The following is a 288,358-nucleotide window of genomic DNA, read 5'->3' as shown; positions in this document are numbered from 1 at the left end:
GGGATGGCCGGGAAGGGTTCATGACGCGCGCATCTTTAGGAGCTCTGGTCTGTGTGAACAGCTGCAGCAAGGGACTTAGTTTCCAGACCAGAAAAATAACCACTGGAGATGTTGAAATGTCTATAGTTATCTTTGGGGACCCAGCCTACCCCTTAATGCCATGGATCATGGAGCCATACACAGGCACCCTGGACAGTAGTAAGGAACTGTTCAACTATAGCCTGAGCAAGTGCAGAATGGTGGTAGAATGTGCCTTTGGACATTTAGAAGCACGCTGGCACAGTTTACTGACTCAGTTAAACCTCAGGGAAAACAATATTCCCATTGTTATTGCCGCTTGCTGTGTGCTCCACAATATCTGTGAGAGTAAGGGGGAGACGTTTATGGCAGGGTGGAAGGTAGAGGCAAATTGCCTGGCCACTGATTACACACAGCCAGACACCAGGGTGGTAAGAAGAGCACAGTAGGATGTGCTGCACATCAGAGAAGCTTTGAAAACCAGTTTCATGACTGGCCAGGCTACAGTGTGAAAGTTCTGTTTGTTTCTCCTTGATGAAAACCCTCCCCCTTGGTTCACTCTACTTCCTTGTAAGCCAACTGTCCTCCTCTCCTCCGTTTGATCACCACTTGCAGAGACAATAAAGTCACTGTTGCTTCACATTCATGCATTCTTTATTACTTCATCATACAAATGGGGGGGTAACTGCCAATGTAGCCCAGGAGGGGTGGTGGAGGAGGGAAGGACAAGGCCACACTGCACTTCAAAACTTATTGAATGCCAGCCTTTTGTTGCTTGGGCAGTCCTTTGGGGTGGATTGGTTGGGAGTCTGGAGGCCCGCAACCGCATTCTTGAGCGTCTGGGTGAGGAGGCTATCGAACTTGGGGAGGAGGGCGGTTCGTTACACAGGGGCTGCAGCGGCGGTCTCTGCTCCTGCTGTCTTTCCTGCACCTCAACAATATGCCGGAGAATATCCGTTTGATCTTCTGGTAACCTCAGGATTGCATCCTGCCTCCTCTCATCACACTGACGCCACCTATGATCTTGATCCCACCACATGTCCTTGCATTCATTTAGTGCTTTCCTGCACTCTGACAGTGTCTGCCTCCACGCATTCTTCCGGGATCTTTCAGTGCAGGTGTGCATTTTTTTCGCCTTCTAACCTTTGCTAGTCTTTGGGACGCAGATGATAGGGGGAGCATTGAAACATTTGCAGCTGCAGGAAGAAAAAAAGGGAGAGTAGTATTTAAAAAGACACATTTTAGAGAACAATGGGTAGACTCTTTCACGGTGAACCAAGTTCTTAACATTACATAGCACGTGCTTTCTGGATGTATCAACTCTTGATCACTTGAACCAAGGCTGTTTCCCACAATCAGCTCTTTTATGATGTCCTCCCTACTCACTGAAGCTTAAGTATAGCAACCTGATGAACATCAATGAGGGGGAACTCACCCATGCCCAAACATTTTCTTTGTGCATAAATAAGAGAAAAATACATTTAAACTTTGTACCGAGTAAAGTCAGTAAAAATTATACTAGTCTAATTTTTACTAAGAGTGATTCCTTTGTAGCCCTAAAAGGTGGTAGAGTAGGGAAAGGATAATGACATCTAAAATTCCTCTGCTTATCTTTCTTTACACTATCATGTATTTCTGAGAGACTCAAAGCTCAGGATGTTTCTTGAAACCTCTGATTATAAAAGGTATGCTTATCCGATCAGAGACTTAACTATCATGTGACTTATATAATCAATCATAGCTACCATCAGAGACTGAATTTGGAATATTGAGACTAGGATACTTTTAGCATGTTTTCTGAAACCAATCTATAGGTTAAAACTCAATAATAATAAAAAGTTAATTGCAATGATAAAGAAAGGAAGAGCTAGGATGGCTCAGTGGTTATGGCATTGCCCAGTACTTGGGTTATGTGGGATCAGGTCCCTGTTCTCTCGCAGATTTCCTGTGTGACTGAGATTTGAGTGATGCTAGGGGGCTGAGAAAAGCAATTGGAAGATATGGCAAAGAGTTTAGCTGCCCCATTGAGAATGTGAGTTTGCAAGCTTGAAATTCAAGGGGACCAGATTCCATTCTCAGCTGTTAATGTATGACCAGATAGCAGCACGAGGAAGAGTGTCCCTCTTTCAACCGCATTCAGTCAGGCAATTGCAAACTTTTCTTGAAGATGTGGACCTTGCTGCTGTGATCTATGACTTTGTCACTTCTAGTTTTGCCCACTGCAATGTACTCTAAATAGGGCTTTATCTTACATCCATCCCAGAACAGGAGGCTCTGAATGTAGAGCCCTTGTGAGTTAAATTGGTTGGGAGTGGTTTGGGAATGGAGTGTAAAGGTTTCATTCTGACCAGTGGCAAATGTGTAAATTGAAATAGGAAAGAGCCACAAACCAAGGAGGAAGGAGAATTGTGAAGAAGTGTTGCTTACCAAAGCCAGAAAGAAGGAGGAAAACTCTTCTCCCTCTATCCATTACTTTAACTTTTAATTTTGATCTATAAAACCTAAATTACCTATAACCGCTCTATCCAAGAGGCTTCTTCTTCCTCCATGTGCTACTGCCACAGTTGCAATCAGCAGAGATACTCTGGCATATAAGAAAGAGCTGTTGGAAAGACATTCTCATCTCCTGGTTTGAAATAGCCCAATTGTGTTGAATTTCCCAGCATGTTTCAAGGAGCTGTTTCTGTGATTCTTAGAGAGATGGCAGGTTACAAAGAGTTGGCATGCTTGGGATGACAAGACTACTTTGAAGAGGATTTGTTTAGTTGCACATTTTGTTATGTGATGATGGCAACATGTTGCTAAAATCACAGATGTACTGTGTACGGAGCAGGTTGGAATTCTTTTGAATTTGAAAAGTTCAAAATTTGAAATCCTGGGTTTTGAAATTTGAGGGGGGGGAAAGTGGAAAACACATCTTCAATTTCTGCCTTTTTAACTGGCTATAATGATGATGGTTCTGGTTTTGTAAAAAGTGCTTATCATATAGGATCTGCATTTTTTAAAAAAATGTCTACGTCAACATGAAATATACACTTCTCCAATGATGGTAAATATTGTTTAATAGCTCTATGTAAAGCACCTCATAAGTGTACCAGATCCAAACCATTCCAGTTTTTCTCTCAAGCTTAAGGGAATGCATCATTATCAATGATAGTTTAAAACTGTTATTCCAACTGAGCCATTTATAATTCATTTTAGAGTTGTTGAAGTTTTCTTTTAAGGAGCCTCTGAAGATTTTAGTGGATTTAATGGATTAATTTTTTCCTGATGGATTATTTTGTACATTACAAATCCAGAATGAAGAGCTTTTGCATTTTTTTTCTATAAATGAATCCCTCATGATTTCTTAAGGACTCATAGCAGTCAACTCAAAACACACAGACAAGGAGAGAATAGTTATTACAGATTTTTGTTGCCGAGAGATCTATTAAGATTAAATATCTCACTAATATTATAATAAGTGTTTTGTTTTGTGTTGTAGATGAACCTCAAAAGGTTGGTTGATTTAGTGTGAAGGAAAACACCCAAAAGTCTGTATCTGAATTACCTGGAATTCTTGAACATGCAAACCTGAATTCCAAATCTTGATTCCTGGTAGTCCATGTATTCTGCTAAGAAACATAATATCTATACAAATCTAAATGAAAAGTGAGCTGTGTGCATGCATGCATGCGCACATATATAATATGCGTCCCCAAGAAGCACATTTTACCACTGCATTCAGACTCTCGAGCCATGTTTCAGTTACAGACTAGGTTAAATTATAGTTTGGTGTGTGGTATAAATCTATGGAGTGATAATGAGTGGTGAAGAATTATATGGCTGTGGGAAAGTGGCTGAAACCCTGAATTGTTCCACTGAGTCCCTGAGTTCACTTTCAGGCTTCTTAACTTTTAGTTTTGAATGTGTCCATTTTTAGGTATAAATTGGATTTCACTACAGCACAAATTTCCATCTCTTATTTTCAAACTACATTTTTGTCTTGCAGTATGGTAATGTGTTGTACTCCTCTGACTCTTGAAAGATGCTCAGTAAATCATATTCTCAGCTGAGGCAAATTAGTGAAGTCAATGAAATTACATGAATTTATACCAACTAAGGTTCTGGATTTGTCTCTGTAACTGGGCCCCATGATGTGGATTCAAATATGGCTTGGGGGCAAACAGTTCTTAGCAGGATGCACTGTGCTATTTTCCAGATAATATCTGTATATGACAAAGCTGATTTGGCAGGTGATATAGAAGGACAGAAGGATCCTCTGAGCAAATACGGAGTGCCTGAGTATTCTGTAAGTATGGTAAATCTACTGTATAGAGTACTACAACAGTGATCCAAATTGTTTTGAATGACAAGTCCCTTTGAAGTGAAAAGTTCTCTGCTATTTATCATATTGATGGGCTATGTCCGCAGGAGGACCCCAATGGGAAAAAGGGTGACAAGGTGCTAGATGAAGAAGATATAGCAATAAAAGTGTCCTCAAAAGAAGATCTAAGAAAAATAGTAAACCAGAAGCATGGCCAGCTAAGCAGGCGTGGGATGGAAATGAACATAACTAAGCCTGAGATCATGTGGATCAGTAGAGATGCCACAGGGAAACTGGATATAGAGATTGATGGAGTATGACTAAAGCAGACTGACCAGTTTATGTACTTTAGCAGCTGGGTTATGGAAGACAGTGAACGTGAACATGAACATGAGATACAGACCGGGGAGTGCTGGAAGAGTGTGGAATAACGTCTCAGGAGTTCCGTATGACTAACATGTGACACTGAGATTGAAAGTCCAACTGTATAGAACAATGGTGCCTAGAAATGCTGTAGGATGCAGAAGCATGGGTAGTTAAGCAAGGGCAGGTTCAGTGCCTCCAGGTCGTCATGAGATGAGATGTGTTTGTGCTATAAAAAGAGTTACATGAAGAGATAGAGTTCAAAATTAAAGCATTAGCATGGAAGTCAGTCTGTGATACGGCTCAAAAATCTCAGGAAGTATGACTTTAGTTGTTTGGACAATACAGAGAGGGAAATGTAGTAGGAGAAGAAAGGCGAGTGGGCAAGTTTCAACAAAAGAAAGACATCTCTAATGGATGATGAACTGCCCATGAAGAAAAGGAAAGAACTGTTTAACTCCAATGTTCTGCCAGCAACAATATATGGAGTGGAAAGCTAGTCAACAACAAAAGTGGAGGAAGAAAAATTCGCTCACTCACAGAGCAATGGAAAGGTGAATGTGTAAGACCTGCTCCGTGATCACATAGTGAATGAGGAGATCAGAAGGCGTACAGAGGTGACTGATGTAATACAGGCAATGTATGACACAAAGCGGAGATGGGTGGGTCATGCATATGTTCCCAGAAAGCCTAGGTGGCTTTGTACTCAGGCTTCTAGCCTGAGCTGCTCTCTGTAGTACCACCAGCTACGCAGCTATTTTGTAGCCCATTCATTTGAGCAGCTCTAGCACATATCTTTCTGCATGAAACAGGAAGCATTCATCCAGCAGCACTTTAGATGAGTCCTTTCTCTCTCTATCCCATATATTCCCTTGAAATCTCAGCCTCTTTTCATTTCTTCTGTTATTGTATTCTCTTATCTTCCAATGATGTCCCAGCTAGCCCTTGAGCCATGGAGTGGTAGGCATTTTTTCCTATAGGGAGCCTGGCTTCAGTCTCACTGACAGTAATGGGCCATTTTGAATAAGTATAAAATTGCAAGATGTAAGGCAAGAGTACCGAGAGCATGAAAAGTGTTCTTGTTTGTTTGTCTTGTTTTTATGGCAATATAATCATGAGACATGGTAACATCATGGCTGGGAGTTTCAAGAGCACCTAAGACTGACTTCTGGTGGCAAATTCACCTCAGAGCTGAATAGGCAATCATAGTAGGAATTGTTTGGAGTATAACAAGTAACTGTGTGATCAGAACGCCACTGAGGCTCTGTGAGACTAGGTGTTGACATATGCCCAGTAAGAAGTAGAATAATCCTTTCATCTGTCTGAAAGGTCAAGTTATCTGCTCTGAGTATCCCAGACACCTCCCTTTTTGTATTTGGTGATGTTAGATTGTGATTGTTGTTGTGCCACACTGCAGGGTTCAATACATAAATGCATTCACAAAATGAACTGCAGAGTTAATACAGTTCCAGTTCTCATCTCTCACATCTTCTGTTTTTGAGCAACAATGGGTTAGTTCTGGATTACCAATATAATTTGGTTAGGGGTGTAGTTTTACTGGTACAACCTCTAGTATGGGCATAGTTATACTAGTATAAAGCACCTTTGTAATTTCATCTACTCTAGGGGGATTGTACTTCTTTAACTTTACTGGAATAGTATTTAACTATACTGGTATTGTTTAAGTGGTATGACTTTTGTGCGTAGATAAGACCTTCAAATTTTTTTACCTATAAAGCTCATTTCATAATAAAGTTAGAATTCAGGAAACTTACATGATTTTGAGGATGAAAGGGCATTTTCCCCAGGGCTTTCATGATGAGTGACTTTACTCACCCATGCAAAGGTATGAGATAACTTAGGAAGCTTCTTATTTCGCCAAAAGGCTTTACAAGTCTTGACGAACATCATCTGTCATCATCCTTCCTTCCCATTTCCTATATTAATTACCTTTCTCTCTAATTAACAGTTTTTATTTTTTTAAATAAACCCCAAAGTGCATGTCCATGAGTGATAGCTTCCTGACAGTATTTTATAACTGAGTAGCATTTACTTGCTCAAAAAACTCTCTCTCTGATAATATAGTACCACTGAGTAGTGACAACAGGAAGTCATCAATCAGAACAAGGTTCTCCACATTTCATTTAAAAATATAAATATCCTATTTTTAATAAAGAAAAAGAAGTAAGGCTGAGCAGAGGAATGACACATAGACTGGATGGCTCCACCACCCTGCCAAAGTCTCTTAAAAATCAGATTATTTTTTTTAAATATGAAGATCACAAACCACATTTTATTATCCAGACAGAATATCCAGATCAGAAATCAGGACAGGAATTGTCACATTGGCTCAGACCATCCATATAGTCCAGTATGCTGTCTTTTGATAGTGGCCATCACCAAGTGTTGCAGCGAGGTATACAAATCTCTTCCTCTTCATAGGAAGTTGTAGATTTAATCTGCCCCCCACAAAGGTGTTATCCTGGTCTAATAGTCCAAGATCATCTTAAACCCTAAAGTCTAATGTTTAATATCCCCTCCAAATATTTTGTTGTCATTAAGTATAACTGGATAGTCTTGATCTACATATCTATATCCATATTCAAATCATGTTCAAGCAATTCTGAATTCATTTAATATCTAGTTTTCCATCAACAGGGAAGACAGTGCACAGGTATGACACATAAATAAATGATATGCCCCTATAAAGAACAATGTTGTATTGGCAGCAGCATAACAAGTGACTGTACAATACAATAATGTAGCTTTCATTTTTAGCACTGTGCATTTCCTATAAAACAGCATCCCATAATGCTCTGTACTCTGAGCTAAATAAAACAACTCCGTCCTGTAATCACAGAGAGAGCTAGAGAAACAAACTTTCTTCTTTGCTTATAAGTTTTCAGGGGATCTTTGAAAAGATATTGAGTGTGCGAAGCAGAGGGACAGAGGAATGATGTGGCAGATAGCAAGGCCTGAAGAGGGAGAACAATGGCAGGTTTATAGGGAGAAACAGTTAATTGACTGGTACTAGATAAGTGAAGGGTGAAGGAGGAAAGTTATAGACTAGGGTCAGAATCTGCGTAACTTATTATGGCTATTAAGTAGTGCCATTTGGTTTCAGTGTCACTTCTAGAATGTCCAAGGAGGTCTGTGTGGAAAGTTGGAGTAAGACCACGGAGAGTTTCAGAAGCTTTTTTCTATGTGTGAGCCGGTAAGGGCAACCTGATAGGTCTCTTCCATCTCTCATGTCTTAGATTCTACACAACATGCTTTGATATTATTAGAATACAGAATTTGTGTTCACTAGAGCAACGTAAAGCACCCCAGTCATTTAATCTGGAGTTCTGAATTATTCCCTCAATCACAATTAGTTTTTTGCATGTCTGTTATTTGATATCTTCCACTATATGGAGATGTAAAAAATAGTCACAGGACTGTCTTCTGAAAATAGGTTATTGTTGGCCAAATCGAACTTTAATTGTATTCCAGTAGTTCAGGACTAGTGCATTGATTTAACAGAACATGCATTCAGAAAACACAAAATTAACCACCAGAGTATAGTGCATCCTAGGAGAAATTCACAAAGGAAAAGGCATTGGAAAACATATTTAATCGAATGTATACTACAGCAAATAAGATCCCCCCTCCTAAGTTTTAGGAGTCCTTCACAACCTTGGAAGAAATACATCTAATAAAATAAACAGACTCCAGCAATTGCCCACAAAATATATTACCGGCAGTTACATAAATATTAGAAATGTAATAAACCACACCAACAACATCATAATTGGATTCCCTGTTGGACCACTTTTCAGCCTCACCCATCTCCCAGACATCTATGAGCCACAGCGTTGCACTTATATTAAGGTTCTTTAAAAAAAAAAGTTGTAAAGAGTTAATAAGTAATTAGATGTTTTCATAAGTAGCTACTCAATCTTTATAGATTGTTATAGTCTAAAAATTCAATAGATTGCTTATAACCCAGCATGCTCCCATTAAACCCAATAATCAAAACTCAACCAAACTATTACAGACACAGGAGATGAGACTCCTCTGTGTCACAAGCAGAGAACAGGAGGGACCAAAGTGCTTTTAATATCTTATAACGGGTTTATTGGATTAATAACAGAACATTTCATACGCAGAGAAAACAAATCGTCCTGAAGTTTGTTGATCTCAGGCTGTTATGAACCAAAATGGGGAAGTAAAATGCAAAGGTCCAGAGCCCTAATGGATAAATCCCTGCCAGAAGTCCCTTATATTTGGTTCAGAAGTTACTGCTGACTACAATTGTGGCAGTATGTCATGGGGTGGGGGTGGAGAGAAGAGCAGGAGGTTGTTTGAGGTCATTTAGGGCTTACAGGCCAAAAATATCTTAAAACCAAGCCAGAAACTAATAGGCAATCAGTGCAGATGGCATAGCACAGGTTTAATTTCCTCATGAAAGGAAACTTTGCTTAACAAGCAAGCTGCTGAATGTTACACCATTTGCAGTCTCTGGATGGTTTAAAAACAATTTATGGTTTACATCAATCTTTCCAACACATGAAACTTTTATCAAAATGCAGAGGACAGTGTATCTTAACATCTGACGCTATTCTGCAAAAAAGATGCTTCAGACTGAGATTCTCAATTACTCTTGTTTTGTTGGTGTTTGCTTTTATTATTGATATCTATAAGGTCCCAATCTTGCCATGGTTTACTCCACACACATATAAGAGTCTACACATTCAGATCCCTTTGCAGGATTAATGTCTTCAGTGGTATATAGTTCTGATCAACTGTATTACACCTCTTTTGGTGATAGGTTGAAATCTGTATTTTGTGTTTTGGTCTATATGTCTTATTTTTTGAATGTATTTTTGTTATCAGTATCAACAGATATGCTCTACTCTGCGCTGGTTAGGCCTCAACTGGAGTATTGTGTCCAATTCTGGGCACCGCATTTCAAGAAAGATATGGAGAAATTGGAGAGGGTCCAGAGAAGAGCAACAAGAATGATTAAAGGTCTTGAGAACATGACCTATGAAGGAAGGCTGAAAGAATTGGGTTTGTTTACTTTGGAAAAGAGAAGACTGAGAGGGGACGTGATAGCAGTTTTCAGGTCTCTAAAAGGATGTCATAAGGAGGAGGGGAAAAACTTGTTCACCTTAACCTCTAAGGATAGAACAAGAAGCAATGGACTTAAACGGCAGCAAAGGAGGTTTAGGTTGGACATTAGGAAAAAGTTCCTAACTGTCAGGCTGGTTAAACATTGGAATAAATTGCCTAGGGAGGCTGTGGAATCTCCATCTCTGGAGATATTTAAGAGTTGGTTAGATAAATATCTATCAGGGATGGTCTAGACAGTATTTGGTCCTGCCAAGAGGGCACGGGACTGGACTCGATGACCTCTTGAGGTCCCTTCCAGTCCTAGAATCTAAGAATTAATATAAATTTTTATTTGCTTATTTAAAGTACACAGTGTTGACCACCAGTTCTTGAAATCGTATTGCTTATTGAGCAATTTTTTTTATTTCATCAAAATTTTCCTGAAAAAAAAATTCTGCTTGATTTTTGACCAGGTACTAGAGCTGGTAAAAATGTCTAAAATTACGAATTTTGTTGATCCACAGCTTATTAATGTGACAATTGCAAAACCAGACTCTAGTACGCAGTGCAGGAATCTTTCTCAGAGAGGATCGTTCTGATTATAAAATGAGAACCTTTTCTGCTTGCATCAATTCAATACTGTTATAGTTGAAACAGACCTGAAAAATAGAACAATGTCACTAGAGTACAATTGCCAATTGTTACTTTTAATTATGTTTCTATGCATAATTCATAAATACACTGCATGGACAAGAGAGTGGAAAAAAGATAAGACTGAACAAAAAAATTAAATTCCCTATAAAACAATTACAATATAAATAGGCAAGATATTAAATATGCTTATTACCAAAATAATTGCTGTGTTTGTTTTTTTCTTGTTCCAAGGCTAAATAGTGCCTTCCTTTCTAAAAACAAAGAAATTAATGGATGAGATAACAGAGCTTTTTAAAGCTGTTTCTAATATTCTATTGCTTTAAAAGCAATTTTTTTACAACATGTAATTAAGCAAGACTCATTGTACTGAGAGCTACTATCCTGCTTATCTTAGTCACAGGAATTGTCAGCATGTTTCAGTAACCTCTCGCAGCACAGTGGGCCTTGTAGCTGTGCTGCTGTTGGTTGCAAGTCCTGTGCTCTTTAGAGGGGAGTTATGGTGTGCAGTAGGACCAGGGCAGGTGCAAGGATGTTTTGCATTCTAGGTGAAACTTCTACCTTGCACCCCCTATTCACCTCCCTGAGCCCTGCGGCAGCTCTCCACCCCCCACCCCGTGTGGCAGCTGTTTGGCGCTGCAAGCCTGGGAGGGAGAGAAGCAGAGTGAGACAGCGTGCTCAGGGGAGGAGGCGAAGCAGAGGTGAGCTGGGGTAGGGAGTTCCCCTGCGTTCCGCGCCCCCTCTTACATGCTGCAGGCAGCCCTTCCCGCGCCCTCCTGCCCCACCTCCCTCCACCTAAATGACAACGACGACCGCGGCGGCCAAAGATCCGGTCGCCGCGGTTACCGCCAAAGGACCCGAAATGCCATCCCCCAAATGCTAGCATCCTAGGAAACTGCCTAGGTCGCCTAATGGATTGCACTGGCTCTGAGTAGGACCTAACCATGCCTCAGGTAGCTCTCTGCAAGGTTTCATGGAGCTAGCCTGAATCTTGTGGAAGCAACATTCTGATTAGTGCCCCACCTCCAGAGTTGGGTCTATTCAAACTAATCTATGTGTCGAGTGTCCCTGTCATATCTAAAGGTCTGACCCAAAGCCCATTGAAGTCAGTGAAAAGATGCCCACTGGCTTCAAAGGGCTTCAGGTCAGTCCTAAGTGTCTTATATCAGAGGGGTAGCCGTGTTAGTCTGGATCTGTAAAAGCAGCCAAGAGTTTTGTGGCACCTTATAGACTAACAGACGTATTGGAGCATGAGCTTTTGTGGGTGAATACCCACTTCGTTGGATGCACCCACGAAAGCGCATGCTCCAATATCTCTGTTAGTCTATAAGGTGCCACAGAACTCTTTGCTGCTTCTAAGTGTCTTACAAATCCTAAAGGTTCTAAATCACCAATTTCTGGTTCCCTCTTCTTTCCCCTTTTTGTAGGAGTGGAAGTATCTGTAACATGGTCCTCTGCCCACCCCTCTTCCTGGGGCCCACTGGCTGCCCCAATAAAGCACAGAAAGGCTTCTCCTTCTGCAACACGCATGGCTTTATTTACACATGTTCTCCCACCACCAGTCATACACTATATACAAAGCAGGCCTTACAGTCTCCTCTTCCACCCAGAGTCTGCCCTCAGCCTGGAGACTGACCTTCCCCTGGCCATTCTCCCTTCTTCTGGCTGCCAGCCAGCCTTCATAGCCTTTGAACCCTCAGGCCCACAAATGCAGCCAGTTCTAAAGGCCAGGCACTAGACTTCTCCCCAGCCTCAATCTATTTCCCCTGATTGGGGCTGACTGAGCAGGGGTTAATTAAGTGCCTTTGCACCAGCACCCTGCTACAGTATCTCTTCTTCTCTCTGAGAAGAATGAGTTCTACATGTCATTCAGAAGATGAAAATATTAATGCTGTTTCCTTTGCCTGGCTTGCTTCTTCCATATTGTTCCTGGGCCAGCTTTCTCTGTGGATCTTCTCTGCATAGAATCATAGAATATCAGGGTTGGAAGAGACCTCAGGAAGTCTTCTTGTCCAACCCTCCTCACAACCCTGGGTTTAGCAGGCCAATGCTCAAACCACTGAGCTATCCCTCCCCATCACCATGGCAAAGTGAGAACCATAATATCTGTTAAGATCAATTAGAATACTTACATGAGTAAGCCAAGCAGGATTTGGCTGTCTAGTTTTCAAATGCCACCCCACAAATTCTACTGGCCCAATGCACTGAAACTGCTGACTTTTAAAGGGTGAGCTTGGGCGCCATGTAATGGGGATATTCAATGAAATTAAAAAGAGGGGAAATCCAAAACAAGTGCAAGGAAATACATTTTCACACTTTGTGTATTAATCTATGGAACTCATTGCCATGGGAAGTTGTTGAGACCAAGAATTTACCAATCACTTTTTTGAATCTTATTTATATCAATATGATGGATATCCAGTTATAATTAACTACAATAAAATTTTAAGATATTAAACATTATGCTTCAGGGTGTAAACTAATCTCTATGTGAGGGGAAGACTTTTCCATAACGACCTACTGCAGCGTTCTTATGCTATCCTCTGAAGCAGCTGGCCACTGTCAGAGAGACAAGATACTGGACTATAGGGATGTATCATCTGATCCACTCTGATCACGTCTCTATAATCTCTACGGATGGACATTCACATATGAAGTTCTCAACAGTACTTAATTCAAGAATTAATTTAATCAACTTGACCATTTTTATTGGAGAGAAAAGAATTTGCTTCCAATGCTAGATGCAGAAATAATTATTTTAATTTTCTTTTCTTCAAAGGCTATATGGCTGCAAGATGAAAGTACAGAAGGGCCCTTCAGAGACAGTGCAAAGGGTTAAGGAGCACAGACTGTAAAGTTTATATTATCAGGAAAACTCTGATTCTAAACCCTTGAGACTTATCCTGTGTCCTGGACAGAATATTCTATAGTGATATTCATTCATGCATTGTTTAAAAAGAATATCCTGCACTTCAGACACTATATAATTTCATCACCTTATCATTTGTTATACCATATCCTAGTGTACGCACCTCTGACAACCATTAGTGATAATCTCCAGGGCTTTTAAATAATTTGTCAGTAAAATCTTGAGCAAATTAGAGATGGACCTGCAAATATTTTTTGGATTTAGAGGTATAGAGAAAAGTCCCCTACCTCAATTGAATATAAATCAGAACTTTGAAAAATTCCTTGAGGTATTTTAAGTTAACAAATTAGTAAAATTACCTAAACATATCAACAGGTAACTTATTTCAAAGCCAGCTTTAGAGCATTCCCTCTCAGCTCTGATTTTGGATGAGACATAACTGATCAAATTTCCCAATCTGTGCTAACTCTAGGTTTTATTTATTTTATCTTTAACAAATGATTCTATCAGGTTATGCTTTCATTGGTCCACACTAGATTTAGATTTTAGACTCAAATGAAGGTTTAATGGCTAAGTTTCAGAAGAAACTTTCCAAACTTCTAGCTTTCAAAGCATGCAGAATCCATAAACACACCAAATATAATTAAATAGCCCTCTCTCGTGTCATTCGGTGGCTGCTATTATTTAATTGCTAGTAAATCATTTTATAAAGGGATAAGTAGGAAACTTTCCAGAGAACTTCATTTTGAGCCAGAATCATATATTGCAGATTAGTGTCTAAATTTGTTCCATGACACCTGAGGTTGTGATGATTATATCTATTACATACTCTAGTGTGCCCTGATCCCCAACTAGCACCTCTGAGCATCGCCATACACCAAATAATAAAAAAAAGTCAGTGGGCTGCATACATATTAAAAGTGTTGTTCAGTGACTGTAGTACAACAAGAATTGCCTCTTGGTGGAGTACAAATTACTTTCTAATAAGAAAAATTCTAGACTTCAAGAGTTTAATCCTGAAAGTGCTGAGCAATTGCAGTAAAGTGCTCAGTGTCTTTAATTCCCATTGTTGTAAATGGAGCAAATTTGTGAGAAGACCCCCTACCTGAAAACTTGAAGACCCCCAACTTGTGACCTTGAAAATAAAAAAAAGTTAGACTCATAGACTTGTAGACTCTAGGACTGGAAGGGACCTCGAGAGGTCATCGAGTCCAGTCCCCTGCCCTCATGGCAGGACCAAATACTGTCTAGACCATCCCTAATAGACATTTATCTAACCTACTCTTAAATATTTCCAGAGATGGAGATTCCACAACTTCCCTAGGCAATCTATTCCAGTGTTTAACTACCCTGACAGTTAGGAACTTTTTCCTAATGTCCAACCTAAATCTCCCTTGCTGCAGTTTAAGCCCATTGCTTCTTGTTCTATCATTGGAGGCTAAGGTGAACAAGTTTTCTCCCTCCTCCTGATGACACCCTTTTAGATACCTGAAAACTGCTATCATGTCCCCTCTCAGTCTTCTCTTTTCCAAACTAAACAAACCCAATTCCTTCAGCCTTCCTTCATAGGTCATGTTCTCAAGACCTTTAATCATTCTTGTTGCTCTTCTCTGGACCCTCTCCAATTTCTCCACATCTTTCTTGAAATGCAGTGCCCAGAACTGGACACAATACTCCAGATGAGGCCTAACCAGCGCAGAGTAAAGCAGAAGAATGACTTCTCGTGTCTTGTTTACAACACACCTGTTAATGCATCCCAGAATCACGTTTGCTTTTTTTGCAACAGTATCACACTGTTGACTCATAGGATTGAGGAGGAAGAGATGTAAGGTGCAAGTCCATTGAAGAGTGACAGTAGTCTGTAGTCCGGTGCACCAAAAAACTTTTTTTCTGGAGACAGGACATGCAGAAGAGGAGGTTTACAAGAAGCACTGTAGATTTTTACTATACCCCAGGCTTTCAACCCAAAATCCTGCATAAGTCTCAGAACAAAGGTATAATGTGAGCTATGCCACAAGTCTCCCCTTCCCCTTCGCAGGCAGAATAGAAATTCCTCAGTAATGGGCTCTCCTGTAAAGTATTGAGTAAAGTTGGTTGGGAATTTTTCAATTAATTGTTTTTCAATGAAAAAATGCTGACTTGTTGTATTTGCAGAACAGGGTTATTTTTTGACAAATTTCCCAACTAAAACATGTTTGAGAAAAAATTTCAAAGTTGTCAGTGTTTCATTTCAGTGCCTCAGAAATGAAAATTTCTAGGTTTTTCCAGATTGAAATAACTTTTTATTTTAAAATGTAAACCCCTTAGACTAAAATGGTTAAAAAAAGGAAAAAAGCTGAAACTTGAAAAGAAATATTTTGAAATGATTGAAACAAAACCTTTCAATTGAGATGATCAAAAATCAATCAAACAAAAACCCAACAACCAACAACTTTGTGGTTTTTCAGTTTGCAAGTATTTTAAGCAGTTCAACTCTTTGTGCCAATTTGAGAGAGGAAACAATTTCAAACTCTTGAAAATATTTGCAAGATGTAAAAATTTTTATCCTGCCCAGTTCTAGCACTGAGCATCCTTCCTTCCATCTCCTTTGTTTGCTGAGTTTCTCTTACCTCCATAAAGGGAGATCTTTGGTGTGTTAATTTCCATTCTGTTCTTACTGCTGCTACTACTAAAATCTAAAGATGGGCTGCTTCTGTGTTTTATGTTAGTACATTCAGAAAATCATATAAATCCATCCATTTTGTAATTCACAGATTACTTATACAATTAATAATTTCTTAAACAGACTTTTTTTTTATCTACAAACTGTGCACACAATTAGTCTATGGGGGAAAAACCAAAGGCTTCTATTATTGTTACCCTCTTCCGCTCCCTCCTCTTTCTTTTCATAAAACTCACTTGCTCTATGTTTTCTTCATTGAAAACTGTACTTTGTACAGTACCTAGAACCATGGTGTTCTGGCCAGGTGGAGCTTTTAGGATGTACTGTAATGCAGATATGATGGGACAGATCATCCCTTCTGCCTAGAGACTTCCTATGAGGAAATCTCTGAAAGGATCCTGTCACAGGGATTCCTCACACCATTTAGGTAGAAGTGTGGTTGTCGCCACATAGTAAAGACCACAGGACTCTCACTCAAAGTTGGCAGAACCCCTAGTATGTGGAAGAGGACCTGTATTCTTTCTGTAGTCACTGACATCCCATGACTCTGCACTGGCAGGCATGCCTTTCCTGACTATGGTTGCTCACAGTACTCTTGAGTAAGGAGATTGGGGGAAAAGGTACTAAAACCACAGATCTCTTCTCTGTGTGCAGATCCAGCATACAATATAGCTCAATAATAATAATGGAATGTTTCTATTATCAACAAGGTAGTTACACATTGGCATGGTCACATTTTTTTTTAATGAAAGAGCCACAAAGATAATAGTAAGTCATCTTAGCAAAGTATCTATTTTAAATTTCACCAGGCCAGACAATAAGTGTGTGCAAATTATTTGTTTAAGCTGGTTTAAGAAGAAACTATCCACAGCTGAAAACCTAGATCCAAATACACCAAAACCATGGGGGAGGAGAGAGATTCCTAACCTGTATGCAGATCTGAATTATGCACCCTGTATCCCTATATGATTTGAGACTATTTTATTCAAGAAATCACTAGGATTTTTTTCCAGTTTTTAATTTAAAAAAAGAATCAACTGATTATATATACTCTCCCTTCAAATTAACTAAAATAATTTCACTTCTGAGCTAACACCTTGCATGCCAAATTGCAGCTAAACATACATATTTAAATATTTAGTATCAGCATTAAGTGTGAACGTTCACAGAACCTTAACTACAGGGAAGTGAACAGCAATGCTATAATATTTCAGGACAATCTGGGATTCTTTTCTTTCTCCTTTATTTGTTCCCAGAAGAACACTTAATTTTATGTAATGCATGAATACCGAGATTTGTGGTGGGAATACTTCACATCTAAAAACGGTTGTCCCTCAGGGATTTGTAGCACTGTTTTAGATTTCTGTTTCCTGCTTTAGATTTCTGTTTCAGTTTCCTGAAGTTTCACCATCGCACCAAATGATTTTACAGAAGAGTTCTGTTTAAGCACTTTTCTGCATTATGTAAGGTACTTTTTTATATACCTGGATTAGGTTACATTGAATTACATTGGCAAATTAATTACGAAGCATGGGCTTGTCATGACAAAAACATATGCATATAAAAATGTAACAAGTCTTCAGCACATAGTAAATATGATTTGTTGTTCAAAAACTATTTTTATATTGAATCCACTTAGCTCTTTTTCTTTTGGGGGGAGTTTCTGAAAATGTTTTCAGTCATAAACCACTCAGTCTAAAAATATGGACAAATGAATGCAAGGACAAAAAGTCCATGTCCCTCTTTCCAAACACACACAAAAGAAAACCAAACCAAACCAAGCCAAACCAAAACCAAAACCACATGCTTGAGTGATGTACATTCTGTGAGGTGCTGCTATAATTTTTATGTATTGTACTTCTGCTGGTGATAATCCTAACTTAGTCAGACACTCATGTGAAAGCACTGAATGAAGTAAAAGTCTTTCCATAGATGGACCAGATCCTCAGTTGGTGTACACTGCTGTAGCTTGATTGACTTAAGGGATCTGCACTGCTATTGACTTCAGTGAAGTTACACTGGCTTACACTGAAGATCTGGCCCATTTAATTTATTGTTATGCAAAAGGACAATTTATTATACTGCTTCCACTTTGAAGAGAGATCATTATTACCTACCTGCAGTTTAAATAACAAACAGGTGGATAAAATACAAACAAAAAGTACCAACATCTAAGTCTACAGTTAATGGTTTATATTTACTGGTATGCTCTGCCTGCCTTGCAAAGCAGCCATAAACCCATTGTTTTCCACCACTTTCTGCGGATAGTACACTGCAGTGCAGCCAGAGCCTAGAGGTGAATGTAGCTCAATGAATGTTGGTAACCACTGGAGTTTGTATTAGGGAGAAGTAGCAAAAAGGATTGGGGGGATATTAGAAAATGTGAAGCTGCTTCTTTTTATTATGTAGGCATTAATTGGATGACATAGACATCCTTGTTAGGAAACTTAGGCCACCCTGAGATGTATTGACTGGCTACAGCATTTCGCTAACAAGAAAATTGCATGCAAAGTAACTGTATGGTTATGTGGAGCCCTCATTGTGAAAAGTGCCTACTTTAATATCCTTTGTGTCACAGTTCTGGAAAGGGGCTTGGAGAATTCTCTGACTGCTATGCTAAGTAGTGTTAAATATATAAAACATATCAAGTGCACCATCCTTACTAATCTGTAAGTCAAGTAGTGCTAGCTGCAGATTCTTATCCAGTTTGACTTTGTGCTAGAGTTCTGATGAGTGGTTTTGTGTTCAAGTGCCTCAGCCCATCTGAAACTATATCACTTCCAGTGTGCATACTTGGATGTGAAGACTTAAAATTCATTTTTCATAGACGTTCATGCAAATCAAACTTGACCATTCAACTGTTTGTTGAAAGTGAACACAAAAAGGAATTTGAATAGAGATGATATATGAATTTCAAAATGTCAGTGAATATTCACAGAATATTTGCCCCAGTCTCATCAGTGATCTCGGGATTCTGCCGGTTTTCAGTGGGATTCTGCCGGTTCCTAGAGCAGGGCAACGGAGTGACAAGATTATGGCGATCAACAGATGGCTGAGGCATTGGTGTTATAAGGAGGGCTTTGGGATGTACGGTCATTGGGAAGCGTTTACGGATAGACAACTGTTCGCTTAGGATGGACTTCATCTAAGTAAGGAGGGAAATAGAATTCTAGGATGGAGGCTCGCCGACCTCATCAAGAGAGCTTTAAACTAGGAAGTTGGGGGAGATGGTTGGGAGATGTTCAGGAGATCTCCACGCCGGAATATAACCTGGAGAGGGAAGTAAACAAAGTGAGAGGGGATACCCTTGCGGACCAAAGAATTGATCCAAGGAGGAATAGTGGAGTAGAAACCAGATTAACAGGTGATGCTGGTGGTAGAAGGTCTGTGCACGACAGGAGAAAGAATGTCACTGACGCCAAACGCCAAAAATTAAAATGTCTGTACACTAATGCGAGGAGCCTAGGTAACAAGATGGAGGAACTAGAGCTACTGGTGCAGGAAGTGAAACCGGATATTATAGGGATAACAGAAACCTGGTGGAATAGTACTCATGACTGGAATACAGGTATTGAAGGCTAAGTGCTGTTTAGAAAAGACAGGAAGAAAGGCAAAGGTGGTGGAGTAGCCTTGTACATCAATGATGAGATTAACTGTAATGAAATAAGAAGCGATGGAATGGATAAGACAGAGTCTGTCTGGGCAAAAATCACACTGGGTAAAAAAGCAACTAGAGCTTCCCCTGAGATAGTGCTTGGGGTGTGCTATAGACCACCAGGATCTGATTTGGATATGGATAGAGACCTCTTTAATGTCTTTAATGAAGTAAACACAAAGGGGAAATGTGTGATTATGGGAGACTTCAACTTCCCGGATATAGACTGGAGGACGAGTTCTTGCAAGAATAATAGGGGTCAGATTTTTCTGGATGTGATAGCGGATGGATTTCTTCATCAAGTAGTTAAAGTACCTACGAGAGGGGATGCCATTTTAGATTTAGTTTTGGTGAGCAGTGAGGACCTCGTAGAAGAAATGGTGGTAGGGGACAACCTTGGTTCGAGTGATCATGAGCTGATTCAGTTCAAACTAGATGGAAGGATAAACAAATGTAGATCTGGGATTAGGGTTTTCGACTTCTCGAGGGCTAATTTTAAAGAGTTAAGGAAATTAGTTAGGGAAGTGGATTGGACGGGGGAACTTGTGGATTTAAATGCGGAGGAGGCCTGGAATTACTTTAAGTCGCAGCTGCGGAAATTGTCGGAAGCCTGCATCCCAAGAAAGGGGAAAAAAACCATTGGTAGGAGTTGTAGGCCAAGCTGGATGAGCAAGCAACTCAGAGGAGGGATTAGGAAAAAGCAGAAAGCTTACAGGGAGTGGAAGAAAGGCGGGATTAGCAAGGGAAGCTACCTTGGTGAGGTCAGAACATGTAGGGATAAAGTGAGGAAGGCTAAAAGCCGCATTGAACTGGACCTTGCAAAGGGAATCAAAACCAATAGTAAAAGGTTCTACAGCCACATAAATAAGAAGAAAACAAAGAAAGAAGAAGTGGGGCCGCTATACACTGAGGATGGAATGGAGGTTAAGGATAACCTAGGCATGGCCCAATATCTAAATGAGTACTTTGCCTCAGTTTTTAATAAGACTAGTGAGGAGTTTAGCGATGATGGAGGGATGATAAACGAGAATGTGGACATGGAGGTGGATATTACCGCAACTGAGGTAGAGGCCAAACTTGAACAGCTTAATGGGACAAAATCGGAGGGCCCGGACAATCTCCATTCAAGGATATTAAAGGAACTGGCGTGTGAAATTGCGAGCCCGTTAGCAAGAATTTTTAAGCAATCGATAAACTCGGGGGTTGTGCCGTACGACTGGAGAATTGCTAACATAGTTCCTATTTTTAAGAAAGGGAAAAAAAGTGATCCGGGTAATTATAGGCCTGTTAGCTTGACGTCTGTAGTATGTAAGGTCTTGGAAAAAATTTTAAGGGAGAAAGTAGTCAAGGACATAGAGGTCAATGGTAATTGGGACGAATTGCAACATGGATTTACTAAAGATAGATCGTGCCAAACCAATCTGATCTCCTTCTTTGAAAAGGTGACGGATTACTTAGATAAAGGAAATGGGGTAGATCTAATTTACCTCGATTTCAGTAAGGTGTTTGACACAGTTCCACATGGGGAACTGTTAGTTAAATTGGAAAAGATGTGGATGAATATGAAAGTTGTAAGGTGGATAAGGAACTGGTTAAAAGGGAGACTCCAGCGGGTCATATTGAAGGGTGAACTGTCAGGCTGGAAGGAGGTTACTAGTGGAGTCCCTCAAGGATCGGTTTTGGGACCGATCTTATTTAACCTTTTTATTACTGACCTTGGCACAAAGAGTGGGAATGTGCTAATAAAGTTTGCGGATGACACAAAGCTGGGGGGTATTGCTAACATGGAGAAGGACAGGGATACTATTCAGGAAGATCTGGACCACCTTGTAAACTGGAGTAATAGTAATAGGATGAAATACAATAGTGAAAAGTGCAAGGTCATGCACTTAGGGATTAATAATAAGAATTTTAGATATACGTTGGGGACGCATCAGTTGGAAGCGACAGAGGAGGAGAAGGACCTTGGGGTATTGGTTGATAGCAGGATGACTATGAGCCGCCAATGTGATACGGCTGTTAAAAAAGCAAATGCGATTTTAGGATGCATCAGGCGAGGTATTTCCAGCAAGGATAAGGAGGTGTTAGTACCGTTATATAAGGCGCTAGTGAGACCCCATCTGGAATATTGTGTGCAGTTCTGGTGTCCCATGTTCAAGAAGGATGAATTCAAACTGGAACAGGTCCAGAGACGGGCTACAAGGATGATCTGAGGAATGGAAAACCTGCCTTATGAAAGGAGACTCAAAGAGCTTGGCTTGTTTAGCCTGGCCAAAAGAAGGCTGCGGGGGGATATGCTTGCTCTATATAAATATATCAGGGGGGTTAACGTTAGGGAGGGAGAGGAATTATTTAAGTTTAATACTAATGTAGGCACGAGGACAAATGGGTACAAACTGGATATTAGGAAGTTTAGACTTGAAATTAGACAAAGGTTTCTAACCATTAGGGGAGTGAAGTTCTGGAACAGCCTTCCGAGGGAAGTAGTGGGGGCAAAAGACTTATCTGGCTTTAAGACTAAGCTTGATAAGTATATGGAGGGGATGTTATGATAGGATAATTTAATTTGGGCAATCGATCTTGGATTATCACCAGATAAGTCTGCTCAGTGGTCTGCGGGGAGATGTTGGATGTGATGGGAACTGAGTTACTGCGGAGAATTCCTTCTTGGGTGCTGGCTGGTGAGTCTTGCCCACATGCTCAGGGTTTAGCTGATCGCCATATTTGGGGTCGGGAAGGAATTTTCATCCAGGGCGGATTGTCAGGGGCCCTGGAAGTTTTTCGCCTTCCCCTGCAGCGTGGGGCATGGGTCGCTTGCTGGTGGATTCTCTGCAGCTTGAGGTCTTCAAACCAATTTTGAGGATTTCAATAACTCAGTCCTGGGTTAGGGGTTGTTATAAAAGTGGATGGGTAGGGTTCTGTGGCCTGCCTTGTGCAGGAGGTCGGACTGGATGATCATGTTGGTCCCTTCTGACCTACGAGTCTATGAGTCTATGAGACTCAAGCACTGGTTCTAATCCTGACACTGCCACTGTCTTGCTGGGTAAATCACTTCATCTCTCTGTGCCTCAGTCTGCCTATTAGGAAAATACAATTTACCTACAATGACTGAGAGGGGGTATCATGAAACTTAAAAAAATACTTCTTAGCATCCTCATGTAAATAGCACCTTATCAGTGCAAATTATTAATTTCCTTTAAACCTATTTTTATTCTTTCCTATGTATTGTCAGTACTCAAAGTACTGATTGGGTTTTTTTTTAAGAAAATAAAAGAAAATTCCATACGACAGTAAAACCCAAAAAGGAAAATCTATAAGTAAGTGACAGTCAATGTACAGAAATCTCAAGCCAATTACTACATAGTTTCAGATGCAGCTTGATGCTGTGAAGAAAAGTCACAGACTTTGCACTGTTATGGTCTTCAGACTTGAATCATTTGGTTGTTAGAAATGAGTATTCAACTGGAACAAAGGCATTTAACTACAGAGCTTTTTCAGTTTGGGAAAATAATCAAATGCATCCATTTTTCTTAAATATATTTGGCAACAATAAAACATTAAGCTGCAATGATAGTGTATTTGTCAAACATGAATGAAAAATACTTTTTTCTTTAACCAAATATGCCCATTATATGGCCTTTTATCATGGACAAAAGGTCTGGCTGAGCATCAGAGTGAACAGATACCATGAACAGAATGAATATTTTAGTATATGCACAGCACCAACCCCTTACCAAAGGTCTTGACTGATTCTGAATATTTGCCCCAGGTTCATGTTTGTCGAATAGTATAGTAAAAGTTCGGTTGGTGGCATCCATTAGAGGGCGACATAACACTACACTCATATCAAATGATAATATTCCACTCAGCAGATGGTAGTGGAATAATAACATTTTGAGGGATTATATAAGGACACATACAAATAGCATATTATAATACAGATTAATGTCAGAGAATATCATATCTTTTTCCTTTCTCTGTCAAACATCTGCTAGAAATGACTCAATAAAATGGACTTGTGGCTGATAGTCAAACATAAGCTGATACAAGTTTGCCAATTTCAGTATTTCCACTCCAAGCATTCAAGCATCAGGACTCCCAAATCAAGAGATTGACTTTGAAATCATGAGATTTTAATAATACATTTGGGTTCTTTTTATTTGCTTTCTGGTTTTGGAACCTTTAAAGTTCATGTTTTTAAGTTTATCTACACAACCATCAGGTCTAGAAACTTATGTCTGTTTTGATGAAAGCTCAGAATCTAGTGCATTTACATGAATAAAGAAAAACATCAAATATCAAAGGGCTGTGATAAAATTGTGAGAGTTGCCATCCGTGCAAGCTGCAGAACATGGCAGATGTTTATCTTACACATGACAGGGAAGTTAGAAGAGGAAAATCAGGGAAGTAGATATGAAAATAGGGAGAAAATTCATGATGCTGTGCAAACGTTTTTGCTACATTCATGGTAAAATCTGTGTTCATGGATTAAAATTTCTCCTTGAGTGAAATTCACAAATCTGATGGCATTTCAGGCATATGCACAAATATTTACAAAATGAATATTGGTAGTTTATCATAAAAAATCTGAACAAGGCAGAAACTGGCTGTATCAGTTTGTTTCTTTAGAGCTGGGTTAATACAACTCAGTGACTTCACTCAAAGTCCATGTTCAGAAGGCCTTAAATACATCTTGTTTGGTCAAAAACCAGGTCTTCTTGTACCCTGGGTGTCCCTGGCCAACACCGTGGGTGAGGGGTTGGTTTCTCTGGCTATTTATATTTTTAGAGGTCCAATCCAGCTCTAAATTCCAAGCAATTCAAGGGCATAAACTAATTAGGCCACAATCAAACATGTATGAGGTATCCTATCCAAGGCCAAGGGCACCCAGTTTATAATATTTTCCAGTATAATTTTCTTGAAAAATTGTACCTATTTTTGTCTTGACTACTTAGAGATCAAAAATAGCAGCTTTATAATTAATTAATAATTAATGTAATTAAAATGCATCCATTTACTTTTCATTATAGAATGGACTTTGACCAAACTGTTAAGGAGTTATAGGGACAAGTCCTGCTCATCCTATTGGTGCATGGCAAAGCCACTGAATTCAAGTGAATAAGAGGAGAAAGATTTGGCACATAATACAGGACTAATTAATTAAATTAATGAACTGTTTACTGGTAGAAAATATATAATTAACAAATAGTTTCATAATATTTCAACCTAGAAAATCCAAGTATATAAATAATTATCTAAAAATCTGTAGTGATTAAAAAAGTGGAACTCCATTATGCTATCATTTAAAGAACTGTTAAGAACATAGGAATTTCCATACCAGACCACTATCTGAGATACAATACTGTTAATGGTCTGCCCCACCCCCCATATCGGTTTCTTCCTAATCTCTAAAAATTGAGATTGGTTTATTCCTTGAAGCACAAGGTTTAATACCCCTTCTAAAATTGTTGTCAATAATGATAACTCTTGATATCCTATAACTATGCTATCTGTTTTGAACAGCAAGAACACAAAACAGATGAATTCAGGATGCACAAACCCTGTTACACTGTCCCAGTATTTGCTTTTTAAAGAATGAGGGAAGAGAACCACAGAAAATATCCTGTATAAGCAAAAGCATTCCCAAACTGGAAGATTTGTCAATGAATCAGACACTGCATGAGTTATCTGTGTTCAGGGGTCAGGTGATTGTTTTAAGCTCTCTAATTCTGTACATTCATCTATAGAAAGATCTGTGTGGTTTTAGCAGAACTGAAGAGCATAATAGCTTTAGCATTTTATAGGGGTGGAGTGTGTACATGTGCACATGTGGTGGAGTCATTTGATGCTGTGCTTTGTGAATTATATACTTTCCTCTGTGCTCATCTCTTTACAAGTCATTGTCCTCTTTGGTTTCTACTCTCCAATTACCAAGCAATCTGATATTCCTCAGCTCGTTAATGCCTTTGTATGTCAGTTGGATTTTTAAACACCATATTCGATTTACTGAACAAAACTCTCCAAGTAAAATCCAAGGAGAGAAGATTTTGCCACATGCTGACATAATCCAGAAAGATAGTATGATAATCATCCAGAAACCTGGGAACATAAAATATTCACTTAAACAACTTTAACCATTCCAGTCATGAGGCATTCAAAGAGTATCATCCAAAGACAACTGAAAGTCATCCCCTGATTCAGTATGCTTGGATCAAATTTGAAGAATCGTACCTATTCTGACACTAATTTTTAAGCAGAACACCTCACTGAAGCTAACAGGGACTTTTGCTTAAAAAACTGATGGCATGATGTGTCCCAAATTAGTACAAATCCCAAATAATTGAATGAACTGGGATTATAATTGGGGAGATACCACTGGTATATCTCAAATTGTCAAGGCAGAGCTGATTTTCAAAACAGAACACTCACTCTTGGCCAAAAATGGTCCTATAGTTACAATATTCCACTTGATGCATATGTGAACCAGAGGTGATAAGGTATAAAAATCAAGAGTACACGAGAGAAAATAGATAGATATACAAGGTGATGCGTGTCTCAGCTGCTTACACATAACATGTAGTAGTACTCAGGAGGATAGACCTGTATGAAACTTGGTGGTTCCAGGCTGCAGGAGTTAATGAAAATATTGCTGTTTGTTTCAGTCCATATGGGTCACCCCCACCTCACCATCTGAGTATCATTAAAGGCGAGATCCATCTCCCTATTCCCCAAGGCTGCTTTGTACTGCTCTGGAGCCACAATTTAGCCAGGTCGCTGATATAACTAGCTGACAGGAGATTCTTTAAGATTAAGAAGAATTTCCAGAGGGCAGAAAGCCACCTTTGTGACCATTCCCTCGCACCACTTGTGTGCACCAGATATAGTCTCAGCATAGCTTAGGGTTCAGCCTCTTGTCTTTTTAGTTCAGTCTCAAAGGAATCCTCAGAAAAAGCACAGAATTTTATTTGTTTCCGTGCCATAACCACAAATTTTGCATGGTTTTCCTGCAATCTAATAAATCAGCTCAGATTTACTTGAGAAGGCCGAGTCTGGAGTTTATGAAGAAAGCAAGAAAATGACTAGCTTTGATTCATTTCAGGCTTCATTTCAAACATTTCACACACACACAGGAGTAACCAAACCCGTAATCTCCTAGTATGCATGCAATAATCTTGTGCATTTGCAACTGCATACATGGTCCTTGCAAACTTTCCAAATTGTGGCTATTGATGATTATCCAAGAAACAGAAGGGAGAAAGTAAGTACCAGACAATGGAAATGTAGCTTGCAGGTAGCTTTTACAGTACTGCCAAATCTCATTATTTCATTGCAAGTGACAAGATTTTGGGAGGAACTAGGAAAAGGAAAGAAGGGAATTAGTCACAGCTGCGTCCTTTTTTAGCCATGAGCATCAGGCTAGGTTTTGTAAACCTTATGGCAGAGGTGAACCTTAAGGAGGGATTTGAAGGAAGACAAATAGCTCCTGAGATTTTATCTGATATTTTTGCCAGGCATAAAGGGCAATATAGGAGAGGTGGGAAGTGAAGGTTGGGAATGCTGGTGGAGTGAAGGGAGACTTTGATGTCAGTATGGGTTACTCAATCAGTTGGGTAGTACGGGGCTAAGTTATGAAGGGCTTTAAAATAAAGGCAGAATGCTTGTATTTGAAGTGGGAGTGAAGGTGGAGCCAGAAATAAGGAGCCAACATGATCAGGGACATAAGCCAAGGTGAAAGCTTTAGTAGCAGCATTCTGAATAGAGTTGAGGGAAGGAAAACCGCAATAATCAGGGCCAGAAAAGAGGAGGTTGCTAAAATCATAAAGTAATGAGGGTCTAGATGAGCATTTTAGCTGAGTGAACAGGTCAGTTTTCAGATATGTTGCATACAAAAAGGCAGCAAGTCTTAGAGGTGGCCTGAATACATGGGTCCAGTGAGAAGCCCAAGGCAAAGATGAGGCCCATATGAAAATGCAGGCAGACACGAGAAGATAAAGTTGGTATGCCAAACTACAGAGTGATGCATTTTCTATAAACTGTAAAAAACCTGTACCCTATTTTTGAAAGAAAAATCCTAAAACTACTTTATCAGTAATTTCACTTTACTTTCAAGTATCAGAGGGATAGCCGTGTTAGTCTGAATCTGCAAAAGCAGCAAAGAATCCTGTGGCATCTTATAGGCTAACAGATGTTTTGGAGCATGAGCTTTTGTGGGTGAATACCCACTTCATCAGATGCATGTGTGTTAGTCTATAAGGTGCCACAGGATTCTTTGCAGCTTTTACTTTACTTTCAGAAATTTGAATTTCACAAATTAGCTCTGTTTTAGAAATGTTTACACAGTCCTACCAAATTCATGGTCATGAAAAATGCATCATGGACAGACATGCCAAACCCGCGAAAAAAAGAACAGAAATTGGGCTTGTTTTTGGCTTAATTGACATGTGAGTGGCTTGTTGCTTGTCTGGCTTGAAGTTAGTTACTTGTTGTAGGTATAGGGAGAAGGGGGGAGATAAGCCAGGGCAAGCAGGGATAAGTGGGGGAGAGAGTCAGGAGTGCACAGAGGGCCCATCACAGTCCCATACTGCATGCCAGGGAGATCTAGTCACATAGAGTGTTGGAGTTCTTAGGTATTGGCTTGTTTTGGCCTTGTTTTGAAATGGGATTAGCTTGATTTTTGGCTTATTGTGAAAGGGTGCTTATTTACCGAGTGAAAGTTGGCAACTGTGGTCATGGACCATGAAATCTGGTCTTTTATGTACTTTTACACTATACTATAAGGTAAAAGTATACAAAAGTACACAGCATTTCTCATACTGGAGGTTCCAACCCAATAACGGATTGCAAGGCTATTGTAGGAGGGTCATGGTATAGCCACCCTGCTGTGCTGCTGCTGGTGGCAGCACTGCCTTCAGAGCTGGGTACCCAGCCACCAGCCGCTGGTCTCTGGCCACCCAGCTCTGAAGGCAGCGCAGAAGTAAGAGTGGCAATACCATGACCCTTCCCACATACACAATAGCCTCCTGGGTCGGAACTCCTAGTTTGAGAAATGCAGAGTCTTAAGGCCTTCACATGTTTATATTTTGCCCTTTTTAAATACATATTCATGTTTTTTCACAACACTGTGAAATTTAAGATTTAAATATCTGAAACCATGAAATTCAAGATTTTTAAAATGCTATAACCATGACATTTATGAAAATGGACCATGAATTTAGTAGAGCCGTACACATTAGGGGTGAGTTTTCCATGCCGTTGCAGTGCCTGTCCACCTTCTTTTACAACGCTTATTTTCCACATATTCTTTTTTCTCCCTTTAGATTTCATTTTTGCAAACTTTAGCATCTTGCCAGTTGTGGTTGGTTACATTATTTGATACATTTTGGCTGCTCTGGGTTATGGTTTTTGATTTTTTTATATTTTTCTCCATACAGGTAGTTGAAGTACTGAAAAGATTTGGCATTAGTTCAAACCTTCAGCTAAACCTAACTGTAAATATTTGTTTAATTTGATGCAGATAAGAACATTGCTTCATCCATCTAATCTCACTACCCTAATTCTCTTCCCTGTTTCCATTTAATCCCAATCCAATCCCGTCCCTCCTTCCTATGTCTTTCCAACCACTCCCACCTGATTTAATGCCCAATGCAACTGATCCTTGCTCAATCCCTAATCCTCTTCCTTTTTCCCACTGCTGCCTTCTTCCTCACACCATTTATTGTCTGTGAGGCCAGCAAGCATGGCAGTCTTTGTTAGGAACCAGGCTGCTGCTTATTTCCAAATTATGGGCCTCCTTTAATTAAATCTCAGATGGTTTGACATATTTCTGAAACAACAGAAGCCCACAGCCAAGAAAAGAGAGAACCCTCAGGCCTTAAAAACTTTAGAAGGTAGAGACCTTTACAGAAGAAGCCACTGGGAGACAATAGACTCAGTGGTCACCTAGAAGGATCTAGAGTATCTTAAGAGGAAGGAAAGTGGTTTGTCTCTAGGTCTTGCTGGGGAAGATGTAAAGGGGATAGAGATTTGACCTTCAACGCTAGACATTTTTTCTCGATAGAGTTGGCGGATGGTTATCTCAACAGAAATAAACTGCAGTTAAGGTTATCTAGGCTGTATACTGAAAAGCTTATTGGGACAAATTTTTTGCCATATTCCTCTCTCTTAGAACCATGAGAGTAGTTTCCACTCCCATTTGACCACTTGAAAGCCCTCTACCTGGAACTGCTCTGGTGTACGATTGTCCTTAGTAGGCATCAGATAAGCAGAGCCTGTTCCTTTTCCTACCTACCTACCCTCAACTCTTAGTACATGAGGCCTTTGGGAGCCAAGAAGAGGAAGTGGCCAGATTATGCTGTGCACTGGTAATTACCAGCAGACATACAGCCTGCCCAAGGACCATAGCTAGTTGGCCTAACTTAGAACAGCCTCCAGGCTGCTCTAGCCTAAACTGGTCTGCAGCAGAGAATTCAGCAGTTGTAATCAGCTGCCTAACAGCCCTGCTTCCCATTGGCACTATATCTATGAACATGGTTTAGGAACTGGAATAATTTCTAACTTCTTTGCCTGTACAACAATATTACTTATATTGAGGAGAAAAAGAGAGACTCGCTTTTCTCTAGAATGCTCCTGATCCATGTTTATCCACCTTTCAATTATGCCCAGTTGGGGATAAGTAGCCCCTTGTTAACAGTTCTCTTTTCCTAGATGCTTAGGTATACATGTTTACCTACGTCAGTATTTCTAAAACTGCTAGTAGAACAACAACCCAGCCTCCAATAAAACATAACAGATTCACAACTGCACTTCTGATGAATGCACTAAGTGTTCAGAACCCTCCTCACAATCCCCTTTTCATCTGCTCAAATGGCATGTACCTATGACTTGCTGGCAGTGTAATTTTTTACAGGGTTCCCTAACCACTTAAAGTGTATCCGGAAGCTGATTGAAGAGCTCTCACAGGGAACAAAAAGATTACACAAATGGGCCATTAGCCTGGTGATTAGGTCATTTACAGACAATAGGAATTATAGTGTTATACTATAGAAGCTATAGAATTAGATCAGGGAATTTTTTAATGTAAGCAAGGTCTTTAGTCTTTGTCTTTCTCTCTCCCTCTCTCTCTCTGTCTTGCTTCCTAATAAATAGCCTGATCCTGAGACCACTGAAGCCAATGGCAAATCTCCTAGCAACTTTAATGATACAAAGTCAGGCACATTTATGCAGTATCACCAAACCCAAGTGTTAAAATGTCATGAGTCAGTCCCCCCAAAAGTCATGAAATTGGCTTAAAATTATGAATGATATAAAAAAAAACCATAAAACTTGTGATGTTCTTTTTCTTTGCCTTATGGTTTTTGAGCCTTCAGGGTGTACTCTTGCCATGTTTTTAAGATTTTCTCTGCAACCAGGAGTACTAGAAAGTTACTTTTTTTTTTTTTAATGAAAGCTGAGATTTTCACAGTCACCTGACTCTAATTGCTGGGGCTCTCAGAAGATTGCTAAATATCACAAAGATTGGGATAAAATGTAAGGACCTGATCACAGTAACTTGAGCTATGCTTTTTTTTTAATCAAGGTGAGTGGTTCTAGATGGGTCTGGGTTATTTGCATGTTCTTTTGATGCTGCATCCAAGAATACATACTTTAAAACTTACCCATAGCTCTACTGCTTACAGAAGCAGTGTTACGGAGCACTTGAGTGGGACTTAACTGGAGCATGGGCCATATATTAGTCCACTCTGAAGCTGGCCTCTCTGAGGAGGCTCTGTGCCTCCTCAGAGTAGTAGAAGAGCCCAGAGCCTCCTCAGCGAGGAGGAAACAACAAAAAACTGGATATCTATTTGTACTGACTGCAAACAGTTTTGGTTTTTGTTGAATCCCATGTATTAATGAGTCTGCAAGCAAGCGAAGTATGCAAGTGGGCATGCAATCCACTCATTGAATTAAGATAGACAAATGAAATGTGCAGATTTCTTCCACTCCGCCTGCAAGATGCCATCTTTAAAACTGTTAAGGTTTCCCATGAGGATACTTTTCTGTATTGTAGGGAAGAATCAGAGAGACAAAGGTTGAGAAAACCGTACGTAACTTAACAGCCCCTGTCCCCACCCCATTCCTGAATTGATATTGTTTGACATATCGTATTGGCTGCTTGCTGCTTTTATCTTTTTTGTACTTATTATGTATGTTAATAGACCCATACAAGTTTAAGTCCTGATTCAGCAAATCATTTAAGCACATGCTTGAATCAAATTGATGTCATTGGGTCTTACACACTTTTTTAGCGTGATTAGCCAAATTGGGGGCTTAATGCCTGCAGGTGTGTTGGACAGGGGACTTTTAAGGTCTTATGAAATCAGGCAGACTGCTTAAGTGCTATTCGTAATGCTGCTCAGAAACAACCCTTTCCTTTCTTCTCTTTACTTCCTGTGGATTTGCTGCTATTAATTTTGTATTGGTAAAATACGAGAAAATCCTTGGGGGTAAATCCTTGGTGATACTGCAGCAGCTTTGAACTATTCCAGTATCCCCAAACTGCTATAAAGACATTGTGTGGTCTCAAGTTCAGCAGAGCTTCCCTGATGGTTCCTAGTCCAGACCTTCATACTCAGTGAAGGACTTTTAGCCACAGAGAAAGGAGCATGGCCATGGTTGTCCCTACATCCCAGGCACCTCCACCTACCAGCCCAGCCTGTGGGATCTGTCGAGGCTGCTCTTATTTGAGCCAGGAGGCTGAACTAGACTTCTGCTGAGTTACTGAGAGTATCTGAGGCACCATTGCAGCCCCAAGCTATAATGAGTGTTGCTTGGCTGCAAAACAGGAACTGTTCCTTAGTATATAACATCACATACTTTGCCCGACAAATAGTCTTTTTTTTTATACTCCTCTCATTCCCACCTTCATAAATCCTTCATTTTTCTACATGCCCCAGCTAAGTGTCTAGGTATCTAAACTTCATGTATACCATGTTTGCCACCATAGCTTTAATTGACAACCCAGCTGGAGAAAACTGCTCATCAGAGCCTTTTAAAACTGGTCAGCTATTGTCCATGGCACTCTTGATTGTGTCCTTTAAGCTCACTAGGAATACTGATTCTTATGAAGACATAAAAACTGGCACCTATGGGGCAACAGAAATGTAAAGCCTTGCACATGGTGGATTCAGTAGCACTGATGAAAAATAACAACATGTTCAGAACTTGATCACTGCACCCTGATCTCATTCTGAATGCTGAAAACATAATAAAATGCTGTTCTTTCCTTTCCCTTGTCTCATCAGAGAATAAAGTAACCCAAAACCTTGGCTTAATACATTGAGCTATGATATAAATAGGAATCACCTGCAGTCCAGTTTACAGAAGCCTTTGGTAGAAAATAATTATAATAATAAAAAATAAACTGCCCCTTTCCATCTGAGCATGATGCCATCACAACAGTTTAGTTCAATATGGGATCAGAATGCTGTGTAGTGTATATCAGGAGCAGTTGCTCCTGGTTGTTGGATGAGAACTTAATGGGTGAACAGCAGTGAGTTTATTCACCAGAAATATGAAATGCTAATGAACAGCTTGCTATAGTTCCAGGCCTGGCTTCCATCATTAACCTGATTAGACCAGAATTATCTGCAATGTTCTTGGATGTTCTTTCACCAGTATTAGAAGGTCATTAAACAATGGGCATATATTTCACAAGCTCCTGTGGGGTTTCTTTTAATTTCAAACAGGTAGAATGGGATTTCATGTTTCATTTTGAAATGCTAATTTTTGTATATGAGTTGGCAGATTCTCAACTTCCAGCAGAGAGAGCCTGGGTTGAATAGATTTTATTACTAATGTTTTCACTGTTCTAATTTGTTTTTATTGTAACCAATGTATTTAACACAAAACAAAACTTTTACAATGTACATATTTTAAAGGTCTCTTGCATATAGTCTGTTTTTCATTCCTAAGACTGGATATTTCCCATTTATTATATGGGAAAGCAACAATCACTGCAACAAATTTATTTCTGGTTATTCAGTGTTGATTATAAAGGTTTGATTCTTAACACAATAATAGAATGGCAAGAGGCTGAACCTCACAATCAGATTCACAATATTGGTAGGGTAATTAGGAAAGAAAAGATCTGGATTTCATATGTAGGGCCAGCTTGTAGCACCCCTTATTTTCATTGGTGAAAAGTTACTTCCATAAGTAGACCCAGTGAAGTCACAAATGTTTGTTAGGAGCTCACAATCTGAGCCTTAATAAAGATACAGTGGCAAAAAACTATTTTTGTTAAGTTTATTAATAAAGATCTTTGGGTTTTGTTCTATGTAGTGTGATAGACCCAGGCCAGCTGGGAATAGCAGAGTAGTCAAAGGGAGATATATTGGTGACTGGATAAGCAGTTTTCTGTTCCCTGAGTGACCAGAGCAGGGGCTGCTCCAGGCTAATGAGAACACCTGACTCTAATTAACCTGCTAAGAGTCAGGTGAGGCTGTTAAGCACCTGACTCTAATTAAGGCCCCTCTGATGCTATAAAAGGGCTCACTCCAGTCATGCTAAAGGGAGACAGAGGAGAGGATGTACATGTGAGGAACTGGGAGCAAAAGGCGTGCAAGAAGCTGAGAGTGAGTAGGCATACTGCTGGAGGACTGAGAGGTACAAGCGTTATCAGGCACCAGGAGAAAGGTCCTGTGGTGAGGATAAAGAAGGTGTTGGGAGGAGGCCATAGAGAAGGAGCCCAGAGAGTTGTAGCTGTCGCACAACTGTACCAGGAGACACTCTAGACAGCTGCAGTCCACAGAGCCCTGGGCTGGAACCCGGAGTAGAGGGTGGGCCCGGGGTCCCCCTAAACCTCTGAACCCCTGATCAAACACAGGAGGAATTGACCTGGACTGTGGCTTCTACCAGAGGGGAAGGTCTCTGGGCTGCTTCCCGGCACACAGGGTGAATCTGTGAGGCGAGCAAATCCACCAATAAGTGCAGACCCACCAAGGTAGAGGAGGAACTTTTTCACAGTAGCTTTATTTTTGCTTGCTTGTAACCTATAACATATTCTGTCCTGATGCTTCATGTCTCTAGGCCTCCAGTGCACACATTGCATGGGAATGTTTCTAAATGTACTGAACAAAGCTACCTTATAAATTCTAAAGTGGGAAATTGCATCACTAAGGTTCTCCCCACCATACAATCAAATCTCAGCTTTTATTTTTGTTTGGCCATGGTCACCCTAATTTTTCCAGTGATATGAGAATATTTTTATCCTATTTTTATGCTCTTTAACTTTTTTTGCAAACAAATGTTACTCTAGATACATGGAAATCAAAAATTCCTCCAGCGGACTCCCTCGTGGGTAGGCTGGTGCAGCTGTGGTGAGGTGCACTGCTGAATTTATCCAGTGAAATATGTTAAATATTAGTGAAGGGGGAAATCAGATGTATTAATTAATCTAATGAGGTATGGTGTCAGAATTGCTAGAAATCTGTCCAATGCATCGAACCAGTTTGCTCCAACATATAAATTACTCTCCTTGAGTCCTGATACATATATTCACAATATGTTGTGGTACTGCAAGAATTGGTTATCATACTGTAGTTAAGATTACTAGTCCAGATAATACTCACCCATGGTAACCCAAAGTGAAGTTTGGGATGTGGGGGTGGGGTTTGCCTTCCCATTAAATTAGTGTTTGGGCCTCTGAAACCCGTGGATCTTTGTGAGGTCCCCTGATCCACTATAGCAGTGGTGGGCAACCTGCAGCCCATGGGCCTCTTGCAGCCTGTCAGGGTAATCTGCTGGCAGGCCGCAAGACAGTGTTTACATTGACTGTCCGCAGGCATAGCTGTCCGCAGCTCTCAGTGGCCGTGGTTCGCGGTTCACAGCCAAAGGGAGCAGCAGGAAGCGGCGACCAGCCCACGTTGCTTCCTGCAGCTCCCACTGGCTGGGAACGGTGAACCGCAGCCACCAGGAGCTGTGGGAGGCTGTGTCAATGAAAACACTGTCTCGCGGCCCACCAGCAGATTACCCTGATGGGCCGCAGGTTGCCCACCACTGCCTTGTAGCTTTCCTTTTTCTTGTGTATGTTTCTAGACCTCCTGGTTGTGGAAGTAATAGTGTAAATGTGAAACAATTGATGCAATTTTTCTTCCTGAATCTGCAGACAGCCTGAGACAATAGCTCTGAGGGACATGACAAGCCCCATTCACTCAACAAGTTCAGGAATTTAATGTTGACACTTTAAATATCAACATTATTAACAATTGTACTGCAATTCATTTTAGGAGAAACATTCACTCCCCAATCCCAAACAGCCTCCTACACATCCCAGGTGACAAAAGTCCCCTGACCAGTTGCCAAAACCTTCATTTTCCAACCTGACAATGTCTACAATGTTTTCAGTAAAAAACAAAATCTGCAGCATGTTTTATATTAAAAATGTAGGGGGGCATAAGTAAAATAAATAGATGTTAAAATCAAATTAAATAACATGACAAATTCTATATTAACTGTTGTTAAATAACAAGGAATTCTATGTGCCCTGTATCATTTTTATATTTAATTCATTACAAATCATAATTATTGTTTGAAGCTGTCACAGAATTTGCACTATCTAGTGCACTGGAATGTCACAAAATCCAGAGGCTTTGCTGCAAAATTTAAGGTGAGATTTTTGCCCACTAGGTGTTCGTTGAAGCAAAAATCTTCTCAGACAGATTCTGCCAGCAGTGTCTTACTCCAAAGGCAGCTCTATTGATTTCAGTTTGACTATTTGTGAGCTCAGGAATTACTTAATGTATGTAAGGTTACTAGAATCTGGCCCCCTGTTTGAGTAAATGTCCATAATATTTCCAGTCTAGTTTATTTTCCAAATAGTGTGAGCTCTGTGATTCTCTAAAGATGGGGAGTTTCCAGAGGGAATTAAGTGAAGGCTTCTGAAATACAGGCTGCCTGAATAAATGCCTTAAAAAGGGAACCAATCCAGACCACAAAAGGCTTCTGAGTATGGCAATCATAGTGAACCTCACACCCATTTCTGAGCTTCTGTTAAGATGGCTGGAAATAAGTGTCCTGCTGTGGACTTTGAATAATATACAGTGGATCTGTCATGTGACAGTTTGCAAATGATGTGATATCATGCACAGCAACCTTGTGTAATCAAAAGACAGTAGTCCAGGTTCAGAGTCATGCCAGACACACAACCCTAAAACCATTGTGTTTCATGCTGCGTGCACACAGCCATTGCTGCCATATGGAATACTGCTCTGCTGCACACTGACAATTTGGAATACAGCAATGTAGGCATGGCTATCCCAAGTATGGCTGCAGAGCTCAGACTGTAATTTTCCAAGAGTTCCGAGTGTTAGGATTTTGATTTTTACCCCTCTCTACTTTGAGATAGATTTCGTTATCTAAAATACAGATCTGAGAATTTACAATACACAGCTCTATTTCTTTACATTGGCTAAGGTATGAGGGATTATAATTGAGTGAGTAGTATTACCATCAGAACTGGATTCCATTGCCAGCACTGCCAAAGACTTGAGGAATGTAACCTTGCTATCTGATCTCTGTTTCATAGTTTCTGCATCAGTAAAAAAAGGAATATTATAATATAATGGATGGGGGTGTTGGGAAGCATACTTATTAATATTTGTAAGGTACTTTGAGATCCTTGGTTGAAAGCCATTTAGAGATGGAAAGTACTACTTTGGGCTCTTTGGGGCAGACGAGTTTGCACAGAGTCTAAAACTAATGCTATTTTGTATGGCATATTAGCACCTCCAGCCACGGACCAGGAGCTCCATTGTTCTTTTAGCTCACTAAAATCAAAGATGTTCCTCAAAATGTTCACAAGCTTCCACTGAGTCCACAATTTCAACTGTAAATGGTTTAAACTTATTCTCCAAATCAAATTGCTGCTCTCCAACGGTACCAAGGTCCACCTTCAGATCTGGGCAGATAGCATACTCTTCAATAGTCTTGCTACTTTGGAAAATTTTATCAGTAATATCTTCAGGAGCAGGACCTCCATTGGAAATATTGAATTTAATGCTGAAGTCTCCATTTGGGCCACCAGGGTTGTGACTGGCTGTCAAAATGATGCCACCAATGACTTTGATTTTTCTAATAATACAGGAGACAGCTGGGGTGGAGAGAATTCCATTCCGTCCAATCACTAAACGGACAATCCAATTGGCGGCGGCGATCTGGATGATCAGCTGGATGGCCTCAGTCATGTAGAACTGGCCGTCGCTGCCCACCACCAGCGCGGCCTCCTGCCACTCGGCTGTGGGCACCTGGCCAGGATGCTCTGGATGAAGTTCTCGGCATAGTGCACATTGTCCTGGAACTCCCGGACCCGCTTGCGCAGCCCACTGGTGCTGGGCTTCTGGTCGGCATAGGCCTGGGTCAGGACAGTCACAGTCTTCACCATGGTACACACCGGGCTGGGGCAACTGAGCGCGTCCGGGCTGCAGGGCTGGTGGCAGCGGCTCTTCCCGCCTCCTCCCAGAGCAGCCGCTGGGCGGGGCTTGCTGCTGTCATCAGCCTCCCGCCCCCAGCCCTCTCTTCCGCCCGCTTAAAGACATAGGCAGGAGATGGGGCCTCCAAGCAGCCCACGCAGGAGGGGAGGGGGCAGTGCAGCAGGGACCCAGCACTCCATAGCTTTGGCCACAGGTCTGCTCTGAGTGGGGAAGGGTGACCCTGGCACTGGCGGAGCCACAGGGAGATTCATCTTAGTTTGATGATCTATTTGTACATTTAATTAACTAACTTAGTTCAGGTTCAGCAGTTTGAGTTTGCTAATGCTTATATATCATATGGGTCTAAAGGTTTCACTCTCTCTAACCCTATTGCTTCATAAAAAGGATATGTTGTCAAACCTGTATTTCCCACAATGCATGGCTCATTAGTGGGGAGAATTGATTTGGCCATTTAGGCAGTCGTTGCTGATAGTCCATTTGTGGCTCCCACATTTAGTTCAGCGGTTTTAATAAAACTACAAAGAGTGTTAAGCTAGGACAGACCTTGACCTCAAATGTCTTGAAAAGAATAAGCACCTTCCTACTAACACGCACACATAATAATGCACTTAAGAATATTACATATTCTTCTGAGGTTTTTTTCCACATATAGGATAATTAGGTCCAATAATATATACTTGTGGTCTCATCCTGACTTCAGTGGGCATTTTAATTGAATAAGACCATAGCATCAGACTCTTCAAGTGTTATAACAGAATTACAAGATGGGTAGAGTAAATGTATCTATTTTCTTATCTCTAATGAGTTTCTGTTGTTAATAATAAGCCATATTTCCTCTGTTTCTTCCTCTCCAATAGCAATTAAGGAATCCATTCTGTCATAAATATAAGTGCATAACTCCCATTAGCATTAGTGGGAGTAAAATGTATAGTATAAAGCAGGGTAATCCCCCTAAAAGAAGAAAGTATTTGCATATTGTTAAGGAGAAGGTGGTAGATCCATAAAGCGCGATCCACACTGGAAAGTATAATATCTAAATCAAAGAAGTGCAAAGAAGAATAATTTCTAGCCAAATAAGTTTGTTGTTGTTTGTATTATTGTAGTGCCTACAAGCTGTAATCATGGACTCCATTGTGCTAGGTGCTGTACAAACAACAGAAAGGAAACTTCTGCCCCAAAGCGCTTATAACCTAAACATATGACAAGAAACAACAGATGAATACAACAGATGGGGCAAGGAAACAATGAGACAATACTAGTCAGCATACCAGCGACCTAACCCTTGTCACAAAGTTTTGCTGCAAATAGACAATGTTATGAAACAACATTGTGAAATAAATGGTGTATAACATGACCAAACCACAATGAAAGCTACCTGAGGGTGGAATTCACCACTGTGCAGAAAACGAACACAAATACAACCTCCTCCAGACTTAAGTATTACATAGACTTTGTGCTGATGCTCCGCCCCAGGGGAAATTTCACACTAAGAATATTTCTTATTTTGTATATTATAGTAGCACCAAGAGACCCCAATAGAAATTTGGGCCCATTTATGCTAGGCTTTGCATATACACATAGGAAGAGAAAGTCCCTGCAACAGAGATCTTACAGTGGAAGCATATGAACATTGGGGCGGGGGGGGGGGAGAGGCAGAGACAGATGGGAAGGCTTGGAGATTAGTAATTTGCGCAGAATCACACATGGAGTCTATGAAAGATCTGAGAATGGAACATATCTCCTGAGTCCCCTCTCCTTATGGCTTTAGCCACAAGACCATCCTACCTCCCGGATACAAACTCTGTAACACCACAGCTATTGTAATAACTTTCTTAAGTGTGTGAGCACAGTATAGTACACTGGTAGGTTTCATGACTCCCAATGCCTAGGGGGTGATGCTTAAATAGTCAAGATCCCGTAACTATTTAAAAAGGGATAAAAGACAAAAAAGATAAAGAAGAGAGGTGTATTGCAGACTTGTTGATTTATCTGCATGATGCAAAGTTTGAATTCACTTAGACAAATACCCAACTACAGGGGACCTTTCAACTAGTTGTACCTTCATATCAAGCCTCTGTTGTTGCTTAAAATAAAATGACTATTCAATAAAACTCAGCAAAATGCCTCAAGGCAACTCACTTTTGAAAAACAAACTAAACCCATCAGATAAAACTGTCAGGGCTTGGGCTTTATCTAATGCTGCACACTTTTATAAATTGATTCACTTTTCTGCCAATCCGTCATGTCCATGAAATAGCCTGGCTGCTGCTACAAGTGCAATTATTATTCCGCCTGAGGTGATTTGTGTGGTCTTAAAGCCCAGCAAACATCCATTTATACTGAGATAGATTGGAGATAAAGTAGACACTTCAGGCAGACAGTGATTGGCAGACTCCTCATAACAGGACAGCTGCAGACCTGCCCCATGGCCTGATGGGAGTCTGCATCATTGTGCTGGGGTTGGGCAGATCCATAATGATGGGGCTGTTGAGTGTCATCCTGATGCCAATGCCTGCTCCATCATGAAAAATTATAACTCTGATTCATGCAAATCCAAAATCAGAGAAATCTTAAACACAGCAGAATAGGTGTCAGTCCAATTTAGTTATTAAGCTTGTAGGGAATTTTGCACACACAGAAATCACAGATCTATTTTCTAATATATATATGATACTGTGACTTTATAATTACAAGGCATTGTTTGATATTATAGCAGCCCATGCTAGCTCTGCTAGGGTTGAAGGCCTGTCAGCATTTTCCAGCTAAATCTGGACTTTTTTTTTTTAGTTCACTTTTGTAAACCAAGGATCTCATGATGCCAACTGACAGAGGGCATAAGAGGTGCATAAAGGTTACAGGGATTCTCTAGGTCTGGTATTTCTATTCTACTTCACACAAAGGGGTCCTGTGAGGTCTGTAATAAAAGCCTGTGTCACAAAGATCATCAATAACTTTGTGAAACACATGTACAGACGTTGTGTAAGGCGTTATGTACAGGGCCAGCTTTATCAACGGCGGGGCCCGATTCAAATATCCGGTGGCGGTCTGAGGCTTTGGCAGCACTTCGGCAGTGGGGAGTCCACGGCACTGAAGGACCCCCCCGGCCACCAAAATGCTGCCGAAGACCCGGAGCGGACCCTCCCTCCCACCGCTGCTGAGTGAATAAAAAAAATTAAAAAGACGCCTAAGGCATGGGACCCCCTTAGGCACAGGGCCTGATTCCGGGGAATTGGGGGAATCGGCCTAAAGCCGGACCTGGTTATGTATATACACTGAAAATAATGTTCTTAGGGTCTGTGTCTAGGGAGTGGTCACCAGCAAAAGCGAGAAATGCCAGGCGATAAATGTTTATCTATTTGTCTGCTTACATGCAAATTAAATATTGTAAGGTTCACAGTGGGCCTCTCCTCACAAGTCCAGGCCAAATGCTAATGAGGTACTGTGAAATCTTCAAAGAGAGAAAGTTAACAGGAAGAGGCAAGCAGCAAGAGTTATCCCATTTATGAGTAATACAATGAGCTTTTTTGAAACTATAACTGTGGTACAGATGAATCCTTCAGTCTGTGAAGACAAGCAGTCAGTGGGCTTGATCTTATGAGAAGGGGTCTCAATCAAACTGGAAGAAAGTGCTGCGGAAAGAACTTTCTTATAGGAGGTAGGGGAAGACCCTGTTAGTTACATTTAGTTTCTAGACAGCATGTTATGATTTTATTTTATGTGTAACCATTTATTTCCAGTATTCTTATTGACTTTCATTTTAAACTATAAATATATCTAAGTGCTGTGTGTTGAACAGAGCAGAATTATAAAATATAACTGATAAGCTGTGTTTATTGTTCCTTTGGGAGCAGGAAGCCAGCTAATTTTGTGAGTGTTCAGTTGATAAGAGTCTGGAGACAGTGGGAAACTGTGAGGACTCGGTGTGTGCCTATCGCTAACCTGCACAGCTAGAAATGGATCTAGAAGGCAGTGCTTGCCAGAGGCTGGTGGTTTCCAGGAACCGACCCAGAGCAGGCACAGACAAGACTTCCACAATCTAAGGCAGCATTTCTCAAATGTGGCCACCATGGTTGCATGTGGCCACCAGGGGCTTTTCTTGAAGCCACAGCCTCCTGGGCAGTGGTTTGAGGGAGGGGGCAAAGCAGTGGATGGGCCTTGCCTCTCTCTGGAGAGAGACAAGCTGGAGGAGCAGTCAGTCAGTGAGTTCTCCACCTTCCCAGGGTGGTGGGGTTGGGCTTCAGTCCTGGGGTGGCAGGAGGCAGGCTCCAGCCACAGAGCTTTGGGCTTTGTTCCCAGGCCCTGTCCCCTGTGTGTGTGGCTTTGGGCTCCATTCCCTGGCAGTGCGGTGTGGGGCTCTGGCTCTGAGCTTACCCCCCCATCATATTTGGACCCCACTGTCTCCCCCAGTGCCCCATCATCCCTGCCACTCTCTCCCTCTGTACCCACCTCCCCATCCAGGGCTTAATTTGTCCCCAGCCTTGCCAGGGCTGAGTAAGTCTGCTGTGAAAAGTAATATTAACAAACATACAAATATCACTTTTCACAGCAGACTTCCTTATAGCTAGCAAGTATAAAACAAAACAAAAAAAAAAACAAAAAAGCAAAAGAAACAACAAGAAAAAAGACAAGAATGTTCAAAGCACCTTTTTTGTGTTTCTATCATCTTTTGATCCAGTAAAGAATAAAGACAACGATACATTATTTTTATTGAGTCTTCAAAAAACAAACGAACAAACAAAACACCCTACATAAATAAATTACAGTAATTTGGACATGTATATATGCATATTTATTTGTTTTTGCTAAAGTAAATTAAGTATTTTAAGAAAAATTGTCAGAGCAGTTATCAAACTCTGAGGCCACCAAAAATTTGTAGTGAGAACCTGTGATCTAAGGGCAGGTGATGGTGGCGTACATCACAGCCCTGAGTACCTGTGGAAAGCATAACAATTTCAGACAGTAAAAGCTTGGTTATCAGCCTGATTCCAGGTGGGAAAGCTCAAAGTCAGAGACCTGGATTCTACTCCTGGGTTGGCCACTGACTCACTGTAGGGAAATAATAATGCTAATAATACTTATCTTATTTACCTATCTCAGCCAGGTGTTGTAAGGAATAGATACACAATATTTTCAAAGCAGTAAGAATATTAAAAGAAAGGAGAAAATAATGGTAAACCCCAAAAAATTGGCAGGGGAAGTAGGAGGCAGGTGTAGTACCTAAAACCACTTAATTCTGTTTGTTTTAAACTGACTAGATTTCAAGTCGATAGCATCCATTTAACTAATTTCTCAAAGAAAGAGTGAAAACCTAATGCAATAACCCAACGAGATAGAGATAGATATAAATACACCATCTTTGTAATATGATTACAAGGTTTTAATTGAATTACCCTCCCTTCTAATGTACAGCATTAATCAACTTGCCAAACTGGGCTGTGGGGTGGGAAAAGCAAATTGCCTACCTCTGAATGTCCAGTGTAAGGTACTGGAGGTGTCAATCAAGTTTGTTGCTCTCCCTAAAAGCAAGGGAAATTAATTTCTTTGGGGCCATCCCATGTCATTGTGCGCTGGATAAGACCTCCACCTTTAACTGGATATATTATTACCTTCAAACTGCATGACTTCAGAATGCTGAATAGACCTGGCTGAAAATTTTCTATTAATGTTTTTTTAATGGAAAATGAATACTTCTTCAAAATGGAAATTTGAGAAATGTCAATTTTCTGTTTTTGTTTTGTTTTGTTTTTTGAGTTTTCCCAGGAAAAAGATGTCTGTTTTCAGCAACCACAACTGAAAATAATGCATGTTGTCCAGGTAAACCTTTCTGGTTTTACCAAACAGTTTTACTCAACCAGACAAACTTTTTCAGTTTGCCACTGCTGAAAATTGAAAAATAAACAATTTTGACAAAACATTGTTGTTTGCCTGTGGTCAAAACAAAATCATTTCTTGATCAGCTATAATACTGTGTGATATTTAAGTCTGTTGCAATCATAAAATCATAGAACTGGAAGGGACCTCAAGAGGTCATCTAGTCCAGTCCCCTCCACTCAAGGCAGGCACAAGTATTATCTAGATCATCCCTGACAGGTCTTTGTCCAGCCTGTTCTTAAAAATCCCCAATGATGGAGATTCCACAACCTCCTTAGGCAATTTATACCAATGCTTAACCATTCTGACAATTAAGAAGTTTTTCCTAATATCCAACCTAAACAGCCCTTGTTACAATTTAAGCCCATTGCTTCTTGTCTATCCCCAGAGGTTAAGAAAAATAATTTTTCTCCCTCCTCCTTATAACAACGTTTTATGTACTTGAAAACTGTTATCACGTGTCCCCTTTCAGTCTTCTCTTCTCCAGACTAAACAAACCCAATTTTTTCAATCTTCCCTCATAGATCATGTTTTCTAGACCTTTAATCATTTTTGTAGCTCTTCTCTGGACTTCCTCCAATTTGTCCACATCTTTCCTGAAATATGGCACCCAGAATTGGACGCAATACTCCAGTTGAGGCCTAATCATTGCGGAGTACAGCGGAAGAATTACTTCTCATGTCTTGCGTACAATACTCCTGCTAATACATCCCAGAATGATGTTTGCTTTTTTTGCAACAGCGTTACACTGTTGACTCATATTTAACTTGTGATCCACTATGACCCCCAGATTCCTTTCCGCAGTACTCCTTCCTAGGCAGTCATTTCCCATCTTGTGAGTGTGCATCTGATTGTTCCTTCCTAAGTGAAGTACTTTGCATTTGTCCTTATTGAATTTCATTCTATTTACTTCAGACCATTTCTTCAGTTTGTCCAGATCATTTTGAATTTTAATCCTATCTTCCAAAGCATTTGCAACCCCTCGCAGCTTGATATTGTCCACAAACTTTATAAGTGTACTCTCTATGCCATTATCTAAATCATTGACGAAAATATTGAACAGAACTGTTGTGTATGTGTTTGTATATATCTATCTATTGATCTAGATCTGATATAAATTAGGGCTGTCAAATGATTAAAAAAATTATTTGCAATTAATTGCACTGTTAATAATAGAATACCATTTATTTAAATATTTCTGGATATTTTCTACATTTTCAAATATATTGATTTAAATTTCAACACAGAATACAATGTGTACAATTCTCACTTAATTTTTTTATTATAAATATTTGCACTGTAATAAAAACAAAAGAAATAGTATTTTTCAATTCAACTCATACAAGTACTGTAGTGCAATCTCTTTATCATGAAAGTTGAACTTAAAAATGTAGAATTATGTTTAAAAAACCCTGCATTCAAAAATTAAACAATGTAGAATTTTAGAGCCTGCATGTCAATTCAGTCTTACATCTTGTTCAGCCAATCGTTCAGACAAACAAGTTTGTTTACATGCAGGAGATAATGCTGCCTGCTTCTGGTTTACAATATTACCTGAAAGTGAGAACAGGCATTCTCATGGCAGTGTTGTAGGGAGTGTTGCAAAATATTTATGTGCCAAATGCACTAAAGATTGATATGCCCCTTCAGGCTCCAACCACCATTCTAGGGGACATGCGTCCATGATGATGATGGGTTCTGCTCGATAACAATCAAAAGCAGTGCGGACCGACATGTTCATTGTCATTATCTGAGCCAGATGCCACCAGGAGAAGGTTGATTTTCTTTTTTGGTGGTTCAGGTTATGTAGTTTCCACACTAGAGTGTTGCTCTTTTAAGACTTCTGAAAGCATGTTCCACACCTTATCTCTGTCACATTTTGTAAGGCACTTCAGATTCTTAAACCTTGAGTCAGGTGCTGTAGCTATCTTTAGAAATCTCACAAAGATACCTTCTTTGCGTTTTGTGAAATCTGCAGTGAAAGTGTTCTTAAAATGAACAACATGTTCTGGGTCATCATCCGAGACTGTTATAACATGAAATATATGGCAGAAGGCAGGTAAAATAGAGCAGGGGACATACAAGGAGTTCACAAATTTAATTAATGCATTTTTTTTTAACGAGCATCATCAGCATGGAAGCATGTCCTCTGGAATGGTGGCTGAAGCATGAAGGGGCACATAATGTTTGACATATCTGGCATGTAAATACCTTCCAATGCCAGCTACAAAAGTGACATGTAAATGCCTTTTCTCGCTTTCTGGTGACATTGTAAATAAGAAGAAGGCAGCATTATAACCTGTAAATGTAAACAGACTTGTTTGTCTGAGTGATTGGCTGAACAAGAAGTAGGACTGAATGGACTTGTAGGCTCTGAAGTTTTATATTGTTTTGAGTGCAGTTATGTAACAACAAAAAATCTGTTTGTAAGTTGCTTTTTCATGATAAAGAGATTGCACTACAGTACTCATATGAAGTGAGCTGAAAAATACTATTTCTTTAGTTTCATTTTTACAATGCAAATATTTGTAATAAAAATAATATACACTTTGATTTCAATTGCAACACAGAATACAATATATATTTGAAAATGTAGAAAAATATCCAAAAAAATTAATAAATTGTAATTGGTATTCTATTGTTTAACAGTGCAATTATAACTGCAATGAATCGGAATTACATTTTTTAATAATGATTAATTTTTTTGAGTTAATCGCATGAGTTAACTGTAATTAATCGACAGCCCTAATATAAATATAATCCAGAGTGTGAGCTTCTGCTGCCTGATGAAGAGTTAGGCCCTAGTTCAGCAAGGTTCTTATGCAAGTGCCTAAATTCAAGCACATGAATAGTGCCCTTGAAGTCAGTGGGAGCATTTGCATGCTTGAAGTTAGGATTGTGCGTAAGTATCTTAATTAAACGGGACCAAAGAGCTGTTTTGTTTCCATGTGTCCACTGCCCTACCAAACAAATCTGGACAGGATGAGTGAGTTTGCAAACTAATATGTTTCCTATGTTATTGATCATCACACAAATATGAGGGTCTTTGTAACTAATGTATTAACTTAGTGTGCTATAAACCTGTAGGAAGAGATATGACTAATTCATAGATGAATTAATGCCTGATCTGGCCTTTAGGCTTCTGGTTGCTGGTTTTGAATGTAACTAAATGCATAAGATAAAACAAACAAGATTTTTTTTTCTTCACAACTGGCACAGTGCAATGCCATTTAAAGTGAGAAAAGAATTCTGCTCTTAGAAACTGTAAAGTGGCAGAACAACAGGTTCCCCGGAGAGAGAACATACACACTGGTGTGTGCAGAGTAGGGAAAGATACAAGAAAAAGTCATTTTCAAGAAGCACAAATCAATATTTACTATAGCAAATGCTTGGAGGGGGGAGGGTAAAATGACATCAAGAAGAAAGATGCTGTAACATTAAAAGAAACATGATCTACCTCATTGCTTATACCATAGATGAGATTTTTTTGAATGATCAATGGGAAAAGTTAGCACTTTGAAAAGAGATGAATATACTAGCGTCTTCATAGAATATAGGGATGGATGTTACAGTCTCACAATTTGTTTTACTTCATTCTAGTGTACAAAATAACTATACTGGTAATTAGACTGAACTTCTTGTTTTTTACAGTGTGGGAGCTAAAAACTATTTTTATGAATTAGCAATGATAACCATTGATTGGTACTCCTTGAAATTTCTCTCCTCTTATGTTTGTCTGGCCCAGGCCCCCATCTACACTCACTTCCAGTGGTGATCATAATGTTAAAATGCTGGACGAGAGAGGGCTCATACATGTCATCATTCTGAAGTACAAGTGAGGAGGTGGTAATCCTTCACATTTTGCCTGCTGTTACCCCAATTTCACACTAACAATTCTGGCACATTGAGCTGAATGTATAAAAATTGGCTCAAAAGAGAAACACTGAAATTGAAGTTCTTCTGATTATATACTGCATGGCATCTGATTTATGCCCTACGCATAATTAGTAGTTGTAGTTCTTCAGTTTAGACAAAAATGTTAAATTAACTAATTAGGGAATAAACCCTATCCAGATGGGTTTGTTGCTGCATCAGTAAATATGGGCTGGTGATAAATGATCTACAGACTCAGTTTTAAAATGGCTGTGGATAATTCTAATTAAATTACCATGCTAAAAGTGCACCAAAATATCATATTAGATTCAAAGTATCTGATTGAAAAGAACTGATGAACTGTGTTGCAATGTATTAGTCTCATTATGCAAACTAGAGTCCCAAGAGAAGCATCCAGAGGACTATTACCCTTTTTCACCTGCAGTAACCTAAGATCCTAGGGAGTGTTGCTTACATATCACAATACCTGCTACCCACCATGGGTAGTTTCCCTTTCTAACTAGCAACATCTTGATTTTGTCATCTTGGAGATGAAAGTAAATGAGGAGATGGGTGTGTAAATTTCATATCCTCTTTTGGAAATTTAGTGGACAGTGTTTGTTTGGTGATATACCTAGTGGTCAGCAATAAAGTATCTGCATTTACTAACTGATGTGAAACAATTACCTCACAGCTATTTCTAGAACTGGTTGATAAATGATTTTGTGAAATAAACTGATGTTGTTTCTGTTTTGAGAGTTCAAAATAGACCACTTCAAATATTTATTTTTAATGTTATGGAACTGATCACTGAAATTTTTCATTTACTCGTCAGTCAACATGTATTTTTCCCCACGTAAAAATATTTTTTGTAAAAGCCATTTCTCAGATGTTTGGAAATACAGTTGCATAAACATGGTCCAGCTCCCAAGTAAGTCTCCCACAGTAACAAGCATCATCCTAACATACAGTTCACACTGTTCCCAATGAGCACACTTGTTTCAGCAGATCTTAATTTGACAGCAAAAGCCAATTTTAAAGGTATCCCAGGCTGATCCCATTGAGGACTTTGAAGATCAGGACCAGGATTTTAAATTTGATCCTCTGTTCAGTGCAGAGCCAGCAGAGAACTCGACATTGAGGTGATTGTGCAGTAGCTGCTGGCAAATGCTGACTTTTGAATGGCCACTTGCAGTTAAGGATGAACAATTCCATCCCCTCATATTGGGGGCTGATTCTGAGAGGTGCTGAGTGGAGTGCCCACATCTCCCATCGACATCAATAAGAGTTGCAAGTATTAGGCCTGCCTCAGGATCAGGCTAAAAATTGTATGCATTGTATATATTCTGCCAGCTTCTTCTTATTACGGAAGGCTTTCAGATTTAGCCCCATGAATGCTTATTTCAATCTATCAGAGGGGTAGCCGTGTTAGTCTGGATCTGTAAAAGCAGCAAAGAATCCTGTGGCACCTTATAGACTAACAGAAGTTTTGGAGCATGAGCTTTCGTGGGTGAATACCCACTTCGTCAGATGCATGCATGCATCTGACGAAGTGGGTATTCACCCACAAAAGCTCATGCTCCAAAACTTCTGTTAGTCTATAAGGTGCCACAGGATTCTTTGCTATTTCAATCTAGAGCTTTGCTAATTAGTCTCACATATCTGCACATTTTGGATACTCACTGATTTTGTAAGTACGTTTTGGATCGTGCTGCTTGCACCATTTTACATTTTCTCTCTCTCTCTCTCTCTCTCTCTGTTTTCTCCCCAATATTCGTGTACCTTTAAGGCACAGATACAATTAAATGTATTTTGGGCAAAGTTAGACATTTCCAGCAAAGCAATATAACCTTACATCATTAGATTCTTACCAAACCATACACATGTCGTACATGAACTTCTGCTTACTGCATCTGTGACATTGAGAGAAAGTGATAGTTCACTGGAGTGAAGTATTTACTATGGATGTTTGCAGCACTTAATCAATAGTTGCTTCAACCTTGGCAAACAGCAGAAAAAACCCATTGGCATAGTTGCCTTTTAATCCTGCTAACACATCCTTTATCAGCCTCACTGATGTGGTAATTTAATTAGCAGAGTGCTAATTACTAAAGCTGTGGGATCTTCATAAACCCATCTTTCAAGCAAGCTCCCTTTTTCCTAAGTAAAAAAGCAGGCTCTCTGAATTCATCTTGTTCTTTACTCACCTCTTCATGCCCCCTCCACGGAAAATTTCTCTCCCACAGGCAATCCCCTTGGCCTTCTTGTGGAGTTGTAGAAACGTCTTCACTGTCCCACTTCTGTGTTCTATCTCCTTTGCACTTGATTTGAGAGCAACTTTATTTCGTTTCTTCCCTTTTCCTCAGTGGTACCACCACTTATTACTAGCAGCTACAACAGATGTTGGAAACCACCTGGGGGACTTTTGTTCATCCTTGCTCCTCCTTTTCTTGGTTCTACCTTTCAGTGCAAAGTAAAGATTTGGTTCACCTGTGTTTTGTCTTCAGCAGAATCTCCTTCACACCCCACTTCATTCACTCTCTCACCATGGAACTTTACCATGCTTAGCTCCTGTCACAGGGTGGGCTGCCTCATCCAAGATTTCTTTCTGCAAGCAACCCTCCTGCACTCTTATGTAAGGTCACCAATGGAGTGTACTTTATTTACCATGTCATATGTAGCTTCATGTCCCATCAATGTAAGGCTTTTCCCAAGCTTCAATATGATCCCCAGGCATAGAATGAGAGGATAGGAGAGAAGTCTCACTTCTGAGATCCTGGGCTTCTTTGCCCTCCCTTCTAATAACCCCTTTTTCCTCCTTTCCTATCTCCCACCCAATGATCCCAGCTGAGGAGCTGAATCCTCCTGTTAACTGGTTAATCACTGAGTACTCATTAATTGTCTCCCAACTTTGTCCATTTAGAGATGCTTAAAACATGCACAGAGTGGTGAGACAGCCCTAGGCTACTCTCACGTTGTCACAGGCCTCAATTTAAGAAAGCACTTAAGCACATGCTTAAGTCTATCCTTATTCAGGAAAGCAGTTAAGGATATGCAGATCCCATTGACTTCAGTTAGACTATGCACATGCATCCTGAATTAGGACCTAAAATCCTTTTCCCAGGCAGTCTAATCCAAAGATTTGCAATCACAGACACATTTTTTCTGTAGAATCTGATAAATTCAGCAGAAGTCTAACTATTGGGCATAGGTAAGGACTGAGATTTCCTGTAGGATCTGGGTGAGCTTCCCCAAAGTTTGCATTTGTGGTAAAATAAATAAATAAACAAAACCCTAACTGCAGAATGATTGATTAATTAATGATGACGTTGGGGAGTGAGGAGAAGAGGTGGTTTCTTAAGCACTATAATTCTTTTCTTTTGATCACTTGGGTGTCTAAAGATAGAATTTAACTTCTTTAAGTACTTGCACCCTTACTGTGTTTAGTTGACATCTGTTTCTTTGCATCTTTCTAAGTACAAAGGGAAACCTAGAAAGTGCTCAGTTGCCCATTTCAATATTCAAAGCAATTTTTATTGTTTTCCCAAAACTGTAATGAAAGAGGTGTTATCTCTTTCGTTCCCTTGATGGGTTTTAAATTTAGACCCAAGGCCATCATATGTATCTGACAGCCCAAGGTGTAAAGCAAAATTTATTTGATATCAAAATTGAAATGAATCACTGGGGCAGGAAACATTTATGAATATTTTCTTGTGGGAAAAAGAAGCATTGTCAGATTTAACACCCGTCATGTCACTTCATTGTGTGAGATGCCCATCGTAGCTTGTGATTTCAAGAGAGCAAGGGCAGGTTAATTGTAAAAAGTGGATATTTTTAAAAGTGATTTCTTGGATATAGAAAAGAAAAAGGAAAAAATAAAGAAATCAGAAAAGTTCATCAAAGTCTTTGGGATTTTATTTTCCCTTTCTCTTCATTTTCTACAGAGAGGTTTTTGGTTTGCAAAAATAATCTCCACAACATATGCAGAACAGGGATGACTATTTGGAAGGATATTAGGACAGACCAGGAATTTATTCCACTTAAAGTTCATATTGTAGACCCCAATCTTGCAAACACTTGTACATATGCAACTTGATTTCCATGGATAGTCTGAAACTAATTGAAACTCATGGACATACAAATTAAGCACATGCAGAGATTACTGCAGGATCAGGATCTTGTTTTCAGACCCTATGGAGGGATCACTAAGAAAAATATTTCACAAGTCATTATATGATTTTGTTCACGATGGCATTTGTGCAGATTAAATATGAATGTTAGTGGAATTCTCCTTTTTTGACAAAAGTAACAAAGGACTTTCCATTGGAAGTAAGAAATCACTTCCATAGTCTTAGCTAATACAATACCCACAAAAATATTATTTCTTCAAGGTGAAGGCTAGCACCATCTTTAGAATTTACTTTGCTCACCTTTATGGTCTCCCTGTTTTCTCTTCCGACCTTCTTTTCTCGTTAACCTTAACATGTTACCATAAGTGCTGTCTAGACTCAGGGGTTTCTGTGTTTCAGTGTGATTGTGAATATTACCCTCCAGATTCTTATCTGATTTGCACTGGATTTCCTACTGAAGCTTTAGATTCCCCAACTTTTCTCTCACCCATTGTAGACTGTGTCTATCTGCTAAGACCTACATAATGAGCATCCTGTTATCAGACCTAAACTACAGCAGTCTCCTTTGACAGAGAAAGAAAAGAAAAGCCTGCTTTTCTAAGGCTGGGTAAAAATTTTTTTTAAAAAAAGAAGGTTATTGTCACCAATTTTACGTGATGTTGTACACTTGCAGGCCCCCGCCCCCAAATGAATTAGTGAAAACTCGGGATAATGGAAATTATATGCAAGGAGAAATTGGACATTCAATCCCATTTTCACCCATAAATCACTCCTGTGAATTTGGAGCTTGTGAGGAGCTGTGTTAGTGGTGGCAAAAACTGCCAAAAGCCACACCTGGTCTAAAACTAGATCTTGGAGATGACTAAGCACAGGGCTTGGAACTAGGAGGTTCTGTGTCTAATCTCAGCTTTGCCACTGAGTGGTCTTAATACTTTATTATTTATTTGTATTACCGTAGCACCTATGAGTCCTAGTGATAGAGCAGGAGCCCATTGTGCTACATGCAATACAAACACAGAACAATAAAATGGCCATTGCCCCAGCGGGCTGACAATCAAAGTAAAACCAAGAGACACGAGATGGATACAAAAAGAAGGATGAGTACAAGTAAACAAATGCATTAGTATTGGTCAGTATGACAGGCAGTGGCCTCTGCATACTAGGAGAGTCTTGAAGGAGAATAATGAGGTAGTTTTGCAGATGTGTATGGAGAGCACCTCCCAAGTGGATGGCATGAGAGACAGCACAAAGATGTTTGTTTAATAATTGAACAAGTGGCCAGTGGAGGCTAGAATCATGGCTGATCACAGGTGAGCATCAACCACTCAATAGCAAAGGGGAGATGATAGGTGGGGTAGGGATTGACTGTGATGGACCTTGAAAGTGAATATAAGTAGCTTGGCACTTACAAACCATGTACACCTCTTAATAAAGAAGAAAAGAAAAGCTCTATACATTGTAAAGAAGCACAGGTATCCCTTGCATGCTGTGGAAGAAAAAAGATGCAGGGACTTCTGCCAAATATTTTAAGGCCTGAGTTTTCTATTAAACTAATCTTAATATGCAGCCAGCAATCACCTTCAAAAATAATGTAACCTGAAGTTTAAGGTTCCTGGAACATGTAAACTTCATAGAATTAATTAGCACAGATTTTTCTTTAACAGTGATACCAATGCAGCGGTGCTCTATTGGTTAAATCCAGAGCTCAGTTATTCTGACTACTCTGTGGTCTGGAATTTTCAGAACCACCCAGCATTGGCCTAACTATGGTCCTGTTGAAGCCAATGGGAGTTTTACCATCCAGTGGCTTCAATGGGAGCAAAGCTGACCGATGCTGAAGGTTTTAAAACAAAATCATACTAGTTTTAGTCTTGATATGGTCTGCTACAGAGGTAGTGGCTAGTTCAAGCCTTGCTGTATGTTTCTTGGATTATTTGTGCCTCTTTATTTAATTGTATTTTAAATACTTCCTTATGAAAGGGATTTGAATGGCTGGTTTTAATCTGGGACTGCAGACAAGGAATAAGCTTTACTGGTATAAGGACATTCATACTGATATAGCTGATATCCACACTGGGAAGTGGGAGTATACCACTTTAACTATACCATTATATTGAAAATATTACAACTTTTGTGTGTTGAGAAGGCCTAAAATAGAAAGCTAGTCTTAACAGACCAGTCTGCTGATAGCCCTTAGTTCATTTTTTGTGTGTGTTTTGTTTGTTGCTTTTGTCTAAAAATGCATCAAAGTCAATGGAAACAGCATGTCAGAAACGTGATATGTCTACAATACTATGTGAGGGCTTGTCTACACTTAAAATGCTACGGCGGTGCAACTGCTCCACTGCATCTGTGCCGCTATAGTACTTCAGCGTAGACAACACCTACACCAATGGGAGGGGTTCTCCTGTCGGTGTAGGGAAACCATCTCCCCAAGAGGCAGTGGCTAGGTTGATGCAAGAATTTTTCCATCAACCTAACACTGTCTACATCAGGGGTTAAGTTGGTATAGCTATGTCTCTCGGGGTGTGGATTTTTCACAATTCTGAAAGATGTGGGTGTACTGACTTAAATTCCTAGTGTAGACCAGGCATGAGAAAAGGCAAGTGAGGTAATATCTTTTTTTGGGTCAACTTCTGTTGGAGAGAGAGACAAACTTTCAGGCTTACTCAGAGCTCTTCTTCAGTTCTGGGAAATGTACTTACAGTGTCACAGCTAAATACTAAGTGGAACAAATTGTTTAGCATACATAGTTAACACGTATTTCAAGGGACCATTCAAAGTGAATCAAGGCATCTCTCTCTAATAGCCAGCGACCAGCACAGCTATAATAATATTGCATATTGCAATACTAAATGTGCATGTTTATATAGCATGATGTCTATTCTACTCATTTCCATTTACTTATCTTCCTGGCTGACCGTGAATCAAGAACTTATTCTAAATAAATAATGCATCTGAATCACAGGTGTATGGATCCTTTGGATTCCAAAGTGGAGAGCTGATTGAGAAATATAAGGAATGGATTGGACAGAGACTCTAAAGATGTAATGTCATTTTGAGGCTACACTTAATGATTTATTAATTTCTTGAAGATTTGTGAACCAAATGCTGGGAGATCAGGGAGGAAGTTATCCTCCTATCTTCTGGATCCCCACACCAAGTGTGTTCTGCAGGCTCACCAGGACAACACCTGCCAAGGAGGATTTTGTCGCTCATGCGGGAACACCCATGAAATGGTAACAGAGTTCATATGCACAACCCATTCTGCTGGCAACAGGAATAATCTGCAGTGGATGTGGGAGGCTCTTTCTATTTATTCTATTTTTACACTGTCCCCTTTAAGAACAACTACCTATCTTTAGAAATATATTGAGGACAACAGAGAAGTTCTTATTTCATATATATGCTGGCCCCATCACTTATCATGAGGCATTTTCTTTTTCTTTATTAGTGCTTAATATTTAGTTCTAAAATAGAGGTGACAGAATTATTACCCTATATGATTTCTAGTAGCAAAATTCTGTACTAACATTTTTTTTCTCCATGCATTTTTTACACAAGAGATGCTGCAATATGTCTTTAATACCAAAGGTCAACTAACACTGGGCACTCATTAGCACAGTTCATATCTAAAGTGGAGAGAGTGAATTCTGACTTCTTGAAACACTTTTCACTGCTTTTAAGCCAGAGACTGTGGGAACACTGAATAAAAATATTGAAGTTAACACCATATGTGTAAACCTTATGAATTTTGTGATGCAAACATGCTTCAAAAGATGCAGATTTGAGCCTTTTAATATTTATTTCTATTATAGCAGTGCTTAGAGACCCCCAGCCAAGAATGAATCTCTATTCTTAATAAGTGACAATGCCTGGCCTGAACATCTCAAAGATCACCCACTCGATCTGTGGCAGAGCTAAGAATAGAACTCAAGGCTCCTCACTGCCCGTCCAGTGCTTTATTCACTAGACTATAAGACTACACCTGTAAGCAACTGCTCACCCAAATCAGTAAGGGGCTCATATAGGGTTGCCAGTGTTGATTGGATATATTGCTGGAGGTTTCATCACATGACATAATCTTTAATTCCTGGAGATTAATAGTCTTCAGTGTCTTTTGCCATTAACATATAGATCAGGGGTTCTCAAACTGGGGGTTGGGACTCCTCAGGGGGTCGCGAGGTTATTACATGGGTGGTCACGAGCTGTCAGCCTCCACCCCAAACCCTGCTTTGCCTCCAGCATTTATAATGATGTTATAAATTAAAAACACTTTTTTTATATATATTTAAGGTGGATCACCCTCAGAGGCTTGCTATGTGAAAGGGGTCACCTGTACAAAAGTTTGAGAACCGCTGATATAGATAGTGATAGAACTAATTGTGAGGTAAGGTACTAATCAACACGTATAAGGGTAGCAAGTCGGGCAGAAGATAGGATTATAAAATCAGAAGTTTTATCCAAATCTATGGCTAGAAGTCAAAGTTTCACTGATTTGCACTAGCTGAAGATCTGGACCAATATGTTTTTCTATTACAGTAAGAACAGAAAACAAGGAGAAAATGAACAACATTTACAAGCCTGCATGCCTACAATTAGGCTCCTACATAAGTTTAAAGTGGTCTAATTTTTTTTTTTAAAGAATAATGGGCACCCACTGAGGCCAATGAGAGCTGCAGGTGCTCAGCACTTGCTGAAAATCAATCATTTTTGTTTAGGTACTTAAACATAAATATACGAGCCCAAGAATAGGCACACAGGTTTGCAAATGTTGGCTGATATTGAAGCATTGCAACTTGCTTTGATTTTTTTAGAAACAAATAAACAAAACTTCCCTTGCTCCACTGTGATGTATGTGTATGTAATATTTGCTTATCTGTATAGATAGATAGATAGATCTCATACCAATACCAGTCCAGAAGTAAAAGCAAAATCATAAAAAAGAAGAAAGTCCAGACATTTTAATGATTCCCATGATTTAGTGTCAGCCAGAATCCATACAGTATGTGATGGTTTACTGTAGTAAGGAAATTAATATGGCAGTGAGCTTTCCGTATCTTTCCAATTAGAGCACATATCAATTTATCTTTATGTAAATGTTGCATAGTTTATAATTAAAATATAGTATGACATGTAAAGGGAGTCTACTAATTGGAACACAAGGCTCCTGAGGCTCAAACACATTACTTAACCAGTTGTGCTAGTAAATCTTTATAGACTATATTTTGCCTGTTCAGCTGATAGCCGAGCTGCAGAAGCGCAACCTGCTTAAATTTATGGGAAAACAACAGCAGCTTGAGGAAAAAGAATCACTGGGGAGTGGGAGGAATGCTCCCATTCTCCCCACTGAGAAGACAAATGATGAGGATCTCTTTCCAAAACAAGAGGATTCCTCTTCCTTTCTTAGGAAGAAAAATTAGTCATGAGAAAAAGAAATTCAAAGATCATAAAGCATGAAGAAAAAGAGGAATTGATCTTGGATACAAGATGGGATTGAGTTATATTATAACAAGTTGCAGGTCTTTTCCTACTGAAAAGCAGAGCCAATTGATTTATTATCGTGACTCCCAGCTCGCATTTTTTTTAGGAAGGAATTGCAGATACTAGGTAACACATCACTTTTGATTTGCCACACTATGTCTTAATTACGATGCTAGAAGATCATGTGCTAGTATTTTCTGACTTCAAAGAATTCAGCAGCTTAAATAGCATGAGTGGATCAGATTTGTAAGAATGTAGATTGACAACAATGTGTTGTCTTCGTATTTTACAATTGTCAGTTCATTTTGTATTTATTGTACATCAAAGTGAAAATAGGCACACAGAAAAGATAATGGGTTTATTCAGCACACTTTCCTTCTGCTTTTGGAAGAACTGAAAATATCCTCTGTTTCAATAACTGAGATTCAAACTTTCAGTGCCAATAGTCTTTATTCCTATGGAAATGGCAAATAATCTTAAATCCCTATTATAAATATGGATCATGATTCGCTTCCCACTTATGCTGATGTAAATCAAGAGTAACTCCAATAAAATAAGTTGAAATATACTAGGGTAAAATTGATGTAAATGAGAAGAAAATCAATCCCATGAGCAACAGAATCCAAAACATTTCATAGTGGAATGTTATCTATATAGACCCAAGTTCAACAAAGCACTTAAAAACATGCTTAAATTTAAGCATATGACTTCAATGGGATGGCTCACCAGGTTAAAATTAAGTGTTTTGCTGATTTGGGGCCATAATGCCATTCTTTCAAGATGATTCCATCATGAAATTAAAATGGTATACAAATGTTATTGATGAAGTTAAGAGCTATATAAGAATTTGTTTGTCGTCTGTGGGGTAAAATACAGCAACTATTTAAGGCCACACAACAATACTTTACAACAGTTTAAGACAAGCAGTTAATATTTTAATCATCTTAAACTCTTTAAGGGAGTTTTAGATAGGCAGAATGTAATTATCCAAATTCAAATATGGGTATGGTTTTTAAATTATCAATACTTATAATGCTATAATCTACAATTTACGTATCAGTCACTATACTGGTACAATACGTAGGCCAGATTTGCAATGGAGCTATGCCTGTTCAGACTGAGGCATTTGTGATTTCAAATGTAAGTGACATTACATTTTCTTTTTTTACATTAATTATCTAACCTGTTTGAACATAACTTCCACCTCTTCCATTTGGTTAATCTATGCAAAATGTTTCCGTATTTTACCTTTTATTTTTTGTTAAACCATTTTAAAATGGCAATACCATTTATAAATGCTCTGTTGGAGACTAAAGAAAATGTTGATCTCTTTCAATGAATGATAGCTGAGAGGTCATTATATTGCTTGCTGTTTTATGAAACCAAGTCTATAATCATGGCTTTGGTTGAGAAAATCTATTTTCCTCATCCAGCAGTTTTTTGTTTTTGCATATTTAGCTTCCTTGCTGTAATAGGGAACAAAAATAGTTGACTCCTCCAACTGCTCTGGCTGTGATCATAAATCAAGATAATCAGTATCAGCAGAGCAAACAAGAAGAAAATATTATGATAAAACATAAATGAGAATGAAAGAATAGTTTCAAGAGGTACAGTATCGATATACTAATAACAGTGTAGTATATGTATAAAACAATGGGTATTTTTCTCAAACAGATCCTTTTAAAGTGGGTTTTGCTTGAAAAGTGTTCTGGGTTGTTAGCAGTATGTTTAACACTTCAGCATTGATTTGTTAATTCTATCTGCAAATACTGCAGTTATTGGAACATTATTTTGAATATTGTAAATTGAACATATATGTACATCTCGTTCAGCTAGGCATTTTAATGCCCCCTGTCCCAAAAGGAAGTGGCATCCTACTAATACCTTTTCACTGTTACTCTTGAGGAAGTTTCTTTCTGAATTGTTTAATTGTGCAATTCAAAACATTCACTGCTACATAATAATAAAATACTTATATAATATATTCCACTTAATCGGGATATGCCTAATCAGAAATCTGCTCAATCTCAGAGAATTGATTTCCAAGTAATAGCAATAACTATTGCTTAATTGAAATAGTAATTATGTAAATAGATGTAAGTTTGCATTTAAACTTTGCATCTTTATGAGCATAGAATGTAGGTTTTGAAACAAAAAAGATCTGTTTCAAGAGAAGAGGAAGAACAAGCATAAAGCATCTCTTACTATCAAATTCTAAGCCCTCAATCTATCACTTTGGCCCTGCCCTTTCCTGAATCCTGACTTTACTTATTTACTCTCTTGCTCCTCCTTGTCCTGGTTTCTGTCTATTATTTTCTATAGTTGGTAACCCCTGGGTTGCTCAGGTACTACAGTCATGGGGCCATATAAGAATTTAGATAAATAGACCATATACAGACAAAGCAAAAAGAAAACCTTTAACTCCATATGCCTCTCCAATTACTTACACCTTCTTGTCAACTGTTTGCAATGGGCCACCTTGTTTACATTGGCTCATAAACACTACAAAAATGATTTCCACTCCTTCTTGTGGACTGTTGAGAATTGCCTACTTCCAACTTAAATTAAATTGGCTCATTAGCATTGATCCCCCACACACTTTGTAAGGCAACTCCCATTTTTTCATATCTATCTATTTATACCTCCCTACTGTATGTTCCAATCCATGCATCTGATGAAGTGGGTTTTAGCCCATTAAAGCTTAGGCTCAAATACATTTGTTAGTCTCTAAAGTGCCACAAGGACTCCTCAATGTTTTTGTTGATATAGACTAACACAGTTACCACTCTGAAACCATTCATTTCTTGCAATCTATTCCCACTGTCCAATATATTCTCATGTACTCTGCTAGGTTTCTGCAGTCTACTTTTTTTCCACTCTCTAATACACTGAAACTGCTGTTGCTAAAGATACTACTGACCTCTTCCTGGACATTTCCCTGACATCCCAGGGTATAATTCCTTCCTTACTCCCAACTAGCGGGTGAGGGATATCTGGTGTACTGGAGACCAGACACAAGATTTAAACCTTCCCCTGACCTTTTCTACCCATTCCCTTCTCACCTGGGCAGGGTGGGTGCCCCACATAACCTGTCCTCTCAGTGTACAGATTGATGATGCAGGTAAACCATGCAGGAGAATAAGAGACAGTAAATTATTGTGTGACTCAGTATCAGCTTACTTCCCATGCTAGAGCAATGAGGGAACCATGGAACGAATTGTGAAACTTCTTCTACAGACTGGTGAGGGGTAGTGTAGCTAATAATGCAGGCCTTGACCAAACATCTCAATCTTGAGCTCTGTGTTCATTGTTTTTTAATATTCTGATGGGCACGAAGTCCACCTTCTCAGACATGGTGCTTCTTGGCAGAGGTAACACCGCTGATTTACATTTGTCTTTCCCTTTGGGTAGGTGTGATAAGTTCAGGTTTATGTTTCAGAGCCAACTTTTTGCTGAATGCAACTTTAAATCAATATTAAAGTGAGAACAACTTACAGATTTATGACATAGCATACAGAGGGCAAATCTACACTCTTCTTCATCAAAACAGAGTACAAAATGGCACCGAAATTGCTCTGATTGTGGCACTGGTGACAAAGTCTGACTTAAGCAATAGGCAATGAGAGGCAGATATGGTCATCATCCCTAATGTTAATGGTGGTATGAATTCTGCTTTCTTCAGCCTCCTTAGGATCTTTTAATAGGACCCTGACCTCTGTTTTCACAACGTCATGCACCATGGGAATGACAGACCAGAAAAAAGGTGAAGTGTGGTTGCCTGATATTTTGCAGTTAAATTCTTCCAGCACCTTTGGTTCTTCTGTGATGTAAATTGTGAGTGTAATCATTTCCCCAATCATTAGTGGTGTTTGAACTTGCGATAGAAGAACAATCAACATTTCTGCTATAATTTTTGTTAAATGAAGGGGAAGAGTGACATGCTTATCTACTTCCTGGGATATTATAACATTTTTATACCTGAGAAGAATTGAATAATAAAAAGAATTAATAAGCAGTAGGAGCTCAGCCTGATGCCTCTTTCTAGTCATTAGCACTCAACTTCTGCATAACAAATACTGTCATATTATCAAAGGGGAGAAAATAAAAGTGAAGCAAACAAGGAATACACAAAAGTCAAATTCCCACAAGTGCAGTATTCCTCCTATTATTAACTAATTTTCTTTATCATAGAATCATAGGGTTTTAAGGGTCATCTAATCTAACCCCATGCAACAATGCATGATCTGTTGTGTCTAAATTATCTAAGGCAGATGGCTACCCAGCCTTCTTTTGAAAACCTCCAGTGAAGAAGTTTCTACAACCTCCCTAGATAGTCTGTTATACTGTCCTCTTGTTCTTGCAGTTTCCTGAGATTTAATCAAAATTTTGCTATGCTCTAATTTGAACCCATTGCCTCTTGTCCTGCTCTCTGTGGTAAGAAAGAAAAACGTTTCTCCATTTTTCTATGGCAGCCTTTCAAGTGGAATCATAGAACTAGAAGGACCTTGAGAAGTCATCTAATCCAGTCCCCTGCACTCAAGGCAGGACTAAGTATTATCTAGACCATTCCTCACAGGTGTTTATCCAACCTGCTCTTAAAAATCCCCAATGATGGAGATTCATCACCTCTTAGGCAATTTATTCCCGTGCTTAACCACTCTGACAATTAGGAAGTTTTTCCTAATGTCTAACCTAAACCACCCTTGCTGAAATTTAAACACATTGCTTCTTGTCTATCCTCAGAAGTTAAAGAGAACAATTTTTCTCCCTCCTCCTTGTAACAACCTTTTATGAACTTAAAAACTGTTATCATGTCCCCCTCAGTCTTCTCTTCTCCAGACTAAACAAACCAAATTTTGTCAATCTTCCCTCATAGGTCATGTTTTCTAGACCTTTAATCATTTTTGTAGCTCTTCTCTGGACTTTCTCCAATTTGTCTACATCCTTCCTGAAATGTGGCACCCAGAACTGGATACAATACTCCAGTTGAGGCCTAATCATCGCAGTGTAGCGCAGAAGAATTACTTCTAATGTCTTTTGTACAATACTCCTGCTAATACATCCCAGAAGGATGTTTGTATTTTTTGCAACAGCGTTACACTGTTGACTCATATTTAGCTTGTGATCCACTATGACCCCCAGATCGCTTTCCACAGTACTCCTTCCTAGGCAGTCATTTTCCATTTTGTATGTGTGCAACTGATTGTTCCTTCCTGTTCTTTGCATTTGCCCTTATTGAATTTCATCCTATTTACTTCAGACCATTTCTTCAGTTTGTCCAGATCATTTTAAATTTTAATCCTATCTTCCAAAGCACTTGCAACTCCTCTCAGCTTGATATTGTCCACAAACTTTATAAGTGTACTCTAGATGCCATTATCTAACAGCAATTGTGGAATAAGGTAGGGGTAAACAGCCTCCCACTGCTGTCCTGGCATTAGCTCTACCACCCATACAGAAATAAATCTGACCGCCCAGTAAAACAGTGGCACAGTGGATAGTATTTGAAATGGTCAATTTGGAGAGAGGAGGGATAGAGAGACAAAAAACCCTCCACCTATTCTTACTATAATGAGAAATAGTGAAATGCAGTCTCTCTTATTCCAGAGAGAATGGGGAGAAAATGACTGAGAATGCAGAAATGTGCCACCTCATGTCCTTATTCTAGTGTGAAAGAGCTCTTATTCTGCCATTAGCACGCCGCTGCTCCTGGTCCTGGTTTGGCAAAAGCCTCATCATGTTTGGCAAAGTCTCACTATTGAATCTGCACAGAAATCCTGTCTCTTCTCTGTAGGCCAGAAGCTGTATTTCAGACTTGTTGCCATTGATCAGCTGATTTAAAGCAGTGCTTTGACTTTCAAGTCAGACTTCAATATGGAAGCCTAACTAATGTCCCTGCTGTAAACCATCTCTCTATAGAACTGAAAGGTATGAATGTATCATCCATATTAGATGCAGTATAGGGCTATGAACTGTATACATTTTAAAGACCATAGTCATATCTTAATTGTCATGTTTTATATATTGTAGAAAAATACTAGAGATAGTGAACATTGAAACAGTGAGCTACCTAGCTACATCCTGGTGGCTACTCTCCATTGATGTACATAGCATAATAGTGATGATACCATGATACAGTGATGGTAGAAACACTATCTCTGCTACAGAGGCAGCCCATACTAGTATAATAGTTATTCTTTATTTATTAGTTATATGGGGGAGGGATAGCTCAGTGGTTTGAGCATTGGCCTGGTAAACCCAGGGTTGTGAGTTCAATCCTTGAGGGGGCCATTTGGGGAACTGGGGTAAAAATCTGTGGATTAGTCCTGCTTTGAGCAGCGGGTTGGACTAGATGACCTCCTGAGGTCCCTTCTAACCCCAGTATTCTATGATTCTATGGACAAAAGCCATATCTAAATACTTGATAAAAATATGGCCCTTGTCCCAAAGAGCATACATTCTATGCATAAGACAAGAGGCAGCAGGTGGACATCACAGGGACCTCTCAATAGACAATACTCATCTATATGCGTCACAGCATACCAGCTGCTTAAAAAATGTTGTTGGTTTTTCGTAGGCATCACCACAAAATAAGAGTTTTAAGGAAGGATCTGAAGGAGGACAGAGAGGTAACTTTGCAAATATTTACAGATAACCTCTCCCATGTCTGAGGAGCAGCCTATGGGGAAAAGTAAAAAGGTGTTTCCTTGAAAATTAAACAAGGGGGTGATGAAAACTGGCACCATTGGCAGAACAGAGGTGTGAAAGTCAACATCTTAGCAGCATCTGAGAGTTGATAGGTAGGGTTTGGAAGTGAAGAAAAGTAGCTTTTGATTCATGTTATATAGAAGATGCAGCCACTGAAGGAAAGCAAAGAGAGCAGTGATATAGCTGATGCAATAAACATGTAGTGAATCAAGAGTGTACTTCTCATGGTCAGAGAGAAGGAGGCTGCAGTAGTCAAAACTTAATCTGACGAGGGCCTGGATAAGAGATTTAGCTGTGTAGATGGTGGGGAAAGGATGGATCTTGAAGACATTAATTCAGGCAGATGTAGCAAGATTTAAATATGACCTGCACCTGGGAATTTAGAGACAGAGTCAAAGATAACAAGGTGATTACCATCACAACTGAGGAAAGAGAGAGGAGGAGAGCCTGAAGGGAAAAAAATGAGAGCTCTGTTTTGGTCAAGTTGACCTTAAGCTGCAGGCTGAACATCCATAAGGAGATGAAAAGAAAGTGGACTGCTTTCCCAGGAGAACCTTCCCCTGGGACTGCTTGGGAAAGCAACTGCTGAGGAATTTTACATAGTGCAGCATTGCCCTTTCAGAGGAACTTTTTCCCAGCATGCCTTTCTGTGGCTGGCTCTCATTAAATTTCACAGAGACACAGACATGTGGCTACAGGCCTAAAGTGGCCTGTTTGCAACTAGTCACTGGATGTTAGCTAGTAAGTGTCTTTCATCCTGTAATGTTTTCAGTATTTGTTCCTGAGAATATACATTCTCACAGATATAACGCAGCATATATATAGCTGTGAAACTAATGTTCACTTCCACGTTCCAGGCTTTTGTCAAGTGTAAATAGAAACAGTAAAACAATTGTAACGTTTATTAAAATAGTGATTCTTTACAAAACGTTGATACAGTACCATGACTTTGACACAGTCTTGTGCTTTATAAACACAGAGAAAACTTTAATAACATATTGTTTTAGTACAGTAGTGTTGAGGTCCTAACAGACGTCATAGCTCCATTGTGCTGGGCACTGTACAAACATATAGTAAGAGACAGTCTCTACCCTGCAGAGATTACCGACAGAGCAGGTAGAAGATGGGAAGGTATGCAGAGGTACAGTGACAGGCTCTATGGCACATAATAGGTAATAGAAGATACTGTAATAGGGTAGAGGCTAAACCAGCATTAGAACTCAGTCAGTGCCCTGTCCACTAGGTCATCATTCTGCCTCCCAAACCATGTTCCCTTCCTGAAATAATGTGCAGCCTAAACATAACAGACACACAGAGAACCACACTTCAGGAAAAGGAGGCTATTTGGGATTATTAATGATGAGAGAATAAGGCGGGAAGCATGGTAGAGGACTTGGAGAAAGTCACAGGAAAAAGATGACTATTCCAAACACACAGCATGATAGAAGGTGTGAGTGAAAAAGGAGCCAAAGGGAGGAGTAAAATGAGAGGACTAGAAAATAAAGCAAATGGATGAAGTGTAGAGGAAAAGGAATGTCTGAAATATTGTGACTGAAACCAGGCATATATTGCTTAGAACTCCCCAAAGCAAGTATTTACAAAATGAGGATTAAAATGTAATGGAATTGGATCAAAATGTATTCTATTGATAGAGCAGTGCTAGAAACCACCTGAAATATTACAATAGTTACCTGTGGCATCATTAATGCTTCTGGGATTGATTAATAAATCATGCCTTAAAACATAATAGAGTGGAGAGGCTGTGCTTTCTATAAAGATGAGATTGAATTGTAGGAGAATTAACGATGCCATCATTAGCGCCTTTAATCTATTTTATTGAGAACTGCTTCTCCTTTTATGAACAATTTGTCCTTTAGGCAAAGAATGAATTCTCTAATATTTCTGAGTAAGCAAAATTTTTAAAGAGTTTCTTTAAGTGTTTGAAATGGAGATCTTTTGTCAAGTCTTTTCATGAGAGAAGTGGAGGGGCCAGCAGCCAACACTTGTTTCTTTAGTTTTATAACAGTCAAAATTGACTAATCTCTGCAGAGCAAACATTTTCACTGGAGGCCAGATGCAAACATGCACTCTGCTTCTGATTGAAGGTTAACTTAATGGAGTATGCTTCTAGAGTCCACCCAGACAATGGCCTATAATCTACCCCTGCCAGAGGAGATGAATAAGTAGAGATGCAAAAATAGGTGAACTAAAGACATTTTCATGCATTCAAGACTGAATGGTTAATTGAAGCAAGAAATACGCTGTTTGACTGTTATTCCCAACTGTTCTTCTTTTCCAGCACTATCCATACAGGTTAGAATGAAACTTCTTTGCATCACAATCAAGTCTGACTTTCCAACAAGGAATGAATGCATGCTGAATGACAGAATACAAAGGATACAGGGATATAAAAGTTTGAGGGAAACTGCACCTGTATTTCCCCCTCTGTGGTCCCTCAAGGGCACCTGCTTAAAGGTTTCTAGCTCACAGCCATCACTTCTCTTGGGCAGAAACACACATTTCACTCACTTCTGCCCAGTGTTTTAAAGCTCCACAGCTCCTTGATCCATACTGAGATATCCTAGCAAGCCAGTCTCCCTAAAAGGCCAGCACCTGTGCTTTACTTACTTTCTGAGACCAGTGTAAGACAATGTATTGCCAGCAGTTACAAGTTACCACACAGCTCCTAAAGCATCTTTAGGTAAAAGCACTACAGACAAAGCCTCTAAAAACAAAAGAGGAACCTGCACATAGACTAAAAAGCTTACAAGAGGTCACCCCAAACTCCAACCTAGGGCTGAGGTAGATGTTTGTCTTTCAAATCCCACAACTAGTTTTTCCCTGTGGTTACAAGTTCATTTCAGTTTTTAGATCAGGAACCAAGGCCAGGCAGATCAGCCATTTCTTTATACTCCAGTCTTTGATCTCCAATCCCTGGAAACAGGTAATCACCAGTCGATGTCACTCTCCTCAGGGTACAGCTACAAAAGGTGGTAGGTTTTTTGTTTGTTTGGTTTGGTTTAGTTTTGCATAACCAGGGTTGTGGTATTTGCATTAACTGCTCCCCAGGGATTCCCATTTAATAGGTATTGTCCCAAAAGTCCATGCTTGTCTGGCACATTTCAATATAGTCATTTGAATTCTTTACACTTCCCACCTCTCACATCTGTCAAACAGAGCATATGCTAATAGTTCGAAACTGCTGGGTGCTTATGCTCCAACCAAAGGTCTGTTTTCCTTTTTGGGTGTCTTAATAAGGGTATGTCTACATCTACAATTTTGCAGCGCTGGTTGTTACAGCTGTATTAGTACAGCTGTATAGGGCCAGCGCTGCAGAGTGGCCACACTTACAGCAACCAGCGCTGCAAGTGGTGTTAGATGTGGCCACGCTGCAGCACTGTTGCACACCGCGGGGAAGGAGACCTGTTTGGAGAGGGGGTCGGGGAATGCCAGAGCACACCGCGGGGCTGGATACCTGCTTGGAGGGGGGGTCGGGGAATGCCAGAGCACACCGTGGGGCTGGATACCTGCTTGGAGGGAGGGTCAGGGAATGCCAGAGCACACCACGGGGAAGGAGACCTGCTTGGAGGGGGGGGGGGTCGGAGAACACCAGAGCAAACCGCGGGGAAGGAGACCTGCTTGGAGGGGGGGTTGGGGAACGCCAGAGCACACCGCGGGGAAGGAGACTTGCTTGGAGGGGGGGTTGGGGAACGCCAGAGCACACCGCGGGGAAGGAGACCTGCTTGGAGGGCAGTGGAGTTTGCTTAATTACCAGAGAGGCTTCCTCAGGTATGCTGGGATACCTGCTTATTCCACGGAGGTCAACAGAAACGCTGGTGAGTGTCTACACCTGATGACCAGTGCTGGTGATCCAGCGCTGGATCCTCTACACCCGAGGCACGACCGGGTGTACGGCCAGCGCTGCAAACAGGGAGTTGCAGCACTGGTAATGCCCTGCAGGTGTGTACACATCCTAAGTTGCAGCGCTGTAACCCCCTCACCAGTGCTGCAACTTTGTAGTGTAGACAAGGCCTAAGAAATTTAGAAAGTTTAAACTAATCCAGCTTTGGAATTGTTCAATAAGGAAAGATTTTTCTTTCTTGTTATTGCAATTGTGTATAGTACATTGCACTAGAACGCCCACCCTCTCTTTCAAAACTTACTTGCAATAATTACTCCAGTCCAAGGATCATGTCCAATCTAACAAAGCTAATGGGAACCAGCCCTTCAATCTACACTGTAATCAGTTTATAACAAGCTGCCTTTTCCTGTGCTTCATTACTGTGACAAATTCTGTTTTTCATACCTCAGAATGATAAGGCAGGATGGAAAAAAATCATTTTCCATCACCAGACGTGCATGAAACGGAGATGGGCTTAAGCATGCAGAATTGATTTATTTGCATTCTTCTATTGCCTTGCTTGCTGCATCTTTGAAATAAGTTAATATCATATCTTTGATTTGGTCCCAGGAATGGAAGACCTTGGCAATCAAGCGTGCTTGTTATAGCAGAAAAATAATCTAGACCAGTGGTGCCCCAGTGTGTGTCGATTTATTTAGACATGTGGCAGACTTTTAGTAGAAAGCATTTCAGAATCTGTTAGCACTCCTGACAATGCAATCTTTATCTGCTTTTTAAAATGTGTATGACTGTCACCTCTAACCTTGTCAACTAACTGCCTAGAATGTCCATCTTCTTCTTCATTTTCCTTCTTCCCATATATTTTTATTCAAGCTCTCCCCAGGCTATTTACTCAGTGAGATTCAATGGTGTGGATGGGTGTCAGTGATGACATCACCATATGTTGTTTATTTCTATTATCAGCAATGAGCAGCGCTGATCTAATATCCACATAACTTACTACAAAACAAGTCTACTTACTCAAATATCCTGTCGCCAATCCTATCTTCCCTGTTTTCCCCTTAACCTCAGAAATTCCAAGAATGTCTCCTTTTACCCAGCATGATGAAAACTAGAAAAATTCTGCTCACCATGACTGTAATATGAGGTCTGTTTATTAAGCCCCTGATCCTGCAAAGAGATCCCTGGTTTTAGTGCCAGGGTAAAAGCATAATATGCAAACATTGCTGCTGCTTAGTGGTCCTAAAAAGGGATTTGGGGTCAACCAGAGACTTCCAGTGTGACAAACCACCCTCTAACTTCCAAGCTATTTCAGTATCTGAAAATATAAAACTTGCCAGAGGGTAGTAGTAATAATTTCCACTTCTATAGCACTTTCCCTTTTCAGAACTTTTAACGCTTTCCTAATATTAATGAATTAGGCCTCACAGCACCTCTGTGATTGAGGTCAGAATTCATCTCTTCGTTTTATAGACTGGGAATCTGAGGCCCAGAAAGTTGAGGTAACATGCCCAAGGTCACCCTGGAAGTCTGTAGTTGTGCCACGAATAGAACCCAGTTGTCAAATTGTTCTTTGTTGTATCTATTGACTTCAGTAGAATGCTTCAGGTATATACCCATATCTCTGACAGCAGGCCTTCTGTCTCCCAGCTGATTGCTTTAATCCCAAAACTATCATTCCTTCTTCCAAGCATGTTAAGACTGAGGAGACTCCCTGGTTCTCATCTTCATCAATAAGAGACTCCTCTCAAAACAAAGAGAGATAAGAGAGTTTGAGTGCCTTTTATGTTTTCACAATTTAAACAATTTTATTGCTATATTGTCCTAAATGCCGTACACACATTGACTTTGAAAAAAGTCAATATCTCTCTCAACATCTAACTTTGCAGTAGATATGTACACAGCTTACATGTTAAGCAAGAAGCTGCAACATTTAGTCAAGAGGCACAATAGCCAGTAACTGGTATCTTAGCTCAAGTGTAATATTGATCAGGCAATCAGGGAAGGTACTGCACTACTGCCTCTATATCTACAGGAACTTTGAAATCCAACTCACTGTTAAAACAGCCAGCCTGTCAGTGAATTCAGATTAAGTATCTGCACTTCAGGAAAAGGAGTCCATAAATTAACTTCTAATACTTATGACATTCAGAAAGAAAGAGGCTTTCATTGTCATTCATGGTTCAGCTCCTTTGGATTGGCAGATTTTTAACTTCCATTTGTGATCAACCCCCACAAGCCAGACTGAGGGCATATTTTCTAGTATCCCTACAGTTTAGATAACATTACAAAAGAAGCCAAGGAATGGTTGTGATTTCAAAAAACAAGACAGCAATGTGTTTTGTTTCGATAACAGTGGCTTCTGGGAGTGATCCCAACCAGGCAAGACTATTACCTATTTTAGCATACAGAAGCATTGTAAAATTTGTTATATTTTGAGTCGTAGAATGGAAAAGTCACCTTTCTAGGTGCTTAGTTCTTTTGGGAAGAAAGGATTTTTAAAAGGAAAAAAAAAAACACCTCTCTTCTCTAAAGGGCTATTGATTGTAAAAACTTGTACGACTGCTTGGCAATCTGCCCTTCATCACCTTACTTCTGGTGAGCGCTACTGAAACTAACTCCCAAAATGGAGTGGAGCTTTTTATTGGAAGATGTGTAGTTCTTGTCACTTTATAGTTTTTCAATGTTTTTTTGGCAGAAAGGAAACTGGAAACATGCTGACAAAGTCCACTATAGAATCAGTATAATATTCTCTTAGGCGATGATCAGTGTAGTAATGTTTTAGTGGGATTTTAATTATTATTGTTTGATGCTCATATGGGAAAAAAATCTATAAAGTTTAATAGGAATGAAAGCAATAGAGTTCAATAGAGATTACTTTTCAAAAAATAGAATTTAATGGGTAGTGATATCTTATCTCTATCATGCTTAACGCAGCCTATATAATGTAATAAGATGTAATAATAGTGTATTTAGAATTCTGCTTTAGAATTCTGTAAGCAGGGCTAAAACTCTATGGAAATGTTTGTCATTCTGTAGGATTTATCCATAGGTCTCACGTGAGAAATAAACAAGAATTTTACAACAGCATACTGTACTCTGGATAAAATCTATACTAGTTCTGTGGTGGGGAAAATAATCTCACCACATCCTGTAGTAAATGTTTTTATTTTTGGTTCCCAGATATTAGGATATGAATCTTTCTTCAGCTTTATTTGTTCAAACGGAAATAGTCAAAAATACCAAAGCAGGCTGGATCGAGGTGGTGCAACAGAAATGACTGATATTAGGCAGGATAGGCAGAAATGAATGCTGAGTTTTTAGCTGTTGAGTAAAGCATTGGCCACAGAAGTTATGGAGAGTCTGGCAACAGAATGGTTGGCTTGTTCTCCAGGCCACAAGGACCATATCATACACTGAGCACTCTTGCCTAATTAGAATATCAGTTTTAAAAAGCCAGATGATACTCAGACTCTGATACAGTATGGTACTTAAGCATGTGCCTAAATTTAATCATGTGAATTGTCTGACATATTTCAGAGGAATGCTTACATACTTAGAGTAACTCTTTCAGTACTGGAAGAAGAAAACACACACAATTAGGAAATCAAAGGGATTATAGACGAGTCCCATGGTGTCAAGCACTATAATAAGGCTGGAACTTGTGAGGTTGTAATTTAACTAAATGAAATAAATGAAAATTGTAAGAGTGTTCATTAAGGCATATTTCAAAACTTATGTTCAGAAATCCATACAGGTACATCACATCATGACTGATTTATTTATATCACAGTAGTACCTAAAGAAACCTTAACCAAGACTGGCACCACATTGTGGTAGGCACTATACAAACACAATCATACAAGATACTCCCTTGTCCTGAGGAGCTCATCATCTACTGGCAAGGCAGATAAAGGATTGTAAGGAAAACAGAGGCACAGTGGGATAAAATGACTTGCCCAGGTGGCAAAGCCTGAAATTGAACACAGGTGTCCTTGTCTGTTGCCCTAGTCACTACACTATGCTGAGTTTTAATAGCATACATTTCACAGACTGCATGCTCAAATATTCATGAAAAAAAAACAAAGTTAGTTCCCAATCTCCTAATAAGATCTGCACAGGTGGACCCCAGTGCCCATACACATCCCCACTGACAAACTGAGCTCATTGCAGATGAGGGCCTTAACTTCCTTTCCATAAGAATTTGCATCAGATACTTTTTTTATGGGACTTACACTCATCCAATCAGAGGACAAAACCAAATCCATGTGATTAATGTGGCCAATTCCAACTATGCAGTAGAGTTGGCTGGAAATTTTTCGATTAAATGCTTTTTCATTGTAAAATACTAATATTTTGAAACAAGATCTTTTTTGAAAAAGACATATAGCTTTAAATTTCATCTGGAAGGTTTCTTGGTTCCAGAATGGAATTTCTGGTGAAAGAGAGAGAGAGAAAAACACGGTGATTAGAGCACTTGCTTGGAATATGGGAGACCTGAGGTTCAGATCCCTGCTCTAAATTAGGAAAAACAGGGACTTGAACCTGTATTTCCAACATGGCCAATGAGTGCTCTAACTATTGGGCTATCAGCTATTCTGCAGTGGTGTGTCTCTTTCTTGAAAAATTTCAAAAAGTCTCGTTTCTGTTCTGATGTAGAACAAAAACACACTTTGAAGCACTGAATTTTTTTTATTTTGTTTTGCATACTGAATTCTTGTTTTCTGACTAGCCCTAGTGTGCAGCAAGTCTCAAATTTCAAATATTATGTATCAAACTGGAAGCCAGAGACTAAATGGAACTAGTGATCCATTTCATTGTTATTCTGAATAATGATTATGTTTCAAAAATCTATGAGGTGCCTGTGGACAGTGAACAGAAAAAGTGGGGAAGTTTGTCAAATAAACAATACATTTGTGAATTATTTGCTCAGCTCTACAATACTATACTAGTGGTCTTTTGCAGTTAGTTCCTTTCTTTGCAAAAAACACGGCCTGTAAGTCTGCTAAACATTGTATGGCACTGCAGATTGTTATTCTCTTTCTAGACCTAAAGCAAATTCTTTTCAGAGACAATCTGTGGCCAGTGCCTGCTGTTGCTGAATGCAAGCATAAACACCAGATCAGAACAATTTCTACCTCCTGGTGATGATCATAACTTGAAGAAGAAACAATCCCTGGATAATTTGACTGGGCAGTTATTTGTTGACTGCATTTTTTTAAGTAAGTTTCCAGCCTTCATCACTGTGGAAGTAAGTCTGAAAACATGAACCATGGGCATCCTATAGACTAACAAACTAGAAAACAAATAAAAAGAACCCAACGTTTATTATTTTTAGCCCAATCTCATGATTTTTTGAGTCCTGACTCATGATTTTTGAACACTTGGGTTTGGTAATACTGGGCAATAAAGCCAAGTGCTCTCTCCAGCAGGCCACAATGCCTCTTGATAAGCAACTTTGAAAAAAAAATCTAAATATAAAAAGTTATATGCACAGCTCGCCCTGTGTCTGTGTGATGTGGTTTACAGACCCACATTAAATCAAGGCCAGGCATAGAGAAGCACTGGGCTTGGGAAACCCCACCCCTCACCAGCAGCAGGGCAAGTTCCATGTGGAGGGACAGTTTAAAAAGGCACTGGTGGGCCTGGGGTGGGGCAGGGCAGGAAGGAGCTACAGGTTGCACTAAGAAGTGAGGCTGATGCCTGGAGCTGTGAGAGGAGTGACAGCAGAATTCTTAACGCTATTCAGAAAGCAGTGATCCAGATTCACCCCACCTCAACTTTGGGAGCTGGAGACTCACAAGAGCCGGTGAAGAATGGGACATTGTCCCACTGACACACTAAGTGGGTACTTCTGAGCCTGTGACTATGCCCCAAACAGAGGAATCACAGTCTGGTAGGAAGCGACCCATGGGGCAGTATAATTTGGGGTGGACTAACAAGTGGTTAGATACCCTAGGGCCCTGGGTTGGAACCGGGTTGAATCCTCCCCATGTATCTTGACTATGGCAAACTTTTAAGAGTTCAGAAGAGTGACTCAGAATGGATTGAGGCCCACCACATATGACTCAGCCAGGGCCCCCTCTAGAATGACAAGGTCGGAAAGAACAGTGAAGTCACTGCCTGACCACTAGGCCAGCTGGCTATCAGACTGACCCTCTGCAGCCACATAGACCCCTAATATGAATGTACAAGATCTAATTCTCAGCTGTATTCTTTCAGTTGTACACCCGTGTAGCTTATAGTCTTATTTATAGTCATGAGTTACTTTAACTAATTATCCACCCCATGTGAGGAATTACACCTACTTGAAATGTGAGGGTTCAGCCCCAAGATCGACTGCAGTGGAGAAGTTATCAATAGATGGTGGACCCCATGGTGCACAACAGGGACAACAGTGTGCTCCTTTTGTCATAGTTACTTTTATTAGCCAGTCAAACAACAATACAAACACAGCAATCTGGTAAAGGAGAGAGAGAGCAATAGTGAACGTTTAGCATTGCACTGCTCATACCATCTTTTGGAAAGAATTCCCAAGTGTTGGTCATCATCCTCATCATTCTCACTATTATCATCATCACCAGTGGTTGTCATCCTGGCATCTACTCAGGCATGTAGGCAGTGATACAGCTTTCAAATGTGTGATGCTGACGCCTACTGGGTTCATACATATTTATGAAGGCTTCAATTCCTTTTCCTTATTTGAACTTCCATGTCCTACTACCTTGGGGTGCCCTGGTTTTCTAGGCTTGATAGTTCCCCTTAAGCTCATTAACATTTACATCACTCAAACAACTTGTGGTTAGCTCATTACTGACACCATCAGTCTGCAAAATACCAGAAACTCCTCTAATCTGTTTTGACTGGTACATTTCAATATATATTTCCTAAATATCAGCAGTTAACACTTCTATTCTGGTGACGGTTTCATCTTGTGATATAGGGTCACTCACCGGTTAGCTACTCATGTCAACCTATCTTTAGACCTGAGTCCTTGTATGGCTAAGCTAAATATCTCACAAGCCTGCAGCCTGTAATGCCTGTGTTACAATACTAATACTTATATTTCACCTCTATAGCCTAACTATACATGATTTCTTTTACTCTTGGGTGCAAACTCCACTCAATACAGCACAATAAAACTGGTGTAATGCAGTGGAGAATCAGGCCCAAGATGTGTGGAACAGCATCCACATCTCTCTCACTGGTGACCAACCTGCCTATCCCAACTCTTGTGGTGCATTCTGAAGTGATATTGGTAGAGTTATAGCTGGTGGCTTGTGCACAAAAGGTCCTTGAATGTTGAAGACTGTATCGTGTAATAACATACTGTAGGTCAAATAACATTATAACGGAGGCTCCTAGGGGAGACTGTAAGAATATAGTAGACATTTTGATAGGATCTTACATAAGATTTAAGAAGAAGAAAAAAATACCAAAAACATGGAAAATGCATCATATAGAGACACTGCCAAAGAAAGGAGACCTCAGTCTGTGTAAGAATTAGGGGGGCCTTCAGTTGCTGTCTGTTACAAGTAAGGTATTTGCATGCATTTTTCTAGACAGAATAAAGACAACAAGGTGTGACGTTGCACTCCATATGATTTTATGAAAATATGCTAATGAGTATGAATATAATGTAACTGGAATATGCTGTATGCAAAAGGTCTCTTTTAAGGTATCATCACAACGCTTGTAATCTATTGACTGTGGTCATCCTATTTGTATAAATGTATCATTCTTCTATCTGAAACTAGAAATATGAAATATAACTCTGAGGTCCTATTATAATTATGCAAAGTGCAGGTTATTAATGGTGTCTTGGAATCTTGATGGCTCCCATTAACTAGGAAAATTGGTTGTAAATGGGTCTGTTTACTTGCAGCCTTCCTGTGTTCCTGTGAGTCAACCCAGGAAGAATGGAGGCTTGGGGTCTCACAGGACATGTGAACATGTCACATAATACTGGAATCCATCTTAAACCTGGTGCTTTTCCTTTTAGTAGGAGGGATAGGGAGGGAGAGAGAGAAAAGATTCCTGCCTTGCGCCAAAGATATAAAAGCAGGTGCAACAGAACAAAGGTGGTGGCCAGTCATGAGAAATCCCTAAGTTACCACCTGAACTGGAACTAACAAGAACTGCACCAGGGGAAAGGATTGGGCGCAGACTAGGAAGGAGTTTAGTCTGTGAAAAATGCTTATTGGAACATCTCAGAGGGTGAGATTTACCTGAATTCAGTTTATTAATGTATTAGACTTAAACTTGCATGTTTTATTTTGCTTGGCAACTTACTTTATTCTGTCTGCTATTACTTGAAAAAACTTAAATCCTACTTTTTATACTTAATAAAATCACTTTTTGCTTATTAATTAACCCAGAGCAAGTAATTAATTCCTGGGGGAGGAAACAGCTTTGCATATATCTCTATCGGTGTTATAGAGGGTGGACAATTTATGAGTTTACCCTGTATAAGCTTTATACAGAGTAAAATGGATTTATTTGGAGTTTGGATCCTACTGGGAACTGGGTATCTGGGTGCTGGAGACAGGATCACTTTCTAAGTCATCTGCAGCTTTTGGGTGACGTGGTTCAGACCTGGGTCTGTGTTTGCAGCAGGCAGGGGTGGCTCTAGGCATTTTGCCACCCCAAGCATGGCAGGCAGGCTGCCCTCAGCGGCTTGCCTGCAGGGGGTCCGCTGGTCCTGCAGCTTTGGCGGACTTCCCACAGGCACAGCCCTTCACAGGCAAGCCGCAGAAGGCAGCCTGCCTGCCGCCTTCGTGGAGACTGGCAAAGCGCCCCCAGTGGCTTGACACTCTAAGAACACACTTGGCATGCTGATGCCTGGAGCCACCCCTGGCAGCAAGCTAGCATGTCTAGCTTAATAAAACAGGGAACTGAAGTCCCAAGCTGGCAGGGGAAATGGGCTCAGAGGTAGTCTCAGCACATCAGGTGGCAGTCCCAAGGTGGTCTCTGTGACCCAACCCATCACAGGTAGATTCAAAGTTATGATAAGAACAGAAAGGGTTTACATCGGAGAAATCATGTATAGATCAAACAGTAATGCTCTGTACTACAATAGAATTTTCAATTGAATGTCAGTCACTGCTTTATCTGATTCTTATAGATTTCCAAAAAGCCTTTGACACAGTAGATAGAATAGTTTTATGGAAGTTGCTATACTGCTATGGAATTCCTCAGAAATTTGTGGATATCATTCAGAGCTTTTATGAATATATAACATGCCAACTAATACATAATAATGAGCTGAGTAAGCCATTCGAGGTTACTGTGGATATCAGACAACGCTGTTTTATGTCGCCCATGATCTTTTTTTCTGGTAGTGTATTGGGTAAGATGACAAAACTTCCAAGGGGCATGCAATTGACTTTTACCCAGAAGTTGGAGAACCTTGATTTTGCAGATGACATCAACTTTGCTATCTCATACTCAATGAGACATGGAAGCCAAAACAAATTGTCTACAGGTCTGTGCACAATTTGTAGGCTGAAAATCAACACCAATAAAACTAAAACCATGAGAATCAACCCGTAGAAAAAAATACCAATAACATTTTCTGGGATTGACATAAAAGAAGCCAAATATTTCACATATCTTGGCATCACTGTAAATACAACAGGTGGAACAGATGAAGACATTAAAGCCAGAATAGTAAAAGCCAGACATGTCTTTCTAACACTAAAGCTGATTTGGAAAAACAGAAATATTGCCTTCCAAACTAAACTTTGAATATTTAATACCATTGTCGTCAATCTTACTATATGGTGCTGAAACTTGGAGAGTTAAGACCTTACTATCTAAACTTAATGTTTTCATAAATAGCTGTTAGACAAATCTTCAATATTCAGAGGGCCAGAAAATGTCACAGTCAAAGAACTGTGGAGGAGGACAAAACAGACACTGATGGGACAGGAAATTCCAGAATGAAAATGTAGATGGCTAGGACATATGTGGAGAAAAGATCTGAATAACATAACATGACAGGCACTGGAGTGGAACCCCTAGGACAAATAGCAACGTGACAGACCAAGGATACATGGAAATACACAATAGAAGCCTATAAAAATGAGATGGAAAGAAGCTAAGCCTACAGCAGGAGACAGGCAAAGATGGCAAGCAGTGGTCAACGCCATATGTTCCGCATGGAATAGGAACATAAGAGAGAGAGAGAGAAGTCAAATAGGCCAAAGGCTAATGCTTCCTTTGTACAACACAGTGTGATTTCTAAGTTACAAAGATACTATCCCCTCTCTAGTCTGAATCCTGTTTTACATTCTGCTCCACTACTGGTTGTTCTAGTATATGGACTGCAGAGTTTAGTTTAATTCTCTACACTATATACATCAATTCCCAGGTTTAAGATGAATAAACAACAGCTGGTCTCCATGCCAAAAAACTTCTTGCCAAGTTCAGAGCCACAATAAATTTAATATTATACTGGAACCTAATAGCTAATTCCTATGAAGGGTTATTTCACTCATAAACATCTGCTTTTAATCTGGCTTTGCAGTTCTATATGTTAAAAGATACTATCATTTTGGACTTACTGTATCTATTAGCGTTTTCAGGGTTTATTAAAATCATTACTAGTTTACTACTTGTTTTTGTGCTACTGAAACATAGTGATAATTTATAACAGATATTTAAAACACTTTACAGAAAAAATTAAATCTCTCCTTGCTGTTATTACCTTATATGCTACTTACGGTATCAATAAAAAAAATCTAGTTTACTTGTAGACTAATTAATCAACTAATAATATTATAGTGGGGTACTATTTTTAAAGAAACTTTAAAGTAGATAGGTAGGATAAGCAGACATTAATACACAGTACTGGATTTTACCAAGAGTTGGCTAATGCTGTATTTCCAAACAACTTTAAATGGATATCTGTTCTGCTAAAATCTAGTAAAATGCTACACTTGGAGCTTGGTATTTTTGCTAGGCACATTATGTGATACAAACCTCAATTTATGCTGCTTTCGACTGACCAGGTTTTGAAGACTGAATACTATTCCAAGGAATATTCAAATACCATTATTATGCAAAGAGTTCAAAAGATCTGTATCATTCTCAAGATACTGTATTCTCAGGAGCAGTGAGGTCACTGTTGTCAGTTTTTTATTAATCTGGAAACAACAACCTCATTTGTAAGTGTGATGTCGAATATGCTTATAAATGAGAGGTGACAGTTGCAAAGCATGGCCTTTCCAATCTGTGAGTTTCTAAATATGGATTGAGAAGATCAGCCATCAATGCCATTTAACTAACAACTGTGCAATTTTATGAAATTCATTTTAGTCTCAGAACACTGAATCCTGCATATATTAGTTATAATATGCAAAATCTATTATCATTCATCATTTTCAGACAACTGCTGAGAAAAGGATTCTTCAACACACTGCTTCTGTTCATTATATTGAAAGATTTAATCAGTTTCTTACCACACATGTGAATTTCTTGATGGATATTAACCCAGGTTGCCTCTCCAGTGACTCTGCCACCACACCTGCCCTATTGTCTTGGACTGTGTCAGCCATTTTTTTCTTCTTCAAACATTGTCTCACTGAACTACCAAGAAAAATGGCTGACACTATAAAGGAAGCATTGATCTTATCACAGCAGTGACTTGGATGCATGTCTTCTGGAATGGTGGTTGAAGCATGAAGGGACATATGAATCTTTAGCGCATCTGGCATGTAAATATCTTGTGATGCCAGCTACAGCACTGCCATGCGAATGCTTATTCTCACTTTCAGGTGACATTGTAAACAAGCAGCGGGCAGCATTACCTCCTGCAAATGTAAACAAACCTGTCTCTCTGAGCGATTGGCTGAACAAGAAGTAGGTCTGAGTGGACTTGTAGGCTATAAAATTTTACATTGTTTTATTTTTCAATCCAGTTATTTTTTGTACATAATTCTACATTTGTAAGTTCAACTTTCATGATAAAGAGATTGCACTACAGTACTTGTATTAGGTGACTTGAAATACTATTTCTTTTGTTTCTTTTTTACAGTGCAAATATTTGTAATGAAAAGTAAATATTAAGTGAGCACTTTGAATGCTGCATTGTAACTGAAAGTTTATATATACTCAATATATTTGAAAATGTGGAAAACATCCAAAAATATTTAAATAAATTGTATTCTATTATTGTTTAACAGTGTCATTAATCACAATTAATATTTTAATCGCATGATTAATTGTGATTATTATTTTAATTGATTGACAGCCCTAATAATTATACTAGGAGCAAGAGGAAAATGAAGGAAACTGGAAGTTCACTACTGAGTGGAGAAGGAGAACTAATAACAGATGACACCATGAAGGCCAAGGTGTTTAATGCTTGTTTTTCTTCAGTCTTCACCAAAGATATTAATTGTGACCAGATGCTTAACACAATTAATATTAACAAGAATGGGGAAGGAACATAAGCCAGAATAAGGAAAGAACAGGTTAAGGGAAACTATTAGATAAGATAGATGTATGCAAATCTGCAGGACCTGGTGAAATTCACCCTAGGGAACTTAAGGAACTAGCTGAAGCAAATATCTATGAGAACTCATGGAGAATGGATGAGGTCCCAGAGGGCTGGAGAAGGGCAAACATAGTTCCTATATTTAAAACGAGAAATAAACAGAAGCTGGGGAATTATAGACCGGTCAGCCTAACTTTGATACATGGAACAGTACTGGTACAGATTATTAAACAAGCAATTTGTAAGCACTTAGAAGATAATAGTATGATAAGTAACAGCCAGCATGGTTGTGTTAAGAACAAATCATGCCAAATAGCCTAATTTCCTTCTTTGACAGGGTTACTAGCCTAGTGAGTAGGGGGAAAGCAGGAGATGTGATTTATCATTATTTTAGTAAAGCTTTTGATACAGTTCCACATGTCATTCTCATGTGGTCTAGATGAAATTACTTAAAGGTGGGTGCATAAAGGGTTGACAAACAGCATTCAAGAGTAGTTATCAATGCTTTTCTGTCACATTGGAAGAACATGCCCACTGGAGTCCCACAGTGGTCTATGCTGAGTCCGGTACTATTCAATATTTTCACTGATGACTTGGATAATGGATGAGGGAGTATTTTAATGAAAATTGCAGATTACATCAAACTGGGACGGTATTGCAAAGCATTTCAGAGGACAGGATTCAAATACAAAATGACCTTGATAAATTTCAGAATTGGTCTGAATTCAACAAGATGAAATTTAGTAAAGACATATGCAAAGTACTACACTTAAGAAGGAGCAATCATATGCACAACTAAAAATAAGGAATAAGTGGCTAGGTGGTAGTACTGCAGAAAGGCATCTGATGGCTATAGCGGATCACAAATCAAATACAAGTGCACAATGTGATGCAGTTGTGAAAAAGGCTAATATTTTGCTTGGGTTTATTAGCAAGAATGTCATATGTAAGACTTGGGAGGTAATCTATTCAACACTAGTGAAGTCTCAGCTGGAATATTCTGTCCAGTTTTGGGCACCATACTTTAAGAAAGATGTGGACAAATTGGAGAGAGTCCAGAGGAGAGCAATAAAAATGATAAAAATTTTAGAAAACCTCATCTATGAGGAAAGGTTAAAAAATAATGGGGCATAGATCATCTTAAGAAAAGAAGACTGAGGGGGCCTGACAAGTCTTTAAATATTTTAAAGCGGGCAGTGATCAGTTGGTCTACATGTCCACTGAAGGTAGGACAAGAAGTAATCAGATTAACTTGCAGCTAGAGAGATTTAGGTTAGATATTAAGAAAAATCATAGTTAAGCATTGGAATAGGCTTCCAACACCCTGTGAAAGTGATCTTACCAGGATTGCCCCCATTTGCTTCTGCCCATGGAGCACTCTTTCACAGGAGATTCCACACAATGGAGAGGTTCCAAGTGAATTAATGCCTACAGAATCATAAAGTGTACTGATGGGTTTACATGCAAAAGCCCTTTGACCTTTGTATAACTTCAAACACGTGTTATGAGTCTCAATGGTACTACTAGCATGCTTACAGTTATAATCCTGCTAAAGGACTCTGCTGGATCAGGACCTAAAATAGGTATAACCAGTCTTATAGTTTCGCTTTCCATGAGTGATAATTTATACAAATTCCACTGTTTCACCAGTATCCATGCCACATAAAATAGGTATTTGTGTATAAGGGTTATTTCATTTCCCAGAACAAGTGGGATAGACATAGATTATCTGCAGTAGTCAAGTTTGGAATAGACAATGATCCTTTAGTAGATTTTAGTGGTTACTCTTTTTACTATATAGAAAAATAGAACTTGTACACTAGGACATATTTTTCCACATTTCTTTCCCAAAGAGAGATTTTTCTTTTAGTTTCCTCTGGACAGTTTGGGGGGATTGTCTGCCCCGATTCTTGCAGTCTGCCCTGAATGTGGCTTTCTCAGTCTGATCCATCCCAGGCACCCAGGTACAGTAACCTTAAGCTAATTGGAGCACTTGGAAACAATGACACATATGACATTTCGAGTTTTATGCTGTATATTAGTTGCAATGAATAAATGATTAAGATCATCTCCAGACAATAATGAGAGGCAATTGTAACACGTTGTCTATTTTAAGGCAGTGTGTATAAATGCTGGGCATTGGTCAATGGCTTTCCTGATTCTCCTGGGTTTGAACTAAGATGTGTAGAAAATGGAAATGAAAAATAATCAACAGATTTGAAAACGTTGTCTTTGTCTTAAGGAATTGCTAATGGAATTAAGAGTATCTCTCTAGGCTTAGTAGTGATTGCAAGTTCTCTGCAGTGATCTTTGTGAAATTGTGGTTGCATAACTAGTTCCCAGTGGCCAGCTCTCCACATCATAAAACCACTGCAAGAGCAATTAGAATCAACTCTGTAGCTGAGAGGCCAAAATTTTAATGAGCATGGAGATGGAAGTACCATTTCATAGATGTGGTCCGTTCAGATAAGGATTACACAATGGTGAATCTCCAAAACAGTTTTTTTTCCTAATGAGTGCATTTTTTAAAACAAAATAGGGAGCTATAAAAACATTTCGTCTAATACTCATGTCTTTCCTGTTCATATTTATTCCCCTTTCAATCAGTGATCGGCTTTTTCTTATGTTAAATAAATATGTTCAAAAGGGTTTCAATCTCCTTCCAAGCACAGTGGCTCACATTTCAAAAGTTTGCTGTTGCTAGAGAAGGGTTAAGTGGCCACCTTCTTTCTTTTCCTGCTGCAGCATCAAATACTCAAGACTAGGACAATAAGGGTTGGATTCAGATCTCACATTGGCTTTTCACTGGTATAACTCCAGACACTTCATTGGAGTTAATAATGATACATACAAGCCAGATCTTTCAAAACAAACACCTGTTCTTCTAGCACACTTGTAAATCTTATGCCATGAAGAAGGATATTTTAAGTGATGATGAGTTGGAGCTATGTCTGAACAATTTATGAATTCTGATTGCTCTTGTGAAGTTAAATTATGAAAAACTGCTGTATTAGGAGTGCCAATGTGTGGATCCACCATGGCTGACCAGCCCTGTAGAAGGGACTTATCAGACTTATAGAATAGAAGGTGCTTGGGACTTAACCCTATTTAGGTTGTCTGGGACAACAGGTGAGCTGCTTCCTTAGAAAACCAGTTTAGCTGATTCATTTAAAGGGAAGTCGGGAAGGTAGGAGTGGCTGAAACTTACAAGGACTTGAAAAAGGACTAAGTGACTAAAAGGGATTTAAAAGAAACAGACAGGAATAGGAGGGTTGACACTAAAAGGGGAAGTGTAGGTCAGGAGAGAGCAAGATCACAGAAGCTGGGTGACGGGTTCAGGAGAGGAGAGATCACAGCATCTAGCAGTCTCATGGTTAAAGGGGGGCCTGCCTGCTTTCCTCTGAATAATCCAAGGGACTCAGAGCCCAGCCCAAAAAGATACCTTGGAGGAAACTAAGGCAGGGACATGTGTTTATTTTTTGGTATGATCTGTACTTTTCTGTGCTTTACATAACCAGTATAAAAAAGGATGAAGGTGCTAGACTCTGTGCAAAATAATGAATGTGTGTATAGACTGTATTTCCAGTGTGCCCCTGAGAGACTTGTTTGTAAACTAGAACCTTTAAACCTTCCGGGTGGTGTTCTCAGATAGGTATGTGTTTAAGTAACTGGGGTATCTCAGGGGTCAGGGCTGTTCCTGGGTCCTCAGGCAAGTGGGCTGAGGAACCCCATTTCTGAGAAGCAAAGCAAACTGAGAATCAGTGCCTGGGAAATATGCTAGAGAGGCTGAGGGGGGAACCAGTGCTGCAGCCTTCTGAGGCCCTAGCAGTGTGAAACACACCAGGAATCCAGAGCATTAGGTTGGGTTTCCCCTCATAGCAGTCCTAGGCCTCGTCCAGACTAGGGGAGGAAAATCGATCTTAGATACGCAACTTCAGCTACATGAATAACGTAGCTGAAGTCGAATATCTAAGATCGAATTACTCACCCGTCCAGACGGCGCGGGATCGATGTCCGCGGCTCTCCGTGTCGATTCCAGAACTCCGTTCGGGTTGATGTAGTTCCGGAATCGATGTAAGTGTGCTCGGGGATAGATATATCGCGTCTAGACTAGACGCTATATATCGATCCCCGAGTAATCGATTTTAACTCGCCGATACGGCGGGGTAGTCTAGACGTGGGCCTAGTGGGTAGCTGGCACTCACTAGGATCTAAAATGCAGGTTTTGCTGAATAATTATTATTAATTATTTTATTACATAGATTCAGTGCTATTTGCAAAATGATGACATGATGAAATTGACAGAAAAATGAGGTTAGGCAAGTGGGGAATGGGTTAGAAATTAATGACTTCTTCAGTTTAATCCAGCACCGCCATTCAGCATAGATGAGTAAGGGATAATCCATGGATATAACAGGGATAACAAAGAAACAACAAGGTGGCCATTAGAAGAAATATGAATTGAAATGTGTTTGAGCAAGGATCAAACAGCAAAGCTGCGCAAAATACAGATATTGACATGGCCTAGCTGTGCTGAGCACTGTTTTCAAATACAAAACCAAATCCAAACATAAGCTCACTTTGCTACAAAGAATGCATGCCTATTTTCTTCATGAGGTTCTCTTAAACATAGCAAAAAATGACCTTTAAACTACCTTGACAGATAGCAGCTGACTAGAAAATTACAGTCATTAACAAGGATATCTAGAGAGCAGACTATTGTAAAAAATGATACTAAGAGACAGATGTTAACAATTTGCAACCCCAAAAGACAGCTACAATAAAACCCTACATTTTTAGTGTTCTAAAGGGTTGTTATTGAATTTCAGCATAAGATACACAGAAACATAAAGTGCATACATTTTTTCATTCCTTAGATGCAAGCTTTACATGGGTAAAATGTTGAAAGTATTCCACTGCATAGATTAATCAATAAAAAACACAGGAATTTGTCAGTCCTTTGAGAATAACACTTCTAAAATGAAATCAGTTTAATCTGGCCCAGTCCAGGTAATGTTTGGGAAATTTCAGTTGCAAGTTGGCTTCCTGCTGTTAGTTGAGATACACAGTAGTAGTATATTTAATATTCTCATTTTAACCCCAGAAAACTAAACTGTTGTCAAAATAACTTAATTTTGTTTGGCATAAGAATTCTTTTGACATTTCTCTCACCCTTTTCATGTAATAAGCAGACATGATAACAGAAAAATATTGATTTGAATATGATGAATAGGCAAATATTTTTCCATCTCCATTTTAGAGGGTTCTCTCACAGTAGTAATATTTGAAAACACACAGTAGTAAAACACTGATTTTTTGTCATTATCAGTGAACAGTTATTTGGGGCTAAATTAAACCCAGGTCTGAAGTCAATGGATGTGCACTAGCATATATATGTCATACACTTCCCCGTATTCTGATCAACTTTAACCAGATAACTCAGAAATTATTAATATTGAAAGAATTTTGTTAAGAAAAAGATCATGATCAAATCCTCATGCTGCATTAGACACAACTAATGGTGTATGATTAACATTTTTTTTTTAGTTTGGTAGCAATTCTGGGGAAAAGTGTTGAAACAAAAAACTTGTTTTCAGTTCAATTTTGACCATTTTAAAAAACTCTTGATTGTTTTTTTAAAATAAGGAAAATTTGAAACAAAAAGTTGTTTTAACCAAAAAGTTTGAAATATTTTGCTTTTAAAATATGAAATGTCTGTTTTTTAGATTTTTTTTTTTTAGATTTGTTTTCCTGACTGTCATTGTTTGGTGATACTGACACAAATTTGTGAAATGCTTTGATGTCATAGAATCTGCATTTTTTGCAGAAAAAAAAGTTTTATATGAAAAATTTCACTCAGTGTTAGAAACACACGATCTTTTGTCTATGCTGGTTAAATCTTCATGTCATTATCAATGTATGCTGAGAAGATTCCAATGCCTGCAAATCGAAGTTTGTTCTCTCTGTCTCATTGGCAGGTCTGCTATTTTATTAAGAGTGTTTGTTGTTAATTTTAATTGATGTGCTATGTTGGAGTACTTGAACAGGGAAAAAAACATGACACATCCAGTAATAATGAAAAATGAAATATAGTCCAAAATCACATTGGCCCACTGAAAACGCATGTCAAAATTGAGTAACTAAGTTTCAGGTGGACTATGATTATAAAAATGATGAATGCAATTTTGGGAGTGCGTGCTCAAAAGGAATCACAGATATGATAACTCCCTCTCTATCAGGAGAAGAGCAGCAGAGTAACAGTCTACCGATATTCAAAGGGTGTGAGTACCAAGGAAGGAGAGGAATTATTAGTGTGGCATGTGGGAATAAAGCTACAGTAAGAGTAATGGGTTTAAACTAAGAAATGGAAAATGAAGGGAGATTGTCTCGGGAAAAAATCAGATCTACCGGACTGTGGAATAATATATTCAGGAAAGTAGTGGAAGTCCTGAAGTAATTAAAGCTAGACTAGATTAATATACTGTAGGGATAAATTCTATGTTTGCACGGAACTGGTCTTGATGATCTAATTGTCTTTCCTAGACCTAACTTTCCTAGTCCTAATAATGGTAGATTTCTGGATTAATGAAAATGAATTTCAAAAATCATTTTTGTTAATCAAATAAAGGCTTTCATAAACATTTGTCCCTACAAGTGGGCTGACAATTTAAAGTTAGGAGAAATTGGAAGATTCGTGGTATGAAAGAGTTTTTGTTAATGCTGCAAAATTTGTTTTGTTAAGTTTATTTTTATATAAATGAAACCCATATTTTTTTATTCCTTCCAGTTTTAGGCATCCCACTGTCTGTAAATATTTTTGAGTAGAGGCCTCTCCTGTTCCCCAGATGTTTCAAGAATGTAGTCATTCTCTTTTTTTTCCCCCTTTTTCTTTTTCTTTTTTATATTACTAATTGCTGTGACTTTTAAGGTGGATGGTTAAAAGTTAAGTGCTTGGGAGGATGTGACTGCTAGGCCATGTTAAATTAGGGCCAGCCAGGGTAAAAGCTGAGACCATAACTCATGTCTACATTTCTGATCACTGACCCTGAACTTGCATTATAGTCTTTCCCATAAATTATGACAGCATGAAAAGAATTAAAATGAAACATCTTTTTTTTTCTATTCTAACCTGAAAAGGGGCCTTGAGAGCTGAATGGGTTTCCCTTGGACCATCCAGTACTTAGAAGAAAAAGCGTGAATTTTTACACTTTAACCCCTCTGTCTCCTAGCACATCTTTCCAAGGAAGAACCAATGTGTTCCCACAATCCCTTGAAACTTCCTGTTCAGTGTATTCCTAGGTCAAGCAAATTGCAATTTATTAAGTAGTTCATTATGTTGTCCTTGCCTTTTTAAAAGCATATGTTGGCTATATTAATCCTTTCTTAAGCATTAATGTAGAGTGCTTAACTTAGTAATTCCTTTTAAGCACAGAGTTTATAGAGTTTGCCTAAAAAAATGATTATTTTTCTTGATAAAAGTAGAGAGATCTATTTGTGACCAGTTTATCATCACAAGATGTGTTTATAATGAAATATTTGTGTAGAGCCAAGAAAAAATGTCTCTTTCTATTATAAAAATTGGATTGGAAGGAATAGATTTTTACTGGTAAGTGTGAGTAAACTTCAGTTTCACCGCACCCACACAGACACACAAAACAATATTTCCATTGATAATAATTAAAATTTACAGATAGTAGACGTAAGAAAAATGTTGCTTGAGAATATATCAGAGTTCAATTTTTATTATAGATACTTTGTGTATTTTGACATATGATGTTGACAATTTTGTATTTTAATCGTTATAAAGCTTTAACTTTTGGAAACTCAGTATCGTTAAATTATATTGTCTGACACACCCCACCCGTTGTCTAAACTCCACATAATTTCCCACACTGTGAAAATGTAAACCAATAAAAATTAAAAATGGCTTAAAATTCATAATTTTTCACAATTGTGAAAATGTATGTCAACAATAAAAATGCTTTAAAATAAATATTATTGGTCAAAATTATTTAAAAAATGAATTTTGCCTAGCCTACATAAAAATATCCATATGATGCATCTGGATTACTGCATTAATGACCAATAAGAATGTGTGAATATACTGAATATCTGAATTGTGTAACATCTAAGAATGTGTGGATATACTGAATATCTGAATTGTGTAACATCTACTTATAGGCAGAAAAAGCAAGGTGTACTGAAGAGACTAATGAATGAAGAACAGAACTTATTAGGAGAATTGAAGCAATTACTTTACACTCTATTCCTGGTTACTGCTAGGCTGCCTGATGTCAACTCCTCAGAGTGAATTCATGGTACCATATCTGTTGTACTGCCCCAGCTTCATTTGTTTATTCAAAATGAAATTGTGCCACCTTTATTCAGAGTAGCAACTTCCTAGTCGTGGCGGGCTCATTCAGGAGCAGGCTTGCACATCCAGGTGAGAGAAGAAGGGGGGAATAATGTGCCTCTTTGCACTCATGCCTGGGCTGCCCATATTGCCACAATGCAAAGAGGAGAGGAAACTTTGCTGAGCCACTACTCCCTGTCCCATGAGTAAAAGTGGCCAGATCCACCTCCCAGGGTTTTCTATCAAGCTAGAGCTGTATTTAATAATGATTGATTTATTACACTTTCTTTACATTTAAAAATACACAGGAGCCTTGACAACTAAATATTGCACAAAATTCGTAATGGATGAAACTCACTCATCTGTAGCCAACCAGAACTTGGCCTGAGTCCCATGTCAGTCCTCAAAATAGGATTGCTTCTTTTGCCTTAGCCAAAGTGTTGATTGTTACTGAAGCCAGTTCTTTTGTGTCAGCCAATGCCGAAGTTTCAGAATCTCTGATAAGCATCTGGGTCTGCTAGACCCCAGGGTTATGGCATACTACCCGTTAGAGGCTGAACTGTATGCCAGCACTTCTAGAAGTGAGGATTTGCCAATTTACACTCGCTGTCTCTAAATTTTGTAAAGACATTAATAATGCAAAAGCTATGGGAATGGTCAGTAGAAATATAGTTCTGAGGAATATGCAGATTTAGGGACTTCCTGTGAAGTTCATTCAATTGTCCACATTCTGAGGATTGGTTTCTTTGTTTGTTTCATCCTTTTCTTTCTGGGGCCTGATCCAACTACAACTACAGAATCAGATTTTCAAAAGTGCCTAAGTGATGTAGGAGCTTGAGTACTATTGAAAGCCAAAGAGACTTCTGCTCCTACAACACGTTCGGATTTTTTTGAAAATTCCACCCAATTCTATAAATACTCCCTTTGTGAATTGGAGGGGGCCTTACCTGAAAAGATAAGTTGCACAGTGTAAATCAGTGGGGGGTAACCAGGTACATAACTGGCTGGATAACCGTACTCAGAGAGTAGTTATTAATGGTTCCCAATCCTGATGGAAAGGTATAACAAGTGGGGTTCCGCAGGGGTCTGTTTTGGGACTGGCTCTGTTCAATATCTTCATAAACGACTTAGATATTGGCATAGAAAGTACGCTTATTAAGTTTGCAGATGATACCAAACTGAGAGGGATTGCAACTGCTTTGGAGCATAAGGTCATAATTCAAAATGATCTGGACAAATTGGAGAAATGATCAGAAGTAAACAGGATGAAATTTATCAAAGACAAATGCAAAGTGCTTCACTTAGGAAGGAACAGTCAGTTTCACACATACAGAATGGGAAGAAACTGTCTAGGAAGGAGTCCAGCAGAAAGGGATCTAGGGGTTATAGTGGACCACAAGCTAAATATGAGTCAACAGTGTGATGCTGTTGCCAAAATAAGCAAACTTGATTCTGGGATGCATTAACAGGTGTGTTGTGAGCAAGACATGAGAAGTCATTCTTCCTCTCTACTCTGTGCTGGTAAGGCCTTAACTGGAGTATTGTGTCCAGTTCTGGGCACTGCATTTCAAGAAAGATGTGGAGAAATTGGAGAGAGTCCACAGAAGAGCAACAAAGGTCTTGAGAACATGACCTATGAAGAAAGGCTGAAAGAATTGGGTTTGTTTAGTTTGGAAAAGAGAAGACTGAGATGGGACATGATACCAGTTTTCAGGTATCTAAAAGGGTGTCATAAGGAGGAGGGAAAACACTTGTTCACCTTAGCCTCTAAGGATAGAACAAGAAGCAATGGGCTTAAACTGCAGCAAGGGAGGTTTAGGCTGGACATTAGGAAAAAGTTCCTAACTATCAAGGTAGTTAAACACTGGAATAAATTACCTTGGGACATTGTGGAATCTCCATCTTTGGAGATATTTAAGAGTAGGTTAGATAGATGTCTATCCGGCATGGTCTAGATGGTATTTGGTCCTGCCATGAGGGCAGGGGACTGGACTCGATGACCTCTCGAGATCCCTTCCAGTCCTAGAATCTATGAATCTATGAAAACCCGTGGTCCATAGGCCACACATGACCCATTGGGGGTAATCGGCTGGCAGGCCGCCAGACAGTTTGTTTACATTTGCATGGCTGCCCACAGCTCCCAGTGGCCATGGTCTGCCATTCCTGGCCAATTGGAGCTGTGGAAAGCAGCACAGGCCGCTAAAAAAAAAAGTGCAGAATAAGGTATTGTGATGAATCCACGCATACGAAGGGCAACAGAGCATCTACCAAATCCTTCCCTTTGCTTTTCACAGATTAGAAAATTTTCACCAAACTCTAGAGGAACAATGGAATCAAAACATTTTGAGGAACATATCAGTGCTTTCAATACTTTTGGTAGAAACCAGGCAGGCAGGCTACCCGCTCTCCTGCCAGTCCACTTGCCAGACAGTGAGTGACTAGACAGCTGCCAGACTCCCTGGGTGGCCAGTTCACTGAGTTGTCTGCCTGGATCCCCAGGTGGATGGGACCGTGGCTGCCTAGCTTGCCTGTTGTATTTTATTTTAATTTTAAATTGGTAATTGGTATTATAACTGGGAATTGGTTTACTAATTGGTAATGTCCTAAAGTAATTTTTAGAATAACTAAAATTATTTTTTATATATTTTTATTTTTTTCTTATAGAAATTACAAAAATAAATTATTATCAGTGCATACCAATTACCACCCCAATAAGTACCAATGAAACACCAATTTCAAAACCAATTATCAATGTATAAAATAATACAAAACTAAAATAAAAATAATACATTATTTTAATATAAAACTCATAATGTTGAATGTAACATAAAAATTGAGTAAATAACGTTCAAAGAAATGTTTCAACCTAAGCAAAACAAAACATTTCAGTCATATAAACATGACCCTATACAGGAAACCTACTGACTGCTGTACTTACCTACATGACTCCGGCTTTCATCCAGACCACATCACGTGATCCATTGTGTGCAGCCAAGCTCTAAGATACAACCGCATTTGTTCCAATCCCTCAGACAGAGACAAACTCCTACAGGATCTCTATCAAGCATTCTTAAAACTACAATACCCAACTGGTGAAGTGAAGAAACAGATTGACAGAGCCAGAAGGGTACCCAAAAGTCACCTACTACGGGACAGACCCAACAAAGAAAGTAACAGAACTCCAGTAGCCATCACCTACAACCCCCAACTAAAACCTCTCCAGAGCATCATCAAGGATCTACAACCGAGATACAAAAGGAGCACTTAAAGACAATAAAGTCATTGCAGAGAAACTAAATGAATGTTTTGCTTCAGTCTTCACAGCTGAGGATGTTCGGGAGATTCCCAAACCTCAGCTGTCCTTTGTAGGTGGCAAATCTGAGGAATTGTCACAGATTGAAGTGTCACTAGAGGAGGTTTTGAAATTAATTGATAAACTTAACAATAAAAAGACACTGGGACCAGATGGCATTCATCCAAGAGTTCTGAAAGAACTCAAGTGTGAAATTGCCGAACTATTAACTATGGTTAGTAACCCGTCCTTTAAATCAGCTTCTGAACCCAATGACAGGAAGATAGCTAATATATGCCAATATTTTAAAAGGGATCTAGAGGTGATCCTGGCAATTACAGATTGGTATGTCTAACATCAGTACCGGGCAAATTAGTTGAAACAATAGTAAAGAATAAAATTGTCAGACACATAGAAGAACATAAATTGTTGGACAAAAGTCAACATGGTTTCTGTAAAGGAAAATCATGTCTTACTAATCTATTAGAGTTCTTTGAAGGGGTCAACAAATATGTGGGCAAGGGGGATCCAGTGGACATAGTGTACTTCGATTTCCAGAAAGCCTTTAACAAGGTCCCTCACAAAAGGCTCTTGTGTAAATTAAGTTGTCATTGGATAAGAGGGAAGATCCTTTCATGGACTGAGAAATGGTTAAAAGACAAGGAACAAAGGATTGGAATAAATGGTAAATTTCAGAATGGAGAGGATACTTAGTGGTATTCCCCAAGGGTCAGTCCTAGGACCAATCCTATTGAACTTATTCATAAATGATCTGGAGAAAGGGGCAAACAGTCAGGTGGCCAAGTTTGCAGATGATACTAAACTGCTCAAGATAGTTAGAACCAAAGCAGACTGTGAAGAACTTCAAAAAGATCTCATAAAACTAAGTGATTGGGCAACAAAAAGGCAAATGAAATTTAGTGTGGATAAATGTAAAGTAATGCACATTGGAAAAAATAACCCCAACTATACATACAATATGATGGGGGCTAATTTAGCTACAACTAATCAGGGAAGAGATCTTGGAGTCATCGTGAATAGTTCTCTGAAGACATCCACACAGTGTGCAGTGCAGTCAAAAAAGCAAACAGGATGTTAGGAATCATTAAAAAAGGGATAGAAAATAAGACAGAGATTATCTTATTGCCTTTATATAAATCCCTGGTATGCTCACATCTTGAATACTGCGTACAGATGTGGTGTCCTCATCTCAAAAAAGATATACTGGCATTAGAGAAGGGCAATTAAAATGGTTAGGGGTTTGGAATGGGTTCCATCTGAGGAGAGATTAAAGACTTTTCAGCTTGGAAAAGAGGAGACTAAGGGGGGATATGATAGAGGTATATAAAATCATGAGTGGTGAATAAGGAAAAAAAGTTATTTACTTGTTCCCATAATATAAGAACTAGGGGTCACCAAATGAATTTAATGGGCAGCAGGTTTAAAACAAATAAAAGGAAGATCTTCTTCGCACAGCCAACCTGTGGAACTCCTACCCTGAGGAAGTTGTGAAGGCTAGGACTATGACAGGGTTTAAAAGAGAACTAGATAAATTCATGGAGGTTCAGTCCATTAATGGCTATCAGCCAGGATGGATAAGGAATGGTGTCCCTAGCCTCTGTTTGTCAGAGTGTGGAGATGGATGATAGGAGAGAGATCACTTGATCATTACCTGTTAGGTTCACTTCATCTGGGACACCTGACTTTGGTCACTGTTGGTAGATGGGATACTTGGCTGGATGAACCTTTGGTCTGACTCAGTATGGCCATTCTTATGTTCTTTCCTAAAGGACAATCCCTTACTCTCACAGACCTTGGGAGAGTGGCAAGTCCTCGCTCACAGACAGCCTCCTAACCTGAAGAAAATACTCACCAGCAACTACACATCACACAACAAAAACACTAACCCAGGAACCAATCCCTGCAACCAACCCCGTTGCCATCTCTATTCAAGGGACACCATCATAGGCTGTAACCACATCAGGCGCTCATTCAGCTGCACATCTGCCAATGTGATATATGCCATCATGAGCCAGCAATGCCCCTCTGCCATGTACATTGGCCAAACCAGGCAGTCTCTACACAAAAGAATAAATGGACACAAATCTGACATCAGGAATCATAACATTCAAAAACCAGTGGGAGAACACTTCAATTTCCCTGGACACTCAATAGCAGACTTAAAAGTGGCAATTCTTCAACAAAAAAACTTCAAAAACAGACTTCAACAGAGAAACTGCAGAACTGGAATTAATTTGCAAACTGGACACCATGAAATCAGGCCTGAATAAAGACTGAGAGTGGATGGGTCACTACAAAAAGTGATTTTCCCTCTGCTAATACTCACACCTTCTTGTTAACTGCTGGAAATGGCAGAGATCCACCTTGATTGCATTGTCCTCGTTAGCAATACAAAAGTAATTTTCCCTCTCTTGATATTCACCCCTTCTTGTCAACTGTTTAGAATAGGTTACTTCCAACTTAATTGAATTGGCCTCGCTAGCACTGACCCCCCCACTTGGTACAGCAACTCCCATCTTTTCATGTGCTGTAAATATATTCTGCTTACGGTATTTTTCACCCCATGCATCTGATGAAGTGGGTTTTAGTCCACAAAAGCTTATGCCCAAATAAATTTCTTAGTCTCTAAGGTGCCACAAGGATCCCTCATTGTTTTTGCTGATACAGACTAACATGGCTACCACTCTAAATCATTTCAGCTCTATCACAGGCTGATGTGAGCAGAATGTAGATCTGGCTGTTGTTGAATTTTCTGTATGAGCACTTCTGTCAAATATATTCTATGTCTTAACTAGTCATACATCTTTCCTTGTTTTACTATCTTGTACCTGCCTAAATCAGAACAGGTTCTCTAATTCATACCTTTACAAGCCATAAAACAGGCCATCATTGTAGCTGCAATTAATGTTACAAGAACTCTGCAACTGAAACTGGTGGACTCAAACCTTAGAATTTTTAGACTGAAAAGGACAAATCCTGAATGCTTTACTCAAGCAAAAATCCCATTGTTTTTAATTGCTCAGGAAGTTTCACCATAATTCTGAAAGCTGGCAAACTGGTTTAAAGTTTTGTTCTAATTACTTCATCTTCAAAGAGTGTTTCTTTAAATGGAACAGTAGCTTAAGGGGGACTGAATTTAAAATCCCAACTAGAATTTACAGAGGTGAAAGCATTGAAGTACACATCATCCTATTCTCAGTGCCGTGCATACTATAGTTCTGTTTATACAGCACCTGCTTGTAGGGCTGTGCACTGATTCTCAGACATCTGCCATTTAGGTCTTGATCATAACATATTGAGTTTAAAAATAGCAGGCATGTAAAGAAAGAAAATGATAATGTGTTGCTATAATCAATATCAAGCTAACCCTGGAATGTGGCATCAAATTCCATTGGCTACGTCAAGGCCTTGGAGGAAATATAAGTTGTGAGTTTAGCAGCACATGTAGCCAGAGAAGCAAAAGTGGTGTTCACATCTGCTTGGATAGCATATGCTAAGTCTTTGGCTTGACTAAAATGGTTTTCATGGACTTCATTGGTAGTGGTAGGTTTGACCTTGATGCTGGCTTCTTCCAAGAATGTGTTCTCTGTTTAGTTTCTTTTTAAATGAGATGCCAGCATGCACAAACAGCTCAGTGGTTTATGCTATTTGCAGTGCTGAAATATTTCACAATGATGAGCAAAATTATGGTTCCTACATGTGGGTTCCCTACCACCCAACACTCCAGTGAAAGAGGCAGTCATAATGCTGAAATCTTCAAGAACAAGTGTGTGTGTGTGGGGATACTAGAATGGCCACCAGAGGCACAAGACATGGCCATGCCCTCCTACACCCTGCACATAAGATAGTCCTGAGATGAGTAAAAGCTACTTCATTTCTAAAGGTGTAGTAAAGGGATAGTGGGGAGTGTACTCTTCCAGTGTCCTAGAGACATTCTGCCTGCTGTCCTATGCAGATAAATTGCCTCCAGCCTCTGCCAGCTGAATGATGCACTCCATTGCCTAGCACACTATGCTTCACTGAGTATTCTTTCTGGTATTTGCAATAGAATTATGTTGAGTTTTTTTATGGGGACAGAAAGAGCGAGAGATCCTGGCTCCTACTTCTCAGTAAACAAAATGAGTAACCTTGTTGACTGCAAACACTGACTTCAGCTTGGCGAAGCCCAGAGGGGCTTTCTGCTTGCACGTCAGAATTTTGCTCTGGGTCTAGCACTAGGCCAATCCTACTTGAGGGACTCACTGAAGTGGAGTCACTAATGCCTCGTCACTGCTTTGCTCTCTTCCCAGTGCTCTCTGGCTGAATCCTCTTTGGTATCTTTATTTTCTTTCTTCCCTAAAAGCATTTTCCTCAGGTTGCCAAAGTCATTGTCCAGGCAGTGAACCATGAGTAAATCAATCAACCTCTCTCTGCCTCAGTGTAACTGTCTTTAAAATGAGTATAGTTCTCACTTTACCTACATCCCCGGGGAACTGTGATAACTTAATTAATGTTTGTAAAGAACCTGATATCCTAGGGGGGAAAGTGCAGTAATAGGACATATTATTATTAGAAATTAAATTAGCTACAGGGTTTTACCAAAAATAGATAGGACCTTTTCTTGGGGTATGGCCAACGAGCATTCAATGCAGCTCAGGAAGGGGTTCAAAGGTGGCTCCTCTGATCCTGGAGCTGTCTGATCCTTCTGAACCTCTTCAGTTTGAACTAGAAACCTTGTGACAACAGGCTCTCTCATGAGGTTTCTGGCACTTCTGCTCTGGTCTGAGCCAGAAATAGCATGAAAAGAACTTTTCTTGCAGGCTTTCTGGCAATTGAACTGAATGGAGCTACATTGATTTACACCAGCTGAGGACTTGGCCTGTTACCTTTCAGGTTAAAGGTCCAGCTGTGCAGATGTTTTTAATCATCTCTTTGATTTAGAAGGATTATGCTTGAAGATTGTTGCAGAAAAAAGCATGGGGTTTGAGAAATGGATTTGAATTAAGCGAGGGAGATCTTCACTCATGTGACCAAAGTTACACATGTGTTAAGTGCTTTTCAGGATCAGGACCATAGTGAGTGATGAACTGCAGTTATGACAGGAATTGCTAGAATCCTACTTATAGTACATTCAGAAAGCAGACCAATAGCACAGCAATAAAATAATCTTTTCTTTCCCATCTCCTTGTTTTCTTCTGTTCTTTAACACTAAGTTTTGCCAAACTCACTAGCATGGCAAGAGATGATTAGGCAGAACTTTCTCTTACTCTTGTAGTATGTAATTTTATTATCCCATATGTTGCTGTTCATATTGAGTTTGTGCATCTTGATAGTGTTGACTTCTTGTATAAACATACTTTTAGCCAAATGAAGTGGCTTGAAATAAATATTTAAAATAAAATAAAGCCAGGCCTCTTAGTTTGAATTCTGATCAAAATACTGCCACAGCCACCACCTCAGAGTATCTGATTACATCAAGACACTGCCAAAAAAAAAGGCACAAAACCGCACAAACACCTTGGCCTAATAAATAAAACCTGTTTGTATTATTTCCCTTAAGATTAACCTTTATGAAGCCATTTCTGATCAGTATGTCTCCACTAGCTGGTGAGTAGTAGAATTCAAAAGGCAGTGTGATCTAATTCAAACAGCCTTGCACCAGGACTGAGAATACCTGAAGTAAGATTCTCACAGTTGCTCCAGAGCCTTGATGCTGCATAATAGAAGTGACCCTAAAATCCCCAGATCTAGCCAAAGAAGGATTCCCACAGCACATACACTCTGGAAAACAGGAGTAAGGTTGTCCTCTAAGAGTACGTCTACACAGCAATTAAACACCCACAGATGGCCTGAGTCGGTTGATTTAGGCTCCTGGGGCTGTTTAATTGTTGTGTAGACATTTGGGCTTGGGCTGGAGCCCCAGCTCTGGGACACCATGAGGTGAAGGGTCCAAGAGCTCAGGCTCCACCTCAAGCTCAAATGTCTACACAGCAGGTGTTGGCCCCCACCACCTGAGTCAGCTGAACCGGGCCAGCTGCAGTCATGTCTCAGGTCTTTTAGTTCAGGGTAGATGTACCCTAAGGATCTGCTTGCAAGCCCTACATAAGATATTTCTTGGGGGTTGGGCCAGGCCCAACATATCATAGATTCCATACAGCACTGTGGCCCATAAGGCAGCCCTTAGGACTGTCTGAATTATACTGGGGGCCTCTGCAGTTCCCAAAGCATTCCAGGATTGGGAGTGTGCAAAGGTGATTTAAAGTCTTTCTAGCACTTCCCTTTCCCTGGACTGTGATTTCTGTATTGCCCCCCACCCCCTCTTAGAGACACAGCACAGAATCATCTCATCTCTGGATTCTATTCCTGGCTCTTCTACTAACCAGCTGTGTGATCTGGGATAAGTCACTTCACTACTTTGTGCCTCTATTTGCACTGTTTGTCTGTCTAGTCTATTTACATTGCAAGCTCTCTGGGACAGAAACTGTCTCTCACTATGTGCATGTTATGTACAGTGCCTAGCAGAATGGGACCCTGATCTCAGCTATAATAAATAATAATTTGCAATGTGAAAATTATGCTTGGGTAGCTTAGCACAACTGGGATATTGAATTTGTCTTATCTTGTATTTAGCCAGGGTCAAAGAGAAAAATAAAACACTCTTAGTTAAGATTTTCCCCTCTTTGAGGGCCTGTCTCCAGAGTCTCACTTTCAAGTAAGGCACATGTAACCTCCAGTGGTTTTCTTAACAAAAAGAAGCATGGCCGTAGAGTTTATTGAGAAAGAAAAGACTGTCAGCTTGTGAATTACAGTAACTTATGTTAGCAGTTTAGGTCATGGAACTTTCACCCACAAGCAGCTACAGATGTACCTGCCAAATATATGCTAGCTGGAGCCAAGTTCTGTATCAGACTGATTAAATTAACACCTCAGCACAACAGACCCATATAATGCCATACTTAATAATGGTGCAAGCTGATTTACTGCTGGCTCACTCCTAATGGGCAGACTCAGGGTAGATGTTTTTGAATAGCTTAATGCTTGCCATGGCGAAGAGACCTAAAGCCATTTAGTTCTTCTGCTGGCTGTAAATTAGTTAAATAGGTTGCAAATAAATAAAATAATCAACATTAATTTTATTTCTTGCTTAATCTTTATCTTGTAGATAGCTTGCAATTACTGCATCATGCTCCTGTCAGATATGTTTTAGGACCTGGTTAAGAAGAAATGATTTCATTGTTCTTCATCATTCTTCATCCTGTGCCCACAGAGAGCCTGTAGATTTATAAATAGAGGCATAATATCTGTCAGGTAATATGCTACCTGCCAAACCTCATACCATTCAAAACCATGGGGAAATAATTCCTCATTGCATAGAATACTTTTTTCCTTCTGCAGCAATCTCCATCCAAGAATCTCCAAGCACTTTACAAACTAAGCACCATATTGCCCCATCCTGCAAATCTTTAATCACCTGAACTGGTCTTCATGCAACTAGCCAACATCAAGACTATGGGGAATCTCACTTGAATATGAGTTTGGAGGATCAGACTCAACGACTCCTGTTCTATTCGGGTTCATAATCTCATGAGTAGAGATTAATCGGCACCTTATAGCCCACTAAGGTTCACAAGTCCCTCGTGAAAATTGTTAAATATTATCATGCTCATTTCTACAAATGACTAAACAGAGGTACTGGCTTTGCCAAGAGTGCAGGAAAAGTTAGTGTAGAGGTGGGAAAGAAAGCCTACAACTCCTAATTCTTAGTCCCCTGTTTTATTAACCAGTCACCAGTAATGCCTCTCTAGGAGAGAGATTTAATTAGGCATTTAGAGAAAACAGTGGGCATGGTCCTCCTGTTGTAAAACCTTGGAAGGAAGCATAGGAAAAGACATCTTCTGAAAAAGAATACCTTGGAGAGTGTTTCAGGGGTTGGGTTTGCACCACTGTAGAGTAAGCCACTGCAGCCATCTACTCACCTGCAGACAGTCTATGCATAAACATTTGCATGATTGAACCTACATTTCTATGGTCAATGGTTTGTTATAATAATGCACCTAATCTGGAGAGTGACAAATGAGACTGGGGGGAGGGGAGGAATGCTGGACAATTTTCAGTTTTAGAGGTTCATTCTGCCCCAAGAGCCAGATCTAGCCATACTCTGTTGGCATAGAGATTGCATTGGTTGCAGAACTGGCTAGGCTGAGGGGAAGACTGAGAGAAGCAAAAGAAATGAGGGAGCATCTTTCCCAATCTCACGCACTGTCGAAACTCTTCTGTGGGACACTGGTGGGCTGAGGAGAGGTGGGATACATCTGCATGGATCCTCCTCTCTTGTGCCATCGAAGGAGAGAAGAATGAGTAAACAAATGGAGGAAGACATACAGGCCTGTGGAGCAATGAACAGGTAATTCCACCAACCTCACAACATCTTATATCTGTCCACATCCAGGCTGCTTACTTGGATTTGGGTGCTGGACAGAGGATTTGTCCCTTATAGCACAAACAACTACTGTTTAATTATCAGAGCACATTGACAAATATTGATCTTGGAACCGTATCAAAAGGTGAAGCTTAATTATTGACATTGACAATCAGAACCTTTAAGTGCTAGTATTTTAGTCCCCGCCAGCTTGGAAATATTTGCCATCGTATTTGCCTGTGTAACATATATATATATATGCCTGAAAATAGCACTCTTATTTAAATTACAATAGTTCAATCTCATCTGAGATTTCTTGGGTTCTACCATAAAGCAGATGTTTTCCTCAGGGTGTTCTCACAAGGTCATAAAAAAAATCTATTTATTATGAGCCTTCTGAAATCCCAAGGAAAGCAGCTGTGTTTTTGACAAACTGGACCACATTTTCAACACCTCAAGCTACACGGACATTTATACAGGAATCCTATACATTATTTATCCACAAGCAACATATTTTTAACAGTAACAACATACAGTGTTCTTAACAGAGGTTTACATGATAAAGCAGCCCCACTGTACATTGAACTGAGTTGCAATATGAAATTAAAAACCTGACTGCCAGCAGAAGACTTGCCATAAACTTAAAACATGCCACCCAAAGTGACCTCAGAGACCACTAGGGAAATCACTGAATGCTAGAGAGATGCTGGAACTTTGTCCATTACTCTTCAGAGTTTCTAATTTTATTCAATTTTTTGTTTGTTTTTCACACATTCATGAGGGGAAAATGTAATAAATCAGCAGTATTAGTTAGGAACTTTATTGAAAATGTTTACTAGAACTAGAGTGATTTAAATTTGGGGTCTTGCCAACAGAAATGCTCTTGGGTTGCAAGCATAGCTGGGGTTCTTGCCCATACCAGGCCCACACTTAGGTTGGATGCACTAATCACACTGGTTCTGTAACTGAAAATAGTTCCTGCTACACTGTATGAGGGAGAGCTGGTTAAGTGCTGAATGTGCAAGAAATGTCTATTTATAATATCCATCCATTAGTTTTGATACTGGTTATTTGAAAATACTACTTCCTTTTCTCATGCATGTTCAGCAAGAAGGATGGTAGATACTTGTTGTAGTTAACAATCTAGTTATAGCTATATTGTTACTGAGTCATTGCACAGGGAATGAGAAGAGGGCACTTGCTCCTCTTCTGCCATTGCACAGGTCTGAACTATTCTGCCAGTCCTGAGCAAAGACCAGGAAAGCATGCTGGTTTTGAGGTTGCTGTAAAATGCAGAGGAGGAGGAATTGGGCTATGGACCCTCTTTCTGTACCATGCAGCTGGAGCTGAGCGTACATAAGGTGATTGCAACCTGTACCCTGTTAAAAAGTGTAGAAATGACTACCTCCGTGTGAGCCTCTCAGCACTCCTGGCGGCACTTTTTACCTCAAACACAATGTTTTTAGGAAATGCTGGGGGGTGGAACGGGACAGTGTGACTCTCACAGCCCTCACCACAGGATGAAGCTTAAAAGCCACAGCTGACTCCTTAGCACTAAGAACATAAGAATGGCCCTACTGGGTCAAACCAAAGGTCCATCTAGCCCAGTATCCTATCTTTCGACAGTGGCCAATGCCAGGTGCCCCCAGAGGGAATGAACAGAACAGGTAATCATCAAGTGAGCCATCCCCTGTCGCTCATTCCCAGCTTCTGGCAAACAGAGGCTAGGGACACAGTTAGAAGAGCCTATTCAAACCAGATGCCAAGCTTTGAAGTGTATAGAGAGCCCAAAACTCTATTCTTCTTACTTCTGTCCCCAGAAAAGAGAACACATACCACCGGCCACCTACCACTTTGGGAGATTAGCACACAATTTAAATAATAAAATCTTCAACTATAAATCAGCACAGCTCACTGACTGAAGTCAATGAAGTAACACTGATTTAAAATAGCCGAGGATCTGGCCCAGCAAGTACTGGGGTTGTTTTTAAACCAAACATTTTTAAAAGCAGTTTTTTCTAAAGAACAATTAGAATAATGTTTTCTCTTTGATCAACATCCACACAGTTTAATGGAAATTACACAGAGACCGATGAATAAACATCTTATTTTTACATTTTTAAATACAGTCAAATCTTCTTACATAACAGACCCTAGTGTAAACAAAAGCATGAAAAGTAACCTAATTACAGGGCTGATAGGATAAATTCCCCTTTTTTATATCCACTTCTGTTTCATAAATTGCTTTTAAAAATTAACAGAGTAGAAAATATTAAACATTTGTATCAGATTTAGTGAAGTGGTATGTACGGCTTAATACAAAGCACATTACTGTAAATGGAAAGACTCCTATTAACTTCTGTAGGATTTAAATCTGACCTGAAGTGAATAAAAGGCTACATAGCAGAAAATTTTTGCAAGCAAAAGTTAATTCGGACCTGTTAACTATTATGAATGTGCTTGCAGTCTCCATCAGGTGTGACATTTGAACAGGTTAAGTGTGTCAGTTATCCAGTGATTAGTCTTCAAAATGTGTTTCTCTAATTCTGTTGGCAGCTTATAATGTTGTTTTTACTGCTTCGTCAACATTGATTAATGATTTTTACTACTGTCTAAGGGTTTGTCTAACTTAGGTAGAAGTTAGCTCAGAATTAGCTAACAGGTGTAAAGACAGCATTTGTGACAAGTAATATAGGAAATCTCATTTGTGTGACATTATAATTTGCTGCTGTTTTTCTTTGTGTGTATTTCCCCCTAGTTTTCCACTTCTTCCTCAGTGCAGGAGAGAGACAAATACACGCTTACACCACATAATCTGGAAAGAGAAATGGAAGTCTCTACAGTGACAAGAACTTTCATTTAACTCTTTGGAGTAAGATTATTCACAGTAAGAGAGAAATGTGCCCTTCACCATGAGTTACTTTATCAGTGTGGGAACCCTTATGGGGACGGGGGAGATTGCTGAGCACCCTACAACGCACCTACTGTTAGGGAATAGGAATGTGTGGGTTAGAACTGCTGCCCCAAAGGTAACAGGGCACTGAGGATGACATGGTGGCCGGTCACAAGTATGGGTATGCTGGGGTGGCTGACTGAATGGGAGTTCACATTTCTGGTACTATTAAAGATAAAAATTTGAGAGGTGACTATATAGGCACATTATCACTGTTGCACAGAGACTAAGCAGAGCAATGAAATGCCAATGTGGCCAACAAGTGTGGCTAGAACATGGGAAAATCAGGATGTGACCTTCCTTATCTATATAAGCATTATTAGGGAGTCTTACCAGACAGAAGCCCAGTATTATTCAAATATATGGATATAATCAGGAGGGCAACTAATACGTCTGAGGCCATGGCTTGGTTTAACTATGAAGAAAAGTTTAGACTGTGGACAGCAACACAAGACAGAAGTTAGTGGGACATACCTCATCACATGCTGTGGTTTGACTGGATGACACCATGGGGGACAGGTTTTCACACTGACAGTGAACTGTTCATTCTGCAGCAAGTCCACCAGAGACCTAAGGATCATAATGACTTTGCTGGGTATTTAACGAAAGTGCGTGTTTTTGTAGCTTCTGCAAATTTAGGCATGCTTGCAAAATGTGCTTTGTGGGGCCTATACAACCCCTGATTGCGACAGCAGTTGGAGAAAGCCACAATGGGGGAAAGAGTGTGGGAAGTAAGTCAGGTGCACTCACTGACCCTGCGTTCAGGAACTGTAAGAGGTGTGGGGATGAGCTGAAAATGAGGGGTTGGATAAGATCACCAGCTCCAGTTAAGCTTGAGGTTCTAAGGGTGCTCCTTTGAGATTACCCTAACAGGAGAGATAGGACATGTTTGTAGGGTGGGCTTACTTAGGAGTTTAGAATCCCCTTTACAGGAGAAAGAAATCATGTAATGTCCAAAAATGTGAAGTCCTTAGTGGGAATAGGTCATATTGTGAAAAGAAAGATTGCACAAGAATTAAAAGACAATAAGGTAGCAGGGCCATACAATCTTTTACCTATACAGAATTTATGGGTTTCTTCCCGAGACTTGGCTCCTAAGAAGGCTCCAGACAAGTATCGCATAATTCACCACCTATCTTACCCACAGAATAGCTCAGTTAAGGATGGACAGACACAGCCTTGTGTTCTGTGCACTACTCCTCCCTGGATGAGGCTGTGTGCCTGAATTGGTCTTGTGGCCCGGGGAGCTGATGGCCAAGTGTGATATTAAGTTGCCTTTTCAGCTGCTGCCATGCGTCCTTTTGGGATTCTCTTTCGGAGGACAGTTTTATTTTGACAAAGCTAAGCCCATGGGCTGTGCAACATCCTGTTTGACATTCGAGAAATTTAGTACAATGCTACACTGGGCAGTGATGCAGGAAGCTGGTTTAAGAGCTAGTATGTTACTTAAGTGACTTTTTCTTTATAGGCAGAGCAAATACAGATGAGTCTATTAACCTGATGGATGCCTTTCAAGTCCTGTCAGAAAAATTGGGGTACCTCTAGTGGAGGATAAAATGGAGGACCCCTCCACTACACTGACCTACCTAGAAACTGAGGTAAACAATTTGGTGGGGATAGCTCTATTCCTTCAGATAAGGTACACTCTTTGAGCCTCAATCTACCATTATAACTTTGCCTGCCAGGTGGTAGCCCCAAGGCAGGCATTTTGCACCTGGATTGCAGGTGCCATCACAGGCATAGCTTGATATTACCATTTTATAAAAATTACTTGAGGGATCAAGGAGGATTTGTGTCTGCTGGAACAGTTTTTGAGCTGTTTTAACGGAATATCAGTGAGGTAGGAGGAATGGAAACTTAAAGATGATGGGATATTGTGTTGCATCAAAGTACAGACTGTTGACTGCATTCCTAACCCCCACCCCCACTCCCGAAAGGAAGGACCTACACATGAATTCATCCAATCAGTTTTGGACTCTGGAATGGAGGGGATAAAAATCCTTGTCAAGGGGAAACTGGATCTCTTTTATCTCTATCTGGACTTTTGGGACAAAGAGTCCTAAACAGAGGCAAAGAGATGCTGCTTGGCATGAGTTAGCCCTGAAAGACAATTTGTATTGACAGATTACTACAACTGTCACCTTTTAAATCATACACTGAAACTCACTTGTGTATATATGTTGCTTGCTTTAATCTGTAATAACTCTAATTTCTTTTTCTAGTCAAATAACCTTTAGTTAGCTTATTACAGGAGTGGCTACAAGTGCTGTCTTTGGTGAGTGAGATCTAAGGTACAAATTCACCTGGGGTGAGTCACTGGGCTCTTGAGACTGGAAGCAACCTGAATATGTTGTGATCTTTGATATAACTGACCATTTATTACTAAGTCCAGCTTGTCTGAGTGGTAAGATAGACTGGAGTGCCTGATGGGGACTGTCTAAGACAGTCTTGGTACTTCAGGAGTCCATATTTGTTACTGGGTTGGTGGAATCTAATTATAGAACATATCACCAGTTTGAGGTATCTGCGTTGCTGCTTTTTGAGAATCTCCCCTGAGTTTGGCATTCACGGTCATGATCCACTTCAGACAGCATGACAGTGGCGCAACCCATTCAACAGAAGAATCATCATATGTTGAAATTTGTAAATTTCTCACTTACCTGCCCCTTTTGTGAGTTATTCCCATTCAGGAGAGAATTTATCTTTGAGCAAGGACCTGAAGATTTGCCTCTGCATACTTTCCACCAAAAGGTTACCAGTAAAAACATGCTAAAACTCTAAGGCCAGTTTCTCAGCTGGTGTAAATAGCATAGTTCCACTGACTTTTGTGGAGAGACACCTATTTGAACCAGCTGAGGAGCTTTACCAGAGAGCTCTCAATATTCTTGGTGGAAATGTGTTTTTGAATTTGTTTATATATATGTAAAGTGTGTGATTAAAGGAGTGTGAAAGTCTTACTCACTTTTCAGACTTAAATGCCAGTTAAGCATGCTTATAATAATCTAAACTTTCTGAAGATTTTCTGAAGATGAATCTCTTAGGTTGACATATGAGAAAATTATCTATGGTGGCATAGATGGTGAACATAAAAATGGCCATACTGGGTCAAAACAATGTTCCATCTATCCCAGTATCCTGTCCTCTGACAGTAGCCAGTGCAAGATGCTTCAGAGAGAATGAACAGAACAAGACAATTATTAAGAGTTGTGTCCCTGACCATCTGGGCTAATAGGTATTGATAAACCTATCCTCCATGAATTTATCTAATTCTTTTTTGTTTTAATCCAATGATACATTTGGCCTTCATAATATCCCCTGGCACTGAGTTCCACAGTTTGACTATGTATTATGTGAAGAAGTAATTCCTTATGTTAGTATTAAACCTGCTGCCGATTAATTTCATTGGTTGACCCCTGGTTCTTGTGTTATGTGAATGGGTAAACAACTCTTCCTTATTCACTTTCTCCATGCCATTTTATAGATCTTTATCATATCCCCCCTTAGTCATCTCTTTTCCAAGCTAAACAGATCCAGTCTTTTTTAATCTCTCCTTATATGGAAGCTGTTTTATGCCGCTAGTGATTTTTGTTGCCCTTCTCTGTATTTTTTCCAATTCTTTTTTGAGATGGGGTGACCAAAACAGCACACAGTATTCAAGGTATGGGATTCCATGGATTTATATAGTGACAATATGATATTTTCTGTCTTATTATCTATCCCTTTCCTAATGGTTCCTAACATTCTGTTAGCTTTTTTGCTGCTGCTGTACATTGAGCAGATGTTTTCAGAGAACTTTCCACAGTGAGTTCAAATTCTCTTTCTTAAGTGGCAAGAACTAAGATAGACTCCATTATTTTGTATGCATTCTTAGGATTATGTTTTCTCATGTGCATTGCATTGCATTTATCAACATTGAATTTCATCTGCCATTTTCTTGCCAGTCACTCAATTTTGTGAGATCCCTTTGTAACTCTTTGCAGTCTGCTTTTGACTTAACTATCTTCCATTTCCACAGGATCAGCCTTGCCCTCATGTTTATTTACACCCTTGAAGAATTCTAACAGATTGTTGAGGTTGTCTTACATTAATAGAAAAGTAACTTTAAAAACTGCAGCATCTTTGTCTTTCTTAATGAGTGTCTGATTGGGCAGAGTATAATTTACTTTACAATCAAAATATGCCATGATGATTCAGCATTAAGAAACTGGAATGAGGTTAAAGTGATTATGTTGCATACAAATTGTATTACACCTTACTTATAATTAGTTTGTTTTCCTCAATGGTGTTTATGGATCTATGTACACATCTCCCCCTCTACACATATTTAGAGAGAACAAGATGGCTTGCTTTAGCACAAAGATTTTACTGGCATGAGTTTGAGATGGCTGTCAATTCTTAATGAGCCTTATGCCAATAGAAGACAGACATAATGAAACTCTGCTCTGCCATGACTTGTCCCAGCCCTCTATACCAGGAAGAAGAGCAGAGCGATGGTTCAGGACCTAGCCCAGGTACAAAGGTCCTGTAACATATGACTGAATCTAGCCCCAGCCCTAGTCTCATAATCCCTTTAACCACTCTGTGTCACAGAATAAAATAAACCATATAAATATATTTGACTATCGTGTCAATAACCCAGACTACTCTTGCATACCCAACTTCACATGGTTCCTTGTGACCCACATATGAATGAGCACTAGGTCCTAGATTGTGACTTTGTACACAGCCTTAAACGAGGGAGACGCTCCAAGTCAAATTTCCTCCTCTGCTCCAAGGCTGGGTGTGAAGAAATAGGTTTAGATATAGGCCAGTTGCAAATTATAACAACGGCTGCACCAGCTCAGCCGTTCTAGCCAATGAATAAGGGAGATGGAATCCTTGCTCGCACATTTGCTGACCATGTACTCTGGGGAGGAAGTAAGCATGTACCTAGCTCCACTGGTCCTGCATGCCCAAACCCAAAGCCTGTGTAAGAAGAATGTTCACTCTCTTGCATGGCATGTCACAACCTAGCTCTTTAGAAATGTGAAGCATCAATAACAAATAAATAGCACTCAAGAGTTCTCACATGGACACCTCCCACCCAGAGCTACAACTAGTCCTCAGGAATCCTGATACGCAGTGGACATGCTCAATAGAAAAATTCATAAGGACATTTTTGAAAATCTATAGTCAGTCCAGTGTGAAATAAATAAAGTATAGAACAACACATTTGAACACTGAGGATAAAAAGAAGTACTGAACAGCTGTCTCACTCATTGAGCACTGAGTCGCTCCTGTGCATTGATTGATGCAGGGGACTGTGGAAAAATATCATGTGATCACGTAATTAAAACTGTATAAAAATGGATACGCGTAAGAAGGTAGAATTAAAGTTGCACAGGCAGCTTTAATTCTGACATTTTCTAACTTATCAGGGCCTCACAGTGCAATTTTTATATTCTTTTAAAGATCTGGGATGGGTGGATGGGTGCGTGGGTGGAGGAGTGGATATTATGAAATATATATATATAGCATGTGTAAATACACACACACAAATACACTTTAAAGCATGGATAAGCTTAGCTAATTTCAATATTAATTTGTAATACCATTTGCTCTAAAATCAGCACCAAATTAAAGCATTTTCTTGTGTTTTTGTTTTGTATCTGTAACACTGTCCTTCAAATATCATTGTAAATATTTAAAAACAAAGTCTGACAGTTTTTTTAGGATTACACTCATGCTTTTCACTGTAATTAAATATTCATACATATCATGATTTGTTTCTGGAATCAATTTTTAATATAAATTAAATACAAGCTGTTTCATCACAATTAATAAACATCATTTTAAAACATTCATTTCCAGTTTGTTTAAACCCGTATTTTTCATTATTCAGCAGACCATTTTTAATCAGAAGCATTAAAGTGAAGTAGGACAGCAAACAGTTTATAACTCAAATTTACAGTACAATACAACATGCACAACTTTCAGATGTGCAAAAGATGAGCAAAACCATTTTAAAAAATTATGTATTGATCAATTAAAAGCTATTTTGATTAAACCAATATTGATGCTTTTCCTAGAAGAAATTGATTATGAGGGGGCTGAAAACTGTTAATGAAGAAAGTTGTGCTACACTGGGTGTTCTTCATTTTAAACATTAGTTTTCATCAATCAACAAAAACAGTTTTCCCCCAAATAAATTACCTGATTAAATAGTAATATGTAAGTACACCTAGGCACATTTTTCAGCTGATTTGTTTTTAAGGAAAAATGGTGATTTGGTGGCACAAATATTTTATGAAGAGGCATCAGTTTCACCACATTGTTCATATCGAGCCTCTGTCTCAAAACATTCCAAAAATATCAAAATGCTTCATTTCAGCATTTTATAAACAAATGGGTTTGATTTTATTTTGTTTGAACTGAGTTTCTTTGAAAAGATCTTTGATTTTTTTAAAATAAAAAACATCTTAAAATGGTTAAAATTAAAATAAAACATTATAATTTTGTCAAAACAACCCAAAGTATATAATATATGTACCATATATAATAGTTCCATTGAACTTTGAACACAAGCTAAGCATCTAATTTTCATTCTGCAATGTTGTTGGTGACCCTACCAATAATGATGTAAGCCCACAGCTATCTTGTTTCCAGGTGTCTCAAGGACAGGCTTAGCAAATTGTAAGAACTTGCTTACATTTATATAAAATATAATTGAAAGTATTGGCTGATGGGGAAAATGGGCTAAAGAGCCTGTTGGCTTTAGGATGCCGGTTAAGTCCATATTGCTAGTGTCTAGCAGGTAATATCTGGCAGCTAGGTATCCACCTATGTGAAATGAATTGGTGGTTTCTAATGGATAGTGACCACATCATGAAAAACGCTACAATTTTTACAAATTTGTCATACTTTTGGCAATGTCAGGCATGAGGTCAAGCACTGAGAATGAACTGACCCTGTAAGGGGGGGGTCTCTCCAGAAAGGGCTGGGGAACATTTCGGGCAGTGTGGGAAAGCTTGGCATGCTATGGGGTCTGTTGTGTCTGTTCTGTAGTTGAAAAGAGGACTGCCATATCAAGGAGTTTCAGTTTGGCATATTTCACTAGCACTAAATTCATTGCTGTTTTCTTTCTTCTGCTTCTTCTTTCCCGCTTCCCCCCAAGACTGGACTGAATTATTCCAAATAAGCTTTAGTTACATTGACTTATGATGTTTATTGTATCCTTTGTAATATATGCTCAGAAGATAAATTGACAGGAGCTATCCAGGATATACCACTTACAAATCCAGATGAACAATTTACGCAGGCTCAGTACTCAACTTGAACTCTTTCCAGGAAACCACATTTGCGCCATTTAAGTTCATATCATGTATCATTGTTTGTGCCTCTCAGCTAAATATTAAAATATCCATTAGCTAAATTATTTCCCCCTTTCTCATAAAATATGCCTAATTCAGTATTGAACTGTAATATAAAATCAAATAATGCTTCCCTTTAAGACACAAATCATTAATAATTATTACTGTCTTATTTATTTACCCACTACATGTTTTCCAAACACTGAAGAAAGATAGGCTCTGCCCATAATCTAAGAGCAGACATGGAGAGGATGGGGAAAGAGGAACATAACTGACAATTCAATGTGATTCATGAACCAGGCATGAATGACTTCATTAAACATTGTATTTCTCACAGTTGTAGCTTTGTCTCATATATTCAGGTTTCAAGGCCATGATTAAGGCTAAGATTTAGTCATGGGTATTTTAGTAAAAGTCATGGACAGGTCACAGGCAGTAAACAAAAATTCATGGCCCGTGACTTGTCCATGACTTATTCTATATACCCCATGACTAAATCTTGGTTTCTCTGGAGGGAGGTTCTAGGGCTGCTGTGAGTGCTCTGGTGCAGGGGGAGATGGGGCCACTGCTGGTGCTCCAGGGGGAGGGAGGGTGGCGGGTGTCCCGGGACTACCGCACTGCTGGTGCTTTGGCAGGGTGGGAGGGTGGCAGCACACAGCCTGGGATGCCTCTGGCACTTGGAGGGCATTGGGGGGACACGATGCAGAGCCCTACACTGATGCTAGTGCCCAGGGTGGGGTGGGGATGCAGCCCAAGACCTCCACTGCTGCTGGGGGGAGGGAGACACACAGAGGCCCGAGACTGCCTGAGCTTCTTGGGCGGCCCTGGGGTCAGTTGCACTGGCCACTGCAGAAATCACAAAGGTCGCAGAAAGTCACAGAATCCATGACTTCTGTGATAGACTCGCAGCTTTAGCCATGATTATGTTTTTATGGGGAAATATGTCAATAAGTGAGTGGAGAATTTACCATTATTATAGCAGATACAACTGAAGAATTCTGCAGCTCATTGCATGCAACGTAAAAAGCTTGATCAAATTTACATAATGCATTTTCCAATATTTCAGTGGGTTTCATAACTCTTTATGCAATAATTTCCAAAAGGAAAAAATAAACATCTATTTCAATGTAAAAAAAAATGTAAGGCACGTGACATACGAACCAAATTCATTTTTTTTAAATGGACAGATAGAAAATGACACATAATTGGGTCAAACTTCTGTATAATGTGACTGCCAATATTCTTGATTGGAGAATAACTAATACAAGAGTATTTTAAAACAGTTACAATTACAGAAGTGCAAAGGCTGGGTTTGAGATTTACAGCCTGCAATTCAGCCTACAGTTGTTAGCTGTGAACTCTCCCTTTCAGATTTACTTCATATATGGGATATATTCCACTTCAGACATGCTCAGCATATTTTCCCTGGGTTAATCATCTTTGGTCACTTCAGGGAGACCCAGAGCCTCATCCCATCTCATTGAGGCTTCTGCCGCAGGATCTTCAGGGGATGCCTGCTGACCATTTCTCAAGGATCTTTGGAAAGGTCCAAGAAGAGGCCTAACATCCATATTATCTCCAGAGATGGCAATGAGAAAATGAAACACTCAGGCTCTGCAGACAATCAGATCTATATGAAAATCAGATACAGATAATACTTTGTGTGATACATAGAGGACCATCATGATCTGCCTGATAGGAGGTAAAGCTGGCCTATATGCTACAAAAATGGTCTATAAATCAGATGTCTGTATACATGCAAATAGTTAATGAATAAGATGCCAATAGATGGTGCTTTAGAATATGCAGCATAACTCTTGGGTTGTGCAGGATCAATGCAACTTCTTTTTTGTTGTCTATAGCTCTTTAGATACAGTTCTTAACATGGCACTTCTTAGCACAGAGTTCCAGAGAACCCTGAGGGTTACCCAGGAAGTTCACTGAACCTGGGATTAGTGCAGAGCCCATTTTGGGGACTTTCTGATGACCCTGGCTTCCACAAAACTCTTGGGATTAAGGGGGTTGCATGGTCCTGCTTTGTAGCCCCCTACAATTCAAGGACAGAGCACCCATCATCAACAGGGCAGCCAGTTGGAGGCAGCCAACATGCCTTCATGGAGCCTCTAGTAAAGTGCTTATGCTGGGAATTAACACAGTGAGATAAAAGGAGCCCACCTGGCTGGTTAGCGAAAGGTAATTTGTAGGATGCCCCACCTATCTGCAAAACAAAGTGGATCTAAAATAAGAACTCTGTTTGGGTCTGATCTAAAGCTTAATTAAGTCACTGGAAAGCGTTCCATTGATTCCAGCAGATTGAGCAAATTCAAGTTTCACTATGAATATTCCCCAGGCCTAACTGGAACAATTTTCTTCCATTTTGTTTTCAGGGCTGGAGGCAGGATCCACAGCTGGAAGGCAGGCTGCATTTTCCTAATTTAGAAAATCATAATCCTTTTAAACCTTCTTGGAATGAGCCCTTCTTACCCAATTTTATCCTGTATTGATTTTTAATAGGAATGTACTTTATAACCTTAATAATAACAGCATGTCACTGGAATACTATTTGCTATTTTAAGCTTTTAGAAAACATCTTGGAAGGTATAATTTGTCTTAAAATGACTGTACTTTGAACGTGCACTTTGGAATGGTGGATAAAGATGTATTTATTCTAAAGGGATAAGTTATTTTATATGGAAAAAGAGAAATTTGTGGTTAACTGCTGGACCCCCAAGCCTTTTTTCCTCTATATTTCTCAGTTGCCTTTAGGAACAGAAATACAACAGTGGGTGGAGTCCAAGTAAGTGTAGCATATGGAAGCTACTGGATAGTTTTTAGATACAAGTTTTAGAGGAACATTTAATCCAAATCTAAGACATGGAGATACAACAGTCCCTTTCCTTGTCATATTAACTTTGTTCTCCCTTCAGCCTCTGTCTCCCTTCATACTCTGGTTGTTTGGTGGTGTAATCTATTGCACAATGTCTTACACAGAGGCTCTGCCCTGTACTACAATCTGACCTACCTAGGCAGATCCTTGTGTCCAAGTACCATTCGTGTAACTGAAGCTCTGCATGGGCTGTCCTTGCCCTAGTTTCACACCTACATTTGTATAAAGAAATATTTATTTTAATGAGTGTTAAGTTCAGCTACACAGGTAGTTTCTGCCATTGTTACTCAGTTAGCGCTCTAGCCTCCAGGTGCTCATGATTCTTTAAATATAACTGTTTGGACTCATCTGCCAAAAAAAGGGGAAAAAAGACATTACCACACAGATGTAAGTTGACATAACAAAATAATGCTGAGGACAAATTTGCATATTGCAATCCATTTAAGTAATTAAGAGCAAAGAATTTGTATGCTTACTAATGAAGTATTTTCCTCCAAATTTTCACAGAAATTTAACTTCACTCAGTGAAACAAGCAGTATCAGACTTTATATGATGTTTTCTTTACAAGGATACACATATTACAGCTATCAATACATCCTCCTGGAATCTCATTTTCCTCTTGTTATGTATGGAGTTGTGTGTGGGGGGGTTGTGTCATATCTTTAAATCACTGTCTGTCCTTTTCTTCTTTCCACCCAACTGTCTTTCTAGTACTTAGAAGCTTAAGAATGTAGATGTTGCAAAGAAATTCAGCAACTAAATTCTCCCTTTTCAAGTTACTCACCCTCCCGATCATATCTCTGAAGAAAATATAGTACACAACTGGAAAAAGGGAGGCTTTTAAGAAGAAACTATGTGGCACAGTAATGGATCTGTTCCATAAATAATAACTCTGATTAGTTCAAGAATATACCCAATGCAACCTTTAAGAGCCTCACAAGGGCAAACCATTCTTTGAACTCTTCATGATTACATAAGATAATACATGAATGGGAGGGCTTTTTATTTTATGACACAGAGTGAAATTGTATGCAACCAGAATGGAGGCTATCAATGATTTCTACTTCCAGTTGTGTGGGAGTACTCTCTTAGGGTATGTCTACCTGGATCGGCTGGTAGCGATCAATCTATCGGGGATCGATGTATCGCGTCTCATCTAGACGCAATAGATCGATCCCCGAACGTGCTCCTCGTCGACTCCAGAACTCCACCAGTGCGAGAGGCGGAAGCGGAGTCAACGGGGGAGTGGTGGCTGTCTATCCTGTGCAGTGAGGACACAAAGTAAGTCAGTATAAGTCAATCTAAGATATGTTGACTTCAGATAAAATATTCTCGTAGCTGAAATTGCGTATCTTAGATCGATTCCCTACTCCCCCCAGTGTAGACCAGGCCTTAGTCTTGGCACAAAAGCCCAGGAATTCTGCTGTCAGTCAGATGGATTTGGCATGTTTTTTTTCGAGTCAGACTATGGATACTTGTATGCCTGCATTATTGATAGAATCAGGCCCTTATTTTATACTCCCACACTCCATTTGTGATCAGTCAGCTTACAATAGAGAATTAATATGCGACATTGTCAGATCTGATTAGGATTAGGAATTCACTTGTAAACCCCAGTTTAATTTAAATTAAACAAATCTTGAGCTAAACAAATCAATATTGCATATGCTATAGAATTTGTATTCAGTTATATTTTCCAGATAATTGGACATATTTTAATTTGTATTGTGGTTGCATGCATTACTAGATCTGACTGCACAGTCAAAAACACTTGCTAATAAATCAGTTTATTCTATTTTAATTTCTCTTCTTTCTCATATAGCTGCTCTGTGAGTCTCTCGTTCTATGTCACATAATTCTTCTCCATCTTACAAATTGTAATATTTCTTTTTTTTAAAAAGACAATAAATGTCAAGGTTCAGCTGTTATTTACAGAAATATCATGTACCAGCCATATCTTTATTGTGGGCAACTTGTGTTGTTAAAGTGAAAGTGTTCTTCCCCAGGAGAATAATTACAGAGAAGGTTCTCAACTGGTGTGAATTGGCATACTTCCATTAAAGCCAATGGAACAATATCAATTTACAATGGTTGAGAGATGAATTTGAATCTGGTTAATGTATTGTCTAGGATTCTCTCATTAGAAAAATAGCCACACTATGATCCCAAATGTAATGTCACTCATTATCCCATGTACTGTGCACTCAGGGCCTGATTAAAACCACTGAATTCAGTGGACAGACTCCCATTGACTTCAGTAGACTTTGGATCAGGCTTCCCTAGAAAAGAGGCAGGAAGGATGAGGATAGCAAGCTAACATTTTTGTAGCATATATTGGGGACAGTTTTATGGCTTTTCATATTGGCATGATGGACATTTGAGTTAATGGAGCAAATATGTAACAGAAGATACAATCATTACTGGATGGGAACAGATTTTCAAATATCAGATGATACTAGGAAAATAAATTTTAAAAGTAAACAATTCCTGAAATTTTACAAATATACTCAATAACAATTAAGTAATAAGGACACTCAATTTTGCTTAACATCCAGTTAGCTTTTATGCTGAAAAACTACTAGAAAGTCATAAGGAAAATTAATATTGATAAAACTGACCCAGAAAATTTTCAAGGGAATGAGAAGTGACAAACATTAGAGATTCAGAATCTGTAGACCTCCTGCCCAAGAAGTCCTGAGGTCAGACAAACAGTAACTAGAACAAGCAGTTGGTCAGAGCTATTTGATTTTATTATATATTAAATCTTTTGCAACTGAATTTTTCTTTCTGAGAAGAGATGTTGAAGGTTAGGGTATGTCTACACCACTCATCATACTGGCAGATAGTGATCGATCTATCGTGGATCAATGTATCGTGTCTCGTCTAGACGAGATAGCTCGATCCCCGAATGCGCTCCCCATCGACTCTGGAACTCCGCCAGGGCGAGAGGCGGAAGCGGAGTTGATGGGGGAGTGGCGGCCATTGATCCTGTGCCATAAGGACATGAAGTAAGTCAATCTAAGTCGATCTAAGATATGTCGACTTCAACTGCGCTATTCTCATAGCTGAAGTTGAGTATATGAGATCGATCCTTCCCCTCCCCCCAGTGTAGACCAGGCCTTAGTGATGAAACTGGACTTTAAGGAAGTTTTTCTAATTTAGATAAAATAGGTTGAAATTATATAACATAGTAAGACCATAAAAGGGAGAGCTAACAAAGGCAAGTGAGCTAAATTGACAGTTAGCTTGACCTGATGCCACTTCTTTTATCATGCTGAACAGAATCAATGGGCCCAATCCTGATATACTTATTCCAAACTGTCATTGATGTGAATGGGAGTTATCATTGAGTAAGGGCTTCAGGGTTTGGCTATATATGTTTTAAAAAAGGGCAGGTTGGTATTTATCAAATCAGACCTTGTGCTGAAGAAACCTCATAGAAAGATTATTAAACCATGCTTCTCCAAACCATTATTCATCAGTCTTATTTAATTTCTTCGAGCTTTTGACTTCTTGGCTTGTCAAAATGTGGTGCATTATTTTGCATGAGTATGAATTACATGAAAAGACAGTGAGCCTCTCCAGGAATTCACTAATATAGCTGTTTGGCAGAAATTAGAATCTCAGACTGGTTTGTGACTGTAAAAAGAAAATTGAATTAGTAATCATAGTCATGCTTTTTGGCATTGTTATTGACTTGCTAGAGATCAAGCAGAAAAATCAGACAACTGGCTGAACTGCATTTTTATAACAAATATAGTACCTTGCACAAACAGTTTTTTTTTTAAAGAAAAAGCCCTACTGATTGTCTCAAAAAAGTTAATAACTTCGTCAGCCTAGTTTCATTTCAAAAGGTATGAAAAGTATCAATACATAAGTTAATATGTCAGCTGAATCAGACATGATGGGAGTGAGTAATTTAAATTATCTAGTGACCCAGATTGTTTTTGTTTGAAAAGTCAAGAGGGGTATTAATTCGGGCTGATGATTAATCACAGTTAACTCAAAAAAATTAATCATGATTTAAAAAATTAATTGTGATTTAATCACAGTTTTAATCACACTGTTAAACAATAAAATACCCATTGATATGTATTAAATATTTTTGATGTTTTTCTAAATTTTCAAATATATTGATTTCAATTACAACACAGAATACATGTACAGTGCTTACTTTAAAAATGTAGATTTTTACAAATGTAGATTTTTTTTTTGTTACTTAACTGCACTCAAAAACAAAACAATGGAAAACTTTAAAGTCATCAGATCCACTCAGTCCTACTTCTTGTTTAGCCAGTCCTAAGAAAAACATGTTTGTTTACATTTATGGGAGATAATGCCGCCCGCTTCTTATTTACAACGTCCCCTGAAAGTAAGAACAGGCATTTTGTAGCCAGCATTGCAAGGTATTTACGTGCCAGATATTCTAAACATTTGTATGCCCCTTCATGCGTCGGCCACTATTCCAGAGGACATGCTTCCATGTTGATGACACTCATTAAAAAAATAATGTGCTTATTAAATTTGTGACTGAACTCCTTGGGGGAGAATCGTATGTCTCCTGCTCTGTTTTACCCATTCTGCCATGTATTTAATGTTATAGCATTCTCAGATGGTGACCCAGCACATGTTGTTCATTTTAAGTACACTTTCACTGCAGATTTGACAAAACGCAAAAGAAGGTACCAATGTGAAATTTTTAAAGATAGCTACATCACTCAACACAAGGTTTAAGAATCTGAAGTGCCTTCCAAAATCTGAGAGGTTTGAGGTGTGGAGCATGCTTTCAGAAGTCTTAAAACAGCAACACTCTGACGTGGAAACTACAGAATCCGAACCACCAAAAAGGTTCCGAACCACCGTTAAGGTGAACATGTGTCACTCTGCACTCCTTTGGATCATTATCAAGCAGAACCCCTTATTAGCGTGGACGCATGTCCTTTGGAATGCTTGTTGAAGTATGAAGGTACATAGGAATCTTTAATACATCTGGCGCGTAAATATCTTGCGATGCCGGCTACAACAGTACCATGTGAATACCTGTTCTCACTTTCAGGAGACATTGTAAACAAGAAGTGGGCAGCATTATCTCCTGCAAATGTAAACAAACATGTTTGTCTGAGTGATTGACTGAACAAGAAGTGGGACTGAGTGGACTTGTAGGTTCTAAAGTTTTACCTTGTTTTATTTTTGAATGCAGTTATTTTTTGTACATAATTCTACTTTTGTAAGTTCAACTTTCATAATAAAGAGATTGTAGTAGTTGTATGAGGTGAATTGAAAAATACTGTTTTGTTTGTTTTTATAGCACAAATATTTATAATAAAAAATAAATATAAAGTGAGCACTGTACACTTTGTGTTCTGTGTTGTAATTGAAATCAATATATTTGAAAATGTAGAAAACATCCAAAAATAACTAAATAAATGATATTCTATTTTAACAGTGTGATTAATCTCATGATTAATCATGATTAATTTTTTATAATCAGGTGATTAATCAATTATTTTTTAATTACTTGACAGCCTTAGTTAATATTCAGGTGATGAGTGGATGCAATACACCAATATGTAAACATTAGGCAGAGTTGTAAGCTAAGATTGCAAAATAAATGGGGCTAACATAGCTCTTTCAACTTTTATAGACAGAAAGAGAGAGATGACAACAGGTATCTGAATGTATCCAAGTCATTTCAGAAAAGAAATTATCTCTAAGTAGAACTCGTCAATTAATAAATGCATGCACCACACACAAAAGTGATCCACAAATATTTTCATGAATAAAAGCAATACATTTGATTTGCTGTCATTTGTTCTACTATTCATTGTTTGCTTCACAATTTTAGCGGTAATGGCTGTTTGCCTAAAATTTTAGCGGTAATGGCTGTTTGCCTAAAAATCCATCCAGAAAGTACAGTTGTTTATCATGTGCTATTTTGCATTCATTGTTCTTCGGTTTCAGTCCAATCCACCTAGGGAACCAAAACAGTCACATGTTACTTAGGCAACCACCATGAATAACAAATGGTCAAAGCAAATATTTTATGAAAAACCCACAGACTGAAAATTGTTTGCATAAAATATTTGCTAAATGCTTGCAAATATCTACAATCTACCACAAGAAATGTAACTGGTGTGTGTGTTGATCATAAACACAAAAAAGGGTAACATTGAAACCAATGTCAGTAAGACATACTTCAGCCTGTGGCTCTGCGTAAGCAATAATATTTTAGCAACCAACTTAATATGGGGCTGTTTTGCAATGTCCATGTTGATCCACAAGTCCTATTTTGCCATCTAGATGAACAATAACAGAGTGTTCTATGCTATAGTTAAAGGAGATGGCAACTGTGATTATCATACTGAATAATAATATAAACAGTACGTAAAGAAAGCTCTTTTTAGCCAAAGATTTCAAATTACTTTGCAGAAAGTAGGTAGACAAAATTATTGCCATTTTCTTACTAGGGCAACTGAAGTACAGGAAAGTTGAATGATTCACATGAGGTCATACTGTCTCCGGCCTCACATCTCCTGTGTACTATCTGCTGACTTTGAATATCACAGAACTGAGGTTCCATCAGGTTTTAAATATGGTCAATATAAAAATGCATGGCCATTTAACTCACATGAATAAAAAGAAGAAATTGGCCAAACAATATTTGTTTAAGTCCATTTTACGTCATTGGGATGAGTTTTGCTCAGTATGGCTAAATAGCCTATTTATTTTAAAGTAAATTATAAATTATATCTTGCACCATCATCTCATTGATTCTGTTATGCAGAAAGAATAAGCAGAGTTTTATGACATAACTCTCACATAGTGATGCTAATGTAATGAGAAAATGCCCTTCCATAAACTACTACTTATATTGACAACTTATAGAAACAGTTCATTGTTAAACACAAAGTACACAACAAGGATAAGAAAAATGGAGTTTGTTCCTCCCTAAAAATATTCGCCTCAAAACTCTCAACAACAAATAATGCAATTTATTCTGCTTTTAAAAATTATTGTAAAAGTGAACAAAATTTCTGGACCAAAAAGAATATGTGAAAGTGAGACAAATTAGGGAAAAGTGAGCTCTTGTCTATTTATGTCTCCACTGCCCAATCAGTGATAGATTCTCCATCAACTATACCAATAGCAGCTACCTTTGCGAGCTTCTTTAAAATTTCAAATGGATCAAGTTCACAGGTAAAAATTAAGCCTGTCGTCTTGAGAGATACCCACTGTGCAGTTATTGTACGCACCAATTATATTCCATAGTTCAAACCAACAGTGTATTTCTAAGACGAAACCTACATCTCACAGTCATGTCTAAATATCTCATTTGCAGGCATATCCCTTGTCAAAAAAATAGTGACCTTTCCTAATAGAGTCTTCTGCAGGAGATTTTAAAAAGCCTGCAGCCTTCTTCTAAGACTGGACTCACAGGAGTGAGGATAGCTTTTTGGGAACATCTCTGTAACTTGGGCCTCAATTGTTTCTTTGATGCAGTCTCTCAAATCCTTGGTGAGGACAGTAATTCTTTAAGGCAACCAGAAACAGAGTTTGAACCCAATGGGTAGTAGAGGCATCATCATCATCATTAGTCAATTATAAAAAGAACAAGAGTACTTGTGGCACCTTAGAGACTAACAAATTTATTTGAGCATAAGCTTTCATGGGCTACAGCTCACTTCATCTGATGCATAGAATTGAATATACAATAAGAAGATATTTATACATACAGAGAACATGAAAAGGTGGAGTGAGCTACAGTATTTAGGCGTATGAAGTGTTTCTCATGGAAGTCTACTGGAAGTCACTAAAAATAACAAGAGTACTTGTGGCACCTTAGAGACTAACAAATTTAGTTAGTGGAAGTCACTAACATTCTGGAAAATTAGCACCTGTCAGTTTGTTCTTTACATTCCCAACCCAGTACTTACTATGAGGTGAGCTCAGAAGGTAATTCATTCTCTATCAGACTTAATTGAACTTTACATATCTTGACTTCCATAGGCATACGAAAGTGAGCATATTCACAGGTAAAAATTAAACTATGCCCCTGGTAGCTTTTTCTGATAGTGATCTGGAAGTTATTGGAGACAACAAAAATATCCAGTTTATGACCATGCAAAAGTTTAAACCCCTCCACTCATCTGCCAAATGCCTGTTGCTTAGTATAGAGCAACACACAGTGCTCTCTAGCAAATGATTCTAAATGGCCAGCATTTTTCATCTGAACAGTGTTACAATAACTAAACTGCAAATGATTCTTTGTGAATTGAATCAGTCCAAGGTTTCTATAAAGACACAATTTTCTAATGTTAATTAAGCATGCTCATCTTTAATGGTTATTGTACAACATAGGCAATGGTATGCAGCACATGGCCATTATACATTATAGCAATTAAAGCTAAACAAGCAGAAGTATGAGTATGAGGTCACAACAGTAAGCTTTAAATGACTGATCAGGAGTCACATCACTCAAGAGTATTCTTTTCTCCTACAAAGATAAAACTTGCTAATGTCTCTTTAGTGCCAGGTTAGCTTCTTTGTTAATAACACTGATGTTATTGATATATCCAGGCCTCCCCCAGGTCAGAAAGATAGTTACCTACTTAGCTGAAATTCTATGAATTCAATTAAATGCTGTAGCCCTGGGCTAACAATCTAAAATACTATTCATTTTCAGCCTCTCTTACAGCCTTGAAATTTTTCCTTAATAGCATTAAACATCCTCAGGGTCCATATATGCTAGTGAGGAGCGTTCAGATTCTGAAACAAACCATATTGTTTAGATTCATTGCCAGATGTGCTTATTTAAGATAAGACCAAATACCCCTAAATCTGACCAGAGATAGCTATGGCTGGCATCCTTGCAGCATAATAGAAAACTATCAGATATATTCTAGGCTGGATTCTCAGCTGGTGTAAATATGCATAGCTCCATTTACACTAGTTTATGTCATCTTATGCCAGCTGAGGATCTGGCCCCATGAGCATCTGCTTTTTGAAAAAGATTTTTTTTTGCCTTTTTTTTTAACAATAACAAAAATCAAAGCCCCACCAACAAAAACCCTCAGATTTCTTACAGATGAATATAGATCAGTGTTGAATTAAAAAAAGAAATCTCTTAGCTAGAGCTTTTATTCTAAAAACTATTTGTGTTCTTGATTTTTACCCCACTCATCCATAGTCTTTAAATAGAAAAGCATAACAAAAATGTGTGATCTCCAAAGCTTTGAAGACCCTTGACAGATAATTTTCTTTTTTTATTTAACTAAATGATTAGTTTCACTCAAAAATCCTGGAACTCCTACAGTCAATGCAGTTAGGGATGAGAAACATGACACTTTACAGCCTTAAATTCCATCCATCTAGATGCATCACAAGCCACTGATTAGTGGTTAAGAGCAAAATTTTCTACATACTGTATGTAATTAGGTTTGTTTCTCCTTAAAAGCTTTAAACTTAGAACAAAGATGATGTTTATGAATTAAGACCTCCAGGCATAGTACTGAAAATAATAAAAGTAATTCCTAAATGTTAAGATGTCTTTTCTCTTTCAAAAGAACAGGGAATGAATATAGAGGCCAGAACTCATCTCTTGACCATAGAAATCAGAAAGACATATCTAAACTTTTCACTATCGTGGAATTATGAATGCATAGATTTTAAAGGTATTTGGCACAAAGGAAACAATGCAGTCTACTAATATTCTATTATTAATATGTCCTTGCGGTTGCAGATGAATTGTGTCACCTTAATAAAGAACTTAGTAAAGCCTCAGCCTGGTTCGTACAGACCCTTTCACCTATGTGGAGTTTCACTGAAAACAATAGTAATTGGAGGGAAGAACTAGTGAGCTATATTCTACATAACAGCAATGGACTGCGTTGGCACAAAGGTCTGCAATACTAGGTCTGATCGAGGGATCAGAGCTCAAATGAACTCAACAATCCCTCCAAAAGACAGTTCAGTGACAATGTTTCTCCATGTTATGCTGTTTCGAGATTGAGATGATATACAATCTCTTCTCCAGTAATAACACACTATTACATTGTACATCATACTGCCGGGGTAGCATGCACCTTGGCTAACCATTTTAAAATGTTGATTAATTAATAAACACTAATAATTAAATAATACAATTGATTGCTGTGGTTTTTATATTCAGGAAACATTTTTTGAGAGAATCTAGGTTGAACAGAATAAAATAACCATCTTTTAAGTCCTATCAGAATTTCTGTATTCTAAGCATATTGGTCCAGATCTGCAGCTGGTGTAAATTGTCATCAGTTCATTGAAGCTATGAACACCAGCTAAAGAGCTGGCTTATTGTTTTTAATTCAAGCATTTGACCATTATAAGGACAGAACTGAGATAGTCTTTTTAAAAATGACAGGCATTTGCTTTCTCATTTGTAGCAGAGGTATAAGGTTTGAAAAAAAGACTTACCATGACATGATTAGACAGCTTGTGTGACTAATAGGAATACTGTCCCTAAAGGGAAAATGAATATCTTAGCAATACAAGTGCACTCAATTAGAGTTTTAAATTAGAATGTAATTATGTTTTTTAAGGGAGAAGAGGAAAAAGCTTTTAATCTTTTAGGTGGCCTCATTTGGTGAAAAGACAAATTTAGGAAGTGTTTTGGCTAAGAATGTGCTTTGCATCTTTCATATATTTGGACTAAATCCAGCACCTGGAAGCCTGGAAATAAGTTATATTACCTTGCTTACACCTGACTTTTTGAAAATACTGTATTTTATCATTCAAAATACGAAACACTAGTTTACATGAATTACTGGAGTTCGGCATAATGCGATTTTCAATACTGTTGCCTAGAGAGATGCTGAATCTCGGCAAAATATTGTGAAAATGTCCAAATACGTAACGTCAGAACAACAGAGGTACACTTTTTCAGGTACCAAGCAGGTCATGTTACATATTTTATATATTGGTTCCACCAGAGACCCCCATGAGATTTGAGCACTTCAGTATCTATCCAGCTCTACTCAATCTTTAAAAGGACTTGTGAGATACATTTCTGCAGGTATGCCTAGCATCAGATGTGTGACTTTTGTGAACTAATGTGGTATGGTACTGTAGCTCACTTGAGATTAAACTAAATACAACAAAGATGGGTTCCTGCAGGATGATACGGTAGATATCTTCAGACTTATTTGTTACTTTCTGCTGTGATCTTGTCAGTTCATACACTCTAGGATGGATTAGGACTTGGATATGAGTCCTCCGAAGTGCCCCTCAATCTAATGGAGAATAGTATTGGTAATTCAATAGGTGGCACTGAGCCAGCACCACACCAGTGTGGTACCATGTAGTTAGGGGACACTGCACTGCTGGAGATGCTACCTTTCCAAAGAAATGTAAAAATAAGGTCTTCACTCCTTGTGATCTTCAAGGATCCCATAGCATTTTTCATAAATTGCTGTTAGGTCCAAATTCAGAGGCACATACAAATATTTTGCCTAACAAAGTTTCCCCCCTTCCCCCAGCTGCATCTGCTGTTTCTGGGTCTCAGCCTTTTGATCATATGAGTAGTCCTTACTCAGATGAGTAGTCCCATTGACTTCAACAAGACTACTGATGGGAGCAGGACTATTTGTAATGCTCTGTGGGTATTTGCTGCTGCAATATTGTAGACTTTGTCGCTGTATTCTGCTAATCCAGAAATAGCTCAATTTCAGTGCTGGATGCATTGTTCGCAGATGGGTTAGGGACTGTGGTATCATATAATAGTTTATAAAGTGGTTAGAAATCCTCAGCTAAAAGTTAATGTATAAGGGCAAATAATACATTAATTGAAGAATTAGAATATACTTTTGGCATATTACTTTTTCATGTGTAATATGAGTCAAGTAGCCACATCACCAATTCACATTTGAATATATAAATATGCAAAGTATCACTGCACTGAATAGATTGCCATAGTTTCAAGGATGGTCCTTCTTGACTCCCTGAATTTTTCTTTGCTCTTCTAGGGGAAAGAGCCAATCATCTGGACTTGGAGGAGCTGTTCTTTCAATAGGTCTGTACAATTTTTGTGCCTGCCTGTTGGCATAAATACTCACTAAAATTACTTCTGGTGAACAGGTCAAACCATTGTCTGTGAAGTGTGGGAGCTGAGATTAAAATGTCATATTCTTTTAGTCTTTGGAATAATCTTTTGTTATGGAAATACCTCATGGAGGTAACAGCTGTAGATGACAATACAAATTACGGGACTGTTACCTTTGGAGCACTCTAAAGCAAGGCAAGAGTGCTGAGAAATGCCACAGAATGAGTAAAGGAAATATTTAAGCGACAGTTGCAAAAAGCAACTAACAAGTGATTGAAAGCAAGTCAACCTCACAAACCTCAGCCAAAATATTAGAATTCAACAAACTCTTGTGAAAATCATACTTAGCACTTCTCTGCATCTTTAGGTGCCTAGATTCCTTAAAAATCCATTGAAATCCCTCTACAAATCTCAGACAGGCATAAACCTTTGAAGGGTGGTGGAGTTGCATGAGCTAAGCAGTTCTTTGCAGAAGACTGTAGCACACTCTCTCCCTTGTGTGAGCCTAGCTCCACAAGCCAGTGCAGAGGGATCTGTGGGCTTGCCTTCCCAAAGGAGATGAGGAGGACAAAGGTCAATGCTTGGGTAGTCTTTGTGCATTTGTGTACTACCAGACTGCATATATTAATAACAACCACCCGTAACACTGCAATACAGACTGGCATTTTCCAAGTTCTGAACAATCTAGCTCCATCCACCTCCTGAATCTGTCTGCCCACTCCTTGCTCACCTGTGTTGGACTGGGAGCAGAACTCCTGTAGGGGCTGTTCCCAACACAGTGCTGCCCCAATGTGGGTAGCCCATGTGGGAAAGTACAGGCGCATCCCCACTATAAGGCATGTTGTGCCCTTACAAAGATCAAAAAGATACTTTCTCCTTAACTTAGTTTGTTTTAAAGAACTGGGCATCATTTCAAATAACCACAGTCAGAATAAAGAAAGTTATATTCATGGGGCTACATTTTCAAATAACACATTTCACATGCCTTATAATGTGCAGTTTCATATATAGCTGCTTGTACAAATTAATCACAATATTTTCATCAGTGTATCATACAGGTGACTACTTCAGTTACAAATGCCAATGGTGAATCTGTTATCAGATTACAATGAGAAACAAGGGAAATTTGGAGGCCTGAAGTTATGGGAAGTTGCCTATGTAATGGCTGCAGGATCAGTCCCTTGTGCTCACAACTGCACACTGACCAATAGCCCATTTCTCAGGAACACACTTGACTTTTCTTATTTGCACTTTCTTTATGCCAGGATACATACCATATGTGAACAGCTAAGGCATAAAGGCATTGTAATTTCCCCCAAAAACAGAATTAGAAATTGATTGACTATATCCAATGTATTAGTTCAGATAACCAAGTAGATAATTGTGAACATTTTTAAGAACCATTGGACTGGAAAACTGTACAAGTAAGAGAAGATAAAACCAGAATGCAATGTGCTTTTGTGATTATCTAGAAAGATTATCAGATTGGCCTATTTCATGAGAAAGGAAATTTCTACCCATGTAACCTAAATATAATGAATTCCTTATTTCAATTCCTTCATCTACTTTTTTGTCTATAATAGATTTGACACCTGCTGTGTTTACCTGATGTGTTCATCTCCTAACTACATTTCTCCTAGGGTAAAACTATTATCTTTTTATACTAATACCTTTGGAATTGCTTTCCCAGTTATGACCTAAGTATTTTTTTAAATCAAAACCATATAATCTAGGCAATCACCAGGAAGATCATGCTGGTGCATGCATGCTCCTTTCTTCTCTGAATAATTTATAGAAATAAGCCCTGGACTAAAATTTCCCTATTTGCACTGCCTAAAAGTGAGTATTTTATCAGGTAACTAAATGATCTATCAGCTGAAAAAGTCCAGGTCAACTCACAAATTATGATCTGCTGGGTCTGGAGAAAGTGTTCCCATCTGCATATAATGCTGCCATCATCATAGCATGTAGCACAATGAATTGACATGAACTAACTAACTATGCCAAATGTCATTGAGCGTGTTTAGTATAGAGCACAATGAAATTGAAGCTGGTAACCACATAATTGTCATTGTAGTTACAACAAAGTTAATGTCTTGCTGCAAATGAATGCACTGTCTCCTCATAAGTCAGCATTCTGGGTTGAACAATGTTTTGAAACACTGTTAAGTTCTGAGCTTGTAATCATTTACACATATATTAAACTTGGTGACTTCAATAGGATTGCTCAGATGTGTAAAGTTAAGCATATGGGTAAGGTCCTAATTTTGGCAAGAGACTTTTCCCAAGTACCTCTTAAAACTCCAGACTGGTGATTGGTGAGGATACATTTATTTCTTCCTAGTGTGGTAACCTATTTTTCAGGTAAATGCACAATACTCATATAAACTACTCTGTAATTGATAACTCATGACCCTCAAAAGCCCATCCACCCATCACCAACTATGCTAGCTTTGGAAAGAGTATTCTAATGATTCAGAATAAATGTGTGTCTTCACAGAGTATAGGGCGGTTGTCCTATTTGCAGCCCATTAACAAGTACTACTCCAGTTGGTCTTACTGCGCTCACATTACAACTCAGTCCAATGTAACACTCATCTACCACTACCATAGTATGGTAAGACTTTGCTCAGGGCACAAGAGGAGACAAATACCAAGGGGTTCCATCCTTCTCGCACTGTTTCACAGAGGCTAGCCAGAATCCTGATGCAGAGAATACCTTTGTAATCTACATGTGAGTACTAGATGCTTGCCTGGGACTGGGAAGGATGGGAGAAAAGGGGCTGTCATAGTCCTGCTTTGATTGGCCCATAGTGCTGGCTGGACATATCTGCACTATGCTATGCCTTCTTCACGGCTGGTGCACCAAGTGCACTGGTACAAGCTGCCTAAGCAGACCTCTGAAGAGTCAACGTTCATGTTTCTGAAAGTGCATAGGATAGAATGTAGCTTGCAGTACAGTGTTAACTCACAATGCAACATTCTGAGGTAAATCAGTAGCAGCATCAGGTGGTAAGAGGCATTATTTACCAAGACAAGTATGGATCTCTTTTGAATATTCCATTTAGCAGGGTTTCACTGTGATGAACAAATATAAGCAGTGTGCAGACAGGGGTATGTTTGTACATTAGCCAGTGCTATCATTCTGGTACAGCATGTGCTACATATTTGGCCATCATTTTGTGATAGGTTTTCTAAGTGACAAGTTTTCACTGATTGGAGTCCCCTTCAGCAATTCAACAGAGATAGATGTTTCAACAGCATACATGCATGCTTTAGTTGGCATTTTCCAGCTACTTGGCAGAATGTAGACAATATGAACAGAGAGCTGGGGAGCTGGCCATGTCCATTGGCACTAGTTGGAATAATAATAATAATAATAATAATAATAATAATAATAATAATAATAATAATAATAATAATAATAATTAATAATAATCCTCTTTAACAGAGTCAGGGAGCCAATAACCCACATTCCCATCTCAGGTCTCTCATTCTGAGTCACGAAAAGCTTGTCAGCCCTTCTGCACAGCGGGGTGGCAGATTGCTTAGGGTGGCATTAGTTCAGTGCAGATGGTACACCTACTGAAAATTCTGTAGATCTGGTTTACTCTGTGATGGTTCTGTGTCTTGATCTTTTAACAATCAATTCAAAGAAGGAGGGGGAAGGGTTAATAGGCTCTTTATATTGTTCATCTGTGTCACTGATTTTATCAGAGAATGTCACTTTGGGTATGACTTTACCCTGCATTTTTTAAATTATTATTTGTTTGTAATTTAGTTGGTGATGGTGGTGTTTTTTCTGAAAGGAGAATTGAAGAAATTGGAATTATTTTGAGAAGTGAAAGGATGGATTATTAACTGTCCCGTAATCAGTTTCCTGTCATGGGAGGGGGAAATGCTTATAATGTTCCTTTTATCATAGGGATGTCATAAGAAGGGAGCATTGAGTTGGTAACCAGAAAACAGTAGGACAAAGCCTACTTAAAATGCAGTTTTACTCCAAAAAGTTACTTTAAAAATACTCTTTGAGACTTCATGATTATTGTCTCTCAGTGACTCCAGACAAATATACTAAGTTGACAAGTAAAAATATATTTTTTCCTAAATGCCAGCCCAGAAAACTCAGTCTGGAATCTTGAGAGTAAAACTGTTCTTTTTCCCCTGCCTGGCTCAACATCAACAGAAATAAAAGTCCTACTGGCCAGATTATGCTCTCATTGATACCTATCCCCAAATTAGACTCCCTGTGATACCTACTTGGCCCCCTTGCTTTCAGTGGATTTACACAGTCTCAGTGATTGGGATTTTCAAAAGTTCCTAAGGGATTTAGGTTCTTATTAACTTTCAGTCAATAGTACCTCCACCCACTTGAAAATTCCACCCTATCAATGAGGCAAGAGATGGAACAGAATATACAGCTCATAAAATCTTTGCTGTCTTTTCAGCATTAATTCAGAAGAAAATCCACACTACTCAAAAAGTCAGCTGTGGCTAGGGATGTTTAAGTATTAAATTACTGGTTTTTCCTATAAATAAATTGGACCTTGTAGTGCGGTGGTCTCCCGCTCCTGGCCTGAAAGGGGTTAAAAGCTAGCCCTTGGAGAGGGCTACAGCTGGAAGCCTTTAGCCTGAGCTGATTGGGGGAAGTGGCTGCAGCTGGGGCCATGCTCCAAACAGACTCAATTGGCTCGATAAAGGCAGGGGTGGACACATAGTCTCTCTCTGCTTGTAGAGAGAGAAGGGCCTGGCTGCTAGGGAGCTGAGTGGGGTTCTAGGAGTGGAGCAGTGCTGGGGGAAGGCTAGAGGAGCTGGGGAGCTCCAGCCTGGAAAACCTCCAGGCTGAAGGCCTAGCTGAGGGCCTAAGACCTGTACTGGGGCAGCAGAGGGGCAGACCAGCTACAAAGAGAGGCAGCAGATCCAACTCAACCTTGCCTGTGATGAGTGGTATATATTGCAGTCTGCCCCAGGGAGTGGGGCTAAATGATGACTGGCAGTAGCCTTACACTGAGGTGAGGTGGGGCTAGTGGGTGGGGGTTCCCCTCGGTAGGGAGACCCAGAAACTGAGAGTGTGGGGGTACTTTCAGGAGGGCAGCAACCTAGAGAAACGGGCACCAGGGTCCTGGGAGGGACACAGGAGCCAGTGGTAAAGCAGATCACCAGCCTGCAGGGGGCGTTCCAGGATGCTGGAAGAGCTAATTCCCGTGGATGACCAGCAGGAGGTGCTGCACATTTACAGACCTGCTATACTTGGAGATTCTGAACATGGCTGATCCAAACCTAGAAGATTCTCTTGACCATAATAATAATAAATTGCATTAAAACTGAGAAAAAATACTGGGCACTTTCACAATCAAAGTAAGAAACCAAATAAAATGACAGCTAACATGTTAGTTATGCCTTCACTAGAAAAAAAAAAAGGTGTAATCTTAACTTGAGTCAACTAACTGGAAGGAAAATTAGACAAGGGAATTTGAGTTTTCACATGAGTTGACAGGTCAAGGTAAACTGTAGGTTTCCCCATAATCTCTAATTTGTCCTGCTAACTTGTGTGAAACTTACAAACTACCTTGGATTTTCCCTTGACTCAAATATAAGGACACAACTTATTTCCTTCTGAAGATAAAGCCTGAGGGTGCAAGGTAAAAAGAGTTGTGAGAAACCTGATCCTGCATTAATGATAGTGCTGTCACCCAAGTTTTTCCAGCCAATGAGTAAATCCTGCCTCAATCCTGCAAGCTGCTAGAATGGGTGAACTATACAATGATCAAAGTCAACGGCGATCCACAAAAATGGAAGTGTTTACTTATGCAGAGCTGCCTGCAGGACTGGGGCCTAGAAAGGCAAAAATAAATACCTCGTTACAGATGGTTTCCAGTTCTCCACCCATATCCACTGTTTTTCCTCACCACCCTGCAGGCTCACAAGTACAGAAGCAGGCACATTGGAGCATAAGACCTTACTACTGATTAGTATGGAAGACTGCACCTTATCCTTACCCAAGCTTGCAGCCTCAGATAGCTTCCATTCACACTTATGTTAGAATCTTGCTGTGCAGCACCCAAGGACATGCAGAATCAAGACTGAGGTGCAATTCAGTTAACTGCTCTGAGGTTGTCATACAAAATAAATGTTCGCTTCACCTTTCAAACGTCTTACTTATCACAGACGCCCTTTGCGTAAACTCTCTGGTTGAAGTAGTAAAGCTCTTTCTCCAAAACAAGTGGTTTAGACTACACATGGGCATCTGCTGTAGGTCTTGGCAGTGGCAGATCGATGGTCTTCCTCAAAGCTCAGTTCTTTCACCAATATTATTCAATGAGTACATTAACGACCTGCAAGCTATGCTCTCAGGCAAGTTTATCTATGCCAACAACATAGCTGCAGCTACCAAGCTCAGTCCTTCTAAGAAATTGACACGGTCTTGAATGATTATATGAAGCTCATGGCAGACTATTGTAGTTGATGGTGCCTGTAGCGATCTTTTTTAAGATGGTTTCTAGGGGATTTAATCTGCATAATGCAAGCACAAACCAGGAGTTAAACATTTTCCTCAACATTTTCCTCAACGTCCAATGCTGGCAGCGTGATCCAAGTCCAGTTTATGTCAGTGTTAACATTGGATAGGTCATTAACATAGCGCAACTGCTGGAGGAGGACACCAGCCAAAGTCAGCACTTCAAACAACTTGTTCAGAAAATTGACCGATTCAACCTGGGCTGGGAGTGCCTGGATGCTTGGAACATCAGCCCTTGCCCTCTGCTATTCAACAGCAGACTACTGTGCTCCTATCTGGTGACACTTGCCTCATGTTAGGCTGGTCTATGTAGAGCTTAAGAAAGCTATGCATATTGCAATTGGGACTTCACAGGCAACTCTGTTGACATGGCTACCAATACTTAGTAACATAGCACTGCCCCATATTCATGATGAGAAGGCCTCTGTCATGCTACTGACTAAGATTCATGACAATAGCGACCTGCTTTTGCACACAGACATCTTCAACCACCTGTCAGCTCACTTGTCTTCTAGACACCCTTTATGGTCATTTATGCCACCACAGGACATGATGGTGGAATCTGCTTGTTGCAACGAGTGGTTAGTGATGACAATAATTAATCACTCTCTCTCTTCACTTACTCAACCATCTGTCCACCAGGTTTTGATCTGCCAATGCATCTCCGGTCATCTCTGAACCAGTTTCGAACAGGAACTGTGCAGCCAATCTCTTCAATGGGTCATTTTCTAATGACCCGCAGTGCAGCTGTGGTCAACGTCAGACTATGTTGCATTTCCTTGATGAGTGCCTAATGATGACACCATCAAAAGGATGGACATATTGTCCATATGCTGATATATCATAAAGATGGTTTCAGTCCTTTTATTGCCTTCCAACCTTCTGGTCTTGTAAACAGCTTCTAACTGAGCTGTCTTTTGTTCTCTTATTATAAAGGTTATTTGTATTTTAAGAGCCTAATTAGAACTTTTTCTTTTTCTTCTTCTTCTTCTCATGTCACACTCCTCCCAGATTTCCATGTGGGGTGTGGGTTTTCTGGAAAGGAGAAAGGGTTTGTCCTTTCCCATATTTGTTGTGTATTAATTTTAAAATAATTTCTCCCTCCCTTCCTAACTCTTCTATTGTAAGTATAAGCACTGCTGATAACATGGGCAAGACTCAGCTCATGAAAACCTGTTGTAGCTAGTGGAATTGATCCTTTGACAGTCAGTCCATGAGGTAAAAATGTGGCAACAAAAGCAGATTTTTTTTTCACTTCATCTTTTCACAAGCTCGGCAGAAAACAAAATATATGACAGTTTTGCTTTATGGGCAAAACTTTCTCCACAGCTCCAGTAACCAGCCACATTATGATGCATCATTTTTAGCATCTTAACGTGTGTAACTTAGTAAGCTGACCCAATCTGCTGTAAAACCAAAATGCAGCTTTGGCCAGAGCTGACTCAGTTAATTTAAGGTCCTTTTAAATGACTCATTTATCAAATTACTAATGCTTATAAAGAGAAAATATCAAACGAATGCTGAGCAAAGTCCTGTTCCTCTTCTGTGGTCACAGAGGGCCGTGGCCCCAGCAGAAGAAGATCTGGATGAAGGGGATGGGGCATAACAAGAACATGTGGGAGAATGTCTAGGGTGTTCTTCCGCCCTGGCAATTCTGGGATGCTGTAATGGCCCATAAGGAGCACAACTCAGGGCCTCCTAAATTTGTGCTGGGGGCTGATTCATCCCCCAGCATCTCTAGGCACAAGTCACCTTGCCTCTGTAGCAAACACTATTTCAGTGCAGCATAAATCACCACCTAAGCCTCTATTTTCAGACACGATCTCCCTCCTCCTTTTGGTTTGACAGTCATTGCAAAAGTTGTTCTCAGCTGAAAGGTCAACAAAATTTTGGGAAAAGAGAAAAGTTTTCCTGTATTAAAAATAGGGTTTTGTAGTTTTCCAGAAAGCATGGGATTACAACAGGGTTCTTTCCATGTTAATCTTGGTCTAAATTAATTTGCACACTGTTAACATTTACCTTTTATTCTCTGTGTTGTGAAAAAATAAATCTCAGGATGATGTCTCTAATGAGAGGGATTTTTGGTAAATGCTAGTTAAATGTTGCTAAATCTGAATGAAAGATTCTACTGAAAAGAGAAAGGTTAATTAAACTGTATATGGTATAACAAAGGCACTGAAATATTTTAGCCTGGTGTAGCAGCATTCACTATATTTAAGCCCGTATGTAGCATGCCCTTCCTTTAGGGTTTAATGTGCAGCCATTATTTTAAATAAATCTTTGCAACATGTCATTAATAGTTAAAAAGTGCTCAACTTCTGCATGGCTAGCTAACTAAGTCCAGTTTACAATAGGATTTCCTGGACAAAGGGAAAGTGGGGGTATATGAGCCCTACTTCATATCTGGTTAAAACATCTGTGGAAAGATAAATCCATAAGCAGAAGAACAAAATACCCATTTCCTCATAGCATTTGTAAAGCCTGTTGTAGCACCAGCTACATGAGTGTAGCACCAGCTGAATTATTTTACATAACCTATCCATGCTTTCATCAAAAGGGGAAAAAAATAACCCTCTGAACTTTATTGCCGACAGTGTCTCCCTCGCTCACATGAATCACTGTAGTGCTTGTTCTTGCATCACAGCTGTTGAGTGGGATTAGCTATGGGGATGGGCAAACCTCAACAAGTTCAGAGTTTTGCATCAGTTTAGAGGTGCATTCCAAACTGTTGCTTATATGGATGATCTCAACCTTTATGAAACTCCCACCAGGCCCACTCCATCTTTGTCTGGCCTCCTCTTGGGGTTAGGATAGGTATTGGGCAGGCAGCCCTTTCTAGAGGTTCATGAAGCTCTCTGAAGTGATCAACTGCTTCTTCTTCAGGAGCAGTTTTGTGGCCTATTGTCCCCAAAAAAACCTTCCATAGTCTCATGCAGCAGGACTCACGTCTGCTCCTCTCTGCTGGGCTCACCAATTTCATGTCCTGGATACTGCAGCTTTGGCCCAATTTAGGCCACAGAATACTGCAATTATGTTTACTTGCTGTATTTTAGTCAGTCAATAGATGACTCTGTGTGCTGCATAGAATGCCAAATAAAGGGCCGTCATTCGTAAACAAAGCAGACAAAGCTGAAACTCAAGCTGTGTGGAAGCCTCTTTTTGTCTGTACTTGTTGATGTTTCCTTTAATAAATGTCTCCTGTTTAAGGACTGTGATTCCATATATGTCAAGAGAAGCACAATATACCATAATAAAAAGCTAAAAACCTCCTTCTGTCTATACTAGCAAGAAGTACTTATCTTGTGTGAAGGGAATTTACTCCAGTTATTAAACATCTGAATTTGAATTTTTTGTTCATTTCTGGTTTCTGGCTGTGATCACAGTTATTCAAGTAAGGAGATTCTTATAAGCCTCCAAACTTTTAAATCTATTAAACTATTAAAATCAACCTGAAATAATGAGTCTCTTGAAGCTATTCTGAATTAGTTAGCCATTTAATCAACAGAGATGTAGGGTAAAATTTTCAAAAGGTGCTTAAGTGGCTCAGGCTCCTCAATCCCATTGATTTTCAATAGGACATAGGCACGTTTGCAAATTTTAGCCATAGCCTTCTGCCTAGTCCATATTTGGAGGCATAAAACATTTTTCAAAACCTTCAAATACACTTTGACCCAAATTAAATTTCCATCGCTCTGCAGTGCCTTCAATCAGGATTTTCTCATCCTAAATGTCAATGCTTTTTTCCCCCCCTTGAGCATTGGCAGTTCTGAATACCCTCGTGCATGGGGTTAAATTGTGCTGCACAGTGATGCAATGTCAGACAATATCTGAAAGGTCAATCAACACTCTTTTAAATGCTCATTGGAAACCATCACAAAGTAGTACTCAATTACTGTGCTGCTGATCCCTGTCTGCATTACAGTAGGTAAGCATTCTACAACTGCTTTAAATATGTATATTAACCTGTGCAAAAATATTTATAATCTTGACTATATCTGTGAACCTTTATTGCATTGTCTAATGAGCTTCTCATTTTACATCTGGGATGGGTAATTATAATTTTGTGTGCCCCATTATCATTCAGCCTGTTGTCACTTCCATTATAAAATGCATTACTCAGATGCTTTTTGCACTTCTGCTTTACTAAAACTGCTACACTTAAATGTGATCATATTCTCCAGGTTTTTCTCCCCTGCAGCTTTCCAGATTATTGTAGAAAATGTACACTGGCAAAGCTTCCAGCTCAAATTTCAGTTCCACTGGCATCTTGCTGATTACTGAACCCCAGATTGCCATTACCTTTACCTATTTGAGGATAGATTCACTTTAGCAGATGTAACTCTCTTTGGAAAGAAGCATATTTTACTAAATAACTTTGTTACAAAAGGATGTGTTGCAATTCACTGAATGCAGATGTAGAAGATGTACCCTTTGGTTAGAATAATTTACTCCACTGTCTTTTATAATGCTTTTGAACTAAACTGAAGATGCTGATTTTATTTATTCATATATAATATATATAAAAATTACCCTTATATTTATAATGGAATGTTGGAAAAACATTATAATCCCAAATGTCAGCATTTCACTTGATATGGTCAGTTCAGTCCACAAATCTAAAAAAGATTTTCATAAGGGGGTGACTAAAATTAGATTCTGAAATCCATATTTAGACCCTTTAATAAGTGGCAGATTTTCATACATTCCAAGCATCCAGCACCTCCCACTGATTTCAAGAACACCGTCAGGCCAATAGCAGCTGCTGGATGATCCCAAAGTCATACAGGGAATACCTTTATATCATTCCGCCATGCTATGTATTCTCTCTATACATATTGATATGCTGTAATAATACTCAATAATAGAAAACTATTCAATTATGTTTCTTTGCCTACACTTGTGAAAGAAGCTAGTGATTTTGGATGCCTCCATTTTTGGGGTGCCAAACTTGGCATCCCCTAAAGGGACTAGATTTTAAGAGTTCTGAGCTCCCACCCTCTGAAAATCATACCCTTTTTTGAGATATCTCAAGTTAGTTATTCAGAAACTGAGGCACCTGAAATCACTCATCACTTTTAACTAATCAGGCCCCAGTGCACAGTTTAATTATCATTATTTTTTACTCTGGATACTGCCTGCTCATTCCCCTGTATCACCTTCTATTGACAATGTAATTTTATAGCTTTTATAATGAATGTACAATTTCAGCGCTTTGCACCAAAAAAGTTTCAAAAAAGTTTCCAATATAGTGTCAGAGAGAACAGATTTCTGTGGAAATGTAGGGATGAATCATAAGCATCTGCTCCTCTTCTCAGTTTGCTATATACGAATGTTAAAATATGTATCCCTCAAATAGTAGCAGCAACTTTCCGAAGGTATGTGAACCAAAGTTCTACCCCTTACATGTCATCTTTTTAACACCAAGAATGTTTTACTTTCCTAGGGATTTTAAAATGCCAGAACCTGCCCTATGCAGAGTCTGGATAAACTGCCAAAATTAATTTTGCCCGATGATGAGGTGACAACTGATGTACAGTGGGTTTATATAATTGGTTTCTCTTTTAAACTGGAGTATTTTTTATGTCATGGAGAAACACTGTTCTTTATTGGATACTCAGAGCACTTTTGGCATGAGTTAGTATAAAATGCCCCCCGTGACTGACACTGACAATGCTCTCATGATTTCCTTTGTGATTAGATGATCTCTACTGTGTCTGTAATGGAAAAGCTATGTGCCATGGCAGGTGTGCAATGCATTCTAGTAAAGAGTCCTTGCAAGGGGCAATATTAAATTAGTTTCCAGGATGATGACAAACTACAAAGTGGCCAGTTTGGCTGGCTAGCTGGAGACGCTAATGAAATCAAGAAACTGCAGTTGTCATTTGCAGTGGAATTCGAGTTTTGCTGGTAAGAGTTTTTCTGAGAATTGGAAGTTTGAGAGAGAAAAATGTTACCAAAGAGAAGAATGCAACTGGAAAATCATTCACTAGCTTGTTCTAGTTCATTACGGTATTTGACTTAATGGAACTAAATTGCTCTTGAAAGCACAATCGTTTTTACTATATCAGTACTGACCTCAACCCCTGCAAAGGCAGAAATTGATTTTGTTTTTTAAAACTAGTCCCTAATGCAGAGCCCAGCAAAAGTTACTCATATCATTTACAGTGTAATGAGATCTCAATACCTGAACAATCTAGCTGCATTGGAGGAAAAACAAACTAGCTGTGTGTAAGTGACCAGTCTGGGAAGATGTTTGAGTGCAAATCTGAGCTCAGCTTAATTAGCTGCATTCAGATCTGCTAACCTCCCACTAAACATTGACTTGGTTTGGCAGACATAGACCAAGGCTATTATCACATCAGCTTGGTCTCCTGAGGATTGTCATACTTTGGTGTAATTTTGGTTGTGGGGAGCATTGGCGGCCTGTGATTTAGATTAGGTCAGACTAGGTGATCTAATGATCCCTTATGGACTTAGACCTTATGATTCTATCACCTTTGGTTCATCACTACAGTCTGGGGCATGATATGAAGCCCTAGATGGAACTTTTTCAGGCCATTGTGATACAGTGCCATGACACTACTGCATAAATGTCATCGCCTCATCCCCTATGAAAATAGAGTGGGCTAGGTGCTTTCTTCAGGCTGGACCAAAAGAAACATGATCTCCAAGAACCTATCTGTAGACCAGAAGAAGCAGAGAGAGGTGATCATTCATCTGCCGCTGGTCCTGGCATATCATCACTGAAGAGCAGGTGATAGGTAAAAGCTGTCCACCTATGGAATTCAGAATCTCTGCTCACAAAATGCAGTTGGAAGAAAGAAAACTGAATATTCTAATAGTAATAATAAATAGTTTTCCCTTCAATAACATCTTCCAATGGGAAATCTCAAAACACTTTACAAAGAGCATCGTAACCCACCTGCATTATTGTTGTTCCTTTTTTACAGACGAAGAAACCTAGGCAAGAATGGATATTGATTTTTGGGTACCCAACTTTGAAAACCTTGGAATCTTGATTTTCAGAATTGCTGGATACCCATAACTCCTTTTGAAGTCAGTGGAATTTGCTAAGAATCAGCACCTCTGAAATGTCTCCCCATTTGGGCTTCCAATAAGTGAAACACAGAGTGACTATATTATGAGAATTTGGGTCCAAGAGATTTGCTCAAGGTTACACAGTGTTAAATGGCAGAGCTCAGCTTAGGACATGGGTCTTTAAAGTCACAGTGCCTCCTGCAAGTGACTAGATCATATTGCTACTGGTAATTAAAAAGGCATGGATGAGCAAATCTCAAAAATTTCAGAGTAGTGTTAAATCTGGATCTGAATTACTGGATCTGTCCCATATGGCAAAAGAACCTGGCCACAACCTTTGGATCAAGATTTGAATGCTAAACCTTTCCCCCTTAGCTTTTCTGTTTATATCCAGGTTTTTGGTTCAGGCTTACTCCTATCTTGCAGTTTGAGTTCAGTTTGACTAAAACTCCCAAAATCTGTATGCCAGTCTGAACTTTCCTAACCATTTAACCCTTATTTTTTTAAGAACCAGTTACCCTGTCCTCAGTAAACTGAACTGAGAAATGTGCTTCCAAATTTGGAGGCCTACAAAATGTTGCCATGTTGCACAAAATGCAGTAGCACTGATTCACCACTGTAACACTTTAGATGTATATTGGTGTAAATCCATTGAAATGAGAGTTTAGTAACGAAGTGTCAAATCAGGCCTAGCCACAATATCTTCAGCAATTACACTGTTGAGATCAACATTTGCTTAACTAAAGAGAATGTACAGGAATAAAAGGGTAAATGAATTTTTTAACATGAGTTATAACTTTGCAGAGCTGATTGTCTAATTTTATAAAGTAATGAAGTCTACACCATGTCAGATGTTGGAGAGATACAAATTCATACAGTTTTACCAAAACAGTTTTATCAAAAAACAGTTTTAACAACAGGTCAGTGGGTATTCCCTTTATGGAACATCACTGGTTCTCTATTTGTCAAATTAGACTCAGGAATTTTATAGAAACATAGCTACTTTGGAGACAAGACACAGTGATCAAAACTACTAAAAGTCAGCTGAATAATTTTTAAAGACTGAGCCTAAGATAACAGGGGTGGAATGGAAAGGATTTAGATTTGGTATCCTCCAAACAAATCCATCAGTGTTTTCCCATTTCCTCTGAAAACCTTTAAATTAGATTAATAGACTAGATCTGTTTTATGTCTAACCTAGTCTTCACCTTGCTCTCCCTGTGACAAAACCGTTAACTTGGATAAGACTTACAGTACCTGCAATCGCAATTTTTTTGCCTAAGTCTCTTTCTCTCAGGTTCATATGTTTGACCTGAATATATGAATTGGTTCATATATCTACAAAGTCTATCTACTATCATGCAAGATTTAGGGATTTGCATACACATTAGAATATCACACATTGTTTTAAGTCTTTCCTTTGGATAATTGTATCACATTCTGGAAGCCAGGTATTTGATTGTTCCTTTTACAATATCTGAAAGTTAAACATCCATGCATTTAAAAAAAAAGTGTTTCTGGGCAAAAAAACCAAACCTCCTGTATCCATATACTTTGTGAAAGACACTTCAGTGAGAAAAACACTGACCGGGTCTGTGCTTTGTAATTCAAAGCTACTATAATAGAAAGTATGATTAATTTCACTTAGCATCTGAGGCAGTCATAATTAGCTGACTCACCATCCCTAAACATGACAGTACCTTAACAATAGGAAGAAACCAAATAGTTGGTCCAAAATCCATTTACCTCCAACAACTATATCTGCCAATCTGTGGGCAGAGTGTTTATTTTTATATCCAATTGCTCATTATCTGATATGCAACTCAAGGTTAATGGCTTCAGGAATAGTTAGCAAGTACTATTTTATAGGCAAATGTTCCATGAGAATGACTGCACTAACTAGGGTTTTCTGAAAGATTTTCTTTTTTAAAACTTCCATATGTCATGCCTGTTTGACACAACGGGCTAAATTCAGCACTAGTGTAAATGGATGCAACACCAATGGCTTCAATGGAGTTATACCCACATACACTAGGGCAGAACCATATGAAATCAGTGACAATTTCAGGTTTCCCATAACAGCTTCAAGCAGGTGAGGACTGTTTAGGATATGGAGGGCTCAGAATTTTATACTGAGATACTGTAGCTAAATAGACTCATCCTGGGTATTTCACTTTAATCCTAAGAAAGAGCCCTTCCTTCCACTCCATTGTTGAAATCGTGGTGAAATTCCAACAGCTTCCACCCCACCATCAGACTCAGCCTGGATCAATCTACATGGGAGGTCCACTTCCTAGACTCCACGGTGAAAATAAGTGATGGTCACATTACTACCACCCTATTCTGAAAACCTACTGACCGCTATGCCTACCTTCATGCCTCCAGCTTCCATCCCTGGCACATCACACGATCCATTGTCTACAGCCAAGCACTGAGGTACAACCGCATCGCTCTAACCCCTCAGACAGAGACCAACACCTACAAAATCTCCACCAAGCATTCTCAAAACTACAATACCCGCATGAGGAAATAAGGAAACAGATCAACAGAGCCAGATGTGTACCCAGAAGCCTCCTACTGCAAGACAAACCCAAGAAAGAAACCAACAGGACTCCACTGGCCATCACATACAGTCCCCAGCTAAAAGCTCTCCAATGCATCATCAGGGACCTACAAACCATCCTGGACAATGATCACACATTTTCACAGGCCTTGGATGGCAGGCCAGTCCTCGCCCACAAGCAACCTGCCAATCTGAAACATATTCTCACCAGTAACTGCACACTGCACCATAGTAACTCTAGCTCAGGAACCAATCCATGCAACAAACCTCGATGCCAACTCTGCCCACATATCTACACCAGCGACACCATCACAGGACCTAACCAGATCAGCCACATCATCACCGGTTCATTCACCTGCACGTCCACCAATGTAATATACGCCATCATATGCCAGCAATGCCCCTCTGCTATGTACATCGGCCAAACTGGACAGTCGCTACGGAAAAGGATAAATGGACACAAATCAGATATTAGGAATGGCAATATACAAAAACCTGTAGGAGAACACTTCAACCTCCCTGTCCACACTATAGCAGACCTTAAGGTGGCCATCTTGCAGCAAAAAAACTTCAGGACCAGACTTCAAAGAGAAACTACTGAGCTTCAGTTCATCTGCAAATTTGACACCATCAGCTCAGGATTAAACAAAGACTGTGAATGGCTTGCCAATTACAGAACCAGTTTCTCCTCCCTTGGTTTTCACACCTCAACTGCTAGAACAGGGCTTCATCCTCCCTGATTGAACTACCTCGTTATCTCTAGCTTGCCTGCATATATATACCTGCCCCTGGAAATTTCCACTACATGCATCTGACAAAGTGGGTATTCACCCACGAAAGCTCATGCTCCAGAACGTCTGTTAGTCTATAAGGTGCCACAGGACTCTTTGCTGCTTTCACCACCCCAAGTGAGCGGAGAGCCTAATGCTCCCTATATACTTCTGCTCTATCTGCATGCAGTAACTCTGAGTGCCAGAAACTCCTTCCCAATGCTACTTCTTTGCCCTACCTCCCCCTGTTTCCCAACACAAGGGAGGAGATGGCCTACCAGTAGAGACTTCATTGATCAGTTACAGAGCGTAAGTTCTGAAATCACTGCACTGTGATACATGTAGGTTACAGAAAGTAGAGGTGGCTCCTGACAAGCCAGAAATGCGTCAGATTAGTACTAGCTCCTCTAAGTAGGTCCAACTCAGCCTTGAGTTCTAGAGACAGTCCCTCCTTTTTCAAAAGAGGGCCACTTAGCTTTCTGGTGCAAAGGGGAAACATATTACATGTAATTATTTAAAATGGAAATCAGTCTTGAAAGATAATATGAAAATAAATGGTGTAAACTCTGAAACAACACAAGGCTGCTCCCCTCTCCCTAGTCTTCACCTCTCAGTAGGTCACTTTTGATGATTCAAAGCTACTTCTAATGTCTCTCTATTTTCACTAGTAATATAACCAATATAAGGCACTTATGTCATCTGTTCTCTAGCAGGCTAAGATTGTGATGCACTTGATCATGTTGATTTGCACCTGACTGCGCAAGCATTCCTAACTCCTGGTGCATGATACTATCCAACATGAATAAGGGAATCACAACCTGGGCCTAAGCTTGGTTCAACGTTACCAACTTACAACACTATGAAACAGCTATATAAATCTTCAACTTCTCTATCAACAATTTTTTCTTGGGTTTATCTTGAAGATTTTAACACAGAGTAAAAGTTTCACCTTGTTTGATTTAGCACACCTTTGAGAAAGATATTTTGACTTCAAATGGTCTTAATCAAATGGTCATTATCTGTTAAGTGTATTCATTTACCAAGGTTATATCTTAGTCCAGTCATAATTTAAAATTAACGATTATATTTTATTGCAATATGTCATTATGATCTTATAACAGCAACATTTCCTCTTGTATTAATCCTTGGAAGGATAGTATCCAAAGGATAGTGTCTAATTTAAAAAAATAAATATATACACCATATAGTTTAGGTAACTTTGATCTATTTCTGTTCTTTATATAAGTTAGATTTCCTAAGAAATGTGTACATTGTCTCATCAGGCTACTGTGTCAAGTAAAACATATATAAGAAATATATATCTTAAAAGTTTAGAACATTTATACCTCCGTTTAAACCAGCACACAGAAAGGTAAAGGGGTAATTCCTGTATCACAAATATACCAAAGGAGAAATCCTGACCCTGTTGATATCAATGGCAAACTCTTATTGGCTTCAATGAGTCCAGCATTTCAGCTCAGTAATCTGCTGTCTGTCAGGTAGCTGTTTTTCCAATGTGAAATCACATCTCTGCAAAGCACAGGAGTAGCTTCTGCTGGCTCTCTCAGGGATTCAGGCCTATAATTGTGACTGATATACATAACTATAATTAATTACTGGTACTTATTATTACTAAAATCCATATTTTATGTGTGTTGTCATCACCCAATCTTGGAGAATTCCCTGGACATCTCTGATTTCTATGTGTAAAATGGGGGAAGTAATTCTTTTCTACCACTCAGAGTTAATTATAGAATCAGACTCTGGTTATGAAAATTAGGCATCAGATCATCAGTGAGATATTTCTTTATTGTACATTTACTACTATTGTGGCAAGTCTAGTTTTAAAGGTACCGAGCAATGGGCTTCCATTACTTTCTTTAGGAGACTATTCCAGAGACTAATTGATCACAGGATAGATAGTGTCTTTGATATTATACCAATATTTTCCCTTTCTTAATTCAATCAGATTATTTTTAGATTGTGAGACTTCATTAATTAACATTTATACATGGCTTTGAGATCCTTGATGAAAGTGTAATGTGAGATTAAAACATTATTACTCAAGAAATAACATGCTGAAAATCTTATGAGACCCAGGCTGTGTTTGTTCTTAACTAAAAACCATTCTTTTAAACATATCCCACCTTGAGGAAAAAAAACAACCACAGTTTTCTTTTAGTTAACCTTCTTAAAAAACATTTTTTTAAATACTTGACGTACTTTGTGACAATCACACACAGCTGCATCAGACTCAGCCCATGACTTTAATTGTATCACAAAATGTAATGTGACATGAACAATGCACCCTGGTGCTACAAAGAATAACACAATATGGCTCACTGGCAATGTGTAAATTAGGGTTCTCTGAATATTATTATTATTATGGAAACTATGGACTTCAAATAAAGTGCTGGAATCTGAGCTCGGGAATGAGCCATGTGGTTTGGCTCTGTTTGCGTCTGTGCTGAATTCTTCTCTGGGGTCTCCAAATAAAGTTTTAAAATGTTTTTACTAACTAGCCCTGGTAGACTTCAAAAAGTTTTACCCAAATGTTTAGGATTTTAAATGTGCTGAAAAAATTGTCAGATCACAAATACCTTTAATTCTCTCTTTTCCCTAACAATAAGGGATGCTTAGTATGCTGAAAATGCAACACGTACTAGGTTTCCTTTTATTGACTCCTCTCCATTTGTATATATTTTACTTTGAACGGAAAGTATGAAACCAGATTAAATTAGCCAATTTTCCCCTAATATTTCTAACTTCAAAGGGAACACATTCACTTAGCACTTTGAAAGAGGTGCTAATTGGCTGTCTTTTAGTTAAATTGCACCCAGTCTTAAGTATATTTGAAAATCTTACAATTCAGCTCATGTGATAATTACAGGCTGCTGTATTGTCAGGTGGCTTTTGTTTTGTTTTTGTGGATAAAAATGAAATGCGCATGGGGTTTCATTAACTGGCTTTTACTGCCTATGGTTCTTAGTTAAATAATATTTAATGGACTGTGATCCCTGTATGAGACACAAGCCTTTTGCTCTGGAGTGCAGTGTACTCTTGCAGCTTGGTTAAATATTATTACAATTCAGGTTCACAAATTTCTCTAAGCTGATTAAAAAACCAACAATTTATGAACTCTGAGCAAAAAAAACAGAACAGCTTCATGTTTACTTAATCCTAAATAACAAAGCTCAGATGATATAAAGGAAAATATCAGAGATGAGCCAAAATCACATTGCCAAAGCTCCACACATTAGAGTTTGGAGGCATTTAAAGTTTTGAATCTCTGGATCTAAACTCAACCTAATGATTTGGGTTCCAGATTGGACCCAAATCCAGATGGGGTCTATTTGCTAGTTCTAGTTTAGATAAAACTCAAATTTCCATTTTTCCATTGTTTAAGAGGAAGATGTTCATCATCTGGAGACATATCAGATGAACAGTTAAAGTGACCAGCACTGTGTAATCCGAACAGAGTCCTAAATTAAACTTGAGCCCAAAACTTAGCCTAAACCACTCAAACTAAAAGGAGTGGAAATACCACTCCACTGACTGTAAGAGGGACATCCTTTTATGCAATCACTATATAGATCTGAATGTTTAGTGGTGCCGGGTTAAGGGAAACAGAGCCCCTTGGTGCATGATCATTTCTTACTTTTCACCCAAAGATGAAGTTTAAAGAATAAGAAAAAAAAATTCCTCTCTGTCCCATGATTGACACCAAGCACCACCCACAATTCCTTTCCCAGTTATTGAACTTTTACACACACACACACACACACACACTCCAATTTATAGAATACCCATTACCATAGTAGCTAAGCACTCAAACTTAATTACAACTGTACTGCTTTTTAATTTCATTTTTTAATTTTACTTATCTCTATCCTCATACACATTTCCCTCACATATAAATGTCATAGTACACAATTCTATAGTGCTACCCTACTTTACTACTTCTGGCTCCAGAGTATTGTGTGATCCAGTGTATAATGACAAGAGAGGATCCCAGTCATGCAAAGTTTGGATCCAAATCTAAATTTATCCAAAATTCAGAGGTATTTGCATTCAATTCTCAGTTCTGGCTCATTCTACACACAAGACAAGACACGATGTTTAGATCTGGATCTGAACTTCCCTGGACTTCAGAGTGGTTTGGATGCAGTGGTCCATTATGGACACATCTTTGATAAAAGCACTGTATAAATCCTGGCTGTAGTCCACCACCATTATTAGATTCTTCAGGCTGTGTGAAAGTGCTGATTATTGAGCTTCTCAGATGTATCAAAAAAAACTTGGAATTACCCCCTGCACCAGAGGTGTTCATTTAATTAATACGATCACACAGACTATAGTATCCTACTGCTTAGGCCGAAAAAAAATCTGATTGCAATTACACTGCAGTCAGGGCCCCTCTAAACTGCAAGTGCTGCACATCCTTGTTTTCATAGATTTCACTGTTGTTATGATGTTTTGAATATTTTCATTTGTCCTCTTGTGTGATTTTATGTCACAGATCCTAGATACCACTTTTTCCAAAAGGGGCCTCCTTGAATGAATTATTCAGACAGTAGCCAGGGCTGAAATACTTTACAATGTTCCTAGAACCTGCTTTGCAGCAATTAACACCTGCTCCCGTCTGTCAAGAAGATCACCCAGCACTGAAGCTGCTTTCATTGTGCCCATGCATGTGCTTAATCAAAAATTAGATGTTCATATTTTATGCTCCACAGTTCTAACATATAGCAGGGAGGAGATGTGCATGAGTTTACAAAATTAAAATGAATTCAAAATATCTCTCCAGCTGCTGACAAATTATAAAACGTACATAAAATATTTACAGGCCTTTTTGCTGTGATTTTCATTGATGCAACCCACAGAGAAATTTACATCATGATTCCAAGTTCTGCTGCTGTTGACTCCAATGGGAGCAAGATCAGGCTACATGATGGTTACAGCAAAGTCCACTGCAAGATTAAATGGGACAGCTAGCCTCAGAATTGACTGGATGTGGTTGAACAATCAGGAAAATTGTACATTCAGTAAAAAGATCATTATTTACCATATTCACTTTTCTTGCAGACTGAACCATATTGGTTAGTCATATAATACATAGTGCTCTGCTGTGTAACTGCCTTGACTTCACTGGAATCAAGCAGAGAATATTGCCCATTTTCTGTAGTTTAAATAAAGAAAATTCTAAGGGCCATATATGGTCGTCTAACACACCGTTTTTTGTACATAAGTGTATTCTTATATGCCTACACTAAAAGATGAGTAAGATTCTTCAGTTCAAAATGACACAGGCTATATTTTGTTGCAGATCGAGAGAGATTGAATCTACCCCAACATACAACAGAATACATAGAGTATGTCTACACTGTAGTGTAAGCCCAGGGTTTAAACTCAGACTCAAGCCTACCCTCCCCTTCCATCTACATGCAAATTGTGCTAATCCAGGGTTCAGACCCTGGGTCAGAGCCTAAGTCAAGCTGGGACCCTGGGTTCAAGTCCTATTGCTTTGCAATGTAGATGCAGACCACTAAACTCATGCTCTGGAAGTCCAACAAAAGTATCCCACAATCCCAAGGGCCAACTTTCTTTGTCCTCTGGACAGTCAAATTTTCCCACACTGCACCACAAACAAAGGGCTAGAGTTGCCATATTTTGAGAGGTCACTAGGAAGTCTGAGATGTGAGTGGTTGGACTTGTGCCCCCATAATGCAGTATAGATCCTGGATCCCCAGGATGCGACCCAGGGTTCAACAATTCCTAATCTGGGGTTACAAATGAGTGTAGATATTCAAGCCCTGTGTTAACAAACCTAAGGTCTGCTAACTCAAGTTCTACTAACTCTGGGTTCAGGGCCAGTAAAGGAAGCATGTGCCTGGGGTGGCACATGCTAAAGGGTGGCATTCCATCCGTTCTTGGGGCAGCATAGTCCAGGCGGCTTTTTTTTTTTTTTTTTTTTTTGCCTCGGCAGTTTGGGCAGAAGTCAAAGTGGCTTTTTTTTTTTTCCTAGGGGTGGCAAAAATGGTAGCACTGGCCCTGCCTGGGTTTACACTGCAGGGTAGACATACCATAAGGATCGTGACTGTGACACATAGTGTACATGGATAGTATTACATGCTGGTTTAACAGAGCAAAATTACCTTGCAATGTTTGTTTAGATTTTTCTGTGCTTAGCTCTGCACATATACCATTTGTTGCATCACTGTTCTGCCATCTTTTACCTGAATAAAACAGCCTCTCCAGAGTCTCCATATAAAGCAACAATTTCACCACCCCCGTCAGTTATTAATTTACCTTTCTCTTAGTCAAAGAATAAAACCACGGAAAATTATATTGAATTACAGATTGCTACACCTCATTGTGCTGTGTACACAGAAGCTTAAGATAAGACCCTAGAAAATGAATGATAGTATTGGCTTCCGCTGTGCATGGCCTTTTTTAATTACATTTTCAATTTGTCTTGATTAAAGGCAGGAGATTAGTAAAAGAATGTTATAATCTGCTTCTTCTTTAGCAACTAACTGAACATACTTTCATGCAAACTGCTGAGAAGAACCCTGTTACAGCGCTGAAGGAGAACTACAATAATAGATTCTTCTGTGCAGTAGTTGCCATAGAGGAGGCTGGGTAATTTTGTACCATTTTCCCATTACGATCCTTTTCATAAAACTTATTTTTTCTGGATCCGTTTTCTTTCTTATTTTGAGTTCACAGTCTGAAACAGAATTCTTAGGGCCAATATAGATACACTATAATATATATACTATATAAAATAAGAGTGAAGAATGGCACAACATTAATGCCTTTTTATGATAGACTATAACAACAAAAGAAAAATATCCATACTGAATTTTTAATGCTTATAATAAATTCAGGATTGTAATAAGAGCAGAAATTGGTAGAAGATTAATCCACTTTTGAGTAAAAGAAAAATAAGAAAAAAAGGCTACCAGATATTTGTATGATATATGTGTGCATGCTCTAACCTTCATTGGTGAGAGACACAAAGTGCTGAAAGACTTGTTTTATTTTTCCCCCCATCACTTAGAATTCATCTTGCCTTGTCACAGTATGTTTGGTTAAGATTATTTGCAGTATTAGTTTAATATCCAATACATCCTTTCTGAGCTTGATCCAAAGCCCACTGAAACCCATGGCAGCCTTTTGGTCAGGCCCTATATCCTACATTTACAAGGAAGAAGAGACTCCGATAGATCTTTTCCATCTATAAGCAGAACTTCAATAAACAATTACTCACATGCTTAAAGTTAAGCATCGCTTAAGTACTTTGCTGGATAGGGCACTAAGTACTTTGCTGGATGGGCACTTTGTATACAGTTTATTAATGGCCAGATTGTGGCTGACCAAGTTATGACTGGATTAAAGGTAAACAAAATAGAAGGGGAGCTCACCAATTTTGGTAGCTGTCATTATAGGTGTTGATGTCATTCATTGGTGTAACATAATATCCTCTTACAAATGAAGACAAGAGAAGAAATGGATCTGAAGCAATACTGTAACTCTAAACAGGCCCATGGATAACCAAACAGAAATATAATCATATGGGCAGTGTATGGAGTTCGGAAACAACACGTCCCAATCCTATAAATAGCACCACTTCAATTTAATCCCTAACGGTCCTAGCCAAGTCAATGGTCAAAGGTCAGACATAACTATGACAGATAGGGGTTACCATAGATATGGCCTCAAGCAAACCAAGGACAAAATTATTAATAATAATACCAACAACAACAGGGGGTGGTAAGAAAATCCCTTGCTGACCACTCCTGTGGCAGGTTGAAACCCTGAAGCATGAGCTTTTAGAAACATAAGACAGAAATCGGAAGTGAATTCCAGGCCTGCTGAACCCTGCCCCCTACCACCAAAAGCAACCCCATCATACTCAAATATTTGTGCAGTTGTCTCTTCAAACTGATTAAGTTGGTTGCCTCCACAATTCCTGCGGGGTGTGGGCGAGGAGGCTGTTCCAGAACCTCACCTCTCTAATGGTTAGAAACCATCTTTTAATTTCCAGTCTGAATTTGTTCATGGTCAGTTTATAAACTGTTCTCGTGCCAACACTGTATTTTAATTTAAATCAGCTCTTCACATTCACATTCTCTGTGTTTATCCCCACCCCACACAATCAATTTTAAAAAGCAATCATATCACCTCTCAGCCTTCTTTTTACTAGACTAAACAGGCCAAACTCTTTTAGTCTCCTCTCATAAGACAGGCCTTTCATTTCCCTGATCATCCCAGTAGCTCTTCTCTTTATCTGTTCCAATTTAAAGTCATCTTTCTTGAACATGAGTGACCAGAATTGTATGTAATATTCCAAATGAAATCTTACCTCAGTGCCTTATACCTGGAAATACCTATATACTATTGGAGGCATTTCCTTTTTCACAGCCACGCATTAGTAGTTCATAGTCATGCTGTGATTGACTCACACACCCAGGTCTTTCTCTTCCTCTGTTGCTTCCACTTGATGAGACCCAGCTTGTAGCAGAAATTCTTATTATTGGATTCTAAATACTTGATCTTGCACTTTTTAGCATTGAATTTCATCCCATTTCTGTCATGCCAGTCTTCAAAGTCCTGCAGATCTTCCTGTATAATATTCCAATCCTCCTCCATTTTGACAATGGATCCCAACTTTGTATTGTTACAAATTTAATTAGCACACTCCTACTTTTTATGCCACAGTCATTAACTAAAATATTGACTAAGACTGATCCTTGAGGAACTCTGCTGGTAACCTCCCTCCAATCCAACAATTCATCTTTCAGCACAACCCATTGCCTTCTGTGTCCCAGAGCTTGGACACATACACTACAATTTTATAGCCCTGCAGCCTGAGCCCAGTGGCACAGGCCAGCCCCGGGTGTTTTATTGCAGTGTATACCCCTAGTATATTAGTTCCACTGAACTTCCCTTATCTAAAAAATCAGTTATTTTCTCAAAGAAGGAAATCAGGTTAGTCTAGCATGACCTACTTTTGGTAAGCCCATTTTTCATTACATCCCCTTTGCCTTTTACCTCCATTCATTTAAATATTTTTTCCTTCACAATTTGTTCTAAAGCCTTGCTCACTACTGAGGTCAGACTAAGAGGTCTGCAATTACCTACATGACTTTTCCCCCTTTTTTAAAAAATATAGGTATGATGTTAGCTATTCTCCAATCATATGATACTTCCCCAAAATAGATAGATTTATTAAAAATTCTTGATACTGGTGTAACGATCTCACAGGCCAGTTCTTTCAGCATTCTGGTATGGAAATTATCCAGTCCACCCAGTTTGAAAGCATTGAGCTCTTTAAGCCATACTTCTACCTCAGGTGTGCACATTTCTATTTCTAGACACTCATTTCCATCAGCTATACTGCTTTCATTTACATGTTCCATATTATCATTCTTACTGAAAACCAAGGCAAAGTGTTTATTTAGTTTTTGGACCATACCTAGATTAGTTTTAAACTCCTTCCCATCCACATTGCTTAGCTGCCAAACCTTTTCCTTCCTTATTCTCTTTCTATTTGCATAACTAAAAACCCTCTTTTTAAGTTCCTTGAAATAGATTAGCATTCTAAAATTCTGGTATCTTGAATAATTACTACTTGTATAATATAATTATATTGTTTCATCACTCAAGCATACAAAGGGGATTCTGGACCATTATAATGTTATGGCATGAAATATGGCAGTTAAAATTGCTTTCACTGACCCCCATATAGCAGAAGGACATGGCTTTGAATGTTCTGAAAGTGATTCTTATTCATCTTTATGTTTTACTAGACCTTCATGATCAACTATCTCCATTTCATACAATACTGTATCTGTCTTTGCAGCTATTTTTCAAATCAATTTTCCTTTCTTCTTATCTTATTTATGGTAATCACTGTCGATTGAACACAACGATAAGAGCACAGAGAAAATGTAATGATAAAATGTAATGACAATCACACACACTGCAAAGCGGTAAACAGACTAAACAGTTCCATAAAAAAAATCTAAGAAAATGGAAGGCAATGTTTAAGAAATGCATCATTTACAGCAAGAGATTAAAGAGTATGGGTGAGTTTGTCTCGCACATCTTAAATAAGGAATGTGGAATAGCCATCTTGTTCCACAAAAAGGAGATTTGAAACCAATTGTAAAATCATTAGGAGGTCATAAACAAACCACACTGCTACAAAACTGGGTTGATGGATCTCTTACAAGAAATCGCAGTATCTAAGTCTGGTCATTATTTTACAAACTAAATTTTAATCTCTTTACTTCATAAATTCTGGAATTTTCCTTCTTGATTGAGGATTTTGCCTACACAGCTTGAGGGAGATCTCTAGGACAACCACACAAGCTAAGGATCAAGCACTGAAATCCTTGAAAAAGTACATATAAGTGACCTAGGATTAATTGACATTTATATAGAAAGAAAAGCCACTACAGTCATGAATACAATAATTGACTTTTCCCCATTCATACCTGCAACAATGAGGAGTCAGATAATAGCTCCACAGGAGCTGCTAAAATCTCAGAACATGCCTTACCGGATGTGAAAACTGACTTTGAACAGCAAAAGAGAGAGCACAGGGAATTAAGATGACAAAATAACTAAGGCCAACACACTAGAGCTGGGTGAGTAATTTATTAAACTAATTTTAGCTCTTTTCCTGTTTGTAAAAAGTGTACCAACAAATAATAGCTTCTCATATTCATGTCTTATTTGAAATTAGGCTCTGAATAACTTCTACAAATATTTTTTCAACTGCAACTTGTTCGTGAGCATTCCGTCAGAAATAGTCAGTACTTAACATTAAACCTGTTTTGAGTGGACACATGTTACATGGTAAGTTTCTGTCACCTTATTGGATTAGCATACACCACAGAATGAGAGTTCTTGTGTGAACACTCACAATCTTAAATACATTATCATCATTATGTACTATGTAAGCATCAGAAATGTGCTTGGATCTGTCCAGGATATAGAGAACCAGCTTGTGTCTGACCTCACTGTAGGTGCACGGTGTAAGAGGGGCAGAAGGAAACTCCCTTCCCCACCTTCATCCATCCTGCAAAGAATGGGCACAATTACTGATCGTGGGAGCTCTGAGGAGTGAACTCTGCACAGCCATTAAAGCAAGGCTAAACTACACCATTTGACTTAAGCTGGAAAGATAGTCTAGGGCGGCATTTTCAAAAGTATCTAAATCCTGTTGAAAGTACTTATTTAGGTGCCCTAGATTATAAACTTTCCAGGGCAGAGATTCTCTCTTACTATGGATAAGTACAGCACCTAGCACAATGGGGCCTAATTTCAGCTGAGACTTCTAGGTGCTACTGGAATACAGATAATACATAATAATATTTTCCCAGTTCCCAGTAGTCTAGGGCTCAGCTGCACCTGTGCCAGATGTAGCTCACCTGTCCGGGTGAAGGAAATTAGTGGTTACGTGACAGAGGAGCACATTGCTAGGAACAGGCCTTCTGCGAAAATAAAAGCAGTTTGTGATTAAGGCACCTGAGTAAAATAAACATGCTGAAAGCTGGGAAAACCTGACAGAGAAGGAAATTGAGGCAGTGGATAGGCCCAAAGCCAGACCAGACAGGCTTCTGTTACATTTCCTAGGAAAAGTCTGAAATATTTCTGAAAGTCTGATGTTATGATAATATCCCTGATAGTAAAATCACTCACTAGGATATTTACAGAGAACAAGCAAATACAATCACAGCGATTTGGCTTAAAAGAGTGAATGAATCCTAATGGGGATTTTTTTTTTTCAGTATCCACCCAACTCCCTTCAAACAATCACTTGATGGTGATAAACTACTAGGAACATGGGGAAAATACCCAGTCCGATTATTTTTATGGTCATGTCCTCTGTCACCTTACTTACGAAAGTCATGAATTGGCAAAGTCTTTATGGAAAGGTCACATCAGGGTCACAATACAAAGGCTACCTTTTTTGTGCTGCTGAGAGGATATGTTGTCAGCCATATAAATGAAGGGGCAAATGTGCAGGCAAACTAGGCACATTCAGGTAAGACGTATTGTTAACCAGTACATCCTTGCAGTGATTTATTTGGATTCTGGATTTACTTTTGTGCATAAGTGCAAATATTTCAAAGGAAAAATTACAAACATATCTCCACCAACCTGTAACAAGAGATAAGCAGAATCAGAGGCTGTACCAGAATGGTAGCAGAATTCAAAGATACAAAAACCCACAAATCCTGTTAATAAAATGGTACTATAATTTCAAGTACACAGCTTCATCCTGTAGCATCAGCCACTTAAACCGTATTTTGTATCTGATTTCTTCTACGCTACGATCTCTCTTAGCCAACTTGTAATCCCTAACATACTTGATTTAAAATAAAATCCATTGATGTGTAGATCACTTTAGAACTCAATTGCATACAAAGGTTTGTTCTAGGTTCTCTTCAATGAGACAAAATTCCCACTGAGGTCAATGCTACTTTAACTTGAGTAGGTTCTGGCCCTTTGAATGATCTCCATGCTATATCTGATCAGGTTCAAAGGACAGAACACAAGTCACCGTGCTGCATCATTTGCTTTTAAGCACTCTTTGAAGTACTGTAATATTCTGTTAGCAGTGCAGGTTGTAGTCATTGGTCATCTATTTTAGGTACATGTTTGGGCGCTGAATTACAATGTTTAATATATTTATCCTCACCACAATACACATTTTAAGGATGGGGCACTCGGACACAAAGATGCTAAGTGATTTGTCCCCAGGTCATCATGAGGAAGTCTGTAGTAGAGCAGGGAATTAAATGAACCTCAGTTGTCCAAATCCAAGACTGATTCTCTAACCACAGGATCATCCTTTCTCTCCCATCAAGCTTTATACTAGAGCTCATCAGTTAGGCCCCGATTCAGCAAAAGTACTTAAGGACATAGTTTGGGCTATAATGGGCATAGAAGTCATTCGCAGACATTTTTGTGAATTCAGAATGGCATTTTGATTCAGCTCTGTTCATGTTTAATGATCTTTCACATGAAGAAAACTTTGCTCTTATGTATGCTCCTGTAAGGGAACTGTTCTCTCCTTACTAAAACTCAGGGGGGTATTTTGGATGGCTAGCTTCCTATACCAAAAGAAAGGGGAAGGGTTGATGGGAAATCAGGATCCTGAGACTGACAATCCCCAGGAACAATGGGGAGAGGCCAATGCTCTAGGTCAGCCTGATTGACAGGACAGGCAGGCTAATTAGGGAGTCAGGAGGCTGGGGGTGGGCAGTCCCATCCTCCAGGGAATTGCCTGGGTCAGACAGAGTGGGGCCTCGCTAAGGAGAAAGCAGGGCCCAAGCTGAGCTGGGGAGCAGAGCTGGGCCAGCCAGAGGGACCAGAAAAGCAGCCCAGGACGCAGGTCAGAGCTGGGAGCAGTCACGGAAGCAGCCCACAGAGCAGACTTGTGTTGAGAGCAGGGCTGCAGACACAGAGCCAGAGGGGCCAGAGAAACAGCCCAGGGAGCTGGAGGCAGAGCACCAGCAACAGCAGCAGTGCTGAGGTAGAGCAGAGCTGGAGCTGAGGCTGGAGCAGTCTGGAGCAGGGTGCAGTGAGCAGCTGGGGAGAGCAAGGGGGAACCTGGACAGCAGGACCAGTGCAGGGAGATGCCCTCAGCCAAGAGGCCCTGCAGGCCACACTTGGAGAGGGATCGTAACCCTGATGGTGCGGAGGCGATGCTGGGAAAAAGGATCTTGCCACCTAGAGCCTGAGAGCGTGTGGCCACTGCGAGAGCAAGTGTCCAACCCACAGCATCCCTGCAGCACAACCAGTGCTTGGGCAGGAGGCCTGGGACTTGTGAGGAACAGGCTGAACTTCCCTTACATTCCAGAGACGCTGGTTGTGATATCCCCATGCCACGGGGGGTGGGGGGGAGGTCACGTGTTTTCCTTTAACCTTTCCCATTTTTTTCTTTTGATTGCTGTTTAATACATTGTATTTGCTTTGAACTGTATGTAATGATCAATGGATTAGGGAAGCATCCAGTGCAGGGAGAGCACCCCGGAGTGGGGACACCCTAGCCCCTGCCCTAGGCTGGGGGGGCGAGCCCCCCAGAAATTCTGGGCCCAGCCTTGTTGGGGTTACAAGGACTCTGCCACACAGGAGAATGGCAGGGGAGCCCTTGAGGTCAGGCAGACCTCTGGGTAAAGGAAGTGGGAGCAAGGACTCAGAATCTTTTGCTATCCCATTTCACCGGGGTAGTGTATAACACAGGAAAGTTCCCCACAATAGTGGGACCATTCCCCCACTTACACTAGTAAATGTTGGGACGGAACAATTTTTCTCCACAAAAAAACAACCAAATCAAATTCATTAGAAAGTTGATCAGGAATTTTCATGAATAGAAAAAATGGGGCTGAATTTGCCACACAAATCATAGTGAAGAATGTGACTTGTTTATACAGATATTCACTTTACATGGAATAAAAAAGGAGTATTGAAGACCCCACATATTTCTTCAACCTTTTCTTAACAAAAGTCCATACATGATTAAATACAAACCATATTTTATAGTAGGTATGTCTATCTTTTGACTATTACGTTTTTCAGTGTGTATACAACACACATACAAAGGGAGACAGATAAAGGTTAAAATAATGGAGTGGGGCTGACCCAAAGAAGAAAGGAAAATGTGATTTAAATGTGAGAATTCTGCCTCTTCTTTTTTTCTGCCTGGGGTTGGCTGGTGGTAGAAAATATTGTTTTTCAGACAGGGTCAAGAAAAGAAAAGAGAATATACAACTTACATTTGCAAATGTCACCTCAGACTCCCCATACATCATTAAATATCTAGCAGATCAAACACTTCCTTTAACTTACACTTCATGTTTCAACTTCACTCTCAACTTCTTAATATTGCAGCTTCACGTACATGCACCACACACAACAAACAGTCAGTCAACACACTACACAGCTCTCCCTTTCTCCAAAGTTCTCATATACCTCTTCACATATGTAAGCACACACACACTTGGTTTACATGCAATGTAACCCCTCCTATGTCCACACTCTCATCAATAAAAACTGCCTTGAGATCTTTAATGCCTATGCAGAACAGAGAGGACCTGAGTTTACAAAGCTTTTTGTGACAGTATCATACAGAGGAGACTTCATGGAATTTAGTTTATAAACCACAGAAGGCTGAATAGCTGATATAACCACACCAGGGTAGTTATTTTAAACATGTTCAGATAAAATGGTGAAAAGATGCCTTTTGTTCTACTAACTGATTGATTTTACTGATTCATGTAATGCTTGAGACAGTTATGCATTTCCGTTAAAAAATGCACAGCCTATACACTATGTGTCAACTGCAATATGGCATATGCTACCCATATCTAGTCTATGGAGGAAGTTTGGGCTAGTCGGAGACAGTGTAGTCCAGAGGATGAGACACTGGGTTAGTTGGAAGGCCACAGGTACTCTACTTGGCTCTGCTGTTGCCCCGCTGTGTGACCTTAGTTAATTCACTTCACCCCTCTATTTCCCCTCCCCCCTTTCTTTGTCTTGTCTTTGGGGCAGAGATTATTGTTTCATACTACTTGTTTGCAGAACACCTAGCACAATAGGGAACCAATTTCTGTTGGAGCCTCTAGGCGCTACTGTAATAAAAATGTTAGTCACTATAGCAAAAACCCATATCCTTGTCAGTGTCCCACAAGTCAGGACAAGCCTTACAAAGAAGCTCTACCAAAAACAAATATTGTGAACCTATACAATAAGCAAAAAAACTGGGGGGCCATCTCGTACCCTCCAGAGGGAAAACCAAACTAATAAGCCTCCACTGCTGCCCTCCATCTCCTTCCTGGTCATCTCTCCCTATCCTGATTCTCTCTCCTAATCACTTTCTACACATTCCATCTCTTCTATCCCTGAGCTCTAGTGCCTGGTCCTTACATGAGCTAACTTCCCTGGGTACTTCTCATTTGTTCCCCAGTGTGTGAAAAGATTACACAGTCAGCCCCCTCCTTCCCTGTGCTTCTTTTCTTTGTGTTCCTTTTTGATTGGTCTTTTCCTCTTTCCTTCTCTATGTTCTCTCACCACTTTTGTTCTCTCTGTCCTCCTTTTGAGACCCTTTTTCCTCCATCTTCTCTCATCAGTCTATCCTTCTCTTCATATTTCCTACTGTCTGTTCACTCTCTCTGTACCCTCTTCTCTTCTGCAGCCCATCACAGTCTTCTATCCCACCCCTTTCTTCATCTTTGTTCCCTCTCCTTTGTCTCCCCTTCACATTCTTCTTCCCCACTGTTGGTGGACTCCAGAAGGGCTTCAGTTTTACATCCTTCCCATCCACAAGGAGGAAGAATCTCTCTGTTACCTCCTTCCTAATCTGAGGATAAAGAAGTTCAGGGGAGAATTCATTCACCTCTTCTTCATGTGTGAGGTAGTGGTGGAGTAACTCAACAGAAGCCTATCATTCACCTTTCACATGAGAGGCCACAGAGCACTTCTTCTCCCCACCTGAGGGGAAGAGGAGAGATTTATTCAGATTTGTAAAATTACAGCTGTAGATAGATAAAGAATCTCTACAGAATTGGTAGCTATGAAGAATTCTTAAAGAAATCTTGAAAATGAGATGCCTCTTTATGCGACTTTTTCCAATTCTATTTATTAGATTATTATTGACTCTCTTTCCCATTTAATAATGTAGAAATAAATAATCAGAAGTCTAGTAAATAACCTGTTGTAAAGCAGGAGGAAGCATGGAAAGCCAAATGCTATATAAAACAAAAGATATAGATTCACTGATGTCCTTCATTATACTTCAGGCACTTGGGGCCCGACCCAAAATCTGCTGAAGTCTATATGAGTTTTCAGTGTGCTTTGGATCAGGTCCTTAAGGCTTAAAGTAAAGGATCTGATCCTGTTCTCACTGAAGTTAGTGACAAAATGCCCACATTGGGAACAAGGGTGGGGCCCCAACGCTGTAATTGTTTTTCTCTTGCAAAAACAAAACAAAAAGCCTTTACATGCATGATCCCATAAACAATGTAGATATAAATCCCCATGAAAAGGAAATATGTGTGACACATCTCCAATCCAAATCCTGTTTTATTTTTCAACTTTCCCGTATTAAAAGATAAGCATGGAGTATGAAACATCCAGGTCATCATATTATTTTAAAGAGAGCACAAGCAAAATTACATTTCATCCCTGCATAAACCTTGATAAAAATGTAATGAAAAGAAACACAAACACTATTTATCTTTAAGATCCAGACACTAAACTCAAATGTCCTCCTGGAAATTTTAATTAGTGATCTGAAGAATGCTTAGGCAAAATATCTGCTCCCAGTTGTCTGTTTAGGTTAAATTAAATTATTTCTGTAAGTAATATAATTAAAATCCTTTTAGTTCTTAATCAATATTTTATTTACATTCATTTTCCTGTAGTACTTGATTAGTTCTTTTGAAGAGAGAGGGGGTAATTTATTTTCTGTTTATTATATGCCCATTTGAAGTATCTGTGCTCCCATTAATGGCAGAATCTCCCACAGCACAGGATCTACTGCCAAAATCATGAGGCACCATGTGTTTTGGGGATAACAATTTGATTACTGCAGTGATTCAACAGGAATGAGTTTCATCAGTTTTGAGCTGGTCTGGGAAGCATTTCTGTGTGACACCATCTAGTGCAAAACTGGACATCATGCCAGATGTGCACACATTCGTTACATAGGGCTTCGTTCTCCATTGCTCTGTGCTTTGTGCCATCATTTACTCTGGTGAAAACTGAGTCAAAAGTGAGGGTAAAACTCTTATTGTTCTGACTTGGTAGAACTTTTTACCCACATTGCCTGGGTGTAAAGGCCCAATCTGGCAATGAGCTTCTTGTGGGCAGATTCCTGCCCCTGCATAGAGCCCTACCGATATCAAGGGCTCTGTGTAGTCCACCCATGTGAAGTCATTGTAGTCTGAGAGTCTAAATGACTACATAATGGGGAATGCCAGTCCTATAATCTTTAAAGAAGCCTTATTAAAGCATCAAAACAACATATCAATACCAGCAGTGGGCTGAAAAATCTGGACACACTCTATGTAGGTATATAGTTTAATCTTTTGGCACATCTTTTTTTCTCCCTTTATCCTGACATCATCTTAGAATATCCTCCCCAATTTGTCATGAACACACGCAAACTTATCCACAATTAGATTCAACCTCATTGGCCAAAGATTTACTTAGGCCCCAATCCTGTGATTATTGAAGTAAATGTCTAAGCTTCCATAGATTTCCAGTTTTAGGATACCGTTTCAACAACTGTTTAGATTGCTGCTGGCTAGTCACAGTTTCTTTCCTGAAAAATTACACTGTATCCTCAAATTATGCAAATTAAATTCTTTGGTATAAACAATGTTCTATGCTGTACACATGATGTACGTTTATGGAGGCACAGTCTCAGGTGCGAATGGAGTGATGACAACTTACACTAGCTGAGAATCTGCCCCATGGGGCTTACAGTTCATATTAAAAAAAAGAAATTCAACACTTCACTGAAGGTTTGCGATCTGAAGAAGTTCAATTAATTTTATTATAAATTATTTGGGAACTGAAGCAGAAACATCAAAATGCTAGCAAAAAGGATCTTCTCATGCCAATTCCAGATCTATTTTGCACACCTAAGAGGTTCACATAGTTGATATGAACATACAGGTTGATCACAGGATGACTATGAGCTGCCAACATGCCATAAAAAAAGCTAATGCAGTCTTGGGATGCATCAGGCGAGGTATTCCCAGTAGAGGTAAGGTGTTAGTACCGTTATACAAGGCACTAGTGAGACCTCATCTGGAATACTGTGTGCAGTTCTGGTCTCCCATGTTTAGGAAGGATGAATTCAAACTGGAACAGGTACAGAGAAGGGCTACTAGGATGATCCAAGGAATGGAAAACCTGCATTATGAAAGGAGACTCAAAGAGCTTGGCTTGTTTAGCCTAACCAAAAGAAGGCTGAGGGCAGATATGATTGCGCTCTATAAATATATCAGCGGGATAAATACCGGGGAGGGAGAGGAACTTTTTAAGCTCAGTACCAATGTGAACACAAGAACAAATGGATATAAACTGGCCATCAGGAAGTTTAGACTTGAAATTATATGGTTTCTAACCATCAGAGGAGTGAAGTTCTGGAACAGCCTTCCAAGGGGAGCAGTGGGGGCAAAAGATGGAGCTTGACAAGTTTGTGGAGGGGATGGTATGATATGATGGCAATTAATTGATTTTTGACTATTATCAGTAAATATGCCCAGTGGCCTGTGATAGGATTTTAGATGCGCTGGGATCTGAATTACTACAGAGAATTGTTTCCTGGGTGTCTAGCTGGTGAGTCTTGCCCACATGCTCAGGATTTAGCTGATTGCCATATTGGTGTCGGGATGGAATTTTCCTCCAGGACAGATTGGCAGAGGCCCTGGGGGTTTTTGCCTTCCTCTGCAGCGTGGGGCACGTGTCACTTGCTGGAGGATTCTCTGCACCTTGGAAGTCTTTAAACCATGATTTGAGGACTTCAATAGCTCAGACCTAGGTTAGGGGTTTATTACAGGAGTGAGTGGGTGAGACTCTGTGGCCTGCGTTGTGCACGAGGTCAGACTAGACGATCATAATGGTCCTTTCTGACCTTAAAGTCTATGACTCTAAACAGGCATATCTTGGCTCCCCCACAAATGCAGGGTTGCTCCACTAGTCCAATCCCAAAAAGTCAGGCTTCTCCTCTCTGGCACATACAGTCTTTGACTGCTCTTCCTCTCTAGGTGGATCTGATCCAGTTTGACTCATCCCTCTATACAGGTCTAAGCCAGTCTGAATAAGGTTCTGGATGAACAGCTCTGAAGAGATGGGGTTTTGAGTCTGCACGCCCTAGCAGTTTCCCACCAAGAGCAGCAGGCATTCTCCCATTCTCTCATTGGCAGTGGAGATGCTCTGCTCCCTACTAGCAGAATTGTGATTCTCCTCACTCCACTGATCCCTCATTACCTGCTGCAGCAAAGCTGCTTGTCTCTTGACCCTGGCTCACCTCTGGATCCTCATTTAGTGGCGGTAGAGGCAGGGACGGCTCCAGACACCAGCTCAGCAAGCAGGTGGTTGGAGCGGCCAAGGGGAAAGGATGACATCGCAGTGGCTCCCTCGGTTCCTCTCATAGGGAAGGACCTGCCCCAAATTGCCACCAAAGAAGAAAGCGGCGTGGTGGAGCAGCCGCCGAATGTGATCGCGGCTTTTTTTTTTTCCCCGCTTGGGGTGGCAAAAACCCTGGAGTCATCCCTGGGTAGAGGGCAGGGAGTTCAGTGTCAGTCCCTGTCCCCTTTGCAGTGTCAGATCCTCTAATATGCTGGAAGTGGATGATTGAGTCTCTAGTCCATTCCTCTGCTACTGCTTCTCTGCACAGTGGAGAAGAAGCAATTAGATTCCAGGCAGCAGCTGATCCTGGTAGTGGAGGAGCAAGATCAAGCCTGGCTCCCTGCTATTGCTCCTACCTGAATGGGAGAGGGTATTTAATTTAGTACTTACGCTCTACAGCCCCAGACATCTCTTCTACATCTGTGGTCACTCTCCTGGATACATGGTGATCCACTTTTATGCACTCACCTCTGCCTTAGTGAGGATTCTCTCTCCCTAGCCCCTTCCTGCCAGACAGAGAAAGCTGTTGTTGGTGCTGTCCTCTGCTAGGCACACACAGGAGCTCCCTGGGACTTCATGGATAATTTGACCACATGGCTGCTGCTAGGGCAAGAGGGATCGAGAGGTGTAATCCTTTAAGAAGGGACTTCAATCCATGCAGTCACAGGGGTCCCCAGTTACTTGTCCCTGGGGACAAACACAGTTGTGGTGAAGCCAGAATACACCTTACCTATGCTTTTGTAAAGTAAAATGGTATCTGCTGCATAGGTAGGCAGGTAATGGTCCGAGAATTGAGATTTGCAGTAGGGACCAACATCACCATTGCTTCTATTTGTCTTACATTGAGCATATTCCAAGACAGTCTGAAGCAGTTCTAGAAGTCTCAGATATTCGTTCCATTGGTTGGAAAGCTGCCACCTGAGAGACTGAACAGAGAAGCCTATTGGAATTACAGCATATTCTGAAAGACTGAGCATTCCTCTCATGAGAGTGCTGCTCCAGCTTAATCATCTGCCTTTCTGGCTCATATAAGAGGGCAAGGGCCACAAAAGATTATAGAGCCTCACGAACAGGTGAGGAAGGGGATCTCAGACTGGCAGAAAGTGGCTCTGTGTGTGTGTGTGTGAGAGAGAGAGAGAGAGAGAGAGAGAGAATGGTGAAGGAACTCCGCCAAAAATGTGGCAGGAGATGGATGCAGACTCCATGTGTTTGTTCACAGATGGCCTTACTGAGAACAGGGAGCCTTGACTACACCATATTTACAATAGCAGACTAATCAAAGTGAAACAACTTAAAGGGTCTAATTCCAGTCTCTTTTATATGTGTTTTATATTGATGTAACTTCATTGCTTTCACTGGAATTACTCCTCATTACACCGGTGTTAGTGAGTTCAGAATCAAGCCCAGGTTACTCCATTTTTAGGTTCTCATATGTTACATAAAGTTTAATATTAACAATCAGCAGAAAATGAATCCTTTTGATAAATAATTATTTTCTGGTTTTGGATATGGTGAGGTTATTAGGTCAGCAGATAGCCATTTATTTCCCCTATCATCCTAACACATTTATTGAAAAATTATTAAAATACTTTCTAATTTTTGGTAATGTTATTCATTTGTGTTCTGACTGCAATTCTTTTTGTTAATAGATGTGGTATAATGAGAATCAAGTTAGAATCCTGTTACTATAATGTATAACATTGTTATTTGACCAATCTTTGAGTCCTGTTTGACTTCATAATATAAATTTAGTCTATATTTAAGTTGAATTTATATATGTAAATAGATGGCTAATTCAGCTACTGTTTCATATGTGTATGCATATATGGCTTAATTAAATGAAATTCCACAATAGAGTTGGCTCAAAACCTTTTTTGGCGTCGGTTGGAGGGGCAGTAAATCTGCAGTTTTGTCGAAGGCAAAACATTTCAGAAACATGTGTGGATTTCGACACAATTTCAACAGGCAGGTTTGTCAGGTCCACAGTGGACTTTCTGGAGGATGAACAAGAGATCGTAAACCTGACCTTTTCAATCCCAAAATGGACATTTTGACAATTCCATTCCACAAACTCCTTCACAAAGTTTTGTTTTCATTCCAATGTGGAACAAAAACAAATTTTGAAATCTCAAAAGTTGTTGTGAAATGGAATTGTCATCCTCTGGCCAACTCTCATCCTCATCCATTGCTATTAAAGTTGCTGCTTTGGGGCTATATTAAGTCTATGCTGAGGTGCTAACCTTTTTCTTATTTACAATTCCTTAGTTGTGCTAGTTGGTAAACCTTAAAAAAGATTCACTTGGGAATGGGAGAAGAGGTTACAAGGGGACTGGAGGACAGTATATGCGCTTAGCACTCACTAGAGTGCTGGGAGAGGGCTGTGGTTAAAATGCCCCTTGTCAATCCATATGCTGCACATATGCAATCAGTTCTACATCCAGACTTCCAGACACACAATGCAGTGGGCAGCAGACACTAAGGGTGTACGTCTACATTGCAAAACAAGACCCATGGCAATGAGTTCCAGAGCCCGAGTCCATTGACGTCCCCACTAAGGCTGGAGCCTGGGTCTGAAATCCAGCCTTGGCTCCAGTCCTACCACAAAAATTTACACTGCTAGTTTTAGCCTTACAGCATAAGCTCTGTAAGCCCATGTCTGTTGACCCAAGCTCTGAGACTTGCTTCTGTGAGGCTTTATGTATTTATTTATTTGCAGTCTAGACATACTCTAAGACAATGTACATGGTTGGTTTTTTTTTAAGTGATCGGTAAAAAGAATTACAGATCGTGTTGCCCTGCCCCAGGGTGGAGGGATGGTGGATCTTGCTCTGCTGTTCCTGATATATTCCCTACCTCTCAATCCAGCATCTGGGTGAGTGGTTAGGACAGGATTTTGCTGGGGATACATGCAGGATTTTTTTATGTAGATACTGTATTTCTGCAGTTGTTCTGTATGCACAGGAGATTATCAGATGGCCCAAAGTGGGTGGATTATGTGCTTCCTTCAAATGAACAGATCTTTGGAATGCAACAGCCAGTGTTTCTGGTGCAGAATGTGGTAGTGGGGGATCTGATCACAAAAACCTGCTGGTTTTTGACAAGCCTGCCATATGGACTGAAGCAGTAAGGGCTAGACTGTTAAAAGTATTTAGGTGCCTAAAGATGCAGGTAGGTGCCTAGTGAGATTTTCAAACTCCTATTGGGAATTAGGTGCCTATGTACTTTAGGCACTCAAATACCTCTAAAGAGCAATCTTTTGGAGACAGAAGTAGACAAAGTAGAGAGAGACAAAATTGTGAAGGGCCTGGAAAGTAAGGATGAGAAGCCTAAACTTGTAGTGAAATAGGGTGCACCAATGACGCAAAGGGAAGAAGGGCTGATCTGAGGAAAGGGGGTATGGGACAGGGATAATGATTTAGGTTTTGGAGTTCTGAACTCATTGACAGGGAGAGGGTGATGTGATCTTTAGAGCCAGAGAGGAAGCATGCACAGTAATCAAGGTGAGAGATGATGGAGGCCTATCTGATAGTTTCGGCTATCTGAGCAGAAAGAAGATGGGTTGAGTGGGTTTAGGAATGTTACGGAGGAAGAAGTGGCAAGATCTGGACACAACCTGTATGTGTAGGTCACAAGAGAGGAAGGAGGCAAAGATGACTCCTAGTTCATGATCACAAGAGTAAGAATTGGAAAAAAATGAATGCATCATTTAGAATTTCTGTGACATTCAGCCCAAGCTTTCTTGTGATGCACATGTTTTACTTGTGTATTATGGGAAAAGACCACAACAGCAATTACTTCTTTTTTCTCCTTCCTCCCACCCCCAGGCCGCCTCCCCAAAAAAGGGAAAAGCCAAGTTGTGCTTATTTTGTTTTACATGTGAAGCACTTTGCATTATACAGATAAATGTTCTCATGGGTAGATAGGATGCAGGCAGAAGCCCCACTGGTTGAAGAATAGACTCTGATACATTCCTTTCATGAATCACCACTGTATGTTCTTTCCAGATGCCAATACATACTTTTCTGATTTTCTGGTGTGGAAAGCATAGAGTGCCTTAGCATAAACAGAGTATCCCATGTCTTACAGAGAATTGCATGTTTATTACAGAGCTGCCAATGGATAGAAAAATTGCAAACAGTTTATAATTTTAAGTTTCTTACAGGGAAAACACCCAATTCTAAGGGATTTGAAAATGGATCTGTTTTTTAAAAAAAACAATACATTCCAAATATTTAATGCAATTCAGCAAGCTGTACTAGTAGCATGTCACTTTGTAATCCAATCTAGTGGTGACCCATTGGCCTGATATCCTAACTCTAACTCATATGTTTGCAAATTATATTGTCTGGTTTATCTGGCATAGTGTGCTAACACCACAGTCAGACAGTGACAGCATCAAATTTGTTTCTTGAAGAAAAACCCATAACAAATTACATTGGTCTTAGATTCATTCTTATTTGAGAAGTGAAATATAAATTTACAGCTCCATCCCTTTGCCAGTTGGGCTCCTTGTTTCCAGAGGGATTCACTCTGATGTAAAGCAGGCTATTATACCTTCCTGCCATTTTGCTTGGGTTCCAGGACACTTGGATAAGTTATTAAAAATGTCTTCCTTTTACAGGAGAGGAATGATGGCCCAGTGATCAGGGCCAAAGACTGGGACTTATTGCCAGGTTCAATTGCCTGTTTGCCACAGATTATCCTGTGTGACCTTAGGTAATCATTGAGTTTTTTTCTGCCTCAGTGCACTGTATGTAAACATTAGTACTTCCCTCACTACTTCACAGACTGTTGTGAGGGTACATATATTAAACATTGTGAGATATCCAGACATTATGGATAACCTAGGTAACCTATCAGTAAAATGGGGATCATGGTATCTGTTTTAGTCTGTCTTTCTAGGAAGATATGGATATAAAATTTCTAGGCCTGGTCTGCACCTAAAACATTTACTGATATAACTCTGCCAGTCAGGGGTATGAAAAACCACACACCCCCAAGCGACATAGTTATAAAGACAAATTCGTCAGGGTAAATGCAACTATGTTGTCAGCAGAGGGATTTTATTGGCATAGCTCAGTGGTACTCAAACTGTGGGTCAGGACCCCAAAGTGATTCGTGACCCTGTTTTAATGGGGTTGCCGATTCTGGCTTAGACTTGCTTGGGCCTGGGGCTGAAGCCAAAGCCCGAGCCCCACCACCCGGGGCTGAACCTGAAACCTGAGAGCTTCAGCCCTAGACATCGGGGCTCAGGTTATAGCCCCTTAAAGCCCTCAGGTTTCAGCTTTGGTTCCCCCCCACACCCTACCCAGGGAGTGGGGCTCGGGCCTTGGCCTGGGGCTCAGGCGGGCTCAGGCTTCGGTCCCCCCTCCTGGGATAGTGTAGTAATTTTTGTTGTCAGAAGGAGTCACAGTGCAATGAAGTTTGAGAACCCCTGGCATAGCTAATGTTGTTCAGGGAGGAGGTGTTCCTTTACCATAGAACTCCTCCCTCTATCAGCATATGCAGTGTCTACAGTAGCGGACTGAGCTGGCATAGGATCTGTAGTATAGACAAAGCCCAACAACTTGTTCATACTTCTCCTCTTATTAGTTCTTGCACCTGACAAAGATTTGTCCAGGCTGTGGATGGAAACAATGATATTTCACACCTCTCTTTTCTCATCTAGTTATTCTGCTCCCATAATCAATGTTCTTCTCATGCTGTTTCACAGAAAGTTACCCATCGGTCATTCCTTCAGCTACCTCTTCCTAGATCCCTTTCTTTCATTCTTCGTGAAAGTCAGACTTTAATGATCACTTCAAATTCTGGAGGCACTCAGAGTATGATGGGTTGAATCATAGAACCCCCCTTGGGATCTGACACCTGATGTGTCAAGACTACTTCTGCCCCTGCTTTCCCTGCCAGCTCGGGGCCCCAGCACCCTGTTTTGCTGAGACAGACATGCCCGTCTGCTCTAACAAAGACCCAGGGTCTGAATTACTTGCCCCAAACAGCTGCAGGCTTAACTGAAAGCAGTTTACTCAAATGCTCTTGTCTTTAACACTCAGATGCCCAACTCCCAATAGAGTTTAAACCCCAATAAATCCGTTTTACCCTGTATAAGCTTATACGGCTTAAACTCATGAATTGTTCGCTCTCTGTAACACTGATAGAGTGGTATGCACAGCTGTTTGCCCCACCCCAAGGTATTAATGCATACTCTGGGTTAATTAATAAGTAAAAAGTGATTTCATTAAATTTAGAAAGTAGGATTTAAGTGGTTCCAAGTAGTGACAGACAGAACAACGTGAATTACTAAGTAAAATAAAATAAAACATGCACATCTATGTCTAATACAGTAAGAAACTGAATACAGATAAAATCCTCGCCAGTTCCAGAATGCTTCCTTTTACAGACTAATCTCCTTCTAGTCTGGATCCAGCAATCATTCACACCCCTTGCAGTCACTGTCCTTTGTTCCGGTTTCTTTCAGGTATCTTTGGGGGTGGAGAGGCTCTCTCTTTAGCCAGCTGAAGACAAAATGGAGGGGGTCTCCCAGGAGGTTAAATAGACTTTATCTTGTTGGCAGAGACCTCCTCTTCTCTCCTATGCAAAGTCCAGCTCCAAGATGGAGTTCTGGAGTCACCTGGGCAAGTCACATGTCCATGCATGACTCACAGTTTTTTACAGGCAGAAGGCATTGCCCACATGGTATCTTGAATGTCTCCAGGAAGACTTCATATGTGGATTGGAGCATTCCAAGATGCATTGTTCCTTAAGTGCTTCCTGATTGGGCACTTAACTTTGCGAATTCCTTTCTCCAGAACTGACCAAATGCTCCACTAAGGTTATTTAGAAATTAAGCCAGTACTATACGGCCAATATTCATAACTTTGAGTACAAAATGATACAAGCATATAAATAGGATTAATAGTTTCAGTAGATCATAACCTTTACATAGATACGTTACATGACATCTGTAGCACAGAACATATTCCAGTTATGTCATATATATTCATATGCATGTTTCCATAAAGGCTTATGGGATACATCGTCACACAGACCACTTATGTTCTCACTTAAGAGAAATGTGAAATGAATTTGCTTGGTCCTTCCACAATATCTGTTGATCTTTCACTGTGGTCACCTCACAGGACAAACATCAACAAGATAACTTAAGAGTGAATTTAAAAATAAATACCATAACATATCAATTGACTAAAACAGAAAGCCTATATTTTTACTTTCAGAAGCACTTAACAGAGACAGCAGGCTGGTGATCCTGAAGAAAGGAGTTCTAACATCCAGTCATCAGTAAAAGCCTGGAGTTGGGGACTCAGAGATAATCTCAGCTGACTGGGAAGTGCAGTATGAAATACTGACAGTGGGTCCCTGATTCTCTGTTGCCGTGATCCTTGTGTAGTCACTACACCAATGCAAAGAGGGTGTAAAACACTCCCATTGGCATAAGTGGTGAAGAGTTCAAAGGCTACACAAGCTACAAGGCAGTGAAGAATCAAGGCCTCATACTTCAGAACAAACCAACAATGGGATTAAACTATAATTACAAGAATTCCACAATAAACATGTAGCTGGAAGGAGAGGCAACTTATTATTTTGAAAGTTAGGTGACAGACAGTGAGCAATTGATGTAAAGCAGCTAGCTAATCCATTTTAAACACACTCAATGTGGTACATCGAAACAGCAGCAAAAGCCACAGGAAAGGCCACAACAATATCATTATTTTAATGGTGTCTACTCATGATTAACATATGCTGGATAATTTTCATGGTCACATCTTTCAAATGAGGAAAATATATTTTGTCGGCGGCAGTAATGTGCTTTTTTTTTTTCAGAGCTAGAAGTCTAAAATGATACTAAAATTCCTGCTAGGGTCATTAATAAAATTTCAAACTGATAACCAGTGAAAAGCACCTTTGTATATCAATTACCATCTGAAAATCACTAAGGCTTTCTACAATGAAAGCATTTCAAGCTGAGTATCGGTAGGCGATTAGTGCTATCAGCAGCCAATGCATGAAGAAAACTAAGCACTTTTAGGGTAACTGTAATATTAAACTGAGAAGGGGCAGGATCACCTGCTGAAGTTGCAAACCAATTAGAGAAATTCATCTCTTTTCATAGTAATTGCAAAGTAGTTTTCTAGATTTCTATGCCAGGTTACAGCTCATATAAAAAAGTTAAAGCCAGTAGAAAAAGAAATAAACAGGTAAATATTAAAGCATAAGCTCAGTGATACATATTGTCACTCAAGTCTTGTCTACACAGCAAATTATTGCATGGCAAGCCAGGGTGTAAATCTACAGTGCACCAGCTTGTTGCACAATAATGACCTGTGTGAACTCTGATATAGTGTGCTGAAAGTCCCAGAGTGCAGCTCAGCTTACTATATCCTCACATGAGATATTACAGCATGGCAATATGGTGCACTGTCAATTTACTCTCAGTCTTGCTATGCAATAACTTGCCCATGTAGACATGCCCTCAGTTCAGAGAAGTTTTGGTCCCTCAGGGCACAATATTTTATTAGCCTTTTAGGGCCTAATCTAAAGATCATTGGAGTCAGTGGAAAGGTTCCTCTTGACTTCAGTGGACTTTGGATCGGATCTTTAGAGCCTATTTTTAGCAGTGGAAAAATATTCTGAAAAAGACAAAAATAATTGTCAAAAGGTATAAATCGGATTGTCGATGAATGTTTTAAAATTCTCTTTCAAATACACCTTCAGATGGTCAATTAACCCTATAAAGACTATGTTCCATAGCCAGTCAACTAATGGTAATAAGGCGTACATAATCTGTAGCATCCACATCTAGTTTTCCAAGAGTCATGTTTATTATGATTCATAGATACCAAGGCCAAAAGGGACCACTGTGATCATGTAGTCTGACTTCCTGTGTAACACAGGCCATAGAACTTCCCCAACATAATTCCTAGGGCAGACCTTTTACAAAAACATCCTATCAATTTAAAAATGATCAGTGATGGAGAATTCAGGATGACCTTTGGTAAATTGTTCTAGTGGTTAATTATCCTCACTGTAAAAAATTAACATTTTATTTATCGTCTGAATTTGTTTAGTTTCAACTTCCGGTTATACCAGGGGTTGGCAACCTTTCAGAAGTGGCATGCCGAATCTTCATTTATTCACTCTAATTTAAGGTTTCGCGTGCCAGTAATACATTTTAACATTTTTAGAAGTTCTCTTTCTATAAGTCTATAATATATAACTAAACTATTGTTGTATGTAAAGTAAATAAGGCTTTTAAAATGTTTTAGAAGCTTCATTTAAAATTAAATTAAAATGCAGAGCTCCCTGGACTGGTGGCCAGGACCCGGGCAGTGTGAGTACCACTGAAAATCAGCTTGCGTGCCTACCCCTGGGTTATACCTTTCTCTGCTAGATTCAAGAGCCCATTGTTAAATATTTATTCCCTGTGTTGATACTTCTTGACTCAAATCAAATCACCCGTTAACCTTTTCTTTGTTAAGCTAAATAGATTGAGCTCCTTAGAAAACACATTTTTTAATCCTTTACTTATTCTCATGGCTCTTCTCTGAACCGTCTCCAATTTATCAACATCCTTCTTGAATTGTGAGCACCAGAACCGGACACAGTATTCCAGCAGCAGTTGCATCAGTGCTAAATACAGAGGTAAAACAATCTCTCTACTTCTACTTGAGAGTCCCCTGTTTATGTATTCTAGGCTTGCATTAGCTCTTTTGGACACATTGTAACATGGGGAGCTCATGTTCAGCTGATTATCCACCACGACCTCCAAGTCTTTTTCAGAGTTAGTGTTTCCCAGGATACAGTTCTCCATCCTGTAAGGATGGGGCCTACATTCTTAGTTCCTAAATATATACATTTAGTCATATTAAAATGCATATTGTCTTCTTGCACCCAGTTTACCAAGTGATCCAGATCACTCTGAATCAGTGACCTTTCCTTTTCATTATTTATCATTCCCCAATTTTTGTGTCATCTGAAAACTTTATCAGTGATGGTTTTAAAGTTTCTTATATTTTGGGACCTAATAACTAATTTTTAATCTATTTAAAGTATGCAGTGTTAATTTTATATTGCTCTAGTTTTTTAACCAAAATGTCTTGTGGTACCAAATCAAACCCCTTACAGAAGTCTAAGTATATTTATGTCAACACTGTTACTTTTATCAACCAAACCTACCTCATCAAGAAAAGATACCAAATCACTTTGACAGGCTCTATTTCTATGAACCCAAGATTATTTTCATTAATTACATTATTCTCCTTTAATTCTTTATTAAATCAAGTACCATATCAGCTGCTCCATTTTCTTCTCCAGGATCAATGTCAGATTGACAGGCCTATAATTACCCAGGTCATTCCATTTACCCTTTTTTAAAGATTGACACAACTTCAGCTTCCTTCTAATCTTCTGGAACTTCCCCAGTTCAAGACTTATTGAAAGTTAACATTAATGGTCCAGCAAGCTCCTCAGCCAGCTCTTTTACAATTCTTGGATGCAAGTTATCTGGACCTACTGATTTTAACGTCTAATAGCACCATATGATGAGACTATATCATCTGTTTTTACCCCAAATACAGAACAGAAACCTTTATCTAACATATTTATTTATTTTATTATCTACTTCAGCTACCTCAATATGAGACCTTGCTTTAACTTTCTATAACTGTAAAGGAGTAAATCTACATTGCAGCTGGGAATATACTTTCCAGCGCAAATAGGCAGATACCTGCAAGCTCTGCTGAAGCTGTCATGTTAAAAATAGCAATGTAGGCGGGGATAGCACAGGAAACAGCTCAGAACAGCTGCCTGAGTACAAACCCACCCAAACCCCTGTGTATGTACATGGGCACTCACCCAAGCTACACTGCTATTTTTAGCATCCTAGCTTGACCAGAGCTAGTGAGTGTCTGTCTAACTGAGCTGGGAAGCATATTCTCAGCCTCACTGTAGATGTACTCTAAGATAACAACGAGTTTTCTTTGTCTATCCAGGTAGGATTCGGCTGACTGAGTCCTTGGTAAACCTGAACAATGACTTTTTTTTTCTATTAGTGCTAAGAAATAGAAACAAAGACACACTTATAACTAGAGCTGTAAAACTGAAAACGAAACTAGGTTTGCTAAAAAAATTCTCCAAAGTTTGTGAACCATTTGGTGAAACCAAGCTGTGGTTTAAGTGATCCTAACCTGAGTTACATGTTCCGGGGGGAGTTATAAGTGGATTTGAGTATGGAACATGCAAAAAGTTAATTTTTCTTTATGATTTTAAATTGAAACAAATGACGTTCAACCTAAATTGCAGAGTATCACATTTGAGTTTAACATTTATTAAAGGCTCAAATGCAAATCAGGCCTCTAGAAGTGCAAACTAATCAACATGAACCAAGGGAAAAGTAAGATGTAGAGCAAATTTTGCAAATGAAGCAGACAAGTCTCTGACACTTCTACCTCTAACTTGTCTCGCTTTCTACTCTGCGTTTGGGGTCTCTATCTACAGTGAAATCCAACTGATTTCCCTCAACACTGGGGGCAAGACTTTGGGAGAACATGCAGGGTGTTTTCATCCTCTGCATACTATTAAGGGGGTTTCACTGAGGGCCTCCTGAAGAGTGGTTCTCTTGGGGTGAGCAGGATGTGGTGACAGTGGATTAGTCAGCCAGTGCATAGATTCACCAGTCATTTACTCTCAAAAAAGGGGCAGGCGCAAAGGCCATGGAGGCTACATCAGTTCTGAGACTGCACCAGTTGCTCTGAGGTCTGCTGTGGAGGATTTCCAAGCAGAGATCCCCAGTCACCAGCTCACGTGAGGAACAGATTTGCTGCATAACCAGTGACAAATCAGCCCAATCATCTTTAAAATAAATATTTACACTCAAAAGAAACATTTTTATTACCCACGACGGCTTCTCAGAGCAGAACCGCTGACTTCAACCTCACAGTCTGGTTCAGCATTTCTGATCACAGAAGCAGATTTGTACTCACCAGGATAACTCAAACAAGTCAAATAGACATTATGATACTGTGGCACAATTCCTGCAATCAATAAATCTGATCCAGAGTCCCCTATGAAACATACATATTAAGTATAAAAAACCCAAAGAATATTTCCAACCAATTTGTGAAAACATAGCATCTGGACAACTTCAAATCAATTCATTGAATCCTGATAATAGCGACAGTTAATGCAATTGGATTGTTTGTAATCAATGCATTCAGCCACCAAAACTACAAAGGGAAGGGAATTAACTCACTGTAAATCTGGCTAATGCAAATACCATCAACTGTGGGTGCAAAAGGAGAAATATTATTCATTTATTTATTGCATATAGGCACAGATTTCTTCCTTGGTTACTGCTGGGTCTGTTGCAGGGACAGCAGGGAGAATGCTTGTTGTTCCCCATCTCCATCAAGGTGCTCACTAGGAAATCTCTGGGACTACTCTAATTTGCACCTTCCACTGCCATAGACTCTATGTGACTTGTGGCAGTGAGAAATTGCTGGTGCATAGGTTTGCTCAAGCCCCACCCTGCCCCATCTGCCCTCTGGCCCTGCCCTGGAATGCTCCTCTGCACTGAGATGTCTCTGAAGGTACCAGAGAGCTGGTGGAGCCAGCTGTTCTAGGCAGGGATGCCCACTGTGCTAGAAAGAATTGACTATGGGGCAGTGTGACCCCTCTGTGGACCTCATTGGGCCAGAACAGCAGAAACAAGACACACACCATTGTGATGTCTACAGTACAAAGATATGTGGCCTGCTCATCAGCTGGTGTGAACTAGCTTTGATTGAGCTATGCTGAGGATCTGGTGTGTTCTGTTTTGCAGCACTGTAATGCAAAAGTGACACTTTAAGATAATGTGGTGGTTTTGGTTTTAAATAGTAAGTTTTAGAACTTTAAATAACACTGCTCTACAGCCAAAATGCTTCTGAAATAAATGTAGTCCAACTTTACTAATTCTGGGTCACTGGGAATGAAAATGATGCTTAAAATTGTTGATTGGCTCTAGTTTTCAAGATATGCTATTGGGTCAGTATATACGACCCTTGACTTGGGAATGGTGGAGGATAAGTGAGTTATAAAGGGAAGGGATCTCAATTAAAACCAGAAATGACTAAAATGCATCTTTGACTGGATCTATGAATAAATCTATGACTGGGTTTGGACAGTACTTGCTTTTTAGGCAAAACAATGAATGATGCAATCTGAAGCTGGTATTGCGTCATACGTGATATGAATTGCATCATGTTATTCCTAGAAGTCATGGATGATGCAATCATAACGAAGCTTACATCACTCTGCTGAATAAATTGCCCTATTTCTGCTCTAGAAATCATACAGTATCGTGCTCTCTTATTTGTCAGTGTTTGATTTTGCAAAGGGACACATTTCCGTTTAGCCAAAGTGAGCAGAGATGCCTCGTACTTGTGTGAACAGTGCAGATAACTTCTGCTATGTTTATGGTGAAGTGACTTTTGCATCACAGAAGCACAGTATAACCACTGTGGTTAAGAAAGCCTATCACCTTTCTTTTGGCTGCAAAATTGGAGATCAGGACAAGAGGTGGGCCCCACACATATGCTGCAACACTTGTGCAACAAATCTTCTCCAGTGGTTGAACAGGAAAAGGAAATCTATGCCTTTTGCAGTACCAATGATTTGGAGAGAGCCAACAGATCATAGCAGCAATTGTTACTTCTGCATGGTGCCTCCAGTTGGGAAAGGTGTGTCAAAGAAGAAAAAGTGGACTGTGCATTATCCAAACATTCCATCAGCTATACGCCCAGTACCCCATGGAGAAGGACTGCCGGTTCCTGATGCACCAGAATCATTCTCACTTGAGTCAGATGAGGAAGAGGAAGAGGATGAAACTTCTGGTCCTGAACCATCAATGTCACAGGACCCACATTTTCTCCCATCCTCCTCCTCTGAACCACACCTCATAACACAAGGTGAACTGAATGACCTTGTCAGGGATTTGGAACTACCCAAGAGTAAGGCAGAGCTGTTGGGCTCCAGACTACAGCATTGGAATCTCCTGGAAGGCTATCAGGGCAAATGGAGCCCATCAATGCTTGCAGACTATTGCTAGATAGTGACAAGAGATGCTCCATTTAATGAATACAAGAGACAAGCCGAGAAGCGCCGAGTAGACACTGAATAGGACTAAACTATGTACATAATAGTTTTTTGCCTTTTGTTTCATAATCAATTTTATTTATATAACCCTTTTGCTGATTTTTAAAGTGTTACATAAACAGGACAGGTGAAATATTATCATGTAAAGCAACCATAAACACATGAAAAGACCTAGGTTTACAATTTATGATTAAAACTCTACTATCTACACAATATACATAGACATAAAATGTAAAAACTTAAATATCTTAGAAACAGTAGCCAATCAGTTGTTTAATTGTCATATTTGAATTCAGCACATCAAAATACATAATAAATATCACATTTTATCTCTGAAGCAGACGACTTCTCAAAAATTGTAGACCAGTGTAATAAGTTTAAAAACTTATTATTGTTTTCTCTTTGGTAGTTCAAAATTAATTGGGTTTCTCAGATGGGGACTCAAAATGTAGAAATGGACGTTAGAATTTTTGTTTGTTTCTATCTGACTTTAAAGTCTCTATTTCAAATGACCACTTATGTACTTGGAATGTGCATTCTCCTTCGTAATCATAGGAGATATTTAGCTCAAACATGATCACTGGGTCATTACATGAATCTAACTGAAAGAGAAATAGCTCTGAGTACAGTTAGAGCTGCCACAGCATAAGTCTGCTAACATTGTGCTTCAAACTGACATTTCTGATTTCTTAACTAATGCAGTTACTTTCATATCCTTTAGTCTTGTTGCCACTGAATGTGTTCAGGTAATGGATCAGTCTGGGGCTAAGACTCTTTGTAAACCAAGATGAGGAAAATAAAAATCAGCCTCCAATTGAAAAAATTATGTGTTGAGAAAGAGAGAGATCATTGTGCCATTCAGAATTGGTAGCTTTACATCCACTTTGCCTGGAGTAAATGATCTAATAAGTGGCAGAGCAATGGAGAAAGAGGAGTTCTACTCTGCAATTAGGAATGATGGATAAAATGAGAATAGAACTGCAAAGCTGTCACTTTCAAATATTAAACAGAAAAGCATTATTCTAAGCTGATTGGAATAATCATTTGCTCATCCTCTTATTCTGTTTATATGTCAAAAAGAAAAGCTTTATAACACTCAACATTTAAATAACGATCGGACAAAGCAAACTTAGGCCCTAATCCAGCTCCCATTGAAGTCAATGGGAATTTTTGCCTTTGAATTCAAGATATGCAGGGTGAGACCCTTAGTTTTTTAAACAAAATTGAATAAATAATATGAAGCAGATGAAAATGCACAGGGTCATATGCTACCATCGTTTACACTAGTATAAATATGGAGTAACATAAGTTTACACTAGTGTAAATCACGGAAAATTTGGCCAAGTCTTAATTCCAGCTCTTTTCCTACTCATTGAACTTGCTGGCTGTTATGTATCTGCAAGCCAGATATTCAAACTCTAGTAAAAGAGCCCCTCAAGGCTCTCTAAAAAAAAATCAAGCTCAACCTTCCATTTGCTCATTAAGCACATGTTGGACTTTTAGTTGCCTAGACTCAAAAGGAAAAAAATTCCTGTCAAGTTTTTGACCCTGTGCAATGGGCTAAGAAAGAAAGAAAGAAAGAAAGCTGTGCCCACAATCCTTTCAGTGTCTCAAATGTAGGGTCGATAGAGACAGAAAAAATTAGGGCAGAATGGGTGCAGAATATGAGGAAGCCATTACTGAGCAGGGAGAAACAAAATATAATAAAACTGGATTGGTCAGAAGGTAGGAGGAAGAATTCCCATTAAGTAATGCCCATTGATCAGCGTGAAGCAGTAATCAGAGAGAAGCATTTTGGTGGGAATATAGTAAGGGTATGTCTTCACTACCGGCTGGATTGGTGGGCAGCAATCGATCCAGCGGGGATTGATTTATCGCATCTAGTCTAGACGAGATAAATCGGTCCCCAAGTGCTCTCCCATTGACTCCCCAGCTCGGCGAGAGGCGCAGGCTGGAGTCGATGGGGGAATGGCAGCAGTCGACTCAGTGCAGTGAAGACACCATGGTAAGCTGATCTAAGTATGTCGACTTCAGCTATGTTATTCATGTAACTGAAGTTGCATAACTTAGATCGATCCCCCCTTTAGTGTAGACCCGGCCTAAGAGGATTCCTGGAACGCTGTTTGTTGGAACCAAAGTTAGTGCTGGAGGCGAGTAATAGAGCTTACAAGTGATAGAAGATGAGGTCTAAATCATCAGCTGGTATAAATCTTCTGAGGTCCTTTGGAGTCAGTGGAGCTAGTCCAGTGTTCAGGAGCTGAGGATCTCTACCTCAAAACATGTTAAATTATAACACAGAGCTTTGCTTACTGGATGCCTTTTTGCAATCTCTTGCAGCTCAAAACAAACTGTGCAATGTTTTATAAAACTCATTAGCAGCAGAAAGGCCCAAGACACAGCCTGAATGATATAAAGGTTGCTGCACATATCATCACACAACACTAATTTGATGGAGGCTCACATCTTAAAGGGATCCAGCGGACTGCTACATAACACCATTCGCTTCATTTGTAGAGAGACTATTCTGTAATTACAGATAACTACTGCATTGATCCATTTTCCTTTACTACTTTGTTCTACAGTATATCATTGGTTCCACTGGATATAGCCATAACTATGTAGCTCCAACTTCATGACACAAGCTAATGATATTAAAATATGTCTTTCTTTGCTCTGTGTTCTTTTCCTCCTCTCTTTTTTTCATGCTAAGAAAGTTAAGTCTTTCATTGGTAAACTAAAACCTAGAAGCCATTTGCAATCCTGAAACTACAGTGAATTATGATACAATCTGCCATGCCAATATGGAAATTCATAGTCGCCATCAGATGCATTAACATATTTCTGCAGGAGTATCTTCCTCGACTAGATTAGCTTTGTAATGTTTTTAAAGGTCTTTTTTTCTTCCAAGAGTCTAATCTTTCTACCTGCCCTATAATCATTTCTGGTTCATATCAATCTGTTTCAAAGAACAATGCAGCTATAATACATAACTCTTGGGAATGCTGAGATTATATAAACTACATCATAATACTTAGCATATTAATTTTGGTTTTTCAATTTAGCTATCTGCTATCTGTTTTACTTGGCTTCAAACTAAACAAACCCCCAGTGCCAAACCCAGCAATTGGAACTAATCACCTACAGCACTAGAGTAAGGAAATGAAAAAATGATGTGTATTTTCTCTGAGGCTAAACCCTCAGTTTTCTAGCATGAGATCTTCATAGGTTATAAACTACACCAAGGGTAAGCACCCTGATGGGCGGGGCCAGTTTGTTTACCTGCCACATCAGCAGGTTCAGCCAATCACAGCTCCCACTGGCCACGGGTCACTGCTCCAGGCCAATGGGGGTTGTGGGAAGCTGTGGCCAGCACAACCCTCAGTCCGCGCCGCTTCCCATAGCCCCCATTGGCCTGGGACAGCGAACTGCGGCCAGTGGGAGTCACAATTGGCTGCACCTGCTGACGTGGCAGGTAAACAAACTGGCCCAGCCCACCAAGGTAAGCACCCTGGCGAGCCACGTGCCAGAAGTTGCCAATCCCTGAACTACACTGCTCTAATTTAAATAAAATGGAAATATAATGACCTACGATGCTGTGAACTTTGGTAAACCGTTTTCAATCACATCAACCGTAAGCAAGGTCACTTGCCCGATAGCAGGCTTTTGCAGGCATTTTGTTGAAAAGAAAAATGTTATCTATAACCCAGCAACTGTATTCTAACCCACAATGTGTGCAATGAATAAGATTGTTCACATTGGAGGAATGAAGTTTTCAGTCATCAGTCCTCAATTTTCATACTTTCTGTAGATACTATCATCTCGACAGTGTCACATCACTTGAGGCTTTATTGAGCGAAGTCCTGCTGTGTGTGTTGCTTGGGAGTCTCCAGAAGCTTCAGTGACTCAGCATCTGTAAAGTATATGCAAGATACTGGAGCTATGAGTTTCAACAGCACTCAGACTTTGAACTTTGTCAACATTCCTCTAACTACTGTAGCATGAACAAGAATGTATCTCCCTCCACATGCCCAGATGCAGACGGCGACCTACACTGATAATATTATTTTAACTCAAGTGAGTGTGTTCAATGAAAACACACACATCAATACATGAGGGAGGAGAGGTTCTCGGAGGCAGACTAGCAAAATTCCTGACATCCATTTCTTATCAAGGAGACAACATATTTTTTTCTGATGTCTGACAGTTCTTCAGTTATTTCTCGTGCCTGCACAACCACTGGCTGTAGCTTCAGTTGAATGAAATAGAGACTACAGAAATTTAACAAAGTGTGATATAGATTTTTGGAACCCCTCTCCCTTTGGGGGGCTTCTATAGGAGGGATACAATAATTAGACTAAAAATGGATGGTAGGATATAGCAATGTAATTAAAAGATGTATTATATGCATTTAGGACCAGATCAACCTCCTTCAATGAGAATAAAACCATGTCTTTATGTAGGAAGACAGAGAATTTCTAAATTCTGAAGATTTACCTCAAATTCAACATTGAGTTTAATATCGTTTCAAGCACTGAATCACACATACACACACACAAAAAGAGTATGAATGTGGGAGCTGCATGACGACACTTGTGTTTAGCTTCAGTGTAGTGAAACATTTATATTTTGCAGCTATAGTTCATGCAACTTTCTAAATTCCTCTATATGAAATCACACAGAACAGTTTAAATTACATGTTTGTTGAGAAGGGAGAAAGTAGCATGTGAAATGAAAAACAATGTATGTTTACAGTACACTGAGTGGCAGGGATAGGCAAATCAAATTAAAAAAAATGGAATTTCTTCTGAACCTTAGCCAAAAATATTTGAATTAAACCCAAACTTGAAATGTTTGACTAAGAAATTCCCTCTCCAATCAACAGTTCATTTGCTTCCATTACCTTTGCTGAAATATTGCACAATTCATTGGTGAGGCCTTACCATTTTCAGTAGTCTCTTCTAAACTTTCTGTTGTCTTCATATCCCATGGTCTCTGGAGCTCTTCAGGGGTCAGGGAGCAGCTGGAAGTTTGGAGCTATAACAATTTAGGATTACTCAGCAAATCCTGACACATTTATGGAAATATCACCAAAGATAAAGGGAGCTTTGTAGAATTAGGGAGAGTGTGACAAAGTACATGTGCTGCATTCTGTAAAGGGTTAACAAGTGCTCGTGGGTCACATAGCTGCTCAGGACAGAATATAAAATAAAGGGAAAGTGTGGTCTTTCTCTTGTGGCTGGCTGAAGTGAGAAAGATTCTGTGGGATTATTTCCCAATAGTTTTCAGTTGATTTGTTTTTTGTTTTTCAGACTGTTTGGAGAATGTTTTAACATTTTTCCTATTTCTACAGGCATACGCCAAGGATGCCTTCTAGCGCCTCCTTCGTTTAATTTATGTATCAATGATATGGTGGATGTTTTGCAGGAAGAAAATTTCTCTAAGCCACAAATTAAGACTAAATCCATCCCAGTGTTGTTATATGTCAGTGACTTGGTTGTTCTATTGTCAACTCCCAGAGGCCTCTGACGGTTATTATCTCATTTTTCCTCTTATTGTAATTCTCAAGACCTAGTTCTCAATTATAAGATTAAGGTCATGATTTTTGGGAAGAACACTCTGTGACGTTGCACTCCATATATTTATGGAAATATGCGTATGAGTGTAAATATAATGTAACTGGATATGCTTTATGCAAAAGGTATCTTGTAAAGTATCATTACAAAGCTTATAATCTATTGAGTGTGTTCATCCTATTTGTATGAATGTATCATTCTTGCATCTGAAGCTAGAAATATGAAGTATTACTCTGAAGTCCTATTGTAACTATGTAAAGTATGGGCAATTAATGGTGTCTTGGAATCTTGATGGCTCTCATTAACTAGGACAATTGGTTGTAAATGGCTCTGTTTACTTGCAGCCTTCTTGTGTTCCTGTAAGTCAGGCCAGGAAGAATGGGAGCTTGGGGTCTCACAGAACATGTGAACATGTCACATGATACTGGAATCCATCTTAAACTGGGGCCTTTCCTTTTATTGGGCCACGTAGGGACCCAGAGAGAGAAAAGATTCCCACCTTGTGCCAAAGATATAAAAGGGGGTGGAACAGAACAAAGGTGGCGGCCAGTCATGAGAAATCCCCAAGTTACCACCTGAGCTGGAACTAACAAGAACTGTACTGGGGAAAGGATTGGGCCCAGACTAGGAACAAATCTAGTCTGTGAAAGAAGCTTATTGGAACATCTCTAAGGGTGAGATTTATCTGTATTGGGTTTCTTAATGTATTAGGCTTAGACTTGCGTGTTTTATTTTGCTTGGTAACTTACTTTGTTCTGTCTGTTCTTATTTGAAACCATTTAAATCCTATTTTTTATACTTAATAAAATCACTTTTGTTTATTAATTAACCCCAAGTAAGTAATTAATACCTGGAGGAGCAAACAGCTGTGCATATCTCTATCGGTGTTATAGAGAGTGGACAATTTATGAGTTTACCTTGTATAAACTTTATACAGAGTAAAACAGATTTATTTATGGTTTGGATCTCATTGGGAGCTGAGTGTCTGTGTGCTGGAGATAAGTGATTTGCTGGGCAGGTTTTGGTTAAAGTCTGCAGCTTTGGGGGTGTGGTTCTGTGTTGCAGCAGACTAGTGTGTCTGGCTCAAAAAAGGCAGGGTTCTGGAGTCCAAAGCTGACAGGGAAAATGGGCTCAGACGTAGTTTCAACACATCAGGTAATAGTCCCAAGGGGGTCTCTGTGACCAAACCCGTAACACACTCCTCAAATTAAGTGGAAGATAGAATGCCATGTTGTACAACAAGTATCTGCTTTTACGTTCAGGGATAAAGTTCCATCATTCAGGCCCCAAATTTACCTCTGCCTTGTTTTAAAATGCTGAGATAAGTATTTTTTCTGTAAGTAGTAGAGCTTGTATTGTGTTTCCTAAATTTTGGTCTAAGATCTGTACTTTTGCCCCATTTTTGCCTTCAGGAGATGGAGGAACAACCTGGGTACTCCTTATTTCCATGGTATAAGACCTTTCAATTTATTATAAGTAGGTTGGCTATTTCTATTACTCACTTTTTTCTCAATATCTTTTAATCAATGTAATCAACTGACCAAACAGAGAATGACAGAGATTACCCAACAAAAAGATCTGGCTATGATTTGCAATTCTACTTTTGCCTTTTTGGTTTTCTGCTTTGAAGATGGCTCATGTTTTTTAACTGTATTTGAATGAGTTTTCAAATCTTCATATGTATGAGGCTTATATTCCTAACCATGGAACTTCTGTCTTTAAAGGTAGATATGGAAAAGTCCTTTAAATCTGTTTTTTTGCTCATATAAATCTCAAGCATTTGAAGAGCTACCTCATTATTCTTTGGACTGTAGAATTTTCCAGTTTCTGAGACTGCGCTGGATTTTACCTCTTTTGTATAAAAAAGAATCTTTATCACCATATCAATTTTTTTTTAGTATTTTCTTAATCCCTAGTAGTAATTAAATCTGTGGCAATTTTTGCCCTTTTAATGCTGTGCTGAAGAAGAGCTTTTACTAAGTTCTAAGTGACATTTTTATGTATTATATGTACTATAGAGACAGCGTCATTTGTGTATGTTTTTCTTTTGGTGTTCGCACAAGACATATGTCACATGTGATTTAATAATAAAATTGAATTGGACTGTTTGAGAGCCAATACAAAAACCCTGAGAAAAGGTCCTTGAAGGGAGTGAGGTTTGGAGGCTTTTTTTCTATTCATTGGCTGGTGAAACCACTCCACCAGCTTAGAGAGGGAATGGGAAGGCTGGAAGAGTAAAGAGAATGGTTTCAAATGGGAAAAATATAAGCAAAGAGATAAAAGAGGTTGCTGGACAGGCCCTGGGAGATTTACCAAGAGTTGATCATAAAGGAAAGGATGGAATCCAGGTGTAGGCATCTTTTTGGAGACACTGATGTAAGGCAGTGGGATGGAAGAAGGAGAAGGATGGATATTTGGGAGGCTTAGAAAGCTCTGATAAATTTGGCTATGGTTCAGCTAAACTTACAGATGTTTAGGACCTTATCTGAACTGAACTAAGAAAGCTTTTGAGGACAGCCAAAATTATTAATTAGCCTACCGAGGAAAGGCTCTTTTGTGCCATTCTCATCATGATGGGGAAAATTCAAGTCCTGGAAGTTGGCTTTCCAAAATCCAGATTCATTCACAATTACAGTAAATCCCAGTGCACTTCACTAGACGCCTCTACCACCTTACTTAATGTGGAAATTATGTCCCTGACCCAATGCAGCACTTAAGCACATGTATAGATTTAAGCATGTGAGTGGTCCCATTGACTTCAAAGATATGCTTAAATTTACACATATGTTCATGTGCTTTGCTGTACTATGGCCTATAGGAGCCACACATTGCCACCCAATTCACCTGTCCAACAAAGCAATGAAGCCAACAAAAGTTAATGCTATTGTTAAATCACTGGAAATTGGGCATATTCATGTCTCTGAAATGGTCTGGTAAAAGCAATGGCCTAACATTAGTGTTTACATTTTTAAAAATTAGTTCATTTTTATGAATAAGAGAACTGAGTATTGTGCCTAAAATGGAAATATCAAATTAAAAACAGTGTATAAAAGGAATTAATCAAATTAACAGGTCATACTAAATAATATTTTAGATGGAAAAAACACATCAAAAACTAAATAAAAATTCTTCAAGGATTCAGTGCAAATCTTCATTTTACTACCGACAGAACATTATTATTCATGTATTTTATTATTCCTGAATCATATCCTCCTAATTTAAATTAGTGCCTGCTAAATTTCTTGAATGACATTTTAGCAACAATAAAGAAAACAATTCACATTTCCTGTAAATACTTTGCTCCACATTAGAAATAATTATCAATTCATTTACTTAAGTACCAGGCTTGTGTTACAATAGCTAATGAAGCTTGTGCTCGACAGCAAATTAGATTTAATAAGCTGGGCATGGTCAGGACTCAGAGACCTCTACTAAAAACTCACTTACTACAGGAAATACTGTTGGCAAATCATTAGGTGAAATTATTCCTGTGGACGAATGCCATTTCTGAACCAATGTCTGAGCTTGGTGGCAGGAGGCATTTGCTGCTAGCATGATATAAAACCAACTTAATTTTGCCTAAGAAGAGTGCCGTAATCCAGTTCCAACTGAGGACAAAGAGAATGATAAGAGAACATTTTTAAAAGTGTTTAAGTGACCTTGGAGCTTAGATCCCATTTTAAAAAGTGACTTAGATGTCTAAGACTAATGGAAAGTCAATGAAAGTTAAGAAAAATTGCCCTTGAAGCCTAACCCAAAGTCTGAAGAAGACAATGGAAAGATGCCCATTGACTTCAATGAGCTTGAATCCTCCCATTTTGCCATTGACTGGAAAAATATTTGTGATTGTTTCTGAGATGGCTCTGATTTATCACCTGACTAACAGGAACAAAAGCGAAGACTAAGTTATTCCCTTCCCACCATGCAGAAAGTATACTGCATCTTCTCTATACTATGCACTGGATCTATACAAAGAGTAGCAACACACATCTTTTAGACAGCAGTAATAATAAAATAATAATAGTAGGAGATATACCTATCTCCTAGAACTGGAAAGGACCTTGAATCCAGCCTCCTTCCTTCACTAGCAGGACCAAGTACTGATTTTTATCCCAGATCCCTAAGTGGCCTCTTCAAGGATTGAACTCCCAACTGTGGGTTAAGCAGGCCAATACTCAAACCACAAAGTTATCCCTCCCCCACAGTAGTCCCTGTCTAGGAGCATTAGAAAATTCTTGGGGACTATGTGACAGTCAGATTGTAACATGACATTTTCCCCCAAAGCATTAGAAGAATGACTGCACCTCATAAAGCTTCCATTGTATTTACTAGCAAGGAGAAAGCATTTATATATTTATTTCAATGTATTACTGCACTGGGCTATGTAGGCAATTATGCACTTTTTAAAACACAATCACATACAAATAGGTATGTAATAATATAATATGCAGGGAGACTGGAAAACAGATCAACAGTGGATTTGCCAAACATCCAGGAGCCTCACATGAATTTTATGTAGTAGTAGTGCATGCAATTAACCATAATATGGAAGGTTTTGTCAGCCAGCAACTTTTGCTTAAGTGGTAAGCATGGCACTCACCTCTAAAATGAATTAATGGCTCCCATTCATGGTAAATTCATTTTAAAGGAGAGTGGAAATTCACATTTGTTTTATTGGAGAATTTTTTTTATTAGGGTACAGGAAGGGTGTTACGAATCCCTCTACGGAGTTGCCATAAAGATTTGGAATTCTTACAAAGAGATCCTATTCTAGATTCTTATACCACACTCATATCTGTAGTACCTGAGCTCCTTCCATCAGTTCATCATTTGACATAATTAATATATGTAATGTATGGTTCATTTTGCGGAGTATTGAGGACTATTGTGGAATTGCAAGCTATCACTTTAAGACTGTATGTGCAGAGAACGGGGTCTGAGTACTGCTTGCGGAGGGCTTTGTAGTAATGTGTGGAGCAGACACAGTCATCAATCTAGAAACAAGGTGAGGTGAGTTGTGCCTCTCTGTTTTAAGGAACAGCCTGTTTTGTTTCCCTCTGTTTTTGTGTTATTATTGTGTGTTCTGAATTCTAAGAAATAATGTAGTATTACATTGCAACCTTCCAGGAAGAATATTTATGTTTTTATCTACTTCTCTGTTTGTAGGCTGTGAAACACAGCACATAGTCTCTCTCATCCTGTCCCCAGGGGGAGAGAGCAGTGGCACAGTTAAAGGGGGCCCCGCCCTTGGTTTGGAAGGGGCACCAAACACCCAGTTACAACAGGCTCAAACCCTCGTGGCTCAGGGTCGAGCAGTCAATAGTTCAGGCTTGATCGCCTCCTTAGGCCGGGGAGAGGGGGATTCTGCCGTACAGGTGGCAGGGGGAATGCAAGCCCACCCACTCCACTGCGTTCCAGCCTGGGGCCCTAGTAGCGGCTATCACCGCTAATGGTCAGTGGGGTTCCTGACCGCAACACACTGACATGGGTTCAGGTATACTTGCAGCCTGACTGGAATCGGCTACCCCCGGGCTACTTCCAATCTCCCCCTCTGTGTCTACCTGATCTGTGGCATGTGGGAAGTCTAGTAGCATGGGCCCCTCCCGGCCAGGGCTGGGCGGTAGGTCCGGCAGTACCTCTGGGAAGTCCAGCCAGGCCTGCTCTGGGGGTTCCTTGGGGTAACAGCAGGGACGGGCCGGCTCCACCAGCTCCTCATTGTAGCGGGCGTGGAGAAGCTCCGGCAGCTCCTCGTCGTAGCGGGTGTGGGGAAGCTCCAGCAGCTCCTCGTCATAGCGGGCGCAGGGAAGCTCTGGCAGCTCCTCGTCGTAACGGGTGCAGGGAAGCTCCAGCCAGTCAGGGCAACGGCCCTGGGCCTCAGCAGCTTCCCAGTCATGAGCACCCTCTGACAGGTCTGCTCCCGACGGCGGCTGGGCTCCAACTGAGTGCTGACGGCCAGCTTTTATACTTCCACGTCGCCTCCTAACCCTCTGAGGGGCGGGATCACTGCTCTGTGGCCCCCCCCTTAGGTGTCTGACGGGGCTTGACCCTCCCTGAGGAGGAGGGGAGCCACACCTCCTCGCTATAGTGGGATTGTCTTGTCTATTTTTGTTATTTAGTGTGCCTGCTATTCTGAGTTTTTGTTAGAGAAGGCAGGTCAAAGAAGTGTGCCTTGCACTAGGCTCAACTAGAGCCAAGTGGCAGCTTGAACTATATCGGAGGTAGGGGAATAGTAACAAGCACCTGAACTACAACTTCCAGGGGTACTGTACCACCATAGGAAAATGCAATATATAATGTTGAATTGACTTGAAATGACACATTTGGGACTATCAAAATACTTCATTTCAATCAAAAATGCCAAAACAAAATGTTTCACCCTTTTCAAATTGAATTTTTTTGGAACTTTTCATTGTATGACAAATTTTGATATTTCAACCTTTTGTTAAACCAAAAACAAAATGTTGAAACATAAGAATTTCCCATGGCTTGGAAATTCCAATATTTCCTTCACTCTAATATTACGTAGTTGGGCACTCATGAATCTTTTATATATGCCAATATTCTAAATGCAAATTGTCTAGTCTAGGCTAGCCATAGACAAATTGTCTAACCATAGAGCAGACTGTTCAGGGGACATGCAGTAACCAAGGAAGAACAAGAAACTCTCTTCCTATCCAGAACCCACGAGGATATTTCATAGTTTAATTTTGTTTACCTTATACATCTTTTCCTGTAATTCAGCCATAGTAATTAGAGTTAGAATTGCCAGGGAATCACAAAGAAGTGGAACAGATGTATAAAAGTAACCCAAGGGTGGGCTAGAGGGTTAGTACTACAGAAATGCATAACATATTCAGTTTTACTTGCCAGATGGAAAGGCAATCATCATAGTGAAGAATGCCTAGCCAAATATATTTTTCTTCTCTCTCATATCTCATATGTGATGTTTCAGTAGTGACTAATTGAAATCAGGGCCATGTGCTAGCTGCTGCACAAACACATAGTAAGAGACAGTCCCTGCCCTGAAGAGCTTGAAGTCTAAATAGACCAGACAGACGAAGAGTGAGAGAAATGAAGCATTATTATCCTCATTTTACAGATGTGAAGATAAGGCACAGAGGCTAAGATCCAGGCCATAGTGATGAACTGAGTTGCCCAGGGCCACACAGGAAGTCTGTGACACAGCTGGAAATTGAACCCTCTGTTGAACCAATAGAGGAGAAAGAGCCATAGAAATCAAGCCAGTTGGTCACATCAGCACTGGAAAATAAGAGTGACCAATTAGCTTGATTTTTCAAAATGTGGTCTCCATTTGTGTATATGTAACTTTGTACATAGCTTTTTCACACTGTTCAGTGTGTATGTTGGCTATCCTTGAGTGAGGTAGTTATGGAGAAAGTACAGCTGGTTGTTAGCCCTCATTAACTGAAATGAAGGAAGAAAATAAAGTGTGTAAGAAAGAAAATTCCGGGAGTTATGGAGAATCTGTGAAGTCTTCAAAGGGGGGAAACCAAACTACATTCCTGCAAATCCTTAGCTACTCTGATAAAACACCAGTTACCCTAAATAAGTTGGGAGTCAGAACATGAAATCAGAAGATGACAACTTTGGAACACTTTTAAAGAGGTCAGTTCTAACTGACTAGGAAAGCATGTACTAAGAGAGCAGGCTAATAGGCAGTTTAATCCAATGAGGGAGATGTGCCAGAGAATGTTGCACACACAAATTCAGTGAAAATGGCATTTGCAAATGCTTTCAAGATTGGGACCATTGTGTGAGTGGGTGGTTTGGCATGCACAAAAAGAGGCTAGGATGCAGTTACTTAGAGAGTTTGGTGCTCTGGGCATAACATCAAGTCACTGTAGCCTCTCTGTCTGGACACACCGCCATGCCTCAATTTCTTTTCTTTTGATAAAACACAAAACAACTTTGTTTCTAATGCAATTACCCCCTTTGGGGGTCTGTTTTATTAATATAACTGAACAAAAAGTATTCGCTCTTCACTCTCATATCCAGATTCCCTGCATCCTGTCTGGTCCTTTCTTCCTAGGCTCAGAGTGAGTCACTCTAACATCAGGGCTTCACAGTCAATCTTGTATCATAGCTATGCTGTGCTTCCCTAGTAGGGTGACCAGATATCCTGATTTTATAGGGACAGTCCCGATTTTTGGGTCTTTTTCTTATATGGGCTCCTATTACCCCCCACCCCCTGTCCCGATTTTTCACACTTGCTGTCTGGTTACCCTATTCCCCAGCAAGACCTCTTGCTAATCTTTCTCCTGCAGCTTCCTCTCCAGCTCATAAGAACATAAGAAGACCCTACTGGGTCAGACCAAAGGTCCATCTAACCCAGCATCCTGTCTTCCGACAGTGGCCAATGCCAGGTACCCCAGAGGGAATGAGCAGAACAGGTAATCATCAAGTGAGCCATTGTCAGTTGCTCATTCCCAGCTTCTGACAAATAGAGGCTAGGACACCATTCCTGCCCATCCTGGCTAATAGCCATTGATGGATCTAGCCTCCATGAATTTATCTAGTTCTTTTTTGAACCCCGTTATAGTCTTGGCCTTCACAACATCCTCTGGCAAGGAGTTCCACAGGCTGACTGTGTGTTGTGTGAAGAAATACTTCCTTTCATTTGGTGACCCCTAGTTATTGTGTTATGAGAAGTAGTAAAAAACACTTCCTTATCTACTTTATCTACCAGTCATGATTTTATAGACCTCAATAATATCTCCCCTTTGCGGTTTCTTTTCCAAGCTGAAAAGTCCCAGTCTTATTAATCTCTCCTCATACGGAAGTCGTTACCCCTAATCATTTCTGTTGCTTTTTTCTGAACCTTTTCCAACTCCAATATATCTTTTTTTAGATGGGGTGACCATATCTGCAAACAGTATTCAAGATGTGGGCGCTTCATAGATTTATACAGAGGCAACATAAAATTTTCTGTCTTATTATCTATCCCTTTCTTAATTATTCCTAGCAATCGGTTCACTTTTTTGACTGCCACTGCACATTGAGTGGATGTTTTCAGAGAACTATCCACAATGACTCCAAGATCTCTTTCTTGAGTAGTAACAGCTAATTTAGACTCCATCATTTTATATGTATAGTTGAGATTATGCTTTCCAACGTGCATTACTTTGCATTCATCAACATTAAATTTCATCTGCCATTTTGTTGCCCAGTCACCCAGTTCTGAGAGATCCTTTTCTAGTTCTTCGCAATCTGCCTGGGTCTTAACTATCTTTAGTAATTTTGTATCATCATTTGCTCTCTCTACATTAGGAGCTCAGCAAGTACAGGCTTCTTGCTGGCTGCTACAGAAAGGCACCTGACTAATCCTAAAGTTGCACTTTATATAGTGCCAAAGGAAATCACATGACATGATGCCATGTCACCTGACCCCTCCAAGATGTGCCTTATCTGGTCACTAAAATTCCCAAACCCCAGCCTTAAAATGGTTACACGCTTGGAGCAGTTATGTCAGATTGTTCACGCTCCTAAAGACCAGTGCATGCAGTTCAAAAGCCAAATTCTTCCCTCAGGTACATGCACCCAATTCTAACTGAAGTCAATATATTTCAGCACTCAGAAGCTAGCCCTAAATATTGAAATATTGCCTTGTTCTCTTCAGAAGTTGTAGCTTTTTAGCTACTTTGACATCAATAAAAGTGCTTCTTTACTATGAATATTCATTGACAGCCAGTGAAACTCCAAAATTGCTCATTGGTCCTATTATAATTTGAATTATAATTTACATGAATACCACTTCAAGTGCTGATTAGATGGTGCTCAGTCAAAAAAAGTTATGTTTATCTTGGGTGGGGAGCAGGAAATTCACCCAAACAATAGCTACCATGGGTTCCTTAAAACCCACCCAAATGAACAACACTCAAATATGTCATCCTTGATCACTTCTGCCAACACAGACTGAGCCTGAATACTTCAACTGAGATCTTCTTATCTGGAGTGAACAATGAGACAGGGCATCAATTCTTGATGCTGAACAGAGCTCCCTTCTTAGGCATCAGGGTGATAACAGTACTCAGCTAAGAGTCTCAAGTGCTTCCCCTAGAATCAGCAAGAAACCGGAAAGGCTTTTGACTGTTAGCAACCCTCTCTGACATGCAGGGTCCTCTGACAACTGCAAACAAAGGAGGAAGCCACCAAATATGCGCTCGAAGTCTTTGGATCAAAATTATTTATTTCAAAAAAATTATTGAAAAGTTCTTTACATACAGAAACTTTTAACATTTCCGGGTAAACACTTTTGAAGCAACACATTGGAATATATAGCTGGTAAAGTGAACAGGAATACATTGAAATGAAAGGACCTATTGCACATAAATGTAAGCTATTATTACGGTGTTGAATTCTGACTCTATTGAAATCAATGGGAGTTGAGGCACTGCCTATGACGCAGCCAGGATTTCTATGCAAAGATCTTCCATGTGCACCCCATTGGCAAGTAGGTCTCAATTCTTGGGAACAAAGGAGATATTAACTGAAAGGTCAGAGAAAATCTAAATGATCCCCAAATGCTTATTCACAGACAGGAACCAAGGAAGAAATTGGCCCTTTAGAAACATAGCAATCAGAAACAGAGAAGAGCCTCCAGCAAAAGTTCAGGTCAAATACTATCAAATGTTGAAGATGTGAGGTTTGTAGGCTCTTTAGGGAAAGGTCTATCTTTTTATTCTGTATTTGCACAATGCCTCACACAACAGGGTCCTGCTGCGTGACTGAGGCTCCTAGGAGATACAATAATACAAATGATGGAGATGATGGTGGAGATGATCTGACTCCAAACTTTGCAGCTTGAGGGCCATCTCTAACCAAAATGAGGAGCCCTGTTAAAGCAGGAAATGTTAAAAAGAAAAGGGTATCCATTCACAGCAGAAAGCTAACCAGCTAGGCAACAGTCCAAGGAACATACCTCTCTTACGCCACAGCATGGAGCCCAGGCACTTTCAGTCTTTACGCTTGTAAAGCTTGACCCAAAGCCCTTTGGAGGCAATGGGATTATTTCTATTGACTTCCACAAACTTTGGAACAGGCCCTCACAATGGTGCTAAGTGTCTCCAAAGTGGGGAAGGGAGATATCCACGGTTGTTGGTGCAAAAGATAAAGAAGCTGGAAAAGGCCCTTCTCCTAATGGATCAGAATTTCAGAACTTCATAAACCATTCCAGTACCATCACATAGAATGGGTTTGAGCCATATGTTTTTGAATGTGTTTTAAATTTTTTCACATCCTCCAACTGCTAATAGGGAAAGCTACGGTTTCATTTATGGTGTGTTTCACATGAAACACTTTTTAATTCATTTTACACTGTTTATATTAGATTTGTAAGTAGATACATACTGTATAAGCAATCCACAGTCATGTGCAGGGCCCCAGGGAAATTACCATGCAGTAACAATAGGGAAATAAACTCTACCTGACAAAGCCCATTTCTGGATGCAAGATTCTATTTCTTTTTTTCCCAAAGAGGTTCAGCGGTGCTTGATGGGAAGCCATTTATAGTAAATCAGGGAGCAGCGAGAGTAGGCAGCAAGAAGGCAAGTAAAAGAACAACGCAAAGTATATTAAAAAAGAACATACAGATTACCGTATAAAGATCTTCTATCTACATCATCAGCCCCTGAGCTAAGCCTCAATTCACAGCGCCTCCGTTCCTGAGCTTGATGCAGGAATCAGGAAGGTGATATGGGGGAAGGAAGAGATGGGATTAAACCTTAGAGCTATTCTACTTTATTTTTGGACTGCCCATCGCACCCAGGGGTTGTTGTCAATGAGGGACAGCCAGTGCTGTGACCATATCCATGCCTGCCCCTCTTTGTCTCTAGCACCAGCGGCTAGGAGGAAGACTGGTGTTCCAGGGGCTCCACACCAACCATGAAGCCCCTTATGCATGAGATATTCTTGGGGGGAAGATGAGGGTGTATTTCTGCACTGTTTATATAACTGCGTGGAATAAAGAGACTACAAGCATGGGTGTAGTTTGGGGGCATGAGGGGGCATTGCCCCCCCCCAAACTACAAACCTCAAGCAGGCTTGTAATTTGCCCCACACACATGGCCCCGTTGGCCTGGCTGGAGCTGCCCTCTCCCACCCCAAATATAGAAGTCAAACTACTCCTATGACTACAAGAATACAGAAAATTGAGCCTAGCTTGTTGAAGTCAGTATAGGCCTCAACTTATTAACCTGGAAGGTTTTGTGCACCCTCAAATCTCACTAAGGCCACTTCCAATAAGGTGCTCGGCACCTTTTAGGATCAGGATCTCAATGTCCTGGCTGCAAGGCTAGCATAATAATTAAGACTTGGCTATTCATAAAAAAATTGGCTTTGCAAACTCTGATCTATTAAATATATTATTGTACTGCCTCTTACTGAAAATTAAATATGTTAAATTAGATTACAATGTTCCTTTGGCTGTCATTGCATGATGGCAGTCTAATTTGGCACACTTTTCTGTAGTGGTAAACAGATGACATTAAAGTTCATTTACTTGAATTTCTCATTCTGCTGTCTTGAGATATGCTGCACGTTTACATTTAGAGGCACAGTACACAGAAAGATTAGCTAGATGGATGGCCTAGTTCATTTAAGTTTTATGGGCTTGTAAGGCAGCCTTTATCCTGAAATAGAATTCATATACCCAAAGTGGCCACAGTTCACATAAACTGTCAATTGCCTCTTCTTTTAACTAACAAAATTCCGAAAATGAATGCAGTCATTTTTCAGCCTTTGGTTTGCCTCTTAATAATACATGAGTCTGCACCCTAGATCTGCTAGTTCACAACAAGGAATCTCTGGCACAGTTAATGGGTCAGATCCAATGGAGCTACACCAACAGACAGAGGCTGAGGATCTGGCCCACAACCATGAGAGGTTTCTAACAAGTCATAGATGCTAATAATTTCTGCAAATTGCACCAAGGGATCTACACAATCCCTTGGGAAAAACTGGGGGTTCAGTCTGTACCACATTCTGAATTGTGGTGATTTTATGAAATTTGTGTCATGAAATTGCGGTGTCATGGAAAGCCTGTATGTATGTGGATCCACCCTGAGTTAGCAAGTTGTGTCATGTCTCTGACAGGCCAGAGACAATGGGGAGTGATCAGCACTCAACCTGTTCACAAAGTATGATACCTTTGGACAATGGATTTGCTCCAGTTGGGAGAAGACACTTCCTTCTCTTATGTGAAGAAAAGGAAGTTTGAGAGTAATGGAAAATTACCAAAGGGCAGAAGAAAAGATGCAGATGATCTCAGCAGGAATCCATAAAAGGTCTCACAAGGGAGAATAGGGGGAGAGAGAGCCTTCTTACACCAGAGTAAGATGATGGATGCTGCTGCAGATTCAGCGTAAGCAATGGGGTGAATGACCCTACCTGCTGGAATACAGGATCCCCCAAGGACTCCCTCAGGAAGGGTGAGCTAATGAGGGGCATCATGTTTAGGGTGTTTTGTTATTTTGTGTGATCTGTGCTCTCGTCTGCTTACATGATTAAATATAAAGAGCATAAAGTTGGTTGTCAGAACAAAGATTGTGTGTGTGTTTGTGTGTTTTGACTGCTTCACAATGACTGTGTGCTCCCAAGGGATTTAAACTGTAAGCCAGAAGCTTCACGTGTTGGGTTGAGTTCTGGGGAGGGATGTGTTTGAGCATGGTGGAAGAATGAAGGGTCAGTGCTGTGCTCAGAGTGACTAGGCAACTGGTCAAAGTGGGTTCTGGCACGCATAGGGGGACAGAAAGTGTGTGCCCTGAGAGCTGGCCTAGGGACTCTGAGATTGGGACAGGAGCTGGACTCCATTCAGACTCCAGGAGCTTGAAATACCCCAACTATTCGGAGCACAGAGACTTGGCTTCCCCACACAGCAGTTTTTGTGGGTGGCTACAAAGGGGTTCTCACTAAGATCTGTGACACCCTAATTCACCCCATTTTCTTTCATAGCTTGTTGTAGCAATGAAAGGACATCTTGACACATTTATTGTAGAGATGACAATGAGTGGCCATAGGAGTGACATGAAGTCAGAGGATGGAGACACACTAAAATGGGGTGGCCAATCAGCAGCGTGAGTAAATTATTTCATTATCTGATCCAAGGAGCATTACAATTTAAGCCTGACTGCCAGAAAGCCCCTAACTAGAGAAATTCACCTAACACTGATTAATTTTTTTCTCATAGTCCATAGTCCTGAAGGCCAATCATCATCCCTAACTGTGTTTTCTGTGCTTGGAGTATATTTTATTAGCTCCTTTTTTTACTGAAATAAATACATAATGCTCAAAAGTTAGAACCAAAAGCTGAGCTTGTTGTAATCCCGAGCTTCTCTTAAGTAAAGGTCAACAGTTTCTGAATTAGTTCTGGGCAATACTGTGGCCCTTACTAAGACATGGAATGGAGTGGACATGCATAAAAACTCCCATCCCATTGCATGGCCCACATAAGGGCTAGCCAGAATTGGTGTCTGTGTGGTTGTGGGGAGACTGAGGACTACTACTGATTTAATAAAATCATAGCGAGAAAGAGGTCTGAGAGTGACCTTGAGAAGTCATTGAATCTCCCTGCACTCGGCTCTGAGGCAGAAACAAGTATCCCTAGACCATATCTCTGACAGGTCTTTGTTTAACCTCTTCCTAAAAATCTCCAAGAACAGGGATTGCAAAACTTCCTTTATCAGAGGGGTAGCCGTGTTAGTCTGGATCTGTAAAAGCAACAAAGAGTCCTTTGGCACCTTGTAGACTAACAGACGTTTTAGAGCATGAGCTTTCGTGGGTGAATACCCACTTCGTCGGATGCATGTCATCCAATGAAGTGGGTATTCACCCACGAAAGCTCATGCTCCAAAACGTCTGTTAGTCTGTAAGGTACCAAAGGACTCTTTGTTGCTTTTACAAAACTTCCTTTGGTAACCTATTCCAATATTTAGCAATATTTATATTTAGAAAGGTTTTCCTAATATCTAATCAAAATCTCCTTTGCTACAGATTAAACTGATTATTTCTTGTCCTATCTTCAGTGGACATGGAGTACAAGTCCTCTTTATAACAGCCCTTAACATATTTGAAGACTTATCAGGGCCTCTAGCTCTCACTCTTCTTTTCTCAGGATTAAACATGACCTGTTTTGTTTTGTTTTTTAAACCTTTCCAAGTAGGTCAGGTTTTCTAAATCTTATCATTTTGTTGCTCTCCTCTGGACCTCAGTCATCCACATCTTTCTTAAAGTGTGGTGTCCAAAACTGGACACAATGCTCCAATTGAGGCCTCATCAGAGCCGAGTATAGTGGAACAATTGCCTCCTATGTCTTACATAGGACACTCCCGGCAGTAACCTTTTTTTCCATAACAGTGTCACATTATGGGCTTATATCCACCTTCTGATTCACTAGAACCATAAGGACTTTTTCAGCATTACTACTGGTCTTGGGTCTGACCCTCTCAGCTCTGAGAGTGATTTTTCTATCTCCAGGCTTTCTAATCTTCTGTTTCCAAGTTGTAAGTACAAGGATAGTAAGACAATAGATTTATATATTTTTTTGTATTTACATGTGTGTAGTTGCTGGAATGTGTTAAATTGTATTCTTTTTGGATAAGGCTGTTTATTCATTTTTTTCCTTTAAGCAATTGACCCTGTATATTGTCACCTTAATACAGAGATCCTTTTATGTCCTTTTTTCATTCTTTTTATATAAAGCTTTCTTTTTAAACCTGTTGGAGTTTGACCCTCTCACATTATGGGCTTATATCCACCTTCTGATTCACTAGAACCATAAGGACTTTTTCAGCATTACTACTGGTCTTGGGTCTGACACTCTCGGCTCTGAGAGTGATTTTTCTATCTCCAGGCTTTCTAATCTTCTGTTTCCAAGTTGTAAGTACAAGGATAGTAAGACAATAGATTTTTTTTTTTTGTATTTACATGTGTGTAGTTGCTGGAATGTGTTAAATTGTATTCTTTTTGGATATGGCTGCTTATTCATTTTTTTCCTTTAAGCAATTGACCCTGTATATTGTCACCTTAATACAGAGATCCTTTTATGTCCTTTTTTCATTCTTTTTATATAAAGCTTTCTTTTTAAGACCTGTTGGAGTTTTTTTCTTTAGTAGGGACTCCAGGGAATTGAGTCTGCAGCTCACCAGGGAATTGGTGGGAGGAAGAAGTCAGGGGGGAAATCTCTTTGTGTTAGATTTACTAAGCCTGACTTTGCATACCCTCTGGGTGAGGGGGAGAGAGATTAGCTCTCTCGGTACTTGTGTTTCCAGGATTGGAAACAGGGAGGGGAAAATCCCTTTGTTTAGATTCACGGAGCTTGCTTCTGTATATCTTTCCAGGAACCCAGGGAGGAAACACCTGGAGGGGAGGAGGGGGAAGGGAAATGGTTTATTCCCCTTTGTTGTGAGACTCAAGGAATCTGAGTCTGGGGGTCCCCCAGGGAATGTTTTGGGGAGACCACAGTGAGCTAGGCACTGTATAATTCCTAGCTGGTGGCAGCGATACCAGGTCCAAGCTGGTAACTAAGCTTGGAGGTTTTCATGCTAACACCCATATTTTGGATGCTAAGGTCCAGATCTGGGAAGAAATGTTATGACAGGTGCTAATGTCAGAGTGTCTCCCTCCCCCCTACACCTGCCCCCCTCTCCTTTACCCCATCCCCACAGAGCAGTGGGGGACAAGACAGGGCTCAGAATGGAGGGAGCTTGCTGGCTGCAGCTGCCATCTCAACTTGCTGATATCCTTAAAAAGGCAGTGTACTTAGAGCAGAGTCAGCATACTTAAAGAGGCAATGCGCGTCTCCCTCACACACACACAGTGTGTGTCTCTGTCGCTCTCTGCCATGCTGTCTCCCCTCCCTCCATTCATGCTGTCTTGTAGAGTGTGAGGCTACATTAACAACGTGTTAATCCTTGAGGACTCTGCTGAGTGCTAGTTCATCATTTAGCAGTAAGGCATTCCCTCTTCCACCCTCTGACTTCACCACCTCAACCAAGCTTCACAATCATCATTGCTGCGTACAGTATTAAATTGTTTGTTTAAAAATTATACTCTGTGTGTATATATATAGTCTTTTGTCTGATGAAAAAAATGTCCCTGTAACCTAACATGCCCCCCCTCATTTACTTTAATTCTTGTGGGGAAATTGGATTAACTTAACATCATTTCACTTAAAGTAGCATTTTTAGGACCATAACTACAATGTTAAGCGAGGAGTTACTGTATACCCTCCCAGTTTGACAGCAAACCATTGATAACAATTTCTCAAATGTTTTTTCCAGCAGTTGTGGACCCACTTTTTAGTTTTTTCATCTCAACATTTCCTATGGATCTACTTGCCTAAAGGTAGCAGGGAGGAACAGAGAAAAGTAAAAGCCACGGGTAGGCTCTGGCTCCCCAACACCATCCAACAGAGCTTTAAAGCCACATTGTGAAATAGTATGATGCATCTTGCAAATTTCTCTCCCATACCACAGCCAGAGAGGTCTCCTAATTCCACACTCCCCATGCAGAGCTGTGGCTAAATGGCACAAGGCAGCCTTCTGGAAACATGTCCACAGAGAACTAGGAGGTGATCTGCGCTAAATGTACTTTCTCTTGTGATCTGATCAGGATTTGAGTCCACATTTCCAAAAGGAAAACTTAGAGCAGTAAAGCACTGTACCATTCATTCTACCACCCTTGCTCATCCTGACTAGCATCTTATTACGCAAGTGCTCCAGTTGATCTTAGTCATGAAGATTGCACAGCACTGATCTCAATGAGATTACTTCCATAATAAGATGCTACTCAGCTAAGTAAGACACAGAAGTAGGCCCTCTGTGAAGCATCAGGTGTGACAAAAATCCTGACTACTCATGTCCTACCTATAGTAGTCAACTCACACTTCCATCCTCATGCAATAGATAATTTGAATACTGTGCAGTTACTGTGTCTTTCATGGAAGCTGTAAAAAAACCCAAGGTTATGGTTTTTGCATATGGCTGTAATCCTATTTGTTTAACTTCAGCTATGCATGGGATTGAATTCAAGCACATATTTAAGTGGTTCCAGTATTGGGGCCCAAGTCTGTTCTGTGCAGATTCTGAAGATAGCATAGCATATTTCATTAGAGGAGAGCTTTGCCAAGTGTCCTTGGCCAAAATGTCAGTTTTATCCCCTATTTTGTTGCATACTGGTTGAGCATCTGACTACTGCGGTCTTCCCAGGAGGAAGCTGCATTCCAATAGTGCTATATGCAAATAGTTCATTAATTACTTGATATATAAAACAAACACTTACCCCACTGAATAGTTAGTTTATTGTACCATGTTGGCAACATTTTGCTGTTTAGCAGAACCCCTGCCTACACCTTCCGAGCTTCTGGCTCACTAGAGGTCTTAGTATCATAGAGCTCACTTGGTAATTTAAAGTGTAAAACCTTCCTGAGGCTTCTCACTCACAGGGCTGGTCCACACTACGGGGTAGAAATCGATTTTAGATACCAACTTCAGCTACGCGAATAACGTAGCTGAAGTCGAATATCTAAGATCGGATTACTCACCCGTCCACACCACGCGGGATCGATGTTCGCGGCTCTCCGTGTCGATTCCGGAACTCCGTTGGGGTTGATGGAGTTCTGGAATCGATATAAGCGCGCTCGGGGATCGATATATCACATCTAGATTAGACGTGATATATCGATCCCCGAGCAATCGATTTTAACCCGCCGATACGGCGGGTAGTCTGGACGTGGCCACAGTTCAGGTAGCGGTCTGTCACTTTCCTAAGTGTATTACACAGTGATTCCACTAATCCCTGTTGGCTAGTGAGGGTCTCTCTGATAGTAATTGTAGCAGCTTTTGGTTGATGTTAAAAAGAAGAAAATCTGTTCCAAACTATATTTTTACCCAAAATATAGATGGAGAAATAATTACAGTTTAGGGGCATGTTGGGTACATAGCTAAATGGCCATATGAGCTGATGTAAAGGAAGGCAGGAGCGAAATTTCTCTGGAAAAGGTAAGCAATGACTTTTCCTAGAAATGAAAGCAATGTGTTTATCCGCAGGACAGTAACAGCACCATGAGCATACAAAGCAGTAACAACAGTCTTTTCTCTGAAAGGTCCTTTGCCAATGCATTTCTGTTGTTTCCCCCTTTGTAAACAAGGTGGAGAAGAAACAATGCCATATTATTTTTTCCTAAGTGGACCACTCAGTATCTTCACAATTGCAGTTTCTTTTCCTACTATATTTGCTCAGCTATTATGTTGCACTCATTTTGCATCGCACCAGATTCATATTTGTTGTCTTTTGAAGCACAAGTGTAATCATGCTAGAAGATTGCTTATCTATGATGGCATTTCAGAAATCCTAACAAATTGCTTTCATATTAGTACTGGGATGGTTTGTTTCCCTTTTCACAATCCTTGACAGTTCTGATTGTGAGTATGAGTGACTAGTATGCATTTCTCTATCTTCAAGTATATTACTGAATTCTTACTGTATGTAAACATTTGGCTCTTATGAGAGTGTTGTCTATAAAAGTATTTATGTGTCAAATCTCAATCCATTCAGCAATGACATATATTTTAAAGCTTAGAGTACGGTGTAGCATATGGAATCTGTGCATATCGATCTAGTCATAGTTTTACCCCAAAAGATGTGGGTTGCAAAACTTGTTTGATTGGTTGCGCTGCCTCCTATAATGAAGTGATTTTTTTTATCTCATTAAATGAAGCATGCATGCACGCTCACCAAACACCTCTGTTCTCATGTATTGCAGATATTAATTTCTGTGATTGCCACTTAGGTGGTACTATAAAGCAAGGAGCACTAAACATTCAGTAACCTTGGTGGCGGTAAATTAAGCTAAAGAAACTCACTCTGAAGTACCTTCATTTCTTGTGACGATTTAAATACTCATGACCAGCTAGTGCACAATCATGACTGTTCATTTACAGCTACATCTGATATTAAGTGTGTCCAAAGCAGGAAACTGGCCACGTCTAAAACTGGTATGTCCAAGGTTATGGTCGAGGCAGAAGATTGTTTTAACTTGCACCAGCAGCCACGGCAACTCACAGCTAGGAGTGGAAAGGATATAAAGGTGGCAGAAAGCTACCTTCTTCACCCTCCTTTCCATCTTAGGGGTGGTGCATTGAACATAACTTCATCTTAGCCTTAAAATTCCCTGGTCCAAAATAATCAGAACTAGATTTTATGGGCATTGTCATGGTATAATTCCCCACTCTGAACCTCAGCGTCCAAAAGATGGGGTACCAGCATGAATTCCTCTAAGCTCAATTACCAGCTTAGAACCTGTAGCACTGCCACCAACCAGGAATTCCAGTGCCTGGTACACTCTGGTCCCCCCAAAATCTTGCCCGGGGACCCCCAAGACCCAGACCCTCTGGATCTTAACACAAGGAAAGTAAACCCTTTCCCTCACCATTGCCTCTCCCAGGCTTCCCCTCCCTGGGTTACCCTGGAAGATCACTGTGATTCAAACTCCTTGAATCTTAAAACAGAGAGGAAAATGCACCTTCCCCCCTCCTCTCTTCCCCTCCCAGATTCTCCCTGAGAGAGACAGTAATCCTAACACAGAAAGAAATTAGCCTCTCTCTCCCCCTTCCCTCCTTTCTCCCCACCAATTCCCTGGTGAATCCAGACCCAGTCCCCTGGGGTCTCACCAGAATAAAAAAAACAATCAGGTTCTTAAACAAGAAACTTTTAATTAAAGAGAGAAAAACAGTAAAAATTATCTTTGTAAATTTAAAATGGGATAGGTACAGGGTCTTTCAGCTATAGACACTGGGAATACCCTCCCAGCCTAAGTACTCAAGTACAAATTAAAATCCTTTCAGCAAAATACAAATTTGAACTCCTTCCAGCTAAATACACATCTGCAAATAAAGAAAACAAACATAAGCCTAACTCGCCTTATAACCTAGTACTCACTATTCTGAACTTATAAGAGCCTGTATCGGAGAGATTGGAGAGAAACCTGGTTGTACGTCTGGTCCCTCTGAGCCCCCAGAGAGAACAACAACCAAACACTAACAGCACACACACAAACTCACTCCCTCAAGATTTGAAAGTATCCTGTCCCCTGATTGGTCCTCTGGTCAGGTGACAGCCTAGCTCACTGATCTTGTTAACTCTTTACAGGCAAAAGAGATATGAAGTACTTCTGTTCCAGTAACTCTTAACTATCCGTTTATGACAGGCATGTAGATCAAGCACAAATATATCTATTTTGCTCTAAACTGTAACATGTGCTCAGAGATATATTTAAAGGATTTTTTTACTCATTGTATGTTGCACTTTTGTAATGTATATACAGAGACATGTGCCTTCACCTCTCCTTAGAGTAATTTCATGTTTATCTACCACAGGTCAATCTCAGACTCCTGATATTGCAGAGGAAGTGCATTTAGGAATCATATCACGTCACATTAGCTTCACAGAAAAATGGGCATAGCTGCAGATAGAGGCAGTTACCAGTTCATCAAATTCCTTCACACATCTAATATCTTGGCTTAGATCATGTACTATTCCATCCAATTTAGTATTTTAAAAATTATTACTAGGTAATTGTTATCACATATTTGTACATGAAATGCAAAAGGAGTGGGTGTAATCTGAAAGACATCTGAGCTCCTCTACTTCCCCATGTTTGATTAAAATATAGCTAATCAAGATTAATTATGAGTAGTAATTTGCCATAATGAATAATATTTTATCAAGAAATAATATTTAAATATGTATTTCTAAAGAATTGTTCCCCACTACTATTATCCTCTTTGTGTCACATTTGAAGCTTTCTTTTATAACTCGGGAGTTTCATGACTCAAAACGCAGATACTTTGATGGACTCATTATCTGTCATTTCATTTAAATTGAATCCATTTTCTAAACCTCTGGATAATACATTTCTAAGACATACCTTTTCATTTTTAAATACCCTGCTGTTTTTTTCTGCAGTTCTGAAGTTTGTTCTATCACAGTACAAAAATCATGTACAATGTACCAAAGGCAATAAAAACATGCTCCATTTAGAAAGGGTATTCAGAGAAGTTTGTTTGTTCCGTTTTAACCACAGTTCAGTCTGCTTATTGATTGAACAGCATCACATAAAATAGATAATAAGTTTCACTGTCATGTATTATTCCAAATATGTAAACCAACAAGTCATTTTTGCTGTACATTTAGGCTGCTAATAATATAATTTAATAAATTAAATCCTAATTAAGTTAATACACATTTCTATATGAATGCCATACTACATGATCAGGTAGCTTTCTGCTCCAGATCCCCATTTCCATTACGTATTTGTGAATCAGAACATCCAGAGTGAGATTCTGACCTACACCTCTTAGACATGGAGCATGGAACCATTAACCCAGGGTGAGAGGCGAGGGTGGCTAAACTGGCTTTTAAGACACCATTATGCCCTCTAATTCATGGGCTACTCCAGGGGCTGGAGAAACTCCTAGCACAACTTACCTCCTCCCCAAGTCCATCTATTTAAATTAAAGCAGCCTCCCCAGCTACAGAGCTGTCCAAACTCTCCACAGCAATGCATGCTATAGTCACACTCTCCACTGACTCCTCCCACCCTTAACCCTGGTTCCCAGCATACCAGCCTACTACAGGGCTTGTGAGAGAGCCCTTGGAAGGCAGCCATACGGCAGTCCCCCACATTGCTTGCACCAGGGGGATTCAGGGCTCCTTTACGTTATTCTGGCTACTTTATGCCACATAAAAGGTCTAGAGCAGAAATGAAGATCCTCCCTTATGAGCGAAAAGCATAACATTTAGGATGAACAGATTCAGATACAATCAGAAACACTCTGAAGCTTCACCCCAAACTCTAACCAAATATTAACTTTGGTAGGAGATGGAGTTTGAGGTTCAGAAAAGTTCAGGTTTTTTTCTCCATTTAAAAAAAAAATTTACTCACCTCTATAATGTCTGGATTCAAACAGGGCATGGAATAGAGAAGTGGAAAGGTGCCATGAGAAAAGTGCCTGTCGTGTGAGAAATCCTGTTCTTGTGAAAGATTTTTCAGCAAACATTTACTGTCCTGAAAGCTGCAGATAAACACTTGAGGCCCAGGTGAGGTCTCACTTCATCTCCATTCCTGCATCACAATCTATTAAATCAGACGACCTGGCCTGGGCCTAGGGGCCCACATGCATTGATCTCCCATAGTGCAGGAGGGTCTTACATTGGTTTTACAGAGGTGTAAGTGCATTGGCCTTATTGTTTATTGATATTGGTGTGACATCAGAATAAAGCCTTTGGGTTCTAGGTGCTTTTCTTCAAAAAGAATATGAAAAACTTCCTCAGCTGACTAACAGGAAACCAAAATCAATATTTTGCATTTAGAACACAAAGATTTTTTATTAGTTATTATTAAGCCCAGTTCTGTAACCTCTAACCCACAAAAACCCTCCCTGATTTCAGCAGGTGCTAAACTCAATAAGTGCTACAAGATCAGGTTTTGTTTTGGTTTGGAACCAGAACTACCATATAAAGCTAAACTATCAAAATTATATTTAGAGATCACTGCAGTGGAATAGATTTGTCTTTCAGGGATGCTATATACCAATGAGTCAGTGTTTATAGCTTGTTAACAGACAAAAATAGCAGAAGTCAGATGATGCAGAGGCACTATTTATGGAAAATTAAGTTATATTATTTGCTCATCTGAGACCAGTAAATAGAAACTGTTTCCTATTTCCTTGCAATTTGAAAACAGTAAGTTGCCGCCTTCTTTTTTTTAAATAAGACAAAGTGCAGGCCAATATGTGTGCATTCAATAATGGCATAGAATAGGAGAAAGTAGGACATCTCATCTAGCAGCAAAGCTTGGCTACTGGTCATATTATTAACCCATAATTATATATATTATATAATGGATCATGATACATTATGGTGGTGACTAAAAATTCCAATCTGGAAAAGAGCCCCATTGTGCACAGACAATTCGTACAAACACAGAAAAAAAGAAATTCCCACCATGGAAGGTTTACAGTCTAAGGTCCTGAATTCTTCACACACAGTCCCAATGAGCACATGCTTAACTTTTTTCAGAGTAGCAGCCGTGTTTGTCTGTATCTGCAAAAAGAACAGGAGTATTTGTGGCACCTTAGAGACTAACAAATTTATTTGAGCATAAGCCTTCATGGGCTACAGCGCACTTCATCAGATGCAGGTAGTCGAAAATACGGTAGGAAGATATATATGTACACAGAGAACATGAAACAATGGGTGTTACCATATACACTACAAGAAGAGTTAAGGTGAGCTATTATCAGCAGGAGAGAAAAATAACTGTTTGTAGTGGTAATGAAAATGGCCCATTTCCGGCAATTGACAAGGAGATGTAAGGAACTGGAGAGGGAATTAAACATGGGGAAATAGTTTTACTTTGTATAATGGCCCATCCACCCCCAGTCTTTATTCAAGCCTAATTTAATGGTGTCCAATTTGGAAATTAATTCCAATTCAGCAGTCTCTTATTGGAGTCTGTTTTTGAAGTTGTTTTGTTGCAATATTGCGACTTTTAGGTCTGTAATCGAGTGACCAGGGAGATTGAAGTGTTCTCCGTCTGGTTGTTGAATGTTATAATTCTTGACATCTAATTTGTGTCCATTTATTCTTTTATGTAGAGACTGTCCGGTCTGGCCAATGTACATGGCAGAGGGGCATTGCTGGCACATGATGGCATATATCACATTGGTAGATGTGCAGGTGAATGAACCCCTGATGGCGTGGCTGATGTGATTAGTTCCTATCCCCTGAATAGATATGTTGGCAGAGTTGGCAATGGGCTTTGTTGCAAGGATATGTTCCTGGGTTAGTGTTTTTGTTGTGTGGTTGCTGGTGAGTATTTGCTTCAGATTTGGGGGTTATCTGTAAGCAAGGACTGGCCTGTCTTCCAAGATCTGCGATCTTTAATGCTTAACTTTGTGACTACAAGTGATTTCAATGGCACTTGCGAAGTTTTTGCAGGATCAGGGTCTAAAAAGACAGTAGCAAACAATGGATAAGGGATGAGACTATAACATTCAAACAAATGAATCTGGTGATGAGATTGCTCATTTTGTTACACCACAATATGAAAGCCATGTATGGCGAAATATGTAAATAGCTGAAGCAAATCCTGCTCCAATGTCAATGACAGCACAAGAGATGGGCCTTCTAAAGCCAGTTTGGATCCTTAGTATGCTTGCTTGATTCCCCCTCCACCTTCACCTCATAGATATTTCACACAGAACACACCTGGGTCAGATATCAGAAGAGAGAGAGAGAGACTTTAAAAGGATGGCACATTCACTTTACTGGGACTGCTTCTGTAGGTTAGGTAAAGATTTGACTCAAAGGTTTGAGCATGCTCATAAATGAACTAAATTGTTTCCTGTGCGCTTCTCAAGCATGGCTTGTAAAAGACTTTTTTTAAAGTTTAGCTCCCAATTCAGCTCTTTCTTGGGTGAAATTATTTTGTGTGATTTTTCTTATATCATTGCTGATTGTAATGCATTTTGAAAGTCTAAAAGTGATATATATTTCCTTGATCCTCTATTTTGTGAAGACAATGATTCAGTATTATAGGCTCAACCATGTATCCTAGCTTTTATTAATTTTAAATGTACTTTTTTCATACATCTTATATTGCATTTTATTTTTCTTACTTTTTTTTTGCAAAGTGCATATAATTTATTATACTTTTTTTCCTAAACAAGTGCTTCAGTACTTGTTCTTGCCTTTTGTATTACAGGAGGGCACAAAGGTCCTAGTCAGGATCAGGACCCCCTTGTGTTGGATCGACACTCAATCCTTCTGCATCAGAGCTGAATTGCCCTCATCCTGTGGGGGAGAATACATCCCAAGGTATTCTAATCGAGGATTATGGTTCTGCACATTACAAAAATAGGGGGCTACCTCCAACATATGCATCTGAATCCAATTATGAACTTCCCCAAAGTTTCAGGGTGTTTGGATATGCCATTCTGGTGCTAATCCTCAGCAAATAAGCTGACAAATGCGTTCATGGTCAACATGAATGCTACTATGCACTTGACTATTTCTCTTTGTTTGCTAACTAGCCTGAGCGTAATGAGCAGAATAATACAAAGAGGCCCAGATTGTGCCTGGACCCCGAGCCAGTGCAGTAGCAGCTCAGGGAGCAAGGACCCCCCTACCCTTTCGCTTGCCTGCATAGAAGCTGGGCACACCTGCAGCCCTTGAAGTCTTCTAAGTGAAAGTACTGCTTTTCTACAAGTGCTTCCGGAGTTCAGTAGACGCCATTGGACTCCATCCTACAACCAACTCCATCCCAGCAGAGCATTTAAGCATATGTTTAACTTTAAACACATAAATGGTCTTATGGTAGTCAAAGGGACTATACACATTTGAAGCTAAGCTTGTGGTTAAGTGTTTTGCTGGATCAGAGTTAGAATGCTTGGCACCTTGCAGGATTGATCCTTTTCTGTACTTAAACTGTAAGCACTTTAGGGCAAGGACTATCTTTTTGTTATATATTTGTATAGCGCCTAGCCCAGGTGCTACCCCAATAGCTAATGATAGCCACAAACAGCCAGTGAAAAATGGCTGGCTGGCTGCAGAGGGACATACTCACCAAACACTTCTACGGGACTTTTCAGTAGTTATACACGCTCACCAAGCTTGACAACTCTAAGGTACAATTTGCTTTCTGAGTGTTTCCTGGAGTGCTATGTAGCTACATCACAGGTCTGTGCTTTAAAGGTGTGATCTGACTCAGTTATTTGAGGTGGTTTTTTGGGAGGGGGGAGTTGCAAATAAAAGCGGCAATTTTGCTTCATCTCATGATTTGATTGTGAGTATTTGGTTGATCTCCAGTTATTCATGAAAATCTTCTGCCTAGCAGAATGGAGACCAAGGTCAGCTGGAGCCTCTAGCTGTTATGGTAATACAAATATATAATAATAAAATAATAAATTATTATTATTTCTCATCCATCCTTATTTTCCTTTTAAAGAAATTTCAATCATCCAGTCAAGGGTGTGTAAACAATACAATTTTATTGACCAGTCACGCACCACAAATAATGACTAGCAAATTGTGAAAATAAAGAGTCTGCGAACAATAGCCTGACATTTCTTTCCATAAACAGTTCAGCGAATATTTACAAGGAACAAATACACCATAGAAATCAAGATCAGTTTACTGAGACTATACAGACAGAATAAAGGGGAAATCCTTCCCATACTTTATTTGCAGTTAAAAGTTCTGATAACTCTAGTAATCAGATTCCTGGGGCTTCATTTAGAGTTTTAGTGTATTGATTCATTTTGCCTTGGAAATGTTAAATATCCAAAACACATCATTTTGTCGTGTTACCTACATTCTTTAAATGCTTTTCACTTATAAGCATATTCCTATTACTCTTAAAATCGATTTCAGGAAGACCCCAAAAAGGACTTTTAAAAGATGACCAGTTTCAAGGAAAGAAAAGGAGAGATTATATCTAAAAAGTGGACTAATAACATTAACATGTGGGAAATCATTCTTTTAAAAAATTAAATCTGTACTGGTGCTTTATAAATCACAACCCAGAAGTAATTGGGGTTCCAGCCAAGTCACATTAATTCCATAGCAGTGGAAACTATAAAGACTAAAATGTATGTAAAAATAGTTCAGTGGTCTATTCTTTTATGGGAACTATTTGGAATCAAGCTCTATCTGCAGCTCCTCGATGGGAAGTGAGCAGAAGACCTGAAGTGGGTGCTTAAAAGTAATAAGAATTTTCCTATGAAACCCAGTGAATTAATGAGTTGTCACTAATATGGACCACTCTTCTGTTATAAAAGGCAGGGCAATCATTTTTTAAAACGTGTTGTTGGGTAAAGAAGTTCCCACAGAACACTTAGAAAATATATGATAATTTTTTTAAATGGGGATGACAGATTTGTGAGGAAAAATATATATGCTAGGATCCGATGATGCCACCCATCACTGGGTACCTCCCTTGTTATTTGGATTGCTGATAATGAAGTTCCTACTGAATGTTCTGGAGTATCTGGCTTTGCTGCCTTTTGGGTTACAAAGTTCTGCTTGGCCTTGGTCATTTATTTATTCTTGTACTTGACATATCCAAACCTACACAACCATTATCAAACCTCTTACTGCTCTTACATTGTTAGACTTATATTAATTTTTCACTGTCATTATGATTATATTTCTTTCTTCTGTAATTAGCCCTCTTATCCCTCCCATCCACCCAGACATACAAGTTTAATTCACTTTCACCCTGTGTTCACGTACTTGTCAGCTAAGGCAGGCTTTATAAAACAGTAGGTGAAATCCTAACCCTACTGCAGCCAAGGAGTGTTGCCATTGATTTTGAGGGGCCCAGGATTTCACCTAATAAGTTTCCCTACCATCAGGTAAAATCTGTTAAGTTCTTGCATCTCTGCTATAAACAATATAATTTATAGCTCAGATTTAATGAGCACAGCAGTGAGGGATGGTCATCAAGGAGGTGGTTATTTGCTCCCTATTTCTCAACACCAGCATTTGGAGGCTGCATTAACTTTGCAGTAGCTGGCAACTATCCCTAAAGGACCATCCACCAGTACATCATAATTAGAGATTAGCCCACTCCTCTTCTAAACCCTTCCCCACCCCCACCTCCACCACACCCCTTGTGGATGGCGTATGGGAAGGAAGAGTGGTCAAAAATCTAGCTATGCCAACTATTCACCTGTAGCAACTCCCTCAAGGTGAGGTATCCTCAGCAGGCAAGCTACAACTGCTTTCCCTTTCTACCACAGAAGCAGCACAAAGGGGATGGAGTGGGATAAAGAATCTGGCATCCAAATTGCTATATACTTCCCTATTGCATTATAGAGATAGTATATGTTCATAGAATCATAGTATATACATGTTGAAGTGAACCATTACTGTACAGTAGTCTCCATTAAAAAAAATCACATTTGCCAAGAGAGACAAAAGTTGTATTTCTTATAATATTTAGGGGAATGTTGTGGTATGTTAGACACAATAGGTGGAAACTAGTAGCAAAGACTGTTTTTTTAATGGTGACCACTGTAGGACAGCTAGTCCAATTCTATGTCATTGTTAATTTACTAGAATTGTGGGGAATGTCTTGTTTTTATTTTGTTTTGTTTATTCATTTTTTATTATTTATAATTCAGCCATCATTATTGCAATCTGTGTGTTTGTCTTTCAGTCTATCATCTAGCTAACTGCCTTAAAGTAAAAAAAAGTAGTAAACTTTTGTGGGGCTGAAGGAAAAAAAAATTGTAATTGACCTACTTTAATAAGGTAGGAAAAAAGAAGCTACTTTAAAAGGTAGATAATTGAATTACTATAATTTTAAGTATATTTTTTATGATGGACACATTCTTGAAGTGTTCATTAACTAATGGAATTATGGTGGTGTACTATTGCTGTCACCACAGAACATCAGGTTAAAAAGTGCACAGGAGTAATGGGCTTTCCTGTATCTCGGAACTGTGTCTTACCTCTGGACCTCACTCCAAGGCACTGGAAGGAATCAAGAATCTTATTGAATTTGAGGGTTATGCTCTCCTGTTTCTCAGTTGTGGGCTCTAGGCTCTATCATAATACAAACAATAGAAAATAAACTGACGGGTAAGATATGCAGTTGTTTTGACTCCCAATGATCCGTGCAGGGTTAGTGTGAGGTAGATGAATCCTGAACACATGCACGGGTCGAGAGGACAGGAGAAAATGCCAATAGTGGAGACGAAAATTCTCCAACTGAAACATTTGGAAGTAAATGAACTCTGTCTGCTTTAGAACACCAAATGAAGTTGACCTCAGAGGGTTAAACAATAGAAGCAAAGCACCTGAGCTTTAATGTATTCAATTACCCAGAAAACAAAAATCAATTTTGTTTTTGTTAATACCATTGAAATATGCATTACACTATTTTAATTAAAGCAGTCTATTACACACACTGTTCAATTCATTCCTGCATATTCCCCCAGAGCAGTAGGCATGTACTGTGATACAACATAATGAAAATAATTTATAAAGGAAACAATACAATAAATCAGTCTGTTGCCTAATGAACCTGCATTACAAGAGTAGATACTTAGGGTTTTTTTTAACATGTGTAGTGCTTTCTTGTCCAGTGATTGGAAGAATGCCCTGCAGCATTTAAAATTATTGTCTTGCTCCATCTCTCTGTGTGTGTAAGTCAAATTGTAAGAAAATCTCAGCAAAGCAAATGGAAATCCCTTTTATTTACATTTGCTTTTTCATTTTTCCTTCTATCTAATCTTTAGCCCCTGTTTCAGGATTCATCTACCTCACACTAACACCTGCACGGATCACTAGGAGTCAAAACAACTGCATATCTCATCAGTCAGTTTATTTTCTATTGTTTGTATTATGATAGAGCCTAGAGCCCACAACTGAGATCACGATCCCTTTGTGATAGGTATTCTGCAAACACCTAATAAGAGATGGTCCAGACCCTGAGGTGCTCACAGTCGAAACAGACAGGACAGATTAAGAGTGACAGAGTATTATTGTCCCCTTTTTATGGATGTGGAATGAAGGCACAGAAAGATTAAGTGACTTGCCCAAGATCATGCAGAAAGTCTGTGCTGGCATCAGGAACTGAAGTAATAGTGCCTGAGCGCTGTGCAGTGGTTCAACAAAAGAGTATTCTGTGCCTCTTCTTGCAGGGTCAGGTTGCTGCCTGTTAATAAAGTACAATACAATTTGAATCAATGATCAGGATTTATCCACAACCATGCTTCTCCCTGCCCACAGTTTTACACCCCTCTCCATACATACCAGGTTTGTCTTCACTGCAGTGTTAGCTTGAACTTGAGTGTTGCCCCTACCCTAACATCCATGCTCATATAAAAATCTCTATCTAGAGTTAAGTGATGCTTTAAATTTAAGCTAGTTGGCTCTTTAGGGGGTTGGGCTGAAGCTCAAGTGCTGCTGATGTTCGATTTAGTAATGCAATGGGGACTCCGCTACTCTGTACTGCTCAAGGGTTGTTCTGCAATGTGACAACTCTCACTCGAGCTAAAATAACTCCAAGAAGTTGAATGGAATGTGGATAATTTGAGCTAATGCTGCAATGAAGAAAAACTCTAAGTCAGGCTGCCCCCCTTCTCCTTGTTGCCTGGGCACCAGTGAGGGAGCCCTGAAAGCACAGGAGAGACAGTCTCTCTATTCTCAATTCTGATGCCTGGTGCCACAATAGCCAGCCTCTTCAGCCCCAGAATGGTGCATGCTGTAAGAATGCATGTGTGCAATCTGCTCACACAGGCTGCAAGGGAATGGAACATGCTCAGTGCTGATGGAATCTGCAGCGAATTTAGCAGCCAAACTCTTAATAAGTCTCTACTGAGTATGTGTGAAAGGAGGCTTTTCAAAGACTCATAACTTGGCAAATTTGGGCAGCTTTTCCATGGGAGCAGCAAAAGACACATCCCTGATACCAGGGCAACCTCCCTACCAAATTTTAAGTGCTTGCTCCAAAACATGATGGGTCTAGAGCAGAGGTCGGCAACCTCTGGCGGGTACGGCCAGTTTGTTCACCTGCCACACTGGCAGGTTAGGTTGAGCACCACTCCCACTGGCCGTGGTTTGTCGCTCCAGGACAATGGGGGCTGCAGGAAGCAGTGGCCAGCACATCCCTCTGCCCACACCGCTTCCCATAGCCCCCATTGGCCTGGGATGGTGAACTGTGGCCAGTGGGAGCTGCCATCGGCCGAACCTGCCAACGCGGCAGATAAACAAACTGGCTCAGCCCGCCAGGGTCCTTACCCAGGCGAGCTGCATTCCAGAGGTTGCCGACCCCGGCTCTAGAGCATGTAAAATAAAAATCTTACAACCAAGTCACTATTGGGGGCAAATCTCACTCACAGAAACAGTGTAACTATTTTTGCTGAAACTTAAAACAAAGATCCTCAAAACCAAAAACCTTCACGCCAAGGCAGACACCCAGCTTAGAAAATTTTAGCCCAAATAGTTAAAATTTGGAAAAATTATAAGCAGCTGAAGACAGGGTCTTATAATGAGAAGAGTTAGGGAGTCTAAAGTCTAGGTATCACTACCTGCACATCCTATGATATATACAAACATGGACACACAAATTTCCATAGATCTCTGACCCCCAGGGAGATTAACTAGATTCCTAGAGCTCTGTCTGCTGGTAGCTCAAGGAGGGGGAGCTAGGGCAAACTCAGAGTCTGCCCATCAACCAATAGGGAGTGAGATGCCCTTCTCAGGGAGTTCAGGAAAGGAAAGAAGCCATTTTGGAGTCAGTCTGGAGCCAGCCAGGGCAAAGGCAGGACTGGGTGTGTGGGGAGCTTGCAAGCAGAGTTCCCCCTCTAGGGACATGACAGCAGATCCCTCAGCTGGGTTTTCCTTCCCCACTGATGATTCCCAGTTTGTAGTGTTTGCTGGGAAATTTCCCCAGCCAGGCTGAGTTAGCCCTTCAGCTCCCTAGGTGAGACCAGTCACCACATGGTCAGTTCTGCTCTGCCTGCTAGTCCAGGGAAGCTGCCTAATGAGTGTGTGACTGGAGACTAGGCTAGGAGGCTACAGTTTAGATGTATAGGATGACCAGACAGCAAGTGTGAAAAATCAGGACGGGGTGGGTGGTAATAGGAGTCTGTGTAAGAAAAAGACCCAAAAATTGGGACTGTCCCTATAAAATCAGGACATCTGGTCACCCTAGATGTTAGCGTAGTTGTGTAACCTACAGCTGCCCTGCATCCCTTTGTGGTGAGGGGAAATCCTGGGACCGATGCAGCCTAATTCCTGCCTGAGGAGGATCCCTGACAGCAGCCCCTCTGCAGTGACTGAGGAGTCCAGCATCATCTTCGAACCTGGGGATCATTCATGGAGTTTGTGAGTGCACCATCTTTTAGTTAGTTAGTCAGGGAATTTGTTTTGGGGACGCTCTACTCCCTCAACTGTGTCCTCAAGCCAGGAAGTAAGAGTTTGAGGATTTTATAACCTAATGCATATTACACCTGTGCATGGATTTACCACCTCCTCCCACTTGTGAGTCCTTTGGGCTGTACTGAACCCAGTCAGCCACACTGCTAAACCACTGCAGAGACGAATTTTGTGGTTTTAAGTCATCAAGGGCCCCAGCAAAGTATGTGTATCAACGGGACACTAATTTTACATGTGCTACATCAAGTCATGAGTATTTTCAGTGTGGGCACCGGTGACCCTAAAAATAATGTTTCAGCCTGTTATGTTGTATTTGTCTCCTTTTTAATATAATTATTGTGTTGAATATATTTTTATGTGTTTGTGTTATTTCTTGGAAGTCTCCAACTATCTGGCAAGTAAGTGGGGATTACTCTGTAGTTAGAATTTTCCGCCCAAGCTGCCCTGGTGACCCTGCCAAGAAAGAGTGAGGGGGATGGAGGCACCGCCAAATAATTTCATAGAAAAGAAAGAAAGAAGATACACCCTGCTGAGTGGGTGGCAGGATCGCAAAGAACCCAGACCTGTCCATCAAAACCTGTAAGCAGATTAGCATTAAAGGAGGTAACCAGGCAGAGTGGGGTGCTACAGATCAAATTCTGCTCTCAGTTATGCATTGCACAGCATATAAGTCAAGAAAGATTTTGGCCCACTAACTCTTTTTGGGGCATCTCATTCTGTTAAATAACCTACTTCAGAGGAACCCAGCTAGACCTTCACTGCTCAGTTACTTATAATTGCCTGTTTTAATTAAAAGCTTAAACCTTACTTTATACTCATTAATCATATTATTAGATTAGAGCTGTTGACAGAAGGGGCATACTTCAGCTTTCAGACACGATTCTCACTGAAGGCCATGTGTGAGTTGTGTGCACATAGCAAAGCGTGAATTAGGCCTACAGTTTCCCTTATTGTACTCTAATTCCACTTACTTTTGGTCTCTGCTTTTGTTTTCTCTGTCATAGACAATTCTAATCACTTCCTTTCTTCAGCAATTTCAGAGTAATATGATGATTAGAGAGACACTGGGGAGTGAGGGGAAGAGACAAGCTTTTGAGCTTCAGAAGCTGGTCCAGTAAAAGATATTACCTCATCCACCTTATCTCTGTAATATCCTGGGACCAGCACGGCTTCCCCACCACTGCTAACAACAAAATGATAATGGTGGATGGAGTGATTTAGACCAATAAGAGGAAACTGTTGGCTCTGCCAAGGGGATCTGAGTATCACCGGTTTGTGTAGCAGTCCCTTCACTTGAATTTTCAAGGAGCCAAATAATATTCAAGTGCAGCCTAGACCAGCTAAATCACATGGGTTAAGTTCATCTCTTTGCAAAGCCAGCATAAGGCCTGTGCACCACATTTGAGTCTACTCAATCTCTATTTTCAAGGTTTAACTGTGATTTAAGCCTTATGGGGGCTCTGAGAAGGGGTGAAATTAGATCATAAGAAGGTATTTGTAGCCCTTCCCATTCATCTCCTAAATCTGCACAAAGTACATTTTGAGAATTTGGATGCACACTGCTTATTTATCTCAGACAAACATGGCTCCCTTAGGGTTTGGTCCTATTTCCATTGAAGCCAATGACAACCTTCTGTATGATTTCAACAGTAGTAGGCCCATGCCCAAAAGTTAGTCTGGCCATTGTGAAAACCACAAGCCAGAACCTCAGCTGGTGTAAATCAATGTAGCTCCCATTTCCTCAGTGGAGCTGGGCTGATTTACACCAGACAAGGATCTAACATTACTTTTTTTTTCTCTTTGCTCAGTGTGTCTCATTGGCAACAACTCAACAGCAAAGCTTTTTTGTGCGTTTGCTTCATTTTGTATAAGGTCTGCTAAGGTTTTATGTAAAACAGATGGGCAAACTTAAAAATGATTTTTAACATTGCATTGAGAACCCGTTAAAATGCAAAAGAGGAAAAAACTGTGTTTTGTTCTTTCAAAGGTTGTTTCAATGACCTTTATTTTACCTAGTGCTTCAATTTTGGAAAAGAAAAAAAATCCTTTTTGTTAGTGGAGCTGTTTGCTCTGCTATTCACAAGAGTCTTAAAGAGAATAAGCAAAAAAAAAAAATCAAATTCCAAATGGCTTATCAGATGCTTTTACCTCGGAGATAGTACCAAACAAAAAAAGGAATATGTTTAAATATATGTTCATCTAATCTGTTACACCTTTCTATTCACAGGTTTATAATTTTGCAGTAACTAAAGTGCTAGGGCTGAAACTTGATATCTACACATTACCAACCTGGAAAAGGTTTTTTGTGGAATGCTTTTAAATCTTCTATCCTCTCTTTACTTACACAAAAGAGATTCTGTGATCACAGAAATTTTTATTCTTAGCCACACAAACAGGATTTTACAAGGATTCTGTGGCCATTCTGAGTGCTGGGTGGATTTTCTGATTAATCAAGTTCTTTTTCTCTAATTAGAGCTGATATATTTTGATATTTCTAGTTGTTTGCAAGCTATGATAGGTTGCCCATCCTCTATACTGAGGGATCATATGTGAATCAAGGAGAAATACAACTTATATATATATCACTTTTGATTTAAAATCATCTTACCATGTTATTGTTCGCATTATTTCACATTTATAGTGCAATAGCAAACAGAAGCCTCAGACAGGTCAGGACCTATTGTACTTGGTGGTGCCATTTATTATTTTGATGGGGAGGAGCTGAGCTATGATCTATTCACCATTTTCTCTTCTCCTACATTATTGTGGTTTTCTTCCGGTTGCATGCTGAAACTGGAAGGAACCCCGCAATGCTTCACCTAAATTGCCTAGAGAAATTACTGCTGCACAAGAAACATGATGCATCCCATCTTGGGCATGACAGCGAGCTAATCAGATGGTAAAAGCCAGTTTCTATTTTTGTATACGATGTCTTGGCATCATGGGATGATGTGCCTAGGCATACTAGAGATTCAGCAGAGTGACAGTGGGAAGGTATTAATTATAGTTCTCACATACGTTATTATAGAGCCAAATTCTTAATACTATTATGTTGGAGTTGCATGGTACCTTTGATCTATGGGCAGTTACAAACCCTATTTAGCTGGTGAACGTAATAATGTAGCCCAAGGACCTCTTGATGCTCACTGACAGGGGGCACACTGATACATAGGGTTACAGGGATCACCTGGGTTTACCAAAAGGGGTCATATAAGGTCTCTACTGAAAGCATGTATCACACTGGTCATCATAATCACTGCAAAACATATGTGCAGATAATGAGTAAGGAGTTATGTATGTATACTGAAAAATATATCTTTAAAGTATGCAAGTTAGGACAGGTCACCAGATAGTGATAACCAAATTCTAGGAAGGAATAAGTTAGTAAACACTTATCTCTCTGGCACACCATTGTGTACTGTATGACACCAAACCAGCCTAATCAGCATATGTGAAGACAGGCTATGTTTGCTGTCTGGGTCAGGTGCAGGCCCAAGGATCTACAAATGAACTCCAAAATTAGCCTCTGAAGAGGGGACTTCCTGGGGTAAGGGACCACATATTGTAATTGCATACAAGTGGAGAGAGGACAAGATTTCATTCTTTACCAGGAAAGTAGGGTTTGCGTCAGGAAAAAGGCTTAGGGAAATTTCTGGGAAGTACTTTGGGTGAGATTAACATCTTTAGACAGAAGGATAACTTGTTCGTTAAGTTAAGGCTCTAGAAAGCAGTTTATGATTTTCTTTTATATGTAACCATCTGTTTCCAATATTTTTACGATCACTTGACTCTGGTTCTTTGAGGATAGGTATATTTATAGTGAAAACAAGTTTAACTTCTGTGTGTTAAGCAAAGCAGTGACCCTGAGTTGAAATTAGTAAACTGGTGTGCAGTATTCCTTTGGGAGCAGTGAATTTGAAAGTTCTGTGAGAGTATTCAGTGTATTAGGGGCTGGGCGCCCCAGAGGGATGCACAGATGAGTCAGGGATTGGTATATTCTTATCACTAACCTGTACACCGAGAGTGAGGCCAGCTTGTGTTGCCAGAGACTGGTGGATCAGGGAGCTTTCCCACAGCAGGCACAGATTAGACTTCCTTGCTCTAAGGGAAGGTGGTAGTGAATATCCTCAAAACTCTGACTCTCCCTGGAAGCGCTACAAATAGCTATCTTCCATTCAGGCTAAATGAGGCAACAATTAAATTACTCTGTTTAGTGATAGTTGAAGCAATGGAAGATGCAGCCCAAAAAATTAGACTATGGAAATGCAGAGGCTGGGATTTGGGATTTGCAGCTGTTTGGGTCAGAAGCAAAAAGGCAGCAAGAGAGCAAGCAGAAAGCTAGGAGACAAGTGAAGCATTTGATAGCATGGCCCTAGATACATTTGGAAAGTAACTTATCTAGAGATTAGTTATGGGAAGAGAGACATGATGTTAATGACTCACCTGAGTCTGTAGAGAGGGTCATGGATGAAGTGAAACTTGGAATCACAAATAGAGTTGTGTGAATAACTGATTTTTCAGTTTAGTAGCAGTTCCAAACAATCAAAAGAAATTTCAGTTCACGCCAAACAGAAACAGATGTTTTAATGAATTAAAAAAAAAAAAAGATAGGGAATATTCATTTTTGGTTTAAATGAAGCATTTCATTTCTGGACATTTTTAACAAATACAAAGGAAATTAAGGAGTTAGTTCACAAAACTAGAGGTGGTGGCACAATCTCCTTTTTACCTAATAGCCCAATGGCTACCTTGGATGTGGGACACCCACTCTGGAGCAGAGACTTGAACTCTGGTCTCTCCATGTCAGGTGAATACCTTAAGCACCAGGCTATTGGATATTCTGGGGTGGGGTGGGTTTTTCTCTATCTCTCTTTCCTGTTAAAGCTGTTCCACCCAGGGTATGTCTACACTACAAAATTAGGCCAATTTTATAGAAGGCGATTTTTTAGAAATTGATTTTATACAGTTGGTTGTGTGTGTCCCCACTAAGCACACTAAATCGGCAGAGTGTGTCCACAGTACCAAGTTAGTATCAACTTTTGGAGCATTGCACTGTGGGTAGCTATCCCACAGTTCCCGCAGTCTCCACTGCCCAATGGAATTCTGGGTTGAGCTCCCAATGCTTCATGGGGCAAATACATTGTCACGGGTGGTTTTGGGTACATGTTGTCAGGCTGCCCTCCCTCCTCCCTCCATGAAAGCAACAGCAAACAATCGTTTCTCACTGTTTTCCTGACGACATACCACAGCAAGCATGGAGCCCGCTCAGCTCACCATCACTGTACGTCTCCTGGATGCTGCTGGCAGACGCAGTACTGTATTGATACACAGCAGCAGCTCCTTGCCTTCGCAGCAGCAGACGGTGCCATATGACTGCTAGCCGTCGTCGCCTGGGTGCTCCTGGCCGACCTCAGTGAGGTTGGTCGGGGCGCCTGGGCAGACTTGGGTGCTCCTGGCCGACCTCGGTGAGGTCAGTCAGGGGCGCCTGGACATAAATGGGACTGACTCCAGGTCATTCTATAAGTTTCATCTCAGGGAGATTCGGTCCTGCCTGGAATATCATGCGAGCTGGAGGCTTATGTCTCAGGCTGCTCTCCCAGCCAGCAGCATCGTGCGGTCGCACCTACCTCAGCCTATCCATTGCTCCTATGGCTCATGAAACCTGACAGTAGTAAGGAGCAGTTCAACTATAGGCTGAGCAAGTGCAGAATGGTGGTAGAATGTGCCTTTGGACGTTTAAAAGCTTACTGGCGCTGTTTGCTGACTAGGCTGTTTGCGATTCGAAAAGCACAGCAAGGTGTGCTGCGCATCAGAGAAGCTTTGAAAACCAGTTTCATGATTCGCCAGGCTACGGTGTGAAAATTCTGTTTGTTTCTCCTTGATAAAAACCTGCCCCCTTGGTTCACTCTACTTCCCTGTAAGTCAACTGCCCTCCCCTCCCCCTTTGATCACTGCTTGCAGAAGCAATAAAGTCATGGTTATTTCAAATACATGCCTTCTTTATTAATTCATTACACAAATGTGGAGATAACTGCCAAGGTAGCTTGGGCGGTGTGGAGGAGGAGGGAAGCACCAGGTGGGGTAGTAGGGAGGAGGGAAGGACAAGCTCACACTGCACTTCAAAATTTATTGAATGCCAGCTTTCCGTTGCTTGGGCAGTCCTCTGGGGTGGAGTGGTTGGGTGCCCAGAGCCCCCCCCTCCCACTGGCTTCTTGGGCGTCTGGGTTAGGAGGCTATGGAACTTGGGGAGGAGGGTGGTTGGTTACACAGGGGCTGTAGCAGCGGTCTGTGCTCATGTTGTCTTTCCTGCACCTCAACCATATGCCGGAGCATATCAGTTTGATCCTTCAGTAGCCTCACCATTGCTTCCTGCTTCCTCTAATCACGCTGACGCCACCTATCATCTTGATCCTGCCACCTCTCCTCTTGCTCCCGCCTCCTGTCTTCGCATTCATTTTGTGCTTTCCTGCACTCTGACATTGTCTGCCTCCATGCATTCTGCTGGGCTCTTTCAATGTGGGAGGACTGCATGAGCTCAGAGAACATTTCATCATGAATGTGGTTTTTTCGCATTCTAATCTTCGCTGGCCTCTGGGACAGAGATGATAGGGCGAGCACTGAAACATTTGCAGCTGCGGGAGGGAAAAAAGGGAGAGTAGTATTTAAAAAGACACATTTTAGAGAACAATGAGTATACTCTTTCACGGTGAACCAAGCTGTTAACATTACATAGCATGTGTGCTTTCTTTACAAGGTTGCATATTGCCTTTTATATTGAAGGCCTGCTGGTTTGGTGTGAGAGATCACACATACAGAGATGGTGGGTAACAGAATTCGGCTTCCAGACAGATATGGTAAGATATAGTCTTTTGGCTTCTTTAATCTTCATAACATGTGGTAATGGTTTCAAACAGCAGTGCTCTCATTTCACATACAAAGCACCCATTGGGTTGGCCATTTAAAAGGAGGGGCTGTGGTTTTCGTGCAGCAGAAACCCAACTGAACTTATCCACCCCCCACACACACACAATTCTCTGGGATGATTGCTTCACCCCTTCCCCCACCATGTGGCTAACAGTGGGGATGATTTCTGCTCAGCCACAGGCAAACATCCCAGCAGGAATGGCCACCTCTGAATGTCCCCTTAATAAAGTTCCTCTATTTCAAGCGGGTTATCGTGAATGATATCACTCTCCTAAGGATAACACAGAGAGATAAAGAGGATTTCCACTCCATCCCCATACATGTTAACAGACTTTTCCAGTAGATGTACTGGCTGCGAATGCATCCCAAGTCTTCGGGGAAAATTAATCATTAAGCACTCTTGTTTTTAAACCATGTATTTTATTTACAAAGGTATTATATTCACCAGAGGTCCCTTCTCCTCTTTCAAGGTCCGAGAGCCTGAGTTGGGTGGGTTGGGAGGGTACTGGCTCCAGGGTGATAAACAGTTCCTGGCTGTTGGGGAAAACAGTTTCTCTGCTTGCTTGCTGTGTGCTGTCTTCAACCTCTTCCTCATCATCTTCCTTGTTATCATAACCTTAGTCCCAGATTTGGACCTTAGCGTCCAAAATATGGGGGTTAGCATGAAAACCTCCAAGCTTAGTTACCAGCTTGGACCTGGTACTTGCTGCCACCACCCAAAAAATTAGAGTGTTTTGGGGCACTCTGGTCCCCCTGAAAAACCTTCCCTGGGGACCCCAAGACCCAAATCCCTTGAGTCTCACAACAAAGGGAAATAATCCTTTTTCCCTTCCCCCCTCCAGGTGCTCCTGGAGAGATACACAGACACAAGCTCTGTGAATCCAAACAGAGTGACTCCCCCTCTCCGTTTCCAGTCCTGGAAACAAAAGCACTTTCCTCTTCACCCAGAGGGAATGCAAAATCAGGCTAGCAAATCCAACACACACAGATTTCCCCCTGATTTCTTCCTCCCACCAATTCCCTGGTGAGTACAGATTCAATTTCCCTGAAATTTCCCAGAAAAGTAAACTCCAACAGGTCTCAAAAAGAAAGCTTTATATAAAAAAGAAAGAAGAAATACATACAAATGGTCTCTCTGTATTAAGGTGACAAAATACAGGGTCGATTGCTTAAAAGAATATTGAATAAACAGCCTTATTCAAAAAGAATACAAATCAAAGCACTCCAGCACTTATATTCATGCAAATACCAAAGAAAAGAAACCATATAACTTACTATCTGATCTCTTTGTCCATACACTTAGAAACAGAAGATTAGAAAACAGAAACTACTTCTCCAAAGCTCAGAGAAAGCAGGCAGCCAGAAAACAAAGACTCAGACACAAACTTCCCTCCACCCAAAGTTGAAAAAATCCGGTTTCCTGATTGGTCTTCTGGTCAGGTGCTTCAGGTGAAAGAGACATTAACCCTTAGCTATCTGTTTATGACACTTGTCCCCAAAATCCACATCCCTGTTGTGTGAGAATCCATTGACGGAGTCCACACACAGGGGTGGGGTAGTTGTAGGGGCACCCCCTAGAATAGCATGCAGTTCATCATAGAAGCGGCATGTCTGGGGCTCTGACCTGGAGCAGCCGTTTGCCTCTTTGGTTCTTTGGTATGCTTGCCTGAGCTCCTTAAGTTTCATGCAGCACTGCTGCGGATCCCTGTTATAGCCTCTGTCCTTCATGCCCTTGGAGATTTTTTCAAATGTTTGGGCATTTCATCTTTTGGAACGGAGTTCTGACAGCAAGGATTCGTCTTCCCATACAGCGATCAGATCCCGTACCCCCATTCGGTCCATGCTGGAGCTCTTTTGCAATTCTGGGACTCCATGGTCACCTGTGCTAATGAGCTCTGCATGGTCACCTGTGCTGATCAGCTCGCCAGGCTGGCCAAGCAGGAAATTAAATTCAAAAGTTCGTGGGGTTTTTCCTGTCTACCTGGCCAGTGCATCTGAGTTGAGAGTTCTGTCCAGAGCGGTCACAATGGAGCACTCTGGGATAGCTCCCGGAGGCCAATACTATCGAATTGCATCCACACTACCCCAAATTTGACCCAGCAAGGTCGATTTCAGCACTAATCCCCTCATTGGGGAGGAGTACAGAAATTGATTTAAGTCAACAAAAATAGCTTCATTGCGTGGACAGGTGCAGAGTTAAATCGATGTAATGCTGCTAAATTTGACCTAAACTCATAGTGTAGACCAGGGCTCAGACAGTTAATGGCTGGTTAAGCCCTGAGAAGTAAGGTTTTATATACCTCTTTTAATTCTGTCTAATGTAAGGGTACGTCTACACTATGGGATTAGTCCAATTTTACATAAACCAGTTTTGTAAAACAGATTGTATAAAGTCGAGTGCACGCGGCCACACTAAGCACATTAATTTGGCGGTGTGCATCCATGGTCCGAGGCTAGCGTCAATTTCCGGAGCGTTGCACGGTGGGTAGCTATTCCATAGCTATCCCATAGTTCCCACAGTCTCCCCCGCCCCTTGGAATTCTGGGTTAAGATCCCAGTGCCTGATGGGGCAAAAATCATTGTCGCGGGTGGTTCTGGGTAAATGTCGTCACTCATTCCTTCCTCCAGGAAAACAACGGCAGGCAATCATTTCGCGCCCTTTTTCCCTGGATTGCCCTGGCAAACGCCATAGCACGGCAACCATGGAGCCCATTCAGCTTTTTTTTTTACTGTCACCGTATGTATACTGGATGCCACTGACAGAGGTGTTACTGCAGCCCTACACAGCAGCATTCGTTTGCTTTTGCATGATAGCAGAGATGGTTATCAGTTGTTCTGTACTGTCTGCTGCCATTGTAAATTGGCAATGAGATGATGGTTATCTGTCATTCTGTACTGTCTGCTGCTATCATGGGTGCCCCTGGCTGAGGTTGGCTGGGGGCGCAAAGGCAAAAATGGGAATGACTCCCCAAGTCAATCCCTCGTTTATGGTTTCTAAAAATAGAGTCAGTCCTGCCTAGAATATGGGGCAAGTGTACTAGAGAACCAGTGTATCAGAGAGCACAGCTGCTCCACATCAGATCCCGCAGAAATGATGAGCTGCATGCCATTCACGGGGGGTGCCCCTGCAACAACCCCACTCATTGCTTCCCTCCTCCCCCAACCTTCCTGGGCTACTGTGGCAGTGCCCCCCCCATTTATGTCATGAAGTAATAAAGAATGCAGGAATAAGAAACAGTGACTTGTTAGTGAGATAAAATGAGGGGGAGGCAGCCTCCAGCTGCTATGATAGTCCAGGCAGGACATTAAACGGTGGTGGGGGAGAGAAGCCCAGCATTCCACTGCTATGATAGTCCAGGCAGTACAGAATCTTTTCTTTACACATGAAAGGGACGGGCTGATGGAGCTCAGCCCCCAGTTGCTATGATGAGGACGGTTACCAGCCATTCTGTCCCATCTACTGGGAATGACCAGGAATCATTCCTATTTTTACCCAGGCGCCCCGGCCAGCCTCACCTGAGGCCAGCCAGGAGCACTCACAGGATGATTGTGACAACAGATAGCAGTCATATTTTACCATCTGCCACCAGGGAGGGAAGAAGAGAGGATACTGTTCTTCACTGCTGCAACATCGTGTCTACCACCAGCTTTCAGTAGACATATGGTGACATTGAAAAAAGTCAAGAAACGATTTCTTTCCCTTTTCTTTCACGTGGTGGGGGGAGGGAGTAAATTGACGAGCTATACCCTGAACCACTCTGGACACTGTGTTTGAACCTACAGGCACTGGGAGCTCAGCCAAGAATGCAAATACTTTTCGGAGACTGCTGTGGCTGTGGTAGCTGGAGTCCTCAGTACCCCCTCCCTCCCTCCATGAACGTCCATTTAATTCTTTGGCTTTCTGTTACGCTTGTCACGCAGCACTGTGTAGCCTGGAGATTTTTTTCAAACACTTTGGCATTTCGTCTTCTGTAACAGAACTCTGATAGAACAGATTTGTCTCCCCATACAGAGATCAGATCCAGTATCTCCCTTACGGTCCATGCTGGAGCTCTATTTGGATTTGGGACTGCATCACCACCCATGCTGATCAGAGCTCCACGCTGGGCAAACAGGAAATGTAATTCAAAAGTTTGCGGGGCTTTTCCTGTTTACCTGGCCACTGCATCCGAGTTGAGATTGCTGTCCAGAGCGGTCACAGTGGTGCACTGTGGGATACCGCCCAGAGGCCAATACCGTCGATTTGAGGCCACACTAACCCTAATCCAATATGGTAATAACGATTTTAGCGCTACTCCTCTCGTTGGGGAGGAGTACAGAAACCGATTTAAAGAGCCCTTTATATCGATATGAAGGGCCTCGTCGTGTGGACGGGTGCGCCGTTAAATCAGTTTAATGCTGCTAAAATCGGTTTAAACGCGTAATGTAGACCAGGCCTAAGTGTGGCTATTCTCATCTATATAAACAGCCACTTTTTTTTTTTAATCCTGCTTAGCTCTTTGTATCACTATCTCCTGGCAATGGCTTCCACAGGCTAAAACTATTTCCATCAATCAGTTTTATATTTGCTGCCTTTCCATTTGATTGTATGTTCTCATTTTTAATAATATGGGAAAGGGTAAATAAAAGCACTCAGTCTACTCACCCTATAGTATTCCATCATTTTTTCATACCTCTATCATCCTCTCTTATTATCTCCTCTTTAGACTAAATAATTCTACCTATTCTTTTCAATATCTGTTCATATGAGAGTTTTTCCCATGCCTCTAATTATTTTCAGCACTTATCTCTGAAAGCTCTTTATCTCTGTTCTAGCCTTTTTGAGGTAGGTTGCTCAGAATTAAACACAGTTTTCTAGGTGAGAGCACAACATTCGTTTATGTAATTGAATCATATTTTCACTAATATTTCCCAGCTCATTTATTTTAATATTTTAATATTTTGTTTGCTTTTTAAAAAATGAACTGTCCCAGCAGCCTATCACCCACTTCTGAAAGGCACTTCATAGAGCAGGAACTTTTCTTTCCCAATTCACATTGGTAGGGGCCAAATCCTGAGAAGCTGAGGGCTCGTGCTGGCTGCCACTGAAACAGCTATGGCAAGGTAGGTAGAAGGAAAAGTGATACCCTCAAACACTTCAAGCAGCTTTTTTAGAATGTTTGGGAGCTGGTTGTGGTCAGAAATGTAGGGTACAAGTTTTTTGGGGCACATGTAGAAAGGGCAGGTGGACACAGGAATGATGCAAAAACCAACCAAAATCCAATCAACCCACTAACTACCAAGTTATGTACCTCTTAACAGTTTTCTTATATCTGTCTGATAAGGTTTGTCTATCTTGTCTATTTAGACTGTAAGCTTGTTAATGAGTTGTCACTATTATTTTTAACTAGGAAGGCATGTGAGTAGTTCACATTATTCCTTCTATGGGTATTGTCTTGCATTTGTCAACACTGAATTTAATCTGCTATTTTGTTGCCCATTTATCTAGCTTTGTTTGGTCTCTCTGACTTCTTCAGAGTCTTCCCCAGTCTTGGCTAACATTCATAATTTATGTTACAAATACAAGGGCTTTGGTTCAATATGGCTGTGTTCAAGTCCTTTAATATTCCAAAAATTCATGAAGATTAGAACCTGGTCTCTGATTAAGTTGAAAATGTGTTTGATGCCACTACATGCATTTGATTGTGAACGTATGCATATTTCACCCACTAGTGACCCGAATGACTAGTTTTGAAGCTCAAATACCAACCAAAGAGACTTGGTGAATAATTCAGATGCTACCATTGTTCACTTAGGTATTTTTTGAATGTTTCCGAATAATGAATATATTTGCAAACATCAGGACTGTTAGGTGAAAACTTCACCATGCCAGAAAAACCAAACTTTATCCAGTTTTGTGCTTGGTCAATACTACTCAAGCAGCTCAAATGTTCATGCAGTTTTTCGTCTGAGACTAGACATGGATTAATTTAACATGATGGATCAGTTATGTATATACTCATTTGTTGACCAGTATTAAAAAAACTCTGAGACTTTGAAAGAAATAAGGAATTTGAGACAAATTGATGACATTAGTAAGTGTTTAATTCATTGAACTTTGTATGGGAAGGGAAAACTAGGAAAATAAAGGAAATCCAGTTGACTATGTAACTTGAAACTGACATGCTTAGCATTACTTTAAAGAAGGAAACATAAGTTTAAGCTTGAGGGGCATTTTCCAAGCACAAGGGAAATTACATGACAGTTATTTAAAACAGAATAAAATCATCAAGACAATTTTTAGTTTAGTTTACATTCAGCCTTTTCAGAAGACAAATAATCTTTAAACAGGCCAAAATGCTAGGGGTATTTCAGCATTAAAATTCTTTGATGTACAAAGACAAATTGAATCCAGGATGAATCCACAAGAACAGTAAGAAGTAATAAAGCTGCTGACTGCTTACAACTGTTAAATGTTTAGTCTGTGAGTTCAACAACGTTCCCAGTAACTAAAACGAGAAAGATTTTTATTGCAGATGGCTGGTATGGTTTAAGTTAAAACACTTTGAGATACCCATGAAGCTGAATGTTTGGATCCTTCGGTATGTTACTGAAATAGAGATATCAACAACAAATAATTGGAATGGAAGTTCTGGCTGCTTATAAAGGATTTAAGAAGAGTAAAAACAAAACACTTACTTGAGTTCTAAACATACTGTAGTTCTGGCTGTCACCCTGATACCTTCATAAGAGGATTTCTTTAACCACAATTAAAGTTGCAGAAGACACTGCTAAAAGATCCAGTCAAAAAATGTCTATTACTGTCATAGTCCTTCAAGGTCTCTGGGAATTATATTTTAATATATTATCTTTAGTCTGTATTTGTTGGAGAGAGTCTTTGGGTTCTGCTGTGGCAGTCAAAATAAGGATATGAGGAAAGAATATTAATGAATACCTGGAATTATTTCCTCTATGAATTTAAAAGCAGCAAAGAATCCTGTGGCACCTTATAGACTAACAGACGTTAGTCTGTAAGGTGCCACAGGATTCTTTGCTGCTTTTACAGACCCAGACTAACACGGCTACCCCTCTGATACTATGAATTTAAAGTAACTTTAAAAAAAACCCTCTCAAGCTAATGTAATTGCTAATTTTGGCTTGATGAGATACTAAATTGGCAAGCAATATTTAAAAAGACTCTGCAAAGAGCAAAAAGTTCAGCATTACTTATGTTTTACATTTACAAGTACAAAGCAATTGCATCATTTCCCTAAGCAGATGGAAAGCACTGATTTGTTATAACACACAGCAAGTCACACAAGAGGACAGCCATGAAAATACAATTTTAATCATTTAAAATAAGTGAGCTTCTCCATATGTAAATGTATATTGCAGTTATATGCAGTATTGCCAATCCCAAGTGTTCAAAAATCTTGAGAATGGCTTTAAAAAAAACCCACATGATTTTTAAATACAACAAGCATTGGGTTCTTCTGCTTTCGAGCCTATAGGGTGCATTCTGGTCAGATCTGCAAGCTTCTCTCCAAGAAATAGACTTGGAGAATACAAGTATTGCAAGACTCATAATAAAAATAGTGCATGTAGGCTATAGTGTAATATAGCACTATATTGTGTCATCAGCTTGCAAACAGAAATCCCCATTGATTTCAGTGGGGAATTGTGTTTGAAAACAGGTGAAACAATATCATCAATAGAACAGGTTTAACAATATGCCTTTCCCAAGTCCTATATCTAAAAAGCCGAGCAAAGGGCTTTTTGGGTAGGGTGACCAGATGTCCCAATTTTATAGGCACAGTCCCGATTCTGGGTTTTTTTTTTCTTATACAGGCTTCTATTATCCCCCACCCCATCATGATTTTTCAGACTTGCTGTCTGCTCACCCTGCTTTAGGCATACTCTGTGCAGAACAGCGAGGCAGCCCTAAGAATCCTTCTTTTTTGCCCAAAGCTCCACAAGGAAGAGAAGATGGGGCTTAGAAGTACATAGTTCTTTCTCCTCATATTATGATCAGTACGCCACCGCCCCAAATAACTTATCTGCTATTATGGATAGAAGAGACAAACAAAAGAAACCAAACAAGAAAGCTATGCCTGGGAAATATCTATTTCCTAATAACCTCCAATGAGGCTGCACCCACTGGTTATCCCACATCTAGTTCTCTAGCACAGAATGGTGCATGGAATCCAGTCTCAGGGGGCTGGAAGTGTAAATAGGGCATTAGGAATTGGAGCCTGCAGCACAGCCCAAATCTGTGGCCTTCCAGTCTTGGCATACCTTCCACTCAGCAGAGCCCCAAGTATTGAATCACATGAATTCAGGGCTTGATTGTGATCCTTCACATCAGTGTAAATCAAGAGTAATTCTACTGAAGTCAGCAGCATTATGTTGGTGTAAGTTTGATAAAATTAAGACCAGTATTGCTTATATGCATGTATTCCAAGCTATTTTATTGTATTCATGATAGAAACCTTATAAATTTTCTGAATATGTAATTATGGACTATAGATAGCTCAGGAAGTTTGCTAGCATCTAGCCTCTTTATGAAGGGCAAAAGATGATAAAATGTTTTGGCGCATTTAGTTTCTCTTGCTCCGATCTATGCTCAAGCAAATGAGAGGATGCTGTAAGTAAACATGGATATAGATAGATTTTTCCAGGACTGTAATTATGACTGAGCAAATGGACAACAGAATTCTTGATTAGCAATTGAAGGAACAAAAGAAAGTGTTTTTGTAACAACAGGAATTTAAGATGTTACAAACTGGCAACATAATTCTGCATAATGTACTTCCTGTGAAAAGCAAGCATTTGGGGATCTTTGCTTTTCAGCTCAAATATGGTAATTTAAATGTGTCAGTGCAAAATAAAATAAATATGCAAGGCTTGAGGGAGCCCATTGATACTGAGTAGCAGACAGGTTGATCCATTGTGCAAAAGCCAAAAAAAGTGAGAGGAATGAGAGGAAAACCTGGCTCTGTAAAAGGAAGCCTTTTGGAAGAAAGTGTTCAGGCAACAGAACACCTGTACATCTGACTGCTTACCTCATTACTATTCTTTTCTGCTCCATTCTATAACCCGTAAGAGTTGCTACAGTCTTGGCACCTATGGGGCAAATTCTGCTTTTGTAACTACACTGGAATTGGACTTAGTTTCCTGTGCAAGGGAAGAAAGATTTGATGCACAAGGTGAAATGAGAGTGGAGCAATAATCAATAGAGCTGTAGCATCTGTTGCAGTGTGGATCCTCCCACTTGTAATAAAGGTGTGATGCACAAGAGTGTTGGAAAGAGATTGAACTTTACTTGCTGGGCCTAGTCAAGATTACAAAAGATTAATGCCCCATCATGGGATACTAGGGATCAGTATATACTGACTCTAGCTTGTGGCTACTGTTAAATCTTGACTTCTCCCTTCAAATATCACCCAAACTAACAACCACAAACTAATTTACCCAATCAGTAAAACAATGAAAACTATCTATAATGGGGACAATCTGAACCCTTGACAGATGACAGGATTATTCTGTGTCTTATTAAAACATCAATCAATAACTATTCTCTGAACTGTGGTGGCATTCTGTTAATGACCACTTGTTTTCAGAATAATCCCTTCTGCTGAGCTGGATCCACAATCTGGAGCTTGTGGTTGCTGCACGTGGTGTTTTTTCATTGTCAATGTCAAGTCTCTTTCTAGGATCCCTCACAGACTAGAAGGTTCAGGAGGCTCCATTTTTGTGAAATTCAGTTTACTTCTGACACTAGAGTATGCAGTAAAAATGTGACAGAGGAGGCTAGGGAGAGACAACTCAATTTTATTTTCTGGCCCAGACACCCATCCTGGCTCAGGGTATATCAGCGCTCCTGTCACATGGCAGGAGTCTGGATCTATTGTTACACCTGCTCATTATACATCACGAGGAGAAAATCATTGACCAAAGCAGAGACCATGGAATTCTCACTACATCAGCTTGCTGTGCACAGTTCCAACCATGCTGAATAATGGAATTCTCACAAAATCAGCTATTTTCAGAAGATTTCTGAGATCTTGGGCAGAAGTTATAGAAGGATGAATGTTCTCATGAGATTTTAGTTATATCCAGTAAGCTGAACTCTTCCAATTTGTATCAAACCATACATCTAAATAAATAAATTACAGGTTTGAACCCAGGGATCCAGAACTGCCCTGAAGTTCAAAGTGTTTCAGATTTGAGATTCCAGCTTTGATCTATCTGTAATCAACACAGGTGGTCTAATTCTGATCTTTATGACATCATTGTAAATTCAGAGTAAGTCCATTCAACCTCAGTGGAGTTGGTCTGGATTTGTACTAGTTTCACTCAGATTAAAAAAAAATGTTCCTATATATTATTGTGTTGTGGGCCAGAACCTAAGATGGTGTAAATCTGCATACCTCCATTGACACTGACTTATGCCAGCCAAGTATCTGGCCCTTTGTTTTAGCCACTGCTTAATGTAAGAGAACAAATTGTGTTTAAGAAATGTTTGTGGCTGACTCCTTAAAAATACTGTTAACATGCATCACTAGAGTACTTGGAGGGATGTTATGAAAAAGCAGAAGGCCTTTGTACTACTTTTCAGCTAACTCCTTTGGTTGATGACAGCTGCTCTTGCAATTAGCCCTTCTCCTGACCTTCTGGTTTACCACAACATGCTTCAGAGATCTCTGGGAAGGGAAACTATTACACCTAATGTATTTGGACAAGTCCAGCATGTGTAGAAATTAATAAATATGCTCTATTCTTTTCATTTCTTCTTTTATAAGAGCTTCCACACATATGCAACATACACATCTGCTTACCTGCTCTAACTAATGATAATGGATCTAGCAGGATGCAAGGAACACAATACTCCCTCAAGGAAAGTTTTGAACAGGGAGTCCCTTCCCTAAAGGAACGTAAGAGTTGTAAGGGGGCATCTTAGAAAGGAGGAGGGATTTCTGTGGAGACAGCTTTCCTTTTACATGGAAATTAGAAATATTCTGCAAGGGATCTAAAGGTCCTGAAATGCAAAAACAAGTTTATCCACCCTCTACAATGCCTGTGTTTTTATCACGAGATGGAATTCTCTGAACGACAAATTGAGATCAATAACTAAAAAATTTAATTCAAAGAAAAAATAAATACTTAGCGGCTTGTAGTGCAAAGTTAGTGTGAGCCAGGCATATTTGATAATTCTTCTAATGCCAGACAGCTAGATATGTCAGCAAGTGTACGCCGTCACTTCATATGATGTCAAAGCTGCATTCTTTAACCAATAGCTTTTAGTTTATTTGTTGGAAACAAAGGGGAAGGTTGCAGCCATGATTATTTACTGTGTTAAAGTCATGCAGACATTTTTGCTATCTCATTGCAATGATGTTTATTAATAAATTAGTCCCTGTGTAATATTCAATTTGTGTAACTCTACCGATGAATGTATACTGTTCTATTCACACTGAGACAACTAACAGTCAATATTCAATAGGTTTAAATCTCAGAAAAACTTCCTAACTGTAGGTCTGGAAAAGACTGCCTCAGGAGGTCATGGAAACTCCTTCACTGGAGGTTTTGAAAAGGAGGCTGCTTGAATGGTTTAGACACCCAAAATCTTGCATCTTGGCAGGGATTAGACTGTCACCGGTTCTCAAACTGTGGGTTGGAAGCCCAAAGTGGGTCATAACCCCATCGGCTGGCTTAGACTTGCTGGGGCCAAAGCCAAGGGTGTCAGTTTACAGGCCTCTTGCCCAGGGCTGAAGCCCTTAGTCTTTGGCTTTCATTCCTCACCCGGGGCGGTAGGGTTCAGATGGGATCACGCTTCGGTCCCCTCTCCTGGGGGTGTGTATTAATTTTTATTGTCAGAAGAGGGGTTGCAGTTCAGTGACGTTTCAGAACCCCTAGACTAGATGATTCTTGCTGTCCCTTCTAATCCTATAGTTCTGTGATTCTAATATCCAAGTCTGCCTGCATCCACTGGACATCCTCTCTCTTTCTGAATAAATACACAAAGACTGAAATAGCTCAGAACAAATGGAGCTCAGTTGCATAGGGGGTAGCAGGATGTAGAGAACACGGGGTGGGGACCATGCATAGAGGGTAATCCACATTCCCCACTCCTCCAGGCACAGCAGAGCAATGCCAGAAGGGAGGTTCTCAGCATGCCAGGGCTTACTGTGTTTGTGGGTGGGGCTGTTGGACTACTGCGTGGCCATTGTGTCAAAGCTTTGCACAGTGGCCATTAAAAGAATGGCTGTGCAGTAAGGCCATGATTTTTGGAAAGGCACAAAAGCCCCATTACCAAATTGGCTAACCTCAAATCTCAATCACTTGTCCAAAGCACAAGTGACAAGGATTTTATCCCTACATGTTCTCTTTGCTTTTGGTGAGCAGAATGGGAGGAGGAGGGCAGGGAAATGTGATGGATTGTCCTTAAAGATATAAAGTCTTTTTCTATATATTTCAATTATCCTTAGAAATGTATTTATTTATAATTTGGCAGTATGGTACATAACCTATAAATAATACAAATACAATACACCTTTGTATCAGAACATGAAACTCATACTGCCATTACTCTGTCCCAACTGAGGTATATTATAGGTTTACAATAAATAACTTAAAACTGTTGGAGTCATCTCCTATATCCCCAGAGGTATAGTTTAAGTAAAGCCTCAGAGCCGTATATAAAATGTAATGGCATTGGAAAGTTTCTTCTGCTCTTATCACAGATCATGGACTCAGGCCACCTATTTCCCGAGCTTCAACTAAAAGTAGTGGGAGATGAGCATGCTCAGCACATTAGAGAAGATTTGTGTCAGGTTTAGGCTCAGCCCCTCAATATTGCATAAAGTCACTAATCTGGATATGAAAAGCAACAGAAAAAGCTGTCTCCATGGGCTCCTTCAGGTTTCTCCCAGTAGGTAGGAAATCCTAGGATTTTGTGGAGCTGATGCACTGGTGCTATGCCACCAGCAGGCATTCCCTGAAAAAATGGGGTGTGACCATTTCTGCACCATCTGGGTAAGAGCTTCATATAAAGAGCCGCACACTGGAAGCCATTTGCAGTGCATAACCACAACCACCTTTACAAGTTCTACAAACCCCGTGTAGGATTCTGCATTTTATGGAAAGTCAACTACAGACACACTTCCTATTAATGAAATATTAACATATACACAGACATCTCTTTCATAGAGCCATCCTATAGCACTTTTCTCCCAGTCCTCCGCTAAGCACAGCTTGACTGGACTAGAACATCTAGCTTTTTTATTTTAAACAAATAGAGCACAATTTATTTTTCTAAACAGTCTTCCCTTTCTCACTGAAACAGGTTAATGTTCAAGGCTGTCTGAGCTATTACTCAGCTTAGAAATGGCTTCTCCAAGTGATTACATAGTTTTAGAGCTGATTACTTTACGTGCATGAGTCATACTTTTGGGTTACAATAACCTCGTAGGCCATTATAATTTAAGGCCTTGATTCTACCACCTTTACTCATGTTGTGTAGTATTTTACCCCAAGAGTAATCCCTCAAAAATTAGTGGCACTACTCACAGAGTAAGGTTCTCCCCACCATGAGTTAGTGTGGCAGAACCTGGCCCTAAGTGATTGTTCTGTACTTGCATTTTTAGATGCTTTACCAAGTTCTGGGTATGATTATAAATAGTTAAGCATATTCCATTTTCTTATAACAAAGCACAGCACTGACCACTGAAAACTGGAGTACCCCAGGAATGTGTATGTGTAGGGAGGGCGGGTAGTGTAGTACTCACAGTGCTCATTAAATTGCTATTAAGTTCAGTGGGAATCTTCCACAGTCCTTTTTGCAAACTGCAGGGTCCTTTACTTTAACTTTTAATAATTAGATGACTTATATTTTCTATCCAAGGGAATAGTAACTATTGAATAACGATAGGTTGTTGAATGTTTCAACAGTACAGCTGTAGTAAGTCTATGGCTTATAGGGTCAGATCTGTCTAATACAAAGGGATTGTTCTAATATGTTTGGTATTACAGTCAGCTAATCCTTTTCTGGTTTCTGTGAATATATCACAAGCTAGTGAAATGAAACCATGGATGTCATTTTATGAGAGAGACAATAATGAATTTCCAAATAAGGCTTTTCTGAAATGCAATACAGAACACAAACAACAGCTTGGTGGTTGCTTTCTGGAATCTAGCCTAACATGATTTGGGCCCAATTTTAACATTAAAAGGTTTGACAAATGTCTCTTAACATTAACTGTAGGCTGGGATTCTAATTGTATTTACTCTCTTTATTAACATATAGAAGATTTTACAGCTCAGTGCAGTAACAGAAACCCACAGATAAAGAGGGCTAAAGGCCATATTCTGACAGATGCTAGCTGCCATCTTGCAAAATTCCCTCAACTTCCATTAAAGACTTTGCTAGCTGAGGGTTCTAAGCACCTCACAAGATTGGGTTTGTGTGTTACATTTGGTGTATTTGCATATACAGTACATATTGGGCCCAATCCTGCAGTAGTTACCAATGTAAGCAAGTGACTGACTTGAGAATCTGCATGTGAGATGGATATATTACCATGCCCAATATTGATTACTGGTATGATGCTTCAAACTGGAATTTATTTGTGATAGCATTTTTCACCCTTTCGAAACTGTTTTTATATAGGGAAAAATTTAGAGACGGATTGGGAAAAGGGAATTTTCTGAATTCCAGAGTGGAAGTTAAAAACATGGGTTCTATTTAGTGATTTATATAGATTAAAAAATAGTGGTACAATTTTTTGAGTCTAGATGCCTAAAATTAGGTACCTGGAACAGTTTTTAAGCCCCTAGATAAACCTAGACTGGTGCTGAGCACCCCGAATTCACACTGAAGTTATACCAATGTGAGAATGATGAAGTGAGTTCAGAATAGGCCCATTAGGTTTGTGTAAGTGAATAATACAGTAAAGAGCAAATTTTAATTCGCCTTTAAAACAACATAGTTTGCACATTTCCACTGGCAAAACCCAAGTGATATGCAGGAGGAACAGGGCCTTGGCAACAGCAATAACCAAGCACTGCACTCCAGTGTTTTTACACGTAATTTATGGCTGTTGCCTATATTCAAATATGGGGATGATATAGAGACTGCAGCTGGGTGGGATTTTTCATTTCAGAGGGGAGTTTCACAATGCCAACATTTCTTCTGATATGGATTGGAACTAACAAATTTCAAAATTTTCTGCACACTGGAATTCCCCAAAACCCTGGATTTCAGGTCAACCAAACTAGTTTGTTTCAAATGTACCCAGATAATTTTGCTATAAATACATAGATATATGTTGGTAAGGTATAGGTATTGAGTATGGTGGTAATGCAAAAAAAAGTTACAGACCTGTAAAACAGTAGCTTAGCCAAACTAACTAAGGCCAAAAGACCTGACATAAGCAACTAACCAGTAGTTGACCTTGTATCACTAGATGTTACAAGATAGACTGCTGTCACAAACAAGTGTTGCTAAACTGCTCATAGGAACCACAGAATGCCAGTTTATATCAGCTTCAGATATTTTAAGTTAGGACCATCAGCAGATATTCAACCACAATAATGCCATAGTAACTAATTGATGTATATGCTAATAAGATTGAGGTAAAAGTCCTAGTAACCTATGAGAGAAGAGTGAGAGAGTACAGATAAGAAAAAGGGACTGACGCCTTTATTGCATATGTATAAGCATTTGCTCAACCTATGATAAAAGGTGGCACTCAGCTCATGCACTCTGGGGAGATTTCCTGGAATTTGCCAGGCCAAGGACCTCTTGTGGTTCATCTTAACAACTAGAGTGCTCCCTGGCAAAGAATAATGGGAGCTTGCAAATGCGGGACATAGAGATGGTACACAACCTACTTTGCTGTTTTGTAGTGTTTGTGATATTATGGATTGTGCAGATAAAACTATTATAAATTCAGATGATCTTCCCCTAAGTGTGTATGTCTCTCCCGCATACACTGGGGTCCTCACTCTCAAATTAACTGCAATATGGTGGCTGATGTAGTGGCAGCTGACCACTGCCAAAACACATGATGTTAAATTGAGAGATCTGGATAATACCAAATCAATAGATCAGGCAACATAGTTCTTCCGCAAAATTGAAATGTTTCATTCCAGTTGAGACTTCTTGTCATTTTATATTTTTGTCATACAAAATTAAGAACATGAAATGAAAAAATCTTTCTGAAAAGAAAATCAAAATTTTCTATTCTGAAAAGGTCAAAATGGAATGTTTCAACCTTATCAAAATGCTCTTTTCAATTTTCATTACTAAATGACTTTTTGACAAAGACTTTTAGTTCCTCAAAATGTTTCCCTTGACAGAAAAATGTTCTGTTGAAAAAAAATTTGATTGGCTCTAATCAGAACTCCCCATGTCTTCCCTCTGATTTAGCACACTTCTATTGGCTATCCATAATTTGTCCATATATTCTTTCACATAGCACACACACTATCTAATGTAAGAAAGGCGGAGTTGGCAATATTCAGAGATGAACAGCCTTGTGTCTCTGTTTTGAAAGATCTGTACTGGTGACAAATCATCGCAAAAGCATTTCACAAGAGGCAGACATAAGTAGGTGTAGCAGCAAATGGTATCTCTGAATCAGCAGGAAGATAAGGTCAGGAGAAGAGATACCAAATGTATAAATAACTGACATAAAGGGACCAATGTAAAATACAGAAGATGAAAAAAACTCCTTAGTGTAGCTGAACTTTAAGCATGAATGTGTTGCAGAAGCACAGTATTTGATATGGAAAGGAAATTAAATTTTACTTTTAAATTTTAACCATGAATCTTTTAGAAAAAGATTTACTGATACAGACTGGTATTAATGTACATAAAACATGGTAGCAAATAACCTTTTAAATTATAGACCTGTATTTTAGAGTGATATGTCCTGGATTTATAAATAGTATCAGGGATTCTCTAACTTTCATAGTACACATCAGCTCTTCATAGATAGGTTATCTCAAGAGCCATCTTTCCTCCAGATCATACTCCAATTTGTGATGCCACAACATCTCTCCAACAATCATTGTCATTTTTTGCAAATAAGGTGGTCAATAATTTGTATGTGCACATGCAAAAAATGGTAAGTACCATACACAAAAGGAATTTACTTATTCCTCTCCCATTTCACTGTAAACCCCTGGTCCATTCCTCAAATCCAAAATCAACTTAATCTCTCTTTCTCTCTCTCTCTCTCTCACACACACTCATACACACACACGCACTTTCAGTGCCCTATTAGTACTACTGGATTCCTCCTGCCCACTTCAGTTCCTTCCCATCCCACACCAATCACACCCATAACCTTTCTCCTCTCTTCTCACAGGAGATCGCATTTTACTTCCTCTTTTGGGTTAGTGCTCTCACATCCCACCAGCTCCCCAGCTCCTTTATCCAGGTCTATTCTCTTCTTGCCTGGTTCATTGACACTTGTCCTAGCCTTATTCCCCAACACTAGCCCTGTGTTCCTTCCCTCTATTTCATGGTCCTTCCATCATGTAAGATTCCTGGCAGCTGCCTTGTCCCAGTTTCAAGCTCATACATCTTTCCAGCATCAAGCTCCCTTCCATCCAGCTCTGCTGTCTTCTCGCCTTCTGGTTCCCTTTTTACCCATCTGCACCCAAAACAACCTTGTTAGCTGGGGCAAAGATTGGACCCCATCCACTCTCCTTCTTACACATGGTGACTTGTTAACAAGTGAAGACATGCCAAACAGAACAAGAAGTTAATATGAGTTCTAGGTCAGATCCTGCACCCAGTAAGATTTAATAGGTGCAATAAAAGACTCTACAGATCTACAGATACAGATGTTCTCACCAGTGATCACATTTCAGCAACAAACATTGATATAATTTTCCATAAAATAAACACACACACACACACACACATACAACACTTGTTTTGATTTAAACATGGATCTTTTCATGAAATAATTAATTGCTAATTACAGAATTATTAGATTACAGCAGGGGGCACTCAAAATTACTTGAGGGTTTTCAGAAAGTTTTTTATGAAAGCAATTATTATTAGTTAAAAAGTTAGTCAAAATTGTTTGTTACATTAATTAATACTTGCCTACATATTAATTAGACACAAAATAATTTTATAGTGGTACATTGTAACAATTGCATAATTAATAAATGTTATTCTTCTAAGAGATCATCTTATTGCAGAGAAAGTTAACAAAAATCTTGCATATTTAAGAGCTACTAACTAAAAAAGCATGCACAAAGTGTTGGGATCATTTCCCATCCCTTCCAATACATACATATAATATTAAAATTAAAATATTTTTAGAGCTGTACAAATACCTGATTTTTTGGTTTGCTGACCCAACTGAAAATAAACAAATAAATTTTTTAAAATGAGGGTGAAACAAAACCCAAAATTAAACTTTGTTTTAACAGGATATTTAAAAAAAATAAAATTGAAGTAATATTTAAAACATAAAAAGCAATTTTCAATAGAAAAAAATCAAACTTTGATTCACAAAATGTCAAAATTAAACATTTAGATTTTTTTCAGATTTTTTTTCGTTTTGAGTGAAACAATTTGGTAAATTCAACATGGTTTTGAGAAATGTTTCCATCAGGATGCATTTGCATTATTCATCAAAAAAAAAGGTTTGTATGAAAAATTTCATCTAGTTATGATCAGGATACACTTTTAATTAGAATGCTACAAATACTAATTTAAAGTTCTGGACTGCTGTTCACTATTTTTGAACATTTGTACAAATGAGTTTTTGCTTCCTTAAAGGTTTGGGGAATGGCTACTTCTTCCCACAGACACTCACATGAACCCAAATAAAGCTAGCTGTGTGTGAACAAGATTGTATGCAGTGTAGTTATAGCATGTCGGTCGCTGGATATTGAGTGAGAGACAAGACTATATGTACCTCATCCACCTTGTGAATGAGATTTTTTTTTAATAGTTGTAATTAATTTTTTATTCTGACATTTATCAATGTTGCGGTTGTTCAGATCCCGAGTTTAGCAGATAACTTGCGCATGTGGTTAAGGTTAAGCAAATACCTGGCTCCCACTGAAGTCTTTGGGAATGACTTCAATAAAATCTAATCATGAGCTTAAAGGGAAGCACATGTTTAAGGCCATGTCTACACTACAAACTCAGGGTGTGGCTGTCTAAACTACAGCTCGCATGCATACACTTGATGAGAGCTAGTGCAAGTATAAATAGCAATATACGCAGTGGCAGCGGCTGCTGTGCCGAGTACAAACCTGCCTGAAACCAGTGGTCATGTATCTGGCACAGATAATCTGTGCCACCACTGCCCCGCTACCATGGCTATGCTACTATTTCTACTTGCATTAGCTCTCCTCAAACTACCGCAAATGTGTGTACTGTAGCATGGACATGGACTTAGGGTTTTCCTGAATTGATGCAAAAGATAGAGACCAAAAACAATGACATATAACCACATACTACGAACTAGAGCTGGTAGAAAGTTTTAGTTCAAAACATTTTTCACTGAAAAATGATTTTTGTCAAATTGGAAATTTCTGTGAAAAGACTCAGTTTTTGACAAAATTTCAGTTTTTCATGTAAAAAGCCCTCTTTTAAAAAAAAAAACACAAAAAACCTGAAGACAAATATTGCCATAAGCTTTGTCAAAAAAGATTCACAGGAACAAAACATTTCCCAACTAAGTCTGCTAACCAACAATGAACAATAAACAGTGAACAGTCAATTTAAAGAGTTCACAGATCAACCAAAGGCTGAGATTTGTTTGCATAAGCTGATAATTAAGAGTAGCAAGCAGACCAGTGAAAAGCAACGTCTGTTTGAGAATGATTTATAACCAGATAAAAGGGACTCACTTCACAGCAAGTATCATTTTGACCAGCTCTACTTGAAAACGTCACTTTCAGGAAAAGCAGGAATTGATGTGTGTTCCAGTCATGCCCATAATATTACATGGTACAGAAACAGTATTTTGGGGAAAGTAACACTTAACTCTGGCTCAGAGTCTTTCCTGGTACATTCCAGATGCTTTGCACCACTTGGGTGATGCAAAGTAGTCATAAAGTTCGCTTAATAGGGTGGTTCAGCCAGGTTTACAGATGCTTTGCATCAAATAGAATGAATGCTGGTGAATCCAACCCTTTGTGTTTTCCAGCTGACAGAATACTATTCTAGGGACAAATCCTAATTCCTTCCCAGCTGTGCAGGTCGAGAATGGCCAAAATGCAGGGGAAGCAGTGTCCTTCTGCTTTTTACCGGTCAGTATGTTTGAAGGTATGTTGTACATGTGGGAAGGTTTGCAAACGTAACAGGGGCAGAACCAGTGGTTCCGTCTGGTCATCACCTTCATGCACAGGAGCTCTGACTCTGTACAAGCAACCATGGAGCATTTAGCCTGTAGGGAGAATTCCATTTCCTGTGGCTTTCTCCCTCTTACCTCAACAGAATTCCAAAGCACAACGTCCACTTACATGGGAAGTTTGCTGATTCAATGATTTGGCCCATAGTTTGAAGATACTTTTTCTAAGTAAACCCCAGAAAATATTTATCTAGCTGAATGAAGAGCATTTTTTCCATTCCAGTGTGAAATATGAGTAGAAACTATCATACCCAAGAACTTCCCTGCAAAATCTTTAATTTATAAGTTTGCAATTTTACATAAGATTCAATTACATCCAAATGTTTGTTAGTAGAAATGGACAATATTTCTATGTGTTTTCTATACTTGAACATCAGTGTTTATAGAAGAAATAGGAACTGGTAAATAGTGAAATATTAGTCAAGATTGATACATTCAGGAGCCACTACAGATATATAACTAGAAGAAATAATGCCAATGAAATTTTGCCTGTGACACACAAATAAAATAAAAATAGTGTTCCACATAGAAACAGACTTTATTTCCTAATTCATTGCAACACTGTAGGGATTTTGAATAATTGCTGAATTTTGTCTATTTTACTTCTACGGGATGAAACAGTGTACATTGGCAAGTCAAAGCCTGAGCTTTTGATCTTTTTATGTATTTTGTTACTTTATTGTGTGTTTTCTCTTTGATGTGCTTTTGTTGTATTTTATCAAAAGTCTTCAGTAATCAGATCATAATGGAAAAATGCTGTTTGATAACAAAACAAGAAGAAAAAGGATTGGTTACCTCTAGTAATATCTGGCAGCGTATAACAGAACTAGCTATGTGAAAGTTCATTGTCACTGTGAAACACAACAGAAAATGTTATAATGAACTAATCATTTTAGTTTTTATCACTGTGGTACTGCAACTATTAGAGTATTTTGAATATAGAGCACTCTTACACTATGTATACAAATAGAGTAGTATCCCTTTAAATAATTTGTGATGCCTCTAGTGGGATTCACTACTGCATTCTATGCTTTAGAAACTACCAGGAATCAGTCAGAGCAGCAGTGTGTTTGTAGCTAGGCCTCACAGTCATATTTAGTAAACATAGTTATTTGAGCCCAACTGTGCCAGTGTGATTTCTTTATATAGTTATTGTGTAAAAAGTAAAAGATAACACAATAGTCATATCCCATTCACAGACAAGGACCTTACTAATTCAGATGTGAAATACAGATATTGCAGGGATGAAAATTATCTGCATCTTTTGAAATTGCAAAGTTTTGCAATGCATGTTTCAAAAGGTATGATATTAACAGCAAGAGGCTGTAAATGTAAAAGTCTCCCCCAAATAGGCAATTTTACCTTTGAAATGATTAAAAAGTCAGCTTTCAGACCTACAAAATAGGACTTAATGTAAAGGTTTTGATTCAGTTCTTAGAAGATTTGCCCTGAACAAAACCTATCCAGAAAGTTGAATTGCTCAAGTGCACAATATGCACCTCCTCTCCCCCAGACTGATGAAACTTCAGTTTCCTGGACAAGTTTTGTTTAGATATTCCAGTCCTCAACTGTAACAAGTTTCATCAGCCTAACCTATTTCCAACTATGGCAAAACTTTCATTTATGTCATCAGGGTAGGATCAGTTCACTAGGGAGGCATGGTAAAAGTAAGGCTGTGATCGTTTTTTGGAGGGGGAGACTGGAGAGAGAACAGGAAGTCATATTTGTGGCTTGTCAGTTTACAGAGTAGCTAGCATGCTTTTATTTAAGCTATCATTATTTCTTTTGAAAATGGGTCACATTTGTTTTTTGCTCTTTGAACTGCAGTCCTATTCTTGATTTTTGCAAAATATTACATAAGTACCTGGCAAAAGCAGAGTGAATTTATGGAGGGGCCTCATTTCTAATTAGTTATTTTTTCTCCCACTCATATGTTGTGCTAATCATAAATCTCTTTTTAATGAAGTTTTAAAATCCAAGCAACCCCTTCATGGTATTTTTATCACCTATTCATTTTAGATTAAAAACCTTACCTGTACTGGATTCTGAAAATTATGCAAACTAACAAGTGCCATATTAAAACTATATTTTTATCCTAAACTAATGGTTGAACTATAATTCATTGTAGTAAAATTATAGGAACAAATAATATGCGCACATGATGTAACTCTATATTTCAACATGTGTTACAGCACCATGATGTTGTTATAGTGATTATATTGTGGTTTGAATAAATATCACTATATTTGAGTCAAATTTATTAGGGTTGTTAACTTTGCTCTGTACTTCCCACGAAACAGGATTTATATTGGTAACTCCTATTAATATTAATGAGAATTAATTGCATAGCTCCCCTGTGTATCACAAAGAGTTTGTACCCTGTAGTTGTCTTATATGTTAACACCTGTAAAGTTTTCATTTAGGGTTAGATTGTGACTTTAGGTCCAGCTCTGTGTAAGGGGGAGTATTTAGCTGTACTGCCCGGTGCAGTACTGCTGTATTGTGACAATTACTTCCCTACTTTGTCTTGCTCTTGGGATGTCATCTGCTACAGCCCTACACCAGTAGCAGATTACTATCTTCAGCAGGCTGGTATACTAGGGCAAGGACAAAGGACCAAGATAAAGGCCCAGCCCCTTTCTGCCCACCCATGGAAAGGAGAAGAGAGGTATTGGGTATGCAGGAAGGGGAGATACATAGTGGATGCATAGGGTAGTGTGTGCGTGGTGGAGGACTAACCTACTCTCCTTATTTTGCTGCATGGCTGCATAGGCCCAGACTGTGAACATGGCCCCTAGTAAACTTGCTTTTACTAGTTCTGCTGCAAAGATAGGTTTAATCCCATAGCTGTGTGGTTAGGGATGGATGTTTCATATGAAGTCAGAATGCCCTTGATCAGTCATCCAATTTTAGAAACAAATTCAAACCAGACCATTTTTAAGGTTCTGAACTGCAAAGCTAACTTGTAAGTGTCCTATTTAAATGTTGCTGAACTCTCTTCTGTGACTAGGGCAGGAAGTGCTGAAGTACTGAGAGAAAAACTGCTCTTGTGTTTCCAGCTGGGTCCCAAAGAAGAAATAGCATAAATCTCACAAGAAAACCTATTCTGCTTAGATTCAAAGCCCAAATTTTGAAGACACATGTAGTTCAGGTAAGTTTCAAAAGCTTTCAATAAGCATTTCAACTTTTGGTTTGCTCATCATACTATTCAATAAAGACTACAGACTAAATTCTACTTTCTATCATACTGGTGCCTCCCCATTAACTTCAATGAGGTTACACTGATATAACGTAGGAGAATTTGAATCACTGTTTACATTTACAGGCCTTCATGTATTTTTCCATAGTAACGTCACATTGCAGTCAATGGGATATTTAACTCCATTAGCAGACAGTATGCCGTCACCATTTTACAAAATATAATTGAAGGCATAAGTCATTATTTTAGCATTATCTGCCATCCTTGCTCACGCTGAGTAGCCCTGTAACTCCTCAAGTAGCCCTACTAATTCCAATGGGACTATTCAAAGAATAGGGAAAGGGGCTATTCATCATGTGTCATGTCTGCAACATCTGGCCCTACATATAGTTGCCTTTTTATTATAAAATAAAGGTGTGTTGTGTTTTTTTTTTTTGCTGAGATCTTTTATACTTTGTAGCCATCTCAAAAATCCATTTCTTTTTCCCCTTATTTTACATAAATAGAGTTCACTACAACCCTGATGTACATATAGCCAAACTCCTTCCTCCTCTTTCGTATTAGTTGAAATAGCACAGGGAAGTTGCTAAAAAGTTGAGTAGAACCTGGACTGTGTTTCATCACGATGAGTTAAATATTCCAATATTTCATAGTGGCTTTGGGGAGTGGGATGGGGGAATTGTTTCAGTCTTTCAACCTGGAACTTGCTTTGAATATTTCTGTGATTTTGAGTCATGATCTAAAAGCACAGGTAATTGATCATAAGAAAAAAAAATTGGCATTAATAAAATTAATTGACAAAAGCCAGTCTAGCTGTCAAAGAAGAGAAACCTTGAAAAGAAACGGCAGGCTTTTGAAGGTCAAGGCTCAGTGTGGTGTAATCCCCACCATCTGTGTTCAGGCTGGTGTGATTCTCAGACTGTCATATGCACTCTCTCCTTTGAAAATAATAGACAGGAAAAAAGCTTACCCAACAGGGAGCCTAAATGTAGTTAGCTTTATAGAAAATGAAAGAGCACCACTGTATAAACTTAAGATGACCCTTAATTTTCCTTCCCCTTGACCTACACATGTCCACAGTCAGTTTCAGTAGTGTATTGGCACTGGGAATGAAAATAATTCAGTGACCAATAAAGTGTAGTGGTATAACAGTAAGCTGGAATACTAGGCAAAAATACCCAATGCAGTCAGCCAAGCATGGTATTACCCTCCACATCGAGTAGGTGATCAAGGAACTCCACTTTTTCTTTTGAAAGGAAAGTGACTTAGGCTCTTTAGTTTAGTCATAATAGAATTAAGATTCTGAAAGATGTATTAGTACCTCGGATGGAGCTGTTCTCAGTGGTGGTAGATGACAGAACAAGGAGCAATATTCTCAAGCAGTGGGGGAGGCTGGATATTAGGAAAAACTATTTAACTAGCAGAGTGGTGAAGCACTGGAATGGGTTATCTAGGGAGGTGGTGGAATCTCAATCCTTAGAGGTTTTTGAGGCCTGGCTTGACAAAGCCATTGCTGGGATGCTTTAATTGGGGTTGGTCCTGCTTTGAGCAGGGGATTGGACTAGATGACCTCCTGAGGTCTCTTCCAACCCTAATCTATGATTCTATGAAATGAGAGAGGTGTTTGGAATCTGTAAGATGTCACTATCTTGAAGCTTGTTTCTTTTAGGAGATTTGATGGTTTTCATAGAAAAGGTTTACCCATTACAATTAATTATAAGGCAATTTTGATAAAGCTTTTTACTCCAGTGTAAGGGCTATGAAACTACAGTGCATAACCAAATATAGTGCATATATGTCATGTGTGAGATAGTATGTATAAGAAGCTCATTATTTCTAACACTACAGGTGATAAAAATTAGGATGCTGATGTCCAAAAACTAGGTACGGAGAATATATATTTACCTCCATTTTAGAACAATTACATTAATACTTACACTTTCAGACATGACATGAAAACACATTGTATAAAACTTACCACTATAAATGCAGATTCACAGGAAAACAACCTCCATAAAACCAAGGAATAAAAAAAATAATAGCATGCTACAAATGTCTAATTAAAAAGGCACTCCACCTCTTTGGAAGAAACACATTTTATTTGCCCTCATTAGGGTGACCTAACAACTGACTTGTGTGTGTGTCATTCTGCCACTCCTGAACGATGTAATAAACCTAACTCATGAAAATAAAACATGAGGAATTGAATTATGTTTTATCTTTCTCTCCAAACTATAGCTCCCTACCTGCATAGGTACCTAAATAAGTGAACATGCATACATAGAAACATTGAGACAATCTTGTCAAGACAGGCTCAATATATGAACCAAGTTCAGCACCCCAGATATGAACACCCCTTAAAGTTTGAGGAATTTCAGATCTAGATCTGAACTGTGTATTTCCAGCTGATCTCTATTAATAATTGTTTATTGTTATTCAACAGTGCCGCACTATGGCTACTTGAGAAAGTGGGGCAAACCGCAGCTTAGGAGCTGTGTCTGCATGTAGTGACAAATGTGAAACATTGCGCAACATTGCTTCAGTATGCAGTCTTCAAGAGTCTCAATCTCAAAGATCTTACATTCCAAGCTTCTTCTGAAATGGTGTAGCAGCCGATGCACAGAATCATGAGGTGCATCAGAGTTTTGAAGGTGTCATTTGCTGTGGCTCAGTAAGAAACTATGGCTCCTACTGCAGTTTTGAGGTAGGCAAAAAGGAAAATTGTACCTCAGCACAGGAGCTGGTCCAAAATTTTTTTTCAGAATGTTTGATTGAAAAAAAATGACAAACAAAGCTTACACAAAAATTCAACATTTAAAATATTTTTATTGAAATCAGAATTTTGGGACTATTTATTATCTTTCCGTCTGTAAAGTTTTAAGAAGTTAGAGAGGCAAAAGGAATATTGAAGTAAAACACCACAACCAACTCCTTCTGTTCCACCTCCCTCCACTAGAAATCACGTATATCAAAATGCACGTATATCAAAACACCAAATCAAAAAACTGTAGGTTATCAGTTATTAAATTTCAGAAACACTGTTCCATTTCAAAATGCAGAATGAAAGGGACTTTGAAGTTTCAAAAGGGTTTTTTTTTTTGCAATATATATATATTGAAACCAATTCCTCTGAGCAACCCAAAAGAAAAGAAAAGGGAAGGGATTTACAAGGGCGGGGGGAGCAGAAAGCAAGAGTTACTGAGACAATGAAACTTTTGGTTTGAACTAAAAAGAGCCTTTAAATAGAAAATATGACATCAATTCAGGGCATCCAGCCTCAGTGTGCGATGCTGAGCATTTTATTTCACCAAGTCATTTTCTTCCCCAATCCACAGGGAAATATAATTTTTCACAATAACTGTCAACTCCAGTCAACATACAATGGATGCATCATTTTTTCATTACAGGATTAGCAATGTGCAGCTAATGCTATTATTTTCTTCATTAACTTTGAAGGATAGATATTTCTTTTTCTTACCAAAAGAAGTTCACCAAATAAACTTCAATCCCAAGGGCCAAGATCATGGTCTACTATGTGTGGGTGGGCGGGAACTGTCCTGAAGTATCACTCCTATATTTCAATTTGTCACTATTGTTTTTGGCTGCTAGCCCACTTTAAAAAAAATCATAGGGTAGCAGGCAGGAGCCATGACACAAAAGCACTTTCTTCTAGGAATGCACAGACCCATGTACTGGCTGACAAGCTGGCAGTAGGTATCTTTCATCCAGTACATCTCTATACATTAGACAAAAAATACCCGGGGTGTTTCAGTAATGAATACATCTCCTTTCCCTCTACTCTGTAAAAGGAACTATAATGATTACTGTGCTACAGAGGCTAAAAAGGAACAGGCAAAATTTGCCAGGGAAAAAATATATGCTGCTCAAATCACAAAGATGATGAGGAAAGAAAAAGTACTCAATTTCAGCTGTGGTATCTGAGTTCAAACATACGATACCTCTCCTACCCTAAACAAGGGGGAAAAGCACAAGTGCCGATAGCCAATCTCTACTTTTCTAAAGTAGACTATGCTCCTTTAAAGGGAAAAGTATTTGTCAACACATTGACATTTTTTGTTTTTGTTTTTTAAAGAAAGAGAGAACAGGATACATTAATATCATGATGGATTCTAAGCTTATTTACATGATGGATACTAAGTTTATTTACAGAGGAACTTGATCTGAGATTGGTCTTTAAATTGTGATCAGGAAATAGGTGAAGAGATGATATTTGGATCCAAAATCATATCTGAATGGAAACCATCCCAAAGTATGGGGGATAAATGCATTCAGGGCTCTATTGTGAACTGTCCAATGTAGTCACAGAGGAGACTAAGCACTACAAGGCACTTCCTTATTCCCATGCATGTACTACCCACACCATGGGTCGCTAGTGCATGGGGAGAGCAACTGTTAATGGACTGCTTCTTGGCCTCCCATGTAGACAGGCTTGGGAGTGAGCAGAGCCTTGACTCTGCCCCACACAAAGGCTGGCCAGCACAACTAGATCAATATGGAAGAGGAAATAAGGCTCCAGGAACAGCATTGGCACAGTTTACTTCCCCTCATGGAGCAAGGGGAAGCATGGACCTAATTGTGACTAAGCCCCAACTTGTTCAATAACTTGCATGTAGGGCAATGCAAATGTACATTGCCTCTTATTCAGGGCAATTTGCAAAGTGTGAGGATGTTCAGTGATCACTCAGTACTTCAGGTGCTTGCAAGAGCTCAACTTTATTCTGTGTCCAGTTCCAAGTGGCTTTCATAATGAAAGCTTTACTGTGTTCCACCCAGACTCTGCCCAGGACTGACAATACTACACAGGGCGCCAACCGAGTCTACAGGATTCTGGTTTGTCCCCTTATTGAGCTGGGCTGGGGCCCAATCTACACGCAGAGTTCAGCAATTTGGGTTGGATCTTATGAGAGAGTTATGTGAATCTGTCACTACTTGAATTTGCCACATTTGACACCACATGACTATTCCTTCACCTATTCATAACCAGTTTTGACTTTGCTGTATCTAACACACTCAATGACAAAGGAATGATAATACCCACATAGCACTTCCTTCACTTCTTTCTGAACTGATCTCACCAACTAATCTTAAGTCAAAACGTGCAATAAACAGCAATCATATCTGCAGATAGAATATTATGTATCCCATACACTCAGCTGGATGGGTTGTTCCATTGTATATATTTATGGAGCTGAGTGAAACCCTTAGGGTAAGAGTGAACAAAGAATAGACTGTATTTTTGTATAAAGCATCTGGGTGTAAGCCTTATTTTGCCAGCAACCATGGTGTTTATGGGCATGTTTTACTGGAAACCTGCTGCTTCTTACAATGTTTCCTGAGTGACTGTCTTAGTAAAACTGCATCTGGAAATGACAAGCACACAGCTGTAAATCTGAAAAGCAGTGTGCAGCCCTAATAGCTAGCTGCCACGGCATGGCTACCCTGCAGAATGTTGAAAAGATTTACAAAGACAAAGGCATCACAATGAATACATTTCTGAACACTCCACGATCATGTTACACCCCTTCCTTTGAAAGGTTCCTTGTGGCCTTACAACTGGAAATCATTGCTATTTCAGTACAAGGATAATGCTCTGGGAAGATAAGCAATAGACAGGTAGGATGTGCAAAACTGGCACAAGCACAGGCTTGCTCAGTTTTGATTAGCCTAAAATAGGATTTGCAGGAGAGCTGAGATCATGCCATGAGCTAATGCAGATTGGCCTGCCAAACTCAGGGTTGTGAGTTCAATTCTTGAGGGGGCCATTTACAGAACTGGGGTAAAAAATCTGGGGATTGGTCCTGCTTTGAGCAGGGGGTTGGACTAGATGATCTCCTGAGGTCCCTTCCAACCTTGATGTTCTATGATTGCAAAATCATGAGATTATGTAAAAATATTAGAGTTGGTGTTCTTTTTATTTGCCTTCTGCTTTTTGAGCCTTTAGGGCAAACTGGGGTCACATTCTGAAGCTTTCTCCACAGCCACAAGTGCTAGAAACTTACTTTTTCTTCAAGAATGAAGGCTGAAATCATGACTCCAGGAGCTGGGACTTCAAGGAAAACAATAATCATGAGACTCATGACAAAATCAACTCTGTGTGTATGTGTGTGTGTGAGAGAGAGAGAGAGAGAGAGAAAGTTATTGAGACTTCTCCAGACAACCTGTTGTGGGGAGGGGGGAGGCGAGGTAATTCTAGATGGGAGTATGTGGTCTCAAGTCTTACTCCAATAGTTTGTCTGGGTGACAAGGAATGCCAGGGATCTTCTCTCTCACCCCATTAAAATAAAGATGAAAAAAATGTTGTTTTGCATAGGCCCAAACCAAAGCCAACCAACACATTTTTTTCTAAGTTTTGCTTTTAGCTGCAAACTCAAACCTGGAGCTAAACTTAGAGGCAGCTGAAGTCAGAATCCCTCTCGGAGCCAAAAACCTCAGTTGTTTCACAAAGTTTCGGTCACAGAAACACATGAAAATGTTTGAATAATTCAGACAAGCATCCAGTCAGGAGCTGGACTCTGAATATTTGAGGTGAATTTATTGTTCCTTTATATGTTGGCCTGAACTCTCTGCCCTATCTCCCCACCCACGTACATCTCTCTCTTTCTTTCTTGTCGGTATTTTTTTTTCATTTTATAGTGACCCAAACCTCCTAATCTAGCAATCAACAGTGGGAAGCGAGCATGATGGAAAAAGGAAAAAGAGAGCTCCCGTGCTTCCAAGATGAAGCCATTGATTCAGTTCATATGTGATGTTCTGAGGATAAGCTGGGTCAGAATGTGTGTAGGAGGATACGCTCACCCTCTCCTGGCTGGGTAGGGCATAGCAGGTGCTTTCCCCATCTAGCACCCCCATCTGACAGTTAGTCTGGATCTGCAGTGGCCTGTCTTCCCATCACTCAGCCATCTGGCCAGGCAGGGCCGTCCTTAGGATTTATGGGGCCCTAGGCAGTATTATTAAACTGGTGCCCCTATGCCAGATGGCAGCCCAAGCTCACAGCCTGGTGGGGGAGGGGGAGGAGGGACTTGACAGCAAAGGATAATGAGATGCCCGGCCTGCCTCATGGTGGCGGAGAGTCACAGTTCCCCGCAGAGACTTCCATGCCCTCTCCCTCATGCAGAATGGACATGAAGAAAGTACCTAATTAAAAGCACTAAAATTTGGGAATAAAAAATGTCAGTCACAGGTTTTTTGAAATGCCCTGAAGTTTGTCAGAGATTTATTTGCAAAAACTTCATAGTAAGGGTGAGTCAGCTGTCCTGCTGAATACAACATTACATATAATGGAATACATGATGCAGCTCTTCTCTGTTTTACATTTTCTTCATCAGTATTTCTAAGTTGAATTTATATTTTAAATGTACTCAAATCTTAAGCCAGCATTCCAGATTACTACATATTTAACTCACTGAAACAAAGACATTCTTTTAAATTAATCAGAGAGATTTAGTGTGTTCATTACAATGTTCATTGCTTTTAGAAAAAGGGAACAGTAATTTACTCTGTGTGATCTCCATAACAAGAGACATGGTTATGAAATTTCACCAACTTTAAAAAAATATGTTTCCAAAGATTTTAGGTATAACAAGGATTTTGTCTTACTAAGGTACTGATTTTGCTGGAGGGTTCTTTTAAAACTAGTTTGTCGGATAGTCAGAAGTAAAGAAAGGGAACTCTTTGTCCAGCTATCTGGAAGGGAAGGACTGTTGTCCCTTTAAGGGCTCTCTTCAGTGGGGAGTGGGGGGGAGAGGTGGTGAAGGGGTGGACAGAAAGGACAGGAAGACTTGGAAGCACTTTTTTTTTAACTATAGTAATTAAAATGTGTATTTTAGATAAGGGAGGTCTTTTGAAGGATTTATTTAAAAAACTATGTGTGAAGATCCACACATTTAAGGCTAAAGATGATTGTGCATCTAAAACTCTATGCAAGCATTTTTTAGAAATGTGATTTTATAATCTTCACCAGCTCACTAATGAAATATTTTTAAAGCAAATTTTAAACTAAGGTCCTGTAGACTGACATGTTCTGTGTAAATATTACATTAATGCACAACTGTTTTTGTCAGTAAAGTCAGAAACTGACAGTATAAAAATTTATTTGGGCATAAGCTTTCGTGGACATCTGATGAAATGGGTTCTAGTCCACAAAAGCTTATGCCCAAATAATTTGTTAGTCTTTGAGGTGACACAAGGACTTGTCCTTGTTTTTGCTGATACAGACTAACAGGACTACCACTCTGAAACCTGTCAGTATATACCTTGGGGTTGGCAAATGCCTGTTAAATGGCTTTATTACCCCTTGAATGTCTCTTTAACAGTTTCAATGTTGTGCTAATAGGTCTGGCAGGCTGGAGGTTTTTTCACTTTTAACTACTAGATTCCCTCCCAAGGAAGACTCACCAGGCTAGAGCAGCCATCTGTTGGAGCCTGCAGGAAGGGTCAAAACAGGGATAGGAAAACAAGAGGGTGGACACTAAGACCCAGTGGTGCCCCAAATTTTCAGGTGCCCTACGCTGCTGCCTATGTTGCCTATGCCTAAGGACGGCCCTGTGGCCAGGTAACAACTGAGTCCCAGCACTTACAGGGTAATAAAATCCAAGAAATAAGTCCAAAGTCTTTACAGCTCCTTGTCTCAGGGCTTTCCAGTGTCCTCATCCCCTTATTTCGGGGTGGACGGAAGCAGGGGGCTCCTCACCACCTTCTCAGGTGGCTGATAGGGTAACCCAGGCCCATTCTCCGATTTGCCTTACAGCCCAGCCATGTAGCAAGCAGTCGAGATCTGTCTATTCAGATTGTCTCTTACTTTGCTGGGCTTCTTCCCATCACACAGCCTTTTGCCAGGCCATATCACAAACTCATCTCTCCATTCAAGGCAAGGACTCTCAGGGCGCTCCCCTGGAATATCCCAATAAATCTCAAACCAAAACTACAACTTAACCCAAGTTCTGCATTCCTCAGGCTTGATCTGTCATCACACTTGAATTTCCCTTATATAGTTCCTCAATTAAATGACTCCCAGGGATCATCTGCTCTACCTCAGAGGCTGTTTTATATACTTCATGGTCTCTTTCCAGACTTCCCTGTTCCAGAAAGGATCCCAGGACCCAACTCTCCCTCTGGAATTCCTCCTTGGCCCATTTTGTCTTCCAATGCTAACCCAAGAGAGTGATAGCAGAGTTCCTTCCCATAGCTCCCTTCTGCTCCAAAATGTCCTCTCTTTAAATACCACCCATCCAGCTCTTCTTTCAGCTAGGACTCATCTTTAATGACACCTAGCTCACCCTCCAGATACGGCCAAGTAGCAAAATTGGCCCCTTGGGCTCACATTAACCATTTCAGAGACTGTGTGGGGTACATGCCCCATCACAAAGCATAAAAGTGGAAGAACTGTGTGAATATCAAAAAGTGTGGTGGTACAGAGAGAAAGGGTAATAAGAGTCTTCAGGGCTCCTAAATATCTTGAGCATATAAACAAAGCAGGGCCGGTGCAAGCTGAATCAAACACCCACATCGAATTCTGGTTACAGATTCTTCTGAATTAAGGGTCTGAGCCTGTGCCCATCCAAGTTTTTTTATAAACTCCCATTGATTTCAGTTGTGCAGGATCAAGTCCTATCAGACTTATCTGGATTCCTTAAGATGTGTCAGAAACATAGCCAAGACATGATAGCAACCCCTAATTCCCTGACTGAATTTGGGAGTTTACCTGAAATTAATTACAAGTGTACCTTGGCAGAGGGCTTTTTCTAACAATCCTTCCATCTTTACTGACCCCAGCTCACCCCCCAGATACAGCCAGGTAGCAAAATTGGCCCCTTGGGCTCACATTAACGCTTTCAGAGCCTGTGTACATACCTAATCACAAAGCATAAAAGTGGGAGAACTGTGTGAAGATCAAAAATCAATGGACTAAAACCAAATCAGGTGCCAGCACCATCATATCTAGATATGTGGTTGTCGAGAGAGGAAGCAGCAGTGGTGGAGTAGTTAAAAAAAACTGTCCTACACTAATGAGAAGTGGGTAAACTCAGTTTACCCAAGCTTACTCACAACTACGCTAAAGGGAAGCAGAGGAGACTTGACATAGGATCCTTGGGATGCAGTTCCTGCAGTCACAGAGAGAGGGAGATAGCAGCAAGTCAGGACCAGACCAGCAGGCAGTTCTACAAAATACAGCTGATTGGCAGATGGTCAGCAGCCTCAGGGCAGCCTAAGGAATGGCTGGATTTCCTCACTTGGAAAGAAGTTCAAGCACTGAGGAAGGGGAGAAAGACAAACATTCCTCTGGCGGAAGGGCCAGTGGAGAGAGAAGCTGGAATAGAGGCCCTATGATTTTGATGGATCTGGGCCTCATTTAGCTTTAATCCACCACTGAGTGGAGTGATGTCACAGACACAGCTACTAATAGTTCAGCTGCTGAAATAAGGCCTATAGCTCCCTCATTACTCACTGGTGCAGGCTCCAGCACTGCACTGACTTTTCCAGTTGAGGCAATCTAAAGCACTACTGTGACATGCTGCCAAAGGGAGGTGTGATTTTCCTGTGCTTTTCCCTCAGAGATTCTTCAGGAAGTGGAGGAAAAGCTAAGGGAAGACAAAACTAGGACATCAGGGATCCCGCAAGGGAGCCTTTGCCACACAGTGCTGCAGATGGGCTGGCCTCAGTTACAAAGTATATAGGGGAGACTGAGAGAAATGGGGCTCCTGAGAACTTCAGTGAGGTAAGAGAGTGAAGTCTGGGTCTGCACTGCTTGTTTGTCCCTCTTTTATAAAGCCATCCTAGAGGCACCTGAGCTTTAGGCCCCAAAGGAAACGAAGTTTGGTTCTTTCTCCCTAGCTCTGGCCTGACCGAAGTGTAGATCTTAATGCAGAACCTGTGCTCTAGGAAATGGGATGTGTCAGCACTTTTGTGTGTCTTTCCCACCACTCATCCTCCCTCAAGAGCAGGCATACCAGGATACCTAGCTCCACTATATAGGACTAAACCTAGTAATGCACTTCTTACTGGCGAGGGGCAAGGTAAAGTGAGGGCCTGCCTTTATGTTCTTCCCTACTACTTTGCATTCCTCTGAGTCTCAGTTAAATAAGGATGTTAAGGCTTACTCACTCAGGTGGTTTGAAGATTAAATTAATTGCTATTAGCTCAGCTCTTTGAAGATTTACCCAAAGTGTTAAGTATTATTGAATGGATGTGGAAGTCTTGCTTTTGTTTATTTGAATATCCATCTATGCATGTACCATGTTCCTTTTGCATAGTATCAGTACCAAGATTATGACTGTTAGTACACAGCTCCAGCATAAAGCACTAAAAAGACAACCTGTGAACTACTTTGAATACCTACTGTGGTCTTTGCAATTAAAAGCGGGATTTTCAAAAGCACGCTAGGAAAAGTGGAAGGAGAGCATCCTCAAATCTTACTGATACATTTGCACATTTGTTTTTAACTGAACACTTCATTTTGTTTCAAAAAGTTACTCTAATCTGTCTGTCACATTTTATTTTAAAATGACGTGCTAATCTTTCAAATGGCAATCTTCAGATTCAACTTTCAATTACAGTATTTTAAATTTGGAGGAATTCCACCAAAGTTTCTGGCTGTCACTCCACATTGAAATCATTGTGATGGAGAGCAAGATTTGGCCTGAATCATTTTAAATGCCCTCTAGTGGTAGTTTCAATTATACTATTTATTCATATAGGAAATTGCTTCATTACTGGACTACATTACTTGGAATCTTGAACAGGAAGTTAGTTGCATCTGTCGTTGGAAGGGAAAAAAGTGTAAGGAACTGTTCACAGCAACATCTCTGTCTTTCCTTATTGAAATCAATTATAATAAATTCCACATTTGAACATTGTATGTACTCACATGTTTAAACATTTCTTCACAATTAGCACTAGTTACTACACTTGTTGCCAAAGAACAAAGTCAGGAGAACCATATACCAAAGAGGCTGACCACTCAACTGGTTAAATTGTCATACTACACTGAAGTAAATTGACCTAGCTCCATTGGCATTAGCTGAAGAGCAAACCTCGCTCTCTTACCTCTAGCATCCATCTCTACAACTCAGGACTGAGGCACGTTGGTGGATTGTTATGGAAAAAGCTGCCAATGCATGTGCTACACCAGCTATATGTATAAACAGAGTACTTCATTCTCCAGAGCTCTAAATCCAATAACTTTCACCAACACTAAATTCCTATTAAAGATTTTTTTTCAGATTTTCTTCCTTCCTTTATTATTTTTCAAAATAAATACACAAATGGTGCAATCTATACCTATAATAGGAAACAATACTCAAATAGTCCAATGATCAGATAGCAGTATAGGATAAAAAGAAAAACAAGACAATAAAATAAGAATGGGTAAACCCAATGGAATTTTGAGAGAGACAAAATGGTGGGAGCTTTGTGCCAGAAGAAATATTGTAAAAATAAACAGTTAGCTTCAGATTAACCTTCAGTCTTTTAAAAAAGCTTTATTTCTGCTAGTCAACTATCAGAGTCCAGCCAGTCCTCTTCACTGAGAGCCCTTAGGAGATTATTAAATGTAATAATGAAACTGGTGAAGAGGACATCCCCACCGTCTGGCCTCTGCCAAGCAACTGCCCATTCTCCTGAGTGACCCATAGATTAAAAAGTCTTTTACCCTTATATTTTACATCCAGTTTTTCTGAAATGATGCTGACAGTTAGATGCCTTTGTAGTGTCTGAAATGCATGGCACATTATTCTGAAGGTTTCAGTGTTTCTCAAGAGCGTTTCTGCAAGGGAAAGGAATTATTCAAAATGTTCTGAGTTTGTTTTCAGTCCTTGATCTTATGCACAGAGTGTGTTTGGAGTGCTTACCTGAATAGAAGGTTGTCATGGTATAATTCCCCACTCTGAACCTTACTGTCCAAAAGATGGGGTACCAGCATGAATTCCTCTAAGCTCAATTACCAGCTTAGTACTTGTAGAGCTGCCACCAACCAGGAATTCCAGTGCCTGGTACACTCTGGTCCCCCCAAAACCTTGCCCGGGGACCCCCAAGACCCAGTCCCTCTGGATCTTGACACAAGGAAAGTAAACCCTTTCCCTCACCGTTGCCTCTCCCAGGCCTCCCCTCCCTGGGTTACCCTGGAAGATCACTGTGATTCAAACTCCTTGAATATCAAAACAGAGAGGAAAATTCACCTTCCCCCCTCCTTCTCTTTCCCCCTCCCAGACTCTCCCTGAGAGAGAAAGTAATCCTAACACAGAGAGAAATTAACCTTTCTCTCCCCCTTCCCTCCTTTCTCCCCACCAATTCCCTGCTGGATCCAGACCCAGTCCCCTGGGGTCTCACCAGAATTAAAAAAACGATCAGGTTCTTAAACAAGAAAAGCTTTTAATTAAAGAAAGAAAAAAACAATAAAAATTATCTTTGTAAATTTAAGATGGAATATGTTACAGGGTCTTTCAGTTATAGACACTGGGAATACCCTCCCAGCCTAAGTATACAAGTACAAAGTAAAATCCTTTCAGCAAAATACAAATTTGAACTCCTTCCAGCCAAATACACATTTGCAAATAAAGAAAACAAACATAAGCCTAACTCGCCTTATCAGCTAGTACTTACTATTTTCAATCTATAAGAACTTGTATCAGGGAGATTGGAGAGAAACTTGGTTGCACATCTGGTCACTCTTAGAACTCAGAGAGAACAACAACCAAAACTAACAGCACACACAAAAACTTTCCTCCTTCAAGATTTGAAAGTATCCTGTCCCCTGATTGGTCCTCTGGTCAGGTGACAGCCAGGCTCACTGAACTTGTTAACCCTTTACAGTCAAAAGAGACATGAAGTACTCCTGTTCTATTAACCCTTAACTATCTGTTTATGACAAAGGTGCTTATCATAAGTATCTATTTTAAACACAGAGTCTTGAGAGCATAACACAAATTATAATAGACATTCAAGAGACACTTGCAAAGGCAGACTCATATTAGATAAGAGAACACCTTTATTGAATAAAACCTATTATACTGTGCATAATCATCTTCAGAATTAAACCTGGCCAAACTGATCACTTCAAAAAGGAATGGATTCTCTAGACTGAGCTCCTCAAGGGAGGGATTGTGCCTTCCACATTTGTAGGAGCTAAACAGCAATAATAACATCCTTGTCCCATTGGAAAAGGTGGTTACAAGAGGCATACATGATATTTGCCTTCCAAATATGTGACAACAAAGGTACAACATGAGAAGCAGAACCAAAAATAACACTGAAGGAAGCATAAAAGGTTCTAATGTGAATTTCTACAACATGCCTAACATTTTCTAAAACCTTAGTTTCACAATAGGGTGTTTGTGTTGGGTAAAATGATAAAGAGTGGAATAACAGAGGATTTGTGTTCAACAGAAGTAAGTTTTGGTTTAAGATAAGTAATATATGGAGACAGACTCTGTATATCACCACTGCTTTGCTTTGAAAATGTGCCTGTGAGATCATTTAAAAGTAATCCTTTGGAGAAGGAATGACCAGCTGATGACATATAGACCACTTTCAATCAAAGACCCTTTTTGCAATGCATATACAGTATGGCAGAGTTACATTTCCCAACTCATGTGTGACTTGTCTCGACATTAAATTGTTCCATAGTGCACAAAGTGCTTGGGTGCTGGCTGGTGAGTCTTGCCCACATGCTCAGGGTTTAGCTGATCGCCATATTTGGGGTCGGGAAGGAATTTTCCTCCAGGGCGGATTGGCAGGGGCCCTGGAGGTTTTTCGCCTTCCCCTGCAGCGTGGGGCACGGGTCGCTTGCTGGTGGTTTCTCTGCAGCTTGAGGTCTTCAAACCAGTTTTGAGGATTTCAATAACTCGATCCTGGGATAGGGGTTGTTATAAAATTGGATGGGTGGGGTTCTGTGGCCTGCCTTGTGCAGGAGGTCAGACTAGATGATCAGATTGGTCCCTTCTGACCTATGAGTCTATGAGTCTATGAGTCTATAAAGTGTACTGTGAGGCATTATGATGCATGGGTTACAACATCAGACTTAGGGTATGTCTACACTAAGAAATTGGGTTGAATTTATAGAAGTTGATTTTTTAGAAATTGATTTTATACAGTTGATTGTGTGTGTCCTTACTTAAGACCATTAACTTGGCAGAGTGCGTCCACAGTACCGAGGGTAGCGTTGCCTTCCAGATCATTGCACTGTAGGTAGCTATCCTATAATTTCCACCACCAATTGGAATTCTGGGTTGAGATCTCAATGCCTGACGGGTCAAAAACATTGTCGCAGGTGGTTCTGGGTAAATGTCATCAGCCCCGCCCCTCTTGTGAATCAACAGCAGACTATCATTTTGATCCTTTTTTCCTGGGTTACCCGTGCAGGCGCCATACCACAGCAAGCATGGAGCCCACTCAGCTCACCGTCACCGTACATCTCCTAGGTGCTGGCAGACTCATAGACTCATAGACTTTAGGGTCAGAAGGGACCAATATGATCATCTAGTCTGACCTCCTGCACAAAGCAGGCCACAGAACCCTACCCATCCATTTCCATAACAGACCCCTAACCTATGTCCGAGTTATGGAAATCTTCAAATTGTGGTTTGAAGACCTCAAGCTGCAGAGAATCCACCAGCAAGTGACCCATGCCCCACGTGCAACTACATTGCTATACAGCAGCAGCTCATTGCCTTTTGGCAGCAGATGATTCATTACAATTTGGTAGCCATCGTCGTCATCTCCTGGGTGCTCTTTTAGCTGACCTCGGTGAGGTTGGTCAGGGCACGTGGGCAGACCTGGGTGCTCCTGGCATACCTTGGTGAGGTCTGTCAGGGGCACCTGGACATAAATGGCACCTAGACTGACTCCAGGTCAGTCTCTTTTTAAGTTTCATCTCATAGAGATTCAGTCCTTCCTGCAATCGTACTGCACTGTCTTCTGGCGAGCAGCCAGGAGACGACAATGGCTAGCAGTCGTACTGCACCGTCTGCTGCCAACCTAACATGTATAAGAGAGATGGAGTGGATAAAAACAAGAGAGACCAGATTTGTTTTGTATTCATTTGCTCACTCTCCCTTCCTTTGTGACAAGGAGGGGTGGAATAGTTCAGTGGTTTGACCATTGGCTTGCTAAACCCAGGGTTTCAAGTTCAGTCCTGGAGGGGGCCATTCTGTGTGGTGTGTGTGTTATTCCTTGATGCAAACCCCTCCTTTGTTGATTTTAATTCCCTGTAAGCCATGTCATCAGTCACCCCTCCCTCCAGCAGATCAATCATTTTGCACCTTTTTTCAGCACAGATGCCATAGCACGGCAAGCATGGAGCCCACTCAGATCACTCTAGCAATTATGAGCACTGTAAACACCACATGCATTATTCTGTGCTATATGCAAAACCAAAACCTGCAAAAGCAAAACCAGGCAAGGAGGCGACAGCAGTGCAGTGACGAGAGTGATGAGGCCATGGACAATGTGGACATCATGGTGTTAATAGGGCAGGTTCATACCATGGAATGCCGATTCCGGGCCCAGGAAACAAGCACGGACTGGTGGGACCACATAGTGTTGCATATCTGGGATGATTCCCAGTGGCTGCAAAACTTTTGCATGCGTAAGGGCACTTTCATGGAACTTTGTGACTTCCTTTCCCCTACTCTGAACTGCAAGAATATCAAGATAAGAGCAACCCTCCCAGTTCACAAGCGAGTGGCAATAGCCCTCTGGAAGCTTGCAACGCCAGACAGCTACCGGTCAGTCGGGCATCAATTTGGAGTGGACAAATCTACTGTGGGGGCTGCTGTGACCCAAGTAGCCAACGCAATCAAAGAGCTGCTGATATCAAGGGTAGTGACTCTGGGAAATATGCAGGTCATAGTGGATGGCTTTGATGCAATGAGATTCCCTAACTGTGGTGGGGCGATAGACGGAACCCATATCCCTATCTTGGGACTGGACCACCAAGGCAGCCAGTACATAAACCGCAAGGGGTACCTTTCAATGGTGCTGCAAGCACTGGTGGATCACAAGGGATGTTTAACCAACATCACTGTGGGATGGCCAGGAAAGGTACATGACACTCACATCTTTAGGAACTCTGGTCTGTGTGAATGGCTGCAGCAAAGGACTTAATTTCCAGACCAGAAAATAACCTTTGGGAATGTTGAAATGACTACAGTTATCCTTGGGGACCTAGCCTACCCCTTAATGCCATGGCTCATGAAGCCGTACACAGGCAGCCTGGACAGTAGTTCAACTGTTCAACTATAGGCTGAGCAAGTGCAGAATGATGGTAGAATGTGCATTTAAAAGTGCACTGGCACAGTTTACTGACTCTGATAGACCTCAGAGAAACCAATATTCCCTTTTTTATTACTGCTTGCTGCTTGCTGTGTGCTCCACAATATCTGTGAGAGTAAGGGGGAGACGTTTATGGTGGGGTGGGAGGTTGAGGCAAATTGCCTGGCCATTGATTACACGCAGCCAGACATCAGGGCAGTTAGCAGAGTACAGGAGGGTGCAGTGTGCATCAGAGAAGCTTTGAAAACCAGTTACATGACTGGCCAGGCTACGGTGTGAAAGTTCTATTTGTTTCTCCTTGATGAACACCCTCCCTCCCCCGTTCACTCTACTTCCCTCTAAGCTAAACATCCTCCCCTCCCCCTTTGATCACCGATTGAAGAGGCAATAAAGTCATTGTTGCTTCACATTCATGCATTCTTTATTAATTCATCACACAAATAGGGGGATAACTGCCAAGGTAGCCCAGGAGGGGTGGGGGTAGAGGTAAGGACAAGGCCACACTTCAGTTTAAAACTTACTGAATGCCAGCTTTCTGTTGCTTGGGCAGTCCTCTGCAGTGGAGTGGTTGGGTGACCGGGGGCTCCCCCACGCATTCTTGGGCATCAGGGTGAGGAGCTATGGAACTTGGGTAATAGGGTGGTTGGTTACACAGGAGCGGTGCTCATGCTGCCTTTCCTGCACCTCAACCATATGCCGGAGCAGATCAGTTTGTTCCTCCAGTATCCTCACCACTGCCTCTTACCTTCTGTCAGCAAGCTGATGCCACCTATCATCTTCAGCCTGCCGGTTATTATCTTCAGCTTGCCACCTGTCCTTGCATTCATATTGTGTTTCCTGGACTCTGACATTGTCTCCCTCCATGCAGTCTGCTGTGCTCTTTCAGTGTGGGAGGACTTCATGAGCTCAGAGAACATTTCATCTCGAGTGCGTTTTTTTCGCCTTCTAATCTTTGCTAGCCTCTGGGAAGGAGAAGATAGTGTCTGCATTGAAACATTTGCAGCCGGTAGAGGAAAAAAAAGGGAGCGTGATAGTTAAAAAGACACATTTTAGAGAATAATGGGTAGACTCTTTCACAGTAAACCTTGCTGTTAACGTTACATAGCATATGTGCTTTTGGTACAAGGTCGCATTTTGCCTTTTATTGAGGGTATGCTGGTTTGGTGTGAGAGATCACTCAGGCAGGACTGGGCAACAGAATTTCGCTTGCAGGCAGCCATGGTAAGACACAGTCTTTTGGCTTCTTTAACCTTCATAACATGTGGGAATGGTTTTAAACAGCAGTGCCCTCATTTCCCATACCAAGCAGCCATTGGGTTGGCCATTTAAAATGAGTTGGCCATTTGAAAGGAGGGGCTGTGGTTTTCAGGTTAACATGCAGCACAAACCCAACTAACTCCCCCCCCACACACACACACAATTCTCTGAGATGATTGCTTCACCCCTTCCCCCAGCGCATGGCTAACAGTGGGGAACATTTCCCCACAGGCAAACAGTCGAGCAGGAACGGGCATCTCTGAATGTCCCCTTAATAAAATCACTCTATTTCAACCAGGTGACCATGAATGATATCACTCTCCTGAGAATAATACAGAGAGATAAAGAACGGATGTTGTTTGAATGCCAGCAAACACCAGGACCATACGCTGTGTTATGCAGTGATTCCAGACTACGTGCTACTGGCCTGGTTTGGTAAAGTGTCCTACCATGGGGGATAGAATAAGGCAGCCCTCCCCAGATACCTTTTGCAAAGGCTTTGGGAGTACATCTAGGAGAGCTTAATGAAAATGTCCCTGGAGGAGTTCCGCTCCATCCCCAGACACATTAACAGACTTTTCCAGTAGCTGTACTGCCGCAAATTCCAGGGCAAATTAATCATTAAACATGCTTCCTTTTAAACTGTGTATAATATTTACAAAGGTACACTCATCAGAGGTCCCTCCTCCACCTGGTGGGTCCAGGAGGCAGCCTTGGGTGGGTTTGAGGGACACTGGCTTCAGATCCAGGGTGAGAAACAGTTCCTGGCTGTTGGGGAAAACCTTTTCTCCACTTGCTGTGAGCTATCTTCCTCATCCCCAAACCCCGCATCCCTGTTGTGTGCTACTCCATTGATGGAGTCAAAGCACTGGGTTGGGTAGTGGTGGCTGCACCTCCTAGAATGGCATGCAGCTCGTCAAAGAAGCAGCATGTCTGTGGCTCTGACCTGGAGAAGCAGTTTTTGGTAGGCTTGCCTCAGCTCTTTAAGTTTCATGTGGCACTGCTGTGGGTCCCTGTTATGGCCTCTGTCCTTCATGCCCATGGAGATTTTTTTCAAATGTTTGAGCATTTTGTCTTTCGGAACGGAGCTCTTTTGCGATTCTGGGACACCATCATGGTCACCTCTGCTGATGCGAGCTGCACTCACCTGCAGATTGCCAAGCTGGTCAAACAGGAAATGAGATTCAAAAGTTCACAGGCCTTTTCCTGTCTACCTAGTCAGTGCATCTGAGTTGAGAGTGCACACAATTGAGCACTCTGGGATAGCTCCGAGGCCAATACTGTCGAATTGTGATCACACTACCCCACACTATCCCAGATTCGCCCCGGCAAGGTTGATTTCAGCGCTAATCCCCTCATCGGGGGAGGAGTACAGAAATCGATTTTAAGAGCCCTTTAAGGCGAAAAAAAAGGGCTTCGTCGTATGGACGGGTGCAGGGTTAAAGTGATGTAATGCTGCTAAATTCAACCTAAACTTGTAGTGTAGACCAGGGCTCAGTCAGGTTATGTTCCTGAATCTGCTGTTTGCCTCCAGTGTACTTTGGGGCATGTCGCTTACCTCCTCTGTGCCTGAGTTTCCTCAGCCTTATCATGGGAACAATAATATTGCCCTATCTTTCAGATTAATGAATGAAAAGTTCCAAATATCTTTGATTCATGAACTGCCAAAAACACTACACCAAACACAGTTGTGAACTCAAAAAGAAAAGCATGCCAAAGAGTCAGGTCCACTAGGGATTTTGCTATCTATTACTGTTGATTTTATATGGAAGGCCTTCAGATGTTAGTGATGGGTGGCAGTATAAAACCTTCAGATGTTTGCAAAGCTCAGACGTTTTTAAGCTTGGAATGATCTAATCATTTCTAAATATGAGATACTAAGCAACTCCTGTGAAATCCTAACCATGCTGAATTCCCAAATATACCTGCTGATTAACTTGGCAATATGGGAAAACTCATGGAGCAATAAGCCCTGGGTAGATCATTTAATAATACCTTGGGGTTTTTTAAAAAGAATTAAAATTATTAAGGAAACCAGAGCTTTGTAAGTTTTATAAGTATTTATTCGAGATGGACAAAACTAGAGTAATTTATGGTTGATATTTTGCAAAGACTCAGTGGGGTGTGTTTTGCTTTCAGATAACTGGACCACTTTTAGCCCATGTCAACTTTATATTTCTACACAAAAATACAGTGATCAACTGCTACAAATATATTTAGTGTTTTATGAATTTGCCTACTGCATTCTTGCAAACAGACCCGAGAAACCCTGCATTTGCTACATCAAAGGATTCTTCAGCTTTCACTGTTCTATTCATGCTCCTTTAGCCTGTCTTAATTGTATACTAGTGCTGCTGTTTGAGCATCTGTTCCCTGCCGCACTGAATCACCAGAAAACAGCTCCTCTCTCCTTTCTGTGTGACAGATCCAAGCTTAGAGGAAGTGCACATTGTGGAAACACTGATTCAGTGTGGCAGGGGACAAGCGGCCTGGCAGAAGTGGTAATGTGCATTTAAAAACTGAAAAGAATAAAAAAGATGTGGATGAGGCTAGCAGGCAATAGCGAGATGGAAGAGAATACAAGGGAGAGATGCAGAAGACAACTACTTGACCAAAACAGCAAATAACCCGCCTAAGCTAAAAATAGTGTTAAACATCTATTAACAAAGATACAGATTCCAATGCCCTCTAGACAAGCTCCCTCTGCTTAGACAGAGCAGTCAGTGAGCCAGATCCCAGCCCATTCTTTGGCTTATTTATATTTTTCCAGTAGCCAAAAGAGCCTTAAACTTTTAATTGGCAGCTAACGATTCAACTGCAGACTAAGCCATATCCCTGTATTGTTTTGTCTGTTCTTTTATGACCCAATCCAGCTCCCACTGAAATCAACAGGAGTCTTTCTATTGGCTTCAATGGGCTGGGCTCTTAGGCACTATTGGTAGCTTTGTTTTGTAGACAGGGCCAGCTCTGACCTTTTTGCTGCTCCAAAGGAAACAAAAAACAAAAAACAGGGTACAGCATGGCCGGACCCAGAGGCAAAGCAAAAAAAAAACCCCCAAAACCCCGGGTGCAGGGCGGCTGGATCCAGAGGCAAAGCTAAATAAATAAATAAACCAGAAGGCGCAGGGCGGCTGGACCAGGAGGCAAAGCAAAAAGACCCCAAAAACCCTGGGTGCAGGGCGGCTGGACCCAGAGGCAAAGCAAAGAAAAAAAAAGGAGAAGAGGACAGCCGGGTCGCCTTAGGATTGGGCGGAAGCCGCCCCTTAGAATCTGATGCCCCAAGCACGAGCCCTGGTTGCAGAGTACTGAAGTGAACTGAAGCAATAAGTGGCACTCCCCTACAGGCCTGCCAGAGTAACAGCAGAAGCTCCTCATGGTGCCCTGTAGTTTCAGGACTGCTTCACATTCAATTCACATTTTTAAATAGGCTCGAAATTTACTTTAAATAAAATGAAATTCTGGCTTCTGCAGAAGTTGATGTGATTGGCCACACTTGTCCTGGAAATCCTCCTACTTAGTGAGGCCTGTGAACAAGTGGGATATTTATATAATGCTATAAATACACACACACACACACACACACACACACACACACACACACACACACAGAGCGAGAGAGAGAGAGAGAGAAGATTTGGATGTTTTTTTTCCTGGGCTTACAATGGGAAATACTACTAAAACTAGTAAAAAGGTCAGAAGAAAACTGGCCCACTTTTGTGGGTGTAAACATATCTGTGTTAGTGCACTGCATGTCTGCATTTGCTATACATAGAATTCAAGTTTTTATTCATTTACTAAAGCAGGTCAACTATTATGTAATAGTCTAACTACAAAATCTGTACAATATATTTCTCCATGTAACAGTTCTATTACTATACTAGTTAATGTCAGTTTGCATCATATTTCCAAAAGAGGAACGACAGATAAAAGATTTGTTGCATGTCAAGAAAATACATTGTTGGAAAATAGTCAAGCATTCATACTGGTTTATATGTTTTATCTCCCCGAGGCATGCATACAATCTGGGCTGAGCCCTCATCAACTCCTAAGCCAAGTACAAATAGGTCTAAGTGATTACTTGCAGAAACCACTTTCTGAACTAAGCAGTCACAGTGAGTCAATTGGTGATACTCTCCCTTATAGGTCCTTCTGAACCCACGGATTAACAGAGGCTGTACTGTTGGAAGAGGCTGTCTTTTACAAGACCAAGATTTTCTGCTATTCTTCACTTCCTATCCTAAACTACCATATAGCAATATACAGTGTTAAACAGATGCCCAGTGCCACACAGATGTGGGTACACTCCACTGGTAGGTAAGTGATTCCTCTACCACATATGTATTGCTTAGGATCCTTTGAGTTGAAAAGTTTAGAAACCCTTCTGGATAAAACTCTGCTGGACTCTTCATAAATGTAAAATATTGTATTAGTCTTGCTGTCATTAGTAGTGTTATTAGAGCTGTCCAGGGAAGAAAGGGGATAAGAGAATGAGGGAATGTGTGCTTCCCCCCGACACACACACACACACACACACACACTTTTTTAAAATTCAAAGTTTCAAAATATGAAAAAAAAAATGACAAGTTTTATAGCTGGTCAAAAATCATGGGGTATTGAGGGTCAGGTGGTGAAAAATCAAATTACAAAATTTTGTCAAAGTGTTTTTTTCCACTTTGAAAATTTCATCTTTGACAAAATGTGACCAACTCTAATTACAACAGTACACTTTAACCATGTAATCTTAAACACAGTAAAGGATATCCACTACAATTTAAATGCAAGCAAATCTTTTATCTGTCTTTCCTATTTTGGAAATATGACACAAACTTAATAGCTAATACAGCAATAAAAATGTTCCAAGAAGAAATTTATTATACATTAATCTCTAGATTCTGTATTTAGACTGGAAATGATTACATGATAATAGAGTAAATGCTTTGCTAAGTGTATAAAAACTTAAAGTGTTGTGTATATCAAATGCAGACATGCTAAGGAATAAATCTCCAGTGTACTAATTTATCTGATTACAGAATGAACTTTCTTAAATGAAATCTTCTGAAACAAACTTGGCATAGTGAATAGGTCATTATTAGGGGGTCTATGGTATCTTGGGCAAGCTCAGTATGACCCTAATAAATCATAGCTGGGAAAAGGCTCAAGAGAAACCCATCAAAGTCTCTCTCCACTATGTCTGACACTAGGCCCGCTAATGGGGCGGGGTGGGGGCAATTTAAAAGGCCCCCAGGCCTCAGAGTAGGACACAGGGCTCCTAGGCATGCGCAGGGTGGTACTGGTGGTGGCAAAGGCAGACGGGTGACCATGTGGAAGCCCTGGCCATGCCAGAAGAGCACCCATTTACTATTCTGCCCTAGGACCCGGAATTGCTGTTGGTGGGTCAGTCTGACACATTCTGGGAGCTTAAAAAGTTTCCAATCTGGTACACCAAAATTTGCCCAAACTATCATGATATCTGAATGCTGAAGATAGCAGGTGCTTTAGAAACATCTCACAGATTGTTTTCATGAGATGATGTATTTAACTGTAATATCGGGCAAGTCTTCTTTGTACACAGCCTGAGTAACTGAGCTGCACACTGAAGAGGCCAGTCACTAAGCTGCAGAGCAGCAAGAGTGTCTTTCCATCAACACTACTATAGCTTCAGGCCTGCAGTAGCCCTCAGAACCATTCAGAGGTGAGGTGGCTAGTGGATCCACTGGCAAGTTTCAGTCCTTCTCCCTAACCCACCACCAAAACACCCATCTGTGCTCAGTCAAGTTGGTTGAAAAATGAGAACACTAGTCACAAAATAGGTGAAAAATGTGCTTTTTTTTTTTCAAATCTAAATTCTGAGGGTGGGAAGAAAAATCCATGTAAACAACTGATATTTCTTAGTTTCAATAGTCACATGGATGGATCCCTGTAGAACAAGATCTGCAGGGTATATTGCAGTGCAGATACAGCAGCACAGACTCTCTGTATCCTTCCCATGCGCCATGAAGTAGCATGGGTAACTACTTCCCTTGGGTCCCTTTGCACCATGGATTGGCCCCTAATAGTTACTTGAGAATCATATTGTTTTTTGTCTACAATGGTCTTACCGAGCATTACTATCTGTATTGTTTGAAAATGTTGAATTGCTGTGCTTGGGATTGAAGGGAGTGGATATGTAGAACCATCTTATCAAGTACTAAAAAGTTAAAGTTAATTTTAATTATAACCCAGAAGATGTATTAACTGGTAAAGTGACGTAAAATGGTGTCAGGGAATTTCACACACTTTTCCCTTGAATAAGGCCATATCTACACTAGCGAGCTTACCGTGGCACAGCTGTAATGATGTAGCTGAGCCACTGAAAGATCACTTATCTAGCCTCTCTCCACTGGCCAGAGAGAGCTCTCCCACTGACATAACAAAAACACCTCCATGAGTGGCACTTCTGGTGGTGTAACTTATGTCGCTGGGGGAGTGTTTTTTTCTCACCCCGGAGCAGCATAAATTATACAGAAAAAAGTGGTGGTGCCTAAAAATGTGATCAACCTAGGTACAACACTTAGGCATGCCCTTTGTGGCATAGCTAAGTCACCCTAACCCCCAGTGTAGACACAGCTAGGTTGATGGAAGAATTCTTCCATTAAATAGTGGACACCTTTCAGAGAGGTGGGTTCACTACAACGACAGAAAAAACAACGCTTCTGTGAAGCTGTAGCATCCTAGCATAGATAGATGTATCTATAAGTCGCCTTTAAAAGAAGACAAACAGCACTTTCTGGGCCTGATACTTCACCGTCTTGCACCATGTGGCATCATTTAAACTTGTGATAAAATGGTGGCAAGTGCTGCTGTTCAGACTTTGCATGGGTGTAAATGATGACACAAGGCAGTGGAGAATCCAGCCTCTGTGGTTGATTTACACAAGCACTTGTGTCCAGCAGTCACTACAATTTATTACAGTGCAGTATTAGAGGGTTAGGCCCAATTTTTTTTTTTTAATTTTGAAAAGTGATTTAGGCTTTACACTGCTGGAGCAACATCTAAGTAGCTTTAAAAACCTGAGCCAGAGCAACTACAGAAATAGAATGTTAACTTTAAAAGGCATCAGTATGGAACCGATAAGCTATTACAACAGGAAGAGATTTGTATTGGTTACAGTTCAGTCTTTTTTGGCAAGTAAAGCAGGGTTTCTTAATCTGAGAGATGAGTCCAGCTGGGAAAGATGATTGTCAAACAAGTTCATGAAGTGTGGGACAAAGTTGGATGATACAAGTTTCATGACAAATGCAATTCCACTGAATTCAATAAAGATCAGCCTGGTTTACACTGATGTGTATGTGAGAATAAAACCAGGCCCAAACTGCTTTAAAATGGTGTTCCAAAAGTACTCTCACAATACCTGTAGAGAGGCATTTTGGTGCCCTTCAAATGTACTCATATCATTTTCTGAGGTTTTTGGATGTCATATTGAGAAAACCATGTTAAAATCCCTATTATAATCTCAGAAGAAAGCTAAACTCAGAAAATAGATGTCTCCCTTGGTCTCCATATGTAACATGATCCCGTGAGGAGAAATAGAAATGTCTAAATTAGTGCCCCCTCCCCGCATTAACTTATTTTCTTGTTAATAATTCTCTTGTTTTGCCACTTTTGAAGTAAAAAGTATGAAAAAAAATCAAGCATTGCATTCTTAGCTTGGTTCTTCTATCACTCCATAACCTAAAGTTATGGACTGCAAATTAAAAAAAAGGATGATTGAGATTAACATGCAATACACCACTTTGGGATGGCATCTTAATATCAAGTTCCTTCAGATCAGTTCTGGTCAGTAAAATTAAGTAGGTAAGTTAAACAAGTCTCCTCTGAACTTAAGCCCACAGTGGCTAGTGTGGTTTGAGTGAGAATAAAAGAGAACCTTTCTTATTCATAATTGTTCCTCCCAGTAATTTTCCTTTTTGCTATTATTTTTGACTCAGTCAATTTGCAGAAGTAAAGTCTTCTGGAAAAGGTTCCCACTAAACTAAATTGCTAAGATGTGCACCTCACAAAGTGATTCATGATATAGTCTAGGCTCATGTGTGGAGGTGCAGATCATCTCTGTTACCTTCCTGGGCTTCTTCCCATCACACAGCCTTTTGCCAGGCCATATCTTCACAAACTCACCCCACCATTCAAGGCAAGGACTCTCAGAGCTCACCCTGGAATCTCCCAATAAATCTCAAACCAAAACTACAATTTAACCCAAGTTCTGCATTCCTCAGGCTTGACCTGTCATCACACTTGAATTCCCCTTATATAGTACCTCTATTAAATGACTCCCAGAGCTCATCTGCTCTACCTCAGAGGCTGTTTTGTATCACTCGTGGCCTCTTTCCAGACTTCTCTATTCTAGGACCCAACTCTCCCTCTGGGATTCCTCCTTGGCCTGCCTGGTCTTCCCACTCTAATCTTAGAGAGTGATAGCAGAGTTCCTCCCCATAGCTCCCTTCTGCTCCAAAAATTCTGCTCTTTAAATACCACCCAGCCAGCTCTTCTTGCAGTTGGCACTCATCTTCAGTGACACCTAGCTCACCCTCCAGATACAGCCAGGTAGCAAAGCTGGCCCCTCGGGCTCACATTAACCCTTCCAGAGACTGTGGGGGGGTACATACCCCATCACAAAGCATAAAAGTGAGAGAACTGTGTGAAGATCAAAAAGTGTGGTGGTACAGGGAGAAAGGGTAATAAGAGTCTTCAGGGCTCCTAAATATCTTGAGCATGTAAACAAAGCAGGGCCAGTGCAAGCTGAATCAAACACTCACATCGAATTCTGGTTACAGATCCTTCTGAATTAAGGGTCTCAGCCTGTGCCCATCCAAGCTTTTTTATAAACTCCCATTGATTTCAGTTGTGCAGGATCAAGTCCTATCAGACTAATCTGGATTCAAAAGATGTGTCAGACACATAGCCAAGACATGATAGCGACACTTAATTCCCTGACTGGATTTTGGAGTTTACCTGAAATTAATTACAAGTGTACATTGGCAGAAGGCTTTTTCTAACAATCCTTCCAAAAACCTATCAGCCCCTTACCTCTGATTTACCATGGAATGCTGACATTTTCCTTTCCTTCTCTGATTCTGAATTACATTTCACATGCTGAGGTGGAGAACAGTTTGCCAAACTTATCTGTAAGAAAGGCAAGAGGAAATATCGTAGGGTAAGAGATGGAATGAAATGATTTTTTTCTTCAAAAATAAAAAATAAAATAAAAGGCCTTCATAAAATATCAGGATGCCAGAAAACTTATTTTAATGAAAAGGGCTGTGTCTGCAAAATCAAACTACTTTTAATGGAATAAGGCAGACAACACACTAACACAGGGGATTGAATCATGAATTGGCATTTTGCTTAAAGAATAGAGCAGTAGAGCACTTCTGTCTTAATGACCAGCAGCTGATGAATGACTAGTAGTTTAAGACTAGCTCAAGCTACGATGAGGGATTTGAGCCTAAGAGCATTATCAGCTTTTGTCAGTTCTTCTTTGTCACATTCATGAAATCTTGAAAGATCCCACAAATTTGGTTTCTCAGTCATACTTAGCTAGACTTTTTTCTAATTGTGCTTCAGTTACTTGGAAACAATCTATTTGGCAAGAATTCTCCTATGTCCCTCTCTTCCTAAATTGTATATTTTATTGTAATAGTCACAGCTCACATTGAGCCAGATTCTAATTATCCTCCCTTCACTGACTAGCACCTTGCTACACAAGGGAGCAGAAGGATGCTGCTGTCCATTGATGGCTCATGCACACAAGCTGGATGGAAGGTTCCTTGCATCCTCTTCATTCCCTTGTGCACCTACACAAGGTCCATCACAATGAAGCTCTTTGTGAAGCACACTGCACACTCAGATGCCAAGGGAAGGCCTATCATCAGCTCATTTTCACAACTATACCCCACCACATTCAGAGACCCACTACAGTTCCCTCAAATAAAATATCTGGACCCACAACTAACTGTGATAAATATTTCTCTAATAATACATCCTTGAAGAATCTATTTTTTAAAATCATGTCAGATCCTATATCTAACAGTCATCATCATCATCATCAGGAAAATTCGCTCACACCCAGATGAAGAAAGTATTTTTGAGTGGCTGATCAAAAACGTTTAGTTCTCGTGAGCTAGACAAATAATAATAAATGATCCCACCTGAAATTCTTAAATGTTGAGTATTCCAAAGCAAAAGCTCAGCTGAAGTTCAGCCTTATGTGTGTGAGAGCAATTTAGTGCCCCAAAATAATAGTTTTGCCTATTAAGAAAAGAAACGTTGAAATCAGGGATAGTTTGTGTTTCAAAGGCTGAACATCAGTAATGTGCCACAAGAACAGTATTTTTTGCCAGATCACTGGTTTTCTGCCCTCAAGTTTCTTTAATACCAGTATTCTTAACTCTTCTTATTTGACTCACCCTGTTTCTAGGGTAGATTTGCTGGTCTTCATCTTGTCACCTATGGCCAACTTGTCCTCGTCCTTCCCTCCACTAACACAAGTCGACATCATTCTATTTTGTTGCGAGCACCTTCTTTCCATTTCTGATCAAAGAGTTTTGTCATGGGATTGTCCCAGCGTGTTTTCGATCTTCCCAGCAGTCTCTTGTGGTCTCTGGGGATCCAGTCACTGATGCGGGTTGTCCACCTACTGTCTTGCCTGCAGACCACATGACCCGCCCTTCTTCCCTTTGTGTCGTACATCACCTGCACTACACCGGTCACCTCTGTACGCTTTCTGATCTCCTCATTCAGTATATGATCATGGAGCGATATCTTACATATTCATCTTTCCATTGCTCTGTGAATGACAGCAAATTTTTCTTCCTTCGTTTTCATCATTGACCAGCTCTCTTCTCTGTATATCATTGCTGGCAGAACAGTGGAGTTAAACAGTTCTTTCCTTTTCTTCATGGGCAGTTCATCATCCATTAGAGATGTCTTTAGTTTGTTAAAACTTGCCCAACCTGCTTTTTGCCACCTACTGCACTCCTCTTAGAATGAGTTATCTCTGATCAGCTGATGACCCACATAAATATATTTGTTGACCTCCTCAATTTCTTTCCCATTTATAGTGATGATTCCTTCTGCACAATGCTCATTCTGCTTTTGCTGGTTTTACCCTCTGAAAATGCAAATGTGATTTCATCATCAGCACTTGGTTCCTTTTATATAGTCCCTTTCATGATTCGACAGGTGAAAAATTAGCTGAGAAACTGCATGATGAATGACCTGTTAAGGGACTTGACTGTCATGGCTACTGAAAAATAGTTGTCCAAGTCTCTTGCTCTGAAGGGAGTTGTCAACAGATTTGCTGCTGTTCACAATAAAAGGCACATTCAGCTTCAATAAAGTAAATAGATTGTAACCAACATTATTTATCCCCATTCTATAAAGTATGTGCTGTAAAATCCTTGCTTCCCCAATAATGGTCCTCACCACTCCTTCACTCCCTCCCCTGCCCTCAGCTAATTATTCTAGCTTCACCTCTGGGTATCTGTCACCAAACCAGCCATTATTGCATTTATTTCTTCAGTTAGAGTAATTAAAACAGTGTCTTCAGTCTCCTGATGAGCTCAAAATAGTAGTTTCCTTGCCTGAAGGAATTATGTGCAAAGAACAAATTGAATCAGTTCATTGACACTACTGACATGAACTCTGATCTTAAATGGCTCATCTTTAAGGTTTTTGTGATTTACCTATGTGGTGACTTCTCTTCTATGCCCTGAGGATTTTAAAAGATACAGTTATCCGAAGACAGAGCTTTGGGGGTATAAACTGGATAATTTGTATTTGGATTAAAGATGGATTAACCTAAACATGCTATTATGGTGGTAGATTCAGTTTGGCTTTGGTTCTAACTACAACCAGTTTTTAGAATCCTACTCCTGTGGATGCTTTCCAAGAATAGCAACACTTTCCAAGTGCCTAATATAAAAGATTCAAAATAAAACAGTGGTATGTCATAATTGTATAACTTTTTGTTGCTTGTAAAACCAGTCATAATGCAGCTGGCTAACATCTTTGGGAAACATACTACTAAGGTTTCCTTTCTGTAACACTGGTCAATGTTTTAAAAATAAAAATGAATTACATAAAGTGGTCCTGAAAGATTGTAAATATGACTATCAATTCTGGAACAGTTCACTGATCTGCGGCCATGGATTAAGAATAGGAGATTTGCTACGTCCCAGAGGACATCACCACACTGCACCAAAAAGAGCATTTGTTCCAAAAGCATATTCCATAGGATGACATTTTCCTTAGTTTCTTCCTTGCATAAAGACCTATCTACACAGAGACTTAGTAAACAGCAAGTCTGGATGTAAATCTAGTGTACTACCCTGCTGCACACTAAATGGCCATGGGGACCCTGCTAACTCACACTAAAAGTTCTGCAGCATGCTTTGATGCACTACTGTTTTAAAACAGAGTGCCAGCACATTTCCATAGAGAAATGGAAGAGTAAATAAATGGATTGGATCAAAACCACCAGAGGTTTATGTTCAAGACCTCATTAATTTTAAATGCCTCATAGAGGTGGTAGTAGTTCTGGTTCAAATTAAAGATATGTCTAAAATGCAAAATTCAGATTAGATGTGAACTTATCTACAGTTCATGGCCATTAGGCTCCAGAGTTGATTGAATTCATTATAACAGTAGAGGCTAGGTGCAAAGGTCCAATCCCAAAGAATCAAGGTGTTTGGCTTTGGGGGGTTGACTGAGTCCTATCTCTAGTTCACATATGAACATTTGATCACTTCAGTGTCTATGGATGTTCAGAGATAAAGGGGACTGGATTACATAGCAAAGACTCTGAATTCATAGAGACTTTAAGTTTTAAATATATAAGGCTTAAGATAGCACCAAATATTTGCTAGTGATGAAAAGCTATTGGCTTGCTTCACATCCCACACAACTACCTACACTACCCAATCCAGAATTTGGAGATTCTAGACTATTGCTGAACTTGTTTAGACCATCTGCCATTGTTTTCTATGTTGGGATCTGGATCTGCCATTGAAATCAATGGTAAAACTCTTGAACAAAGACTTTATGGTTGGTGAGAAATACTCTATATCAATATAACACAGATTTGTTAGAACCGCTGCAGTCTTTCAGATCTTTTTTCACAGGCAGGAAGTAGATATCATTTACTGTATTAGTTTAGTTAGCAATAAATCTAAATGTTGGTAGAACTAAAGCTATAGTAAGTCAACAGTAGAGTTGAGCAAATTATTAATAAATAATTTATTCTAGAAATTTAGCCTTATGGAATACCTACAAGCAGGTTGTGAGTTATTCAAAATATTTGTTATTAGCATTCATTTATTAAATGTCAAGGGTTTCTTTTAACTGTATTGATCACAAATATTTAAAAAGCAAGTTCTCTCAGTAAGTTGGGTTTGGCCAGATAAGTCACATGGTATTGTTTGTTCCATAATTTAATAAGCATGAAAGCACCTCTATCATGAGTGTTTCCATGTGGAAATTTAATATTTTAATTTCTTCAAATTCTACCATATGTGATCTTGAAAATTGCTTTCCACAAACATTTATGTTAAAACTCATTCAGATAATCATAGGAAGTGAACAGAAAAGAGGCAGGAGGATGGATAAAGCAGATTAATGTAAAATGTTGACATTTCTATATAAATAATTTTCTTCTGTTTCTGAGCTCTGATCAATAGATTCTATGTAAATCCCAGTGATCCTAGTACGACTTACATACTCATATTGCGAAGGGAAATGGCCTTCAGACTTTTAACAAACGGTTAAAATAAACCCATCTAAGAAATGTCTGTTATAAAATAAATTTCTTGTACATGCTTAAGTTGAATAAAATGACCAGAGGTTAAAATTTGACCTTGTGTTTTACTTATAGCGATCAGTAAAAGGAACATGCCTTCTTTGCAATGCAGTTGTATTTCTTGGAATTGCTATATAATGAGGTCCTATGTGTGTGGGATTTGCTATTAGTTTCGGCATATTAATGTGTACTGTGTCAAATATGTGACTTTTAAAGAGGATTGTAATGTGCTATAAAGTATTATAGAAAAGTAATAAATCTGTATTGAGAACAAATGGTTTCCATGCAGCCCACCCCAATAAAGAAACCAGTCCTGTAGAGTTACCACTTTTAAGATTCATGACCAGATGTCTTGATAAGTTAACTGGGGCAACCCTTAGTTTTCTTTGCAGCTTTTGCTGAAAACATTTGAAATGAGGTGCCTGTGCGAAGTCTAAGGCATGGGGCTAGATAAACTAGGAACTGACAACATTTATAGAAGACTGAGGGCATGTCTACACTATGAAATTAGGTCGATTTTATAGAAGTCGATCTTTAGCAACTGATTTTATATAGTTGATCGTGCATGTCCCCACTAAGCTCATTAGGTCAGCAGAGTGTGACCTCAATACCGTGGCTAGCATTGACTCACGGAGTGGTGCACTGTAGGAAGCTATCCCACAGTCCCCGCTGCCCATTGGAATTCTGGATTAAGCTCCCAATGCCTGATAGGGCAAAAACATTGTCAGTTTTGGGTACATATCATCATTCTCCCTTCCTCCCTCCCTCCCTCCTTCCTTGTAAGCAACGGCAAACAATCATTTCACGTCTTTTTTTTCCTGGATTATCCATGCAGGCACCATAGCATGGCAAGCATGCAGCCACTTTTGTGAGCATTGCAAACACCTCATGCATTATCCTGCAGAATGTGCAGAGCCTAGCTAGGAGCCACCAGCACGAGGAAGACTGTGAGGAAGACATGGACACAGGCATTCCTGAAAGCACGGGATGTGGCAATTGGGATATCATGGCATCATTGGGGCATTTGATACAGTGGAACGTTGATTCTGGGCCCGGCAAACAAGCACAGACTGTTGGAACTGCATAGTGTTGCAGGTATGGGATGATTCCCAGTGGTTGCAAAACTTTCGCATGTGTAAGGGCACTTTCATGGAACTTTGTGAGTTGCTTTCCCCCACCCTGAAACACAGGAATACCAAGATGAGACCTGCCCTGACAGTTGAGAAGCGAGTGTCGATAGCCCTGTGGAAGCTTGCAACGTCTGACTGCTAGTGGTCAGTGGGGAATCAATTTGGAGCGGGAAAATCTACCATGGGGGCTGCTGTGATAAGTAGCCAGGGCATAGTCATAAGTAGCAAGTACCCTGCTAAGAAGGGTAGTGACTCTAGTAAATGTGCAGGGCATAGTGGATGGCTTTGCTTCAATGGAGTTCCCTAACTGTGGTGGGGTGATAGACGGAACACATATCCCTATCTTGGCACCAGACCACCTTGCCAAAGAGTACATAAACCGCAAGGGGTACTTCTCAATGATGTTGCAAGCACTAGTGGATCACAATTCACTGACATCAACGTGGGATGGTCGGGAAAGGTGCATGACATTCACATCTTTTGGAACTCTAGGCTGTACGGAAAGCTACAAGAAGAGAATTTCTTCCCTGATCAGAAAATTACCATTGGGGGTTGAGATGCCAATAGTCATCCTTGGGGACTCAGTCTACCCCTTGCTCCCATGGCTCATGAAGCCGTACACAGGCAGACTGGACAGCAGTAAGGAGCAGTTCAACTATAGGCTGAGCAAGTGCAGAATGGTGGTAGAATGTGCCTTTGGGCATTTAAAAGGGCGCTGGCACAGTTTGTTGAGTAGGTCAGACCTCAGTGAAAGCAATATTCCCATTGTTATTGCTGCTTGCTGTGTGCTCCATAATATCTGTGAGAGTAAGGGGAAGACATTTATGGCAGGGTGGGAGGTTGAGGCAAATTGCCTGGCAGCCAATTTTGAACAGCTAGACATCAAGGCAATTAGAAGAACACACCGAGGCATGCTGCACATCAGAGAGACTTTGAAAAACAGTTTCATGACTGATCAGGCTACGATGTGATGGTTGTGTGTGTTTGTCCTTGATGCAAACCTACCCCCTTTGGTGAATGTACTTCCCTGTAAGCCAATCCCCCTCCCGCCTTCAACCACTGCTGGCAAAGGAAATAAAGTTCCTATTGTTCTGAATTCATTCATTCTTTATTTATTTAAAAAAACTTGAGAGCACTGGTAATGTAAAAGGAAGCCCAGGTATACAAAGGGTTTGATGATGGCTTTCCACAGTACATTTCATGGTGGGGGAGGAGGGAAAGACAATGCCACATTGTTTATTGTAGCCACACTACAAATCAAAGCTGTTTGAATGACAGCCTTCTGCTTCTTGGGCCATCCCCTGGAGTTCAGTGGCAGGGTGCCCAGAGCCTCCCCTCACCCCCCCCCCCGCAGTCTTGGGCATCTGGGTGAGGAGGATATGGAACTTGGCGAGGAGGGCAGGTGGTTACACAATGGCTGCAGTGGGGGTCTGTAGTCTAGTGGCCATTTCTAGCTCCACCAGACACCGCATTATGTCCATTTGCTCCCCCATTAGCCTCAGCATCTCTTCCTGCATGTTATGATCATGTTCACTGTATGCTTTCCTGGGCCTGCCACCGAATGCTGCCATGTATTCAGCTGTGCCCTATCAGTGCAGGAGGACTGCATGAGCTCTGAAAACATGTAATCACAAACGCTTTTTTTTCACCTTCTAATCTGCGATAACCTCAAGGCTGGAGTTGATGCAGGGAGCATAGAACCAGGGGAGGGGGAAGGGAAGATACATTTCTGAGATAAAAAGGGAGACTTTTTCTCAGTGAATCAAGCAATTCACAGCAGACAGCACGTGTTTTATGTACAAGGTTGCATTTTATATTGAGTGCCTGCCAGTAAGGTGACACAAGAGACATGGCTGGGCAACAGAATTCAATTTGCAGGCAGCCATGGTAAGCCAAAGGGTACATAAGGGTTGGCTTCTTCCAAGTTCATAACGTGGAAATGGTTTCAAACTGCAGTGCCCTCCTTTCCCATAGCAACCAATGTCGGTTGTGTTTGTCATTTAAAAGGATGGGCTGCTGTTTTGGGGTGGATGTGCAGGACGTGCACTGTCAGCGTGTCTTCCACACACACACACTTCCCCCCACAGCATGGCTGTTCTCTGGGATGATTCCTTTTAGCCAAGCACAAACAGCTCAGCATGCACAGAGTCTAATGTGTCGGGCATCACCAAACAGAGGGGATTACTGTTCCCTTACAAAACTTCCCATTTCAACCAGGTGATCATGAATGATATCACTCTTCTGAGGCTGACACAGAAAGATAAAGATTGAATGTTGCATGAATGTGACCAAAATCCAGGACAATCCTCTGTCATGCTTTGTGTCGCAATGATTCCAGACCAGTTACTATTTGCTTGGCGTGGTAAAGTGTCCTACCATGGAGGACGAAATAAGGCAGCCCTCCCCAGAAACAGTCTGCAAAGGCTTTCAGAGTACCTCCAGGAAAGCTTCATGGTGATGTCCCTGGAAGATTCTCGCTCTATTCCCAGAGAGGTAAACAGACTTTTCCATTAGTTGTAATGGCCATGGATGCATCCCAATTGTTCAGGACAAATCAAACATTAAACACAATTGTTTTTAACCCCTTAGTGTCATTACAAATGTGCACTCACCAGAGGTGCCTTCTCCACCATCAGGGTCTGGGAACAATAGGCCCTGGGAGGGTATTGGCTCCAGGGTGAGGAAAAGGTCCTGGCTGCTGGGAAGAACGGATTCTCCACTTGCTTGCTGTGCATTATCCACCTCCTCCTCCTCTTCCTCACCCACAAAATCCTCATCCGTGTTCCTGAAGCTGACACCTTGGCAAGTGTCCAAGGAAAGTATTGGGGTACTGGCAGGGTCCTCCTCCAGAATGGCATGCAGCTCATCATAGAAGCAGCATGTCTGGGGCTCTGACCCGGAGTGACCTTTTGCCTCCTTTGTCTTTTGGTAGGCTTGCCTGAGCTTCTTCATTTTCATGTGGATCTGCTGTGCGTCCCTGGTGTAGCCTCTCTCTTCCATGCCCTATGCGATTTTGGCATATATATCAGCATTTCTTCTGCTGGTTCGGAGTTCTGCCTGCACAGATTCTTCTCCCCATACAGCAATCAGATCCAGTGTCTCCCGTTCGCTCCATGCTAGAGCTCATTTGCAATTCTGAGACTGCATGGTCACCTGTTCTCCTGAGCTCGTCATGCTGACAAAACAGGAAATGAAATTCAAAAGTTCCCAGGGCTTTTCCTGTGTACCTAGCTAGTGCAGCAGAGTTGAAAGAGCTGTCCAGAGTGGTCACACTGGAGCACTCTGGAATAGCTCCCAAAGGCCAATACCATCAAATTGTGCAGTATTGCGTCTACACTACCCCAAATTTGACAGAGGAAGGTCAATTTTAGTGCTACTTCCCTCATTGGGGAGGAGTACAGCACTCAATTTTAAGAGCCCTTTAGGTCAGCAGAACAGGATTGGTTGTGTAGATGCATTCATTATAAAATAATGTAATTATAAAATTGACCTAACGCGGCTAAACTCAACCTAACCTCATAGTGTAGACCAGGCCTGAAAGTGCAGTGGATGGACTACAATCATCTAAATGTGCCAGCTATAATGATTTTGCCCTGTTGCTAGAAAGACTCTGTTCTGACTGCCTACATTTAGTCTGTATGGAAGAGTCCATGGAGACAGAGGTCATGGACATACAAAGAAACAGTGGTGTAACATAGTATATAAAACCATCCAGGCAACCCAACAGGTTCAAATGCTGGCTCAGAACAGAAGAGGATGGAATCTTCTTATAATCTTGGCCCTGCCCAGTTCTGGCATTTGAAAAAGAAGATACAGAAAGGAGGAGGAGGAGGATACACCTAGATGGCAGATCAGTGCCTCAGTCTATGGTACTGAAAGGTTTTTGTTTGTTTTTATAAAGCCCAGTGTAATAATTTAAATGCTGAATGTGTTTGGAAAGTGACACAATGTTACCCAACCCTAACATCACATCATATGAATGTGATTCTGAATTATAGCAGTGCCAGTAAAACAGTGATATGATTGACAGACAGAGATTAACCTGGACAGTTAGAACAGGGTTTAAAAAGGGTGAGTACTAGACCAACTCTGCTTCCACTGATGTCAATGGAGTTTTGTCATTAACTTCAGTGGGTGCAGATTTAAAACAATGATGGGTATTTCTTTAAAAATCTCACCTTCTATGATACAAAAGAGGAGAAACTCAGTTCTACTACTTACCCCAACCACTGTGTAAGATAGTTTACAGTACTTTGGTTTGACATTTTTCTTAAAGAATGGAGCAGTAAAGCCCTTCACTCTAATTTAGTTGCACAGCCATGAGGTGCTCTAACTGAGTTTAGGGCCTTGAACTCAGAATCTTCAAACTCAGCAATGATGTTGCACAAACCCTTAATAAGCACTTGTTTATGCATTTAAATTGGAGTCTTGCTGATAATTTTATTGATCTCAGGTATAACTATGTCTTAGATTGCTTTTATTAAGCAGCCTCTCTGAAAATATCACCTCTACTACACAAGAGTACACAGATTGACTGCATTTTATTGTATGAATAATTTACTGTATGAATTGGATCTTTTAGTTTAATCTCCCAGTGGGAGGAGGTACTGCACTTTTAGCTCTGATGGTTCCTCTAGTTAGAACATGGGTTTTCTTTCTTTTCTTCCCCTCCCACAGCATGGAAACCCTCTTAACAACAAAGATGGTCTTCTGGACCAACTTCACCTCCTGATTTCCCATTTACGATTGTGCAGAATACTATCTATCATGTATGGTCACCTAACTTTCCAATGAGAAGCTTACATGCAAAAATATTAAGAAGGTAATTCATTTAAATACTTTTTAATGCATTTTATTAAATAAAAGTGAGTACAACCAACTTCATGTGATTAGCAAGTTTTTCACTGATCACCAGTATGTGTGAGGTCTATGATCAGAGGTCTAAGGACCACAGTTTGAGCAATCCCACTCTGGGGAAGCATGAGCAAGGCCAGGGAGATTTAACACACGATAACTTGCAACAGATGTTTAGCACCAGCCTCATCTTTTCCCATCAATGAGTTGAAATCCCAAATATTAAAGCTTTCTGGGCCTTTCTTCTTCCACTCAGACTTTATTATCAAACCATTATACATTGCATTGCATGCTTATTTAATAAAGTGTCTTTATTAAATAACTACAAGGATGGATGCCTTATAACTACACCACTGGGACGGACCTCAGGAGATCTGGATTCATTTCCTAGCTTTGCCACTGACTTCCTGCACAACCTTAGATATGTCCCTTAGGACCTGATCGAAATCTCATAGAAGTAAACTGAAATATTTTAATGGGCTATAGTTCAGGCCTTAAATATTTGTATCTCAGCTTATCATATTTCATTATACCCAATTAATATTATCTTTATCCCATCCTTTGTCTGTCTTGTCTGTTTCAATTGTACACACTTTGGAGTAGGAATTCTCTCTATGTGTTTATACAGTACCAGTTGGATCCCCAAAGCTCTGCCATAATACAGACAACAACAACTCCATCAAAATTGTGGTATGCTCCAACTTCCCTCTTCAAAAGGGCTTTTTAAGTGGATCTGGCTGGGAATCTTCCAACGGAATGATTTTCTGACAGAAAATGCAATTTTTGTAAAATTACAGCTTTTCATGGGAAAATGTTTATCTGTCATGAAAAATAAAATATTTCTAGATTCACAGAAATAAAAACAAATAATTTGAAATTATCAACATAATTTAAATATTTAGTCAGTATTGGTATTGTTTGGAATAGTCACCACTAAGTGAATTAACTTCCTTAAATTCACTACCCTTAAAGTTTTGTAAACGTTGTGTTTTAATGAAAAGAGATTCTGGAACCTTGGGAAATATTAATAAAACATCTGAAGTGACCCTCTGAATCCCTTCTGCACAGGAAAAAGATTAAAATGCTATTGAAACAGTGTATCCTCACTATTCACAATTAGCCACACAAGGATGGTCTTAGACAATTGACTCAACTATGAAGATCATTGATAAGGGATTGGAAAAGGTCATCCTAAATGCTGCCCTTTAGGCAGTTTGGGCTTGAGTGGTCCTGTCCTCAGCTTATTTTCTATGATCCATGGCTTTTAGGTGGATATGAAAAGAGCTTTGTTCAAAGCAAGTATTTAGACATCTCTGCATGACCTTACTCTATTTTTTAAAGATTCTAGACAGGCCTCATCTATGTGACTAAGGTCAAATGTGATATATCTTTAAAAGAATATCAGAGATGCTGAAAAAGCTTGGGAATGTGAAGATTTCTACTCTTTAAAGCTCTCAGTCATGAAGTTACTGTACCCTTCTCTGCTAAGAGTAAGATCATGGTATCCCTGTTCCTTTGAGGCTATTTGTGTGGGGGGAGGAGGAATAAATTCTTTAAAAGTGCATTTATTTTCAACATTTTGATCTGGCTAACTTGAAAAAAATACATTCCTATCTCTACACATTTTTTGCGGGAAGCACGTTCACTAGTCTCAATGATATCTGGAAAGATGCACATTCACAAAAGAAGGAAAGTAGAAACAAACCACATAGAATATAGTATCAGGGGTAGCCGTGTTAGTCTGGATCTGTAAAAAGCAACAGAGTCTCCTGTGGCACCTTATAGACTAAAACTATAAGGTGCCACATGACTTTTTGTCATTTTTTATAGAATATAGTAGTATTTGCAAATGACATAAGAGTTGTGTTGAAAAATGTCTTCTTTCTGAATAATTTTTATATTGTTTTGGAGGCTGGGATGGGAGTGGGGAGGTTGAATAATACATAAAGTGTATAATAGTATGTTTATTACCTTTTCTTCTTTAGTGTCCTAACATTGCAGTTTCTATTTAGAACACTTAAGTCTTTGCATACTTTAAACAGCTATACTTTTGATACCCTATTATTTAAATTCCTTTCCAAAATGATCAGCTGAAGTTCCTTCTGCCATCTCTGGTCTCAAAATTAAAAAAAAAAATCATCTGAACCATGTTGAAGGAAAAAAATCATGTCAAACCAATTAGAGCAACGGCATTTATAGGAAAGGTTGTGAGTGGGAGAAGCTTCAAAAAGGCAGGAAAGGAGAAGTGAGAAGACAGTGACTTCTCATATTTTGGTTGAAATACTGTGCTTAAGACATGTGCCCATGCAGTTACAAGTACAGGAAAGAGGAGAGCAGTGCTAACCACATGCATAGCACTAAAGATGCCCTCTTGATGTAGGGTAGGAGTGCTATGTTTGCTCTTTAAAATAGGTGCAATTTGTGCCACTAACTAGTCCACACTGCCATGTGCTGTTTGTAATAATCAACTGATGACCTAGTCGTGCCCTCTAGGTGCCAAACTGTGTCCCTCTGTGGCCATTGAGCACTGGTGTGGATGTTAGCTGGGACCCGCTTTCTACTGCTATCTTAAGTACAGGCTAATATTATTCATTGTGCTAGACACTGTACAGTATTTCTGTATTAGGGACCACTTGAAATGGTCTTGGGTCTCTTTTGAAATCATATTGCTCATCCAACTAAGAAAAGCTTGGATGCTATGCCAAGAAAAATGGGGCCAGTGTGCCAATAAATAAGCGGCATTTCTTTTTGGTAGTCTATCTGCTATTAAACTTCAATCAATAGCAGTAGTTATTATTTGAATTTTGTAATGTGCAGAGGACACTGATTTGTGCTGTTGGTGAGATCATATGCATTAGATTGCAATATTAAGTTCCATTTTTCTAAAAATATTTGGAATAGATGCACCCCTCCCAAGTATTAGTCTGAAACACCATGCCCCTTTGGCTTTCATGGGAGCCTCCAGGACCCTCAAGCTCAACTTCTTTTCTCAATTTAAAAACAAACCAAACAAATATGTATGTTGATGGTAAACATGACCATAATTCATTCCATTGAACTCTAGGGAATAACGGAGAGGAAGTGGGAGTGAGGATTTTGCTTTGTTTTGGTCTCCATTTTTCTTTGAAAACTGGAGAAAAATAGGAAATTTTGAGAAAAAAACTTCTTTTCAAGATTTCCCATGTATAACAATTGGCATTTTTTACCTTCTCCATCCTATATATTTTGTATCCATTCTTCCTACCATTCACATCAATTTGAAAACTTATTTTGTCTTCTATAGAAACAGGATCCAAGGCAATCATTGATAGGTAGTGAGAGTAAAGAGAGACCACTAAACAACAATAAAAGGAGAGGTAAGAAGAGCATTCACATCATACATTTTAGGGACTGGGAAGGAGAAGAAGGTCTGAATAGTTAGAGGTTTGGGATAGCTAATATGTTTGAAAGCATTGACTTCAAACAGAAAGGAACACGACAGTTTCATGTGGTCCCCAAATGTTCCTACTGATATGACATTATCCCCACCAACCACCCTAAAATATTGTTTCTCTCTCTTCCTTTTGGTGACCCAGGGAGGAGTCCTGAAATTCTACTCCACAGAAAAGGCATTAATTATTATAATTCTATTATAAACTTATGGTGGGAGCTTTCAGTGTTTGTGTAAGGCAGCAGCAAAGCCAGTTGGACGGCAATTTTATAGCCAAATTAATAAAAGGAAGATTGAAAATCCAGGTATTGACTACAACATCATCTTCTTTGATGTAGCAACTAAAAATAAGCAGGTGATGAAAGGGCACTTCTGTCTCCTGTTAGGATAACATTGCCTTTTTCCTGCATGGCAATCAGTCACTTTAACAGAGTTTCAGCTGATATACTAACTTTTATCACCATCTTTTATGGTTCAATTAACTTTTAATAAATTAAAACTAT

General features: G+C 39.9%; 1 long non-coding RNA gene and 1 pseudogene across 1 annotated transcript; both read right to left on the bottom strand.

The window, feature by feature from the left end:
- Positions 1-37,428: 37,428 nt before the first annotated feature.
- LOC115657651 lies at positions 37,429-38,036 on the bottom strand (annotated as a pseudogene).
- Positions 38,037-276,469: 238,433 nt separating this feature from the next.
- LOC115657810 lies at positions 276,470-281,869 on the bottom strand. The gene is made up of 3 exons (XR_004002064.1): positions 281,786-281,869; positions 277,048-277,049; positions 276,470-276,480 (listed from the first exon to the last, which is right to left on the bottom strand). It is a non-coding gene; the product is annotated as an uncharacterized LOC115657810 (long non-coding RNA).
- Between the last annotated feature and the right edge of the window lie 6,489 nt (positions 281,870-288,358).

This window comes from Gopherus evgoodei, chromosome 9 (genome assembly GCF_007399415.2).
Source record: "Gopherus evgoodei ecotype Sinaloan lineage chromosome 9, rGopEvg1_v1.p, whole genome shotgun sequence".
NCBI lineage: Eukaryota > Metazoa > Chordata > Testudines > Testudinidae > Gopherus > Gopherus evgoodei.
The sequence above is the reverse complement of the archived record's forward strand: the minus strand, read 5'-3'. Positions and strand labels throughout refer to the sequence as shown.